Source organism: Phodopus roborovskii, unplaced genomic scaffold (assembly GCF_943737965.1).
Source record: "Phodopus roborovskii unplaced genomic scaffold, PHOROB, whole genome shotgun sequence".
NCBI classification, from domain to species: domain Eukaryota; kingdom Metazoa; phylum Chordata; class Mammalia; order Rodentia; family Cricetidae; genus Phodopus; species Phodopus roborovskii.
Window position 1 is genome coordinate 20,062,895 of NW_026125281.1, and position 210,882 is coordinate 20,273,776.

General features: G+C 39.6%; 2 protein-coding genes across 2 annotated transcripts; one reads left to right on the plus strand and one right to left on the minus strand.

Annotated features, from left to right (window-relative positions):
- The first annotated feature begins 20,126 nt into the window (after positions 1 to 20,126).
- Necab1 (N-terminal EF-hand calcium binding protein 1) lies at positions 20,127 to 177,340 on the plus strand. Its single transcript, XM_051197973.1, has 13 exons — positions 20,127 to 20,255; positions 27,706 to 27,730; positions 54,064 to 54,172; positions 89,928 to 89,953; positions 96,873 to 96,970; positions 132,545 to 132,681; positions 142,998 to 143,119; positions 146,138 to 146,214; positions 156,818 to 156,871; positions 166,078 to 166,190; positions 172,416 to 172,493; positions 173,849 to 173,940; positions 177,007 to 177,340. Exons 1-13 carry the CDS (start codon positions 20,157 to 20,159, stop codon positions 177,033 to 177,035), a joined length of 1,059 nt encoding a protein of 352 aa, XP_051053930.1. The 5' UTR covers positions 20,127 to 20,156; the 3' UTR covers positions 177,036 to 177,340.
- Positions 177,341 to 180,236: 2,896 nt separating this feature from the next.
- On the minus strand, positions 180,237 to 202,562 carry CUNH8orf88 (chromosome unknown C8orf88 homolog). The gene is made up of 6 exons (XM_051197988.1): positions 202,419 to 202,562; positions 196,681 to 196,779; positions 191,750 to 191,823; positions 187,761 to 187,836; positions 182,479 to 182,585; positions 180,237 to 180,645 (listed from the first exon to the last, which is right to left on the minus strand). Exons 2-6 carry the CDS (start codon positions 196,757 to 196,759, stop codon positions 180,622 to 180,624), a joined length of 360 nt encoding a protein of 119 aa, XP_051053945.1. The 5' UTR covers positions 196,760 to 196,779; positions 202,419 to 202,562; the 3' UTR covers positions 180,237 to 180,621.
- Between the last annotated feature and the right edge of the window lie 8,320 nt (positions 202,563 to 210,882).

Sequence of the window (210,882 nt, forward strand, 5' to 3'; positions counted from 1 at the left end):
AACTACAGTGCCTGGCTCAAGTTACAGTGGCATGTCAAGGGGCGTCTAGGTACAGAATAAAGACTTCTACAGCCCACCTTGCACCACTTAAATACCCTTGCCTCTTACATTATTTCCAAGACATATACACAGATCCTTCTGGCCTTCATTCAATCATAATTTGTGGGTAAGTGATCAAAGTAAGACATACTACAGCATTGCTCCTGCTATGGATCCCATAGATGCTACTGAAACACACTCTCCTTCTCTTCATCTACGATTACTATGTTTCCTTCAGTGACACTTTTAGCTGGCTTGCCTGCTGTTAGACCCAGTCCCCTCATCCATGATGCTTCTGGCCCCTTGATTCCCAGGTCTCTTCCAGGCCACTGTATTTACCATTTCAAATAAAATTGAATGTGAAACTATGAATAGAGGTTTCCCTAGAAGATGTGTGTCTGCAGTGTGTGTGTGTGTGTATGTTTTCTTTCTGCTTCTGTTATAGGATATTAATCTTGTTTCCTCTTGAGGATCTACAAAGTATCTCCTTTTTGTCTCTTACTTATTTTATTAAAAGGATGATCCCAAAGTCAGCAGGTAACAGGGATAGATTTATGATTAGTGAGACTTTTACTGACTCCATTGGTGCAATTTCTCACTTTCTGGGGACTAGAACCAAGATGGAAAACATAAATTCCTAAGAAAGTCATTTACATTGACTGCTAATTGGGATTATTTTTGCTTCTCTGCCGTAGTTCCTAAACTCATGTACTCTATTTACTGGGTATATAATGTCATGTAAGGAATCTCAAATTACTAGATATAACATGTCGTGAAGAACAGCATCTTACACCAGCAGGAAACTATACAAACTGATAGATTTCAGGAGCCCTGAAGCCTATCATCATATGCCTCCTGCTGTATTGCCTTGGCTCTGGGTCTTGTGGCCCTAGGCCTGGGGTAAGCACAAGCAATCCCTACTTCTATTCCAGGACAAACCCTTTCTAAAGTAGAAAACATGCATGTACTTAATTTACTGCAAATTCTCTTTTTCACCCTTAAAAATGGCACAAATACCAAGAGCTCAAAAAAAAAAAAAGACTCTTTCTTATTGTTTGAATATTTAATACTGCCAGCATTAAGCAGATCAGGCTAAGTAAAAAGGCATCTGTGCTTTTAGTTCATGCATACCCTCTATTTCATTTTGAAGTTTTAAATATTTTTGCATTTATTTAGAAAAGGTATGTGTCTGTGTATGCATGCTTGTGTGTGTGTGTGTGTCTGTGTCTGTGTATGCATGCTTGTGTGTGTGTGTGTGTGTGTGTGTGTGTGTGTTGTGTGCTCTTGCTATGGCATAAAATTTAGAGGACAACTTGCAGGACTTGGTCCTTTCCTTCCACTATGTGGGTCATGAATATCAAAATCAAGTGGCAAGCGTGTTTACCCACTGGACCATCTCACTAGCCCATGAAACATCTACTATATTAATTTCTATGCCCTTGATAAGCCTAGTGTATAAATATGAAAGTGGACAAGGACAGAATCAAGAAGAAATCAATGGTGACTACCCTAATTGTCATCATCAAACCTTCATCCAGTAACAGATGGAAGCAGATGCAGAGATCCATAGCCAGGCACTGGGCCGAGGTCCGAGAGTCCAGTAGACAAGAAGAAGGAGAGATTGTATGAGTGGGGGTGGGCCAAGATAATGATAGGGAAACCCACAGAGGCAGTTCACCAGAGCTAGTAGGAGCTCATGGACTCTGGACTGACAGCTGGGGAGCTTGCATGGACTGAACTAGGCCCTTTGAACACGAGTGACAGTTGTGTGGCTTGGTCTGTTTGTGGGACTCCTGGGAATGGAACCAGGATTTATCCCTGGTGCCTAAATTGACTTTTTGGAGCCCGTTCCCTATGGAGGGATACCTTGCTCAGCCTTGATGCAGTGGGGGAGGGCTTGGTCCTGCCTCAACTTGACATGCCAGGCTTAGTTGGCTCTCCATGGGAGGTCTTACCCTCTCTCAGTAGTGGATGGGGGTGTGGGGTATGTTGGGGGGAGCAGGAGGTGGGGAGGAAGGAGGAGCTGTGGTTGGTATGTCAAATGAATAAAAATAATAAAGGTTTACTCATTTGTTGATTTATCTGCAGTAGATACAGTTGCCCTTTAGGGTTTATCCCATCCTTCTAGGTACCCCAGGGAGATAGGCGGGAAGGGGCCACTTTTGGCATGTCTCATGTTTTTGAGCATATCATCAATCCTGCAGTTGGCTCATGTGATATTGCCTTTGATTTTTAATATTTTATTTGGGAATTTCATATATGACTATGATATTTATATAATTTACCTCTTCCCTCTCCTATCTCCAACTCTTCCCATTATTCTAACTCAGTCTCAGATTTGTAAAATCTTAAATTTTGATTATTGGTATATATATATATATATATATATATATATATAGAGAGAGAGAGAGAGAGAGAGAGAGAGAGAGAGAGAGAGATCTGAGTCCCTTTAGTTTCACTAGTATATGTGTCTAGGACTCATCACTTGAGACTAGATAACCTATCAGAGGTATTTTCCCCGAAGAAAACTGATTCTCCCTCTCTTAGCTGCCATGAATTGCCTATAAATGTGTATTTAGGGTTGAGGCCCTGTGAGATTTCCCCAGGAACATTGGCATGTCAACTGGTGCTATCATTGTGCAGGTTTGGTTGAGATGTACTAGGTGAAACTGCCCTGTCCTCTCTAGAAGATTACCTCACAGATGCCCTGGTCCTCTGGCTCACACAATCTTTCTGTCCACTCTTCTGTGATAGTCTCTGAGCCTTGGATATAGGAGTTGTGTTTTAGATGTATCAACTAACCTTGGGCACTCCACCATCAATTATCTGCATATGGCCATTTTTTTCTGTGCTGGTCTCATCTGCAAAAAAGAAGCTCTTTTGATGAGGAGTAAGAGCTACACTTATCTGTGGGTGTAAGAATACATGTTCCAAACATAGAGATTACTCTGAGTTAGGAAAGAAATAGTAGGAAATTCTCTTCATGACATCATCAGCCAATGGCAGTAGGCTAGGCTGACACCACCAGGGACAAATTCCTTCCTGTTGAATTGCCTTAAGTCCAATTAGATGGCTGGTTTTTCACCCCCAAGGTAAAAGTGTCATTATTGCAAAGCCAGCCATCGCTGCGGTTCATAGGCTTTATTATGGCTGCATAGAATACTGGTTATTTCTCTCCCTTGGCAAGTTATATAGCACCTTTGAATACTATGAGAGCCAGTCCTAAGGGAGGAAGCTTCCAGTCAGATCCAGCTCAATTCCTCCAAGTCCTATGTCATACGTGTGGTGTCTTCAGCAGCAAGGTCTTATCTTTGGTGACTAAGTGGTAACCAAGTGCCATGACAATAGCCTATATTATTTTGGGAATCTCTTGGATTTCCCCAAACAATAACTTGATAAGATATTTCCCATGCCTTATGCTGGGGTTTCGTTAGATGAGTTGTGGTTTGGGACGTGATGGGCAGCATTATTACCCAAGTGGTATATTTTGAATTTAAGAGGGATTCCACTTAGCCTTTCCTGTCCTAGTAACACTTCTTCCCTAGGCAAAGGGGAAAATACGTGAATTCTTTCAGCCACAAAATCTGACTCTTATTTTATTCTCAGGAACTGGAAAAATGAACAGTTCATGAGACTTTAAAGTCACAGCTCAACTGTGTGACTTTGCAACAAAGTTCTATGTTTATTTTCTGACCATTACTCATTGCTTGCACAGTGTCAATGGAGGAAAAGTGATCATGTATAGAATGTCCCTGTGTCAGAGCCAATGTGAAATAACCTTCAAAATATATGAGCTCTCTCTTTTATGCCATAAGTATCTGCTGATCTCCTTGGAAGAAGGATTGGGATCTACTCCTTTCTATGGTATAGTTGAGTTCTTTATTCTAGAGGATTTGGCATTTCTTTTAATTAATGGGTATCAGAATTATAGCAGGTGTGATGATTGGACTTGTTTTTCATTTGTGTGTGTGTGTGTGTGTGTGTGTGTGTGTGTGTGTCCTGTTGACTACATAGATGACATACTCATTGCTCTGATCTTCTGCAATCTGATTGGTCTGGTAGCCTTTAGTACTTTATCATCTCACCTCCTTAAGAAGTATCACGTCACACCAAGCTTTGGCTTTTAGTATAATAGAGCTCATTATGTGATGTGTAACATCCTATTTTCCTGGGCCGGTTATTAAACTTGGGCTCACATCCGTCTACACAGCACTGGGATCAGAAGATTGGCTCCGAGACTTGAGGTCCCCATTGACCAGGCTGTGTTGCAGCTCTCCAGCGGCAGTGAGAGTTGGTGCTGGCTTTCCTTGTAGAGGGTTAGCATAACCACAGGAAGCAATTGACTACATTTTCTATCCTCTGGCCCCATAATCAATAATTGTCTGTTATGGCAGCATAATTTATGACTCAATCTCTATAGGGCTAACTGGGAAGGCTGCAAAGGAGGGATGTGGGTGCACTGAAGTTTTAGAGATGCTGTCTAAAAAGATGACAAACTGAATGCAGGAGAATTTGTCAATATGGGGAACTCTTCCAATGGGCATGTACAATGCCCTGGCAAAGGTCCTCAGGGCCAGACTAATGAGCTTTTGAAATGGTGTTAGGGGCTTGGAGAGAGAGTAATGACCTACCTTGACTCCAGTGGCCATGACAAAATCATGGTGGCTGGGCTCTTCTGTCTGAGATAGTCTTTTACACATTGCACAATGTTTAAAATTGGAGGTTTTTCAAATTTCCCTCAATTTCTTTGTAGAAAACTTAAGGATAATATCTACCTCATAATGTAAGAATGTTCAATGAGTTCTGAGAAGAATATTTTCTCTGAGTAGTCTCTGAGAGAAGGCTCCTTGTGAAAATACTAATTGCTAATAACTTTTGTAACTATTAGGAATATGCTGGTAGTCTCTGGCTCTTGCCTCTTTCAAGACTACATTGAGTTACTCAACTGGCAAGTTGGAGAGCATTGCTCTCCTACTTTAACCATTCTATACAGTGATCTCCCCTAACAGGGACTGCCTCGTGCTTCAGAGATGCCAAGAAGTGGAAGAGAGTCACTATCTTCTACTCTCAAATCCTGGCCCCTCAAATCTGCTGCCCCTTGTGTTCAGTCTGCCTGGCAAGAGGCGGCCTGCTCATTGGGAACAAAAGCAAGGAGTGCTTTGGAATTGATGTGCCTAGGCTCTTCACCGATTCTCCCAAAGGCCCTTCTATTGAGTGTATCAGCAGCCTGTGGGACTATCAGGAGAGGGTGGATGCTTCCAGATGAGAGGTCTAGTGGAGAAAGTGGGACCAGGAGGAGCAAGCCCTGGAGGAAATCTGTGGGGCAGAGTATGGTCCTGGCCTCTTCTTCCTGTCGCGGTGTTTCTTGGCTGTCATGAGCCAATCCTTCCACTCACACTTCTACTGCAGTGCACTGTGCTACCAAGGGCACTGGGAGCCGATGGCCAGGGAACCAGATCTTTGAAACTGTGAGCCAGTTGGTTTTCTGGATACTTTCTCACAGTGATGGCAATCAACACCAAGATGGCTTCTGAGTCTGTCCTCAAAATGACTGTCACTTCATTCCTTCAATGTTGGTGCCTTGGGATATGTTTTTATTGTATAAGTATCTTTATTTACAAATAAGTATCATTTGAAACATGATTTATTCCCATCATGGAAAATGATAAATTTGAACATTTCAAACTACAAATATAGTTACTGAAGGCAAATCAAATTTTCTTTAGGATTACTGACCATATTAAATGATAAGAATTTTGGTGAGATATTGACAAAGTCACAGGGATTTTAGGAATCGTAACACGTTGCAAAGTTGGTTCACACGTCTGGAAGTCTGGAATGTTTTTTTTTTCTTTTGCGGGGGAGACTGATGTGTGAGCTAGAGATGCAATGATGAAGACAGTGAGTGGATATCCAGAGGGAGAGAGCAATTAGATACACTGTGAAAAGATGTAGTGAGAAAAGTCTAAGAGCGGGAGAGAACAGAGATAACGTGAAGAATCTCTAGTAACCGACTTAAAGCATAGAATAAAATGACTATGTAGGGAATGCTGGGCATGCCTACAGATGTGTTTCAGCTTCAGAGTCAATCCTCTCTCCCTTGGATGTATACATATACATATGTATTTAATGTATACATTATATGTGATATACAATATGTATCCATTTCAGATGAGATGTACAGTGCGTCTGACAGAGCATGGCACACTCAGAAAGGGAAACCATCATATGTGAAGAATATTTTACATTATTACTTAACGTCTCTCTTCATGTGAAATAAGTTTCTAGTATTTCAGATAATTAATAGTATACAGTCATTATGTTTTATAAATAAGAAAATGTTTAGTCAGGGTATGGTGGAAAACGCCTTTGATCCTGTCACTTAGGAGGCAGAGGCAGGTGGACCTTTGTGAGCTTGAGGACAGCCTGGTCTACAAGGCAAGCTCCAGGAGAGCCAGAACTCTTACACAGAGAAAAGAAACCCTGTCTTTAAAAACCAAAAAGACAAAAAGAAAGAGAGAGGTAGGGAGAAAGAAAGGAAATGTTTAGAAAACAAACTATTTTAAATATTGCATTAAGATAGGCAAACCTATTTTCGATTTCTTCTAGATACCATATACACTCACCCTGCAGGCAATCACATTCTCTTTACATAATTACTTATATCATTCTAGAAATACTGATTTTTTAAAATTAATTTCATTGATGTTTATTGACCTCATCCCCAATTCCTGGAAGTGGGTTACATAACATCGTGGACTCCATTAGCCACATTTCAATCAATTTGCAGCATGTGTCTATGTGAAATGCAACAGGTATTCTCCAAATTCTTCTGGTTTATTGCCTTTCGGAGTTTGCTCAGTGGAGTTCAATGAAGGGCAACGGCCACTTTTACTAGTAGCCAATCTTCTGTCCTGAGCACCATCTCAGATTGCACAAAGGCGACAGACAGTATGTGAGGACAACTTGACAACGCAGTTACAGTGCAGATCAGATTCAAGGATCCACGGAGCTTCTACAACCTGAAATACTTACAGGCACACGGAGAGTACAGAGCTGAGTCTACGTGAGGGAGACGGGATCTGTCTTTCCTAGGCTGCCTGGATAAAGAACCAGTAGCACAACCTAAAACACGGGAAATGGTAATACGGGGAGAGTAGAACAGCGAAGGGCAACTGAGCAGGGAAAGACACAGAATAGAAGAGATGGCAAGAGAGTTCCCTCTTACTTCCTCCACTGGAGAGCCATGGGGATCCAAACAATGTTCAGCTGTATTTTATTGTAAATTTTGTAGCTATGCAGATATTTTTCCCTCCTCCCTTTCCCATCTAAGTCCTCTCTCCCACCGATCATTGTTCTGGGACTGTATCTATCATCTTAAGTTGCCCATGTAAACCTTGCCTCAGACTCTTTATCTAGGTAAACTGGTTAAAATAAAGTCTTTGTGAAGTTGTCTGTCATCTTAGAAATAGCACTGCCCAGACAATGGTTCTACGTGGTTTAACATCAACACAAAGGACTACACTAACTTCCCTAGACATTAATTTATCTCCATTTCCGGGAAGGACATACATTTATTTTTGAGGCTGTGAAATAAATTCTTCTTCTCAGTGTGCTCTCTGCTGCATCTGAGTTCAGTTAGGCAGAGGATATGACGACATTGTTTTTATTTAGATATGAGAATGGGCACTAGATGATTATGCATAGGACCTGTGGGAAAGGGGATGAAGGGCAATCAACTGTGCTCTGAATGTTGGTGGGAGTGTCAGGGCAGAGGACTGACTGGAGGGAAAATAATGACTAAGTGATTGGCAGGCTGGTTAAGGAAGATGTGTGTTTCAGGGAGTCCTTATGAAGAGCAGCAGCCCAGGAGCATGGGGGAATAAGTCAAATTTAGGAATCTGCACATAATGATAAATATCACATTTTTGCCACTATTTTTGTGCAAGTCACCATGCCAAATTAAATGTCTTCAGATACTGTTTAACTGTATTCCCACCTAAACACCACATGGAAGATACTGTTCTTATTTTTATTTGGGAGTTGATAAAAATAGAAGCTAATTAACACACCTTGGTATTATCCAAAGATAGTCAGCCAGGCTGGAATTGGAGCCCAGCAATTTAGGTGTCATTTGACTTTATCACCCAAATGGACCAGAAATTCTTGGTGGCCAGAATATTGAGTTTGGGAAAGAGATAGGCAGATAATGTGCTGAGGTAATTTTTGTTTTTCAGACTCTAATGAGCCTCTGAGAATTTTAAGTAGGTGTGTGTATGCTTAGATTTTGCTTAATGGTTATTTTCTTTCTTAACATAAAAAAGAAAATTCTATCCAAATGGAAACTAATTCAAATACATTTTTCTGCCTTTCCGATTATTCAAAATAAGGGATAAAAATCCAAATACCTCATATGTGTTCTCTCTGTCTGTCTGTCTGTCTGTCTGTCTGTCTCTGTCTCTCTCTTTGTTGATTTTTTTTTTTTTACTCTTTACTCTTTGGGAACCCAGCACCCAAATATGTCAAAGACAGAGGCTTATTCTTACTTATAATGGCCTTAGCTTGGCTTGTTTCTAGCCAGCTTTTCTTAAATTATTCCACCTATTTGCCTTTGGGATTTTATCTTTCTCTACTCTGTATACCTTTCTTTAATTCTTACTCTGTGGCCTCTAGGAGTCCGCTTCTTCTCATTTTCTCCACCCTAGATCTTGCCCTCCCAGATCTCTCTTTGTATTTATTCTCTCTACCTCTCTCCCAGATCAACTTTTCCATTTCCCTTCAGACAAAAAAGAGATGGTCTCCAAGGGATATCAACCAAACACAGCATAAGAAGTTACAATAGGACTAAGCACAAACCCTCATGTGAAGACTAGGCAAGGCAATCCAGTAGGAACAAAAACGTTCCCAAGAAAAAGTCAGAGACACCCCCATTCCCACTGTTAGGAGACTGACGGTATATGCAGAGGACCCCAGCTCAGACTCATATTGGGTCCATGGTTGTTAGTTCAGTTTCTCTGATCCCTTATGAGTTCTGCTTGTTTGATCCTGTGGGCCATGATCTTTTGTGTGTCCTGACCCCTCTGGATCCTGCAATCCTTCTCCCCAACTCTTCTGTGAGGTTCCCCTGACTCCACTTAATGTTTGGCTGTGGGCTTCTGCATCTGTTTCCATCAGTTGCTGGATGACGCCTCTCTGATGACATTTGGGCTAGGCACAGATCTATGAGTATAGCAAAATATAATTAGTAATCATTTCATTTAATTTTTTCCAGTTTTGTTTGGTTCTATTTTGGGTCTCTGGACTGTCCAGCCTCTGGTTCCTAGACAACCAGGCAGGGTCAAGCATACATTCTCCCTCCTGCTGTTGGACCAATTTTTCTGCTCCATCTTTACCCCAAACACTTCTTGGAAGCAAGACAGATTGTCGGCCAAAGATTTTGTGGCTAGATTGTGTCCCAGTTCCACTGCTAGAATCCTTGCCTGGTTATAGAAAATGGCCAGTTTAGGCTCCATAATGGAAGCTGTCCAGTTTAGGCTCTGTATCCCTGCTTACTAGAAGTCTTTGCTAGGGTCGCTCTCAAAGATTCTATGGAGTTTCCATTGCACTAGGTTTCCACACACCACTCCCCAAATGCCCCCTCCCCAGTTACAGTCATCTATCCCAGTACTTTCTCCCTTTACTACCAGCCCTGGCCGTCCCCTCCTCTTCAATCCCCACCTACCCAAGCATTGTCACCCTTCCTAATTTGTTCAAAAGAGAAACCCAGGAATAATCTCAGACTATTTCTTCTACCCTTCCTCTGCCCTATCTTCATCCTTATCCAAACAGTTGCAAGCATTTTCTTTGGAATTCACCTTCTCCTTTCCACCCAGTAGTTGGGCCCTTCCTTATTCCTTCTGTATGTCACTCTAGCTTCCTTTGAGTCAGCCAAAAAACTCTATGGTCCTCTCTGGCCAGCTTAATGTGGACTCTGCCATCAGAACCAAGGGCTGACTCCACTGGCAGTCTTAGAGCAACAACATAAATAAATTTCCCTCAACAGACAAATGATGGTAATTTTAGATGTTCTCAACTCAAAATGGCTAAGCTTTATATCCATAAAGAGATATGCAGCAGCCAGGTGAAAATCAAAATCTGTAGTCATCAGCCTATAGACCAGAAGTAATTGTTACCTTAGATAATATTAGCATATGGAAAAGAGTAATAAATGAGAGATGAACCAGGACCACAATTCAGAGAATAACTTTTAGAAAGATGAAAATTCCATGAAGAAGGCTAAGAAAAACAGAATTGTAATTAAAAAGCAGGGGCAGGCTCAGGGTTCAAGAAAGAGGGAGCAATCAGTAGTGTCTAGAGTCATAGACAACACTGTCACGGTCTCAGCGACCAACACTGCTTCCGCATCCCAATCTGCAATCACTGCACTGTAAGTTTCATGTGAAGATTCATTGCCATCACAAGGTTGGGACTGGCAATGACAATCTTTGTTGAGCACATTCCTCTTGTCGAAACCTTGTACTCTTAATACTTCATTATTGCTTTTAGAAATGAGGAAGCTTGCCCACTGTATTCCTCCACTGTATTACTGAAAGATTTATTTTGGTTTCAGAAGTTCTGCTGTGTGGCAGTTCTCTGGCACACCAGGGCAGCTCAGACCAAGAGTATGGCAGCAGACATGCCCATGGTGGTAAAAATCAGGGAAGCAGCCTAGAATCAGGGACCAGTTAAACAGTCAAAGTCTGCTTCTCGTGACCTACTTTGGCCAGCCAGACCTCGCCCTCTAAAGGTTCCAAGACCACCAGAATAGTGCCACAAGCTGGGGACTGCCCATTCAGAGCAACAAGACTTGACAGAGGGCATTTAGGACATTTAGGGCATTTCAGACTCAAACTGCAATACCTGTAGAGGGCAAAGTCTTCTGAACATAGCAGCATACAGAGTTAATGCTTAGCATGCTGGGATTTACTAAAGTAGAAGCACCCACTGAAAAAGCCAACAAAATGGGAGCTTAATTTACTCACACGGTGGCAGGAAAGAAAAATTACCCCCAGCACAAAATAGCTTATAACAAAGTAGTCATCATTAGTTAATGCTTTTAAAAGCTCATAGCACTTAGAGCTCCCTCAGCCTACTCTTGCTGTTTACAGCCGCCCAGATGTCTGCATAGCACAGGCACTTGGGGGGAGAAATGCCCTTCCTGGTCTTCTCTCTACCATCACCACAACCCAGCAGGACTGTTGCATCACTGCACTGCAATTATCCAATCCAAAACTGTCTCTCTAACTTGTGGGTTTTGACAAGGACCAGCTTTATACTATTCTTCATCCATAGCTGTCAGCTGCCTGGAATGAAATGGGCACTCAATGTGTGTTCGAAGAGAACTAATTCTCTGACATTTTTTAAATTTGTGGTTTAAGCTATGGCTCACTCTAGCAGGAGAAATTTAGACAGAGTTTATTATTCAGAGTTAAATAGCAAAGATACTAAATGACCAATTAAATACGCCCAAAGTATATGTGAAATACCACAATGAAACTTTTAATTCTGGTCATTCCTTTGGTGTTCATGTTCAAGTCGGGGTGTGCATGTGTCTATGTGTGTGTAAAGACTGGAGGTTAACTTTAGGTGTCTTCCTTATTCGCTCTCTGCCTTGGTTTTATTTGGGACAGGTTCTCTCCCTGGACCTGGAATTTATGTATTTGGCTAAGATGATTCCAAGGATACCCTCGTCTCTCTTGCTCCTTGGGGATGAAACTATAGACTGCTGCTGTGCCGAGCTCTGTTATGTGAGCCCTAGGGATCTGAACAAGGTCCCCATGCTTGTGTAAGAGGCCCTTTACCAAGTCGCTTGCATAGCCCAGGTGCAATTTTGCACGATTTTATTTTGTGCAATTAATGTACTCTAATAAAAATGCTGCAAAAAAGCATAGTTGAGGGGTTGGATAGAGGACTCAGAGTTTGAGAGCGTGCATTGCGTTTGCTGAGGAGTAGAATTTGGTTTCCAACACCCATGTCAGGAGACTCCCAACCATCTGTAATTCCAGATCCAGGGAACCGATGCCCCCTTTGTTCTCCATAGGCACTGCACTTGTATGTACCTCCCCCCAACATACATGTAATTATATTCTTTTAAATCAAATCTTAAAAGGCTAAGTGACAAAAGTGAAATGAGTAGAAAGTTTAGGAAAGGGACTGGGTTTTCTCAGGAGGTCTCTAAATAGGATTGCTCAGAAGGCAGCTTAGAGAACGGACTGCTGAATTCATAGCTCCTGCTCTCTCTTTATGTTTTACATGAACAACTTCTTTGAATTATTTCTTTTTCAGTTAGAATATAAAGTACTTGGCGTTTCTATGCATTTTTTTGCATATGCATCATTACCCTTTGTTCTAAGTCATCCTTCCCCCTCGTCCTCCTCCAGCTCCTCTACCTTCTTGTTGCAGGTCCTCCTTCCCTGTAGACAGTACTCTTTTCCATGTTCACGCCACATGTATTCTATTACCCTGTGTCCTCCTTCCCTGTCATTCACCTCACAACATTCACAAGCATATGTGTGTGCACACTGCACACACACACCAGACATACACAGCACACACACATCACACACACACTACACAATATACACACACTACACACACACGACACACATACACACTCTACACACCACACACCACATAATACCATACAAACACCACACACACACACACACACCACACATACACACACCACACACACGACACACATACACACTCTACACACCACACACCACATAATACCATACAAACACCACACACACACACACACACCAGACACACACACCACAGACAAACACCACACATATACACACACACTACACACCATACACACAGCACATACATAGCACATACACTACACATTCACATACACTACACACCACACACAACATACACCCTGCACACCATACAAATAACACGCATGCACACACACACACACACACACCAGACACACAAACATACACACACCAGACACACACACACCAGGTACACATATACATACACACTACACACTGTACATACACCACACTCACACTACACACCACACACCACACATACACAACAAACACACACACACCCAAATCCAGACTCCTTGTATGAAAGAAAGGATGTAGTATCTGCCCTTTTGAATCTGCTTTATTAAATCTCATTGTGTATATACACATTTTCTTTATCCTATCATCAACTGTTGAAAACCTCTTTCTTAGTTATTTTAATAGTCCATCAATGCATCAGAGTGTGCAAATATCTCCACAGCACGGTGGCTCAGAGTCTTTCAATTATATACTCAGCACAGCTTTTGCTGGGCTCATGATGCAATGGCATTCCATAAGTCAAATCTTGAAGTTATTTTCTGTGATACCTGAGTCATTTTCAGAAAAATATTGCTTATGCTTCTATCTCGAAATGTTTTCTTTGGGAAGTTTCAAAGTTTTAGGTCTTCTATTAAATTATTTGCTCAAATTGTTAGTTGGAGTCAGTCTTGTAGGTCTCTGGACATTTCTCTAGAGTCAGTTTTCTCTTCAAACCTAGAATGGCTCCCTCTTGTATTCTCTCTCTCTCTCTTTCTCTCTCTCTCTCTCTCTCTCTCTCTCTCTCTCTCTCTCTCTCTCTCTCTCTCATCTATTCCTCCCTGACTCAATCTTCCTAGTCCTATGTGCTTCCCTCTCCTCCCCTTCTCTTTCTCCTAGCTCCCTCTCCACTCACTGCCTCCCCACTCCCAATATTCTCAGTAGATCTTGTTCCTTTCCCCTTCTGTGAGGGACCTTGTATGAATCTCTTAGAATCCTCCTTGTATCCTAGTTTCTCTGGCAGTGTGAATTATAGGTTGGTGATCCCTTGCTCTATGTCTAAAATCCATATATGAGTGAGTACATACCATGTTCCTCTTTTTGTGACTGGATTACCTCATTCAGGATGGTTTCTTCAAGTTTCATCCATTTGCCTGCAAATTTCAAGATTTCATTTTTTTTTTTCCCCCACAGAGTAGAATTCCATTGTGTAAATGCGGGACATCTTCTTTATCCATTCTTCAGTTGAGGGGCATCTAGGTTGCTTTCAGATTCTTGATATTACAAATAATGCTGCTATGAACATAGTTGAACAGATGCCTTTGTTGCATGGATGTGTATCATTTGGGCATATGCCTAAGTTTGAGCAACAGTCGAAAGGCTACCATAAATGCCCTTCCCTGCTAATGAGATTATGACTAACTTATCCACCATCATAGTAGCTGATGGAAACAGAAGCAGACACCCACAGCTAAACACTGAGCTGAACTGGAATCCAGATGCAGGGAGGGAGGACAAGACCAGGCTACAGAAACCCACAGAGACAGCTGACCTGAACAAGGGGGAGCTAATGGGCCCCCAGACTGATAGCTGGGAATCCAGCATGGGACTGACTCAGACCCCCTGAACATGGGTCTCAGTCAGAAGGCCTGGGCAATCTAAGGGACCTTAGATTATACACAAAGCACATCTCTAGTCTGAATAGATCCCAGGCACAAACACCTTCAATTTTGAGAAGAACTGGCCGTTTCCTCTGGTTCTGGAGTCCTCACTTACAGCAAAAATACCCTCACACCATGGCTTTCCAGATGTAGTTGCCTTTTCTAGGCTTGCTCCCAGCGGGCCTCTCCAGCCTTTCTGGATACCGAGATGGCAGAAAGAGCTGTTTCCGTTTCAACGGGTGTTTGTTCAGGATGAGAGTTGCAGAATTTGTTTTCTTCTTCTGTGTGTGGACATGCAGCTTCCAAGAATCATCTGTTGGCAAAGCTGCACCCTGCATGTTTTTGAAACATCTGAGAATGAATAGGTGTCCGTGCCCGCGTGTGTCTATTTCTGGGTTTACTGCTCTGTCTCCTCAGTGTGCTTTAGTGCTGGAATTACTATGCATTTCTTAAACATATATGAAAGGTATAGGACATGTTCAGTGTTTTCTGCTTACAGCTGCATTGGCTGTTCAAGGCATTGTACTTCCCCATGAGTTTTAGAATTGTTTTTCCTACTCTGAATAATGTTATGAGAATTTTGACAATGGTTGCACTAAATCTGTAGCCTTATTAAGTAATTCATCCATTTTTTTCAATATTAAGTCTGCTAATTCAGGAACACAGGAGGTCTTTCTTTGAGTGTCTTCAATTTCTTCAGCATTTTAAGGTTTTTACTTTAGGTATAGATTTATTGCCAGATATTTTATTTTGTTAAGCTATTATGGAATAAGATGAACAATTCCTTAGCTAAATCAGCCAAAAAACAAACAAACAAACAAACAAAAGGCTCAAGTTAGTAAAATCGGGAGCTAAGGGGTGTATGCATGACAGAAGATTCTATTGAAATACAAAGGATCATAAGGGAATACTTTGAAAACAACTTGAATATTTTTAATTTAATGAATTTCTAAGTGCAGGACTCATCAAAATTAAATTAAGAGGAGATGAAACAACTTAAATATGCCTATAACAAGCAACAAGGTTAAAGCAATGGAAAACAAAAACAAAACAAACAAACAAAATCCAACCTTCCAATAAAGTAAAGCAGAGGACCAGTTAGAGTCCTGGCTCAATTCAACACTGTGGCACTTTAAAAGAAAATGGCCCCCAAAATGAGTAGCACTTATTAGGAGGTCGGGTCTTGTTGAAGGAAGTGTGTCACCGAAAGGATGGCTCAGGATACAGCCCCTGTTGCCTGCAAGCCAAGATGTCATTCTCTCTCTCCAGCACCACATCTGCCTGCAGGCTGCCATGCTCCTCACCATGATGAATACAGACTGAACCGCTGAAAATGTAAGCCAGCCATGTCAGTCAAATGCTTCCTTTATAAAAGTCGCCTTGGTCATGGTGTCTCCTCATAGCAATAAAAACTAAGAAACAAACCAAGGCAGACATCAATGTTCCTCAAACTGTTGTACAAATTAGAAGGGAAGGGACATTATGAAGTGTACTCTGTTAAGCCAATATTACCTTGATATCAAATGGGGTAGAATAACAATAAAAAAAAAAAAAAAGAAAACTGTAGACCAATTTCCATGGTCAACACAGATGCAAAATTTCCCAATTAAGTTGTTTCTAACGGAAGGACACAAGCATAGTTCAACATGCTCAAGTCAATAAATATAGCATATACATGAACTCAGGGACAGGCCTGACATGGTCATCTCAAGGGATATAGTAAAGGTCTTCAGAAGAGTTAAGAAGCTCTTCATGTTAAAAGCTCTAAAGAAACTAGGAATGTATTTCAGCACAAGAGAAGCTATGGACCGTATTATTCAATTTGTATAAGACACTGAGAACATTTCCCCTAATATCAGGAACAAGCTAGAACGCCCATTCTCTCCACTTTTATTCAGTGCAGCGCTTGAAGTCTTAGAGCAATAACACAAGAGGAAGAAATAATGGGGATACAAATAGGAAGGGAAGAAGTCAAGTTATCCCATTTGTAGGTAACATGATCATATATTTGTAAGATCCCAATTCTTTTACCAGAAAACTCTTAGGTCTTATAAATAACTTAAGTTGCAGGATACTAAATCAACACAGTAAAAACTCAGTGGGTTTTCTAAATACCAGTAATTCAATTGCCAGGAAAGAAATCAGAGGGAAAATCTCATCCACAAAATTGAGTTGTCTGCATAGCTCTTCCAGCATTGTGGCCCAGCCACACTCACTTTTGTGTAAACATTTTAATCAACAAATGTATTTCCCTATGTTACATAAGAATTTAAGCTCGCTGTTCGCTGAGCCTACATTTCAATCTCTGCTCTAGATTCTATCAGTGGAACCATCTTCCATTGTACAGAAGATGTGAGCCCTGCCTGTTTTCAGTTCCACACCCTGGATTCGGGTCCCCAGATAAAAAGTGAGTTTGGATCTGAGGTTGCCAAAGCAACAGAATGTCCATTACCCAGACGGGAAGGATCCTGAGTCATTGCTCTGAAGGATAGCACTCCCTAGATTTAAAGTATAAATAAAATAGATCCCTGGCATTCTAAAATGGTTTAGATAATAATTCCTCCATGAGGCAGAGATTCATTGAAATTCAATAAGCTTCTCCATGGCCATCATCTGCTGAAATGCTCCAAACACCTTCATGTCAGTCTTATAGCAAGTCTGAGAGCTATATTCTGAAACTGCATTCCTTCCTCCTTTGCTTTCTCTCCTCTGAGGCCTTCATTACAGATAACTTGGAAAAAAGATACAGTTCCTCCCTCCAGTCAGCTGTCTGCTGTTTGCAACTGATATTATGCACAGCAGTACAGCATCTGTGTTTCAGGAAAACGATGTGTGAAAACAGTTTTCAAAACGCTCGCTGTCTAGGTAAAAAGAAAACTAAAATTACGTTTGCTTACCACTCTGTAAAGCCTATTGAATTTGGCTGTGAATGAGAATCTAATTGTCATCCATTTCTAGCGGAACCTTCCTTGAACATTACACCCATCATAAAAATAAGTCAGCTGTAAGGTAATATAATTCATGTGGAAAGCATTAAAGAAATAATGACCAGCAGCTTGTTTAATAATTTACATGCCTTCTTTTAAAATTGTGTGTGTGTGAGTGTGTGTATTTGTGTGTTATTTATTTTCAGGCACACATGCTGTTAATTCCCTGCAGAGGTCAGAGGACAATTGTGAAATAATCTCCTCTTTCCTCCACTGTCCATGAATTATGAGGTTGAACTCAGCCAGGATTTCATGCAAAGTCCCTCTACTGGATGAGCCACGCTGCTACCCCTACATTTCCCATGTTTTTTTATGTTATTTACTTCATATGTATGGGCGTTCTGTCTGAAGGTACGCATGTATATCAGGTGGGTAAACTGAGTTACAGACAATTGTGAGTCATCTTGTGGGTGCTTGGAACTGAACCCAGGTCCTCTCCAGAGCAGTAAGGGCTCTTAGCCACTAAGTCATCTCTCCAGCCTGCCCATGCTCCTTCTTAATGACCCCTTAGGAGAAATAAGGAGAGCCACGGGTACATAAAATGTTATGTCTTGTTAGAAAAGGGAGCAGACATGTACTGAAGTATTGCAGCTAGTTCTCTAGTTTTGGACAATGGTGATGGATCGTTTTTCTGTTTTCCATTTATATCAAAGAAAAGTTTCTTTATCACCCATGCTTGTTTCCATGCACAAGACTGAATTTGAAGGCAGAGAGACCCATGCAACTTAGAAACTTAGAAAGCCCAGACTTAGGCTGCACTTACTGACAAAAAAAAAAAAAGTATATTCCTTAGTCAAAAGCGAGCACACACATGATGTTCTATAAACTCAATAACATTCATCATCAGCATCAGTATCCCATTTGCTTTGTGATGTGATGTGAATGAGCAGGATTTTTACTTATTTATTTATTTATTTTGGAAGGGTTGGCTAGACTTTTAATGACTTCAATTTCTTTTTGATATATAACTGTCAAAGGAAAGAATCTGTTCCAATTGTTCAGATAAGCAAATTTGCAGTTAATAAGGCATAAATACAGAAAGCTGCAAGATTAGCAGTCCTCAAAGCACAGCTCCAATCAATATCTCCCCTAATCAAGCCTCATGTTTCTGACCCCAGCCTTAATGAAGCTCAGTGCTGGCTCCAGGAACTTTACAGGTCTGAGTTCACTAGTGTCTGCCTCATTTCTGCAATTCTCCTCTTTAGGGGCTTATTAATCCGGGGCTCATCAGGATTGCTCGAGAAGCTTTATATACATGCATACATACATACATACTACAACCACATTCTAGCGGAACTTGAATCTGAGTGTAAAGCACAGGCCTTAATTTACGTTTTGATTTTGAGGGAGGTGCCCTTTTTTTATTTGGGCTGCCTGCTTCAGGCCGATGCCCAAAACTTATTTGTAAACTGCAGTGAACAGTTCATTGTGCTTCCAAGTTCCGTGAGGAATAGCACTTACCGTCTTGGAATTGGTCTGAGTATCTATGATGTCTGGGGCTTGGACTGGGATTACTAGGGGCGTCTCAAGGAGCTGGGTGGTGTCCTTAAGGTGATACCGAGGCTCTGCTCGGTTGGACCTCTCAGTCAGACACCTGTGTTCATACTCTTTTCCATATAACTAACTGGGGCTTTCCTAGAGGATGGTAGCTCAAGATGACCAAGCTTCCTCCGTAGAAGTTCTGACTCCTGGAACAAACAAACTCTCCACTGCAAAGGTGCAGCTGTAAGGCCGTTTCTGCACCTGCCTCAGAATGAAGAGAAGCCGAAAGAAAAATAATACATCTGTGGCAACATTTTGAAGTTGACACATACTCTGAGTAATTCCAACATGCAGCCAAACTCATTCTTCGTACACACTAGATTCAGAGCAGGGCTCCAGCAGGGCTATCTCCCTACATTTTGTCTGTGATGTGCCTGGCTTGCCTCATCCTACAAGTGTCACCGTGTGTAAGCATCAGAACTATACGCTAAGCACCAACAAGATGATCATTTTACGGATTAGTAAAATTGAAGTTTAAAGGTTTAGCCGTTTGCTAGGTCACAAGATAACAAAGTAACTAAGGCAGGCTTGGGCAGATCAGCAAACCCAGTCAAGTGCCTTAACTCTGAACTGAACTATTCATCCCTTCCTGAGAGGAACTGGGGATGGGGGAGGGGGAAGTTCTAGCAGAGTCCAGCTTCCACCTCTTAGGTTCCTTCTTTCTATTCCTGCCTCCCACCCCACCCCAGCCCCAGCTTCTGACCCCTCCCTTGACTGTTCAGGACAAAGCCTTGGTTTTGTCTCTTCTGTAAGGTATCTTGTGATGGGCAGGGTCCCAGAGGGTTACCGCGGGCATGAGGCTAAGGGCGTGCCAGAGCCAGGAAATGCTCACAAGCAAGGAGAGCTACATTGTTGCTAAGTGCAGGAATGAGTCGGATCCCCAGTGAGGCGCTTTCGGCTCATGGCAAGGGGGTGGTGAGAGCCAGTGTGCTGAAGCCCAGGGGCGGGAGAGGGAGGAGAGTCCGCGCTGAGCCGAGGGAGGCGCATGCAGAGCGAACACCCACTCGCATCCGAGCGCGGGGAGGCAGCAGCTGAGACAGCTCCAGGTCGGAGCCGCTGCATCCCTCCCAGTCAGTCTCCGCCCGTCAGCTTGGGGGCTCCAGAGGATGGAGGATTCCCGGGAGACATCGCCGTCCTCCAACAACTCCTCCGAAGAGCTCAGCTCTGCCCTGCAGCTGTCCAAAGGCATGTCCATCTTTCTCGATGTAAGTATAGACGAAGGAGTTAGGTGAGCTCCTTAGGCATCAGCCCTTTGAGAGGGGAGCGGTCGGGCGCAGCCTCTGGCTGCTGGTGGTGTGAGCTCAGTCCTCCAAGCAAACTATTTCTTACCTGTAGCCCCCGCCCCCCAGAAGACTCTAGACAAATGTCAGAGGAAGGACTGTCACCCAACTTGTAAAAAGAGCTGCCCCAGACTTGCAGCTTTGATTACAAGCGTTAAGGAGACCAAAAAGTTCGACTTTCCAGCAGCCTGGGCTTCCGCAGGAATGGAGTGGAAACAGGGTCTCCATTGGGCAGTATAGGACTTGATTCCCAGCTCATCCCTGCTGCCCCGTTTGCTGATAGGCACCGCCACTCGTGCTGGGGAGCGCTGACGGAAGGCTTAGAAATTTTGATGCCCCTCCAGCCTCTCCCAGCTGCCTCCAAAACAATTCCTTTGAACATATTTGCGTTTTCTTTAACAACGGTAGCCACAGTCCATTTTATGCTATTGAGTCTTTTCCATTTGGTGCCCCCCTCTTTTCCCCAGGATTCTCTTCCCCTGAGCCTAAATTGTAATTATTGCTGTCATTATCTTCTCTTTCAGCCTTTGACGGTTCCCCTTTGGCCCCATTCCCTGCTTAGGAATTGACTTCCTTCCTCTGCATCTCTAACACGACCATTCTTTTCTTTCTGTGCTGTTTTTCTGCCCCTGTGCTGTGGTTTCTTGTCACTCTATAGCAGTTTTAGATCTTATTTGCCTCTCCATTCTTGCTTCGCTTTGTCCTCTGTGTCAGTTCTGTTTCTCACCCTGCTGCCTTGTTAGCTTCCCTGGCTTACCTGTACCCGGGCTGCACGCCTTCTGGGCTTTGGCTCTCCCCTCTGCAGCTCACTTGTCAAATTCACTCTGTTCACTCAGGTAGTGTCTGGTTCGGTGGGGACAGACTAGCCACCGCTTATTTAGCATGTGGGATAAAGGGCAACATACACCAAGGAGCTCTATTTGTCCCTGCCCTTCCCCTCTCCAAGCCATCATTTCTTATTAAAGTCCAATCCAAATGCACTTGATTGTGCAAAATAAAACCATGAGAAAATCAAACACTAATATCATAATGACCAGTTGGAGATTTTGAAGATAATGGTGGGGGGGATGAAGGAGTCCTCACTTTGTATTGAATGATCTAGATTTTTTAATCATTAGAGAAATACATAACCATAATTAAGACTTGTGTAAGACACTTGATCGAAGGTTCAAAGACAGCCTTCTCCCTTCATCACCATGCAGTTCCAACATGAGATTTGGGCTTTGGGGGGTCAGCCATTTTCTTTCCTCAAAAACACAAGTATCTTGTTCCCACTCTTTGTGGAACCAAATTGTTATAGTTTGTTTTTATGGAAAAAATAAAAGTAAAAAGAACATCACATAGGTTCAGTCAATGCTTTAATTAGCTAGTATTAGTTCTTCATACCCTCCCATTCAGGGCCTAACCCTTGAGGGACTAAACTAGGTTTAGACACGGGAAGGCAATCCCCAGGATCAGGAAGGAGAGGGGTTAGGAGGGAGGGAGAGGGAACTGGGATCAATATGTAAAATAAAAACTAATTAAAAATGGAAAAAAAGAAGTCAGAGCCTAGCTCATCCAGAGCGTTATGAGGAGGAAAACAAATCAGAAAAGAAGTGAATTCTGAGCTCAAGTAGGACCCCATTCATTTGGGCCTGATTTCTGCTCTGACCTCCAAGAATACTGAGAGCTGCCTTGTGACATTTTTTATCTTATGAATCTAACAAATCCTAGTGACACTCTGGTGAGGAACAGATTGAAAGAGGCGTGCCAGCCACCCTGACAGACTCACCATCCTCAGCTCAAGTCTTTAAGTCCAGTTTTCTAAAACGCTTTAAATCTCACTTGTTATATATGTAAGGCTGTTCCTGAGCTCTATAAACAGTGTAAGGGCCCTGTCCTGAAGGAACTTTCATCTTTGCACAGAGCTCCCCGGCCTTCTATTTTCAGAACTGGGGGTGGGGAGGTGAGCCTACCTGATTCCATAGGAGAGCCATGAACATGCTTGTTTTTCAGTGAAATGTCTCAAAAAGTGAAAAAAAAAAAAAAAAGATTAACTGCAGTTGGGTTTTTTTCTTGGAGAGAAAATATGTTGTTTACACATTTCTGAGTTATTTTGTGAAGAAATCTAACACTCCTGTGAATTGTGTGACATGAAAAAGGATTGGTTATTTAGGGATCTCTGAATTATTCATTTCTGGATCATGTTGCTTTTAGCAAAAACAAAATGTGAGACATAAATACATCACTTGATTTGATTAGATTTAGTATATTCTAGTAGCATTGCTAAGAACGATTGCTGTCTGAATTCTACTGAGATTACAGGGAAAAGGTGGAAGACACTACCTTTTCTAAAACAGAAAAGATATGAAGTCACTGGAGGACATTCTGCACCTCACAGACGAATTTCCAAATTTTGGGGGAACTGAGTCCTAGTATTTACATTCAAGTATCATTGACAGTCAATCTTTAGACTTCTTAGAGAAATTACTTTAACCTCATTTGAGGTACTGTTGATGATATGACTAGACTCAGCAAGCTACTTAGAAACTACAGATAAATGGTTGATATGAACATAAAAATCAGATTTCCTAAGCCATTGCCTTTCATTTCATTTTTCTTACCTTATGCTCAACAATAGCCATGAGTCTCATACTTACCCTAAGGTTGTTGTCATTATGGGGTCTTGGTCTAGAAAACAAAGGAAAAAAAGGACACCTGTGTATACATTTGAAGTACTATGGTATGTCAGTGTTTAAATTCATAAAGAGCTGTAGCTAAACTCACAAATTAATGTAAGGTCTGCACAAATATAATCTACATTATTTCCCCCAAAGTGGCAGAATTACATATCATTTTATCGTAACTACTTGTGAGTACCTACTGAGGATGAGACTTAGAGGACCTCTTCTGAGTGCTGGTATCCAAACATGCTGGCACAGTACTGCTGGGCATGTTCACACAGTGCACACATGCCAGTCCTGGGAAAGGACCAGACTGACTCCAGTGTACAGCATCAGAAGGCTGACAGTTACTTTTCTTTTTGAATACTGTCCCCAACTTCCCTTATTCCAGATAACGGAGAATAAAGCCACTTTTAAAATGTGAGTCCTTGGCGTAGGTGATGCTCTTGATTAATCTGCACTGTTGCTGTGCGGTGGGGAGAATTTCAGTTCTGCTCCCGACACAAGAGAAATTCCAAAAGAAATGAGTTGCATCGCTGCTCATGCAATGGCTCTGTCCTCTTCAAATGGATCCCCGGTGACTTTTCTTTCCAGTGCTGGACATCTGACCCAGGGCCTTGTGCATGCTAGGCAGGTGTTCTACCGCTCAAACACACCGCCACCTTTCATGACTTTTAACTGAGAAGGAAAAAGGACTTCTCCATTTTTCTGGCGAAGTGGGATTGGATCTGGAAGGTCAGGAAAAAAGTGGAGGCTTTACAGTTTGACACCCATGTGTTCCCCCCCCCTTGGTGTATAAACCATGCAAGGCAGGTGGCCTAACAAAACTTGGTTTTAAAAAAAATGAGTAATAGCTTCTTCTAAACAGTGTTTGACTTTGAGGCTTGCCACATACTTGTTTGTGTGGGAGGTGACATGGATGCATTGTCAGCACACAGGCGTCTCTGACACCGTGATTCTGTGACTGAATGCTGCTATAGCCATGTCTCCTACCTTGCCCAGTCTCTCACACACACACGCACACACCGAATTACTTAAATGAGATTGTCCATTTTGGAAAATGCCAAGTGAAGGGCTAGATAAGCATGGCCTTTGCCGTGTTTTTCCACGCAGGATTTACCCTGGGCAAAACTGAGAAGAATGGAAGAGAATGCATTAGTGACATTTTAGTCTTGTGTTTTCCAGGGCTAACGCTGCTGCAGCCTGAGCGCAACCAGTGGTGTGGTATCAAATGATCTACTGAGTGCCCACGCCTGTGCACCATCACTCATCCCCTAGCTCTTTATTTCCGTGTATCTGCTGATGCTCTGTATGAGCTACCCTTTTCTGCTGGACATCCCAGTCTCCTGGATCCTGTCAGTTGACTGAGACCCCATCTTATCTTGAATCCTTGAATCTTAACCTGCACCCCTGTCTGAGGCATTTGTCAATTCAGTGAATGGTGACTTTTTTTATGCTTTCAAGATAGCATTTATGTTTAAAGTCTGTCCTCAATAATTTAAAGTGAGAAATAAGGAATTTTGTTTATGGGCGTCAAAGACTACCTTTGGAGGTAAAAAATAAAGGGGGGATCTGTATGATAATCTTTAAGTTATAGAAAAGTGCAGTATCCCTTGGGTTTATGTTTCCTGCCTGAACATATTTAAATTTATTTACTGTGCCTCCAGTCAGAGCAGCTATTAAGATTAGCTCACTGTGGTAGCATTGCGTACTGAGATCCATTCTCATCAGCAATGCATTTTTTTTTCTTATTACTTTGTGAGCTCTGAGGCAAAATTTGCAGGAGAGGCAGTTCTATCCATACTTAATTACAAGAGTTTAATAACATGAGCTACTGTCTTAATTTCATCTCTGAGAGTCTGGGTGCTACCTCTGGTTGTTATCTATGCAATGAAATGATAGAAGTCCTGGGTCCAACTCCTTGATGTGTGGCTGTTTCTATTCTAGTCATTTCACACTCATGAGGGCACAATAGGATTCAAAAGTCAAACATAAGGGTCAATCAAAGACAAGAGTTGTGCTTCCCATTTCCCTGAGTTGTCTGTAGCTTTTCGATTTTGGAAGACAGGAAGCTGTCTGCTGGAAAAACTGATCATTAATGTCTTCACCAGCAACTACTCCAAGCAATAAAAAGAGCATGTGTTGGTCTCCTTTAAACATAGATCTTACCATGAAATCCTCTTGTAGTAATTCGGTTTAGTCTATGAAATGGAGAAGCCATTTACGCCTGACAGAGTGGCATGCATCTGCTGCCGAGAAAGCTTTCATGGACAAGAGTCATTAGAAATAACATTGGTATTGCATAGCTAGGTTTGTATCTACAGTAGTAGATGGTCGTTCTCTGCAGGTGTGTGTGAGACACATTATGTCATCTAGTTGCTTTCCTGTGGGTGCCTGCATCACATGGGTTAATTTAATTGCTCCATATAGAAGGAAACACCCAAAAACTCTTTAAGGTTTGAATGTATAACAGAATATTGGCCTTCATAAAAAACAGTTGGTGTTGTCTCCTTGGGGACTAGCCAGGAGCTCAGAGAGTGCTTTGTCTGACCCTCTCTACACAGCTTTCAGAAGTGTTGATACATTTCAAGTTATATATTAATTGCAGAAAAGGGCCATGGCAACTACCACAGACAGGGTAGCATGCACATAAGAACTCATGAGACCTCGGAGTTGTGAGGCCAGAAGGGCATAGTGGATATGTTGGTGGGAAATGGTTTGTCCCGAGACTGCAGAGTGGTGCCGCTGTGTGCCACAATTCTAACTTTTGATGGCAGCCGTCAGCCCCCATCACTCCAGGATTGCAGCACCTCGCTCTGTCATGAGCCCTCTTTCGTGTCTGTGTCTCTGAAGCTCTGTCTCTTCATAAAGTTATTACATCAGGGCCCATACTTCATGAAGGACCCAATTCCGAATAAGGTCACAGTCATGGGTACTAAGATACTAGAATTTCAACAACTGTTTTCAGGAAAAACAAAAATAATAGCAACAACAAAAAGACAACACCAGTCCAACCCACAGCATGTATGATAACAGTGTCCTAGGGCAGCAACTTGCTTATATCTTTTCAGCATCAAATCCAGAGGCAAGCAACGACTATCTTTCTCCTAATAGTTCAAACACGGACTGTTGAAGTTCATTGGCCCTAAGTGCTCCTGACCCATCAATGACATTGGCAGAGAGATGTAATACTCTGTCAGGCCTCATGCTCCACCCAGCCCTTAAGCATAGAAACCAAGAGCAGAGGAAAGACTAGTTTCCCAGGAAATAATTCTAAGTCATTACCACTGAGTAATGGATACCGGATGGCCAAACAACCACTGTACATCAAAACACCTTAAAGAGGGCCAAAAATGACATTTTTATATCCAAGTAAGGCATAGTGTAGATATGTGGGCTATTTGCCAGTCATTTATTATTTTTCTTTTCTGTTTTTATTTCCTGTTTTATTGAGATGACAATTAACTTACATTTAAGATATAAATGTGTTTGGGTTTTAACATATGACGTGTGGGGGTCCCTGCAAGCATCATGGCTGGCAGCAAAATGAGCTGCAGAGAGGCAAGAATGGAAACTCTGTTTAGCATGACTTAGTTAGCCAAGGTGGTTCAGCATCAAACCAGTTTATTTTGTACATATGTAAATACAGTGCAATATTCCTGGTAACAATTACCCCAATCCCATGTATATGATAAACCTTAAGGTGTGACTACATCAAAACTCTTTTGCAAAGTACATGTGACGTCTAGCATGAAGATAGGTTCTCTAGCTTAAGGGCTGGGGTTCTGGTGTGGTGTCTGACAGAGACAGTGTAGAGTTGAGAATCCTGTAAAGGCAAAAGTACAGGTGATATCCTCCCAAGGATTGATTCTATTGACTGAGAATTAAAGAGAAGCTCTAGGAGGGAGAGTCTGGGATAAGCATTCTGGGGATTTGAGTGAGGTCTGGCTCTACAGATAACAGAGGTTACCAGGTCGCTTACACTTCCTCCTAGCCTTCTGGGAAGAAAACAGCTATACATCCCCCTCCATCGAAGTGACAACTTTTCGTGATTAACACTCCTGGTTCCTCTAGTGCTATTCTGTGAGCACTCACGCCCTCTATAATGAAACAATCACATTTGAGATAATTTGATATCTTTATTAGCCTTAACAATTTCTTCTACACTTTTATAATCCATAGCTCTCAGCCTTGACTGTGGTCAAACAGCTTTTGATTTACTTTCTGTCACTAAATGTTATTATGCTTCTAAAAACTGTATTCACCTGGACATACACCTAGGCATTTTTGTGTCTAGGTTTTCTATTCATCCTTATTATTTTGAGATACATCCAAATTTTGACATGCAGAATCTTTTTGATGGCTGATTCTTTTTTAAATTGCCCTCTAGTTCTTTATTGTACTGGCTGCACACTTGGTTCATCAGTTTACCCATCGATAGACATTTGGGCTGTTTCTGGATAGGGGATATTTAAAAAGGAATATCTCAGTTGAAAAACATTCATTTACAATTGGGGTTTCATTCGTTTAATGATTGATGAATGATGTGTGAATAAAATTTTCATTGTAATATTTAGGGGAAAAAGATATCCTTTCTTCCCCCTCGGGTTTGAACCTAGAGTCTCACATATGCTAGGCAAGTACTTTACCACTGAGCTACAGCTCCAGCAAACAAAAAAAAAATGATAATTTTTTTCTTCTTTTCTTTCCAGATACTGAGGAGAGCAGACAAGAATGGTAAGACCAAAATTCCACAATTTCTATTTATTAATTTATTATATTTTAGACTGTCTTATAAATAAAAGCAAAGGAGTGGAGAGTCCTAGAAATTGACCTATAAAATACAGTTTTAGCAATAGTTGCCATTTTCTTCAAGTTTATGGCTCCAGATACTCGTGAGAAGCTGGCAGGCGACTTCAAATTTGACAGCAAGGTGGAATTTATGCTTTGAAGTGGGGAGTCCTGTCACACATGGGCTGTGACTTCTCCCTTTAATGCTTGGGGGAAAAAAAATCTAGCAACAGCAGCTTTGATTCATTTTGTGTATTGATCTGTGCATTTTTGTCTGTAGTAAGTCTTAGAGTTCTACACTAGAAAATGTTTTGAATGTAAATCTGTTTGGTCCCAGCTTCTAGGTTCACTAATTTCACAGTGGCCTAAGGAGTTATAAAGACACCATGGGATTGCTTCCTGGACAGAGTATGACTTACTCTTCTATCTGAGGCCTCGGAAACTTTTGTCCACAGAGACAGAGAAGTGAGAGGCAGCAAACCAAAAATAAAATTCTGCCCTGAAAATCTGGAGGCAGCTCCGCCAAGTCCAATTATGAGCTCATAAGTATCTTTTACTTTGATTCTGGTAGAAGTTTCCTTCCATAGAATCAGAGCTGTACTTCACTACAGTTATATTATTGATAAGAGTGTCTTGACAATTTTAGGACACAAATCTTCCGAATTCTGGAAATCTCATTTCTCATCTCCAAGGAAAGATTGCCATCAGATATGGCCATTAAAACCTAAGATTTGGTTTGTCCTTAAACACTCAGATCCAGGAGAGCTGTCTGACAGTGTACACCTTCCTCCCCAACACCTACTTGTCCATCCAGGGAGCTTTGATAAAGGATGCTCAGTCTGAAAACAAAACCTCTGTCTGACCACCACAATATTTTCTTTCAGATTGTACTGCAGCGGTTGTTAGGTTACTAATTCAGGGGTGCCCTTTATTTGCTTGTATCATTTCATTACTCTTGAAGACAGAAGTGAGGATGCTTTCATATCTGATCCTTTAGCCCCGTGCCTAGTATCCATCTTCAGTGGTGCTGGGAAGGACAGCACATGGGTCTTTAAGCAGCCTCTGTGTGGTTCAGTACCTGCCTGTTGTTCTGACAGACCTGGTCCCCCTCACCCGAAACTCCTTGCTCTTTCAGGTTGTGCCTTTGTTTCCTTAGGGGGCAAGACTCTGATCAAGTCCTGATAATTTCCTTTGTATATATCACCCCACTTTCTGCCAAAACTATCATGCTCCACTATCATAGTAAAATCCAGTCACCACAACCCATCTTCATGACAAGAACCATCTGACGAATCAATTCATATGAATGAATTTAGTAGCTGATACTCTGAGATATACAGAACCCTGAGCATCTGTCTTTTAGCACAACTCCATGATACAAGTGTGCCTTAACCACGGCTTATTATGACATTCTACTCTTGGGAGCTTGAGAATGTCCACATCTTGCATATGGTCTTGCTAAAAAGGCATCGTGTCTCAGAAATCTTTCCTATGCTGCAGGGCCCTGCCCACTCTCTGACTAAATCTTCCACATATATAGATCCTTACAATGGAGGGCGGAAGTTGATCCCAAGAGATTCTAGTTCCTGTAGCCAAACTTGCTTTTCTAGGGCAAAATTTGTCTTTTGCATTGACACTATGCCCAGCAAGTACATTTACACTAGCAGATACTAGTTTAATAAGTTACTAGTGAAGATTCTCTGCTCATGATACATTCCTGTGATCTGTCCACTCCTCTCTGCCTTCTCTCTACCGTATTCTCCACTCTGGCCTGAGGTGTAAGTTGGGAGATGCTTGGAGTCTAGCAGGTCTTAAATCACAGTTATTCTACCATGTGATTCCATGTATGCCAGGAATCATTATAAATAATACATGAGATGATGTAAAAACCTTTGGGGTAAGTAGTGCCTCATAGCAGTAGCAACTTAATTTCTAAGTTGTGTGCTCTTTTTGCGTCATGATGCCTTGGCTATATGAAGCATCTGGTGACATTTCAGTAACGTCTCCTGTAGCTGGATTTGGTGGGGAGGAGACAGAAGACTATTTACCAGCCATGCTGAATTGGAAAAGGAGGTAGAGGGGGCTGATCTAGTGTAAATAAGAAGATAAAAAGTAACCATCTTTCTGTGCCGTATAATTATTGTATTCTACAGTTGCAAATCAGCAGCCATTGTGTGTGTTTGCTCTCTTGGTGACAGACTCTCATGTGATAGAGACCCTTGTGGAGAGCTTAAATGATGCTGAAATAGTGAAAGGAATGAGAGCCGAATGAGAGTTAGCTCTTGGAGGACAGAATTAGCATCTGGACTCTATCTGACATAAAAGAGAAAGCACATGATTAGTGATTAGCTATAATAATGGCATCTTGGAGAGAGAGTTTTTGGTCTGGCTGTTGTTTTTAAATCACAGGCTAGGATCCTAAGCAGAAAGATAGGCTTGAAAATAGTGCTGCTTAGATGAGACTCCAGTGCTTTGATCTCCAAAGCCCGAAATTAAACCCAGAAATGCAGAACTGTGGAGAAGCTTCCCCACACATCCTGAATGACAATGGAAATAGTACGTGGTCATTTGTCAAATCTGTAAAAAAAAAAAAAATATTTCACTTGTAATTTTTACTTAAGGATATTTAATTGGCTAGATAGGATTCTGTATATTAGTAGTATATAACACAACACTGGACTGCATGTATTCATTGTGCAAAGGTTACCGCCAAATTGATTAACACATTCGTCATCACTCATACATAGAACACAGCAGGTTCCCAGGACTTGCTTGTTTTATGCCTGGAAGTTTGTATCCTTCTAACAATATCACCCCATTTCTCCTACGCCCAGAACTTGGCAACCGCCACTCCACTCTCTGTTTCTATGGGTTTGACATTTTTCAGATTCTACATATAACTAAGATCATACGGTGTTTATTGCTCTGTGTCTGGGCCCAAAGATTTTCTTTAGCTCAGTGAAAGGCAAAATGAAAAGGCTCCCAGTGGTGATAGTGACACCCAGCTCCTCTTGCCGATGTGTTCAGGTCCACGGCTATGCTCGTCAGCAAATAGTGTAGACAAACGGTGCTTGTGACCTCTGTATAACGACTAACCTCCAGCTGAACTGGCCTGCACGGTAGCTCTCCTCTGGCTTTTAGTGACTCTGGTCTGTGAGGGCAGAGCTGTCTGAGGTCAATGAGTCTGAGCAAAGTGCCTGCCATGACATCGGTGCTCAATTAATAGTTAGGAATGTTTGTAAGAAGAGCATCATCAACATCTTGACCTTGAAACTGAATCACATGGATTTATTTAATCAAGCTTCACCCTACTATGTAACTATTTTTTACCAATTGTTAATAATGACTAAAATTTACAGTTGACTATTATGGCCTAGGGCCAACCGTAAGTTCTTAATATACGTTGCCTTGAGTGAGTCTGAAAAGTCCATAGAGTAGACTGTTTAAAGCCATTGGAAAAACAGAATTTGAGAAAATGAGCACCAGTACCATGCCTCTTACTCTGTCTAGTTATGATATTGAACAAGTCTTTCACTTCCTCTGTCTTTATTCATCTGTGAAATGGGTCAGTGACAGTATTCTTTCATGAGAATTAAATGAGATTATACGTTCGAAGCATTTTACCTTTTACAATTATATATTACCTATGCACAATAATGAATTTCATTATTATACTTCATAATGAAAACTATATTCACACACACAGACACACACACACACAACCTCTCCTCCCTCACTAATCCTTCACCCACCTCTTTCCCGTGTTCCCCTGTCTTCTTTCCTGTCTTGTTCTTCTTCATCTTTTCCTTTGGGTGGTCTAATGGGTTTCATTAGGATTGCTCACAGGAGCACTTGGGAAGAAAAGGGTTGTCCCTCATTATTATCAGCTGCCTACACATTCTCAAGGAAGGATGAAGCCCCACCCTTCCTAATTCCACAACAGAGTATTGTCAGGTCCAATCTTGTGTATGTGTATCGTCACACTGCTACGCGGCCAGGAATACAGTAGGCATGTAACTCTTGTGTGTGTTGTCACACGTGCTGTGAGGTCAGGAGTACAGCAGATGTGTAACCCTCCAAAGTCAGAGCTCCACATTGCTCCTGCCATCTTCCTCTGACTTTTTTTTTTTCACTTCTTCAGCTATGTTCTCTGAACCTTAGGGAGAAGCAGGGTGGAGGAGGAGTTCAATGTAGAGGTCTCTTTTATGAGTGGGCTTCAAAAGTCATTTATTCTCAGTACTTTGACCTGTTAAGAGTCACTGTTGACAAAAAAACAAACAAAAACCAAAGATGCTTCTTGGACCAAAGTCGATGGTAAAACTCTTCTATATGTATACCATTGTTATTTGAAACGTAATTTGACAGACATATCATATTCATTCAGCAAAATAACAACAGTAGCTTCCTTACTGAGGCCTGTGACTCCCCACCCCAGCCACGGGCTGTTGATCTGTTTATAGTACCATGTGTGAAACTCCTCATGTATCAGAAAGTTGTAGGCTACCTCTGTGATCGGATTGCCACTCTCTCCCCAGTCAGCTCAACTTGCTTGCCTCGGTTCTGTTTCATGCCAGGGCCACAGCTTAGTAAGGCTAATGATGACAATTAACCCCCAATAGTGCAGTATTAATTTCAATCTAAGTACCAGTAGCTCATATTTGTAGCTGTTGTTTCTTTTTTATTTCTTTTTTAATGGACCAAATGAAGCTAGATGGGTTGCATCTTATGCTAACAGCAGAACCACTCTAGTGAATCAAGACTTTTCTTAATCCAAGTTGACTTTTTCTTGTGTATATACATATGCATTTGTATGTATTTAATGTGTGAACACCTGACTATTAGTTGTAGTTGTACTTCATAGCTACAAAGGACTGGTGTTCTGGTTTTGCAATACATGATAGCTATGTTATTTAATGTGTTAACTATTTCATTGGAAAGCTGAAAAAGATATAAATGTATGATTAGCAAATCTCCATTTGCTAAGAAAATCCTGGGCAACAGTTCACATACTATTTGTATATTTTGACAACTACAGTGGGTTATGGTCAGTGAATATTGAATTGATTGTATGAAAATTAATAATAATTTTAAAAAAAAAAGTCTTTCAAGTTCATCACCCAAAGCAGAGACTAAAACAAAGGTTCAGTACTTAGGGCGTCTTTACAGGGAAGTGAGGTTTTCACGTAGAATCCTCGGAGTCTTAGCGAGCTCTATGGTCTTTGTAACGTGGCTGTTCTTTAATGTGAGCTTCACAGACAGTTAGCCTTCAACCCTAAGGAGATCCCAAAACCCTTCTTACTTGTAATCAGGGTGTGGCCCCAAATAAAATGGAACGATTGAGATGTGTGCCCAGAAATTAATATTTTTGGCACAGGTTGAATTCTATTTCATAATTTATTACTTATTTCTTAAAATGGATATGAAACAGAATAAGACAATTTACCAGAAGGCCTCTCAAATAACCCTATGGCCCTGATTTTTCTGAAGTATAATGGAAAGTCAACTAGACACCTACAACCCTGGAAACCAAAGCCTATTACCAATGAGTCACTTAATCTGTGCCCTTAGAAGGACCCTGTTAGGAGTGGCTCACAGTACTGAGAGTGTGGGAAGAACTCAAGAGAGCAGATTCTGACTCTAATGATTCATTTTTAGCAAAATAAGGGAAAACAAATTTTCTATTTCCATAGTACCTTTTTTCTGATATGTAAAGCAGTTTCACACTCACAAATGTGTTACTTTTCTTCCAGAAGTAGAAATCATGAAAATTCTGATCTTTACATAGCATGGCTTATTAGATATCACAGAAGGAAGTCTAGATTTAAACTTACAAGCCCAATAAATGGCCAGAAAATGCTCAAAAGTCAGGCCTAGCTATGACAGTAGACCCTGAAGTACGTAGCACATAGCATTTACCCTAAAACATGAATCTAACCTTACATGCACATGTAGTTTACCTTTACTCACTGGCTCTATTCCTCCTAGATCCTAGGGATGTAACCATTGGCTGTATTCCTCCTAGATCCCAGGGATGTAGCCATTGGCTGTATTACTCCTAGATCCCAGGGCTTTGGCCATTGGCTGTATTCCTCCTAGATTCCCAGGATGTGTTCATTGGCTGTATTCCTCCCAGACTCCTTGGATGTGGTCATTGGATCTGTTCCTCCTGGATCCCGGAGGGATGTGGCATGGTGTTAAGCTCATGACCTGCAGTTAAATTACCTGGATTCCAATCTTTGTTGTACTTTCTTATTTGATCTGGATAACTTACTTAGCAAAGGTAGTGGCTCAGCTACATGCATATGAAAGCCTGAAATAATGTTGGGAAGCTTGTCAGGATGGTGTCTGACCCTCAGGAAGTCTTTAGTAAATGCTACCTATTTTTAGTCTTCACCCTTATCCCTGTTCTTAGTCTTGGGACTGTCCATCTCAACATCTTACCTACTCTCCATCTGATGGGGGTAGTTATCACCACAGTGCACAGAGGTTCTGTCAAAGATGACCTTATCACTCCTGAGCTGCTGTGATGCACTGGCCTGCCTTTACCCTGACCATTTAGGTTTTCCTGTTGTTTGAAAACCAATAATCCTAGTTTAAGTTGAGTATGCTTGGCACTGATGCTTTATACTTTAAAAAAAATGTTGGATTTTTGTTGTTGTTCTAGAGTGAAAACCAACTAACTAACTAAATAAATAACTGAATTGACCTTTATTTGTAGCTTTTGAAATAACTAAAGGATTATGTGATGTGTCACATATGTAAGAATTTTCTTTCATTAAAAAATGTATGCCATGTAATTTCTTAATGTTGTCAAAGTAGCCTATGTTCAATATATTTCTTTAAAGGTAATGATACCTTTTCATAATATGGGTCTACATTTTCCATATGCAGATCTTTTAAAAATGGTTATTAAAGGGCTGGAGAGGTGGCTCAGCCATTAAAGACTAGACTCACAACCAAGAAGATAAAAATTAAAGCTGATGAGAGCTATAAGTAGTTAGGATTTGGAGTAAAAGTTCTTAAGGCCAGTCTCAGGCCTCCATCTCTTCTTCCTTTTTACATTCATTCATGCATTCGCTACTGTGCATTGGTCCTGTCTGCCACCGTATACAGGCACTAAATTCAAGTCAATAAAACAGAGAGAGAGAGAGAGAGAGAGAGAGAGAGAGAGAGAGAGAGAGAGACTAAGGAACCGAACCGAATTTAGTTTAAAATAAAGTTCTTTTTCTAGTAGAAAAAGAAAGGGTTTTCTTAGGGTAGAGGAAACAGACACATACAGCAGGCACACAGAAGAACAGAAAGAAAAGACTCTGCAAAGCAGGGGTGTAGGGTAGGGGCACTGAGCTCAACTTCTCCTTGAGGTCTGGGGATTTTTAAAGTCATTGAGGGGTGGGCTCTTGATAATTTAGGGCTGGTCACTTTGGAGAAAGACTGGATGGCTCCCAGCTGTTATGCAAACATGCCCTGATCCAGCCTTGTTGAGATAGTCCTCAAGCAGGGGCCTACAGGTAGGCCTTTGTTTTAAAAGATCAGACACTTGTCTCAGATTAGGTGACTGAGGAAGAAGCCAGCCATCTTGTAAATTCACCACCTTTATTACCTACTTCTGTCCACTCTCCCCATCTGTCTGCCTCCCAGAAAATCTAACCCCCACACTCCCCAGAGGTCATCCTAACTGGTGTTAGTGAGTTGAGTCACACACTGCTCTGACTGCTAACTGGCCAAGGGGTGAGGGAGAAAGGGCAGCAATTTGAGTGACTCATAGGAGGGTCTGCATAACAGACCATGCTAACACTCAACAGATCACAAAGGTACACAACATTAAGATGGCCATCCTTGGAGCATGCTATTCCAGTGAGGTACCCAGCTGTCAAACTCACAAGTTTGGGGACTTACTCACCAAGTGATATCCTTGAGTCATTGCTGGACAATTCTATAAAAAAAGACCTGATGAAATTGTATTTCTCCTTTACTTTGTTTGTTAGATCATTACATCTGATCTTGGCTTCAGCAAATGGACTCTGGATTTTGATCAGGTTTGGCCCATAGTGTCCACTCCTACTGGATACTACACCTGATCCATGGGCCAAGGCTTCTGTTGCTGGGAAGGCATGGCCAATGAGACAATTACTTCACCTGACTTCTACAGTTTCCAGACATTTGGTCCCTAGGCAAGAGTCTGGTGTGATAGACAGCTGATGGAACAGTTAAAGCTAATATGTTTTGAGGGGGAAATTAATTTGAGCTAGACATGAATCATACATGATAATGAATGCCATGATAGAAGTCTTCATTGGGGCCACCCTGGAGTAGTCTTTCCGTTTGTGTATTAAATCCTACATTTGCCATTTATTGTCCACAAGATAAAGCATAGGCTCTTTAGCAGGGCATTACCTACTTACCTATCTACCTCAATTTGTGTCTTTAGGACACTGAACTCCAGATCACCCATCTTATCTCTCTGTGTATGTGTAAGCATAGCTCTGTCTACTTGAAATGACTTTCAAGCCACTGGTTTCCAATAAAGTTTATCCTTCCAATTCAGCTTTCTTTGAATTCTGTTTACCAGAGTATGTTGGACAGTTTAATGTCAACTTGACACAAGCTAGAGTTATCTGAAAGGAGGGAAACTCAACTGAGAAAATGCCTCCATGTAAGTCATTTTCTTAATTAATGGTCATTTGTGGATGGTGGTGCCATCCCTTGGCTGTGGTTCTGGGTTCTATAAGAAAGCAGGCTGAATAAGCCATGGGGAGCAAACCAGTAAGCAACACTCCTCCATGACCTCTGAATCAGCTCCTGACTCCAGGTTCCATCCCTACTTGAGTTGCTGTCCTGACTTCCTCCAATGACAGACTTATGATCTTGAAGCATACACTAAATAAACCCTTTCATCCCCAATTTACTATTGGTCACGGTGTTTTATCACAGCAATAGTAATCCTAGAACAGCAGAGGAATTATTTTTAAATAAGGACCAATTTGTCAAATCCTTTTGATACCTACAAACATTGGGTAGTTATACCCATATGCTATGCTCATGGGGAGGTTAAAGTTGAAGTCACATGAATATATCACAAGTGAGAAATGTAAACTTAATAAATATTTCACCCAATTATCTTTCATGCTTCCATTTATAGCATCATGTACATCATGTACTTGTTACATTGTACAGATAGTCTATGGATGTATTCCCTTGGCCTCTATAAAGGTATATAATTATGTAAAAGTTTATATGTGTGTGTATACATTTTATAAATGTTGTATATAAAATTATATGTATGTATGTTGTATGTGTGTATAGAGTTATATAAATGTGTACATATAAAGTTATGTATATGTGTGGAGATATATATATATATATATATATATATATATATATATATATATTCCTTTTTCAAACAAGGCCTTTACATTTCATCATGCTTAGTAACACGTGTACTCCTGTGATAATTATATCACGAACATCATGAAACAGTTGGGATGCTATGAAGGGAAATAAGGCTAATTCTGCCTAAGATGGTGAGGAAAATTCACTTCATCCTATAGAGGAAGACAAGTGATTCCAGGGAACAGAAGAAACCAGAGCTGAGTCATAAAAGTTGAGAATAAGAAGAAAAGTTCTCAAGTTGTAAAATTATGTATTGTCCTGTTCCCACACTGGTCTAGATGTTAACATCTGATCTAGCTCCTTGCTCTGCTCCTCTGAAGCCTCTCCTATGTGAGTACAGGAGCGCCAGTCACCAGCGAGTCCATCCAGAAGCTTCAACCTCTTCCATGCTCCCCCTCTTCTAGTAACTAAGCATGAAATCCATTCACAGGCCTGCCATTCCCACGTCACTACCCAATTACTTCTCTCTCCACATGGTCCATGCTAGTCAGAGCCTCTGCAATCTTCTACTTAGCACATCTTAAAACCCACCAGAGTAAAGCTACCGAAGGTGCAAATAGACCAACGGTAAAGAACAGTGATGACAAAGAGAAGGTGACATTTTGACATAATTAGCAAAGAATTATTAATTAATTGACAGGTTAGTGACAAAGATGAAGGAGTTCAACAGCACATCCTTGTGCATGGCAGTTGGAGTGGCAAGCACATTCTGTTTTCTAGTTTAGGTGGCCAGGTTGGTAGTGGGATGGCGCAGCAAGAGCCTCATAGTAAGAGCTTAGTTCTCTGCAGCTTTTGCATCACATTTATTCATGAAAGTTGCTACGAACATCTGTGACGCTTCTGTGTTTCCCCTGACATCCTAAATGAATCACATATAAATGGTTGTATAAAACTCTGACATTTCAGTCTGTATATTACCGAGTTTTATATAATCTCGAGAATATTAGTTCATGCATCAAATGAAAGTGTTGTACTAATAATAGCAAATAACTTAATAAAGCATTTCTTCATACAAGGTGCCAGACAGTCTTCATATGATTCCACAGAGAGGGTGGTATCATTATTGCAGTTTTATCTGTGAGTAACCTGAGATAAAGCTCCAGGACATAGAGGTTGTAAATAAAGTTTATATCTAGAGTACTTTCCAGCTAATGGGATTAACACCTGACTAAGGCACTTCATTTGCTATAACCCATCTCTGCAGAGTGTTACTCTGTCCAGAGTAGAAATATTGATCTTCTGTAATAGACAAATAATACTGAGTAACTCAAACTAATTTAAGAAGAAAAGACAGAAAGTGTGGAATTATCCTGATTAACATCGATGTTTGAAGATACATGTAATAGAAATATGAAACCACAGAAATCAAATGTTAACCTTGAGTTTTATGTTTTTCATTTGCATAAACACCAGACATTTTGATCCATGCTCTTTGTGTGACTGAGAGTATCCTAACACAAAGTAAAGGATATAGAAACTTTAGGATACATTCATTAGACTGTGAAGTTGGAGAATTAATCTCTCTGAGATTATTTCCTTGCTTTTGAGGTAGGAATCATAAGACTTAATTTGTGGGGTAACTGGTAAGAATAAGAAAGGTAAATCCTCATGGATGGTGTGGATGGTGGTTAACATTGTGAATAATCAAAACACATCAGCTTCCCTCCCTAGTTCCCTGTAGGTCCTAAAGATATGATTCATCAGTTGTAGATTCACCATGAAATGTAGCCGAGACCAATACTGAGCTAGACTTCACAGGCATAGAAAACACTATGTATTTGTGAAATGAAAGGAATGCCTCTTTAATTTTGTACATGGATTTGAGAAAATTTAGTTAATCAATAAGAAATCTTTAGTGGTGTGAGACATGGATGGCTGCTGGATGATGGTGCCCTGTGGGAACTTAGTGTCTAATTGTGAGTGAGTCATAGGCATGTGGATGACTGAATAACAATGTCTTCAACAATGCAAAAGATCCAGAAGCCAAGTGACTAATAAGCCTCGGGGTATAAAATTTTAGAGAAGGTCCCCAAGCATAGAGTGGCTTAAAAGGACTTATGTAATAATTGTTCTGCATGAATTCTCTGAGGAAGGGTAAAGGTTCAGAAAGCTGAAGGAAAACAAGAATGGATATTCAGTTAGTACCAATTCAGTTTAAATTTAAAAGTTTTGAATATTATAACTAAAGTTGGGGAATTGCCAGTTTTTAGCATTGAAACAAGCTGGGAACTAGTATAGTTTCAGGCTCTGCCATATCCAAGTGTTCAGAAACTATCCTGTCTCTTTTTATCTCTACTTCTCTACTCCTCAGTTGTGGTTTTCCTCTGGCTGGTCTTCTGGGAGGTAGGCTTTCTTTCCAGTGGTGGCAAGTTAGCTCCTGAACTGTGTGCCACCAGTTAAGGAGGACAGAAAGGAAAGGGCTTTCCCCCCATGATGATTTTGTAAAAATCTGGAAGTTTTCTCTGATTGGCCAACTAGTCACATGTCCACATGTGACACCACCACATACACACACAACACATACATATCACACACCCCACACACATCACAATACATCACACAACACCACTCATACACATCACACACACCACATACATGCCACACCCCACACCCCCACACACAGAACACCAACAATTGCATACACACAAGTGTGCACGTAATGGGGTGGGTTGTATAAAGCTTCATTCTAGGGAGAGAGGACTAGTGATCTCCCTGTGAAAATCACTGTTCCAGCCAAAGAAGGGAGAATGGCTTTTGATGAAGCAAAAATGACAGCTTTTCCTCTCTTGGAGAAAAAATAGAAACGATTAACTAGGGATGAAAGTGAGATGGATGTGGAGATAGGTAAGCAAGTCATCTGTAGACTGAACCCTCACATCTATGTCTGTATGAAAATATTTTTCACTTGTGAGTAAAATTTGGCTATAAATGGAATATGCTTTATGCTGATAATTTTGAATCTATGTCCTCTACAAATAATTAAATCTTCCTATAACAAATGGTTTATTTGTCATTATATGAAAGCCACAATAACTGGGGGTATATTTGGTTTATTGTAATCTCACATAAAATGTTATTGTTAGTTCTCAATAGAAGTGACATTAAATGTCTCCTTATTTTTCCAGTAATATACACTCATTCTCTCAGTTTATTTTTAAATATTCCCAGCACAATTCCAAAGTAGTGAAACTATTCTTATATAACAGATAAATGTCCTGGTGTCTAAATATTTGCTAGCTTTCCTAATTTGCTTTTTGTTTCTATGATAAACACCAAAAGAAACTTGAGACAGAAAGGCTTTATTTTACCTCATGCTTCCAGGTTATACTCTATCTTTGAGGGAAGTAAGATAGCAACTCAAGCAGTATCAGAAGCAAGAACCATGGAGGAATACTGGCTTACTTTCTCTCTTGGTCTCTGCTAACTTTCTTATACAGCCCATACCTACCTGCTTAGGGATGATGCCACCCGGAGTGGGCTGGGCCCTCCCACATCAGTCATCAATCAAGAAAAGAACCCACAGAATTGCCCACAGGCTAATATGATGAGGCAATCCTTAATTAATCCCTTCCCAGCTGACTCTAACCACTTCCAGGTGACAGCCACTTAAATTAACTAGGACAGGACATCTTGCACATATAAGGACCCAAGTTCAATCCTCAGAATATTGGAGACATGATGCCCAACATATTCGACCCTCCTCCCCTCCACGCAATTCTTTACAACATAGCTGGTAAACACGTTTTAAAGATTCAAGATACCAATACTTTGTAGAAAGTCCCCATGTACCCAGCACCTAACTTCTCATACTACTACTATCTTACATTACTATGAGATATTTGTTATAACTAATGAGCCAGTGTCAATACATTAGTTTTAGCTAGAGGCCATGCTTCATTCTAACTTCTTTAGTTTCTTCCTAACGTCTTCTTCCTACCCCAGGGCTCCACCCTAAGTAGCCTGATGGGAGAATGTCCTTCTGTATGCTGTGTATATATGTTTTTCTTATTGGTTTAATAAAATGTTGATTGGCCAGTAGCCAGGCAAGGAGTATAGGTGGAGCTACCAGACTAGGAGAACTCTGGGAAGAGGATGCAGAGAGAAGCCACTGGAGAGAGGCCATGTAGCTACTGGGAAGATGGGATGCTGGGCATCCTCCAGTAAGATAAGGCCATGTAGAAATACATAGAGTAATAGCTATGGGTTAATAATTAAGAGTGAGCTAGCCAATAAGAAGCCTGAGCCATTGGCCAAACAGTTTATAATTAATATAAGCCTCTGTGTGTTTATTTGGGGCTAAATGGCTGTGAGACCTGGTGGAACAGAAACTCCGTCTTCAGTAGCCTATTCCTTTCAGGTACCCTTAAACTTCTCTTAGCTGGAAGTTTACCAGACTTTTCTTAATAGTGGCAATCTTAACCGTTTAGAGAATACTCAGTATGCTATTTTGGAGGAAGCCCTCCCTCGGGGTTTGGCACATGTTTTCCCATGACTGGATGAGGAGTGTTTGTTAGGGGTAAGAGGTCCACAACATTCAGTACCATCATGCCATTTCAAGATATTAAAATCCAAAGATGCCCAATTTATTTCACCGCTATTCTATTTAAATTCTTCCTGCTTTATTCACTGGCTCCTTTGTGCTGTATTTTTTGTAGTTGTTCTTTCTCATCTTTTATGCATTTTGTAGTTTCTATTTTATTTCCTCCTTTAACAAATCTATTGTATTGTATTTCTTTTCTTAAATGTTATTGAGACCATAAATATTTTAAACTAATGTAAGTTTGTAATGTGCATTTTTGTTTATTTTTTGGACTCTTAAGACAGTGTCTGGATCTCCAACTTAGGATGGCCTCCAACTTCCTGTGTAGCTATGACTGGTTTTGCCTTCTTTTGCCTGTACCCCCTGAACACTAGTGTTAGAGGCATGCCATACCACATCTGGCTCACCATTTATATTTCAGCATTTTTTTTATTAAAAATGTTCTTTTGTTTTCATGGGCTTTTTTTTACTTTAAAAAAATTTAGCTCTTTGATAATTTCATACAATGTATTTTTACCATATTCACCACTTCTCCCAACTCCTCCCAGATCCATTCCCCCTTCCCTGCTCACCCAATCTTGTGTAATTCTATTTTTAATCAATCTTGTCTATTTTGTGCTTCCCATATAGTCTTGGACATATGGCTTTCTACTGCCTCATGGTCAGCTTATCAGGAACCACACACTTAAAGAAAGCTAACTCTCCCTCTCCTAGCAGCTATCAGTTGTCAATGGCTCTTTGGCTTGGAGTGGACTTCATGCCCATTTTTTTTTCCTCACCGTACTGAGATGTTGTTTGGCTTGAGCTCGTGCAGATCTTGTGTATGCCATCACAATTTCTGTGAGTTTCTATGAGCAGCTGTGCTGCTGCACTGGGAAAACACCGCTTTATTGTAGTCATCCACAACCTCTAGCTCTACAATTTTTCTGCTCTTCCTTTACCATGATCTGTGAGTGTAGGAAGGAGGGAATGTGATATAGACATCCCATTTAGGGAAAGAAGAATATTTTTGAGTCCCTTATCCTCTGCTACTTGACCAGTGTGGGTCTCTGTGATAATCTCTGTCCTGGTTAGTTTTATGTCAACTCGACACAAACTTGAGCAGTGGTTCTCAACCTGTGGGTTGTGGCACCTTAGGTGGTCACCCAAGACCATCAGAAAACAGAGGGGTTGCCTAAGACCATCAGAAAACAGAGATGTATGCATTACAGTTCATAACAGTAGCAAAAGTACAGTTATGGAGGAGGAACAAAAATAAATTGATGGTTGGGGGTCACCATAACATGAGGAACTGTATTAAATGATAGAAACATTAGGAAGGTTGAGAATCGTTCAGCTAGAGTTTTCTGGGAAGAAGAACCTTGACTGAGAAAATGCCTCCATCTAATTACCTGTAAGCAAAGTCTGTTGGGCATTTTCTTGACTAATGATTGATGTGGGAGGGCTTAGATCAGATGTTCCTTGGGTGTAGAGGAAAGCATGAGAAAACCATGAGAATCAAGGTGGTAAGCAATATCCCTTCCACAGTCTCTACTTCAGTTCTTGCCTCCACATTCTTGCATTGAGTTCCTGAGTTGGCTTTTGCTGCTGATGTAACTGTATGCCAGATCCTTCCCTCCCCAAATTGCCTTTGCTCTTGGTGTTTTATTACAGCAATGGAGACCCAACTAAAAGAAATCTCCATCTACTGCATAAAGAAGCCTTTCTGATGAGGATGGAGAGATGTCCTAACCTATGTGCATAGCAATTACGTCATTGAGGGTCAGTTTAAACTGACAGAATTTAGCAGACTAATAATAGTTTTTTCTGCCCCAAGGCCCTTGCCCTGTTTCACAGATTCCTGGTCCCAACGATGACCAGTTATGGGTTTCATCGTGTGAAAACAGGCCTTAAATCCAATCAGAAAGTGCTTATTTCTGCATGCATAGAATGTGTCTTGAGAAACTCCACTCCAAATCCCACCTAGCATTCCCTCCCCTGTGACACCTACTACCTTTTCTTCCCAACTGCTTATTCTCCCCTCCTCTCTTGTTCCCTGGGTGGCCTTAAATTTTTAAGTAAAACATCTACCTTCAAATAACAATATACCCTCTCATAGGTAATATAGGCGTCTTTTAACCAGCATGCCCAATTCTTCATGGTGTTCCTCGTGAAACTGGTACAATTCATTTCACTTAACAATGTGCTATGATCATGGACATGCTTCTGGTATCATTGCTTCATTCAGGCATCCCACAGCGTCATTCAGAATAAGAAGCATAAGACATTGTGTTTCCCTTCCATTGCTTTCTCTGACCCTGCTGCTTTCCATGGCTCTACATTTACTACTAATCTTTGTTTCCTTCTCTCTAAAGAACATTTCCTAACATTTCTCGCAGGGCAGTGCCAGTGGTAATGAATGTGCTTTGGTTTGCTTGTGAAAACTCCTGCTTTCACATTCACTGTCGAAGCATAGTGTACTGGACAAAGAATCCTATGTCATGATGTATTCCTTAAGCACCTTAATTATTTTCATATTTACACCTTTAATACTGGTTTCTGGTAAGTCCATTATTTTGTATTCTGACACATGGTCTTCAATTAATGTTTATCTTGCTGCTTTATCCATTATAAATTTCCTCCTTGTTCTCGGCATTCTGCAGTTTCAGTCTGATATGCTTACATATGAATTGCATGTGAGATGGATATTCTCTGATGTTCTTTGAGCCCCTGCAAATCATAATCAGTCTTCCCCAGATGCTCATTTTGTACCACAGATCCCACTGTTTCCATCAGCTACTGGACAGAGGCTCTAGGATGGCATATCATTATCAGGGAAGGTCATTTAAGGTAGCCTCTCCACTATTGCCTTGTAGATCTCTGGACATTTTCCAAGTGCCAGTTCTCTTCAAACCTATGATGGCTCTCTCTACTGTGGTATCTCTTTTCTTGCTCTCCATTATTCCTCCCCCAACTCAATCTTCATGCTCCCTCAGGTTCTCCTCTTCTCCCCTTCTCTTTCTCCTAACTCCCCCTTCACTCACTGCCCCCCCAAATATGCTCACTGCCACCCCCCAGAATGCTCAGGAGATCTTGTCCCTTTCCCCTTCTGTGGGGAACCATGTATGTCTCTCTTACGGTCCTTCTTGTATCCTAGCTTTTCTGGCTGTGTGGATTGTAAGCTGGTGATCCTTTGCTCTGTGTCTAAAATCCATATATGAATGAGTACATACCATGTTCCTCTTTTTTGTGACTGGGTTACTTCACTCAGGATGGTTTCTTCAAGTTCCATCCATTTGCCTGTGAATTTCAAAATTCCATTGTTTCTGCTGATTAGTACTCCATTATGTAAATGTACCTCATTTTCTTTATCCATTCTTCAGTTGTAGGCCATTTGGGTTGTTTCCAGGTTCTAGCTATTATAAATAATGCTGCTATGAACATAGTTGAACAGATGTCTTTGTTGCAAGGATGTGGATCTTTTGAATATATGCCTAAGAGTGGAATTGCTGGATCCTGTGGTAGACTGATTCCCATTTTCCTGAGGAACAGCCATACTGATCTCCAAAATGGATGTACAAGTTTGCACTCCCACAAGCAGTGGAGGAGTGTTTCCCTCTCTCTACATTCTCTCCAGCATAAGCTGTCATTGGTGTTTCTGATTTTAGCCATTCTGACAGGAGTAAGATAGTATATCAGAGTTGCCTTGATTTATATTTTCCTGATGGCTAAGGATGTTGAGCACTTTCTTAAGTATCTTCCAGCCTTTTTGATTTCCTCTAATGAGAGTTCTCTGTTCAGTTCTGCACCTCGTTTTTTAAATTGGATTACTTGGTGTTTTGGTGACTAGTTTCTTGAGTTCTTTGTATATTTTGGAGATCACCTATCTTTCAGATGTGGGGTTGGTGAAGATTTTTTTTTCCCACTCTGTGGGAAAACATTTTGTCTTGTTGACTGTGTCCTTTGCCTTACAGAAGCTTCTTAGTTTCAGGAGATCCCATTTATTAATTGTCAATTTCAGTGTCTGTGCTACTGGAGTTATGTTCAGGAAGCGATCTCCTGTACCAATTCATTCAAGGGTACCTCCCAGTGTTTTGATTTTTTTAATAAGCTACAATATTTAAAGCTTTCAGAAACATTCAAGTAACACATGAATGGGAATCCTTATAAATATTCAGAATTCTTTCCATGATCAGAAAAAGTAAATTTAATTTTCCATGGAGGAGGTTCAAGGCTGCGCTCAGGCTCCATTCGTTTGTGTATTTGTGACCTGGAGGAGACATTGAGTAGCTAGCTGGCTTTCCTTCTTTCTGTCTTTGTCTTTGCCCTTGTCCTCTTCTCCCCAACCCCCATATTTCTTTTTATTTTTGGGGAAAAAGTACCAGTTTTGGTTATTTAGGAAAATGAATTACGATATCATTACATAGCTATTTGCAAGTGTTTCCATCTCTGGTAGGCGGTGAGAGAGTAATCCTGGAATGCTGACTCCACCACTAAGTCCTTTTTTTTTTTTTTTTTTTTTTTTTTTTGTTACAGTTTGAAACATTTTACTACTGAAAATTTATCCATCTTACCTTTATACATAATCATAATTGCAAAGTTCTGCACATAATTTCATGCTATAAGCAATTTTCCTCCACAAAATTTGATAGCATTTTCCATTGTCTCCTTCATGAAGATGTTATTGTTATTTTAGTTTGAATTGATTTGGAGTCTGGGACTTAGTGTTTATTATCTCCTCCACCCCTAGAAAATTTTAAAGCCTTCCAGTAAGTACCTTTTGAAGAAAAACAGAAAATAAGAATTAAAAATTGCATGAATGGTCTCTGTTTATTGTGCTATGTTAAATTTGCCTCTTTCATAAACTGAGGGCTTGGTGTGCTAGGTTCTGTATGAAGAATTCTCTCCTGGCCTCTCATTAAACCTCACAATGTTCCAGCATTTATGAAATTTGGAACTGAAAAATTCATGCTTCTGAAGTCTGTTCCGGTCTCTTGGATTTTCCACTTCTGTCCTTCTTCTTGGGGTGACAGACTTAATTCAGGAACCCCAATTAGTTTGTGTTGGTAACTCCTAACCACACATCTCAAGCCTCTATCTCTGCTGGCCTTCCTGGAAATCATATGAGGCTTTAACTGACTAGATGCCTCTGTTCCATCCATGGGTATCTCTAACTTCATGGCAGAAGATAACTTCTGGAGTTGCCTATCGTTTTTGTCTAATGTCTACCTTTGTCTATTGTAACGAGTAAGGTTTTTCCTCCCGCCGCTGGTCTTGTCTGGCCGCCGCGCCAGCCCCAATTAACACACCGAGACTCTGTATTTGATACTATTCTGTTGGCCTGTTACTTGTTTCTTATTGGCTAGCTCTGTCTTAATTATTAACCCATTTCTATGTATTTCCATGTGGTTTCACCTACCGGGGAGTGGGACAGGCGTCTGGTCTCCCTGGTCTCTCCATGCTGACTCCTCCTTACTACTTCCTCTTTCCTCCTTGTCTCCTAGTCCCTCCTATCTTCCTTTCCTATTGGCCAACAGTGCTTTATTCATTAACCAGTATGAGAAACATATACAGAATGGCATCTCCCATCAGTCTATATTTAAATGACTGGCAATGTGACATCCACCTCTTTCTCTGTTCTGAAAATTACATATAACCACTGAGTTATTTCTTCTCTCACCTGTCACCTTAAGCTATCTCTAGTTTGTGTTCTCTATCTTTTCCAAACAGATTAAAAACCTCTGTGCTGCTGTGTGTTTACTGTTATCACCACAGTCTTGTTATCTTTGATTTTTTTTTTTTTTTTGCAGGGGGGCCTGGCATTGTGCAACATCCTAACAGGTCTCCACTCCTGTGGTACACCTTTTAGTTCCATTCTCTTTACTGCAAGTGTACCTGGCTTTCTAAAATATGGCAGCGACTCTCTACTGCTCTTGGCATAAATTCAAAACCATTTACCCTGATTTTTATAACATCTCCTACTTTTCCTCTCTGTATCTAGCTTTGTGTTCTCCCTCCCTCCAGATAGATATTCTTTGACTGAGCGTCTTGGTTTCTCTTTGGAGGTTCTAGACCATATCCTCTCTGTCCTTCTAGCTATACTGTTTACATTTCCTCTGCCTAGAAGATTCTTTCTTGTAGAGATCTTTCACTATCCTTTAGCTTTCATTTCTGTCTAACAAGAAGTGTCACTTGAAAGTCTTCCCTGGCCTTTCAGCAGAGTAGTTTCCTTTCTAAATGCTTCACAGATCTCTTCCTCCCTGGGACTGTCCTTATTAAGACAGCTGCTATTCATTTGTTATATCCCTTGTCATAGGATCCATAAGGGCTTGTCTATGTTCTTAGCACAAAACACTGTGTCTATCACATAGTAGGATCTTGATAAATAGTGGATCAATGAATGGATGAAGGTGCTCTACTAGTAAGTAGCAATTCAAGTTTAAAACTCAAGATTTCCTTTAGGACTGTTCTCTCTCAATGCAGTAATTTACCAAGGCAAGCATAGTATTAATTGTTGGGTTAAAAGCTATGGGTGAAAGTAAATGTGCCCAGTGTTAAAACCTTGGAAATACAAGTGAGATATAAGGTTAACTGTAATTTTCCCTTCAGTTTTCTCTGTATTTTTCAAATTTCCTCAAAATAAAGACTAAACAGTGACTATTCCAATACCATAATGTTTTCTGTAAAACAAGTAAAACTGTGAACTTGGGATATTTCTTTCATAATAGAAATGAAGAGATACAAGAATTTTATATTTTCCTAAAGAAAACATAGACACAGTTTTTTTGTTTTTTTTTTTTTTGTTTTGTTTTGTTTTTTTAATTTATTTTATATAACAAAGTCCATTTAAATGAAAACAAACATTTATAGACAATATTTGGGAATTTGGGCGTTGTTCTTTCCAAACTACTTCCTGCTGGTAAGGGGCGCTGTCATGGGGGATTCAAAGAAGATTCAGAAATCCTGGCTGTAGTCTGTAAGGCTGCTTTGTCCAGCTGTTTTGAATGTAGGATTAGCTTGTACTCTGTTTCAGGCGATCTGGCGTGATCAAACCACATTAGTCTGGAAGGAATCCACATCTTTTCATTTTCTGTGGAAACAAAAATAGAAATCCTTTTCCCCAGTAACTTGTCCTTCAACTTAAATTTTGGAGTCAAAGCATTTTTTTTATTTAATTTATTATTTTACATGTCGATCCCAGTTCCCTCTCCCTCCCTCCCTCCCAATCTCCCTCACTCCCTCCCTTCCTTTTTCCTTTTTACCCTCTCTGCCCTCTCACATGCACTCTAACCACCCTCCCATCCCCCCACCCCAATTCCATATGTAGGGGAATGCCATCCAGTTGGGGTCATGTAGATCTGACAGGTCATGTGAAGTAGGGACTAGGGCTTCTCTCCTGTCTCTAGATTAAGGCAGTTATCCCTCCATGGGGGATGTGTTCGCAAACATAGACACAGTTTTTAAATTAAAGTATTTTAAACAGACAGAAAATAAAGAAAGGGGAATTCACAGTGTATACATTTTATACTGTTTGGTTTTTTAGATATGTGAATATAATATCTACTTAATGACACAAAATTATGTTAAATGCAATAATACGTAAAAGTAGGAGCACTTTTTAAAAAGTCTGTTCTTAGCAACAAGGCTCTACTGCCTTCCATTCAAAAAAGTTAGCGGAATTTAGACTATAAGGCCAAAATAATTATAAACTAAGGCATATTCTCCTTAACAGGGAATAGCCAAAGGGGATAAGGGAGCTGAGGAGATGAGGGAGAGGAGAGTTAACCAAAATCAAAGGTGGGTATTCCCATATTCCCAATATATGAAGGGAGATATCCAATATATCTAAGCAAAGCTGTTTCTAGAAGCAAGATACTAAACAAGAACCCAAGTGCCAGATGTGGGACACCTCCATAGGAGTTGTTGGTCAGCATAGCCCCCAGAGCCCTCAAAATAGAAGCTTTTGCTTTTTTTTGCATGCTGTCTACTAGAACTAGATGACAAAACTCTATTGTTGAAGATGTCACATGTCATGGCTGCAAGGAATTGAGGAAATTAGTTAGAATTGAGTTACTAGCTAGCTTCCAAAGTATCAAGAAGTGCTATATGTGCTTCTAGTCTTGCGCAGGAAAGAACTCTATAAACTACAACACAAATCTACCGGACAAAATGTATCTACATGTGCAGTGATGCCATATGTGTGTGTGTATATATATATATATATATATATCAATCACACTGCTACACCCATAGATCAGTGCATCAGTCAACCCTCATTAGAAAGCTTCTTCTTGAAGTAAATAGAGATTAACATGGAGACCTACAACCGGACAACTGCAGAGAGTACGGGATTTGGGAGCTATCAGTTCTAAAGGGCATGGCTTTGTCAACCTCCTACTTCTGACTGCCCTCATGGCTCAGGGAGCTATGGGGAAGAGGTAAAAAGGCCTGTAATAATCAGAGGTGATGGGTGACTCCAGAAACAACGAGACTGCACATGTGAATTCACAGACAGATGGGTCATAGCACTGAGGAGGAAATGGGCATAGGGTGCTACCCTTAATAAAGCTATTTGCAAATAATACCCATTGACAAAGGGAAAATCAGTTTTCTCAAATGGAGTGTCACTGGGTGGGCCCCATTCTCAGGAGTAGTTGGTCATCACACACACACACACACACACACACACACACACACACACACACACCACCACCAACAACAACAACAACAACAACAACAACAACAAAAAACTCTACATTCTTTTTTGTTTGTTTTTGTTGTTGTTTTTCATTTTCTGGGTGGGTAGGGTTAATGAGGTTCTGTGAAAAGTTGGGAGAAGAGAAAGTATGATCCAAATATATTGTATGAGAAACTTTAATTAGTAAGGAAAGCCTAAGTGTTAGAAGTTCATAGATCGTGTGAAGGCAATTACTATTGATGGTTAGCTAAATAGACAAAATGTCAATGTGTTTGAAGTATCTGTTTATACTCTTACACAGCCCTGATAAGAGGAGCTTACTTGCAGTGAATGGCAGTGAACGCATGGACTCATAGACAAGATAGGGAGAGTAGAAAGCGGGCTTGGCCCTAAGCAAGTCATTTATCCTAATCCTTGTGAGACTGTGGGAACAATGTAGAAGAGCAGATGAAGAGAAGAGCTGAAAGCTAGGAGCGGGCAAGCAAAATCCCATCCTTTAGACACAGTACTCACAATGTGGTCATAACTCCCAGAAGTTGAGACGACCTGCACAAGACAACACTCAGCTGTCAGTCACAGACTGGGGAGTGGTTTCGGGGGTTATGCTCCTTCCTGCTGAATTGTGGGCAGCCCACCTTCAGTTGCGTAACCACTGGTGTACTCACCACATTCCACTGGATAGTTCCAGTCCCAACGCAACACAGAAGGCCCTGGCACAAACCCAGAGGGACACAAACAAATGAGAAGACATAAACACGGGGAAGAAATTGTCCAGGAAGGAGGAGTTTTGCAGGAAGGGGTGAGAACAATCAGAATTCATTATATACAGGTGTGAAGATGCCGGAGAAAAAAATTCAATTAAAAAAAAAAAAAAATGTGGGCGAGGGTGGCGCACTCCTTTAATCCCGGCGCTCAGGAAGCAGAGGCAGGCGAATCTGTGTGAGTTTGAGTTCAGCCTGGTCTGCAAAGGTACACAGAGAAACCCTGTCTCCAAACCATCCCCCTCAACAATAAAGGGCATGAAGCTGAGAAGGTCAAAATGTCCAGGACAAACTGAGATGAACAGCGCGATTCTGAAAGAAGAGTTGAAAAGCCTGTGTACATTGTGGGTAAAAGTGAAGCTTTGTCCCTGGAGCAAGGCTGGTCTCAGAAGGCATGCCTGTTTTGTGAGGCAAGTCGATTTACGTCAAGTTTTTATTGTTTTGTTCTATTTCAAAAGGTATTTCATTAGGAATACTGAAATTGAAATGAAATATATTAGTAAAAATATAATTGCCTTATTAATACTGAATCGCACAAGGGGAGTTTTCACCCTTTCTATTAAGCTTTTGTTTAAAATTTTAGTACTAGTCCAGAACTACTTGAAAGGAATTCTTTGCAATTGCTTGTTTTACAAGGTGGCAGCCTGTCACGAAGACTCTCAAGAATCCTGCATGTGATAAAAACAGCTTTCAACACATATTTCCTACTCTTCAAACCAGGGCTGCAATTTAATGCTTACATTCCCTTATTATATATTTTTACCAATAGGAGATATTTTTTTTTGTCATTCTTTTTTAATCATGGCACTTGCTAGCCAAAGCTTTTATTTTACATAATGTGCATTACTACTTGAAATCCTTTCCCCTAGTTATAAAACACCGGACCTCAGAGGCCTGCCCCACCCACATGAAGCACAGGAAACCAGTTCCAAGGCCTGATTCAACTCGCCAGAGAATATTAATGGCTCACTATAGGAAACATTCCATAATCAGTATGTAAGTTCATATTTACTGCACAGCACAGCGGCAGTGGAGAAAATAGTATGTTCATTTATAGTTTTCTCCTCTTTAATTAATGTGTTTGCTTGCTTGCTTGCTTGCTCATAGGCAGGGCCTCACATTGTAGCCTTGGAATCTAGGTTTTACTGCTCTAACCTCCTGAGTGCTGGCTTTGCAGGTGTGCACCACTACAGCTGACTCTAGACCCAGTTTATGAACAATTTCTCCATCTAGTGGCTTATTTATTTCTTTATCAAAATAATGATTCACATCCAGCTATACAATAGGCTCTATGGGGCTGAATTTCCATAACTCACTGAAAAAGAATAAAGAAGCTGGTGCATTGGCCTCTCTGCAGCTACTCTGAGTTTGCTTAGCTGAGGGGGAGGACCCAGGAGGTCACTCTGGTCGGGGAATCTTCGCAAGCTTGATCCAGATCTAGATTTTTATCACTCAGATGGCCACATCTGCTCTGCTAACTGTTAGCAAGAATGAAGTGGAAGCTTGTGGGATTGGGTCTGAAAAATGAAAAAGCAAAATGAAATGAAAATGAAAATCTCTGTATTTCACGAACCAGGATCTTTAAAACTTTGCCAGACTTTAAGTCTTTACTGAAGAATTGAGTAATTCAGGCCTGCTGTTTCCTTTATAGTAATACCTCCTTGGTGTAGTGCAAGGAGAAGCTATTAAGGCTGTTAAAAAAACAAACAAAAACAAAAAGCATCCATCTTACCTGACCACACTCTAGGCTCTTTGTGCAATTCTGATGCTTGGGTAACACCCAGGAATCAGCATTTCAACAGTACTTCAGGCATTTTTGGGCCATCTGTTGGAAAAGTGCACAAAATAATCTTGATCATCTAGTCCTATTAAACCAGACTTTTTAGTCAATGATAGGCCTCTATGTTGTTTCTTGCAGTATTGCTGGTTGGTCTAAGTGAGGAGTTTCATGATGCTGGGCAACTTTTTTGTCTGATCTTAGTTGCAGTGTTATAAACGCAAAGGCTTATTCCATCACTGAGAGGCACTTGGCAGCCTCTCTGAAAAGTCTGACAAATGACTGAATAGAAAAGGATTCTCGCTCTCCCTTGGGTGCCCTTCATTCCTTCAGATTTGTTGTTACTGTGCCATGCATTGATGTTTTGCATGTTGATAATGTGTTTTGTTTTTCCATCTATGCTTCTCCAGTGCTTTTATTCAAAGTCAGGTGTAAATGATACTAACCCTGCTCTTAGAAGTGAAAAGAGTCTATCACCTGAATTCCCACTTATTTAAAGTGCATCTGTTTCTTACTGAATTTACTACTCCCAGTTGTTCAAAAATATCTATGCTTATGCCTGTACATTTTATCTTTTATTGGACTCTGATTATGTTTTGCTATTGTATCTCAAATAAGAAAACTGTGTTTGGCTTTAAAAGCACTCACTAGTTTAATGAGACAATGAACACAGTTTGTTGCATTATAGTAAACCATATCCTTGTGTAAATACTCACTAAAAACATACTTGTTAAGCATCCAGTATTTATCCTGAGGCCTGCTAGATTCTGTGTAGGCTTAGTGTCATGAAAGTGAAACATCTTCTTGGCCCTTCATGTTGTTGTGCGAATCATTTTTCATAACTAGGTAAATGTTTTCTTAAATGTTTGTGATGGCAATAAACCAACCAAAAAGACTCAAAACCAGGAAGATATACATCAGTGCATTCATTGGCGTTCTTTATCCAGTGTAGAAATATTCTCCTTTTCTTTTTAATGCTTCTAACTTTTGTTCTTTTTTTCTTTCTCTCTTAAGGTATGCGTGTCGAGCATAAACAAACAAGGAAAGACACTAGAACTAAGTTTTGAAAACCAAGAGTAGACCAGCACACAAGGTTGAAATGATTTGCTTCTTTTCTCTTTGTTCTTATTTCAGATGATGGGAAATTGTCCTTTGAGGAATTTAAAGCGTATTTTGCAGATGGAGTTCTCAGTGGAGAAGAACTACATGAGCTCTTCCACACCATTGATACTCACAATACCAAGTAAGGAATATTTCTTACCAGCCACTCTGTAAATGGGGTGAAGAGAGTGTGAATGAGTCATGCAAAGACATGCAGAGGGTACATTCTACAATGTTTAATTCTGAAATATTCTTTCCTAAAAATGCAAATTGTCTAAAAAATTCTTTCAAATAAATCTTCTACATTAGATTTAGGTTGTACCCTCTTTATAGAATATCAAAACAAAGAGGACATGATAAACATATTTATTAATACATAAGTAAAATCTTGTCCATCTTTGGCATAATCTAAACTTTTTTTGTTTGAAAATTGCCCTTTGGATATTATTATATTGGTCTGTTGAGATAAAAAAAATACTGCAGTTATAAACTGAAAATCACTGCTACCTGAGAGCTATAGGTAATGGAGGGCACAGAATAGCTCTGGAGAGTTGATATATAGGATGATCAATTAATGTCATTTATTTCGCATGTGGGCCTCTCTTTTGGAGTAGGAAGATTTTGTATGTATCCCCCCATGCTGAAAATATAAGGTAATGAGGACTTTAGGATGTAGATCAACAGAAATATACTGCCTGCTTAAGGTTACTGAACCAAACCATATTATTTTTCACAGTAACAATTATAGAAGTCTCATACAAAAGAGAATGGATTCACACATGCCTGGAGACCTGCCATGGTACCTGCTGCCTGAACAATCACATTCTGCTTTAGGCAAAGCACTGACATGGTTCCAGGCAGTAAGCCAATCTGCTCAGACAATGCTCTGCAGCTGTACCTATGAACAGACATCTTCTGGAGGCAAACTCTAAAAAATTAAAATATTACATTCACTTTACTCCCCTGGTTGAATATTTTTAAAACAATCAGTTAGTATGTTTCTACAATTCAACAAGACTTTTAAGTTGCCTTGACAATGCCTTAAGTCTTTTGTTGTTAGAAATAGTATTAGACTCAGTATCTGATAATTTCATCATATTATCAAAAATTCTGTGATTGATGCATTCATAGTACACTTGGGGATTGCAAAGAAGGGATAGGTCAGTGTTTCTGGAGAACTGGAATATGATAAAATAGAAACTGCTTAGGTAAAGAAATGCAGGAAAGTGGGAAGAACATTTCAATTTAGAAAAGGTGTGCTCCAACAAATATATGGGAGACACAAATTAGACTTGGTGTTTTCTTTTTTCTTCCTTTCCGGGGAAGGGAAGGCATAAGAGTTGGGGGAGTGGGCCTAAGAAGACTACTAAGATGGTGTGATTGGGGTGAAATTCCCAAATAGTAAAAAAAAAAAAAAAAAACACTATGTTGGAAATAAAATAGATATTCACAAAAGAAAAGGCATGGAGAAAGTTCTGGATGCATGAGTTGAGGAAGAGTCACTCTGTTACTGAAGTGTTAACTACACAGCTAAAAGTATAGGGACATTAACAGAGTAAAGAATGGCCTGGGTGAGAAGTAATTTATATCCTGAGTTCTTAAAAGTACTTTACCTTTATACAAGGCAAAAGTGACCTAGACAAGAACTCCAGCAATGTCTTCTAGGTCACTGTGGTTCCGGTGAGAAACAGCTAAAACAATAGGGATGGAGGAAGACTGCAGATCTTAGGTAACCTTTAAGTGGATGCTGAGGAAACAGAGCATCCATGCACAGAAAGAAGCCATTGGGAGAAAGGATGCAGAGGAGGCAGAGGCTCTCTTTGTGTCTTGGACATCCCGGTGGAAGTTGATATGCTAACATTCCATTAAACATACTGTTGAGTTCCTCCTTATTATGTTAAGTTTTAAAAATATCTGGATTTGGAACATTTATTGAGATTTCTAGTTTTAGAATTTGATGTCATGAATACTTTTCAATGCATATTTACTCAAGTTAAAGAGAAAGTTTTTCTTGGTTTTGTTTGATTTTGCCATTTTATTTAGGATTTTCATAGTTCGTATTACTTAGTATACATCTAAGATTCCTTAGTACCCAAAATTGAGATGTGTAATGATTTACAGAAGTCTAAAGAAGTGTATATTAAGCCCAGCGATGGTGGAACACACCTTTAATCCCAGCACTTGGGAGGCAAAGGCAGGCAGATCTCTGTGAGTTCGAGGCCAGCCTGATCTACAAGAGTGAGTTCCAGAACAGCCTCCAAAGCCACAGAGAAACCCTGTCTCCAAAAACAAACAAAAAAGTGTATATCATTGCTTGCTATCATATGTACTAGTAACAACCGTGTTTTCTAGTATGATTATAATTAAGTTAAAATTAAAAATATTAGAGACCTCTGAATTATATTCATGAAATTCCTTCTTAAAACAGGTTGTCAGTGTCAAGCTTTGATCTTTTACAAAGATTAATTCCACCTTCAACATAGAAATTCCAGAGATTTATTTTAAGGAAAAAAAAACTTTTATCTTTCATGATCCAAGTTTGTGCTCTATATGCCAATTATTTTTCTTTTTCTATCCCCTTTCTCGGGACATACATCATCTTCCCAAATACTGATGCTGCCCAACAACCAAAGCTGCTCTAATTTAATCATGAGCACAGCCTGGGCCACAAGAAGCCAATTAAGCCAATTAACTCTCTCCACTTACAGAAGCTCCCTGGTCCTTTTCCCTCTCAGTGTCTAGTAGTTGAATGTTTCTGGCCCATAAGAGCAGTCTTTTAGAGAAGTTTAATTACAGCTTGTATTTAAAATCAGTAAAATTAATCTATATTAAGTATCAAAGTTAGATAAATTATTTCTTATAAAAGGGATACCCTAGTTGAGAGAATGTTTTAATTCATTTTCAAGCCAACCTATTAACCATTGCCCCTTGTTTTTTAAGGAAAGTGCCTCATATTCACCGTCCATGACAGTGCATGAGCATGAGTTCAGTGCTCAAAAAAGCTCATCCTAAAGTTAATCCCATTCAGCATTCTGTTTGTGTTTGATGCTATGTTAGCCTTCAAGTATAGTGAATGATTTCCTCATGCATCTAACCTCAACATTTTGCTCAACATAGAGATTTTAAAAGTCAAAAGAACCCCCTGAGTGGAAGAAGAGAAATTTGAAGGCATCATATGTTCAACTCTGTCGCTTTTTTAAATTAATATTTTTAATTGATAGGGCTTTATTTTATTAGGTATGAACACTTGGAATGTTTTTCTTTCTGGATTATTATTGCATAGAGTGATTCATGGAGTATGTAAAAATGATATTTGAACTCGATGGTCTGATGAAGAGAAGATGGTGAAATTAAAAACATTATTAACAAAGAACAGCATTACTGAATACTAATTTCTAAAAGGAAGTGTGAACAAGCCAATATTTCAAAATAAATTAAAATTTTCACTTCCATCTTATTAAAATCTATATTTTCAATCTCCATGTTAACTGCCTTTTTTCTAGGCATATATACCCAGTCTTTTTTCTTTAAGAAAGAAAAAAAGTGTTAATCTCCCAATGATTTCTGTTAGCTATCTTTATTACAACCCTCCAAGCCCCAGTAATTGTTTTCTAGTCACTTGCTTGTTTTCTCACATTCTAAGATAATAAGACTTAAACTAAACCTATAGTTAGGTGCTCCTAAATGAAGACCTGCACTCCGGGGTAAGATTGTGAGGTCAGGGAGAGACTTTCACAGCTTACAGAGAGTACTTTCACTCTTTGGAAAGACAGCATGGGTGCATTTTCCATCAGTTAGATGAAAATGAGAAAATTTAGCATAAATCTTGAGGTATTAGTCATAGCAGAAAGTCTCCCTAGAGACCTAAAGTAATTTTGTTAGTGAACTGCACTTAGGAGCTCCAGATTGTCAGGATAGACCAAATGGTAGACCAGATGGAAGTTTTGCTCATGATGCAGAAAGTGAACATAAAGAAAAGTATCCCAAGGTTCTCAGAGAGGGACTTATGACTAGAAACTCATACGTTCAAATAGAAGATTCTTTGTTCCAAACTAAAATTGTTTTTTGGATGCTGAGCACTGATATTTCAAACCTGTTCTTGTTAACTCACTGACACTCACCAGAGTGACAGAAATATCACCAACTACTAAAACGAGTAAGCTCTGGAATTGAAAACATTCTTTCCTATACTAAACTGATTTTTTTCCTCTTTCTAATTTTCACTTTGTGTGTTCCTTAGGGCCATCCGTAATATGAATATTTTATGACATGTCTCTCCAACATTTGAAAGCAGTTTTCATGCACCAATGATGAGATTAAAATCCCATAATAATTAGAAAGTAATTATATCAAAGAGTTTATTTCAGATGGCAGAGTTATGCTTTTTCTGAAATAGAAAAAGTTCTTTTGCCTATATTTATGTATGATGTTAATTCCTAAAATATGATGATGACTTGGTTGATAATGCTACTGTATTGAGTTACTCATGATACTGCTTAAAGGGAGACATTTGTTGTGAGGAGCAGGAAAAGAAAGTGGGATCAGTATCATGAGGTAAATGTGAGGTATTCTTTCTCAAGTGTATGCAATATAGTTCTGCATGGCATTGTGGTTAGAAAGTTCATTGGTATTCTAACCATGAGTGAAACAGATCTCCTTGTTATTGCTGCCTATATCACCTTCAACCTGAATTGAGGGTGTAGGAAGAACAACCACAAATTTAATACCTGGAAAAGTAGAGTAGTCAACAATCCCATATGTTAGTTACAAGTATGGGGTGGCTAAAACTACATAAGCAAGAAGCCAGAGAGTGGAAGGTGGTAGAGCTATGTGCAAAGGAACAAAAGACCACGAAAGGCCATAATAGAGCGATCAGCCTGAGCAAGCCAGGACTGAGTTTCAATAGTTAAGACCTTGGCGAACGATACTCATAACACAAACTGGCCAAGAGAAACTAGCATCAAACACAGTCTGTTTCTGTGCATGACCAAAGCTTACCTATAAAAACGAAGTAAAGACTTAATCCTTTGCCCATACCCAAAGCTGTTTTGAGACAGCAGCCATGTAAGCTGCTTTTAAGAGACGTGGTATTTAGAATGTTTTGGGTGAAGGATGGAGTCCAAGGATTCTCAAGGTTGTGGAGCTAGGGAAAATCATTTCTTTAAACAGATATTCCTCAATTTCTCCCTTGCTCAACTTGGAAAAAAAGGCACAATAAGGAAAATGATACTATAAAAAGAAGGACTTCATTGGTTGTGAGTGACAGAAGCCTAAGTTAAGATAACTTAAAGGAAGTATAACCTTGCTCATGTGCTAGATGAACCCAGAGGTGACTATTAAGCTTGTGGGCACCAGGTACTGGATGGTGGTGCTAGGACTTCCCTGTTATTATCTACCTCTTCCTTTATCTATATCAGCTCTGCTCTAAGGACTGAGAGGTCAGGCTGGCTAGAAGTCAGCCTGTAAAACTATCAGAGAGACTGCTGTCCTTTATCAACAGCTGTAAAAAAAAAAAAAAAATGCTGGTTTCCAAACATTATCCCACTTTGATGTCATGAACATATGTGAATAATTTATCACTGTTTCAGGAGAAAGGAATGTGAACTGAAACCAGGGTACTGCATCCAAATCTAGGTGTATAGCTTCTGGGCAGATACAACCTGGGTTTCCTACTGATCAAAAAACTGCTTACCTTACCTCAAAAATCTTTATTATCTCATAATTTAGAGATCTATAACCCCCCTTTTGAAGAGCAAAAGAGTCTCAGAGAAGTTAACGTTCTGAAAAATTCTGACTGCAGGGTCAGCTGAAAACCTGAAGTTACTTATCCTGAAGTCAGAAAACCTCCGTGCTCTAATAGGCATCCTGGCCTCTCTAAGGTATCCATGGTCCTGCCCTTCCCGCTCCTCCCTTTGCCCTTGACTTTCCCATCCCTTTGACTGACCAGTGTCCCAGCTTCCCCACACTCTTCTAGAACCATGCTTGTCACACCACTCCATTGTGGCTTGGGATCTATTTGGTCCTCTGCATATTTAGGATGATTGCCAAAATTTGGATGTAGCAGCACCTAAGTATTCATTCACTAGTCCTTCATAATCCCAACTACTGTAGATAACATGTTCCGTAATTTCATACCAGTTTAATTCATTGAGAATTCAAGGAGTAAATGACTTGTGTGCATGCTGATAGAAATACTATTTCAATACATCCTTTAAAGACATGCTTTTGCCCATGGAGGCTAAAAGCCATGACTCACTTTAATTTACTATCAAATCTCCAGTTATTTGTTCTATTTGTCCTAGAGTTAACCTGTAACTACAGATTTTTCTAATTATTCATCCTTTGGGGTTTGTTTGTTTTTGTCTTTTTGTTTGTTTGGTTGGTTTTTTGGTTTGGTTTGGTTTGATTTGGTTTGGTTTGGTTTGGTTTTTTGAGATAGGGTTTCTTTGTATAGCTCTGGCTGTCCCAGAACTCATTCTGTAGACCACATTGGCTTCGAACTCACAGAGATCTGCCTGCCTCTGCCTCCTTGAGTTCAGGGATTAAAGATGTGTGCCATCATGCCCAGCTCTGTATCCATTATTAAGATTAAGATATTGAAGTTTTCACTTCAATAATTGCTGAGCCTAATTACTTACTTGGAGCATCGTTATCACTAACAAAGGAATGAAGAGAAATAAATATATGCATTTTTTGAGAGTTGGTTTGAAATTCTGTTCTTTCTTATGAAGGTATTTTATCAACAGCATCTTGATTTCTACCTAAATCAAGTCACTCCATGGCCTCTAATGTGGATAGGGACAGAGGTATCCCCACCCCACAAGGGAGAGTAAGAAATTCATAAGCCAAATTCCACTTTACAATCAAACAGATTATCATACCTTGGGAGACTTACAACAGAGATAATTTAAGGAAATTTTATGTGAAAATGATTTATCCTTAGCTATAATTAAAGAAAAAATGGCTCTAATTTTCTCTGATAAAGATGGTAGTAAAGTCAAATTTGGTGTCAAGGCATCTCACATTTCTAAAAAATTAATTTCTAAAGGAAAAGTGTAATTAATAACTCAATAAAAGACTCAGGTATTAGATAGCTACAATCTAGGCACTCATTTGAATCATTTTGTTTAATCTCCACAAACACTTCATAAGAATGCATTACAATTCACAGCCATCAGTTAATCACAGTTAACTGCTGTGCCAAAGTTGCTTGAATAGCTTGTACAGAGGCATAGGATTTCCCAACATCTAGTTAATCTCTTCCTTGTCATGGCATCTCAAGAACATTTCATATTTTTAGCTGCTTTGTGTATCAGAAATGAAAATATTTCAAGGCGTTTCTTAAAAGTCACTTTGAAGTGTTTTATTCTGATAAAAAAAAAAAAAGATGGCTAGTTCCCCAGCCATAGAATATATTTGGATGTACAGTATAGAGGCAATTATTTTAATTGCTGCCTTTATCTCTTCTCTTTTTGTGTCTATTGTGTTGGGTTTTTAAAGTGTGGGAGTTGCTACCCTGTAGAAAAGTTATTCTTTTTCTTTCTGTGGACATTAATTCCATTCTTCTCCCATTTTCCTCCTTCATACCTGGAAGTCAGCTTCTACTTTTAGCCTTCTCACCGCCCCCCTTTGCTCATATTGCTTTGCTTCATTTTCTCATTGCTCTTCGGAATGCTCAGGGCTTCACTATTTTCTTAAATCATCTGTATTACAGACTGCAGTTTGAAGCATTTTCAGTATTCTGGTGTTGCCCTCTGGTTCTCATTTACTCTTCCCCAAGAAGAGCTTGAATTTTCCCTCAGCCTTAACTGAACTCCCTCATTGAGAAGATGAGACGCCACGGGCAGTTGCCAATGGTCTAATGAAGTCATTACTACTCAAAAGAGGGTTTTCTAGGGTAAATTACTTATGCATAAGTATAGTCTTCTTCCTAACTTTACTATTAACGACCAAATGGATGAAACAAATTCAGCAAAAGTGGAACAACAATCTCTTTAAAGCACCTTGTTCCTTCTCATACACCCAATGCACCAACAAAATTTGCTCTCAAAAAAGTCTTTACCACTATAACTATCTCAGTATAAAGTTTCTATCTTTAACCCCACATTATTATAAAAAACAAAAAGGTGTTGTTGAGGCAGGAGTTATTTTAAAAACCTAAAATCGCTATTTTTGATGTTAGGAGTTAAAAAAAAGACTTCTTTTAAAAAAAAATCATTTCCCCAATTGTCTGAGACTCCCTACCTTCAAATCCCTGAGCTGATGTCTTGAGTCAGCAAGGTTTTGGAAGGTGATTCAGTCAGGAGCCCTCCTGAACGGGATGAGAGCCTTCATAAGAAATACCCTAGGGAGCTTGCTACTCCTTACAACCTGCTGGTATATTGATCCTGGACTTCAAAGCCCCAAGAAATAGGATAATAAATTTCTGTTGTTTATTAATTATTCAGCCCAGCATATTCTTTTAGAACTGAAAAAGAATAAGTCACCCATGATTAAGAGAATAAAAATAGCATGGTTGTTGTAAAACGAACTGAAACAATACAGAAACTCTCAGGTCAGAGCATAGAACACCTGGAACACTGTCACTTTGACATAATCACAGTAGTGTCTGTTTAAAATGACTTCTAATTATGTACTCTAGTTTGATCATGGAGAACCATTTCTTTTTTTCTTCCTTTTCTTCTATTTACCCTTATTCCACCACATAGCCAATCTTTACCACTTAAAATATAGCTTTAATGCATATTCCCCAGCAAGTTTATATTACTACATACACCTGTTCATAGTTCATGAAACTTTATTCTTAAAATTTTGTTGTCAGATTACATTTTCTGCTTTTCATTCTCATAGAAACATATACTTTTCTCTGCAGCAACTCTATCCATTGCAATTTTAGAACCATCAAACTCACTCATTGTTTAATGCTCTCTTCCCCAAGTCTGAGCTTCCTAAAGGCAAACGTTGTGACTATTTTGCTTTCCATTGATTTTTTTCTAGCATAATATCCAGCACATACTATGAGTTCAATAAATGTTTGACAGTAGAAGGAAAGTGCATCCCTGCTCTCTTATATCTCCTGCTGTGCCCTTTGCTTGGGCACCCTTGCTTCTCTGAGTAATAAAGTTGTCAATCATAAATTCCACCAGACTCACTGTGCAACACCACCACAGTGTGTAAAACACTCGACAAAATTGCCAGCTTCAGGCTTGGATCCCTTCATGGTCTTGTGTTGTAATGTTGACATAGTCTCTTCATTGGATCTTAATTTGTTTGTCGAGGGAAGAAAGCCAAAATAAGAACCCATTTTTACAAAACTTACCAACAGTATATAGATAGCTTCCCAAAATAACAATAAAATGAAGATAATTAAGAGGTATTCATTAACCTTTCCGGGTTTCTTGGATCATCTTTCTTTAAAGTTTTATAATTATAATTTATGCCTTCTTAAAGTACCATCTAATTATATAATGTCTTTTTAAATAATTGTTTCATTAGCATGTTAATTTTGTCTCCAAATCTTATTATTCTTTCTGAAACAAGAACCATTGTTTTCTACTTCTTATAATCACTGTGCTAAATTTATAAGTAGTTGATTGATTGACACATAAACATAATATATTGATTAGATATAAGATATTTTCCATAGGTATATCTATGTCAACTTAAACATGTAGACTCTGTAGATTGTCTTCATATTCATTCTTTTAGCCTGTGTCTTTTTGTAGGTGAGTTAATACTATTAATATTGAGGGATATTAATGACCATTGATTATTAATTGCTTGTTTTGGATTTGGTGATGGTGGTATTGTGTGTGGATTTCTTCCCATTTTTCTTTTGGCTGTTGGTAAAGTGGGATTATCTATTGCCTATGTTTTTGTGGATGTAATTAATTTCCTTGGTATGGAGTTTTCCTTCCAGAACTTTTTGTAGGGCTGGATTAATTAATGTGTATTATTTAAATCTGGTTTTGTCATGGAATACCTTGGTTAATCCATCAATAAGGATTGAAAGCTTTGCTGAGTATAGTAGTCTGGGCTGGCATAGGTGATCTCTTAGTGATGGCAGAAAATCTACCCAGGACCTTCTGGCCTTCAGGGTTTCCATGGAGAAGTCAGGTGTACTTCTGATAGGCTTGCCTTTATATGTTACTTGGCTTTTTCCTTTAGATTGTATAAAAGGTGTAATGTCACTGGCAGCATCTATCATATAAATTCTTTAATTGGCTCTTTTATTTGGAGCCCAGCACATGATGAATTTGGCTTAAGCCTGAATGGAAATTAGTTTCAAAGGATGTTTCTCTTAAACATAATACTCTACTATCCTGAATTTAAACCTGTGAAATGTGATTGAAAATATAAATGTGAATTGATTCCTTATTTTAACAGACACAGATATGTACCAATGAATAATTTATTTTTCCCAATATTAATGGGTCTTCATTTATATGTAAAAATAGTTTCTATTGCTTAGGAAGAAGTGCTCACTGCATAGAATATTATACTCTTCTCTGGCCTTAAAAGGTTTCTCAGTAAGAAGATAGACTAAATAACAAAAGCTTTCAGCACTTACCTTAAAATCTAATGGAATGAAAGCTGAGCACAAGTCTCAGATGAACATTATTGTTCTTGTCTCATTCACTAATGGCTTTAGGGGTTCCATTTTATTTTTTTATGATTTCCAAGGATTCTATTTTTAATCAACTTTAGATTAAACATAGTGATTCAGCATAATTAGAAATCGACCTCTATCAGACCATCAGGTTTGAGGATTTGCACAACTAATTTTCTCTATTTGCCCATCCTGTTGAAAAAAATACAAAAATTCACTTAAGACCAAAATGAAGAATTTCCTTTTGCTAAGTTTTTTTCCCTTCTCACTGTGAAAATGCAGACTTTCAATTTTGAGAACAATTATTCTGGCTGAGTTTGCAGATTCCATGAAAATAGTCATTTATTCCCTACTTATTCATCTATTTATCAGAAAAATACTTATTCATCACCTACAATGGAATAACACATGCCATGTGTTATATATGACTAATTAATTCATATTGAAGGCAACCTGACATAATCATGGATTGTAAGTTGTTTTCTAAATAACTTACAGAAAACAGGCTTTTGTTCCAACATACATGGTAACTTCTACTTCCCATGACTGAGAAATATGGCAAGACATCCTCATCTCATGATATTTCCACCTATGTCTGACTTTAGCCCACAATCTTCACAGTGTTTGATTTTGATGGTAAAATATAATTTAGCAATGCTGTGAATTACTTTCTTATAAAGAATTACTATGTTCAAATAACCTGTCCTTTAGCAAAATTTACTGTCTGGAAGTTATTTGCAGGCAAGTAACTGTTAAGGAATGTTTCCAGGCAGTCAGAGATGTTTGTATAATTCATTGATCAGGGAGGTTACCTGCTTCACTGCATCCAAAGGTCAGTTCTTTAAGGAAAGACTAGAGACAGGGAAATAGAATTTTACTTGAAAATTAATCAAATTTTCCCATGGACTAGTAAACAGAGAGAATTAATATTTATTATCATTTTACATTTGTTCTAAACTACAAATAAGAATAGTAAAATTGTGTATAGTATATTTAATTCCCTCTGTAACATACCCACCCTTTCAAACTTCATGGTAAGAAATTGTGTGTGTATAGAAATTATATGTGTGTTTGTTTAAATGAGAAAAAGCCAAATAGGTGTCCTAAATTAAATCTGTTGCTTGTTATTTAATCTAATTCCTGTGAATTTCAACTTGTATACTGTGTTCTTAGTCTTGGATTTAAGGCCATCATATTGTATATTTCAGTTTTCTCCTATTACCCATTAATTGTATCTATACATCGGATGATTAATGAAGATGTATACAAATAATGTATTTAAAAGGGTATCTCTAGAGGGATATATGCCAATGAAAGGACTAGGGTATGGTGCCCACCCTCCCTGAGCAAACATACAAGTGCATTCATCATCGCTCCTGTCTGAATGGATATAGGACCATCGTAGCCTTGTCCTTGAAGAAAATTGACTCTCCCTCTCCTATCAACCATTAGTTGTCAGTAGCTCATGAGATAGCATTGGGACTTTGAGCTCATTTTTCTCCTCTAGATGTTGTCTGGCTTGATCTTTTATTGGTCTTGTGCATGTTGTCACAACTGCTGTGAATTCATATGTGGAAATACCATGCTGTGTCTTGGAAGCACAGCTTCACTATAGTCATCTATTTTCTTTTGCCCTTACAATCTTTCTGCTGCCTCTTCCATGATGGTTTCTGAGCCTCAGAACAAGCTATGATTCAGATATCATATGCTTTTAACTTATTTTTGTGGGATTTGTCTTCATTGCATTCTATTGTATTTTTTTCTGTGAAACGAAAAAAAGTAATCTACATCTTAAAGCCTGTCACAGCAATATTCTTTCCATGGAAACAGACCACACAGGAAATGCTTGCCTGGTGTATTATTTACAATCATTGAAACAAATAAACACATTTTTAATTAAAAAATATTTTTCATTTTACATATCAACCCCAGTTCCCCCTCCTTCCCCTTCCCCTACCCTTCCCATCTTTCAAATTTTTTAATCTGAGCAACATCGATCCTGGACAACTACTACATTTTCATTTTAGTGGAAACTGAAAAAGAATGGTTAAATTGTTGTATGAAACTTCCATGTTTTGTGTGTGTGTGTAAACATCAAAAAACCACTATGTGCTTATCTTCCTCTTAGCTCAAAAGTCATCAGTGTTTTGTGACTCCTGCTGTAGAAAACCTAGTGATTACATTAATCCTGATATAGAAAAACTAGTTTGATATTGTAAGAGAGTACTGCAAAGGCCCAGTAAAATTCTAAAGATTCCTAAGAGAAGACTAAGGTGAATAAGGAAAGAAGAAACATTTAATTTGAACTCAAGGTTCTCTTATGTCTAACACAATCATGAAATCAGTTCTGTCTTGCCCATGCAAGCAGAGCTTGCCATCTTTCATCAATGAGTTACTGGGTGTTTGTTTAGTCCTAGGGATATAGTGGTGAACTAGAATTTTATTCTTTTGCAGAGAAAGTAGCATATAACATGGTTTCTCCAAACAATATCCCAGAGTGGAGAAGAGAAGTGAACACAAAGTGCCACTCCTAACCCTCAAGCTACTTGCAATTGATATCTGCTGGAAAAGAGAAGATCAGTTTTCTCTACGAAAAACTGAAGTGACACTGGGCATATGAACCACACTTCAGGGAAAGCCCTGTGCCAAGGATTTTGTGTTGGCCATACAAAGTGCATTCCATGGTTCTTTTCTGCATTTTTTGTTTTGATTTGATTTAGTCATTTTTGTCTTATTAGATTTGTTTGTTTTATTTTCATTTTTGTTTGAGAAAGAGAGGAGGAGGGAGAACATGAAGTTGGGTGGATAAACAGGTAGGGGATGTGGGGTGGTGGTGAGGAGTTAGAGAGAGGAAAGAATATGACCAGAATATGTTATATGAAAATGTTTTATTAAACCAAAACAAAATCGATGTCTTATAATATGGAAACATAACAATGCAGTGTTTTAGAGAGAGTTGGTGCACTGACCTGCTCTAAAGAGGCCTTCAAAATCTCAGCTTCATGGTTGAGTTCTCATGGGTGTGGCAGGAGATGAGAGGAGAGCTCGGTCAAATAGAAGGGCATATGTGAAAGCCCTTAGGTTAGAGATTGTAGCATCGGGACATGAAGCATGTCTGAAGCATCAAATTTAAAATAATGAGAGATGCTTGACAGGCAAACCTTGGCTGTGAAAATGTTTAGGGAACCACTAGGACATTCAGATTTCTATCCTTTGTTCAATGCAGAGACAGGTGGGAGTCTCAAACCCAAAGCTAGCTGGACTTAAAGGCAGATATCCCAAACTAAAGAGAATTGATGAAGGGTGACAGTCTGGGGTGGTATACAGCTAAGAGCTTCCTGCAGCGGGGCTTGACCAAATGCTGTCTGTAGCACCCTTTTGAAGTATCTATACCCCTTGTCTTCCTGAGTCAGTTTAAGTATTCCTGATCTAGAAGATCATAATTAACATCCTGAATGGTGGAAAAATTTTAATGGTCATTATTTATTGTTCAGGTCTAAGCAGTTTTTATTCATTAATTTGTTTAATCTTGAAAGCCAGGTATGATGGGTCATACCTTTAATCTCAGCACATGGGAGGCAGAGGCAGGCCAATCTCTGAGTTTAAGGCCATTCTGGTCTACATATGGAATTTCAGGTCAGTCAGAGATACAGAGTAAGAAAACTGTATCAAAAAAAAATTTCAAGAAACTAGTCACCAACACACCAAATAATCCTATTAAAAAGTGGGGTGCAGAACTGAAGAGAGAATTCTCAATAGAGGCATCCAAAATGGCTGAAAGACACTAAAGAAAGTGCTCAGCATCCTTAGGCATCAGGGGAATGCAAATCAAAACAACTCTGAGATACCATCTTACTCTTGTCAGAATGACTAAAATCAGAAACACCAATGACAGCTTATGCTGGAGAGGAGGCAGAGAAAGGGGAACACTCTTCCACTGATGGTGGGAGTGCAGTTGTACAGCCATTTTGGAGATCAGTGTGGCTGTTCCTCAGGAAAATGGAAATCAGTCTACCACAGGACCCAGAAATTCTACTCTTAGGCATGTGCCCAAAAGATCCACATCCATGCAACAAGGACATCTGTTCAACTATATTCATAGCAGCATTATTTGTAATAACAAGAACCTGGAAGCAACCTAGATGCCCCTCAACTGAAAAAATGGATAAAGGAGATGTGGCACACTTACACATTGGAATACTACTCAAGGGGAAAAAACAACGAAATCTTGAAATTCGCAAGTAAATGGATGGAACTTGTAGAAATCATCCTGAGTGAGGTAACCAAGCCACAGAAAGAGGAACATGGTATGCACTCATTCATATATGGATTTTAGACATAGAGCAGAGAGTCACCAGCCTGTAATTCACACTGCCAGAGAAACTAGGATGTAAGGAGGAACGTAAAAAATTCATTCATACAAGGTCCCTCACAAAAGGGGAAAGGCACAAGATCTCCTGAGCATATTGGGAGCGGGGGGAGGTGGTGAGTGGAGAGGGAGTTAGGAGAAAGTAGGAGAAAGAGAAAGGGAGGACGGAGAAGATGTGGGACTAGAAAGCTTGAGTCAGGGGAGGAATACAAGGGAGCAAAACTAAAATAAAATAAAATAAAATAAAAATACCCAGAGACCTACAAGGATGACCCCAACTAACAATCTGAGCAACAATGGAATGTTACCTGAAATGCCCTTCCCTGATAATGAGATTGATAACTAACTTATATACCAGCATAGAGCCATCATCTAGTAGCTGATGGGAACAGAAGCAGACATCCACAACTAAACACTGAGCCAAACTCCTGGAATCCAGTTGCAGAGAGGGAGGAGTGATAAGAAAATGTGGTCAAGACCACGCTACAGAAACCCACAAACACAGCTGACTTGAACAAGGGGGAGCTAGAGGACCCCCAGAATGATATCTGGGAATGCAGCATTGGATGGACTCAGACCCCCTGAACATGGGTCTCAGTTAGAAGGCCTGGGCAGTCTAAGGGACCTCTGACAGTGGAACCAGAATGTATCCTTGGTGCAAGAAAGGACTTAAGGAAGCACATTCCCCATGGAGAGATGCCCCCTTGCCTAGAAGCAGGAGGGAGAGCCTAGACCCTACTCCAAATGACTTGACAGAGTTTGATGATCTCTCCTGCGGATTGGGGGAGATGGGATGAGAAGGGGGGTTGGGGACAAGGGGGAAATGAGGGAGGGAGAGACAACTGGGATCAATATGTAAAATAAGAAAAAAGTCATAAATATATATCTGTATTTTTAAAAAATTTAATTCATTCGCAAAAGCACATTCCTGAAGGGTACCATTTTGTACAGGAGGAAGCTGTGAGGCACCCTGAAGTGGAGAACCATCCCAGAGTCCCATCATATCCTGCACAACTGCTCAGTGAATCTGCCATTGTACACTGCCTTGTCTAGCAGGGCAGCAATCTTCATTCTGTTTCTGGCCAAGAAAACTTTGCAATGCTTTACTCTCTTTGAATATTAATTGGAGCTAATAATGTGTTCTGGAAGGAAAATTGTGAAAGCTTAGGAACAAATGTTAAGCAGTTTATTCTACCAGCCAAGGAAGGTGCTACATAAATAGATGGTGTTTGTTTAACTAGAGTCAATAGTACTTGTAAATACAGAACCGCGTTGCATGTGGATTAATTAATTGCTTAATATTGCCTCCTGTTTTCAGGACAGGGGAAAGTGTGGTGGCTGTCAAGTTAAGCTATTGACTCAGTTCTGCACACTAACTCCTCTTATGGGGATATGGATGATATTTGGGAGTTCACAGCTATGCCTAATCAATAGAAATGTAATGTTTTAAGAGGTACTATAAAGGACAATAAATTGAGAGAGATAAGCTCATAAAAAGTGTTCAACAAACCGGTTTAGGCAGCAAGCTCTGTGGGATTAATCTCTTCTTTTATAAAGAGCATTACAAATGAGAGGCTCCACCCCGGGCCCCATTTTGTCATAAGGATGCAACAATATATTGTGCAGTGGCCTTCTCTTTGAGAACATAGATTTGCATAGTAGAGAGGTAGATGGGTTTCGAATAATGTTGGAGAACACTTAAACTATTTCACTTAACTCCTCTGAAAGGGGAGTTGAGTTGAGAGCTGGTTTTCCTGTTTGAGACTCTGCCTCCCTGTCTACTCCTAGTGTTTGGTTGGGCAACAGCCTGAGACTTATTTTCAAGGACATCATGGAGGGAAAGTAGCTGAGCAGGTTGGCTTTCAGTCTTGTGAGAGAAGATCCTTTCTGGTTGGTAGTGGGGACCGGGAAGGTCCGAGAATGGAGAAAAGCTTCTGAATCTGGGTGGTGGAGGTCTGTTAGCCTGAGCAGGAAGCTGGGGGGGGGAGTGTACAGTCTGGAGTGTCTGTTGTTCCTAGAGTTAGCCTGGAAGTTCCACACGCTGATTTCAGCCCATTAAAGGGTTTATTTATCTCCAACTTCAAAGGACAACCTTGTCCTTGGGCTTAAAGTTGTATCTAATACAAAATCTGTATGTGTAATAAATAAATGTGATGGTCTTTCTTTTTGAACATTTCCTTGCTTCTCATCCCTAAGAGACAAGTATAGGAGGGAGGGCAGATTGTTTAGCTTCACCTTAACATCATGGAAAATAGAGGAAAACTCTCGGTAGTCCTCAAGGGACTGTGTGGGAGGGCTTATTGGTTGCTGTTCCCAGTTTGTTGTCTGGGGGCTGGAACAGCTTGTCTCCTAGAGCTTTTTGCTCATTAAATAAGTCTGGGCTTTCTGTTCTCTGTGGACTGTGGCCACTTTTTAACCATATCCAGAGGCTTTTCCGACACAGGGCATTTTCCATAACACCAAACAGTGCAAAGACCAGGCTTCCGTTTAGGTGGCCAGAGGATTTTTCATTGTCTGTCTTGATATATCTTAGGACATTACCCATTTTTTATGAGAATTGTTTGGTATGCAAGTTTTATTAAAGTCAGTATAGATAGCATAAATGATGTGAACAGTGAATGTAGGTGCCACAAAAAATGGCCTTGGCTGTGGGGAATACGGATCAGCTCTCTGGAAAGTGTGCCCTGCTGTACAGTGTCCCTCCAGTACCATCTCTTTGATGGATGTGATTGTTAATTCTGTGCCCTTTGATATCCAAGAGGGTCATGGGCAAACACTTTCCCTAACAAGAGATTTCTCTTCCCATTTTTTCTTTTTATCCTTTTCTTTAAGTTCCAAAACAGCTGTGCGGAACAAGATCACAAACAAAGATTTTCAATATTGCTTAGCATGTGGCATAGAATGTGTTTGCTGAGTCCTCACAGGCCCAGCTGTGTGCTGGCTGTTACATGCTTCAGCGCTGTGCTGAGACATGGGGAGATGGCTAGAGCACAGGGACAGTGTCCACACTGAACTCTGGAATTGGCATTAGCTTCGGGCTAGGAAGGACCAGATGTGAAATCTAGGACATGTGCACGGCACTGCCTCCTTCTAAGATGAACTGTTTTTAGATGATTGACTGTAATAATTAGCTTTAATTGTCAACTGGGCACAACTGGGCAGAGGGAATGTCAGCTGAGGAATTGTCTCCATCAGATGGCTTGTGAGCATGTCTGTGGGGCACCACCTTGATGAGTAATTGGTGCATGGGGTTCATCCCATTATGCCTGGGTCCCCTCTGGACAGGCGGCCTGACTGCAGGAGACAGGTAGCTGTACAAGGCCAAGGAAGCAAGTCAGGGACCAGCGTTCTTCCGCAGTCTCTGCTTCCGTACCTGCCATCTCATTCCTGCTTAGATTCCCTCCATGATAAACTATTCCCTTTAAGCTAAAGCAAATCCTTTCTTCCCCAAGTTGCTTTTGGCCATGGTGTTTATCATAGCAACAGACAAGCGAACTAGAGCACTGACAGAGTAAACTAAGAAAGAAAAAAAAAAAGCCTGCCTTTTGGAGGGGATTTCCATTCCAGCTCTTCTATGTTATATTAAATAAACCGACTTTAAAGGGGTTAGGTGATTTCAGACAACCGTGATTGATGGAGCGTAGGCTGGAAATCACGTTTTCTGAATCCCCGCTGCCTTCTCTCCTCTACACCACACTGCTTTTCAGTAGAGAGTATAGCAGGCCACAGTACTTGGGTGTTAATGGAACATTTTCCTTCTATGATTTAACTTGCTTTCTGTTTTGAGCTGTCATTCTACCAGGGAGTACAAATTTATTACATCTAAGTTCAGGGTCACTCTCAATCCCCCTTGTAGATTTTGCATTATCTGCAGTACACAAAGCATACTCTTAAAATGCTTCCTATGTATAGTTAGAATATAGTGTGTGTGTGTGTGTGTGTGTGTGTGTGTGTGTGTGTGTCCTTGTGAAGGCATCGGTTCATGTTCCACAGATTACATTGTTCTGTACAATTAGACCACACAGTCTGATAATTGAGAAGATTAATTTTTAGGACAGAAGACGCGGCACTACATATCTAAGTCAAAGCCTTATAACTCAAAAGGGATATTTGAAGCTGTATTTCCTGTTTCTGTAATAAAATACCCTGAAAAGCCACTTGGGAAGAGATATGGTTTATTTTGCCCCACAGATTATTTTAGTTCTTTGTGGCAGGAAAGCCATGGTAGCAGGAACATGGAAGAACTGGTCACACTATGTTCACTAGCCAGAGCAGAGAGCAGTGAATTAACAAATTCATGCATTATATAGTCAGGGTTCTCTGCCCAGGAAATGATGCCACCCTGGGCGTTCACACTTCAATCAGTGTGATCAAGAGAATCTCTAGCAGATAAACCTGCAGTTCTGTCTGACCTGGGCAATCATTCATTGAGATTCTTCATAGGTGATTCTAGATTGCTTCTAGTTGACAATTAAAGCTGATGAGAGTTGCCGAGAAAACATTGGTCTCCAAGTAAACACACAATGGTTATATTAATAGAACATGACTTTTAAAATATTATTTCTCATATTTTTGAGAATATAATCACATCATTTTCCTCTTCCCTTTACTCCTTCCAAGCCTCCCAATATACCCCTCCTAGCTCTCTTTCAAATTCACAGCCTCTCTTTTTATTAATTGTTCTTACATACATAAAAAAACATTGTTCTTGAAGCTGCATATTTTGTCTTTCTACAAAAATCAACAGTCATAGTTTCATAAGTGAGCAATGGGCATGTTTCTGAACAGCTGGCTATTTTTGTTTTTTGTGTGTCATCCGTTTTCTTAATTGTTGAAGTGGGTTTTTCTTTAAGTAGTTTTTGAAATCAACACTTGCATCTTCCTTTGAGTTGCTGTGATACCACCAGCCTTTCCAGAATGGAGTGCCACCTGGTACATCCTAAATTCCGTGAAGCAGAGAGCAAGCTGGGCTAAGAGAATAAAAGTGGCATATCCTTAATTACCACAGAATGGCGCCTAATTACCTTCCTGCCAGCTTTAATGTACGACAAAGCAGGAGAGACGGTGTTTGATTTTCAAGTGAGTTACATAAGCTGGACTTCTGCTGCTGGGATGACGCCCCCAAGGTTGCCAACCTGCATTCTGATGGAGACATTTCCTGCCGTCATGCTCCTAGGGTAGCTGTCTGTATTTTGGTCACTGGTGTGCAAGTCTTCCCTGGCCTGATGTTCCAACACAGCGGCTATTAATAAAATGGCAGGAGCAATCATTCCCTAGTGGTTGTCCTTAAATATGATCCTTCAGGGGGAGACAAAAAATAACAGACACAGCATTGTTATCAAAATGGAAAGTGCAGTAATTATGTCATAATAGTTTTAATCTGTGAACTGAACTTGATCTCTAGTTTATTAAAATTCGATAGTTCTGCCAGCCTCAAAGATTGCCTCAATAGGGGTTTTGCAATTCACACTTTGTTAGCAAAAATGTAAAGAAAGAAAATTTAGTTTTAAGCAATTTGGAAATAGGACTGCCAATGGGGTGGGAGGAACAAGTTGTAGAGGTTTTGTGTTTTGTTTTGTTAGTTTTTACTATCTTTACTCGTTTTTTCTAATTATGGAGTGTTTGCTCTGTGCCAGACTATAGAGAAAACAACAAAGAGTTTTAACTTATAGCACTGCTTAAATTATTTTCTAATTTAGCACTGGCAAAATAGAAGATTTAAAAATATATATATTTTTACCTTTAAAAAAATCTCCAGAATTGCTTCTAACAGAACTACTAACGAAATCACTATGGATGTGATTATGTTGAGTGATCTTTTCTGTTTTTATACTACATCAATTTGCTTTTGTACTTGGACTCTCCAAGTTAGAAAGAGAAGGACTACGGAACAGCATTAACTTAATGTGCCAAAAATTATCAAAGGTAAGAATATCTAAATATAACCTGTCGTAATGGTTGTCAATTAACTCTTGGAGACACTTAAACTTCTAGTTCTCTTCATGAAGCAGAGGGAATAAAATAAAAATAGAAGTGTGGAAAATGAAATTAGATGGAGTCTCTCTCTCTGTGAGTTTGTGCGCGTGTGCGTGTGCGCGTGCGTGGGCTTGAAAATACAGTGGCTTGATTTTAATGTATTATTATCTTGAATATCAAGTAATTCAATAAGATTAGTGAAGTTGCTCTACATGAAGGAAAAAAAATACCTTCTTGATAACAGTTTTCTCAAATATTCATTTCCACAGCTTAGAAATGACCACGTACTCCATATTTTTTTCACTGGCATTTTGTATAAAGAAACAGAAAAATTAATGGTAAATAGAAAGGTCTGGGCATAGAGGAGCTATGACAAAATGTAAGAGATGCCTAAGGAATAAACACTCTAAAACAGATCCTAAAGCTTGGAGAGAAGAAGGTGAATAACATAAAATATTTTCACCTATGTAGAGCCCTGATAGATATGAAAAACATGATCCAGAAAAATCATAGAAATTATACTCTACTGGACAGCTAGAAGGAGGAAAGAGTCCTACATTAGGAAGGAGGAAGGTAAGATACTTGGCTTGTATCTAATTAATGGGTTCACTGAACTCATGTGATATTGTAGAAAAACAAGAAATTAATATGTGTTCATCATTCTTGGTCCCTGACACATAGCTCCTAAATGTTCTGAGAGGTATTGTCCAGAGGCCCATCTTTTGCTATTCGTAATAAGCCACTTTCAACCATACTAGTGTTTATATAAAAGAATATTTCTTAGAAAATGGGGACTAGGTAGAAATGGAACCACCCTGTGATGAGATTAAAACTTTTAACTCTGAGGCTCATCATCCTGGTATGGGGGAAAGAGATGAATGATGAATTAATCACTAGTGGTAAGTGATGTCATCTGTCATACCTAAAGGTGAGGTCTCCCTAAAAACCCGAGATAGAACTTCCAGATTGTTGAATACATGGGGCTTCAATATTCCAAAGAAGCAGACACCAGCTTAGGAATTCACTAGTTATAATTGGCATCTGAAGTAAAGGGCACTCATTGGGATTAAGCCCTTGTTTCATGGATTCATACTAGCTTCTCATGGTTAGTATCTCAGCTGAATTGCAGAACACCAGTTGTATCCAGAATGTTGGAGAATTACTTTGTGTGAGAAAAGTTCCTGGGAATCAGAGAATAGGAGAGAAGTCCAGAGTTGAATAGGAGCTATGTTTTAGGGGTAAAAAGATGCCCATTAGTATTAAAAAAGAAAAGTTTAGCCTTTAGGCTCTTGGGGAAATACTTTTGTTCTTTTAATATAGGGTCTTGTGTAGCTTACTTTGGCCTCAAATTCCTTATGTAGCCAGAATGAGATTTTATATAGCCAGAATGAGATTAAATTCTTGATGACCTATCCTCCTGCCTGTACCCCCCCCCCAAAATGCAGGGAATTCAACAAAGCTGGCTTCCTTGGAAAACATTCTTTGATTGAACATCAAGGGTAAATTTTTCCTCCTTCCCATCCTCAGACTAATTAATACATTGCTTTTATAAGCTAGTAGGTGACATGTTTGGTATTCTTAGAAAATGCCACTCATCAGTCTGAAGATATTTCGCCAGATTCCTTTAGTTTGCTTTATGTTATAATATTCAATAACAGTCAAATTTCCTTTCTATTATCTTCCTAGATTTGGGGGATATAAAGTCTAGTCAGAGCTGTTTTTGAAATCATAAAAGTCAGAAATACTCACCATAAAAAGCCTAGCTAGTCTTGGAAGGGAAACCATAGCAAAGTTGCTCTACTGGAACACTCTATAAGCAGCAACTCCTGGCCCTCCTGGCCTGTTAGGTAACCAACATTAATGAGCAGAGTGATACACAACTCCATTTTCTATTTGAGCTGCTTGGAAAGAGGAGGCATGGAAAATTTTTGCCAGGTGGGATAAGAGATGAAGACTATAATCACCTCATACTTTTTCCTCATTCCCTGTCGTATGTATAAATTATCAGATAGAAATAGAATGGCGTAGGCCTTGCTATACCAGCCCCTCCTGATGAGAGATAACTGCTCCATAAGTTTATGAGTAAAGACAAGGCTGTCACATAACAATTGACTAAGAATCCTCACCTTCTATGACTACTAAGGCATACTTTTCTATCTTGTGGGGAAAAGCTACCAGTCAGGTTAGAGAAGGTGGGGAAGCATTCTTTCTGCGGAAGGTGACTTCGTGTGTAGATGGCATACCATTCAGGGAAACATTCTTTCCACTGAAGATGACTTCACCTGTGGATCCATGCCATGTACACTCACTATCTCTTCTGGCAGACAAGTCAACTGCATGATGATGAAATAGAAACTTCACATAATAGTCTTAGAAGTCTTAGTAACATAGGACATTTTGACAGCAAACCAGTGAGTCTGATCCCTCATGAGTTAGTAGTGTACAGGCTGTTAAGGGACCATATGCATCAGACATATGTGCTTCTGTTTTTGAGAGTTCTTTTTTAATATGAAATTACAGTTCAAAGGTATCTTAAGCAGATAATTTAATTAGTACATGAAAACTCTATTTAACATTGTAAAGTCCACAATGTGGGACTTTCTTCAGCCTTTCTCTTACATCCCCCATACAAAATCCAAGCCATGTGAAAATTTGCTAATTAGCCCATGAGAAAACTGAAGCAAATACAGCATATCTTGGTTCCTTGTAACAACTTCTCTTCCATTCACTTATAATTAACACTTTGCGTTTTTTTAGCTTAACTTTGTGCTTCAAATCTGTCACTTTGACCTTGTAACATCAAAGTTCATATAAAAAATTCATTCCACCCCCTGTGTCTATCTCAAAATCTTGAATGAATTTTGATACAAATATGTTACCAGTTATATGAAAGATTGAAAGGGAAAAGTCATTCCTTACTCCCTATACTGTCTTTCTCTGTTGTGCTGAACAGCTTTTTCTGGGACATTTCTACCTGAATTTCTTGTACTGTCTGCCTGATGACAAAGACTGAATGTTCAAAAGGAAACTGGTATTTTGCAATAACCCCAGAATATTAGATTTTTTAAATATTGGAAAAAATAGAGATCAAGCATTTTATGAGATATGCCAGGCTCAAAATTATTCATGACAATTTTTATCACACATAAAAGGTATTTAAGTGCTTCTAACACATAATTTTCCTCTCACCAAAGCAACTTTTTTTATTTCTCTGAGTTCTTTTTATTTTTTTTTTTTGAAAAGATTTGAGCATTCCTAGTCACAGCAAATTAGGACAATTTTTTCAAGCTTTGTGTATATTTACAAAACTGTGCATATGAGTTTTCTGAGTTTTAATTCTTAGACTCACTCATTTTGTTGAACCTTCTTATTAGTGAAACATTTTAAGATATCAATACTGATGAAATTGAGCAATAATTTATGACTGGTAAAAAGATAGATAAATATTAATATGATAAATGCTTTCCTTTGGTCTTTAATACCTAGACTTACATCTAGACTTACATGCATAGTCCTCTCTCTCTCTCTCTCTCTCTCTCTCTCTCTCTCTCTCTCTTTGTTAAAATTGGATTTCTTAAATATCTATTTAGTTTAGGTAATTAAACAGTAGAGACTCGACTTATTCATGACAGTCCCCAAAACAGGAACAGGTTTTTTCCACAGTGTACTAATACAAATCAATTTTTTAAACATAATTTAGAGCAACAGTATTAAAACGAGCTGAACTGCTGCACCTACCCAGATAGGTGCCAGCCATGGCAGAGGCCATGGGCTGACTAGCACCAATCCACAAACTGTTATTTGCCCACATGGAAACAAGCAGAGCGTCTAAGAGCTCTGTGGACATCTTGCAGCAATTTATCATTCCCATGACATCCAAGTACATGATCTAGTCTTTGGTTCTTACAGTTTGCTACAAACATAGCAGTCTGGCAGGAGGAAATGCAAGCATCCCACACTTCACCAGAGAGCATGGACAGCTCCTCTCTGTAGCTGTGTGCAGTCTCTGAAGAGCTCTGGGGCAGGGGTGTTGCATGTGATGGTGGAGGAGAAAATGAAGAAACAAAGGAGTCAGACAGACAGAACTTAAGCACCAAGAGACAGATAAAGCTAAACAAGCAGAAGACTCCAAACTAACATTCCTAGGAAATATTGACTTAGCCATTGGTCATCCCCAGTAGTTACAATTTTGGGCATTATTCAGTCTTCCTCTAGATACAAATGACAGAAACCCAGCTCAAAATAGCTTGGACAGAATAGAGAAGTATGGGTGAGGGGTGGTGGTAAATATTTCCTGGACTTGGCATTCTTAATGTGAAACTGGTCACATAGATTCAAAAATTCTGATGTCACCTTTCGTTTGTATCCACTTATTCTGTATCCACTCATTTGTACCCACCCTTTCTCAGATCTCACATGGTCTTAGGATTTCTCTATTTAACCACAAAGATGGTTGTGCCATGTGGACCAGAGGAAGATTGACTTTATACAGTGTGTAGTTAATATACCGCCCTAGCTACTTTACCAATCACCCTCTGACAACCATACATTAAATCTTAAAGAAGTAGTCAGTGGACTAGTACTGTGCAATGTTTTTCAATGTGGGGCCACTTATCACAATGAAGGAGACAGAAGACTTTGGTGCATGTGCCTATGATTAGGGTGTGTTGAGTTAAAGTAGGGCAAAAAATGGAGTCATGTCATGGTAAATATTAATTCTTCATTTGATTGGATTGAGTAATGCCTAGTATGAAATGTAGCTCAGTTGGTAGAGTACTTGCCTAACAAGCATACGGTCTGGATTCCATCCCCAGAACAAAGAAACTAGATGTGGTACATGCTGCCATCTAAGTACTCTAAAAGTTGAGGCAGATATATCAGGAGAAATTGATGGTTATATCAGCTACAAAGTGAATTCAAGGCTAGCCTGGCACACAGGAGACACTGCCTTTGGTGGCTTGCACCTTTAATCCCAATTCTCGGAATGCAGAGGCAGGTGGCTCTCTGAGTTCACGGCCAGCTCTGGTCTCTAGAGTGAGTTCCAGGACAACTAGGGCTACACAGAGAAACCCTATCAAAAAATGCCTAAACAATTAGCAAAAACATATTCCTGAGTGTCTCAGTGGGGGCATTTCTGAAGATCATTAACTAATTGAAAGTGACCTACTGTGACTGTGGGTAGGGTCATCCCTTGTGCTGTTGGCCAAGATGAAATAAAGGAGATGAAAGAAAAGCTTGTTGACTCCAGTATTTTGCTTTTGCTCTTTGCTCCTAACTTGCCTTGCTATGTGCTTCTATGCTTTCCATAGCTATTGTAATCTGAATGTGAAATGCCCCTGTGGCTTCATATACTGAACACATTCCCCAGCTCACAGTGGAGTTTGAAGGATCAGTAGGAGGTGGGTTCTTGTGGAAGAAGCAGGGATACCTTGAGTTTTTAAGCACAGCCCTCATTCTTCTTCACTCTGCTTCCAGAGTGTGGATGAAACATGACCAGTCAACCTCTGGGTTTCATTCACATGCTTTTCTACCTACCTCCATGTCTTGATGTCATGATGGACTGTTTCCTTCCATACTGTATTGAAGCCAGGATGGACTGTATCCTTCCACACAGTCTCGATGCAGTGATGGACCGTATCCTTCCACACTAAGACAAAGCAAGCATTTCATCTTTAAGTTAATTCTTGCCAGGTGTTTTATCAATAAGAAAAGTGCCACATTCTTACCCACTACTGATGGGTTGAAACCTCTGAGCCAATACAAATCTTCCCTCTTTTTAAGTAGCTTATATCACACAGTAGCAAGAAAATTAATTAAGTCAGGGTTGTATGGCCAACCAGCAGCCCCTCCAGGAATATATAGCTGAGTGCAAGTTCCCACAAAGATCGAGAAGTCTATTTCAGACTACATGGGATAAGTAGAGGTAATAAGAGATGGCTACTGCGTCTTATGGATGAGTCTTTCCCGTTGCAAATCATGATGTATGGGAAGTGGCAGGAGGTAGAAGAGTTAATAAAGGAGATAGTCAGACGATGAAAAGGGGAGTTGAGGTCCCTGGAGAGTCTGGAAGCTGATGCAGGTTGGATGTGGGAGGCATTGAGCGCCATGGAAAAAGCAGTGAAAAAGACAGATAAAAGAAATGGGGAGTGGGCGGAGAGCTGAGTGCTAGGTGTCCTCTGAAGACATCAGCACCGGACCGCTCTGTCAGTCTGGAAGGCAATAACTGTCAATCAGCCAATTAGAACTCAAGCTTCCTCAAGCAGTTAGGAGTCCAGTGTTGGGCCTTAGCTTGCCTGTTAGTGTAGGGTTTAGAGCTTGAACAGCACTTTTTAATAAAAAAGCAATGCTTGGCAGTATTTTTATCATCTCTTTCCTTTTGCTTCCTCCCCATTGTTACCTTATTGTACAACTGTAAATGCAGACTGTTTTCTGTATGCCTTTCTGAATGCGGACTACCATTACAGAAGAAATCTTTAATTGTCAGGCCCAGTATACGGGCCCCAGCCACAACTTTTAGATGACAGTCAAGACCCAACTTTAAACATTGTGCCTAGAAGGCTGTTCAGAAATCATAGCCTTAAAGAAAAATGTCTTGAGTTCTCCATTAAAGCTGAGAAAACTTACTGATATTCTGAGATACCAAAATTCTAAGAACACAGACACAGCGACCGTGCAGTCCGACAGGCGGCACTGTGGTTCAGAAAGACTAGAGCATCTAACGTGGACAGAGGAAAAGAGACACTGAGTTCAAATGCACCTTTTGACATCAATCGCTGCTGTTTAAATTGTGATCCCGGGACCAGCAGCGCAAGTGTGGGAAGCTTGAGATCAACTGCTTGGTGAGGGAAGTTCTGGGCATAGCGCCAAGGAACTTCTGACTTCACAAGGTCTTTGAGTGACTCTTGCATTAACGGAAGTTTGGGGAGCAGGGGGACATGTAGTAGTAGAATGTTTAAGTGAAAAAGCCCAGAAGGTAGCTACACAAACTAAACCAAAGTCTGAGTGAGAAAAGAGAATCCAGTGCCAAGGAAGTAAGTTATTACTGGCAATAATACCTGGAAAAAAAAAAAAGATGAGGAGGGACTGTAACAGTCATCTTTGGTCCTCCAGAGAATATCCAGGAAAGCCAGGTTTCTCCATCAGGCATAAAGGTTGCTTTAAGAGAGAGTGATGCCAAATGGTGTGTTGACAATTGGATGACCTCTTAAACGAGCAGGTCTCACCCCCTGCTGCATGTAATTGAGTTTTCTATGAAGCTGAACAAAGGAGTAACAGAGTATATTGCTGTGTATATAATTATTGGGCGTAGATTAACAGAGTATATAATTATAATAAATTTAAGCCCCGTTTGCAGAGCAAGGAATATTCTTTGTGGACTATGTTCAATGGTTCGGAACTGTTTCATTGGTTTTGTGAGGGTTTGGAGAGGTGGACCCTGGTAACAAGACATTACTCTGGCGGGTTGCGAAAGGAGAAATCCCGACTCGCACATTGCGTACCTGAAGCATATTCTCTGGGGGATCTGGCCTGGAAATCTGTATTTCTGAAAATTCCCCAGGCTGTTCCTAGGTTCAGTCAGACTAATGAACCTCTACACTAAGGAGTAGGCTGGGGCATAAACCAATTAGATTTCTGCCCTAAGGAAAACAAATTCAGAAGAAAAATGTCTCCCAGTCCCCAAGCTGTATCTGCCCCGGCTGCTCCCATCCTTTGGTCTCTGCTGTGGATCCCCATCTTTCCTCATTTTTTTTTCAGATCATAGTTCTAGGCTTTTGCGAATATAACTGCTATCCTGTCTCTGTGCCCTCTTGCCTCAGTCTCTTTAGCCCCACCTTATTTTCTGCTTCTGACCCCTTACGAATGGTGGGCACCTTTCAGGGCAACCTTCATTAGTGTAAGTGTAAGTGCCCTTCTCCTTTTCAGATGAACTTTAAGTTGCAAGCTGAGTACACCTGGAGACAGTATTTGGATTGCTGCAAAATGCATTCCATGCTCGAGCTTGAGCCATGTGTGCCCTGAAATGTGTCTACTGTCTCTGCTTTTTAAAATGATGACTTTAAACTGAGTAATCTCAATCCCTGTGTGAATAAATATAGCCATGGCCAACTTGAAAAAAAAATCCTTGGGTTTCCTTTGTTTGGAGATAAGCCTGGGGACTACATCCTTCTTCACTCTTTGTGTTAGCTAATGTACTTCTTTGGCATCTGTGCTCATCCGGATATGAAGACGCTGTGTACACTTGCATGCCTCATTTCTCAGGGTTGTCTTCTGAACTACTGGGTCCTCCTGGCTGTTCTTCTGACTATCATGTTCCTATGCAGTTCCTTTCCCTCAAATTGTGTCTGAAATGATAGATTCTCTCCAGAAACCATCATTTAGATCTCTGCCGATTTCTACGGAGCAACAAGAGTCTGCACAGTGGAAGTTACTTTATTCAGTATATGCAGTGAGTGGTTCTTAGGTCTTGCTGTGGGGTAGCATAGAGTCCCACAAGGAAGACAAAACTGGGCAGCTCCCTAGTCTCCCCTAGGTATGCCTGAAAAGTGCTCCATTTGCATGAAGCATCCCAGTGAATACTCTTAAAGAGCCTTCAGGTCCTCACCTCCTTTCCTGACTGCAGCTGACCCCAGATGCCTAACCTGGGGTCCAGATTCCCATATGAGAAGAGAAAAGCTCTCAGGTTAGATGTACCTGGGTTTGAATCTGGGCCCCACTGCTTATTCAGTGGATAGGATGGGTATTTCTAACAAGAAACTTATCATCACTTGTACAATGAGAAAATAGCATGTGGGTCAGAGTCCTTGTGTGGAGTGAAGTGCCCTGAAAGGTGCTCAACGGGTAGACAGGTCATGCTTGTTAGCCATGGTTTACCAGCTCTATCTGTTTACACGTCTCACCATAATGCAGTGGGGAACTCCTAACTTTTAAACTAGCTCTTGAGTTCAGGGAGTGCGCAAAGGATGGCAAAGTGACACAGAGACCAGAGCATGATGTCACTTGATGTGCGTGACTACTTGAACCCCACATAAGATATTAGAACAGGCTTACCAGTTTCCTAGAGCTACTATGGGAAATGTTATAAGCTGTGTGGCTTAAAGCAACAGGAATTTATTCTTTTGCAGTTCTAAAGGCTGGAGGTCCAACATACAAGCTCAGCAAGACCTTGTTCCTTCAGTCTTAAGTAAGGAACTTTTCCTAGTTTCTTCCAGCTTCTTGTGATAGATGACAAATGCTGACATTTCTTAGCTTGAGGAAGAACAGTTCCAATTTCTGCCCAACTCCACAAGTCTTCTCTGTCTGTGTCTCGATATCCAAATTTTTCTTCCTTTCCTCATTTAAAGAGGAATCACTTAGCATACACACTAATGTGACATTGCCCCATCTAAACTTCCCTGTAGCAACAAAGACTTATTTCACACACAGAGTATAAGTATGTTGAGGACACAAGCAGCTCACTACAAGGCCCAGAAGAAATAATTAGTATGTCATGGCTGAGTAAATCAATAACTTGTAGCTCCAGAAAAAAAAAATGTGCTTTTCTAACTCTAGCTTATCTCTCATATATGATGTGTTTATGTATGAAAAACAACCTAATTTTAGTTGACCTCAATATTGGGAGAGTTCAGATTCTTGCATGAACCTGAGGTTTAATGATTGTAGCAAAGATATATAGGATATGGAATTTGTACTTTTGGAAAGGAGGAGACTATAAAGAAATGAATATAATCAGAAACAGCAAAGGAGGATGGTAGTCTTTCATTGAGAAATTCACAATCCTTAGTTCGTATTTTCAAGCTAAAATGCAGGTAAATCTATAGGAAAATACCTGATGGAGATAATAAGAATGCTGATCTGAACATAAAATTGTTGAGTTGTAACCTAAGCTGAGAATGAGTTCATGAGTTACCAGACCACAGAGTCCTGTGTTCTCTCTTGCTGAGTGGCAAACATACTTCTTCTTGGGGGGGGGATTTGAGATTTTATTTTATTTTATTTTATTTTTTGGTTTTTGGATTCCGTGTAGCTTTGGAGCCTCTCCTGGCTGGCCTCAAACTCACGAATATCTGCCTTCCTCTGCCTCCTAAGTGCTGGGATTAAAGGCATGTGCCACTACCACCTGGCTCAAACATACTTCCTAAGCAGAGATTTGGTTTCATCAGGGTTGGGAGAGCCCAATACAACATAGTATAGTACAACTTCCAGTGCCTTTAGGATTGGACATGAATGCTCTTAAATATTGCTTACATCACCATTTCTTATATACAGAATGTCAAGTGGTAGAGCTTGCAAAATTGAGTGTCAGGTCCAAATGGAAAGACTGAATGCAATCTCTACTAAGCCAACTCATAGGCAGTTGCATAGTATGTGCAGAGAAGCTATGAACCTCAACTGTTGACCTTAATACCTTACTTTTCCTAGTTTCTTTTAGTACAACTACAAAATTCATTATTTCCACTAAAGGGGAAATGTAATGATTATAGACAACAATATTTTAGAAAAGTATAACAGAAGAATCAAATCTTCCTGAAATCCTACCACCCAGGATCAGTGTGGGCTCACTACTGCCATATTCATTCACTTCTTCCAAACCTTTCAAAATGATTTTGACCAATGTGTATGTATTTAGCTAATTTACTTCTGATTTGATATTTGTATAATTTTTGAATATATATATGCTCATATATATGTATATATATATGAGAAAATTCTTATCCCACCTTGCCCACTTTAGTCCCAAATAAACACACAGAAATGCTATATTAATTATAAACTGTTGCCCAGTGCTTAGGGTTTCTTATTGGCTAGCTCTGTCTTAATTATTACCAATTTCTATCAATCTATGTATTGCCATGGGACTGTGGCTTACCCAGTAATGCCACAGCATGTTGTTACTCCTTCAGCAGCATAGAGAATCTGTGTGACGGGCCCACTCTGCCTACCTTTTCCAAAATTCTCCTTGTCTCTTAGACCAGCCTATTTTCCTGCCTCATTCTCCAAACAGTGTTTTATTCATTAACCAATAAGAGAAACATATATACAGAAGGACAACTCCTATCATATATATATATATATATATATATATATATATAGTGTGTGTGTGTGTATTTTTCAATATATTGAGAACTCTTCTGTTATGATAACACACAATCCATGTAGCTATTCATCTACTGCACATTTGTTTTCTTGGTCTTTATTTTCATCATTGCCAATCAGGTGTTTATGACTAGTTTTGTGTTTGGTTTCTACCCCTTCCCAGCAGCAAGAGGAGGGAGGATTCTTCTACTAAAACTCCTCTTGTTCTGTGTCTGTGGGAATGTGAACTCTTTACCAGTATTCACTATTTTCATTGGCTTTCTTTCCCTTCCCCTAGGCATCTCTCTCCTTCGTTTTAATATGAAGGCATTGGTAAAATACCGTTGACCTTTTTGCTGTTAAATGGAAAGAAGAAGGAAAATCTTCTGGGCTCTTCTGTATCTCATGTATCCTCTAAAATCTTGCATTACTGCAGGATGGAATAGATCACAGTGTAATGCAAGTCCTACTACAATTTATCCATGTAAGCCTGCTGTAAAGAGAGCCATGGCTTCCTACCCACCGCTAACTGCATGGCACAGAAACAACTGAATACAGGCACATCGGGGACACAAACACTGCAGCACTTGACAAGCATCGCTTTGTAGTCGCAAACAGCAGGCTCCTGTGTTCATTATTCCCTAGCTATTCTATGTCATGCTGTATTCCAAGTCATTTAATTTTCAGTAATAGAGTGGAACTGTTTATTCTTTTTGAAAACTCAAAATAAATCTCATTATGAACTGGTGAACCATTGATGAAAAAGCACAAAACCAGTGCCCTTTAATGTCCCTTTCAAGTCTGAAGCTCTGTAAAAACAGTAAGACTTAGAAAAAAATAAACTTTATATCTTACAGTGAAACTACAAAATGCCTAAGCTACCAAACCCTGAATCCTGTATGTTTTAAAGTCTTTTATTTGTTTCTCCTCAAAACCTTCTACAAGTATTGGTTTTTTTTCCAGCCCATATCTTCATCTCTCTCTATCAGCAGTGGACAGGACTGATCCTGACCATCCTGTCTTATGAGTTAATATAGTGAAAGTTGAGTCCTGGAGAGTGGTATAGTGAAACATCTTAAAGAACACTGCATTACTAGATTATAAACTATGTACAGATTTATAGACATACTTATTTATATGTATATAAGTATATACAAAAAGAAAGTAAAGGTTAGGACTCAGTGTGCATACAAAGATACCCTCTTGTCCTACCCCGTGAATGAGGCCGCATACACACTGAGTTGTATGCTCCACCCAGATCAGTGAGCACTAGCTACTTTAGGAACCTGCAAATAGGACTCTACACTTTGCTTTTCTTCTACCACTACCTAATTGAACTGACTTCTCAATATAAGCTAGTCAAGCTACTCACCTTTAGGTTTTCCTGTGATTCCAAAGTGATAAGAAAACAAGGAGGAACTTCTTACACTGTTAAGTCAGGCCTTGTGGTTGTTCAGCCCCATTTTCCTACTCATGACCTACATTTCAGTCAAAGAAATTGCTTAGGTCCTTGAAGTTAAATGAATTCCTAGTCACATGTTTAAAATTATTTTTTTAATGAGAATATCCCTTGCTCATCTACTTTTTCTGCTCATACTTAACCTTCAAACTTTAGCTTCAGTGTATTATCCTGAGACACACTCTGAGACCTCAGAAAAGTTCTCCAGTTCCCCCACATCAAATGATTTATTGTAATTTATTTATTTGCTATGAGTCTACCTCTGTGTGTGTGTGTGTGTGTGTGTGTGTGTGTGTGTGTGTGTGTTTGAAACACGGACTCACTACATAGCTCTGACTGTCCTAGAACTCTATGTATACCAGGCTGGCCTTAAATGCACAGAGAGCTGCCTGCTTATCCCTCCTGAGTGCTGGGATTAAAGAGGTACCCTGCCACATCTGGCCTCTGAGTCTACTTTTGAACTAAGCTCCAAGAAACTAGAAATATAACATATTTATTTTGATGTCTGTTGCAGCCTCAGGTGCCAATGGCAGTTAGAATACATGTCTGTGGAATAGACAAATGAATAATGAGGGGCCCCCACAAAAACTAACACAAGAGACTTTACATATTCTGTCTGGTGGCAAATCTATTTACAAAACCATGCACTGAAGAAACAACATATTCAAATACAAGATAGAATATATGGTGTCATACGATGAAATCTTGAGCTAATTACATAATGAAGAATGATGGGACTGGTGATGGAATGCTATGATAGTGTCCCTTCTGTCTGGCAACCCTTCCTGTACCTTAAAGGAAGATTTGTCTATGAAGGCTTACTTGAACTTTGACATGTGACAAATGCATATTCTAAGAGTTTTCAAACTCATATTCCTAGTTGATCCTCATATACTTCAGACCTTTAAGAGGCATGTCTCTCTCTAGTCCTTATATTTTAATTTTTAAAACTATGAGTTATAATTAAAATATTGCCAAATTCTTTTTTTTATTTAATTTTATATAACAAAGTCCAATTAAATGAAAACAAACATTTATACACAATATTTGGGAATTTGGGCGTCGTTCTTTCCAAACTACTTCCTGCTGGTAAGGGGCGCTGTCTTGGGGGATTCGAAGAAGATTCAGATATCCTAGCTGTAGTCTGTAGGGCTGTTTTGTCCAGCTGTTTGGAATGTAGGATCAGCTTGTACTCTGTTTCAGGCGGTCTGGTGTGATCAAACCACATTAGTCTGGAAGGAATCCACATCTTTTCATTTTCTGTGGAAACAAAAATAGAAATACTTTTCCCCAGTAACTTGTTCTTCAACTTAAATTTTGGAGTCAAAGCGTTTTTTTTTTTTATTATTATTATTATTTTACATGTCACATCACCAGAGGAACTAGGATACAAGTTGTATTCTAAGAGATTCATATAAAGCCAAATTCTTATTTACCATTGACAACATTTTATGCTTCTCTCTTCCCCCATAATGTAATCAGTTATGGTTTATTAACTAATACTGAAGTATATTTTCATTCTTGTATCACACCTTCCTTGGCTCATAGCCATGTATTACTCTAATAATAACCATATTATATTTATTAGCATTCAATGCAAGTACTTTGTATTTACCTTCATAATGATAAGGGTTTTCTATTGTTTACATCTGAATTTTGAGCCTCTTAGAGATCGCTTGAAATAAGCATTGACCCAAGCTTGTCTCAAAGGTATATTGGCTCTGGTTCTGTTAAGTCAGCAGTTGTGGTGCTTTTATTAAATGACCACTTTGCACCACTGACCCCAAGTTCTCTATGCACACCAATCCACTGAAACACTGAAACAGCATTTTGATACAGAGACACAAAGACTCATGGAGGTGAAGTGTCCCAGATCACAAGACAGTAAGTTGTGGAGTTAAGATTGGGCTCAAGCATTCTGGCCCCAGAGCTCATGTTCTTTGCTATTGTGTATTATTTTTTTACTATGTTGAAAAAAAAAGCACAAATACAGAATTATTTGTTCAAGACGGACTCAGAGGTAGTCACTGTTAATAATGTGTAAGTACTCAACAATGTAGAATGGCTAAGAGAACTATCCTAACCACCTATATTTACCAAACAGTTATGTTTGAATGGAAAATAACTGTATTTAACTGTTTAGAAACGTAAATGAAGGGCTATGGGTGTAACTATGGAATACCATTTGTGTAACATGTGAGGTAATTGACTAATATTGAAGTATCTTTTCATTTCTGTACCACAGGGTCCTTGGTCCATGAGCATAGCATTATTCTTCTGATAGTAATGTACTATATTTATTAACATTTTATCTCAGTATTTTGAATTTATCAGTCTTCAGCCCTGGAACAAAAAAAAATATATGAAAAAAAATTGTCAAAGATATAACATCTTTCTTTATCTCTTTACAGCAATCTTGACACAGAAGAACTGTGTGGTGAGTATCTTTAAGACCAACCGAAATGTTGTTAATTTGACTCAGAAAAGAGAGAGTGTGAGGTTGGAGTTAAAAGTCTGGAAATGAAGCAAACCATTGGGCAGAGTGGTCAGAGTTTTCTTATCCTTGCATTTTGCAGCAATGTTTATGTTACTTAAACAGTTGGGCTTAGTTAAACTGCTAATAAAAAGAGAGCTGGGATTGTGCAATGGTTTTACAGAAACAAATTCTTTAGGAGCCTAATGCAGCTTCTCCATTTGCTTCATAATCATCATGCACCCTTTCCAAAGCTGTATCATTTAAATATAAAAATAGCTTGGTTCCATATCTGTGCAATTATTCTATAAACTTAAATGCCTTTTTGAAAAATGTACCAGTCTGGAGAGAGATATTTCGAAATGCCTAGTCTACCAGCTACTTCATTTATTCCTGTTGTCTTCGTGACAGTAACAGGGGTCAGAGATTAAAAATGTGAAAAAGTAAATAATCCGAAATTTATTCTTTGTTATGAAACAGAACATTATGAAACCACTAGACTTGAAACAGATATGCATTTCTCTGCATATGGGAAAATTTTATATTGTTCATTTTAAGATGAATGTGTCAAATAGCACTTTGCTCAAGTATGATTTTATGCTCTAGGCAGCCTGAAACATTCCTATAGCTAGAAGAAAGGTTTTCCAAGACTCCTCATTGAAATCACAAATGTTTCCTAGATACTGTGGCTGTTTTACAGTTTTAGAGCTCTCCATAATAATCTAAACGGACATTTTCTGTCATTAGAGGTTGGTAACCTTTCAGCAATCTGGCAGATCAGCCCTGTGAGATGTCACCAGAATGTCATTAGAGCAGTTTCAGGGGCAGTAACAGAACCAAACAAATGCTGAACAGGAGCTTTCAAATGTTCCAGTGGCCATTAAGTTCTAGGCTCCCTGCATAATACCTGCACAATATTCCTCCTGGTTCGGAGACAGGAATCCCACTGAGGAAACAAGATCTGGTGCAGGAGCAAGGCATTCTTGGAGTCATAGTGGATGGGGTTTGGGGGTTCTGGGGGAACCCTGCCATGCCTTCACACACAGTCATGGGTAGCTTCAGTTATACATAACAATTACTGTGTCAAACAGGCAAAAGAGTTCACCTAGACCATGACACCAAAATGGGCAGTGAACAGCAAAGCCCACAGAGGTCAAATTGTAGTCCATTCTCAGGGACACACAACCCCTGCCAGTGAACGGCAAGGTAATGGGAAGAACTAAGGCAACACCCTGTTTATTTCATGCAGCTGGAGACGTTTTTTTCCCCAGATGTCTAGGTATGGAGGGCCAAATTAGCAATTCCCTCCAATTGTTCAGAAAATTCATTTTATATACATCTACCTTTGCCGGGGTAAGAAGAGCTGATTGAAAAATAACTTATTACTATCTTTAAGACAATTAAACATTTCGTGGCTATTGTCTGTTAACTCTGTTGTCTGTGTGTCCTTCAGGAGTATCTTATAAATCTGTCTTCTAAAACTACTAAATTTTAAAGCATAACTGTGAGTCTTCACTCAACCATCCACACAGAATTTTTGTTTGCCTTTCCCCATAATAATGAAACTTTATTAGTCACCTACTTCTGCCTTCCCCATAGTCTTAGCAACGAAAGTGATTGCTTAGCAAGGAATGTCTTTAGATTTTAAAAATCCAGTGGTCACATTCACTATCTTGTTATAATCCTCTTTCCTGCTGTAAAATATGCATTTTTTGTTTCTAGATTGAAGCTTCCTTTCATATCATATTTTGAATATAAAATAAATATTTAAGTTGGATTTTAATCAAAGCCAAGGCTTCAGTGCCAGCAAGAGAAATATGTGGAGTCACATCTCATACAAGTTCCCTGTAGGCGTTGGAGGGGTGGGGTTTGATTGACATAGAACAGAGATTGCATGCACTTCCTCCTAGAAACCAATTATAGATGCTAGGCTTACATCTCTTAGCTTCATTAAGCTTTCGCTTAATTCATCAATTAATTCAAATAGGTACCTAAACTCAAAATCTATTAAAATATGACTTTAAAATATCTTTGCAATCTAACTCATGAGATTAATATATAAATAATATTTCAGTTAGTAGCATTTTATCATCTGAGTATGTAAGCTGAAGCAGCGTTGGTGAATGTGGATGGTACCATGGAGATGGAAATACAGCGATGGCACCAGAAGGTGGGGTGAGATTTGTGACTCGGCTTCCAGAAAGTCTTTCCCCCAGAACAGAGCTAATTCACTAATGAACAAAACCCAGTGAAGTGTTTTACAATGTGAAAATGAGAAGGCTGATGGACAAGAGAATTTCGATAATGTTTAGTTCTTCAAGGTGCATTTTTCTGTTAAGGTTTTTCCTGGGCTGATCACCCAAATTTACCAACCCCCTCAGAATAATCTTTATGGAAACTTCTATGTTATTGTGTTCTTCAGGTTACAGAGTATAGAGCCCAGTCTCTCATTTCACTTAGTTCATTTTCTACCTCAATTACAAGGTGCTAGCAAGGTACATGTGCTGGAAGGTCCTTTAGACTCATGAGAATGCTTTCCAAGACCATTTCCTACTCTGACTCAGTAGCTGTGGGTCCTTTTGTTCTGACTTGGTCTCCTTAAGCCAGACCTGGAAATTCTGCTTGGAAGACTGAACTGCAGAATACAATCCCAATCCAGTACTACTGATTCTGTACATTGGGGAAAGGAGAAAACAGCCCTTTGTTAGCATTTTATTAGTGAAGGTGTGGTAAATATGTACAAGAAGACAACTTGCTTTCTGGAAGGTGGTGTGCTAAATGTATCTGTTTATGAACTGAATTCTATTCTTCCATTACATCCAGTGTCAAGACTACTTTTCAAAAGTCATTGACATCTGATTTCCATAAATGTTTCCTACAAATTCTGTATGACTGTTTTTCCCTAAACCGATGGAATTCATTTGTGTATTTCACTAAAAGTTATTCTTATTTTCTCCAGAGAGTAATTCTTACCACTCACCGACAAGAGTTTCAAGGGACCAATATCTGCTCCAAATCTTTATTTTTCTTCAATGCCATGATTTATTAGCAAAAATCCATTTCCTAGATCATACTGACATTGTGATTTAATTAATAAATATAAATTATAGTGACAAGAATATGACGACATTACCCCAAGCTCAGCCATTTCCTCCTTAACCCTGCTTTACTCCACACCTTGGCCTCATTCATGGTCCTTAGTCTATGAGGAAATCCCTCCCGACAATTATTATTGGCCTTGGCTCTTGACAACTTCACATCAGCCCCTGATCATGTACATCCCTTCCAGGTAAAGTCAATGAGGAAAACTGCAAGATATTACTCTTCTTTTCAAAATGTTTCACCTACCTGTTTCACATAGGTATCTTAAGTTTAATTTTCATGCCAACCTTTATAGAATCTGTAGGAAATGTCAATTTCAGGGCTTTAACGCAAAGATTCTGATTTAGCAGATGAAACTTTAATACTAATCTGAATTTGCAGCAAGTTCCCTAGATTTATGCATCCCAAACTTAAATTATCCATAAATCACCTAGTGTCTTACTAAAGCACATGTGTAAATGAGCAGGCTCATGGGCCTGAGCTGATGTGTTTTAACAAGTTCCAACTACTGGTCCACAGAGAAGAAAAACCAGCGAGGCTCTAGAGGACTCTGACAAAGACATTCAAGAACACCAACCTAAACTTGAGGCTAAAAGGTAGACTATTAAACAAGGGATGCTTACTGCTTGTCTGCTTCCTCTCTCACCAACAATCCTAGGACACAAGCTTCAACGCCTTGCTTAGCTTCCCACAAGCTGTCGGCCAGGGATGGCATTGTAGTTAGTCCCCAATTCTCAGAATTGCAGTCATTGCTAGCTAGTATATCACTTACCGTGTGGCCACTCCCTCTCTATGTGTGGACTTGAGATGAACAAATGCATTAATGAGGAAGTAGGGAAATGAGGGAAACCCTGGAGGTTCCAATCTAAAGCCTCCAGACATAGTTTTGTCACATGCTGGACTGGCCTCTGCATGCATGTGCTAGCATGAATGATTTAAAAGCGGAAAGAAAACTGAATTTCCCTTCATCACATTTTTCTGGCTAAGCTAAACGTCTTGACTATGAAAGATATTTTCATTTTGAAAGGTCAGCTCTGGACATATGTGCACATAAGAAATGCTAAATGGACTCAATATGCTACATATGTGTATGTGTAACAGTAATAATTTAGAAGAGGTTAAAAAAAACTTGAAGAGAGTGGGGGGTGGGATACAGGAGGAGTTGAAGAGAGTGATATAGATTCAGTGTATGCATGAAGTTCTTAAAACAATAAAGAAAGAAGTGAGTGGGGGGAAAGAGTGGCCTTTTATTTTATGAAAACTCCTGGGCTGTGTGTAAGTGTGTGTGAGTGTGTGTGAGAGAGAGAGAGAGTCTGTGTGAATGTGTGTGTGTAGAGAGAGAGAGACTATGTGAGTGTGTGTGTGTGAGAGAGAGAGAGACTCTGTGTGAGTGTGTGTGTGTGTGAGAGAGAGAGACTGTGTGTGTGTGAGAGACTGTGTGTGAGAGAGAGAGACTGTGTGTGAGAGAGAGAGACTGTGTGTGTGTGAGAGAGAGACTGTGTGAATGTGTGTGTGTAGAGAGAGACTGTGTGTGAGTGTGTGTGTGAGAGAGAGAGACTGTGTGTGTGAGAGAGAGAGAGAGACTGTGTGTGTGAGAGAGAGACTGTGTGTGTGAGAGAGACTATGTGTGTGAGTGTGTGTGTGTGTGAGAGAGAGAGAGACTGTGTGTGTGAGAGAGAGACTATGTGTGTGAGTGTGTGTGTGTGTGTGTGTGAGAGAGAGAGAGAGAGAGAGACTGTGTGTGTGAGAGAGGGAGAGAGAGAGAGAGAGAGACTGTGTGTGCGTGCGTGTGTGCCTGTGTGTATCTAACCTGGACCATCATGAAGACAAAATAATCACTCTAACAATTAAGCTCTACCCACAGCCCCATCTTTGTTCCTTTTGTTTTGTTTTCAGCCAAAATACCAGAGATCTCAATTTGAAAATTCAATACAAAACATAAGAAGCCAGTAAACACATATGACATTTTGTGTTGTTAGTAATAAAGAATCTTCTACAGAACTTGGCTATTTCTCAATACAAAGCCGGGGAGGAAAGCTCCATGAGCCTCCTCACTTTCACGTTGTAAAACACTTCATGCGGCTTTGTTCATTAGTGAATTAGCTCTGGTCTGGGGCGAAGACTGTCTGGAAGCCCAGTCACAAATCTCACCCGACCTTCTAGTGCCATCGCTGCATTTCCATTTAGTGTTTTTCCTCTGGAGGTCAAAAGTCTCTCAAATCAAATTACTTCACTCAGATTAACTTTTCCCATTTTCTACATATTAGATAATTTTCACTTCTTTCTGTTAGCACCTCTAGTTGATGTGTGTACAATTTCAACATCGGCGTTCACATCACCTGGCCTCATTGTTTTCTTCCTTTCAGTTTGAATAATCTAAAGTCTAATGGGCCTTTATCACAATGAGTTCTCCATATTTCTCTAGCTTCCTGAAATATATGCCTGCAAAAAATACAGAAAGATATATTTTACTTTACATGTACACATAAGTCCAGAATTACTTTTCATATATTTATATTTAAAATAATATGTATCAAAGTTTATCAACAATCTGATTGGGTCTTCCCATTTTCATCACCACCAACTTGGTCCAAGCCATCGCTGGACTCCAGAATTAATAAAATAGTTCTATGGTAGGCTCTTTAAATAGAAAATGAATTCTTCTGTCATCAAAGGCAGAACTTGAACTCTGCATGTACCTGGGGATGACCTTGACTATCTGATCCTACTCTTTCCAGCTCCTGAGTGCTGGGAGTACAGACATGCACCGCTGCACACAGCTTATGTGGTATTGAGTGGAAACCAGGGATTTGTGCATGTTGAACAAGCACACTAGCCAACTGATTCACATCTCCAGACTCCACTTTTGTTAATACCAATGTCCACATATGTTCTACCTGGAGTACTAGGCTAACAAAAACAGTTTTTAATCAAACACATTACAGGGTACCCCAGAATTAAGTCTGCATATGAGTTTATATTATTTTGATGTAATTGTAAAATATAATTCATTACAGAAATGTAATAGTAAATAGTAGTTTGTCAATAGGCAGTTAACAGTAATGATAAGGGCTATTCGTTTTCCAGTATGTAGCACCTGAAAATTCTCCTTTTTCTAATATATGAATGTTTGTTAAGATTGGATGTTTCTTATTTTAGAAATAGAGTTCTGTCAATAATGGTTTCTTTTATGTGTATTATATTTCAACCTATTTGAAATTATTTTGTGTACCATGTTTTCATCTTAATCATAATTTTTGAGGCATTACTTATTCCTAGTAATGGAAAAATATGATAAGCATGACTTTTGATCCAGAGAAATAAATGGCTGAAATATTAAAAACAAGTCCTGACAAAAATGTATCCACAAGTAGAACCACAACAGGACTTCCCTTGTGATTTGCAGAATCAAACTTTGAGGGAAAACAACCCTTACTAAGTGTTTCCTAGAAGAAACAATAACATTTTACATTTTTCCCAAATTGCTAACCTATTGTGAGCTATAATAATATCTTGTTTAGAAAATATCATGTTTTCTTTTTTGTAAGAAAGAACATGTTTGTGGATAATTATAATCAGCTAGGCTGTTTTTCTTTTTCTGTTTTACTTTTCTAGTGAAATTAGTATACTGTTACCTTAGTCTCATTTGAAAGACTTCCAAGTTTTCATTTATAGCCAACATTTTGCTTGTTGATTTATGAAGTAAGTTATCAATTGAAATTTTTGTCTTATGATTATCTAGATTCAAACATAAGTTGATTTTAATTCTTTTACTTTCCAGAATATTTTTCTCAGCACTTGGGTGAATATGAGAATGTACTGGCTGCGCTTGAAGACCTAAATCTCTCCATCCTGAAGGCAATGGGTAAAACAAAGAAAGTAAGGAAGTGTCGATGATTACCCTCCAGAACAATATCTTCCTTGAAAGATATTTTCTTTAAAATAATATTCATTTCTCAATGTACAGTTTAAATACAGATTGTATTTATCCATGATGGTTCATTTTTTAAAATATTGGCTGCATTGTTCATTCACAGAACAATTTCAGTCATCAACTATAAGCCAGAGACTGTCTTGTACTGAGAATACAAAGATACCCAAAACTATTCTAGCAATTCTTAATATGGTAGGAACACAAGTTGTGTAAATAAATGCATTATTATGTAGCAGAGAAGAGCCCAAGGTGGAATACACAGTTTGTGCTGAAAGAACTAACACCCAAGGATATAGAAATCAAGATGATAGTCATTAGACAAGAGAGAGGAAACAGCATATACAGAAGTTAGTTCTCTATCAGAATGTCCCTTCGCTCTCAAGGAAGATGAAGCCGAGTTAGGGGAGGACTATATCTTTCATGGTGCCACCAAAGCTAAGGATGTAAGCCTCTGAGAACTGTAACTAACTTTGGCTCTTTGCAGTTTCTCTCTAGAAGTGGTCATTTTAAAATCTAGGCTGAACCTCCCAGGGTAGGTTACTTGAAAAGTGGTGGCAAGGGGTTGGCAAGTTCAGTGCTTGCCAGGGATACACATTACCAGCCTGGGCAACACAGCAAGACCTTATCTCATACAAACTAAAACAAGAAAGAATACAAGGGCTAGGGTCAGTCTCTAAAGCACTTGCTTGGTTACTGCGAGGTCATATGTTAAACTCCCAACATTACAGGTAAATGAACAAAAATTGGTTTGGTATACTGTGGTTTGAATGTGAAATATACCCTACAAAGGTATGTGTTTTAACGTTTAGTTCCCAGCTGGTTTCACTGCTTTGGGAAGCTGTAGAACTTTTTAGGAGGTAAAGCCTACCTGGAGATGTTGGTCACTGGAGGAAGACCTTGAGGCTTTATATCCTGTTCACTTCCTATCTGCTCTTTACTTCCTGTTCTGACACGATGTAAGAAGGTAAAGGGTTCCAACTGCCCACTTTGTCACCATGAAGTGACCCACCACTGTGCCTTGTCTTGGATGGCAGACTGTGTCACTTAAAACTGTGAGCCATAACAGACCCATTCCCTCTTAAGTTGTTCCTTGTTAGGTGTGTGGAAACAGCAATGAGAAAATCAGCTAGCACATCATGGTCTCCTCTTCGTTCTTTAGGTCTGTATGAGACCACTGAGGATAAGACAAAGTCTCACCTGTTACAAAATCAGTTGTTTGTTGCTATTGACTATCATGATGAGAAGCTATGAGTAACCATGTAATGAAAAAATAGTTCCCCAGGAAACAAAGTAATGTATCATTTGTTTATTTTGTTTATTTCACCTGCCACACTTACCTAATAAAGGGAGCTGGAGAGATGGCTCAGAGATTAAGAACACTGGCTGCTCTTCCAGAGGTCCTGAGTTCAATTCCCAACAACCACATGGTAGCTCACAACCATCTGCAATAAAAAAAAAAAAAAAAAAAAAAAAAAAAAAGCCCTCTACTGGTCCTCACGATTTAAATTTTATTTCTGTTTTAAATAAATGTTTTAACTAAAGGGGCATTCTTACACTAAAATAACTAAAACAAAAACCTTCAATTCCTTAAACTTCCAGAAGGTTTCAAATTTCTTTGGTTAGGTAGGTGAACCAGGTACATAATCTTTCACATTTTCAAACAAATACACACTAAAATCCTATTCTTTCTCCTGTGCCAATACAATGAAACTTTGTGACATTTATACCATGGCCAATCTTTTATTTTTATTAAGTTGCATTTTTTTTTCTTGGCATTGACCCTTAAAATGTGTTTGATTTATGTAATACAGCTTAATCTGTAAAAGCATTTTTTTTTATAAAGGAAAAAGTGAAATGGTAGAAAATAAAATTAGAAGCCACACTTTAGTATGGTAGCTTAAAGGTGGATAAAATGCAGCATTCCAAAACCTTTCAAGCCACTGGTGACCTGTTATCTTCTCTGTGCTGCCAGCGTGAGGAAGTATACTGACAGGCAACCTGCATTTCTCTTTTAGAAACTTGATATATTTTTACCCAGATGAAAAGTGCTGTCTCAGTAGGAAGGGCTGACATTCCAGGCTATTTGTGATGTCTTGACTGGCAGCACGTCTGGTCTGTTTGCCTTATTAGAGAATCGATGAATAGGTTCTAACTGTTTAACTCAAACCCCAGGAAGTGACTCTGGGCAGATGCAGTGTAGCATGGACACTGCTCTTTTTCTCTCCTCAACCCAGTCTTCACATGGGTCCTCGGGAGCTGCATTAATTGACTGTGCATACTTATCTGGAAAGAAAAAACAAAGAAGACGAAATCCCGCATGGTCCTTTGACACATATCAATATTGGAAAAACCAGACCCTCATCCAATATTGACAAACTTTGTCAATTCTTTCTCCTTCTTTTGCTAGAGGAGTAAAAAGCTGTAACATCAGTTTGTAGTGTGATTGTAACTTCAAAATGAAAATGTAGAATTCTGATGCATTCAAAGTTTATTATGTGCTGTTATGCAAATGCGTGATATTTCCTTGCTTGTTGATTATTTAAGGCTTAGAGAGTTATTATAAACTAAAATGAAAGAATAGTGTTTCAAAATGATACTTAGGATGTGGTTGTTACCATACTGAATGTTTCTATGGGAATTTCCAAAGTTAAATATGCTTATATAGTTTTAAATTTAGAATTCAGTTTTAAGCAAGAGCATCTTAGATTACATCTTCAATATTTAGGAAAAATCATCTTGATTTCCAGAATGGTTGGACCTCTGTCATTCTTGGTTCTTATCTGCCTTTGGGGTCACTGTTGCTTCTGTCCCTGACAACTCTAGACACCTCCACCGTGAACTTTCCATATCTCCGTTTTCCTAGTACTTCGCATCTAAGCTTCTCTGAGGCCTATATTTCTCTCACTATATTACTATTACAATAGTTTTACTATTAGTACACAAATAAATACATAGTCATGATTCTCTTTCCACTATGGGGAAAATATGGTAATTGCTACAACAGTGTTAGGAATTATCATGAAAAAAATACCCTTTCTTTCGGTGAAAATGGGGAAGTAAAGTGATGTGTCAGATATTCAAATGTTCTTTAAAATAAAATGGAAGTTAGCTCTTGGGCTTCATGGTAAAATATTTTCCAAACAGCTTATTTGATGCTTCATTTGTCCCTTGCCACTCTGTATGTGAGTGCGTATAATGAGAAGTTCACAGATAGCACAGGCCTGGTAAATGTGAGTGTGGAGTGAGGAGGCTATGGATAGCATGGGTGGAGAATGTGGATGGATGGATGTAGTGGGGTCATGGATAGCATGGGCATGGGCTATATGAGTGTGTAGTGAGGAGGCCATGGATAGCAACAATATGACCTGTGTGAGTGCGTGCAGTTAGGAGACCATGGATAGAACAGTCATGGAAAATGTGGATGTATGTAGTGAGGCCAGGGATAGCACTGGCAAGGGAAATGGGAGTGTGTGTAAGAGGCGGCCACGCTTGGCACAGGCATGAAAAATGGGATAATGGGGGAGTGAGGCCACAGATGAAGGCCAGCAGGAGAGAAGTTCTGACCCAAGGCTAAGCTTTAGAACCTTCTAGGACTTCTGCCCAGTGCTTGGCAAAGGGAAACACTAGGTTCCTAGAGAGATCACTCAACTAAATCAGAGCATAATCCTCTCATTGGGGGCTCTTTAAAGAACTCTTTGTAACTGCTGACCCACAAACTAAGCTGTCCTAGACAGAAGACCCCACCACCTCTTCCTGGGTGAGCAACAAATGAATGTGACTTTTGAGGTGATGGGAAGAGCACTGAGTTTACTGATATCATTCATGAGGTGATGTGAGTAATTAATTCATGCAAGGATCTCGGCAAGGTGATGACTGAAAAGGCAGAGACCAGAGCTCACAGCAAGCAAGGGCTGGGCTGGCTCAGGCCTGAAATCGTCTTTCCCTTCCCAACCATGATATTGGTGCTTTCTTGCCATTGCTGGTGGCTGATGTGACTTCCGATACCAAGCTTGCTCTTCTTTGCTGCCAGCACAGTGCTTGCTTGAGAACATGTGAGCAAAATGGAGATGAGGATGCTGGAGGGATGACTCCATGACTAAGAGCAATTGTTACTCTTGCAGAGGACCCAGGTTTAGTTCCCAGCACCCAGGTGACACAGCTCACAACTCTAACTCTAGTTCCAGGGGTCCCAGCACCCTCTTCTGGCCTCCATGGGCATCTTTACCAAGGCAGTGCACAAACAAACAGGCAGGCACACGTGCATACACCTGAATGCACTCAGAAACCAAGGGAGGCTAGAAAAACAGGAATAGCAGTCTATAACAGTTAGCATTTACAAATTATTTAGAGTTTTCAGTATTCTTTGATGTGAATTAGTTCTTTATAGTTAATTTTTTGTTTACATAAAAAGTAATGCTTTTATATGTGCTCTATCCTTCATCAGTTCCTTTCTGTCTTCCCCATCATGTCTGTCCTGCTCTTGGTGATGTCCTCCCACAAGTGGTTACCCATCTGTCTTCATATGATATGTATTCCATGACCTTCTCTTTTCCCTCCTCCCATAAGATCCCTTCCTCACCTCTCATACTCATCTTTCTACTTTTATGAGATAAGCATCAATACACAGACACACATACGTACATACGTTAAAAATAGATTCTGCACAGGAGAGAAAACATATAATGTTTATTTTTTCTTTATTCAGATTTTTTTATTTTTTTCCTTAACCTTATTATCCAGTTCTATCCATTTTGCTGCAAATTTCATAATTTCATTATTCTTTATATCTGAATGAAATTCCATTATATGTGCTTAGCACATTTACCTCATATTCATCATTGATGGACATGTAAGCTGGTTCATTTCTTAGCTGTTGTGCAACAGTAAACATGAATGTACAAGTATGTTAGTGTAGTGTTGACTTAGAGTCCTTTACTTATATACCAAGAGTGGTATACACTTGGTCATATGGTAGTTCAATCTTTAGGTTTCTTAGGAACCTCCAAAAGAATTTCTATTGCCACCAGCAATGAATATTGGTTAGTCTTCCCCCACATTCTTGCCAACGTTTATTGTCATTCATGTTATTCAATGTCTTGATCTAAGGCATTCCAAGATGGATAAGACAGTGTCTTAAAGCCATTTTGATTTGCATTTTCCTGATAGCTAAGGATATTATATATCTTTTCAAATATTTATTGGTCATTTGCCTAACTTCCTTTAAGACAGGCTAGATAGTTCCTTAGCACATTCCATTGACTGGATAATTTGCTATTCTTGTGTTTAATTATTGCAATTCTTTATATAGTAATCCTTTGTCTGATGCACAGTTGGCTAAGATTATTTTCCCATGCATTAGATTGTTTCTTCACTATGGTTAATGTTTCCTTTGTGGTACAGAAGCATTTTAATGTTACTGAGTCCTATTTATCAATTCTTGTGTTGTTTCATATACTAGAGTGCTTTTGAGAAAGTCTGTGGCTTTGGCTATATTTTGACATATTTTTTATATTTTTCCTATACCAGTTTCAAAGCCTTGGGTCTTTAAAGTCATTGATCTAGTTTGAATTGATTTTTTTTTTTTTTTTTTTTTTTTTTTTTTTGGTGCAGGGTGATCTGACAAAATACACCAAATGTTTTAATGTATTTATAGCATATAAATCTAGCTCTGTGGTCAAGAATATCCTGATTTAGAAAATCTTCCACAGGGTTCTGAGTTTGTTTAGTAGAAAATTCTCTAGAACCTTCCAATACTAAGAAATATCAAAAACAAAATGAGATAAACCTAAAATGAGGAATAAAAAATAAAGAGCATCTGTTAAATGTATAACCACAAAAGAAGTCAATACAAACTAAAAGCATGATAAAAAAAAAATTTTAAAACAGAGGAAACACATGGGATGAAAAAGAAAAATAGAAAAGGAGAAAGATGACACAATATTGGAAAAGTCACAAGGAAAGTTCCGTGTATATATGAGGAGGGATGAAATACTAAAACAGTTTCTGTAATTAAATTATAATAGGTTGGAAAATGCTAGTTTTATGCAGCTAATGAAAGTAGAAGCCTGGGTGGCAGGTTGGGGTGGGATGGGAGGAAAGGAAAGAAATGTCAGGTCAGGCTTTTTTCAGTTATCTGAATGGGGGCAGGGCAGCAGGATTTGCCTTCTCTTGTTTTCCCTGTGGTTTATGCTGATGCTGAGCCCGGATTAGACGACTGTCCAATCCCTATCTGAGCTGTCTCCACTGCAGTGACTAACTCCTGTGCATACCAAGGGCCTTGCTAGTTATATTTAGTTTGAAGCCTGTGGGCTAAGTGATTTTCCTACATTCCTGTCACTCCCGAGTGTACCGCCGTGGAGTGACTGATATTCTAGCTGGAAAGGGTCTTCCAAGAGTATTGGAGGCAGAAAGAGAAAACAAACACTGCACGCTGTAGGGGTGGGAGATGTAACTGTGTCCTTCCGCGCCTGGTGACTGCTGAACTGCTGATCTTCCTCCTGAGCGGTGCAGCTGTGACTGGCCAGTACTCCGCAGCGGCTTCAGGTGCAGACTCTGCAGCAATGAGAGACAGCTGACCCAGGGACCTATCACCCACTGACCTCAAATTCAAGCCTGTCAAACCCAGGGTTGCTCTCAGTTGATGAGGTCTGCTGCTCTGGGCCACTGCAGGAAGAACTACCTTTCCGGTGCACTTTACTGCCTCTGCCTCATCCTGGGACTGCAACAGACAAAGCTCAGACTCCCTAATGTGGGGTTCTGGTGTGTTCTCCCTCCAATGGAATCACTGTCTCAATAAAACCTGCTTTAGATACTTTCCTACTTCTTCTCCACCAGGCGGCCAACCATCTAGAACCGTGTTAGGATCGATTGTCTTCTTTGGGCAGTTTTCCAATGTGCCTTTGTGGGTTTCTGGAGGCTTTCTCGTTCTCGCTGTGGAAATGAGTCTCTTCCTCTTTTACTGACTCTTCTCCTTAGCCTGATCACTTGGAGGCGACCTCTATTCCACCGCCTTACTCTCAAGTTGTAGTTATTCTCGGTACTATCCTACATGAGCCAAGCTACCCAAATGGTAATATTCCCACTTCAGGAGTTAAGAAACAAAGTCATTCAGTTTTTAATTGGTTTACTGAGCCCAAAAAGGTAGATTTAACCCAGGTAACTTTCATTTACTTTTTGGACACTCTTTTACATTTGTTTATTTGTGTGTAGGTGTGTGGGCACATACATGTGGTGGTACATCCATATGGGATCTGTGGACAATTTGAGGGAGTTGGTTCTTGTTGGGACTCGTGTGGCAGCAAGTGTCTTTACCCTATGAGCCATCTAATCAGCTCCTAATTGTAATCTTTTTAAATTTAAGGTTTATATAACTACACATTTAAATTACAAATATAAAATCCAAACATATATTGATTAAAAAAAAACTTTCTAGTGTTAGACAGTTTAGACTTTTTAAAGCAATTGACCTCTTGAATGTTTGGGTGTGGGAGGATGTGGAGTTACATGGCCTGTTTCTTGTATTATTTTCATCCATACTTTTTAGACAATTGAACAAGTACGTGTCCAGAGTTCAGTGCAAAAAAAATTATGGAGAGAAGCAGATTATATTTAAGTGCCTAAATAATAATTAAATACTGAAACCAAAAGAAAAAGTACAAAGCAAAGGTAATTATGTATTTCTATAGTTTGTTGTCATCAGAGAGGGTTGAAATTTAACTGGAAAATGGGTCAAGTGACATTTCATTTCCGTTGAGGAATGATTAGCCCTGGTGTGGTGCACAGGCCTGTATTTCAGAAGTAAGGAGCTGATGCAGGAGGAGCAGGAACTCCAGGCCAGCCCCGCCAACAGAGTGAGATGAGCCTAAAAGTTAAAGGTGGGCGGAGCTTTCGGCTTGCTCTAATATGAAATATACCTCTCCCAAATGTATAGCTGTCAAGAACAATAGGCAAACATTGGCGGCCTTTCAAGAATAGATTTATAAGGGATCCAAGCAAGAGTCCAGTTGACATTCCAAAAGGTCAGTTTCCAATCAGAAACTTTGAAGCTTGCATTCACTGTTATTCTGTTAGGTTTCAGTCCTACTTCAATGCTACGATGCAATCTCTCTCTCTCTCTCTCTCTCTCTCTCTCTCTCTCTGTCTCTCTCTCTCTCTCTCCTTTAAGATATTGTACTATCCATGTAGTTTTTTTTTAAAGTTAAGCAACTGGATATTACATGCACAAACATGTTGAAAACTTCAGTGGATTCTTTCTATACTGTAATTCAAAAGATACAAAATAAAACATGAACGAAATAAAACTATGCACTAAATTAATTAGTAATGCATCCGTGCTAACAATGAATATAGTTGCTGTTAAATACAGACCAGTGACACCTGAGTGGTCATGAATGATTAAGCCTGACACCAGCATCAAAGAATGTGTAGAACTTTAATCAAGAAAGGCTAGAAGATCCAGTGAGTGATGACATTTCTCTGACCTTTTAAAGAGACACTTTTCAAGATTGGTTCTGCTAGAAGCACTCTCTCATGAACAGAAAAGTTGTCATTTTGAATAGATGAACCAGAGCACACAAAGGTGCAATTTACAAAGCTCCATTCTATTTACTGTTTCTTCAGTGAGTACATAGATGGCAAACAGTTAGCTTGCAAACCATCTTGAGTTGAAATGATTTAGAATAATTCAACAGAGTCCTAGCAGTATAACTCAGTGTCAGAGCTTTCTAAGCATTCAAATTCTTATCCCTACCCTGTAAAAGACAAAGAGAAACAGTCAACAAATTGCTAAAACTGTAATAGAAGACTCACTACATCCCCCAAAGCAGAGGTTCCCATTAATAATCACATTTTTTATGGTTGCATTCTATTTGTTGACAGTCTTCCCAGATTTTCAAACCCTTGCTTGCTCCCTCCACCTCAGTCAGTAGCCAGAAACCATAAGAAATTATTTTAATCCATATCATGCCCTTATAGTTTTTAATAACCGTTTCCTTTATGTGGATTTTTAAATTTTTTTATCTGTTTTAAACCATTAACTAGAACACATGTGCTATTAATAGACAGAAAGTTAATGAGCTGCTCAGTAAGGTGATGTTTACAGAGGAACTACTTGAACACAAAGCCTGGTTTGTTTTCCTAAGGCTGTGGTTCTGAACTGCAGGTGCTGCAGTGAATTTATATACACCTTCTTTAAAGAACAGATCTTTGAAAGAACAGAGCTGTCATAGAGCGACACAACACAACATACTATTCCTCTGTCAAGATAGTCACATTTGACATGCCTCATTTCTTTTGCCTGAAGAGGAAAAATGCAGGGAGAGAGATTCAAAATTGCTCAGCACTGTATTTCTCAGAGCTGACAGGCATCAATTATTATCACAAGAAAGATATTCTTTTTTAATTTTAGAAAGTTGCATTTTTAGTGTCTGTGTGTGTGTGTGTGTGTGTGTGTGTGTAAGTATGCACACTTTTTCTCCTCTCATAGGTACTTATTTATCTCTTGTCATATCTAAAATTGAGGGTGTTTACACCAGTCATAATATTTCTCCCTTTTCTTCTCAGGAACATTTATTATGCATGGTATAACATATTCTTTTGTTTATGTGTGTTATTCTAGGTATGACTGTAAATGCTATAGAGGGGGGGTATTTTTCACTATTTCCAGTAAGGGTTACTTATTCCTATGTAGAAAATTTTTAATGGAAACTACCATTCTTGATCTGATTTACTTAGTTATTAGCAGCCCTTAGTAAATCAAGAAGCATGAAGCCAAGGCTGCAAGGACTGAATGTTTCCCTCCTTGAGTACATTTTCACATGATCCAAGCACACTGGTTAGCCAAAACCTGAGTTCTTGCTGTAAACAAACAGAAGCAATTTTGTGAAATGTTTATAGATTTGTCTTTGTTTATTCAGGAACATCAGCTTAAATATTTTATCACCCTTTCTTCCTCACATAGTCATATGCTTGTCTGTATTATTTGTATTACTAACATTTCAAAGGGAAGGGTGGGAAGGTTAATATCCATGTGTTGTCTCTGTTGTAGCAGAGAAACGCGTTACCTTCTTCTGTGACTTGAATCTGAAATATTCCTAAGCGCCCATAGCTCCAATGGCTGTTGCTATTTTGATAGATTCTAGAATCTTTGGATATAGAAGCTAGATGTAAGAATGTTGGTGGGCATGGGTCTTCAGTGGTATATTATACTTATTCTTTCTTGTGACATTCTCGAAGCTTCATTCCTGGTCTGGCTGTGATGTGAACTACTCTACTTTGCCATGGCATCCCCACCATGATATCCTGAAACTTATGAATCATTTTCTCCCTCAGATTGCTTTTTTGTTTGCTTGCTTTTTAGACTCCCTCAGATTTCTATAACATGTGTTTTTTATCACAGCAATGCAAAAGCTAACTAATATTCAAAATTAGTACCAGAGACGTGAAGTCATTGTGCTGTGACGAAACCTGGTTCTGTGACTCTTAAGACTTTAGAGCTGGATTGTGGAAGAACCCTTAAGAAGTTTGGAAGTGTAAATTAAAGAAGCCTTAGAATTCTGTAATCTCAGCTAAATAGGTCACTTCGATGGGTGCTCAAAAGACTATGATGGTGATAGTAGCACATGCTACAAGGTTTCTGATGGGAATAAGTACTGTATTTGAAATTGGTTATGGATCATTCAACTTACATTCTGTCAAACAATGCATCTGCATCTTGCCCATGGCCTGAGAATTTGAATGAGGTTGAATTAGCATATTTTAAGACAGCATTTGGGCCATGTGTGGTTATTGCTGACTGCTTTTATCTAGGGTTGCAGTGAAAACTGCAGGGAGCAGAGTTCAGAGAAGGACATAAAACTATGCAGTGAGTTGAATGTTAAGGACAAGGTGCTTGTGGTCATTAAATAAACTAACTCAGTGACTAAGAAGCCTAGCACTTTGCACTGAAATCATAGGGAAGTTGCCTCTGAAGAACCTGTTGAGACTCCCGTTGGAGGCTGCAGGGTGAAAATAATAGACATTTTAAGTATTTTCAAATAGGCAATTTTAATCAGTTCTCCTTCAGAAAAGACTGCTTCTTGGGTGTCTTGCTTTCAAAGAACTACACACATATTTTCAGTTCGTTTGCCTGGGTACTAGAAGGCCATGAGAGCTCTGGCTCAAGAAGGACCCATTACTTCTTCAGCTAGGAGCAGACTGTGACGTCGTTCATGCAGTACTGGTTTTTGCTGGCGTGCAGAATGCAAGTGTTACAATACTCCAGAGGCTGCCAGCTGGATCTGGAATGGATCTTGTGAGACTAGGCCATCTCTGTCCAGATGGGGTCCCTCTGGGTAACCTCCAATGTGATGTGTGAAGCAGTGAAGGTGAAGTCTAGGCAGGAACAGGAACCCCCAAATGTTGTAGTAATAAGAATGTAGAATTTCGGCCAAGAAAAGTTCTAGGCAGGAAACAGTCTCTTAAGAGAGAGGCCTTGTGTCCTAACAACAGTATAGCCATGGTACAGGGTTGTCTAAACATATTGGAAGTCACGCTATACCACTATCTGCTCTGGGCAGAGCTGCATAATTTAGTGTATGTTCTTTTCAGATCAAGTTCGTTTTCATTGTACTTTTTTATTTGCTACCATTTCTCACTTTTGCAATGTGAGTATATGTGCCATTGGATCTTAGAATTGCATAACTTTTAATTAATTTCTTAGTGCTCATATCAAATAGTTTATCTAGAATCTTAGAGGAAACTTTGAGTTTAGAAGTTTAAATAATGCTGAAACTAAAAGACTTTGGGGGATATTGGAAGGTAAACTAGGCGAAGGTTCTCTGAGGACTAGGGAACAGACTATTATGATCTAAATATGAAGCTCCCACCAAAGGTTCATAGTTTCATTGCTTAGTTCCCAGCTGGTAGAACTATTTAAGGAGGTTCCCAACCTACTAGAAAGTAGTGGGAAGAACTTTCTGGTGGGGGGAGCTCATGAGAGTCTTTGGGGCTGTGGCTTTCAGTGAATACTGGGATTCCAACCCCTCCCTCTGCCTATCTTTTGTCTCTCAGCCATCAGTTTGCTGTCTTTGTCCTTCCAGTTACTCCTGCCATGGTATCTCCACTCAGAGAGAGGTCTGGATGCATCTGCCCAATCAAACTAGGGCTCTAAAACTGTCAGACAAAACTAATCTTTTCTACTTATTGGCTGATTATCTCTTGTTTATTATGTCACTAACACAGTGTCATATCTCATTGTATCATCACACAGTTACTGCTAGAGCTAGCAAGTGATTCATGTAATCTTAAAAATATGCACTTCATTGCTGGCTATGAATAAGCTTGAATGAAAGCGAGGGGTTCTGTGACCATATGCCAATTCTGGGAAGTCTGGGGAACCAAATGGATGTGAATTCCAAGGGACCAGGGAAAGGGTGAAAGGGGAACAAAGTCAATTTTCACCCAAAACTGCTTGAAATCTTTAGAATAGTTGTTCTCCTACAGCAAGAAATTACTCTTGAAGTAAAACCTGTGTTCTCTGACGTCTAACTGGATTTCCCTGATGCAGGACACAATCAGTACATCTGCAAGGGGGCAGGTGCATTTTCAAAGAGCCTAGGGGACCTAGGGAAACAAACTTGGCTTCATAGTTTTAAGCATAGCATACAATTTAGCATTATTGTAAAGGATGCTATTTTTTAAATATTATAGGTCAGCATCAAGTTTTCTCCCAGTTGGACTTTTTCCCCTTAGCCCATTATGTTGGAGTTCCTTTGAGCAGATTTTGACTCTGACACATCTTCAGAGTTTGTGATCTTCTGTTCTGACATTTTGAGAGCTGTAACCAAGATTGTAATGTGGCAGAATATGGTAGGCGCAGGTGAACAGTATTTTTAGATTCCTCATTCTCATGCTGATCATCCAAAGAGTAAAAATGAAAAAAGAGAAGCATGTGTAGCATTAAAAAGTCATACAATGTGTTTAGTGGTATATTCTTAAGAGTTTTCTCTTTTTTTTCTCCTGATGTAGTTTTTGATAATGCTGCTGCTGAACAGGACCCCGTTCTTTTAGTGTATAAGCAAATAGGTGTTCTTATGCAGGATGAAATCCACTTCTCAGTCCTCTGATCTTCCTTTGAGGTCTACATAGCTTCCTGTTCCTGTACAGTAACATATGGGAAAGTATTTTCACACTGTCTATATAAATAGTATACAGGACACATGTAGTAATGCCACTGGAAAAAACATTTAAACATTTTTTCTACATTTAAAATAATTGATGTGATTCCTACCTCCCATACTTGTTTATATACACCTATGTTAAATTCCTTAGTCTCCATTTCTTCCTTTAGTATATATGAACAATTCTACTTCCTTCTCAAAGATCGTGGTATGTAGGAAGTCTCTGACTACACGTTCCCATAATAGAGCCAACACAGATGAGTGTTATCTTTTCCTGTTAAGATCATTCCCAAGTTCCAACCTTAGTTGCTGAAAACAGTTGGTAAATATATGGATTGGTGTTTTATAAAGATATCATTATTTCTTTTTATGAATTGAGAATTTCAGGCATGTAGATAATATGCCTTGGGTCACCTCCCTTCTAACCCTTCCTCTCTCCCCACCACCATGCTTTCATCTCCTTTCGTGGTGTAGGGTTATCTAAGGAAATATGGAGAGCCTCTCAGGAACTTATCCAAGAAGAAAACTAGCTTCCTCTTCCCATCAGTCACATTTGTCCCACTCCTCAGCTGGGAGTGGGACTTCCTGGCCTTCACTCACTTCCAAGCTAGAATTTTGACTGCCTTGATCACGTGCATTTCTTGTGCATGCCGTCACAGCCACTGTCAGTTGGCATGCGCAACTGCCCTGCTGCGTCTAAAAGTCACTGTCTTGTTGTAGTCATTCAGACCTCTGGCTCTTACCATCAACCCCTTCTTCTGCAATGAGCCCTGAGCCTTGGGAGGAAATGGAGTGACAAAGATGTCCCATCTAGGGATAAGCACTCTGCAGTCTCTTATTTTCTATACATGACCAGTTGTGGGTTTCTGTATCAATCACCATCAAATGCAAATAGAAGCCTCTCTGATAAACACTGAGAATTTTCCCTGAATGATTGCCCAGGCTGCCTTTCACAGGCAGAGACTTGGAGAATTGTGTGGAGGCAGATATCTGTCAATAACAAAATTATCAAACTCAATAGAAATTAATTTACAAAAATATATGGAAGTTTTGATGAAAGCACAACTCTTAGTCAGCCACTTTCTTATTAAGGTGATCAAAACAGATCATCTGAATGACAGAACATACACTCCTACAACGCACTTGGAAGCACAAAGACTGTACCCAAGTTATAAATAACTCCTCAAGCAGAATCCTATGCCTCCAAATTCCAAAAGCAAACAGCAAAACCAGGCTCAACTCAGAGGAGGCATAGATGTCTTCTGACAAGCAATAATCAAACAACTGAAGGTCTTGTACATGGTGGCTCAGAGCTTCCTTAACACAAATTGTTTAACTCACAAGGAGCAACCTCCATGTTCTAAATGTTCCCTGATGCTAGCCCTCCAAGGTATGTAAGGGTGAACAAAGCAATTTTCTAGTCAAATATATATATGATAGCAAATGTATTTTAAATACTTCTGTCTCCATCTTTTGTGTCAGGATTTTCTTTCAGCTGATAGAACAAGCAATTAACAATTTGATGAAAAGAAATTCAAGTAGGAATGTATGGCTCCTCCACAGCCCTACAAGATCTGATAAAACATCACCATTTCAGAGTGCAGCTCTGAGTGGAATAAGAACGTAGCAGTGGTTGAAAGGAGCTGCTGTCTCTCTTTAACTCATATTCTCCATTCCAGGTGTATTTGTCCCCTTCAAATCAGACACACAATGAAATCTCAGTGAGCTAATCGCTCTTCAGTAGGAGGATAATTTCTCTGCTGTTCATTTTAGACAAAGCTCTGTACATTCTATCATTTATAGAGCTTGAGATATACTCTGTTGATGGGTTCATCTACCTATCTGATAGAAAATAGCAATAAAAGTGTCCTGCTGCAATTTTAGGCTACATTCTTAGCTTCTCTATCCCTCTTATTATCTTGGTAGGGGTTTCTCAAGAAGGTATTTAGAATGGCATTCACTCCAGTCCAGCCACTACTTGTCCAGAATTTCTAAAAATAGATGTTTTAATTCTGTTGATGCCTCATAAACATAGACTCCAAATCTATCTGGAAGCAAAACCTATATTAATATAGAGACTTCATTGGAAAAATATTAATATTGTAATTACACACCATGAGTCTTGTATTACATCTTGTATTAAAGAACACCTGGTATGTTTTAGGTATTACCTCTGCAGAATCTGAAAAATTGGCATGCACTTGCCCTCAGTGGGATTTTGTTAATGCTGAATTGTAATGGCTACCTCATTATATATGATAGTCTAATAACAGCAGTAATAGATAGTCTAATAAATTTTTAGCTATCAGATTATGTTACTCAGCAGGACAGAAAGGCATACTGTCTGATATTTAAAAAATAAAACAAATAAGTAAACAATTTTTGGGAGCTGCATTACCATTTCAAAGAGCATCAGAATCACACTATGCATAGTCAAGCAAAAATTAACCCCTAGGGCTCTGGAGGAAATGTGGACAGATTCACTAACCTTTCAAAAGTGTCACCCTTAGGAGACAACTAATTATATCCCTGCTAAGTGTACTGACACACTGAGAAGTCATGGATTCTGGATGCTTCCTTTTACTGGCTTAGTACACTAAAAGAAATCAGTAGCTGCTTCCTCTGAGCTATGGTGACAGATGGTTCAGATGGCTTTGGAAATAGCCAAATAGCTTAAAGAATTATTTGTGCTGTTTCTGTCGGATGAGATTAGTTATCATCTCATTACAATTTGGGAGGCATTTTTGTTTGGCTTGGTTTGGTTTGGTGTCTCAAAATTCTGTTTGGCAGGATTTCTCTGTACTGTAGCCGTTGCTGTTCTGGAAGTTACTCTGAGACCAGGCTGGCCTTGAAGTCAGAAAGATGCCTGCCCCTGCCTCCCAAGTCCTAGGATTAAAAGTGTGCAACCCACTCTCGGCTTTTAATCTCATAGCATTAAATTCTTAATCTTCTGTAAATTTCCTGGTTTTAGCCTGTTTCTTCTATCAGCTACATGATGTGGCCTCATATGTACAGATGGTTTCTAATCTAATGAAGAAACTATCATAATCACACAACTCGTTACATAGAAAAGCTAACTGCCAAGCCTAGTTTTTCCATGTGAGAATAACTTTACATTGGAAGGAATTTAAGGTACCACTCCATAACCCTGATCACTCTTGCCACCCATATTAATCCACCATCACTTGGGCCGATGTTTAGAGTTGAAGATAAATAGATATCAAATTCTCCCACTTCACTGAAACCTAAATTATAGTAACCACTTAGATATCTGTAGAACCACAGAGACTGAAACGATAAACTAAAAGTCCCCAGAAGTCCTATAACTTCAAAAGAAATGGCAGCTCCCAGGGAGTTCTTGACTGAGCAGCATGAGTGGACCATGCCCCTGCTCCAAAACTCCTGACCTCTTTTCTTGCCTTATTCTTTGCATCTGCTGTGGCTTTCCATGTCTCATGCCTAAATGCACAGAATCAAGTGTACTCAATAAAAATAGGGACCTTCAAAACACATGTCATCCATAGAATATTCATTACCTTCATCAATCTTTCAGCTCAACCAAGACACTCCCTTAGTCAAGGACTGGGTTAGACCCTAGTTTTCTCAGTTCTCTGTTCACCTTCCACAATATTTCATTTCTCTCGATCTAATTGTGATTCCTTTACCTCATGTAGCAAATGTCCATGGAGTACTAGGTTTGCCCCAGTCTTATGGGAAAGTGAACCCAAGAGAGAATTATGAGTGTGAGACACTTGTAACTTATAAAGAACAGAAGTTTGTTCGGCATGCACTCTTCTAGAGACCAGGACACAGAGAACAGTGTACTGTGTCTGAAAAGCAAGGGCTATGCCATAATGTGGCAGCGAGAACAAATTCATGACAGAATGCATGCTTACCTTTGCTATGAAGACACTAATGCCATCATGGATGTCTCCCATTTTCCATCCCTTCTAATCCTGATCACCTTCCAAAGTCCACACCTACAAGTACAACTGACATAAGACTCTGGAAATAAAAATTTTAATAGATGAGGCTCTAGGGAATTCATCCCTGGCTAAGTGTGAGAGGACGAGACTTGGGTTTATCTGAGCTGGAGGAAGGTGAGAAATGCTGAAACAGAGAAGGCACAGGAAGGGACATAGATACACACAGACCACGTCAGGATGTGGGCCTGCATGGTCTGTGGGAGTCTCAGGTCCAACCCTTGATGTTTATATTATTTGAGACGTTTTACTTTTATGTGAGTTTCTTGCACCCTGCTATGATCCTGGAAGCCTCTCTCTCTCTCTCTCTGTCTCTCTCTCACTTGTGGAGTCACAATTCATTGTGATAAGGCTAAATCTGAGTGCTCTCAAATTTTTCTAGAAATATTCTTGAACTAAAGATGAGAAGCATTTAAGTCAGACACCGCCATGAGTGTGATAGCAAGCATTGCTCATGGTTGGGCAGATAGGTCATTAGGTATTACCACATAAGCACAAAGACATGGGTTCAGAGTCCCGGTGCCCACATAAAAAGCTGAATGCAGTGGCCTGTAATTCCAGCTCTGGGGAAGCAGAGGCAGAAGGATCCCTAGGGCTTGCTGGCTCTCCAGTGTAGCTGAATCAGTGAGCTACAAGCTTAGGGAGAGAACATGCACCCACTGTAACAATAATAAGATACAGTTGAGGAAGACACTCAGCATCATCCTCTGGCCTTCTTCACATTCTTACACATCTATGCACACATGCATGTACATGTATTTCTGCACACAACCATGTACACATGCACACTTATAAACATACAGGCATACACACACACACACACACACACACACACACACACACACACACACACACACACTAAACAGACACTGAAGATTCAGTGGTGTTTAGTGCAATGTTCTGAGGCCACCTTCTTCTTTGAGCACAATAATTAAGCCTTTTACTTGTCTTTCTCTAGGAGTTTGTTTACCATTGCTGCATTTTCAATATTAGAATTATTATCTTCATTTCATTAAGCAAATTAGCAGTTTCTCAAACATAGAAATAAGAAGATTCAAACTCATGTGTCATGGTAGTGGGCTGTAGTAGAATGGCCACACCCTGTTTGACACATGCCCTTTGCTGACCTCTGTCAAGGGCCTGTAATGAAGGAAAACAGAATGGACAAGGGTAAGTACATTGTGAAGTGGGATGAAAAGAAAAATTATTCCTTTTTTCTACCCAGATGTAGGGGAACTTGTACTGGATAAAAAAAAAAAAAACAAGCCAGATGTTCCTATTTCATAGATTTGAGAAACCAATATGGTCAAGGCTGTTTCCCACTTAGTGTCCTATCCTCCTCTAAAGTCAGAAATGTTACTCAGGCCTGAGTGAACACTTTAGTTATTCATTGCACTCTAATCACAGAAATGCAGCAGCAGAGTCTCTTCTGAGCATAATGAGCACATCACTGTCACCTTCTAGGTACGGGATTCTCTACCTGTTGCCATGGCAAAGGAGCAAGCTGTAAGCCTCTGATTAAAATGAATGGTTTTGTAAGAAATAATCAAGCTACCTATGAGGTTTCCTCACTGTCTCATGAGCTTTCCTATAATTCTCTGAGTCTGGACCTCAAAGTACAAATTTGAAATGTGGTCTCTGTTTTTATATAATAACTGAATTAATTTTGTGTCATCAGTATCTTGAGTTTTTTCAAAAGTACAAATGTGGTTTAATAATTCTAAGTATTTTTAACATTTGATTTCTGTGACCAAAACCAAACTGGTAGGCAGTAGAGGCATGCATTCCACTGGTCCCTTTCAGAGTCTGAGGTTTGCCTTTTAGCAGTAACGTCTTTGGTTGCTTGCTTCAACCCAGAAACCTGTAGCAAATATGAAATTATTAAACAAATGCATGATGGCTTGGTAACACTCATCATAGGATAGGCTTTGATAAACCATTGCCTAAAAGCTATAAACTCTGAGAATAAAGAAAAAAAAAGAATGATATGATTTAAGTCTCTCTATAGAAGAACAATGTGTTTGGGAAATTGTGCTGGCTTCTTGTACCACTCTGCTAAAACAAAAGTTCCACTGAGCTCCAGAAAATGTTTCCTTTCCATTGTAATTGCTTGTTTACAGCCATACAAAACTCTCCTTACAGTGATGCCCTTACTGGTGGCCTGATAATAAAGACCCTTTGCCTTGCATTGGTTCCTGAGACTGGAGTCTGCTGAAATGGCCACTAAGCTGCTGTGTTTTAAATGCCCTTTGAAAGCAGACAGCGGAGAAAGCATGCCCCTGCTCTCCCGTCCTGGGCAAGTGTCTCCGTCTGTGTACACCTCACCTGGGAAATGAAGGGCTTGTACGCAGTTCTCTCACACTGCTCACCAGGGAAGTGTGGGAACTGCCACCACTCTTCACTTCCATTACATCAGACCGTACAGGATTACTCTCTAAAGAAACCAAAGTAATATCGCGTCTTACAGCTAACAATGTTTCATATTTAATGTACTACAGCATTTTGTTTTCTTCAAAGTCCCACTGAGCCAAGCTCTTGGCTATTTATCATTTGAAGAATGGGGTTATTATTTTTGTGACTAAAAGCCTCAGTGGAATGCATGAGTATTCCACAGGGGCAAGTGAGATTCAAAACTTGGTAGGTGCTCACACCTTTAAAATGTGACCACTCTTCCCCATACACCATGGTGTTGAAGAATGTCCACAATATTTTAATATTCAATTACTTGTTCTATCTCAAAACTTGTTCAGATCAAAGAGAAGGATAACCTGTCTTGAGAGCAAAAAAGATTAAATATGGTGTTTTGAAAATGCATTTCTGTCTGGAAAGTCAGTGACTGGGAGATGTTAACTGAAGATATTATAGCAGCATGATTAAAATAGCAGAGGTCAAATCAGAGGCTTTTGCCTTGGGGTTGTGTTTGCTTCAGCACTGTCTTCTGTTTGCTTGTTCTGTGAGCTTAAAAGGATACTGAAAACAAAATGTGTGAGCATGAGCAGTAAGGTGGAAAGCATTGTATTCACAGGGGGGGTGGTGAAAGTAATATTTTATAAACAACAAATATAAGTTGAGCATAATTTATGTATGAATGTAGGCCAGCAGTCTTTGTACTGAAAAATGCACCATTTGGTACTGTGTCACACTTCCAAGAAAAGCAGGCTAACCGTTGAACGTATACCATATGACGGTGATAGAGATTGCTGATTGGAAGTGTTTACACACTTTCTGGTCCGGCTGCCTGCCAAGGAGGCCCATATTTTACAGCCTATATCTGTCTATTCCCACAGCTGTTCAAATATATGACGATAGCGTATCTCAACCGGGTTGATTCTTATACATATTTTGACCTTTTTATGGCCCAATGAAGCAACAATAGGAAAGCAGCAGTAGTAAGTGCAGAGCCTGGTGATTTTAAAGCAAACAACATTCTGCAAATAACCACTCGCCTTCCAGGATCAAAAAAAAAAAAAAAAAAAAAAAAAAAAAAAAAAAAAAAGGGGGGGTGGGGAACCAGTGACCCTGGCAGCCTTTGGATGTGCTCAAGCAGAGCCGCGATCCTTGAAACTGTTGGACACAGTCATCTCATCCTTGCCTTTCACTGTGGCTTCATCACAAGGGGCAGGTGTTCAGTCTAGGAAACTAAAATTGTGCTGAATATTCTATCTGTTACATCACTGCTACAATGCAGATTGCTCCTAGCTACTTTACTGACTTAGGTGTCAATGTAACTACAGCAGATCAGCTAAACTGTGCTAACAGTTCAGGCATCACTGTTTACCTAGCTATGGTAGCAAGGTCCTCAGGGTTCAGTGTTTGCTTTAAATCCTCACCCAAGTTCAGCATTTACTTGATAAAACTGGGGCTTCGAGCTCACTTTCATCAACACTCACAGACTGTGAGCCATGTTTTGATAGTGGCAGCCTTTGTAACCGAATGCCCCAATCAGGGCGAGTAAATTCCAGGCCTGGACAGATTCTGCCAACTACTGATTTTATGTAGTCTATGAACACAGTCAGACTTTTCATTTGAAAATGTTCTCTGGCTGCTTGCATACTCCAATGGCAGCATACAGGATCCCTTGTTCACAGAGCCTAAAATCCATACTGCCTAAAACCGGTGCCTTGCCTCTACACTCAGTTTGCCTGTACCTACAACCTAAATTATCACTATTTGAAGATCTCTAGTCATTTTGGCTGTCTATAGGTGTGATCTAATGGATTCCTGAGAAAGGGTCACAGTAATATTATTCCGGAGTCAAATGTTGACAATTTGTTGGGTCATGGGGCACAGGAACACTTTCATCATAGAAGTCAAGTTTTTCTGAAATCCTTAGGTCACTTTATTTTAAAAACAAGTATTTTATTTTACTTTTCTAACATAAAAGTATGACCTTTTGAAAGTCATAATTTTTTGTTTGATACGTAGTTTACCTCTTAAGTTGCACTATACCTTTTGTGTCTATATACACAAAGAAATTTTACCTCATTTCAGGAGGGGGTCAGGACCTTGCTATGTGGCCCAGTCTGTCTTAAATCTCACTATCCTCCTGCCTCAGCTTCACTGGTATGCACTGCCACACCTGGTTTTTGCTTTGTCTTTTGGAGTCAAGTACTGTGTTGTTCTAAATGGATAGCTCTAATTGCATCATGCAGGTGTTTAATGGAGAATCTCTTTTTATTTCAGCAATGCGTTAAGTACTAGATCCCGGAGCTCCATTCCTCTGCTGGGTTCAGATCTTCTTCTATTGCACTACATTGTCAGTTTCAGAGGATGTCTCCATCCTCTGAAACTGATACTTCCACTCATCTCCCTCTATTTCTTTTCTTGGCTACTTCCTATTGATAAAGTATTTATCCTTCCCTCTTTCATACCAAGCCATTAAATTTAGTCATTTGTTTCCTATTCCTTCTTACTTAGACTCTCCTTCTTTACCAATCCCAGTAGTCACTTTTTTCTGCTTTCCAGACTTCTGTGATACTGAACAGGGAACTATGATGGGAGATGTCATTCTGTAAATATGTGTCTCATACTGGTTAATGAATAAAGCACGTTGGCCAATAGGAAAGCAAGAGAGGAGGGACTAGGAGACAAGGAGGAAATAGGAAGTAGTAGGGAGGAGTCAGCATGGAGAGACTGGGGAGAGCCGCCGACCCCACTCCCTGGTAAGATGAGACCACATGGAAATGCTTAGATTAACGGAAATGGGTTAATAATTAAGGCAGAGCTAGCTGATAAGAAACAAGTAACTGTCCAACAGCATTATATCAAATACAGAGTCTCTGTGTGTTAATTGGGACTGGCGTGGCAGTGGGACCAGGCCAGAAAACCAATCGTAACAGGACTAAGCCTAGATGGTAGAAGTCAGGCCCACACAGGCTTAAGAAGGTGAAACAAGTTTAACCACACATCTAACAATCTGGGGGGGGAAAATGAAGAAAACACAGTTAAGTCACAGACAGAAAAGGAACTGAAGAAAGATCCTGGGCAACGGTGGTTCACTAGAAAGAAGTAAGACAATGCTCAGATGAGACAAAAGGAAATACCGGAAACATGGCTGGATTGATCCACATTTAGCCTTCTTGAGAAGTAAATCAAGAGTATAAGGACTTTTTTTCAAAATACATTTTTATTAATCTTTGAGAATTTTGTGCATACAGAAAATATATTTCTTTTTATAAATTTTATTTAAATTAGAAATAATCTTATTTTACAGATCAATCCCACTTCCCTCTCCCTCCCATCCTCTCATAGCCCTTCAGACTGCCTCATCTAATCCCCTATTCACTCCCCAAGGAGGGTGGGGCCTTCCACAAGAAATCATCAAAATCTGTCAAGTCATTTGGGGTAGGGCCTAGGCCCTCCCCCATGTACCTAGGCTAAGGGAGTATCCCTCCATGGGAAATGAGCTCCTTAAGTCTGTTCATGCTCCAGGGAATCATGTTTCCACTGCCAGAAGCCCCATATTCTTCCCAGTCCTCCCAACTGACACCCACATTCCATTCAGGGGGCCTGGTTTAGTCTTATGATGGTCCCCCAGCTGTCAGACTGGGGTCTCTGAGCTCCCACTTGCTCAGGTCAGCTGTTTCTGTGGGTTTTCCCAGCATGGCCTTGACTCCTTTGCCCATCACTCATCCCTCTCTGAAACTGGATTCCAGGAGTTTGGCTCAGTGTGAGTGTGTAGCAGTGGATGTTAGCTTCTGCTTCCATCAGGTATCAGATGAAGGCAAAGGCTCTAGGATGGTATATGCCTAAGAATGGAATTGCTGGATCTTGAGGTAGACTGGTTCCCATTTTCCAGAGGAACTGCCATACTGATTTCCAAAGTGGTCATACCAGTTTGCATTCCCACCAGCAATGGAGTAGTGTTCCCCTTTCTCCACATCCTCTCCACCATAAGCTGTCATCAGTGTTTTTCATTTTAGCCATTCTGGTGGGTTTAAGATGGTATCTAAGAGTTGTTTTTATTTTCATTTCCCTGGTGAGCAATTTCTTAAGTTTCTTTCACCCATTCTAGATTTCTTTATTGAGAATTCTCTGTTTAGTTCTGTACCCCAGTTTTTAATTGGATTATTTGGTGTTCTGGTGACTAGCTTCTTGAGTTCTTTGTATATTTTGGAGATCAGCCCTCTGTTAGATGTGGGGTAGGTGAAGATCTTTTCCCATTCCGTGGGCTGCTGTTGTGTCCTTTGCCTTACAGAAGCTTCTCAGTTTCATAAGATCACATTTATTAATTGTTGATCTCAATGTCTGTGCTACTGGCATTATGTTCAGGGAGTGATCTCCTGTGCCAATTCATTCAAGGGTGCCTCCCACTTTCTCTTCTAAGAGGTTCAGTGTGGCATAATTTCAGCTTCTTTGTCAAAAATTAGGTGTTCGTGGTGTATGGGCTAATATCAGGTTCTTCCATTTGATTCCATTGTTTTCATATCTGTTTTGTGCCAATACCAAGCTGTTTTCAGGACTAGAGCTCTATAGTAGAGCCTGAAGTCAGTGATGGTGATGCCTCCAGATGTTCATTTATTGTACAGGGTTGTTATTGGCTATCCTGGGTCTTTTTGTTTTTCCTTATAAAGTTGAGTATTGTCCTTTCAAGATCTATGAAGAATTGTTCTGGGATTTTGCTGGGGATTGCATTGAATCTGTAGATTGCTTTTGGCAAGATTGCCATTTTCACTATGTTTATCCTACCTATCCAAGAGCATGGGAGATCTTTCCATTTTCTGGTATCTTCTTTAATTTCTTTCTTTAATGACTCAAAGTTCTTGTTATACAAGTCTTTCACTTGTTTGGTTAGAGTTATCCCAAAATATACTATGGTGTTTGTGTCTATTGTAAAAGGTGGTATTTCTCTGATGTCTTTCTCAGCCTGTGTATAGTAGGGCTACTGATTTTTTTTTTTTTTTTTAGTTAATGTCATATCTGCCACTTTGCTTTCTTTGTTTTTTCTGTATTGATTTCATCTCTCAATTTGATTATTTCCTGGCATCTACTACTCCTGGGTGAGTTTACTTCTTTTTGTTCGAGAGCTTTCAGGTGTTCTGTTAATTCTCTAGCATGGCTATTCTCCAGTTTCTTCATGTGAACACTTAGTGCTATGAACTCTCCTCTTAGTATTGCTCTTAGCGTGTCCGATAGGTTTGTGTATGTTGTGCCTTCATTTTCATTGAATTCTAGGAAGACTTTGATTTCTTACTTTATTTCTTCCTTAACCCAAGACTGGTGCAGTTAAGCATTGTTTAAATGAGTTTGTAGGGTTTCTTTATGGTTGTCTGATAAGATACAAGGGGTTATTATTCTTTTTTTTTTTTTTTTTTATCTGTTGAGATTTTTCTGTGCTACTGAACATGTGGTCAATTTTAAAGAAGGTTGTATGTGGTGCTGAGAAGAAGAAGGTATATTCTTTTGTGTTTTGATGGAAAGTTCTATAGATATCTGTTAAGCCCAATTGAGTCATAACTTCTGATAGTTCTTTTGTTTCTTTGTTAAGTTTCTCTCTGGTAGTCCTGTCCAGTGGTGAGAGTGGGGTGTTGAAGTCTCCCACTGTGTGGGGGGTTTAACGTGTGGTTTGAGTTTTAGTAATGTTTCTTTTATGAATGTGGTGCATATAGATGTATAGATGTTCAGAATTGAGACTTCATCTTGATGGATTTTTCCTGTGATGAATATGAACTGACCTTCTTCATCTCTTTTTGATTAATTTTCGTTCAAAGTCTAATTTGTTAGATATTAGGATAGCTACACCAGCTTGCTTCTTAGAGCTATTTGATTGGAAAACCTTTTCCCAACCCTTAACTCTGAAGTAATGTCTATCTTTGAAGTTGAGATGTGTTTCTTGTATGCAGCAGAAGGATGGATTCTGTATTTGAATCCATCTTGTTAGCCTGTGCATTTTTATGGGTGAGTTAAAACCATTTGATATTGAGGAATATTAATGACCATTGATTGTTGATTCTTGTTTGTTTTAAATTTGATTTTGGTCGTGGTATTGTGTGTTCCATGTGGAGCAGAGAAGAAGGTATATTCTTTTGTGTTTGAATGGAATATTCTATAGATGTCTGTTGAACCCAATTGAGACATAACTTCTGTTAGTTCTTTAGTTTCTTTGTTAAGTTTCTGTCTGGTGGTCCTGTCTAGCAGTGAGAGTGGACTGTTGAAGTCTCCCACTATAAGTGTGTGAGGTTTTATGTGAGCTTTGAGTTTTAGTAGCGTTTCTTTTACGAATATGGGTGCCTTTGTATTAGGGGCATAGATGTTCAGAATTGAGACTTTGTGCTGATGGATTTCTCCTGTGATGAATACAAAATGACCATCTTCATCTCTTTTGATTGATTTTGGTTTGAAGTTTAACTTGTTAGATATTAGGAAGCCACACCTGCTTGCTTCTTGGGTCCATTTGATTGGAAGATCTTTTCCCAACCCTTTACCCTGAGGTAATGTCTATCTTTGAAGCTTAGATGTATTTCTTGTATTCAGCAGAAGGATGGATTCAGTCTTTGTATCCATTCTGTTAGCCTGTGTCTTTTTATAGGTGAATTAAGACCATTAATATTGAGGGAAAGTAAGGACCATTGATTGTTAATGCTTGTTTATTTTAGATTTGTTGTTGGCAGGATTGTTGGATCTGCCCTCTGTTCCAATGCTCAACCAAAGCGGTGGGACAGTGGGCAGGGTATGGCAAAGGGTGGGGGGAGGGCAGGCTCTTCATGGGGGGGGTGGGGTATCAGAGTACCAGGAGCACTCTGGATGGGAACAGGACATAGTGGGGAGCAAGATTCCGGGCCAAATCAGGGAGTTCCCAGGGAAGGGTGTGGGATTCAGCCCAAACTGGTTCCAGACTCACCTCCAGCAGAGGCCTGGCCAAGGGTGTCAAAGATCCAACAGGCAGGGACTCAGGGTGGTCCTGTGGAGATCTCCATTTCTTTAAGGGATTTTCTCATCTCTCATGTTCTCTTTGAGGGACACTACAATTTTCATGAAGTTGTTTTTAAGGTCATTTTCTTCTGCTTCATCTGTGTTGGAATATTCAGGTCTTGCTGGCATAGAATCCCTAGACTCTGATGGTGGTCATGTAAGTATTTTTGTTGTTGGATATGTTCTTATATATATGTCCTCCCATCTCTTCTTCCAGTGGGTACAGGTGGGGTATCCCCTCTCTTAGTGGGTCTGGGTTCAAGGTCTATTCTCTCCTGTCTCATGGAGCGTTCATGGGCAAGACAGAAATGGCAGCCAATTGCTGGATGGTTTGTCCTGCCTCTCTCTCTCTCTCTCTCTCCCCGGGAGGGTGGAGGGGCAGGACAGGAATGTTGACTGATGCTGGATGCTCTCTTCTGCCTCCAGATCCTTCTCTGAGTATAAAGACTATTGACTCTGCTGCAGAACTCTACATTTTAAACTTCACACTCTTCAAAGACAATTCCATGAATCACAGCTTAAACACAGCACCATGTCTGTACATGAAATATATGTATCTTAGAGAAAGCAAGCTAGAAAGTATGGAGTAGGAAATACAGCTATGCAGCCCTAAAAACATATACACAAGTAATAGTAAGCTACTATACAGACTGACAGACTGTGCTTGGATTATTTAAATGTGTGTGTGTGTGTGTGTGTGTGTGTGTGTGTGTGTGTGTGTGTGTGAGAGAGAGAGAGACAGAGACAGAGACAGAGAACAAGCAACTTATAAATAGGCTATGAATTTTAAAAAAACCACAAGGAAGGATAAATGTGAGGGTCTCAAAGGAGGAAAGGAAAAGAAGAAATGATATAATTATATCTCAAAATATTTTTGAAAGTTAAACTTTTAAAATGAAAATATAGGTATAAATAATTTCAAAACCTTAATTTATATTAGGGAACCCTTGGCAAACCAAATGCCAACTGTGGATTTTCCTTAGCAGAAATTCTAGTATATCCTATTGTTGTTTCAAAAAGTTTAGGTCTTTCTTATTTTGAGCTACAGACATCCTCCTTCCTAACATTAATAGAGATAATAAACATTTGTCAAAATGTAGGAGCTATACAACTTGCATTTCACCTGGCTTTCTTCATTTGATCCTTCAAACAACCTGGGGATAAATACCCTTAACAGTTGTGAGAACTTTGAAAAACAGAACACTTCTGTAAGTTGTCACAGCTGTCAAGTGGCACAAGCATAGAGCAGAACACATGTGGCCATCTTCAAAGAGGCTTGGGGATCTTTAAATTTTATTTTGAGATTATCACATAATGAAATAATTTCTCACTTCCCTTTCCTCCCTCATAAGGCATATGGATGGCTAACAATTTCCACCCAGTGATTCAATATATGTGTCATTTATCGGATCTGAGAAATAGTGACAGCTTTCATTTCTCCATAGCCGTTGTAATAGACAGAGAGATTGATCAATGTTTGAAAATAGAGAAGCAATCTCACAGTGTGGTCCATGGAGGCTTGTATCAGAGGCCGATAGAAGCAGTAGCCTTGCCAAATATGATAGTGGCTGATGTCCTCAGCAAGGAGACTTGTGACTGGGTTCCACTGACTTAATTACATTTCAAATATTGAAATACAAACAAACAAGTCTGATGCTGTAACGTCCTGATTAATTGAGGTGACTCATCATTGGGTTAGTACCCAAGTTCTCCATTCCTCCATCATGCAGATGCGGTGTGCTCACTTGCTGAGAAATGATCTTTCAATTAAGATTCACAGGCACTCCCCTAAGGAACACAATGTTCAAGTTAGTTTCAAATGCTGGGATTTTTGCTTGAATGAATGCATGCCCTGTTGCAGTTACACACACACACACACACACACACACACACACACACACACACACTCTGGAGCTTTGGCTTTCCAAAAGCAAAAATGGAAATTTTAAGGATATGTATAATGGCTAACAATTTCAACCTAATGATTCAATTACCAATGACTTGAGTAAGCATCACATGGATCTGAGAAATAGCATCAGCTCTCACATCTCCATTACCTTTGTAATGGGCAGGAAGACTGAACAATGTCTGAAAAGAAAAGAGTCTAGACACCGGGCACCATTCGTGCATTTGCTAACCTTTGCTTTATAGATGCTTGCAAGTTCTTCCCTCCATTCTCCTAACGCCAGCTTTGCTCAAATAAACATGTGTCAAATACCAACACTCCAGTCTTCTGGGGAGAGGAATGAAGAGATCGCTTTTTGTACTTCTCTATCAATACATTTGTTGAGGATAAAAGGTCCAGGCTTTGACATTTCCCAGCTTGCTATCTATTTAAGTTTCCATCTGCTTCTTTGCCACTGCCTTCCAAAGGAACATCTGCGTGTGTGTGGGAGAAGGGAAGGAGCTTGGATCCGTGCCACCGGGGTCTGCAGTCTCAAAGTATAGGATCCAGAAGAAAGAAAGGAGAGAAGCTAACAAATGGTCCAAAAAAAAAACCCGAAATGAGGACAAACAGTCTGCTGAGAGCAAAGCTGTGTTCCCTTTATAGCAGAGCCACATGGCCAGGCAAGGCAGGCAGTGGCATGTGCAAACAGCTAGGGCAACACACAGGAGGCAGCTGCTGACCGCAGGCATCTAGAGCTCTGGGGCTCAGACATTCCCTCGGGTTCCCAAGGTCTTTATGTAGTGTCCTGTTCTTCACATACTCTAACCAATTCGGGAGCAGCTGGTGTGGGCCAGAAGCTATTCTGAACACACAGGAAACAGATGAAAAAGATATAACCTTAACACCTAAGGACTTGACACAAAATTACAATGTAAAATGCCAAGCTGTATTCCACAAGAAAAGAAAAATGTTCCAGGAACGCCGAGAGGGGAAAGGGACTACGTGAAGTTAAATGCTGGGTCCAGGTCAGTAAAGGCTATGAAGACAGTGCTGTGAGGTCAGCCTGAGAGGATAAACAGGAGGGTTAGAAATCAAGGACTTTGAGCAATGATCTCCGTTCCATCTATCATAATTTCATTTTCTCTCGTGGCTGAATGATATCCCGTTGGGTATGTTCATTGTACTCTCTACACATCCTTCTGTTGATGAGCACCTCAGTCAGTTCTGTTTCCTGACTATCATGATAGCGCAACATCATGTCAGGACTCTGAATCATTTGGGTACATGCCTAGGAGTGGTCACAAGGTAGCCCTATTTTAAGACAAATACTGCATATTCTACCCCATATGCATAACAGGGGTTTAAATGTGTGTGTGCATGTGTGTGTGTATATATGCATATGTGCATGCATGTATGTGTGCTTGTGTATATGTGCACGTGAGTGTGTGTGTGTGCACGTGTGCATGTGCGCATGTGTGCATGGGTGCGTGTGCATGCGTGTGTGCATTCGTGCTTGTGTATGTGCATGCGTGTGTGTTCCCGCTTGTATGTGTATGCTTGTGTGTGTGTGTGTGCACATGCATACATTCATGTATGCATGGGTGTGTGTGCATGGGTACATGCATGTGTGCGTGCATGCTTGTGTTTGTGCATGCATGTGAGTGTGTGTGTTTCGGTGTGTGTGTGTGTGCACGTGTGCATGTGCGCATGTGCGCATGGGTGCATGTGTGTGCAATGTGTGTGTGCATTCATGCTTGTGTGTGCCATGCATGTGTGCATGCATGCTTGTGTTTGTATGTGTGCATGCATGTGAGTGTGTGTGTTTTTGTGTGTATGTGTGTGCATGCATGTGTGTGTGATTGTGTGTGCATGTGCATGCGTGCATGCCCGCCCGCGATGAGACTAGAAAGGACCATAGAGGAAAGGGTGGAATATCAAGGGAATGAGAGGGTAAAGAAGAGAGGACAGAGGAGTCTATGTGACATGAAATCAGAAGGGAGGGTATCAACCCCCCCCCCGCCATGAAATGCATTTCTTTGTAAGCTAACAAAAATACTTTAAATGTTCTTAAAGAAGACAACTTATTTATTCTCCTTGTACCTATGAGCAGCAGATGACAGCAACCCTTTGTAACTGTTCAAACATCTTAATCTCCCAAAGCCTCGTCTCACGTCCCATCCTTGTCAATGTCAGTCTCTCAACATTTTCTCCCAAATGTGGTAGAGCGGTTCATAATGTTATCCCAAGCACTCCAGAGTGCAATGGAAGAGGGAGTATGAAATAACACCTGTTCTGCTATGGTGGAGCAATGGTAGAAAACCCAGACTGATTTTAACTTTCCTTAAATGCATAACTTTATGATCAGCATTTGACAGGACATCCATATCATACCTCTCCTCTAAGGCTCAGGGAACATCATGGAAGACGGGACAGAAAGAATGTAAGAGCAGGAGACAGGGAGAAGGTCAATGAAACCTTATCTTCTGGGCATGACATGGCCATTGCATTCATGATTCATAATAAGTTCAGGGACCTGAGTAAGATCCAGCCTGCAGACATTACCACATGATGGAGGAAGAGCATGTAAGGCCCCATCCCTAGAGGAAGAGACATTGGCAGCTAATGTGTGGTAGAGGAGGAGCAGTCATTTTTCTTCAGAGGGTGTAGCCACTGGTAAGTTGACCATGATCCAGTAATAACCCCACACCTATGCACACAAAACCACTTCAATTAAACTCAATGGAATGTGGGGTTTTTTGATAATTTTTTAATTTAAATTTGAAACAAGCTTGTTTTACATGTCAATCCCAGTTCCCATACTCTCCTGCCCTCTCCTGTCCCCCCCCCCATTAACCCACATCCCATCCTCTTTCTGGTCCCCAGGGCAGGTGAGACCTTTCATGGGGAGACTTCAAAGTCTGTCATATCATTTGAGGCAGGGTCTAGGCCCTCTCCCATGTATCTAGGCTGAGAAAGTATCCCTCCATGTGGAATGGGCTCCCAAAGTCCATTCATATACTAGGGATAAGTACTGGTCCACTACCAGAGGCCCCAAGATTGCCCAGGACTCTTAACTGACACCCACATTCAAGGGGTCTGGGTAGATCCCATGCTGGTTTCCCAGCTGTCAGACTGGGTTCCATGAGCTCTCCCTTGTTCAGGTCAGCTGTTTGTGTGGGTTTCTCCAGACTGGTCATGACCCCTTTGCTCATCACTCCTCCCTGTCTGCAAATGGATTCCAGGAGTTTGACTCAGTGTTTAGCTGTGGGTATCTGCTTCTGCTTCCATCAGCTACAAGATGAAGGCTCTAGGATGGTATATAAGGTAGTCATCAATCTCATTATAGGGGAAGGGCATTTAAGGTAGCCTCTCCACGATTGCTTAGATTGTTAGTTGGAGTTGTTCTTATAGATCTCTGGACATTTCCCTAGTGCCAGATTTTTCTATAAACCTATAATGGCTCCCTCTATTATGATATATCTTTTCTTGCTCTCATCTATTCTTTCCCTGACTCAATCTTCCTGCTCCCCTCATGCCCACCTCTCCCCTTCTCTTCCTCCTAACTCCACCTCCCCTCCCCCATGTTCCCAATTTGCTTGGGAGATCTTGTCCCTTTCCCCTTCTCCAGGTGACCATGTATGTCTCTCTGAGGGTCCTCCTTGTTTCCTAGCTTTTCTGAAGGTGTGGATGGTAGGCTGGTGATCCTGTGCTCTAGGTCTAAAATCCATATATGAGTGAGTACATACCATGTTCCCTTTTTTGTGACTGGGCTACCTCAATAAAGATGATTTCTTCTAGTTCAATCCATTTCCCTGCGAATTTCAAGATTTCATTGTTTTTTTTCCACTGAGTAGTACTCCAGTGTGTAAATGTATCATATCTTCTTTATCCATTCTTCAGTTGAGAGGCATTTAGGTTGCTTCCAGGTTCTGGCTATTACAAATAATGCTGCTATTAACACAGTTGAACAGATGTCCTTGTTGGTTGAATGTGCATCTTTTGGGCATATGCCTAAGAGTGGAATTACAGGATCTTGAGGCAGACTGATTCCCATTTTCTTGAGGAAACACCATACTGATTCCCAAAGTGGCTGTACAAGTTTGTACTCCCACCAACAGTGGAGGAATGTATCCCTTTCTCCACATCCTCTCCAGTATAAGCTGTCATTATGTTTTTGATTTTAGCCATTCTGACAGGATTAAGATTGTATGTCAGAGTTGTTTTGATTTGCATTTCCCTGCTGGCTCAGGATGTTGAGCACTACCTTAAGTGGCTTAAAAGCTATTTTAAATTCCTGTATTGAGAATTCTCTATTTGCTCTGTACCCCACTTTTTAATTTGATTATTTGGTGTTTTGGTGACTAGCTTCCTGACTTCTTTGTATATTTTGGATATCAGCCCTCTGCCAGATGTGGGGTTGGTGAAGATCTTTTCCCCTTCTGTGGGCTGCCGTTTTGCCTTATTGACTGTGTCCTTTGCCTTACAGAAGCTTCTCAATTTTAGGAGGTCTCATTTATTAATTGCCTATCTTAGTGTCTGTGCTACTATGTGCGTTATGTTCAGGAAGTGGTCTCAGTGGAGTGTTTTAAAGGCACAAAAGGAGAAGGCAGATGTATTGATCCAAGTGGGGTGTCAGGCAGATAAGAGAGGGAAGTGTTATGTGGGGGTGGGGGTGAATTGATGAAGCTACAGTATATGTATATGAAATTGTCAAAGAAAAATTATTTTTAAGCTATCTAAGTTCACTGAAACACAATATCAATATAACAAAAAGTTTAAGGTAGACATTTATCTGCAAAATGAGTCACTTAAATATCAAGTGAATATTTACCTTATATATATATATATCATATATACATATGTACATATATGCATGTATGCATATGCGCATATATGCATATATACATATACATAATCATATACATATACATACATATACATACATACATACATACATACATAATTCCCTGTGGCTAAGAAGCTAAAGTCAAAAAAGCTATGAATGGAGTGCTGCCATTGGCTAACTTTAAAAAAATTCTTTGTCTAGTCTGATACAATAGTGACAAATATTTAATGTTTAAATGAGAAAAAGTAAGGCCAGCCCTGTAGTCATTGCTCATCAAATGTATTGTCTCTTCACTGTTCAAGGCTGTCTGCAAACAAGAACAAAATTTGCCATCCTGTTTGGCATTAGTCATAGTTTACCCTGAGATGCAGATGAGCTGGCATAATCTCTGGCTAGGCAATTGTGTCTTGTGTTCATCTTAATAAATCTCAGTTTTGAAATATGTGTTGTTGAAATGAGAACTGCAGGTAAGAATCAAATGCAGCCTTTGTTCCATGAACACTCAAGCTCAATGGAAAGCTTCCCTTGGTTGTAAAAAATTCCTGGGAAATAATTCCATAAAGCTTTGACTGCCAAAATGTTGTAACCTCTAAAATCAAATGAGGTATTTTGTGTATTTTAACTTGATTCAATTTATCCAAAGCTCTTAATTCTACTACAAGCATGGGGCATTGTATTTTATGGTTTTTTTTTTTTTTCAAGTAGAGTTTAAGGACAGTTATTTTTTTTTTTTTAATGATAAGTGGGTGTTCATGGGGGAACAATTACACACACACACACACACACACACACACACACACACAAAAGAACTGTAGTAGGAGTGTTTCCCTGTGCTTCCTACCAGATCCACTGACCCACCAGAAAACCACATTTGAATTCTTAAGTAGGTTTGTGAATGAGAAATTCCCTAGGGTTTCAACTCCGAGGAATGGGCTCCTTTGCTAAATGAAATTTTCGATGATTTTATTTTGTGGGTGAGAAAAGATAACTGATATCAGCCTCTGAAAATAACCCCATCAAATGGGAAACAAACACTCAAAGTGTGCCCATAAGGGACATTTGAGATTCAAACCATAGAGCTGCTGGATGATAAAAAGTCAGATTTAGCTGGTTTCTTGTAACTTGAAAGGGAGATTCTGCTGCCATTTCATTCTTACTAGCCTAGCTGTCTTCATTGGTTCTCCCTAAGGTTTTACAGGGTGGCAGCTCGAAGCATCTAGAGCAGTGGTTCTCAACTCATTGGTCGAGACCCCTTTGGGGTTAAGCAACCCTTTCATAGCAGTCACCTAAGGTCATCGGAAAACCCTGATATTTGTATTACAATTCATAACAGTAGCAAAACTACAGTCATGAAGTGGTGATGAAAATAATCTTATGGTTGGGGTCACCACAGCACAAGGAACTGTACTAAAGGGTGGCAAGATTAGGCAAGTTGAGAGCCATTGCTCCAGAGCTTGCTTACTCATTTAGCAAGTGCCACCATTAGCTCCAAGTCAACCTGTGGCTGGTGAAATAAAATTTTTATGATAGAAGTTGTTTGTTTTAGCATGACCGAGCAGGACATGAACAGAATGGATAAACTCTGTTTGTTTGTTGGTTTGTTTGTTGGTTTGAACATGCAGCCCAGGGTGGACTCGAACTCATGATCATCCTGCTTCTTCCATCTTCAGTAAAACCTACTGGTGTGTGCCACCACAACTGGCTAAACTGTTTATATGTTCCATTTCTAACATTTTCCAGATCCTAAAATGACTACACCTAATTTTTCTGCCTTCTCTGGAATACAGATAAATCATGATAAATGCATCAAGAATGAATTAAGGTGCTTGTTTAAACATGACTATATTTTGTTGGTGAAAGAGAAAATATATGATGCCATGTCATTGTTAAATGAAACAGAGCAAAGGAAGACAGTTACACCCTAACATTGTTTCCAGAATTTTTTTTCTTTTCCCACAAATATTTCTTACTTAATTTTTCTAGGGTTGGTCTTTTGTGCTAAACTTTAAGCAGGTGCAATGAGAAGTGATATAATCGAGTGTGCTTTTTAACTCATCCTCAGACAGGTAGACAGAGACCTACCACAGACTTCTGAGCCAACACCTCTTCCCTCTCTCCACTTTCCCTTCCAAGGATTGGTCTCAAAGTTATGGAGACTTGGGGTTAAATTTGCTCCTGGATGTCTGTCTCTACTGAACTTCTAATTACATTTATTTTCTTTTTGTAACCCATAGGACTACCAAGAAGCCTCCAACTTGGAACAATTTGTCACTCGGTTTTTGTTGAAGGAGACTTTAAATCAATTGCAGTCTCTCCAGAACTCTCTGGAATGTGCCATGGAAACTACTGAGGAGCAAACCCGTCAAGAAAGGCAACTGATGTTTTCTGTATCTCTGATTCTCTATGCTTTTTTATTATTATTCCCTCATACATTGCATCCCAACTGCAGCCTCCTCTGTGTCCACTCCTTCCAGCTCCCTTCCCTCCTCCCCCAATGACACCTCTTCTTTCTCCTCAAAACAAGAGCAGGCCTCCCAGTGAGGTCAATTGAACACAGCATACAAAGACACAATAAGACTAGGGGCAAACCCTCCTATCAAGACTGGATGAGGCAATCCAGTAGAAGAAAACTGGTGCCAAGAGCAGTCAAAAGAATCAGACACACCCCCATTCCCACTGTCAGGAGTCCCACAAAAACCCTGAGCTACACAGCCATGATATAGCGAAGACGCATTCAGACTCCCTAATTGTCCCTTCAGCCTCCATGAGCCCCTATTCGCCCTGCTTAGGTGATTCTTTTTTGTTTTCTTTTACTTATTTTACATATTAGTCCCAGTTCCCTCTCCCTCCCTCCCTCCCATGTCCCCAACCCCCCTCCCATTGCATTCCCCACCCACTCCACAGGGAGGGTGAGGCCTTCCAGGAGGGATCATCAAAATCTGTCAAGTCATTTGGAATAGGGTCTAGGCCCTCTCTCCAGCCTCTAGGCTAAGGGGGACATGCTCCCAAAGTCCTTTCCTGCACCCGGGATACATCCTGGTTCCACTGCCAGAGGTCCCTTAGACTGCCTAGGCCTTCTAACTGAGACCCATGTTCAGGGGGTCTGAGTCAGTCCAATGCTGGTTTCCCAGCTATCAGTCTGGGGGAGTCCATGAGCTCCCACTTGTTCAGGTCAGCTGTCTCTTTGGGTTTCTGTAGCCTGGTCTTGACCCGTTTTCTTATCACTTCTCCCTCTCTGCAACTGGATTCCAGGAGTTCAGATCAGCGTTTACATGTGGGTGTCTGCTTCTGTTTCCATCAGCTACTAGATGAAGGTTCTAGGATGGCATATAAGTTAGTTATCAACCTCATTATCAGGGAAGGGCATTTAAGGTAGCCTCTTCACTGTTGCTCAGATTGTTCATTGGGGTCATCCTTGTAGGTCTCTGAACATTTCTCTAGAGTCAGTTTTCTCTTCAAACCTATAATGGCTCCCTCTATTATGGTATGTCTCTTCTTGCTCTTGACTTCAAGCTCTACTATAGAGCTATAGTCCTGAAAACAGCTTGGTGTTGGCACAAAAATAGACAGGTAGACCAATGAAATTGAATCAAATATCCTGATATTAACCCACACACCTACAAACACCTGATTTTTGACAAAACAGCTAAAAGTATGCAATGGAAGGAGGAAAGTATCTTCAGTAAATGGTGCTGGCACAACTGGATGTGTAGAAGACTGCAGATAGACCTATGTCTGTCGCCATGCACAAAACTTAAGTCCAAATGGATCAAAGACCTCAACATAAATCCAGATACACTGAACCTCTTAGAAGAGAAAGTCGGAGGTACCCTTGAACAAATTGGTACAGGAGACTACTTCCTGAACATAACACTAGAAGCAAAACCACTGAGACCAATAATTAATAAATGGGACTTACTGAAAATGAGAAGCTTCTGTAAGGCAAAGGACACAATCAACAAGACGAAATGGCAGCTCATGGAATGGGAAAAGATCTTCACCAACCCCACATCTGATAGAGGGCTCATCTCCAAAATATACAAAGAACTCAAGAAACTAGTCAACAAAACAACAAATAATCCTATTTAAAAGTGGGGTACAGAACTGAATAGAGAATTCTCAATAGAGGAATCCAAACTGACTGAAAGAAACAAAGTGCTCAACATCCTTAGCCATCAGGGAAATGCAAATCAAAACAACTCTTAGATGCCATCTTACTAATGTCAGAATGGCTAAAATCAGAAACACTAATGACAGCTTATGCTGGAGAGGATGTGGAGAGAGGGGAACACTCCTCCACTGCTGGTGGGAGTACAAACTTGTACAGCCATTTTGGAGATCAGTGTGGTGGTTCCTCAGGAAAATGGGAATCAGTCTACTCTTAGGCACATACCCAAATGATCCACATCTACACAACAAAGACATCTGTTCAACTATGTTCATAGCAGCATTATTTGTAATAGCAAGAGCCTGGAAGCAACCTAGATGCCCCTCAATTAAAGAATGAATAAAGAAGATGTGGCATATCTACACAATGGAGAACTACTCAGCAGGGAAAAAAAAACAATGGAATCTTGAAATTCACAGGCAAATGGATGGAACTTGAAGAAACCATCCTGAATGAGGTTACCCAGTCACAAAAAGAGGAACATGATATGTACTCACTCATATATGGAGTTTAGACATAGAGCAAAGGATCACCAGCCTATATTTCACACCACCATTGAATACAAGTAGGATACAAGTAGGAATCTCTTAGATTCCTACAAGGTCCCTCACAGAAGGGGAAAGGAACAAGATCTCCTGAGCATATTGGGAGTGTGCGGGGAGGCAGTGAGTGGAGAGGAAGTTAGGAGAAAGAGAAGGGGAGCAGAGGAGAACATGTGGGACCAGGAAGATTGAGTCAGGGGACAAATAGACAAGTGTTTAGTTGATTCTTTGAACCATGTTCTCAGGGTGCCCTCAAGTCCTTTGACTCCACCTAGTGGAGGGGTTATCGTGCTTATTCTAGAGAAAAGCAATTACATAAATTAATGGCTTTTTAGGCAATGCCAAGGACCTCTCTAATGTATTTTCTTTGGGAAAAATATGTCACCTTTTATTATGTTGTCTGTTGTGCATTGAATGTATGTGCATTGAGAATTTAGTGGGTAGAGAAGAGTTTAAAAGACAATATAGATGATACTAATATATATTTAACAAGATATTAATCCTTAAGGAGCTAAAACCTATTATATACATAAATGTGGTTACTAAAACTAAGCCATAAGGCACAACAAGATAAATGGAGAAAAAGGGAAGTAATGTGTCAATGGGTTTCTGAAGAGTAGAATACTAAATGTGGTAGAGTATAATTTAAAGCCAAGGCCTAATCTTCAAAATAATTTGAAAATGTGACAATGGTCAGAAAGGCCTTACTAGACCAAATAATCCTGGTTATATTGGAAAGACTGGGCATTAATTAAGCAAGCCACATTATTTTTAAAATGGAGAAAAGTGAGTAGTGAGAGACATTTAAAAGCTAATGCTACCAGTGTCTATCACTAAGTAGAAAATTAACAACATAATAAAGGTACCCGTGCTGATGAGAAGACTGTATTATAAGCAAGGTGATGTCAGAATAATTCAAACCATGTGGTATGTTACTGAACTGACATTGTTGGTGACTTGTGAAATGGACAAGGGCAAAAATCTTGGTCTTCTGACACACCTTATGTAACATTCACATCTTGGGACTGCTGTAAGGTTTTTGAATAAGGTGGTAATAACTTAATCTTTAAGAGCAATTTTTTCTAAAGAAATTAATGGATACATGATAATCAAGACATTTCCATAATGTCATGGAGTTTTCAGCCATGTGTAATGTCAGATGAATGAGCTCTGCCAAGTTCCAGCAAAGGAAAGCCTATGACTTCAGAATACAGTCGTTCTGTGTAGATAATAGACTTGGAGATGCAGCAGATGAATACTGGAATGTATCCTTCAGTGGATCTGTACACCCTTCTTCACACCATACTTTCTCTTCATTGTGTTGAGTGATTCCATGCCAAATAAGAAAGCATAGAAATTCACTTCAGGAAATCAGCAAACCACCTCCCCCAGTTTGAGAAGAGTGTCTTGAAGCACGATGAAATTGATTTCATGCTCTTGGTGAGAAAATGATGATCCTTATTGTTTCTTTGGTTTGGATCCCAAGGATTGAAGGTCTTTCCTTTTACAAGCAGTCATTTGCCACCTGAAGAGACTTAGAAAAGTCTCAGCACTGCCTCTTCACCTTCATTCTGCAGGTTCTCTCTTCCCCTCTATAGTTATTACCTACTAACATAGGGAACACGCAGCACTGCACACATTGTAAATGTTTAATGAGCAACTGTTTTGTGTTAGGCTTGCTTTCAACTGTGCTTGTAACCAGAAGCTGCATAGCAGCCTTGCTTAATGAGAAGGAACAAAGTCATTTAGAGTTTAAGAAAAATAGAAGACAGCAAAGGACTGATGAACCTTTTTATTTTTTTAATTATTTAATATTTTTCTTATTTTACATATCAATCCCAGTTCCCTATCTTTTCTTAGCTTGTTTTCTACTCCACAATTCTTTGCTGATAAAGCCTTAATGCAGAACAGGCTCTCACATCCCCCATCCCTACTTATGCCTTGTCCCACTGAACAAACTCGGCCTTGTACTTACTCCTCCTCTATGCTGGCCTTTGCCTTTCTAGATGGCAGGACCTTTCCTTTCTCCCCCTCTGCATGAGTGGAACGGAATAAAGGGAAATGAGCTCTGTGGGACAGTGAGGAGGGCCAATCCATCTGCTCTCTGAAGATCTTAAAAGCTAGACAGAGGCACTGGAAATTAATTCTATCATAGGCTGCTGTGAGTGATTATAAAAGAGCAAACTGATAACACCCAGGAAAGGAAAGGAAATCTTGTCTTGCAACCGTATATAATACATATTGGAGAGAGAGAATAAGAGAGGGGAGAAGACAAAACTGGGTTTATAAAACTCCTCAGTTTTTAGTATCACAAAGAAGGATCCCATGGTGCCCTACAAAGTCAAGAGTTGTAAGCTGCAGGTTTTATTAAAATTCCCTGGGTCATAATAATTTTCTTCCCCTTTGGCATCAACATTCCTTTAGAATTTAATGGTTGTGAAAGTAAAGGACACAGACTTGTTGGGAGGAGGAAATCCAGAGAAAACATCTCCTCCTTCTAGCAGCCCCAGGCAGAATCACACAGCATCGTTCATCCTGCAATAATGAGCCAGACGTGCTGGGCTGGGCATAATGTCTGTGCCCATTCATGTGAAAACGGCAGTTTCAGGGAGGAGGATAAGCACAGCTGGAATGTCACTGAGGTGAGAGCCTCAGATGGCATGCAATGTGTCTGCTCTGGCAAACTGGCTAAGTGGGAGCCACTTTAATTCCCTGTCTTTTGAAAGAACCTGATAGCCAGTGGCAAGAATAATCATTAATGGGACGTGGCTTCCCTTGAGGGGACCCCTGTTCTGTTGCATAAACCCTTGTCTTTACAGTCTACATTTCCCGAGCACAGCCCAATTACATGTGGATATCCTTTGTGAAATGGGATCTCTAAGTTTGATCCGTTTTCCAAGTTTCTTCAGTAGGCAGGGATACAAATGAGTCCCCTGGGCTTGGAAGTCATTTTTTTCCTATTGAAAGTTGTCTATTATAGAAGAAAGGAAAGGCTTTGATTTCGCCGACAAGTGATTACAAATCCTCCTGTGACTTACGTTCAGAGAAAAGTAGCACTGATTGCCTGTGTCACCAAAGCAAGGGGCTTATGCCGTGTGGAAATCCATAAGGAAACTAGACATTGCGGACTAGAGATTTTGTGGAATTTTTTTGTTGTTGCTCTTGGCCTAATCTTTCAAAATTGACATCAAAAATGCCTCGATAAAATAATCATTAACACACAAACGGTAAAGGGGAGGGGGAAACACACCCCAAAGCCAATCCAGAAACTAGACACTGGAAATGTGAAATGAAAGATGTAACATGATTTAAAAGCTCCAGGGAAGCAGCTCACACAGGCTGTGTGAGAGGGAGATGTGTTCGCAGTAGTGGACATGAAGAACCACGGGATGCTGAAGAATTGACAGAATCACGTTTGAACTGGAGTGGGGTGAAAGACACTGGCACACTGTGGAAATCCCCACCAGGGATTTCTAGCGATTTCTAGGGACTGCCCCTTCCCAGTACAACTGGAGTAGGAAACAAAATTGCAGATGAGACATGTGAAGGCCTTCATCCTGACTAGTGCAACTGAAATCCCCTTTGTATCCCGTGTTTCCAGATCACTGGCAGCAGGGCTCAAAATGTCCAGTTAGGGGACACTGGAGTGGAATATACTAGACGGATGTGTGCATAGACTTAAAGACTCCAATCGGAAGACATGACTTGGCTAATGCACAGGCACACAGAAATGCCAACCTGCCTTGTGAGTCCTTCCCTGGAATGGAGAGGGAGGGGATGAGCAACAGAAACCCAAACCCAAACTGGAAGAAGCAGAAACTTATGGAGTTTGAGACCATCAAGAAAAGACCGTCAGACTCAATTCGGATTATAATCAGACAGATTTATTAAAACTGCTAGCAGAGCCACACAGTCATTCATCCAAATCAGAAATTTTTCAAGATAGGGTTCTGGATGTCCTGTAACTCACTCAGTAGACCAGGCTGACCTGGAACTTTATGATCCTCCTGCCTCTGCCTCCCGAGTGCTGAGATTAAAGGTATATTCCACCGTCACCACTGCTGGATTTCAAGGAAGGACTTTAAAAGGCAAAATCCACGAGAGCTGTTGAACATCTTCTGCATAAGCAAAATTACAGGGGCCAAAACCAGGAGTTAGTTATATCATAACAAGCAGATGGTCATGACTGCACATTTTTGGGTAGGGATCAAGGAGTCAGGGTTGTCAGGAACTTATCTTCTGGGAACTTGAGTCAGAGACAAACAGCTAATAAGTACCAAGATGGATCTCTAGCACAAAACGGATTTTCTTTAGCCATCACAAAATGATTCAGAAAGCAGAAAAATATGTATCAAAAGAAACAAAGCCATCAAAAGGTAAAGATAATGCTAGAGGAAAAAGAATCCATAGCAGACAAGAGAGCTCTTGTCTCATCCGTGCAAACATATGATCATAAATTAAAATTCTTTGAGAGATATTTTAATGTAAAATCTCTACAAAGTAACAAGATAGGAAATATATAATAAGAAAACTAGCAAATAAGTCTAAAAGATCATGAACTTGTGAAACAGAAATTCCAGAAAAAGAACAAGATACTGGTTGGTTACTCCCACAAGTTAGTGCCACTGTTGCTCTGGAATACCTTATAGGCAAGACGCAATTATAAACCACAGGGTTTATAACTGGGTTGGTATTTTTTTTTTTTGTAGTGTACAGGATATCTTCTGTACCAAAGACACTAGGACATGTAGATAAGGGCTCTATGTAGGTAGCAGATTGATGTCTCTGTATTCAGTGGGTTGTTTACATGGTGTCTTCATTAGTTGGAACCTGCCATCAGATGATGGAGAGCAACCAATAGTCTTGGCAACTGCCTGGGTGATATGGAGACTTCTTAGAAGCCCTTTGGCCAACAACTCAATTAAATGCAATGCAGTCACAGTACTAGAAGCTTTAATTGGTAACAAGAGATATCCAGAGGGTGCTATGTTGCCTCCATTATTTGACAAATTCATTTAGATCCCCTTCCCATATGTATATACTTTAGGAAGCTTCTGCTGTCTTAAGTATCCATACTATCCCTCAAGTAGTCCTTAATTTTGGCTGCCTTTCTCCATATTCTTTCTCTTGTCACTCTCTCTACCCTCTCTCACTCCCCTTCCCACTCAACCCTCCAACTCCCCCAACCCCCACCCATCCATAAATATCTATTCTATTTCCATATACTAGGAAGAGCTATCTGCCCCTGCACCCCAAGCCCCTTATTCTATACCAGTGTGGTTTTATGGATTCTACAATGGTTAGCATTGAGTTAATAACAAAAGTCCACCTATAAGCAAGAACATACCATATTTGTCTTTCTAGGTCTGAGATACTCATTCAGTATGATTTTTTTCTAGTTCCATCCATTTACCTGAAAATTCCATAATTTCTTCTTTTTTAAACATCTGAACAAAACTACATTGTATAAGCTTTATCCATACTTTTATTGAGGAATATCTAGGGTTGGTTCCAGTTTCTGGCTATTACGAAAAGAACAGCATTGAACATGGTTGAACATGTGTCTCTGTGGTAGGTTGGAGTGCCCTTTGGGTATATGCCCAAGAGTGGTATAGTTGGCTCTTGAGGTAGATCAATTCCTGTCTTTCTGAAGAACCACAATAATGATCTCTACAGGCTTATACTCCAACCAGCAATGGAGGAGTATCCCTCTTACACCACATTCTTGCCATCACGGGCTGTCATTTCTTGTATTGATCTTAGCCACTGATGTAACATGAAATATTAAAGTTTTTTGATGTGCATTTCCTTGATGACTAAGGATGTTAATGTTTCTTTAAGGGTTTCTTAGCCATTTGAGTTTCCTCTTCTGAGAATTCTCTGGTTACATCTCTGCCCCATTTTTTAGTTGGATTATTTGGAGCTTGGGTATCTAGTTTCTTGAGTCCTTTATATATTTTGGATATCAGTCCTCCACTGGAGCTGGTAAAAAATCTTTTCTCATTCTGTGGGATGTCATTTTGTCCCATTGGCAGTGTCTTTTACCTTACAGAAGCTTTTCAGTTGCATGAGATCCGATTTTTTAGTTGTTGATCTTTGTGCTTATGCTATAGGTGTTTTGCTTGGAAATCTGTTTTCTGTGCCAATGGGTTAAATGCTATTCTCCACTTTATCAGGTTCAATGTCTCTGGTTTTATGTTGAAGTCTTTGATACACTTGGAATTGAGCTTTATGCAGAGTGATAAGTATGGATCTATTTAGGCTCTTCTACATGTAGCTATCTATTTTGAATAGTGCCACTTATTGAAGATGCTGTCTTTTTCCTGTGTCTATTGCTAGCCTCTTTATCAAAAATCAGGTATCCATTGGTGTGTGGATTTATGTTTGGGTCTTCAATTTGATCCTGCTGACCAACTTGTCTTATCATCTGTAAATGATAATATTAATATATTATCATTATATATAATATTTATTTATAGTTATATATTGCTATATTATAAATATATTTTATATATTTGTATTATTAAATGATACATCTGCAAATATGTATGATTGTATATATGTGTGTGTGTTCGTTCGTGTGTGTATACATATAAAATGTGACTTCAGCCTTTCCAATTTGTATTCCCTGATCTCCTTTAGTTGTTGTTTTTGCTCTAGCTAAGAATGAAAGTACTATATTGAATGTGGTATTGGACTTAGAGAAAGGGAGGGAGAGATGAAGATCTGCAGTTAGCCAGATACAGGGGATGCTCCCTTTAAGATGACTTACTGCCTCAAATTCATCAGCCATAAAATCTAATGCCATGGGAAGCATTCCACACAGAAATTTGTGAGAAGTCTGCCTTAGGAAGCAATTTGGGACTTATTTATCACCAAACAAAGGGAACAACACAGAGGAAAATGGAACCCAGTTACACAGGATAAAAGCTAAAGGAATCTACCATAGAAAGCAATTTGGGGGCTTATTTATTACCAAACAAAGGAAACCACAACAAGAAAAATGGAATACAGTAACACAGGATAAAAGCTAAAGGGATCTTCACTAGTGAAAGGTAGTTAAAAGCTGATTGCCTATAACAGGAAATATGCAAAGTGGCTCAGGTACTTAAGGGATTTCTCTAGCTCGAGATGTCTATACGCCAACTTAAGACCAGTGCAACATCTCTAGATACTGGTCAGTCTCTCTTTATCACATCTTAAGCATTTGTCTTCCATTCTCAAGCTTGTCACAGTTGAAGAGAGTTCAAGTTCCAGCTATCATGTTCTGTGTGACAACCAATAAACAAGAAAGACAGACTTGCTGTCTGCTAAACCCACCTTTTAGTTACGCTTCTTTCTTGGAAGGTTGTCACAACCTTCCCATGTATTTATCACTAGTTTGTGCATTTCCCATTAGGAAGCCAACAGGGAAGCTTAAAATAAAAAACACAGACATAGTAATTTAAGCAAGCTGAGTTCTGATAGGATGGGAAATGACACAACAAGCACTTGCTAAAAAAACATCTGTGGAGAGGGGGTGGAGGCACATCTGGGCACCGGAGGAGGGAGCTTTACTTTGTTGAAGTAAGAATTGTGGAATTATTTGCCCCTTTAAAATATATGAAATTTTACTAGATTGGGATAAAAATTTTAAAAAATCAAGCAAAGAAAACTCAGTGGGTATTCTCAAATTAAGCAAAAAACAACATACCATGCACAGAAATTTTGCTTCTATTAATGACTTGGCCAATGACAGAAAGAAGGGTTAGTTTGCAGATGAAATGTTACTTGGGCTTAATTTTAAGAACAATGAAAGCCTAGAACATTCCGATCCTTGCGTTTATATACTGTAATAACAACCAGCTTGGCTCTCCAGAGCATGTTTACAAACAGTATTCCTCCTGAGTCTCCATTAACTATCCCAGAAACCGCTGGTGGGTGATACCTTAGGATCACTTCCTAGGAGCAGCATACTGAAGGTGGCTCTTGTTTCAGGCAAGGCCCAGCCAAACCAGAAGTCTTATCTATCCAGTGGCCTGGAAAGCGATCCAGCCGCCGAGTCCAGAGACACAATAGCTTCTCCCCCAACAGCCCACAGTTCAATGTCAGCAGTCCAGGTAAGACACACTCCGACGCTTGCTTCATCATGTGTATGATTGAAAAACAGCAGCTGGAACGCTTTCCTCTTATCAAATGCATGTGACACTGAAGAGGGCAGAGTATTTATTAGGAAGTGAGGAGAAGATCATCTCAGATCCTACCCTCTGCTCCTGGACCGTTTACACAGGGATGGATACAGAGGAAAACACTCCCGCAGCCAATTCCTGAGAAGGGCCCTGTAGTGCACCCTAGTCCTGAAACTGCTCCTCCACCCAACACCTCCTCCCTCGCCAAGTCCCTTGAAGTGTGTATCATAAGCTCACCCAGGAAAATTTTAGGATTAGCCATAGCTGTCTTATCCTATCCCAAATACTTAACAGTGGCAGGTGTGTCCACATTATTCCAGCTCACTCAGAAGAAATCAAAGCCCAGAATAAGAAATTATTTGTCTAGGATCATCTGGACTAGCAGTGCATTTTTATTGCCAAAGAAACCCAAAAATCTGTATAATTACAACTGAAGACAATTGGTTTTTCTCCCTCATGCATGTGTGGTTAGTGCTGGTTTGGGCAGTATCAGCCAGGTATGGTTCTAGGCTACAGGCTGAGTTCTCTGATCCTGATAGCTTCATCTGGAATAAGTGATAATCAGAGAATCTGTGCCTCCTGATAAGTGGCAGAATCACAAGCAGCCAGGCCAAACTTATATAAATACATTTAAACTGCAATGTTATTCTTGCCGCTTAACTTTCCATTTGCCAAGTAAGTCACATGCCCAGCCCACTAGTCATGGAGAAGGAAATTATGACCCTCACTGCAGCAAGAGGTGTACAGTTGACCCCACCTCAGGGCTTGCACAGGAACTGTGCCAAGGAATGAGCAAGGAAGCGGCAAGCAAATACAGACTGCTCTCCTGGCTCCAGAAGAGCAGTACTGGTTTCCTGAGGCCAAGCATAAAATTATACTATTTCCATTTTAACCATTTAGAAAACACAGAGCCAGGGAGATGGCCCCAGGTGTAAATGAGCTTGCTGCCAAGTCTGCCAGTCCCAACTTGATGCCCCAAACCCATAGGGTAGAAAGTCAGACCCCATAGTTGGACCAGCACCCACGGGTTGTCAGCTGATTTTTACACACACACACACATGCCTCGGAACACATGAATTTTCCCTGAGTGTGCATGCACACACATGCACACATGCACAAACAATAACTAAATAAAATATAAATGTGATGCAATGCAGGAGGTTATAGAAAATTGTCAGTTATGATCATGCTATCCTGAGTGTACACGTCAGACTTAATCTTAGAAGCCTGACTAGTACTTTGATGGAAAAGCAGAGTCAAAACTACAGTTCCCAAGGACACTGATTTTCCTTAAAGCCTTGTAGGGAAGGACCAGCTTAGAAATATGCTACTTAAATTCTTATTAAGCATTAAACATGAATATTGGTTTCTACATTTAAAATGTTTTCTTAAACTCTCATGTCTGGCAGCACTTATTTGTTGCGGTCTTAATGTTTGTTTTTATTTTGTAATTTGTTGGTCTTGATTCTATTCTTTCTACAATAAAGGGAGATTTATAATTGTGAATTAAACTTTGCCTTCGTTTCAAGGAAAATTAACTAATGTAACTTTAACAAGCACTTGTAAGATATCTTAAGTGAGTTGTGTCAGCAAATAGGAAGCTAGGATGATCAGTCAAGGTTTCAGACCACAATGCATCCCTTTTCATCTTTACCTAGTAATAGTTAAGCAATAAAACTAGAGATTTATGTCATGTTTATTTTCTCAACAGTCCAGAGAATGATATGTAACAGCCATATTTTAGATTTTTAATAGATGAGCTTATCAAGTAGATAACAAGACAAAGTAAATGAATAAAGTGTGTGTGTGTGTGTGTGTGTGTGTGAGAGAGAGAGAGAGAGAGAGAGAGAGAGAGACTGACTGTTAAGGCAATCAGCCTGAGTTCCTCATGGATAGTCCTGGGAGAGTACCCCCTTTGCGAGGCTTCCAAGTAAAAGAATAAATAGCAACTCCTAAAGATGACATCATCAAATTGTGAGTCAAATGAGTTTACAATTGAGCTTTCTCTTCATGGAAGAGCTTCCTGGATCTGAAATCTCTGGCTTCTCCTTCCCTACAGACTCTCTTGTATCATGGGAAAAACAGTAGTGACATTTGATGGAAATGGTTTCCCTGATAGCTCCTCAGGGGCATGTGTTTACTCTTGAGTATTCGGCTGTTCAGTTCCTCCCTACTGTAAAGTTAGAGAGCCATCTCATCCCCAGACATGGAGCCTTGGAGGACACTAGGAAACAAACATGCTTGGGTCTGAAAGGAGGAGGGAGAGCAATGCTACTTCTAAAGCCAACTTTCAATGAGCTCAAGCAGCACATGACATTTGCCAATGTCATATATATTACATGGTACAGATATGCAAATATTTGATACATATATGTATATGTATATACAAATTTATACATGTATCCAAATTAGTACCTACATATGTATATATATGAATACAGCACAACAGGCTCTGTTTGTCTGTTTGTACTCTTCACCTCTAAGCCATGACTAAAGGATCCATACAGTCCCAGGTTAGTTGGTGGGAAAGGCAACACCAACTACCTCACTATTCCACTTATTTCGCATCACCGCTTCACATCAAGGTTCTGATGTTATCCGTTCCTGCCCCTGCCTTGTAGGTGAGTTTACAGTCAGTGCTTTCCTTCTTTGTCAAAAGAAAACTAGCTTACAGTAAAGTAAAAGTGGCTCAGCAGTATCTGTTCTTGGATCTTTACAGGCCATTACAGAAAACATTTAATTTCAAAAAACGAAACAACAGGTTCATGAAAAAGGCAGTGATGTGGGAACTCTGTGAATCAGATACTTAGACATCACTCATGGGTGCATTTTTAGGAATCTGTTTAAAAGTCATTGACACTGCAGCCTTCCTTCAGGGTGGAAGAAGAGGTAACTGAGCATTCAGTATTGTTAAAAATTTAACATTGGCCTTTGTGATTTCCTCCCAAGCGTTGTTAGAAGAAGACAACCAGTGGATGACCCAGATAAACAGACTCCAGAAATTAATTGATAGACTGGAAAAGAAGGTGGGTACTCCTTTTTCTTTCCTCTCTCTCCTTCTTTGCGAAATCTTGTTACCCAATTTCCTCACCACCTGGATATCCGTCCCTGGTGGCCCACAAATACAAGAATGTCCAACATTCAACTTGCTCTTTGAATGGATGGTTGATAGCTATGAGGGCTTGTTTTCTGATTGGTTAGTTGTGTGTTTGTTAAAGTAAATATGAAAACTCTAGAGTTATGTTTACAATAAGAGCTGTGAATTAAATGAAATCTTAGGTTATTCTTGGATGGTGGTAATGGCATCTCATAGAACAATATATGTGAAGTCTTAAGCATCTACCAGTTAAATTCGGGGAAGAATTGTTTTATGCTCAACTTCTAGAGATTAACATGTTACCTGATAATGTTTAGCCTTAAGCCTGACTAGTAAGCATACAAGAAGCATATTATGAGTTATTTGGAGTTACATTGTATGCTTTTAATTAACATTTCTGTGAAGTGATTCAGCTTGTATCAAGTGTCCTAACATTCTACTAATACTATACATATAGAGCTTGGATGCTAAAGGAAACCTTTTTCAATCAGTGAGAGACTTGTTTCCTGTGATTTCTGAACTACAAAATAAAAAGAATATTTAGCTTGGCAAAAAAAATTGAGTTTTATATAACCCATGTATAGTATGGAACCAGCATCCAGTAGGAGAAGTGAGTGTCTGGCCTTCTCCGGCTCACCTCTCCCCCATGGAGTCCCCTGACCCAGGCATGAGGTCCTATCCAACTCACCGAATACCCCAGATACCTGGGCATAAACCAAACCATCCAGCATCTGACACAATGGGAGGATTGGCCCAGAACCCACCAGGAGAGGAAGAGACCCCCCACCTTCACCCACAGGAAGAAGACAGTATAAGAACACATTCAACAACATAAAGACTTATATGACACTGCCACAGTCTAGGGATTCTATACCAGCAAGACCTGAATATCCCAACAAGATGAAGCAGAAGATAATAACCTTAAAAAAACAACTTCATGAAAATGATAGAGGCCTCAAAGAGAAAATGAGAAAATCCTTCAAAGAAATGGAAGAAAAATACAACCCAAAAACAAATGCAAGAAATAAACAAATCCCTTAAAGAAAGCAAGGAAAGCCAAGAAAACAACAATCAAACAGGTGAAAGAAACAATTCAAACAGTTCAAGACTTCAAATATGAAATAGTGACAATAAAGAAAACACAAACTGAGGGAATGCTGGAAATAGAAAATCTAGGTAAATGATCAGGGACTACAGATGCAAGCATAACCAACAGAATACAAGAGATGGGAGAGAGGATCTCAGATGTTGAGGATACTCTAGAGGAAATAGATTCATTGACCAAAGAAAACCTTAAGTCCAACAAGTCTGTAACACAAAATATCCAGGAAATATGGGACATCATGAAAAGACCAAAACCAAGAATAACAGGTATAGAAAAGGGTGAAGAAACACAGCTCAAAGGTTCAGAAAACATATTTAAAAAAAATCATAGAAAAAAACTTTCCCAACCTAAAGAAGGACATGCCTATGGAAGTATGAGAAACTTTCAGAACACAAATATAGTGGACCAAAATAAAAAGTTCCCTTGCCACATAGTAATCAAAACATACAGAATAAAGAAAGACTATTAAGAGCAGCAAAGGAAAAAGACCGAGAAATCATATGAAGGCAGACATATCAGAATTACACTTGACTACTCAATGGGAATTCTGAAATCCAGAAGGTCCTGAATAGATGTTCTATAAACACTAAGACACCAAGGATGTCATCCCAGACTACTATACCCAGCACTATAAATGAAGAAAACAAGATATTCCATAACAAATCCAGATTTAAACAATACATATCCACAATTCCAGCCCTACAAAAAGTACTGGAAGGAAAACTCCAACCCAAGGAAGTTAACTACACTCACAAAAACATATGCAATAGATAATCCTATCTTACCAAAGCCAAAAAGGGTGGTGGGGGAGGGGGGAAGGAGACCACACACAATACCAACAACAATTCCAAAACTAACAAGAATCTACAATAAGTGGTAACTAATATTCCTCAATATTAACGGTCTTAACTTGCCTATAAAAAGACACAGACTAACAGAATGGATACATAGACACAATCCATCCTTCTGATGCATACAAGAAACACACCTCAACTTCAAAGACGGACGTTACCTCAGAGTTAAGGGTTGGGAAAAGATTTTCCATTCAAATGAACCTAAGAAATAAACTGGTATAACTAACCTAATATCTAACAAATCAGACTTCAAACTAAAATCAATCATATTAGTCACAGGAAAATCCACCAAGATGTTGTCTCATTCTGAACATCTATACCCAAAATACAAAGGCACCCATATTCATAAAGGAAACATTACTATAACACAAATCACACATTGAACCCCACACATTTATAGTAAGAGACTTCAACACCCCACTCACACCACTAGACAAGACCACCAGACAGAAACTTAACAAAGAAATAAAGGAACTAACGGAAGTTATGACTCAATTGAGTTTACCAGACACCTATAGAACATTCCATCTGAACATAAAAGAACATACCTTCTTCTTAGCATTACATGGAACCTTCTCTAATATCAACACATACTCAGCAACATAGCAAACTTCAACAGATAGAAAAATATTGGAATAACCCCCAGTATCTTTATCGGATTACCATGGTTTAAAGTTGGAATTCAACAACAACACAAATTTCAGAAAGCCTACAAATTTGTGGGACTTGAACAATGCTCAATTTCATCACTCCTGGATCAAGGAAGACAAAAAGAAAGAATTTAAGGACTTCCTAGAATTCAATGAAAAAGAAGCCACAGCATACCCAAACTTATGGAACACTTTGAAAGCAGTGCTAAGAGGAAAGTTCATAGCACTAAGTGCCCACATGAAGAAACTGGAGAGCAGTGACACTAGAGACTTAGCAGTACACCTGAAAGCTCTAGAACAAAAAGAAGCAGACTCACCCAGAAGGGTTAAATGCCAGGAAATAATAAAATTGAACTGAAATCAATAAAATAGAAACAAAGAAAACAATATAAAGAATCAATGAAACAAAGAGTTGAATCTTTGAGAAAATCAACAAGATAGACAAACTTTTAACCAACCTAATGAAAAGGGAGAGAGAACATGCAAATTAACAAAATCAGAAATGAAAAGGGGGACATAACAATGGACACTGATGATATATAATGAATCATCAGGTCATACTTTGAAAACCTGTTCTCCACAAAATTCAAAAAAGACAGTTTTTATTGTGGAATAATAAGGATTGGGAAAAACAGATAGGCTAAATAGATGTTTATTTAGGGAGAAATAACTTACAAGAGAGACAGATGAACACCAGCAGGTTCCTGTCCCAAGGACGACTCCGGATGCTCTCTGTCTCCATCCATCCAGCAAGACAGTGCTCCGGGGTCCCTGCCTCAGACCAAGTTCCCCCAGGTCTGAATAGACCTATAACTCCTAATAAAATAGAAGAAATCATCAAAAGTTTCCCAACCCCCCCCCCAAAAAAAAAGCCCAGGGCCAGATGGTTTCAGTGCAGAATTCTGCCAGAAATTAAAAGAATAGCTTATACCAATACTCCTCAAACTGTTCCACACAATAGAAGAAGAGCCATTGCCAAACTCTTTTTTCAAGGCTACAATTACATTGGTACCCAAGCCACACAAAGACACAACTAACAAAGAGACCAACATTGATACAAAAATACTCAATAACATAATGGCAAATCGAATACAAGAACACTTCAGAAAAATCATTCACCATGAACAAGTAGGCCTCAACCCAGAGATGCAGGAATGGTACAACATATGAAAATTTGCCAATGTAATCCACCATTTAAACAAACTGAAAACGAAAAACTAAATGATCCTTCAACAAGATCCAATACCCCTTCATGATAAAGGTCTTGGAGACATCAGGGCTATCGAGAATATTCCTAAATATGATAAAGGCAATATACAGCAAGCCAACACCCAACATCAAACTAAATAGAGAGAAATTTAATGTGATTCCTCTAAAATCAGGAACGAGACAAGGCTGCCCTCTCTCTCCATATCTTTTCAATATTGTACTTGAAGTTCTAACTAGAGCAATACGACAGCAAAAGGAGATCAAGGGGATACAAATTGGAAAGGAAGAAGTCAAATTTTCATTATTTGCAGATGATATAATACTTTATATAAGTTACCCAAAAAACTCTATCAGGGAGCTCCTTCAGCAAAGTGGCAGGATACAAGATGATAAAGGGGCTGAGAAAGAAATTAGAGAACCATCACCCTTTACAATAGCCACAAACAACATAAAGTATCTTGGGGCAACACTAACCAAACAAGTGAAAGACTTATATAGCAAGAACTGTGAGTCTTTAAAGAAAGAAATTAAAGAAGATACCAGAAAATGCGAAGATCTCCCATGCTCTTGGATAGGTAGGATCAACATACTAAAAATGGCAGTCTTACCAAAAGCAATCTACAGATTCATCAAAATCCCAGCACTTCTTCATAGACTTTGAAAGAACAATATTCAACTTTATAACAAAAAAAAAAAGGCCAAAATAGCCAAATCAATCCCATACAATAAAGAAACTTCTGGAGGCATCACCATCCCTCACTTCAAACTCTACTATAAAACTATACTAATGAAAACAGCTTAGTATTGGCATAAAAAAAGACAGGTGGACTAACCTATGAACACCTGATTTTTTTTTACAAGAAGCTAAAATTGTACAATGGATTAAAAAAAAAAAAGCATCTTCAACAAATGGTGCTGGCATAACTGGATGGTAACAATGTAGAAGGTTGCAGATAGATCCATATCTATCACCATACACAAAACTTAAGTCCAAATGGATCAAAGACCTCAACATAAATTCAACCACACTGAACCTCTTAGAAGAGAAAGTGGGAGGTACCCTTGAATGAATTAGCACCGGAGACCACTCCCTGAACATACAACAGTAGCATAGACACTGACTTTGATAATTAATAATGGAACCTCCTGAAACTGAGAAGCTTCTGTAAGGCAAAGGACACAGTCAACAAGACAAAACAGCAGTCTACAGAATGGGAAAAGGTATTCACCAACCCCACATCTGACCAAGGGCTGATTTCCAAAATATACAAAGAACTCAAAAAGCTAGTCCCCAAAACACCAAATAATCTAATTAAAATGTAGAGTACAGAACTAAATAGAGAATTCTCAATAGGGGAATCTAAAATGGCTGAAAAACACTCAAGAGAGTGCTCAACACCCTTAGCCATCAGGGAAATGCAAATCAAAACAACACTGAAATACCATCTTAAACCTGTCAGAATGGCTAAACCAAAAACACCAATGACTGTTTATGTTGGAGAAGATGTGGAGAAAAAGGAACACTCCTCCACTGCTGGTGGAAATACAAATTTGTACAGCCACTTTGGAAAGCAGTGTGTCGGTTCCTCAGGAAAATGGGAATCAGTCTACCTCATGATCCAGCAACTCCACTCTTGGGCATATACCCAAAGGATGCACATTCACACCACAAGAACGTGTTCAACAATGTTCATAGCAGCATTATTTGTAATAGGAAGAACCTGGAAGCAACCTAGATGCCCCTTAACTGAAGATAAGATAAAGAAAAGAAAATCAAAATAATCTTGAAATTCACATGCACATGAATGGAACTAAAAGAAACCATTCTGAGTAAGGTAACTCAGACACAGAAAGAAAAACATGATATGTATTCATATTAGACATAAAGCAAAGGGTAACCAGCCTACAATTCACAACCCCAGAGAAGCTAGGAAGCAAGGAGACCCTAAGAGAGACATACATGTTTCCCCCAAGAAGGGGAAGGGGACAAGATCTCCTGAGCAAATTTGGAGCATGAGTGGGAGTAGAGAGGGAGGTAGGAGAAAAATGAGGACAGTAGAGGAGGGGGAGGAGAACATGAGGGATCAGGAAGATCAAGTCAGGGGAAGAATACAGGAGAGTAAGAAAAGCAACACCATAATAGAGGGAGCCATTATAAGTTTAAAGAGAAATCTGGCACTAGGGCAATGTCCAGAGATCCACAAGGATGACCCCAACTAAGAATCTACGCAATAGTGGAGAGGCTACCTTAAATGCCCTTCCCCTGTAATGAGATAATGAGATTGATGACTACCTTATGTGCCTTCCTAAAGCCTTCATCCAGTAGCTGATGGAAACCTTATGTGCCATCCTAAAGCCTTCATCCAGTAGCTGATGGAAGCTGAAGCAAAGATTCACAGCCAATCACTGAGTCAAACTCCTAGAATCCAGTTGTAGAGAGGAAAGAGTAATGAGCAATGTGGGTCAAGACCAGGCTGGGGAAACACACAGAAACAGCTGCCCTGAGCAAATGGGAGCTCATGGATCCCAGTCTGACAGCTGTGGAACAAGCACAGGACCAACCCAGGCCCTGAACGTGGGTGTCAGTAGGAGGTCTGGGCAGTCTATGGGGCCTCCCTAGTCCATTCCTTATGGAGAGATACTCTCTCAGCCTAGATACACAGGGGAGGGCCTAGGTCTTGCCCCAAATGATGTAACAGACTTTATAATTCCCCATGGGAGGCCTCATCCTCCCTGGGGAGTGGGATAGGGGTTGGTGGATGGCATGGGAGGGAGAGGGAACTGGGATTGGTATGTAAAATAAGATTGTTTTTAATTTAAATAAAACTTTATTTAAAAAGAAAAAGAAGCCATGTATAATTGTACAAATAAGAAGGAGGGATAGAAGGAGGGTTGTTTGTTGTTTAAATGACTGATAGAACTGAATTCATAGCTTTTGCTCAGAGGGTCCTGACATTTGTCAAGATTGGAATGTGCAGATGCTTATCTGAAGAAATGGTCTCCTTGAGTTGGGTACTTGGAAGTATTTCACATTCAGAAAGTGTATAAGTTATATTTTAAATCTGATGATGACTCAAATAAAGAATTTGGTTATAAAAATAGAAATCATCTTTATAATTTAATAAAATTGAGAAAATTCTGGAAGTGTATAGAAATACTCATGAAATCAATAGATATTCTAAGACATGAATTCAGGAACTTGGGAGATAAGATGACTCCAGATGTCTAGCTAGCAAGAGCTGTAGTCTCTTGGGATGTCTGCTAGAATTAATGAATTCAAACCATTTGCAGTCTAGTTATGTTCTACTCATGATTCCATTTCCAGGTAAGAAGACAGACGTAGTGTTGTTAGGGTTACATGCTAGCATCCTAAAGAAAGAAGGGAAAACATTCTAACTAACAGACCCCTGCAGTGAAGGGGGAAGAGGAAATTCATGGAAAAGGAAACGTGTTGAAATTAAAGTTGGCGTGTATGCTGATTAACTAGCAAACTGAAGAAGTAATGTTTTAGTAAACAAAAAATACATTAATTGGAGAGGACAGTGAAATCGTGAAAGTAGGGTGGCTTTGTCTTCCCTTTAGGAAAACAATGAGGTCTAAGTTTATATGAGGAATTGCTATCTGATTGTGAGGGGCATTTGTACCAGACTACAGAATGTGGACTTGAGAACACCAGACACATTTATTGTTTTTTAAACTGATAATTAAAAGCATAAGACCTTTTGGTAGAAAATCAGGCAGTACAGTAAGATACAAATATCATTAAACTAAGATCAAAATGGAGTAAAAGAAGACTAGACGAGGCTGAGAGCTGAAGAAGCCATCGCCAGCCATTTCAAGTGTGTGTACCAGAACCCAGAGATGGACCCACACTAACTGAAGCAATGGGGATGAAAGACTTCCGAGATTAGAAATAGAACTGACAGCGTCACCGGATGGATATGCTGAGAACCACAAAGTGTCTGAGGATTTCAGCCTATCAGAGTCCATGCATAGAAATGGGGAAGACAAGTGGTAGCCTACTTTGAGGTGCAATGAGAAAGGAAGCTGACTTTCTAGATGCATCAATTTCAGGATGCAAAAGCCAGTGGTACCGCCTTTAGGAGTCAGTAATGAGGTCAGGCTGACAGGCCAGTTCTTAAACTTAGCCCTACTGAGGTGAAACCTTGATGCCTGAACATGGACAAGGATGCTGAAACAAGGTGAGAGGGAAATAACTCTGGGTAGGCCCAGCCCTTCAGCCAGGACATCTTCACTGATACTGGTCTCCCACTGGAGCAAACACATGAATCATAAGCATTTGCAAATCAACTTTCCTCTTACATTTTTTGAGAACTGAATTTTCAGCTGGGATTCAAGGAAAATAGTGGCTATGAAAATTAGTTTTCTGATGTTAAAAGGCCTAGGAATATGAGACCGTGTTTTGAAAAGAAAACCCAATGGAAACATAAGGGCTCCTGTGTTAAATAAGTTTAGATTCTTTTTAAGGACAAAATATCTCTTTTTGAAGTAGTTTTGAAGTTCCTATGGAAACTATCTCTTCTAGGCACATGAAATATGTACAGTTCCTTTTTCTGGTTGGCTTAAACTTTAGTGGTACCTTTCTAACCTGTTTTAAATCAAAGTAGTGTTGCATCCCTTTCTTTCCTGTACTTTTGTCTCCTTCCATTCCTATGAAATGGTTTGGTTGTGAGAGCAGCATACAAGAGGCTTGCCGAACGTACAGTGTGATGGAGTTCAGCCTTGACCTCCAGCTGTGTGCTGCTCAGCATGAGCTGCCTTAACGAATAGTGCAGCGGTATGGGTTAGGTTTTCTTGTGAGTTTTTCTGCACTGTGCTGAATTAGGTTTCCAGAGTAAAACTACCCAATTGCCAAACAGTGGCTAAGTACATGTCATTTCACTGCTGACTCCCTTGTTTCCTGTGGTTGATAGCATTATATTTGATCTCCCTGTTTAAAGAAAGTATACTTGGGGCAGAACATAGGTTATTTTTAAACCTATTAAATATTTATGATAATCCTCCCTAGACTATAAACTAAACATGATTCCAATTCAGGGAGTTGATGGTTAATAACATATGATTCCTACAATTTTTTCAGGTTTTTTTTTTTCTGTCCTTCCCAGTCTCCCTTGGTAATAACAGATGTGTACTGAAGTTATAACCATGCTTATTTTAAATTATACAAAATACCTTCAGGGTTGGGAAGATGGCTCCAGGTGTAAAATGTTCACTATGCAAGCAAGAGCACCTTAGTTTAAATACCCAGAACCATGTAAAGCTGGGTGCAATAGCACCCATCTACAATCTCTGGGCTTCTTTGGGGAGACACATGGGAGGTAGAAACCAGAGAATTCCTGGAGGCTCACCAGCTGTCTATCCTGTTGTATGAAGCAACAAACAATAAAGAGAACTAGCTCAGAAAAGTTAGAAGGTCAAGTCTGATGTTCAGAAATGCTGAAAACAGGTTAAATTTTTCGTCTCCACAAAGTCAGACAGAAATATGTGAAAGAATCCAAGAAAGGACATGAAATCAAATCATGAACTGCAGCCGAACTCCTGAAGTCAGCAACGGGAGTGGATGGAGAGGTCACATACTTAGAGTGATCTGGGAAAGTCTCTGTAAAGGATGCTGTGTTAAAACTGGACGTGGAAGACAAGAAGGCGCCATCTAGAGGAAGACGATAGATTTACAGCAGAAAGAACCCTGAAAGTGAATCCCAGAGATGATAACTTTCCCAGAGCTCTTGTCACACGCAGCAGAGCCAGAACAGACCTGTCTGCTCATCTTAACACTTTTTAGCATGAACTGAACTTCTTCAACTGCCAATTTTTTCTTAGTTATTTGAAGGAAATATTTCACATATTCCTTACTTGGAATGTATGTTTCTTCCTAAGTATTGAAGGTTTTCTCACTTGATCAGTGTGAACCACTGATAATCATCAAAGACCAGAAAGAAGATCTTGGCCTCACCCTCCCTGGGGAGTGGATGGGGGATGGGATGGGGGGGTCTGGAGGGCAGGAGAGGATGGGAGGGGGAGGGCACTGGGATTGATATGTAGAATGAGATTGTTTCTAATTTAAATAAAATTTATTTTACAAAAGTCTTTCATGAAGACTGATATTCAGAAGTTCTCATCTAAATTCCAGAAATACACTGAGGTGTACACATGCCTTCACACATGTACGCGGGGGGGGGGGGCGAGGTAAAAGTTTGAAAAGTTTTTTATTGTAAGAAATATTAGTAGTTTTTTTCCTTTATTTTTCAAGTCACTAATTTTAGTAAAGTATGTGTGCTGCCCCACAAAAACACAGAAAACCCTCTATGATAAACTCCCACGGAAAGGAAAGACGTGGCAATAGTTACAACACAGGCAATCTGCCTGTTAGGCTGGTCATTCCAACTTTATTCTTTTTCTGGATGCATTTCTAGTCTCCCCTTTGCTCTCTGTCGGCATCAGTGAAGTGGACAGCAGTAACAACTTAACACAATGGCTCCTCAACATTGGCTTTTAATAATGATACATTATCTCTTTATTAGACAGTTTAATTTTTAAAATGAGAATTAGTTCATCTTCTTTCAAGTAGTAAAGTATTTTGGGCTCAATATTAGCCATGGAAAGAAAGCTACAGTATGGTTTTATGCTGATTGTTTTAGTTATGTAACTTGGTGTCTTTTTCTTTTTCTCTGCCTTTACTTCCTCTGACTGAAGGATCTGAAACTTGAGCCCTTGGAAGAAGAAGTTATTGAAGAGAGCACTAAACCTGTAAGTGATTTCCATATCAGAATATCAGAAATACATACTTCGAAGGCAAGACTTGTTACCCTCAAAATCTAGTACCCCAATAATGAGTTGGAAACTTAAGTAATGAAGGAACACTTTTATTCCTTTTACACTTACCATGACATTTATTTTCATATGTATTATTTCTTGCTTTCAATAACAATAAAAATTTCATGGCATACAAAAGAGCAAGATGTTTATAAGAGTTACTAAATACTAAACCTGGAACCACAATATATAGAAAATTGCAACAAAAAAAAAAAAAGTTCAGCACTTTTCCAATTATTTTTCTCTTTGTTTAAAGCTCTTAATTCATTTTGCTTGGCTAATGAGGATTAGTTACTTGCGTGAATTAACCTTTCATGTACAAGATGCAAAATCAAGTTTTTATATACTTATGAGACAATGAGTTATTGAATAATTGAATATGACAGGCTGTATCGCCAGGGCTAAAATCTGTCCCACTAATAGAAGGCCTAGAGATTGAAATAAGAGACAAGACAGCAGATCTTTCATTCAACAGGAATGTAGGAATGCAAAATGCGGCATACCCTTTATTGAGGGGAAGGAGTGGGCTTATATACTGACTGACAGCATGGTGGAAAACTACCAGAGCCAAGAGTGGATGTTTTAAGGCTTATCTCCTCCCCAGCAGATGTGTGTTAGCAAAACAGGAAGAGTAACAATAACAACAATAGCCCCAGCAACAGCTTCAGGCTTGCTCAAGGTGCCTCGAGGGTCCTTGCAGGGCCCTACAGGTTCCCCTTTCTTTTAATATAAACTGACCTACCTGTCTCAGGCAGCAGAGGATGTCAGCATAATTCCTTACCCGTCATTGGAGAGGTCACTCAGGCCCATAACATTCCATCTTAGATTGGATATTTGCCCCCTTCTGCCTTACCCATCTCTGGCAATTAGCTCACCATACTTGGGCAGAGGGATTCTCTTGAACTAAAGACAGTAGAATCTGTCTTTTTTGAAAGCTGGCCTGGGCCTGTCTAATGTTGTGGTGGCATAGACAGATCAGGCAGATAGCACCAAGCAAGGGCTATGAGCCCCAGTGAGAGAGAACTTGCCCTTTCTCTAATTAATCTGCCTGCAAGTTGAAGTCCTTGTAAAAGGTCTTCTGTACTGTTAGGTGGTACTCAGGTTTCATTGATGTTAATGATCTTCATAGCTAAAGCATGTGTATGATTTAAAACTGATCACTCCAGGATCCCTGGAGAAAAGTAATATCAGCAGACACATTCTTAATTTTAGCTGGTGTAACACAGTTATGTGTGAAAGAGAGAGAACAAGAAGCCATACGTGCCTCCACAATAAATCCAATTGTTCCTATAGGAGAGTAATTTGGATTTAGTTTTAAAATGCCAATTTGTACTAGATAATTGAATTGCCAATTCACCTGATAGTTGCTCCACTGTGCTTGCAGCATTTACAGATTGGGAGAGGGCGATCCTTGAAACTATTGCTGCAGTGGCAGAGGCGGCAATGGCAATAACAATTGCAGCCATGATCCAGAAATCTCCTTTCCTCTAAGCTGCACAAGTTGATCATCTGTAGAGGTCTTTGGCATAGGTACCACCTCGAGTATGCAAACCATTACAGCTATTACTTCATATGTCCAGCAGCTAACCAGTCAGCAGGCCTGCTGAGAACAATTGAGACTTCCTCCAAAATTAGTAGCATTAGTTGCAACAACAACAAATAAAAAAAGAAGGGAGCCAGAACACAAGTGCCTGGAATGAAGGTGAAATTTTTAGCCTTTGTACCAAAGTGTAATTCTATAGCTGCTTTACCCAAACTATAATTAGTGATCAGGATAAAGGGCCACGTGGGGCTACTCAGACCCACAAGCATCAGAATGAATAGACTTCTGGTGAAGGCCCATCAGACTTTCTCACTTGTTGCTACAATCGAGGTCCCTCCCCATATGCTGAACCAGATGCTCAGGCACCCAAACAAGGTTATCCACATCCTGTGTAAAGACACAAACCAATCCTCAGGCCTACAAGCAGTGATAGCCCCCTTAAGTTGTATTATATACTTGAAATTTAGTGAGTTGTGCTCCCTAACCCTGTTATCCTGAGGATCTACTGTCTCAATCACAGGAAAAGCTTGTCTTTCCTTCCCTAATGCTTCTGCCTTTGTTATTAACTCTTTGACCTCCTCTTCTATCCCTCGCCCTACTAAAGGGATAACAAGAAAAGGGGTTGTGCCGTGAAAGACAGCATTTGTGCTCATCAGCTTCAGCAATTCTTTGTTTCAATTGTTCAATTTCTGCTTCCAAAGTATCTTCTTCATCAATTACAGTAGGACTATTATCTCCTAGTTGGGATCCCTCTTGTTCCCTGGTAGATTTCATAGATTCTAAATCTTATACTTCCTCAAAAGTCCTATTCATCTCTGCCATTTGTTCTTTTACTTTGACATTGTTGCTCAGGAACGCATCTTTAACTAGATGCCAAAGGGAAAAGGTGGCAATAGGGAAATTATCAGACCCCTCTTATTTATAAGCCTTCTGGAGATCTCCTTTTAGCTGTTCCCAATTGGGGATATTTAAGCCTCCAGAGTGTATAAACCAGGGACTATGTTTCTCTAATATGGCAATAAATTCTTTAGCTGTCTTAGTTTTAATCCCAGTGCCCTGTCTTTTCAATAGGGCCACTAATTGCCCACTGAGCTTTTCCTGGTACCCATCCTTCAATACACCCTCATTCACTTACTTTGCCAGCCGGTCTCCAAGGGCGATCTTTTCTTTCCTATCTCGGTGGGACCTCCACTTGTAGCACCCACTCTACAGTCTGTTCCACTAATTGGGTGAAGGCCTAGAGATTGAAATAGGAGACAACACAGCAGGCCATTCCTTCGCCAGGAATGCCAAATGCCAAATACCGTTTATTGAGGGGAAGGAGTGGGCTTATATACTGACTCACAGCACAGTGGAAAACAACAGGGTCAAGAGTGTAAGTTTTCAGGCTTAGCTCTTCCCCAGAAGATGTGTGTTAGCATAACTCTGGTTATTATGTTCCAGCCAACAGCTTTAGGCATGCTCAAGGTGCCTCTGGGTCCCTGCAGGGCCCTACAACAGGCAAAGTAGAATACCATTCGGAAGTTATCGTAAACACCACTAGGTTGAATATTGTAAAAGCATAAGCTGAAACCCAGTCTTGTAAATATCACTGTACCTCTAGTGTTTAGCTTAAATCTGGGGACTGTTAAAACTAAGAGACTAAGTTGTTAGTCTTCAAGATAGCCAAATTGGTGTGTAGTAGCATAGCTTATTTTCATAAAAGAAGAAAGTAAGGTGCAGAGAGATTTAAATTTACAGCTGAACTCTGCAAGCCCAATGGTGACCTTACACTCACACTCAACAGTCTGGTGACACTGTCATACAGTGTCTCCTGGATTTCTCACCACTGCAGTAGAGGTGCTTATTGCTAGCAAGGTTGTGGATTAACAGTTGATTGTTTTAGTCCGTGAGACTTTTTTTCCATTACGAGAACAGATTAGATTCATTGGTGGGCTTATTGAAATACAGCAAATCTAGACATCTTTGCATGTAACTTTCTGAGCACTGGACCATAACATCATCACGAATTGAAGCTATGTTTTATTTCCTAAGACCCATTTTTCCCATCATCCCAAAGCCATGGAAGTAAGATGTCATAGACAAAAATTTTTATAAGATATTTACTCCTTTAGTTGGCATTGCGAACCTGGGAGACTGAGCAGGGCCAAAAACTGTGGTTGACTAAAGCTTCGTGCATTAGCCAACTTTATTCAGAGCATCAACTTTATTCAAGCTATTTATATTTTGAGAGTTAAGAAGAGTCACCTGAGTAAGGTGTTCAACCACAAGGACAAGCCACACAAGGCAAAAACATGTTTTTCCATAGGGGCACATGAATAACAACAGCAGAAGTAAACTCACTCCTTCTGCTATACTAGGAAAGCACAGTCCAAGAACATTCTGTGTTTTTGAAGAGACTGAGGTCACAAGACTTTTGTCTTGTTTTCTTGGAGTATTCTCACTAGCACTGAGAATTCTCACATGACTCTATTCTTGACCATGTTCTGACAATAAGACTATTTGGTATATTTCAATTTTGTGCTACAAGTACCACTATTTCAGTTTTATGTATTCAGACTTAAGGAAAAACAAATACCTTGTACAAGTGAAACCAGTTCATTTGTACTTATGCTCTCTGTTCTTGAGAAAGAAGGAATGAGAAGCAAAATGGTAGAAGCAAATATAAGAAAACTCTTTAACTGTCCAGTACTCTCTATAGCTCTCAGAGTGCTTCAGATCTGCAGTGAATACATACATGGAATGGGCTAAAGGAGATTCACTAATAGTCACTTGCTAAAAAGCAAAAGCATCTTTCATTTTAATCACCTCACCAAAACAAAAAACTTAAAGACCATCTATATGTATCAGTGAAAAGATCTAAGTTTGTGAATACTATTTGTTAGGAAACAGTTGAGAAGGAAACAACCAACTAAACTAGACTCAGTAATAAAATGTGAGAAAGAATATTACAGATGAATATACATTTTCACAAGGAGACATGATCTAATATATGGGACCAGAGAATGAATCCAGAATTATATATTTAAGACAAATCCACAAAGAAGGGAGTATAAGAATCACAGGGGATGGAGGACACCAAGAAAACAAAGCCCTATAAATCAACATGTTCAAAGCCCATGTGAACTCACAGAGACTGGGGCAGCATGCATGGGGCCTGCACTGGCCTGCACCAGATGCCTGTGCTTGTGTTATAGCTTCCAGTGTAGAGTTTTTATGGAATTCCTGAGTAGGGAATGCATGAGTCTATGATTCTTGTGCCTTCCGTTGGGCCCTTTTCCTTCTTTATTTGTCTTTTCTAATTCCTACGTGGTAGTTTTGTTTTGTCTTATATTTTATTTTATTATCTCTTAGAAGCTTTTTTGTTTTCTAATGAGAGACAGAAAGGGAGTGGATCAAGATGGGAGAGGAGGAGGGAAGAGACTAGAAGGAGTCGAGGGAGGGGAACTATAATCTGTATATATTATGTGATTTTTAAAAATCTGTTTTCAAAAGGAAAAGGGAAGGTGAAAATAAAGACGTGGTTACAATGTACTTTACTTCTGAGGACATACTCAGGATAGAATTGTGGTAGGCAGAACATGTAGTAAATAGAATAAAGCAATAGATATTTATTCCAGATATAGTCTAAATAAGCATGCATGTTGCACCAATTTTCTGCTTAGCAATTCAACCCCAAACTTGAGGGACTTGGAAACAATAGCCACAATTTTATGGGCAGAAAAATTAGATGGGGATCAGTGGCATGGTTCTTGTGATGCCCTCATGGCCCCTTTAGGTGTCTATGACAAGTTGTGCATCAGCTTTGTTGGTGTTGGCCAAGCCTTTCATGCGTGTAGAGGCTCAGAACTGCTCTTTGTGGGCTTAATTCATAGTCTAGCACCTGTTTTGTTTTGTTTTGTTTTGCATAAACTTGTATTGAAATTGGGTCCATCCCATTTATTTATGTAACAGCTGTGGTCACTCAATAACAGACTTGAGGAGTTGATATAGAAAGCAAGTAACACCCAAAGCCTGAAATATTTGCTGTCTGTTTACAGAAAACCTTGTTGAGCCTGCTCCATCAGGTCTTGTTCACATGACAATCTCAGGAACCTGAGTTGTGTTCTAACAGTTCTTGGTTCCTTATTTGAACCTGTAATGTACTGTCCCTTCTGCAGCGTTCAGTTATCGAAAGCAGGTCAGAAAGATAACCCAGGTCCCAGGTGAAGGAAACAGAAGTGAGAATTTCATGGGTGGAGCAGAAATGTTGCATTCCAGGGGGGCCAGTAACTTTTGGGGTAATGGTCTGGACATTTTCAGGATTCATCCTACTGAATCATATAAGGATTGCTTTCAAACTGAAAGAATTAAAGGGAAACCAGTGCATAGAAGTCTAGAGTTCACATTGATACCAAAGATAGCCCCTGAGAAATTCCCGACCCAAGGAGTCTGTGGAAGGACATGTCCATCATCACTTTGCTGGAAGTTAACTCTATTTAGTTATTAATGCAAAACCAGGTTCCTGGGATAATCACACAACGAGCTGACTGATCACACAAAACCTTGGGAGCTATTCACAGGTTGCATCTTCTGATTTTTGATCTCTGACTATGAGAGGAAATAAAACAAAGGTCAGTTGGGGTATTAAACTCGAGTGGCTATTTATGGAAATGAATGGAGCAACATAATAGAATGGTTCCAGTACACTTTTAAACTATTATTTTTCCAGTAAAAGCCCACACAGTGAGACCCATAGCCTTCTCATCTTGAGTCTCTCTCATTCCCAAGATAGATCTTCCTCCTACCAAATGAAAAGAAACCAAAAAAGAATGTAATGGCTCACGTCCTTCATAACTTTAGGCTCAAATGTGTTATCTAGGACTTCTGTTTGAATACTTGGTTAAATTAAAAAAAAAGCATCAAGTGATTGTATCTAAATGCAAGGAAAGTTGTGATGGAAGAGGAATGAACATTATGTGGGGTCTAACCATCTAATCCCCATAGGGTACCTCCTCTAGAACACTGGAAACCCCGCTACAAGGGGCCACACAAAACTCTCCTTAGTTGCTCCTTTAGCTCAAAATCTGGGATCAATGGATATTAAGTCCTATTTGTTAGAAATTAGTCTCTGGAGGTCTGGAAAACCTGAATTTTAGATAAAATAAACAGAGAGAGAGAGAGAGAGAGAGAGGAGAGAGAGAGACGGGGGGACGACACAGTAATCAAACTAGGCTGTAAGGCATGAATGGGGTGGGTGGACGAGAAACACACAGCCCTCGCTGCTTGATTACAACAATGAATTCAAGCTGAGAAACATTTTTCAGCTAGGAAATTCTATGATTAGACTCTGGGTCTCAATTCTTGGAATAGCCTTGCCACCCAATTGTTTTTGTGAATTCTTTTTTTCTTGGTCCAATTAACCTCTGTGATCGTCTATAACAGCCAACTGAAGAAATCATCTTCCTGGGAGTGGGGGAAGGTTATACACTATTCATAGCCTGTTGGGTGTGCATATATACTTGTGGACACAAATATAGTTTTAACCAGATGAAGAATTTCATTACTGAATTAGTATTTCAGTGGCAGTGCAATACTTTTCCCTCAAAAAAAAAAAAAAAAAAAAAAAAAAAGATAGACTTAGCATTTACTTACCTGTCATCAACCTCATGTGTGTGAGCTAATGTCATTACCTGGACACAGGTTTTAACCTTATTTTGCTAAGCCCTTTAAAAGCAGGAAGGTGTGTGTGTGTGTGTGTGTGTGTGTGTGTGTGTAGCACTGGGAATTGAGCTAGGACTGATGCATTCCAGGCAGGCATTCTACCACTGAACTAAATCCCCGGTCCTAGATGCCTATCTTTATCCATCACTGCATACTTAGAACCCTGCATGTAGTATTTACTGTGACAAAGTAAAAAAAAGCACTTATTGGCATCCCTGTCACTGTTCTACTGCTAAGAACAGACACCATGACCGAGCCAACTTTTATAAAAGAAGCCATTTAATGGGGACTTGCTTAAACTTTCAGAGGCTTAGCCTGTTAGTTACCATCAAGGAAGGGAGCCCAGGTGCATACATCGTGACACTCATGGTGTTGGAACTAATCTGCAGTGGGGGAGGGGGGTAGAGAGGGAGACTGGGTCTGGCTTGTGCTTTTGAAACTTCAAAGCCCACCCCAGTGACACAGGCCAAAAAAGGCTACACCTACTTCAACAAAGACACGCTTCCTGTTCATTCTGTTCCTTTCCAGTAGTACCCCTCCCTTGGTAACTCCATATGAAGCTATAGGGGCAATTCTTATTCAAACCACAACAGGATATATTTAGTGCCTTTCATAGTTCTTACAATGTAATCGGTGTTTAACAAATAGCAGCTATTTAACAAGCACTGAGAAATTGGATGGAATAGGGAACAGAAGATGGGGTTTAACTGTAGTCGCTATGCTACGTGGCTAGCAATATTGGGCAAGTTTTGTTGGTATTCCATATAATTCGTGTGAGCTGTGTTTTAAATTTGCTTTTGCACTTTTTTGAGGCTTATTTTCATACTTTTTAAGTTTTCCCCCCTCAATCCTTGCAATAGAAGAAGAGATTAATATTGAGTCCTATACTTCCGTGAGGCACATGAGCAGATAGCTAGGCAATTGTCTAGGGAATTGAAACCACAATTATTATAATGGTAATAAGATTTTTCAGGAAAAGCAGTTAGTAGCAAACCCACTGTGAGCCATTAAACAGGGTATAGTAGCAACTTTTCTTGTTGCTATGGCAAAATATTTGACAGAAGCAACTTAAGGAAGACATGACTATTTATTTGGCCTTATTGTTTTGAGGGTGCACTCTATCATGACAGAAAAGTAACAGAAGCAGACTCGAGGCAGCTGGTGCTATTGTGTCCACAGCCTGGGTGTAGAAACAGATAAGTGCTGTTGCCCAGCTTGCTCTCTCTCTCCTTACTCCAGTACCCCAGCTCCAGAACGGTGGGCCACACTTAAGCTGGGTATTACTTGCTAAATTAGCCCAATACAGAAACTCCATCACAGATCATGTCCAGAGGTTTGTCCCTTACCTGGTTCTGGATCTGGTCAAGTTGACAGTACGGAGCATCACAGTGTTATGGTATCCTGAATAGCACATGTTGTAAATGAGTAATATTTGATAGTCCTTTAATAATGATACAGCCTTAGAAATGCACTAGTAAGCCCACAGTTTTAAAAGTAACTTTGATTATAATGATTGTCACAGTATCTGATACCAGAAAAATATCCAAGAAGCTGTGCAGATTACGATAGAACTTCTCTTTAAAACTTGGTATCTCTCGGGTGGTGGCAATGACTCGGCTGCTTGTCAAGTGCACACTGGGAAGATTTTAGGGTACCAGTGCCTGGGTCAGCCATCTCTGCCCCATGAGACTTACTCTTGAAAGCCCCTCCGTGATTCTAACTGCATCTATTGCTTACTTTTAAAGAAAAGGGCGCCTCGGTGCAGAGCGCTTCTTTAGCTTCTCTTGCTATGAGTTTGGGGGCTTTTGCGTGACTTGAGATAAGGAATAGTCACGGCATTCCCTAGTCAGTTTCTGGCTGGCAGTCGTGATTGCCAACTCCCTTTCCTCCACAGCACATCATGCTCGTGCAGCGCCAGATGTCCGTGTCAGAAGACGATCTGGAAGAGTTCCAGCTTGCTCTGAAACACTATGTGGAGAGCGCCTCAGCCCAAAGCGGGTGCCTGCGGTAAGTGTTCAAGTGCAAGCCCCCACCGCTCTACACGGGTGGTGGACATGGGAGTTTAGGGAGGATGCAGGTGCCAGAGCACAGGCATCTCCAAACCCTCCTGTTCCATTCTGCAGGGCAGTCCAGCCCTGGCATTTGCAGAGTTGAGCAGGATATTTTCTGTTTGATCTTGGAAGCAGAGTTGATTTAATCATTAGGCATACCCAGGGAAATAAAGCGGAGAGCCATCTAAATGAGAAGGGTTTCAAATAGATTGTGACTTCCCCTTTGCACACAGGCCACCAGCGTACATTGAGAACCATCTGTGTAGACAAGATGTCTGGCCTCCATTACCCTGTGGACTAATGACCATTTCCACGATTGTGAGAAAAACAGGGCTCTCCAAAATTAAGATTTCAGACCTCGGTTGTTTCAAAACAGCAGCAGCAAGATCTTTTTTTTTTTTCTTCCTTCATTCCATGGTTTCCTCTCCAGTGTTGTGGAAAGACCCATAAAGACCCACCTCATCTGTAGTTTCCAACTACCACTGGTCCAATAAACCAATACTAGGAAAGTTGTCCACAAACAATGGTAGAATTACTATCATGAGGACTCTGCAGTACCTCTCCCAGGAGTACCCTGTCAACTGCCAGATTATTTGCCTAGATTTTATGAGTTTTCTGCCCTCAGACCCAGAAGCCCACAGGCACAGCCATCTAGCAATAAACCACCATCCTCTGTCCCTCCTTACCATGCCACAGGCCTGACCAGGCTCTTTCAAAAGTACACACCCAGCTGGTCTCTTGTGACGAATCAGAAGTCACAGCACAGATCCCAACTTACCTGTGTTCAGGAAACTTCCACAGCAATCTCCCTCTACCTGTGAGCTCATTTGAACTGCATTCCCTAATGTTTTCAATGCTCATGGAAAGTGCTTTAGCAGATGTGTGTTTTTGAGGTATACATTTGTGTGTGCATAAAAACACATGTGTTATGTCTTTGTTTTGCTCTTCTGTGTGGCAGGTAATTAATTTTTATTTATGCTCAAGCCTAACTTTAGGTCTTTGAAGTAAACTAGAATTAAACTTGGATTAAAGCTAGGATTATGAAAGGTGTTGGTGACGCACGCCTTTAATCCCAGCACTCAGGAGGCAGAGGCAGGCCGATCTCAATGAGTTTGAGGCCAGCTTAGTATACTAAGTTCCAGGACGGTCTCCAAACCAATGCAAGAGAAAATCTGTCTTGAAAATCCAAGAAAAAAGAAAAGAAAGAAAATCTAGGATTGTATAGATTTGTGTTTTAGGGATTCTCATTGTCTGTGAACCTCACTTTTCACCATCGAGAACCTCATGGAGGCAGGCCTGCTCACACAGGTCTGTGATCCCAGCTACTTGAGGCAGAAAGATAATTAGTTCAGGGATTGCCTAGGTAACAGGATGAGTTTAAGTCCATCCTGACAATTTTAGTGGGACCTTGTCCCAAACACAGTATTAGGAAAGAAACTCAGAAGTAGAATAGTTGCCTAACATGTATTCGGCCCTGATTCAATCCCCAGTCTCTCTCTCTCTCTCTCTCTCTCTCTCTCTCTCTCTCTCTCTCTCTCACACACACACACACACACACACACACACACACACACACACACCTCCCTCGCGGAATATTTATGCATGAACTGCCCAGTACTGTATCTTCCATACACTGAAGACCATGAACCCTGAGCTAGACTCACCACTCCTTCCCGGCTGATCTCCCTTCTCTGCAGCATGAGCATCATTAACTCCCCGCACCTCCCAGTGCAGCCTTTGGGACACTAGGAAATGCTGCACTTCCATGATTGCTATTCCACTTCACATCAGCATCAGAAGTGCACAAATAATAGCATTTTCACCCTTGGATGAATTAGAGATTAGCCAAAGCAGAATAAAAGCCCACTCGTTTAAAAATAAAATACATAGGAACTTATGCAATTGCAGAACATTGAACTCAGTGAACTCTTTTTGAAATAGCAAGGATAGAAAGAACAGTGCGGAATTACTGGGAATTGGTTAGATGGTTCATATTTACTAAAAGGGCACAAAAGTCTTTAAGGCTCTGAAACTGCTTGGCTGGTCAGAGATGTAGTAGGTGACGCTTGTGATGCGTGCTGCAAACCATGCAGAACCATGAAGAACTTCCCCTACTGGAGGAGAGGACCGTTTCCTGAAGGCTGGATTTCCAGCTTTGCCTTTTCCTTCACAACACTCGTGAGTTTCCTAGTGATTCTTCATCCACTTACTGCTGACTCTTCAGCTCATTTCTTTTGCAGGAATGGTCAGAATGTAGGTTTTGTCAGATGTAACGAGTATCACAAGATGACGTCACAGGTGAAAGACACAGTGGAAGACACAACTCTCGCCTAAATTCGGTGTCTCAGATGCACCAGCTAATGGGGGCCACTTCTCTACTTCTGGACAAGTCATCAGATGCCACTCATGTCAACCCAGTTGTGATCCTGGGTGCCCTCCACAGCTGCCTAGTGCTGAGTTGATGAAGCTCTGTGGATTAGCAAATGTTTTAGATTTGTTGCCCACAATGCTGAGCTAATTCTCCCCATGCCAGACAGAGTGCTGCCATGGGTCATGTCTTACAAGATTAACAGTTTCCATACTTAGTTTTCACAAGAATTGTTACAAGCATATATTACATCCAGCTTAGGCTCTGGCGTGTTGAAAAAAACTTGCCCAAGCTTCACTCATGTTTAATCTTCCTTGTCAGGATTTAATCATAGCCGAATTAAAGATTCCTGGAGGTTTTGTGACTAACCTGGGGTGAAATACATACACTAGATCCTTCCTGTTCCAGTTATAACAGAAATAATCTTGTTACATTCAGGCAACTGAGTTAGAACTTTTGCTCTGAGTATTCATTAAGAAATTTGTAAGTCTGAGGACTCACAGAAGTTTGGTTATAGCATTCTGTCCATGGTGCTTTAAAGACCTTGGGGAGGGCTGATGAGATGGCTCAGTTCGTAAAGGCGCTTGCCACCAAGCCCAGTATTCTGAGTTCCATCTTTGGGTTCTACATGGGGGAAGAAGAGAACTGACTTCCAGAACTTATCTCTGACCTCCACATACCCACCCTGGTGTGCATACTTACACACACACACACACACACACACACACACACACACACACGCACAGAGAGAGAGAGAGAGAGAGAGAGAGAGAGAGAGAGAGAGAGAGAGAGATTCATGTGAGTGGGTATATAATGGCATATCATTTTATGCTGCTAATGTCCTCTGCAATTACAAATGCTCGATACCTATTGTGAGAGAATCACCAGCTGAGTAAATGTTGTAACAGTGTACTCGTAGAATCACCCTTGATGCCAGACAGGAAATAGCTTCTGCCTTCCATGGTTTTATCATCTAACTTGGGTATGGGCTCCTTACTCATAAAGGTAGAAGGCAATTCCAATCATATTCTTGTCCTAAAATTCTAGTTTTTCAATAAAACTAAGTGATCTCTGAGGCTACTCTCAGCTACAAAGCTCAAGAAATATAGTATGTTCATATTTCCAATGTCAAGGACCCACAAAACATGACTATTATATTGCAAAAACCACTCTTAAGAATTAACGGGGTGCATTAAGGCGTCAATCATCAATCTGTATAGATAAGATAAAATATGGTGGCCAAACCTAGACCTCGGTGTAGAGAAATGTGGGGAGGAAGCCCCTCCTGTTACATCTTTTCTTCACTGGTTTGGCTCTGTGGTAAGGCAGAGCAGGCACTCGGAGAAAGAAGGACGAGAAAGGGAGTCCTCTGCATCCTCAAAGAACCATTTCAGAAAAGGGGAAACTGAGGTTGAGGCCACAGGTGGTAGTTCTGTTGGGACATTCTTTGGCCCAGTATCATCTCACCATGATATCCCTCCTCTTTAACCCTCTTTCACAAGCTTGTGCATTGTGCTGACATGTGCCTTTCATTGGAAGGCAATGCTGGACATCAAACACAAGGTCTCTCACCACCAATGAGTGCATCTCCAAGGCTTGATGGCTTCAGGGATAGCTCACCACTTAGCCCAAGCTAGCCTCTAGACCCTGCTGCTTCTGTCTTCCAAAATGCTGGAATTACAGGTTTACAGGCCTTTCTGTGCTAGTCCAGAAAATGTAACATTTTCATAATACAATAACTGGACATTTAATATAATGGGTAATATTAATAAATCACTTGCAGGAGGTAATTAAATGAGGGGCCTGAAATGCTGTGTGTTTTAATCTTTATTTTAAAGAAAATAGAATTGAAATTTGCAATGTATTTGAGCATTAGAGAAAGCTTCAAGACACTAAATAAGCTATAGATTCTCTTCCTAAGAAAAAGTACATATGTACAATAATTTTCAGACCACTATGGAGGTTTATGGAGAAAATCACAAAGCTTACCTATGAACTTGTGGGGTAAGAAATAGAAACACCGTATTGTATTATCATACAGCAAATATTCAGAAAAATCTCAAGTTGAGCTAGTAACATTAGCACATCATGCCTAATGAAGCAAATAAAAATTTTAAAACTGTGAAAAATACCATACTACAAAAATAAGCAAAATGCCCTCTATTCATGCTCCACACTGCCTTGAGCAGGATCTTTTAAAACAATTTTTAAAATCCGCTGGGTGGTTACTGCCACCTGCTGGTCACAAATAGATCCTAAATCCTAAATCTTCATTATTTCACCAGTAAATCCTTATTTTTTGATCCTTCGTTTTGCTTCCTAATGTAAATATATTATGAAAGATTAAACTAAAAAGGTGTCCTGGAAGAATCGTTTTGAACATGCATCACATGTTTATCTTTCCTTACACAGGCTCCTGAATGCCATGAGCTTGTCCCTTCCTCATCTACCAGGTTCCTTTGTTCTGTGCTTTACTTGACTGTCCTCTGTTATGCTCCACATGCTGTGAGCAGGGTATTTTGTTTGTTTGTTTGTTTGTTTATTGTTTGTGTTGTTTTTTCAGACAGGGTTTCTCTGTAGCTTTGGAGCCTGTCCTGGAACTCGCTCTGTAGACCAGGCTATAAACTCCTAGAGATCCGCCTGCCTCTGCCTCCAGAGTGCTAAGATTAAAGGCATGCCTAGCTAAACAGGATATTTTAAAACAAATATTTTTTAACAAATTTTGGCACGAAAGATCCTCAGTAAAACTTTTGAATGGGGATTGGGAAGATGGCTTGGCAGTTAAGAGTACTGACTGCTCTTCCAGATGACCTGAATTTGGTTTCAATTATGGTGGTTCACAACTGTAACCTCAGTTTCAGGGGAGTATGATACCCTTTTCAACCTCCATGGGCATTAGGCATGTAAGTAGCATCCAGACACACATACAAGCAAAACACAAACAACACAAATAAAAAAGAACTTCTTAAGAAAAGTGTTCAAAGATGATATTAAACTAAAAATTATATGCCAAAATACATGCACTGGGCTACTTGGCTCTTGATAAATCCCTTTGTAGTCTTGTAAGACCCACGGAGAATATGGATCTTCACTCCCCAGCTCAGGAAAGGCGCCCCCCCCCCAAATCATTCACAAGAAGCAGTCTTGATGCACTGGGGCCCCGGGGCCCTGTGGCCACACTCCATGTGGGGTGTGGAGGCTGGGAACCCTGAGTACAGGGTTCAGACAGCTTTTATAGGGTTTCAACAAAGCCCACGCATTACAAACCAATCATCTCAATAGCATCCAGTGTGGACCAATCAATTTGAACTATCCAAGCCCGTGCTTTGCCCAGGAAGTCTGCTTTCACTAGGGCTCCTGGGTAGTGTGGTGCAGCTCATTTCCTGTTCTCATTCACTCACAGGTGCTGTCAGTAACCCACTCTGTCAAGAATGACCTTTTGCCTACTCACTGCTAGGGGGCAGAGTCGAGGGAGAATTAGGCTAAATTTTTCCGTCCTTACAGTCTGACCAGCTCAAATCACTGTTTCCTATACATAAAGGTAACATTGTTGCATACTACATAGAGGTTAGAAAATTTGGTTCACTTTTGTCTGTGTGTGCATTCAGTGGTTATAGATATGTGTGTCAACATGTGTGTGTGCACACAGGTACACAGGCAGAAGCTTGACTCTCCCTTGGCTGCTCACCACATCATTCATTGAGGCAAACTTACAGTGCAACTTGTCCTTTATGCTTTGCCCTCTGAGCCATACCTCCCCCCTTGCTTCTTTAATTTCCAGGGTCCAATCATGCCTTTTCTATTTCTACACAGTATTTCTATACAGAAGCTTTCAAATGAATCTCGCTACATGATTTATGAGTTCTGGGAGAATAGCAGTGTGTGGAATCGGTAAGTTGCAAGGAAAAAGGACTTTTCCTATTAAATGTGGGTATGTACATTTTTGTACCATGCATTTCTGCTTTCTTTTGTGATGCTAGAGTTTGAACCATGGCTTTGAGCATGCTGGGTAAGTGCTCTGTCACTGATACATCCCAGCTTCCTTCTTTATGCTTTGAAAATAGGATGAATAAGTTGTCCAGGATGACCTTGCACTTACTCTGTAGCCCAGTCAGGCCTTGAATTTGAAATGCTTTTGCTTCAGCCTCAAGTATCTAGGATTCCAGACATATGCCACCAGATCTGAGGTATGTACCTCATCTTAAAACTTGTCTTCCTGTTAAACTGAATCCTGCACTCTTTGGAATATATTTCAAGGCTTCAGATAATGATCCCACTTTGAGTTTTTGCATTTGACTGATGTTCTTGGGAAAGCAGAACTACACACGGGTATCTTGGGAAGAAGTGATGAGGACATGAAACTTCATAAAATATGAGCTCTGTGGGTACCATTTTTGTTTTATTTAAATGTAAAACTGTACACAATGGCTAATATAACTTTTTAAATGCCTTTAAACATTACAAATAAAGGAATAAAAGACATTGGAAAAGCTGACAAATCAACTTTGAAAGTAAAAATGATTAGTAACAAATATGCAATTTTAAAATGTGATTAAGGAACTCTTTTGTTATTCTATCTCATAAACAGTTCCTGATGGTTTTAGGTAGTATACAAAATATAGCTCTCCAATTATCAGTGGTTTGGGGTACTAAATATAGAAATAAAAGAATGCTGGGAAACTCAACTGATACGTATTTCACCTTAAATTGTTACTTTTGTGGCTTCAAGGAGCAGTCTTGGGCTGTAGCTCAATGGAGGAGTGCTTGTCCAGTGGTAAATAATGGAAGCATTTTGTGCTATAATCAAGATACAGTAGCAACAATATTATTTCAGGCAGAACCCTGGAAGTCACCCAAGCTCCAAGAATATTGGTCTTTTTAAAGATGAGACTTTTATTCTCTACTGACAGAAAATTTACAGTTCCTGTTTTCAGATAGCCTGTTCTTTAAACATGCAGATATGAATATTAAAATTATTTCATTTGTACACTTCTCCTGGAATGTGGGCTACCTCCCATTGTTGCATGTTTTGTATGCTTATCTGAAATGCCCTTTCTTCTAAATTTCTGATAACAATTATTATTCTTTAGGATCTATTAAAATTAAATAAGCATCTAGAGCAAACTGTATCTGGCCACTTGGTCCAAGCCACCCCAAATCTTGACATGTTGGTTGAATGTGCTTGTACTCTATTTGGGAAGGCTTTAAACAAAAATGCACAGCTTTAACCTACAATCATTTCATAGCCACCTCCAGACAAATTACAGCAAGACCTTCCAAAGAAGCAATGTGGATTTCTTGGAAACTCCAGAGCTCACATCTACCATGCTAGTTCCAGGTAACTACACTGGAGCATGCGCCCTGCTCCTCTGTGATTCTCCACCACCTTTTTTTTTTAAAGATAGCATGATCTCCCACATTTTATCAATGGCACTTTCTTTACTGTTCCTTTATCCAAAATTTGGGGAGAGGTAGGAAATATTTAATTGTCTTTTGTCCTTAATGACCACTTGTTTCTATCTACATTAAACCTAGTACTGGTAGCTGCTTGGCCACCACAATTTTAGGAAAATTTAGATGTAAGTCAACTCATATACTTCAAAAATTATTTAAATGTTTTACTATATATATACTATATATACTATATATATAATATATATACTATATACATACTATATTATACTAGTATGCTGAATGCAATATGAAGTAAGTGACCACAGAGGAAATGTACAGTGCTAGGAAAGTTCTTTACAAAGGTTGCTAAAAGGATTTTTATAACTGGGAGAAAGAACAGGAGGAGAGAGATTTGTATTGAAATTGTCTAAGAAGCCTGAACAAAGCTGAAGATACTGAGAAAATTCACTTGCTATCTACTCATTCACCCAGCTACTCACTGTATATATATTTTTACTGTGTAATAGTGTGCTTGGTACAGGGGTCCCTGAGATGCTTAGCCTATTTACTGACACCTGCTTTAACCAACCATTCTGTTAGAAGCTAACTGATATGCAAAGTAAAAACACAGTCTTTAAGGATAAAGTGGCGTCTATTCAGTATGACCAAAAAAAAATTTTACAAAGGACAGACACAGATAAAAACAAAACACAATTCAAGGCACAGAATAGTAGTTACAGCCAGAATTATATCAGAGTGGCAGGCAAGAATACAAGAATACTATGCTCCTTGGGGCATTCATGGTGAAGTAACTGGAAAAACTGACACAGAAAATGGGATTTCACAAGATCACCGCTAAAGGGAAGAGTCTTAATGGAGTGGTGGGGATCTGAGGCGTTGAGGACCAGATGGGAGATAAGGCAATGAGTTCTGGAATTGCAGCTGGTTAAGGAGACAGGAGGCCAGGTGGGAGAGATTTCAATTTAGCTGATCCTCAGTCTCAGGAAGAGCTTTGGTGTGCCAGTAGAGCCCCTGGAGGACATGTGTACAGAATTTCTCTCAATGGATAGCTGGATTAATCCTCAAACAAACAAACAAAAAAAGCCATGCACATGGCTGAGTTCCTCAGGCTTTGCAGTTGGAGTCAGTTTAACTATGGCACCTTGCAATACAGAGAAGGTCAGGAAGATATGGTGACAAGTTATGGAGGAATAGACTGAGGCAGCCACATTCTATTTGTCTAGCAAGGTTTTATCTTCACTATTACAGCAAGCTTGAACTTGCTGTTCTAAATAGGTTCAGCCTATTTAGACTGGATACTGGATACAGCCTTTGTTGATAGAAGGCAGGAAAACAGTGTTAGCATTTATCTGCTCATCTTTTTCTTTAAGGCTGTACTGCTTGCTACTCTGTGACACAAACAGTAAAACTTTTGAGAGAGATGAAGACCTTCTATGTCACAGATGCATTGATTAGGCATTAGGTCCAATTTTCATACTTTTGTGTTTTCCATCAGATCCATTTTCAGTTCCCCCAAAACTAAGCTCATTGGTTCGAAAGGGTGAAAGTACTGTTTGTTCTTATTGAGGTCTTGAGTCTATCCAAGTCAGAAAACATATGGGCAAAAACAGAGTAGAAAAATAATACAGAAAGGGTCGTGGGTTAACAAGAAGGGTGGAAGAAATGCTATTGTAAGCATTGTAAATATAAACAACCTAGTAAGTTTTCTGATCCAGCTTTACCATTATTTTGGATGAACTTTTGATGTGATAAACTAGTCCATTACTGACACACACATTACTCTGCTCCACTGTCTCTCAGTGTTCCCAAATTTACAGAGAAAAATTGGGCACAAATAAAGCTGAATCAACTCTCATCCTCAGAGGCTAAACTTCATGCAGTTTAATTTCTGTCCAACTTTGCATTAATTTACACATCACACCTAATCTCAGCAGTGATAAATGGAACTTAACAGAACATAATGAAAAGGTAGGCTTAGCTTCTAACACAAATTAAAACCTACCTCAAAGTTTTAACATCCATTGGAGCAGTCCATCTATTTTAAAGTTTCCTAGGTGTGCTGCAGGAACACAATACTGAACAAAAATCTGCAATTTAGACATTGTGTATAATTTCAAACAATAATACCACTTCTAATACTAATTTTATTGACTAGTTTTGTGCATTTTGTATGTTATGTCACAATAAAGGTTAGGAATGAAAACAAAACCATGGTCACTGCCTAAAGTTTAGTCTAAAAACTGAAAACAGCACCTGTGATATTTAGAAACACTGAAGAAGATACTCTCAAGTAAGCTGAACATCATCTAGATGTGAGTATACAAACCAAAGTATCTCCCTGTAAGCAATTAAACACAAATGCCAACTGAAGCATACTGGAATAAAGCAGTGTAGACCCACTAACCATGCAGGAGTTAGGTACTTGGCTCAGGAGCCAAAATATTAATACCATAAGGGAAGAAGGTACACAAGAAAGGTCTGAGTGCAAGCCAGTCATAAGCTTTAAAACACAGATTACTCATCTGCCTTTACCCCAGTGTGCCAGTTACCATACATCTTCACCATGGGTTATGTTCAGGTATTTATATTCATTGGGAACACATTTCTAGTGCTGGAATATAAACATATTAAAAATATTGCTTATATTGCATCTTAGACTCAAACTTCCTGGAGCATGTATGTAGGAGTACCTTATGTTATTTCCTAACAACTGCTAGTATTGGGTAGACTGCAACATGACTCATCATCCGAGTGTTGATAATCTTGCTACAGCAAATATTATTCATCTATAACAGAAAAGTCTTAGATGACAACGAACAAAAGCCTACAGTATAATTACACAGGAATAAGTCAATATACCCAAGAGTCTAGAACTGAAACCTAGAAAAGCAATTATGCAGACTAAAGATAAAGGGGATGACCTTTTTACAGTTTTGACTTTCTCTGCCCTAAAAACACACATTTTCATTATTTCTTCTTCTTCTTTCAGCTTCATGGTGGATCCTGAACAACAATTAGATGTCCCTACACATAGTCTTTATTGTTCCAAGTGCAAGTGTTCTTATCTAAAATGCAACCTGGAAAGTTCTCTGTGGTTGTCAATTGGCTGCACACTTTTGTTCAATGTGTTTACCTAAGTACACTATTCTGAAGTATATTCTGTAACTATTTTCAAGGTTTATTGTTACTCTTAATAATTGATGCTAATTTATACATTGTAATCAATCATAGCAAAATCCTAATATATAAAATGGTATATAAATAATGAAATTATGATAATTATGGTAAAAATACTGAGAACGTCTAGAACATCATAACATATCATGGAGAGGGTTTGTAAACTGGCATATGCTCCAAAGGATTACATATGTGCTTTGTGACTTTTTAGTAATACATTCTTCTGTGAAATATTTTTCTTCAATAAGGTACATGTTAATCACATGAACCTCCAACTATTCCCTTAATAATTCCTTTAACATTAACATAAATGCAGAAAACATACTTGGTTGTAGCCTGTAGAAGTTCTGCCCATGTGTTATGTCGTAAACTGGCTGTAGCCTGTAGAAGCTCTATCCATGTGTCATATTGTAAACTACTATTTTGCAAGTGAACACTCTGTAGTAACTTAGGGCATTTACTAATGTGACACCTTTGTTAGGATCACAATTCTTATATATAAGCTAAACATTATTGAGCAAACTTTGGGAAATTAAAGTTTATGGCAGAAGGCTTTAGTATATAATCAAATAGCTGATTATTCTTATGAAAAAAGGACACTTGCATATACATGAAGATTTTTAAGATCAGTACTTTAAATATAAAATTTCAACTCAACTGAATAAAAAAATTTAAAGCAAGAACAAAAGTTTAATACTGAATAAACCTACTTTATAGACTTTCCTGATAAACTACACAGCTCTGGTTACAGACTCTGCTATGAAAATACACATAAAACTATTACCATGTTATTCTCTCATACAAATGCCTTCAAAACTCTGGGTCTTGAGGGGGAAAAAACATGTAAAATAGTATGGTATTTTATGGTATTTTTTTTCTTTTCTTTCTTTTTTTTTTTTTTTTTTTTTTTTTTTTTTTTGAGACAGGGTTTCTCGGTGTAATAGCCCTGGCTGTCCTAGAACTCACTCACTTTGTAGACCAGGCTAGGCTCAAACTCACAGAGATACACCTGCCTATGCCTCCTGAGTGCTGAGATTAAAGGCATGCACCACCACCACCCAGCCATATTATGGCATTTTTAACAAGTGGAAAATTTAGGAAAAGACAAAGCTTAAATTAAAGTTTAATTTCATAAATATGAGACGCAATCTATAATATTATCTCAAATAATTAATGGGACATTAATTTATTGAATATTTTTGTATAATTTCAATACCTTTCTATGTAAATTTTCATAGTTTGTTAGACCAAATGAGCACATTTTTACACACACACACACACACACACACACACACACACACACTATGTACATGTGTATATTCAAGTCTAAAGATGACAAGAACTAAGAAACAATGCTTGGCTCAACTCTTTTGATATAGATATGAAGGCAAGAACATTAATGGAGCTTTTTGTACAATGATTGTTGAGACAAACTATGCATTTGTGAGAAAGGCAAAAAGACAGCAAAGCAGTCTTTGTGGTCCTGCTGTGACTACACACCATAAAGTTCTGAAACCCAGGACTCAACATACACATGCTTCTTGGAAATGCTGGTTATGAAAGATTTCAAAATACAAGTTACAATCAATGGAAACATTGTATTAACCGGTGCACTTCATATCCAACCCAAAAATCCTATCATGTGATTTGCATACTGGGTAGTTTCCAAAGTAGTATAGGAGTCTAACTGAAAAGGATCTCTGCCCAGCAACAAAGTTTGGAGAAAGGCCCTTTGGCTACAAACTGAAACATATTGAACTAGAATCAAAAACACTTAAGGAAAAAGCAAATAATTAACCAATTAAGTATAGCCAATCTTATCTCAGCTATTATGCATATATTTACATGTTTGTTTTAAGTGTGTGTGTAATATGTATGAAAATACAAACATACTAGATCCTATAATGAAAAGGAAAACCATAGGAGGCAACACACACACAATGATGCCATCCATACTATACATATCTCATTTCAAACAAGCAATACATTTATGCCTAATGAACAGGTTTTGTCTTTGTGTTCTGTTTTTTACAAATCCTCTCTTTGAGAAGCAAACCAATGAAAATTAAGCTACTAAAAGGCCAAGCTGGGAAATCTACTGTGGCAGAGGTGCCAGTTTGGTACTTCACACTCAGGACAAACAAGGTCGCTTCTACTGGTGGCCTCGTGATTTCCCAGTAGCTCCAGAGCACAAGAGTAAAGGAGTAGGTTTATGCTTACCTTTCTGTCTGCAGTATTTCTGACACATTTCATACAGTTTAGTGCATTAAATTCCTAGGAATTAAAAATATCATAAGAATATATATGTTCTTATGAGAAATTATGGGACTGAAACTTAATGTACATCAATTATTTGCCAATGCCTGAATTTGTCCTCTTTCAGAAACAATCTCAATTTTATTTTCCAACTGTTTGACTCTCAATCATATGGTCTGATGAGTGGCATTAAGTATGCTACATTTCAACTTTAGTTTCATTAACTACCATGTTTATCTCTGCTTGGAGTTATGAATCTAAGACCCTGTTGTTCTTAAGAACCTAGAGAACACTCCATCAACTGTTTGAAGTGTCTATCAGGAAGTCTACCATCCTGTCCATCAGAAAGTCTTCCCCCTGCCATCGTGTCCATCAGAAAGTCTTCCCCTCTGCCATCGTGTCCATCAGAAAGTCTTCCCCTCTGCCATCGTGTCCATCAGAAAGTCTTCCCCCTGTCATTGTGTCCATCAGGAAGTCTTCCCCCTGCCATTGGTCTATCAGAAAGTCTTCCCCCTGCCATTGGGTCTATCAGAAAGTCTTCCCCCTGCCATTGGGTCTATCAGGAAGTCTTCCCCCTGCCATTGGTCTATCAGAAAGTCTTCCCCCTGCCATTGGGTCTATCAGAAAGTCTTCCCCCTGTCACTGACAACTGTGCTTTAAGCACCCTGAATCGTTCCCAGCCTCTGGAGACATCATAATGACCTGTTCAGCTGCTGGTGTGAAATCAGTGGGAAAAAGGACAAGTGACATGACTTTATGGGCAACAAAAATTATATACCATATATACATCGTAGCAAATACTTTATATTTGAGAATCTTTACAGCTTACATTTCCATTCCATTATTACAAGTGATGAAAAACAAGAATTGCAAGTAGCATGCAAATTATAATACAGCCTTCCCACTTTGCCAACAACATCCCCACTTTCGAGTGTTACTTCCCAATTTTTGCAGGAACTACCTGCAAAGTTGAAACTGATTAGAAAAATTCTTTATAGTTTAAAATATCTCTTTCTCATCTTATGAGAAGCCAAATAGCCAACCATCAAAAGTAAAAATAAATTGAATCGTCACAGTCCATTAGTTATTATTACTAGGTCCACTTCATTTGCAGGTGTCCAAAATATAAAATGAATAATTCTTTATCTTCAAATTCATATGTTCTTAAATGCTACTTAAAACTTTGGTTGTTTTCCTGTAATATAGAAGAAAGATAATTTATCAATTAGACTTACTAAATACAGTTTTCAAAAATTAGCTTATTCAACCAAATACTATGAATCTACTTCTATGTAAATGCATGTTACTATAGAAACTATTAAAGTAACTGGAACTATCAAATACATTTGTGTTTCAGTAAACCTATGTAAACCATTTTAAATATAGCAAACTATATTCTAAGTCTGTTGTTCTGTTTCTGTGGTACCTAGTTTTATAAATGTTGTTAATGCATAAAGCAAAATAAGCAATTCTAATGAACATTGTCAAGCTTTTATTAACAAAATAAAGTGTTAATGGATTATTTAAGCCTGGAAATAAAAAGTGATTGTGTTTTATGTGAAACTAAAATTTATATTTATTCTTATAGACCAAGAAATCATATGTTCCCTTGATCTTCAAACAGGTGAGAAAATACAAGTATTTAATGCCTTTTTCTTTACCAAATATTCCTTTCTTGAGAATATTATTAAAAAGTCCATTTCCTGATTTAATTTGAAAACTGGCTAATGAGCTAGTGAGGTGATGACGTGGACAAAGAAAGGTGTTTGCTGCTGATCCTGACAACCTGAGTGTGACCTCTGGGACCAGTGAAGAATAGTGACCCCTGCAAAGTTATTTTCTGACCTTAGTACATGCGCAGTGTCAGGCATGCACACACATATACAATAGATAAAATAAAAATGTAATAAAGGCGTTTAACGAGCTGGAGGCACCTCAGTTATGGGATAATGATAGAAACAATGACTATAAACAGTATTAACTTATAGCCAAGGAAATATATCTATAATGGGAGCTTGTATGAGTGTGCTAACTGAAACACAGATACACATGCATGGAGATTAAATGTCAAGTTTCTTGCTCTATGACTTTCACCTTATTCTGTTGAGAAAGGTTGTATCACTGACCATGGAACTTGGCTGAGTCAGCAAGCCCCAGTGACCCTCCTATTTCCACAGGCACCCACGCTCAGCTTTTATATGGGATGTGGGGATTCAAACTCAGGTCCTTATGCCTGGTCACAGTGACCCATCATCCCAGCCCCATGACTGTATGTTTATGTTATTTGATTTAATATTAGCCACACAGAAGTCATCATCCTTATCTTCAATTACAAAACTGGAGTTCAATGTAAGTTGCTGCACAAGTTTGAACTAGCAATATGCAGAGTGAAGCAACAACTTGAAGAATTGTCTCTATCATAAGTGTGATGGGAAAACCCATGTCATTTCCGATAAGCATCCAGCAGGATGTGTTATATACTGTGTGTTTCGATACATTTGGTGGTTTGGCATGGAAATGGAAGAGGCTACTAAGTAGCAAATTAAAGAGATAACACGAGTGGTCTGTATTTAAAAAAAAAAAAAGACTAATTAAGCAGAATAGAAGCCTACAAACAGGCCAGGTACACATAGCACAAAATGTTGGGGCACTTCCCTTCCTTTAAATATTGCTAGAATGACTATATGCACACAGGGAAAAAATTAAAACAGCTCCCACTTCATACTGCTATAAAATAAATTTTAGGAAGATTATAGAATGTATAGAACTTTTAGACTGCAAGATGATATTTTCATAATCTTTCAGCTGAAGAGTTTTAACATACAGAAAATCAAAATTATTCTGTTCTGTCTTTTAAGTAGACTAGTAACTATTTTATGATTGATTATGGGCTCATTTAGATTTTTGTGCCTTTTGTACTATCATTACCTTACAATACAGAATGTTAAAATTCTTAATCTATGACAATCAAATGAAAAACCAATACTTGGAAATAACATTTTTCAATAAAGATCAGCAAGGGACTCACTGGTTTTTGAAGTACAATGGGATGATCAGGCAGAAAGTCTGGTTTTTTTCTGCAGATGGAAACACTTGAAAGCTTCAACAAGAAATCTCTGCTGTATTTAATTCTCTCTGTAGATAGAAAAATTTAAAAATAATTATAAAACAATACCATTCTAGGCAACTCCATTTTGGACATCTCTAAACTATTTTATTAAACGGCATGCAGTATCTGTTGAAAAAAGATAGGGGAGAAAAAAAAAATCACCAAATCTTCCTTTCACATGAGAAAAAAGACAAGAAATGAAAAAAGAAGAATAGTCATATAAAAATAGGTAGTATAGGGCTTACTCAGGTATAGCAATATGACCTAAGTTATAAAATAAAACAGCAATATCTATATGTCTATTGTAATATTCATACATGCCAAAATGGTAACAGCCTATCTAATCTCAATTAATACTGTAATTTTAATACACTCAAACTAATTCAAAAGCATTTATTATATGCCTATTGTATGGTAGGTAATGGTAAGGAGTTCTACAACAGGGTCCCTAAAGGCAACCTAAATTCAAATATCTTCCAATTTCTCATCAGAAACTATCATCAGTAGTGACCATATGCTGATGTTGAAAGCAATGGCCATAATATTCTAAAATAACTGAAAGGTTTCTTACCAGTGGTGTGGAGAGAAAATCCCACTGGAATCCTACTCACACTCTCATAACAGAAAGCTAAAAATTCCACTAACAGAGCTGGTCAGCAAGAAACGGTAAAAGTTGAAGGGAAATGATCCTACATGGAAACGTTCCTCTTCAAAACGAATGAGCAAAGGAAATGATAAGCTGGCCAAGTACAGCAGACTCCTCTCTCCCCTCTAAGTTTTATTAAGATGTGTGTCACTGTTAAAAGCTAAAGTCCTAATGTGGTCTGGTGTATTCTGAAGGTATAGATGTATAGAATGGCCTCCACATGTGTCCAGAAATGTATCATCACCACATGCTTGAAATAGTAAATATTAAAAATAAGTAACAATGTTAATAAGGTTAGATGTTATAACTCCTAGATTATAACTAAGAAAGAAAAAGTAATGAAAAACAGGTCAATAAATAAAACTAAAATAAAAAACATAAAACCATCTAAAAGTAGACAAGAAAAATAAAGTAAAATAAACCATCTATTATCAACAGAAAAAATAAAATAACAAGCCTAAATGCAGCTATATCAACAATCACTTTAAATGTGAATGCTTTAAAAACTTCTCTTATTAAGGATCAGCTAGCAAATATTTGAGAATCATGTAACACAATCTGTTACAACTATTCAGTTTTGTGTCATAGCACAAAAGTGGCCACAGATGATATATACATGAAGAGTGTGGCTCTATTTTCAACAAATTTTGTTTCTAGAAGAAGCATTTGATCCATAAGCCATAGTTTTCTGACTCCTGTGAAAAGCATTGCATACAAGTTGACACTGGGTAAAGAAGACCTTATTCTTGCTATGTACTGCCTGCAAATGACACATTAAACAGATTTGTGTGGAAGGAATGTGTATTTTTATTTATATTTATATATATATAAATAAAATGTGTGTTACACATATATACATATATCATACCAAGACTAGAAATAAGAAATCTGAAATGGATGGCTACCTTCTCAAACAAGGAGGTAATTACCAATATGTTCTGTACAACAGAATTTTAAAAGACATGAAGCAACTTTAACAGAAATGAATTAGAAAACATAGACAATGGGCTGGAGAGATGGCTCAGAGGTTAAGAGCACTGGTTACTCTTCCAAAGGTCTTGAGTTCAATTCCCAGCAACCACATGGTGGCCCACAGCTATCTGTAATTGGGTCTAGTGCCCTCTTCTGGTGTTGAAGCAGACATGTAAGCAGAGCATTGTAAACACAATAAATAAATCTTTAAGAAAAAAAAAAAGAATTAAAAAAAAAAAAAGAAAACATAGACAATAATGTTAAGTATTATAAAACCCTCCTTCAGAATGTAAGAAAATTAAACACAAAAATCAGGAGTGATCTGGAGAACATTATTAAGTATTTCATCTAACTAAAATTATAAACATGACACTTACAAAGACCCATAAGTCAAACCATAAACAATTCTTAATTAAAAATCTGTAACAAAATTAAATTATAAATCTATAATAATGATCTATAATATAATTATAATAAATCTATACAATCTCAAGTATCTAACAAGTCAAGTAATATATTTCAAGATATACTCATAAGATATAAAGCTAGGGGAATTGAAAATATTTTAAAGAGGAAAATCCAAACATAGCATTTAAAACTTAAGGAGTGGGGCTGGAGAGATGGCTCAAAGGGTAAAAGCCTTGCTGTTGCTCTTGCAGAGGACTTGGGTTCAATTCCCAGAATGCACTTGGTGGTACACCATTGTAACTCCAGTTCCAGGGCAATCTGACGTCCTCTTGCCTCCACAGGCATCAGGCACAAATTTGATGCACATACATACACTCGGGAAAATTCACAAACACTTTTAAAATGAATAAGTCTTTCTCAAACATGTAGAATGTGGCTGAGGATATCACATATCTGAGTCATAGAACATAGAGAAATCAAGGTGGTACTGACTTAGAAGCTCCACCCTGCTTACTAGCTTCCTCAGTACTGGAAGGTGCTATGAACACTACCAGAGGTGGTGTTCATCATCAACCTTCCCCACTCATCTCAGCACTGGGAGCTACAGTAATGACTAGGCTAGCCAGCCATGCCCACTGTAGCAGTAGTAACATAAGCATGACAGATGTTATCAATCACTTTGGGATTCGATTTAAGGCTGTTTCACAACATGAGGCCCACACCTGGCACCACTATTAGGCCAAGGGCCTACAGTCAGACAAGTCATGGGCCATAGGAAGAAGTTACCATGTGAAAACAAATTTGGTTTTGAAGGACAGTAACAACATACATGTTAACATCAGCAGAAGAAAGCACACAAGGCTTTGCCTCTGGATAAAGAACTACTGGTAACTAAGGGATTCAAAGAGCTGGAGAAGTAGTTTTTCCAGAGACCATTCTAATTGGTTATGCAATACCAAGTGGCCATCCCAAAAGTTACTACTTTTATTCTGCTAAGTGAACACAGTATGTATTCTAGGGTGCATCAGTCCAACTTCTACTCCCAAAGAAATAAAACAATCCAAACAATAACGTTTTATATGAACAATCAAACACAGTGGAATTCAAAAAAACAAAAAAACAAAAACAAAAACGTAATACCCAATAGAGAAAGCCTGTGATTAGTGTTAGCTACTTGAGTGTGCAGATAGGGAATGAAGCAAATGTGCTCCAGTGAGTGTGCTTTGTGATGGAAGTGTAGTGATACTTACACAATTCTGCAGTTTAGCAAGAGGACGCATCACACACATCGGTGACTGCTACAATAGCCACACTGACTCTCAGTAAAGCTCCTAAGGAATGGATCCAACTGAGACAGAAGATTTTTAAATTCGGATAATGAGATGGGGAGGAGAGGACTAATCACGGCTGCTGTAAACAGAGCTGTGTAAAAGTCATTAACAGGAAGGGCTCATTCCCCGGATGGGAGTGGCCAGTGGGAAACTAAGGATTTGTAACTTCACATTAGAGCGTGCTGCCACAGGAAAAACACAAGAAAAGCTATGAGCAAGGTGAGCCCGTGTGCACAGGGAGTAGGTGGCGAAGAATGACTAAGGATATATAAAAAAACAATAGCAAGCCAATGTTATTAATAACAGACTCAAATAGGGGCTTTAGAAAAGGAACAGGAAAAATAGGGCGGAGAAAAACTACTAAAGAAATGAGCAAAAAATAGTTCACACCAAAGGCCCTACATCTTCATATTGAGAAAGTTCACTTTTATATGCTTTGTTTCTACAGACTTGTCTTTTCTAGTTTTGTGTAAATGAGAACTTAAAATAGCTCAGGTTTTGTGTCCACACAAGCATGTTTGAAAGCTTGTCTTCAACTGAAATTTTCTATTTAGCCAGAATATCAATCTAGTGTGAAAGTGGAATAAAGCCATTTTCAAACAGATAGGACTCAAAAGAGTCACCCATTCAACACTCTTCTTCCTAAATTTTCCAAAAAAATGTACTTGAGCAAAAGAGAGGCCGTGAATGAAGACAATGCGACAATGGAGAGAAAATCTGAATGGCGACATGGAAAAGAGCTGGAAACTTGAAAATTTTCCCCCTATCAGAACGACAAGTAAGCTGGTAAAAATGAAGACTTGGCTTTCCCTAAATTCTGTAATTACATTAAAAGTTTAATCTGCAGGACACCATTCCCAGGGCAAGAGATAGAGGCTGGAATAAAGGTGCTGTGTTTACTGCATGGAGGACATGGTATTTCAAGATGGTAATATAATCTATAAATTCAGTACCGTAACTACCAAAAGTTTAATGTCATCTATTATATTAATGGAAAATCTGATCCTAAAAAAACATGAAATTTCAATGAACCCCAAATAGCTTAAACTATTTTGAAAAGAACAGCATTAGAGGGTTTACACTTCCTACAAAGCTACAGTACTCAGTGTGGCATCAGCATAGGGTAAAAATACAGGAAACAGGTTTAGAACTGATAAACACCAACGTCCACATCACCTAATTCCCAATGAAGGTTCCAAGGACACTCAATGAGGAAAAGGTATCTTTAATACTGAATAGCCATATGAAAAAAAAGAATGAAGCTGAACTCTAATTTCACGATAGATCCATAAATTAACTCAAAATGGATCAAAAGCCCAAAAGTTATAAAAGTATCAAACCCTGAATGGAACAAGAGTAAATATTCATAAAAGCAGACACTCATTTCTTTTTACATCTAATCCTAAAGTACACCAACAAAGGATAAACAGTCAAGTTGGGAGTCATCTAATTAAAATTCTCAGCACTAAAAGAAGCTGGAAAAATGTGTGCTAGAACAGGGAAAACTCTGGAAAATCAGGTATCTGGTGTCTGACAGGGATTAGACATTCAAAACAAAAACAGTGAGAAAAAGGACGGGGGAGGGGGGATGAGACTACTTAAGTAGGTATGTATGATGTAGGTATGTATCATGTAGGTATGTATCATGTAGGTATGTATGTTACAAATCAGTCAAACGGACAACCCAATGAAAAATCATTGAAATCTTTCTTTGAGAGCAGAAAAATCAACATAATTACTAATACAAAGAAATCAACCTAAAGACAAATAACAAAGAGAGTTAGCTTTATAGGAATACTGAGGATACTGTGTAATTAAAGTTGAGAATTTTGGCAAAAGCGTACCTTTTTTAACTGGAGACTGGTGTTGCTGTTGCTCATTAAGACCTTGAGAAAAGGCTTGCATTCCATTCGTCTTACACTGTTGATTAAGAAAACGTACGTTTAAACTTGGATCTGAAACGTTTATGTAACTTTTTTTTCAACCACTCAGATATGGCCTAAAATATTAATCAAGGAATACTTGGAGCTCACTAACAAACCTGGACTGTAAGTTTGCTTTGTGAAGTGAACAACAGAAAGCTGGCTTCTTCTGCACACTTACAGCACCAACCAGCCATCAGGAGGCAGAGGCGGGAGGGGATTCAGGGGCAGCCTGGGTTACAGAGGGAGGGAGGCAGCATTCCAAGTCAATCTCAGCTCATGCATCACTATGAGCTTCTCCATAGGGGGGAATTCCCCCCCCCAAAAAAAAACATATAGTTATTGCCATTGTCTTTGGTTACCCCACACAACCAGATGGTAAGACTCTAATTGTGAAACCACACACTTGGTTGGTTGTAGGACACAAGACATCAAACTTGAATTAACCTTAAATTCTCCCCTCTGGCTAGCTTATATAGTGCCAGAAGACACTACACAGGCTAATGTGGAGCAAATCATCAATGATCTTACCCACTGATAAACCCTGTATGCTGTATAATAGTTATTTGCCCTAGTCAAGATGCGACCAGCAGTGCAACAGTGGCATGCATGTCACACCGTTAACTGTGCAACAGTGGCATGCATGTCACACCGTTAACTACCATATTCTGTTGAGATTTCAGGCCCATTTCACAAAAGGGAACTCATGTCTGGTGCTGTAAACCTAGTCAAAAGCTCAAGGCTTGTGAGGTAATATACTCTTGAGAGGATAATGTACTACTGTCGCTTTGCTAAATGGACATTTCTATGTGCTTTCTAAGTATTTATGCCTACACTCCATCTAGTAATGCTCTCATCCTTGGTCATAGAAGTATTGCTTTCATCCTGTTCTCTGTATTACTGACTTGCCAGTCCAGATGTGACCAGTAATCAAACAGTGGCAGTCATGTTCTACAGTTAACTCACCACATTCTGTTAATATGGGAAGTGGTTAATTCAAAGATTCCTAACTGGTCAAAATGGATGCTGGCTTCTCAGTCCTAAATGAAACACAAGTACCTCTCCCCTCCCTCAAGATTCAGGGAATATCCCCAAAGTGGGAGTCAAAAGAATATAAGATAGGGTGTTGCAAAATGCTTTCTTCTGAATATGGCATAACCACTGTACATATGAACTCACAGAAGCTATGGTTTTCTGCACAAGACCTGCACACAATTGAGCCCTTCAACATTCTAGCATGGGTGTCAGAGGGGTACATGAGGGCCTGGACCAGATAGGGACTATTGTTGTTAATAGCAACTGGAAGAGAGGAAGTTATTTTCCATCAGAGGAGCAGCCACTGGTAAGGTGTTCACGACTCACTAAGCAACCACACATGCCAGTAACACTAACTACACTGAGTTGTAAAACACACACACACACACACACACACACACACACACACAGCACAAATAAATACATGTAAAAAGTATATTGTTCACATCTAAAATTTTAGTAGATGATCATTAACTCTGAAACAGCTACTTCAAAGCAAGGTCTAACATCAAAGTAAAATTATACTTTTTCATACCCGATATTAAAATGACCATTATCTAAAATATTTCATGCATGTAAAAAGTATACTTACTGAAAGTTTTACAAGGTGACTGATTGTGTTCTGTGACTTAACTGTCATAGTCATACAAAGGTAAACATGATCATCATATTTACAGCCAACGTAAAAACTAAGTGACTAAGCTAGCTGAAGAGGTTTTGAAGCTTGCTCCTAATATATATTGCTATGAAGGGTGTGCACCTAAAGGAGAACCCTTCACCATACTGATAGCGACTTTTAATAAATAGGAACACAGCACAACAAACCTGTAATTTTTCAGTAATATGTTTGGTTTTCTTCTAGTTCTTAGAAAATGCTAGTTAGTTAGCAATGGTCCTAATGAACATAGGGTACCCATGAAACAGGAGCACTGTGGTTTGAATTGGAAATACAAAGAAAAATATGACATCTCTTCTTGGAAACTCAGAAATTCCCAAATACGAAACAACTCTCTCGTAGACCATGTTCTTAAAATATTCGCTGTGGTTATAAGTACAATAATCAAAAACCCAAATCTATTTCAAAGGATCATTAAAAACAAGAAGGCAACACGAGAAAATATGGGCAATGATATGAATTGGCAATCTCTCTACACATATAAACACATCAAGCTAAACACATGAAAATGTATGCCAATTCTCAAGCTACAGAGAATAAAACTGAAAAGCAACATTTACCAAGAAGAAACTGTTTTGTCTGATAACAAGACAAGGACCTTGGTCAGGCACTCAGTTCCATTCATTACATAGATAATTTACCTCTGCGCATGTTGAGTAGCTAACAGAGCTGAAGGTGACAACATTGTTTCCTGTCTTGTTTTCATTTGTTCTGGGTTTTGTTTTGTTTGTGACAGGGTTTCTCTGTGTAGCCTTGGCTCTCCTGAAACTTGCTCTGAAGACTGGACTGGCCCCCAACTCACAGAGATCCGCCTGCCTCTGCCTGCTGAGTGCTGTGAGAACATTATTGAGCACAACAGTTCTCTCCTGATTTATCACAGAGAACTTTTCAAACTTGAAAAAAAAGTGAAAATTCTCTGGAGAATCATTGTAATGTAATGTAATATAATAAAATTAAAACACCTGTCCATCAAAAAAAAGGACCCCAAATGAGGTATGTTCATGTAAACTCAAGTATCATTCTCCATTAGCACCCATAGAAAAGCTCAATTTATTAATAGTTGCCTAGCTTTCCAGTCACATTAATACTTGTTGTGTTCCCACACTTGACTCTAGAATATCTGCATCAAAATATCTACTTATGTTAGTAGGAAACGGGCCACCAGGGCAGGGCCATAGGCCAGAATGAAACCTTCACTACAAATCATAGTATTTGTTTTTAACATAGCATTAATGTGAAAGAAAGTTTTAAAAATAAAGTAGTTAAAATAATTCCATTATAGCAAAAATTCAAAATATATTCATGGAAAAAATAACAATCAGGATAGTTAGCTCTGGGGAGGGTAGCAAGAAAAGGGAATTAATTTTAGAAAGATACACATGGAGTTTTTGAATTGTCAGGTTATCTTTTTTAATTTTAAGCAAATATAGGAAAACTTTTTACATTTGAAAATGCTGAGAAGTATATGGGTGGGCATGCAATTCTTAGTGTATGTATAAAATATATCTTATTTTTTTACAAGAAAATAATGCTCTTAATGTGATGCTATGGTATTTATGATTTACTAAAGCTTAACTGAGAATTCAGAAAGAAAAACCAGCTTCAAGCCATAGAATGCAGGCACACACCTTTAATCCCAGCAGCCAGAAGCTAGGAGGTGGTGGTACACACCTTTAATACCAGGACTCAGGAGAAAGGCAGATGGATCTCTGAGTCTAAGACTACCCTGAGTTAACCAAGAGTGAACCAGAGCTCATGCCTTTAATCCCAGGACTCATGAAAGGTATTTAAGACAGGAACAGGGTCCCAGTACCAGACATTCATTCTCCAGCCACATTGAGGATAGGAAGACATTCAATCTCAGGATTCTCCAGCCAAACTGAGGAGAGACAGCAGGCTCAGCCCATCCAGCCTGGCTAGTAAGGACTAGTGGCCCGCTATTTGCTTTTCTACTCTTCAGCTTGAAGTTTGAACCCCAATATCAGTCTCCAGGCCTTTTATTTTTCTTTTACATCTTAAGAGCAGGCATAAAGCCACTTAGCAAAGTCATTTTACAGTCTATAATGTGTATAGACATATTACACTTACACACACACACACACACACACACACACACACACACACACACAACTCTGGATAAGTATGTACTGTGCCACTGAGCTACTCCCCAGACCAATCTGTTATAATTTCTAAGACTTACTCTGCCAACTCCACTTTGTAAGCACTGAGTGTTACATGGGTATTCACTCTGAAAGTTAAAAGGGAACACTGGTCCTGTAAGAAAAGGGAAAACCTTTTTAAAATATTCACCGGCTCAATAAATTATATATATGTCTAAAAACACAATCATGTTTGTGAACTCTTTGGCAGTGCTACAAGATGTTTTTAATGGTTCATTATCCAACAAATATTTATTCCACCTTCTGACGTCACAGCTTGTTAGGAGATAGGGAACAAAGCATGGGAAGATATTCCAGTCTAAAAACATGCTCATAATAATGGTTACAATATAATTTCATACACAGTAAATTATACTCTTACTGTGAGCTTCAGAAAAATCATGGAGTGCCATAGCTAGTTGGGGTTACCAGGAAGGTGTCACAAAGGAAGTAATTTAATCTGCATTTGAGGAAAAAGAAAAGTCTTCTGAGGATCTGAACTGTGCAAAGTATGGAAATATGTTGAGAAGGCTGCAGGCTAATTTTCATTTAAATTTTGTTGTCTAGCTAACAAGCATCCACTTCACTGTATCTGCATCTTAAGTGTATTATACTTCAGTTGGAGATCAGGGTCACCCAGCATTCCTTTCCATTCACCTACATCACAGCCTTTGAGGGCAGGGGTCAGTGAGAACTGGCCCTGCAAAATCAACATGGAAAAGTGCTGGCAAGAGCTGGTCACAAGGACAAGATCAATGGACTCGAATCAAAGGCCCAGATGAAAACCCACAAACCTATGAACACATGATTTTTGACAAAGAAAACTTTTTACAAAGCCTGAATTACACGATGGGAAAAAGAAAGCATCTTCGGCAAACGGTGCTGGCATAACTGGATGTTGGCATGCAGAAGAATGCAAATAGATTCATATCTATCACCCTGCATAAAACTCAAGACCAAGTGTATCAAAGACCTTAACATAAATCCAGTTACACTGAAAGAGAAAGTGGGGAGCATCCTTGAATGCATTGGCACAGGAGACAACTTCCTGAACAGAACACCAGTAGCATAGACACTGAGATCAACAATTGATAAATGGCACCTCATGAAACTGAGAAGCTTCTGTAAGGCAAAGGACACGGTCAGTAAGACAAAACAGCAGCTTACGAATGGGAAAAGATGTGAGGGAAGCCCCACATCTGATGGAAGGATGATCTCCAAAATGTTCAAAGAACTCAAGAAACTCCACATCAAAAACAAATAGTGAATTTAAAAATGGGGCATAAACCTAAACAGAATTCTCAAATGGTAGAAGAATCTCAAATGACAGAGAAACACTTAAATCAATGTTCAACGTTCTTAGCCATTAGGGAAAATTCAAAACAAAATGACTGTAAGATTTCATCTTTTTAAACCTATAACGGTTCCCCCATTGTAGGCTTAAAGAGAAATCTGGAACTTGGGATCTGTACAGAGATTCACAAGGACGACTCCAACTAGGAAGCTAAGCAATAGTGGAGAGGCTACCTTAAATGCCCTTCCCTGATAATGAGATTGATGACTACCTTAAGTGGCACCCTAGAGTTTTCATCCAGTAGCAGAAGCAGAGATCCACAACTAAGCACTGAGCCTAACTCCTGGAGTCCAGTTATAGAGAGGGAGGAGTAATGAGCAAAGGGGTCAAGACCAGGCTAGGGAAACCACAGAAACAGCTGACCTGAGCCAGGTGTTGGTGTGCACACCTTTAATCCCAGCACTCGGGAGGCAGAGGCAGATGATCTCTGTGAGTTCAAGGCCAGTTAGGCTCCAAAAGCAATACAGAGAAACCCTGCCTCAAAAAAAAAAAAAAAAAGAACTAAATAAAAGTCAAACAGCTGGCCTAAGCAAGTGGGAGCTTATGGACCCCAGTGTGACAGCTGGGAAACCAACATAGGACCAAACTAGGCCCCCTGAACATGGCTGTCAGTTGGAAGGACTGTGAAGTCTATGCAGCCTCTGGCAAAGAAACCAATATTCATCCCCAGTGCACAAATGGGCTTTGGGAGCCCATTCCCTATGGAGGGATACTCTCTCAGCCTAGATACAGGGCCTAGGTCCTGTCCCAAATGATGTGACAGACTTTGATATTCCCCTTTGAGAGGCCTCACCCTCCCTGGGGAGTGTAAGAGGGGGGATGGAAGGACAGGAGGGAGAGAAAACTGGGATTGGTATGTAAAATGAGATTGTTTTAATTTAAATAAAAATTTATTTTAGAAAAAGATTCCATCTTACACCTGTCAGAAATGGTTAAGATCAAAAACCAAATGATAGTTCATGCTGGAAAGGATTTGGCAAGAACACTCCTCCATTGCTGGTGGGAAAACAAACTTGTACAGTCACTTTGGAAATCAAAATGGCAGTTCCTTGGAAAATTAGGAATCAATCTGCCTTAAGACCCAGATACACTGTCTTGGGCATACATCTAAAGGATGCTCAATCATACACCAAGGACACTTGCTCACCTATGTTCCTAGCAGCTTTATTTGTAATAGCCAGAACCTGGAAACAAGCCAGATGCCCCCTCAACCAAAGAATGGATAAAGAGATTGGAGTATTGCTCAGATGTTAAAAACAATTTGACAGTAAATGGATGGAACTAGTTAAGATGAGTGTGGTAACTCAGACCCAGAAAGACAAACACGTACTCACTTAAAAGTAGGCATTAGCAATAAAGTTAAGGATGACCATGCTACAATCCACGGACCCAGAGAAGCTAGGTAACAAGGAGGAGCTCCCAAAGGAGAGCACATGTATCTCCCTGGGACGGAGAAATGGAAGCGATCTCTTGGGTGGACTGGGGGCAGGTGGAAATGGGAACTTGAGGGATCAGGTTGTGGGGGTGAATGGAGGGGAAGAATACTAAAAGAGATGTCTTGATGGAACTGGAGAGAGCTGGCATTGCAGAGGCACCTAATGCAAGGGAAACTCCCACGAATCTACAAGGATGACCCCAGCTAAGACTCCTAGAAATAGTGGATATGTACTCTGAACTGGCCATCTCCTGTAACCAGACTGGTGATCACCCATTGTCATCACAGAGCCTTCACTTAGTAACTGATGGAAACAGATGCCAAGCATTAGGCCAAGCTCAAGGAATCCTGCAGAAGAGGGAGGAAGAACTGTAGAAGCCAGAGGGGTTCAAGGACATCACAAGAAAGCCCACAGAAACAATTAACTTGGGCTCATAGGAGTTCACAGACTCTGGAGTGACAGCAAGGAAGCCTGCATGGGACAAACCTAAGCCCTATACATGGATGTGCCAGTTGTATAGCTTGGTCTACCTGTAGCACTCCTAATTATGGGAGCAGGGACTGTCCTTCATGCTTTGGCTGTCTCTTAGGAACCTATTCCTCATACTGGGTTGCTTTGCCCAGCCTGAATACAAGGTGAGGAGTTTAGTCTTACACCAACCTGATATACCATACTTTGTGGGTACCCATAGGAGCCTGCCCCTCTCTGAACAGAAACAGAGTAGTAGATTGGGGGTCGGGGTCATGGGAGGGAAAGGGAGAAGAGGAAGGAGGGGAAACTGGGGTTGGGATGTAAAATAAATAAATTGAAAAATTAAGAAAGAAAGAAACTGATCACAGAAAGGAACAGCTGCCATTCAACAGCTGAAATTTTCACCCTATTCAGCAGCTTCCAGTATAGAGGACATGGGATCCACACTCCAACACTGTGGTCCAGGAAGATCCACTAAGCTACTAGTCTGTGCTAAGGCGCAACTCCCTTGAAAGGGAACATGACTACGTACTGGCCATTTTCCTTGGAGTAACCAAGGATGGGAGCAGTTTGGTTGCATGTCTACATTTCCTGTTTAACTTTTATAGAAATAAAAGGAGTACATTTTCATCTATTAAACAATCCTCTAAGTTGGTGTAACAAATTAAAGAAATTTTGAAGTAGTTTATATGTGTACCATTTAATTTAGACTATAGAAGCCATTCTACCATCAAGAAATCACATATTTCAAGATTGTGAACACTGCTGTGAGCCAGAAGAAAACTATTTAAGATTGGGAAGAGGGTTTACCAGGGATTAACCCAGGACCCTGCATATTCTAGGCAAGCATTCTATGAATGAGTTATATCTCTAGCCAGATTTGTGTTTTTTTATTACATGCATTTATTACATGTATTCTGAGTGTGTGAGAGTGAACACACATGCCCTAGTACACATGTTTAGGTCAGAGAACAACTTCCAGGAGTCCCTTGTTCCTTCTACCATGTTGGTCCTAGGGATCAAAGTTGGGTCTTCAGGATTGGAGGCTAGCACCTTTTTTTAGCTACTGCACCACTTTGCTAGCCCTCTTGTTTTTATTTTGAAATAGGTTATCACTAAGCTGTCCAATCAGACCTGACTTATCTGTCTCTATGGCTCAAATAAGCTTTGACTTTGCAATCTTTCCCCTTAACCTTTCAGATAGCTGCATTTCAGGCCTGAGCCATGAGGACTGGCTTACTTTTACATCTTTATTTTTGTTTGACTTCTGAACTTAGATATGTGACAAATCAAGCATGTCCCCAACTCCTATTGGCATTGCATGCACAATATAACATTAGCACCTAAGCATCGTTTGCTACAAATATGTGTTTTTAAAAGACATTCTACAAAATGACTATTATGCACCGACAATCATAAGACACAAATCATTTATATGGAGGGTGCCTCTTGCCAGAGAGCAGTTAACTATTTTAAAGGATATTAAAAATAAATAAGTAAACCAGCTACTTTCCCTTCCCTGCCTGATCTGGAAGACTCATGGCCAGTAGATACTATTAACTTGTAAACTTCCAACAGAAGGGATCATTAGTTTATATTACTTCTTTTAAAACCCACCTCAAATAATTATTTTATAAATGATTTAACTTTCCAAATACTAATTAGCCACTAGTAAATTAATACTTACAGAATTAAATATCCCATTACTCACCTGGAGGAGAAGAGAGATGACGAACAGGTCTTGCTGGTTGAAGCGGTTTGCCAATCAATTTTTTGGTTTCCATTGTCATAAAGACCTTGAGGTTCCATACTTTATTAGGGAAAAACATATTTTTATCTTTTAGACAAAATAATAAAAACAACCACAAAACTCATTTGAAAACATTAAAGTAGAAACACACATGAAACCCATTTAAAATATTCAGCAACTGGACCTCTGCAGTCTTCACCACAGTTACAAGATCCCTCTTTAAGATGTTTTCCTCCTTCAACTTATGTGATTCTTGTATTATCTTTGACTGTTTCCTGTGTCTTTGGCTGCCTCTTCTAACTAACTGATCCCTCATCTGCTCTTCAATTATAAAGTTAAGGATGATTAAATTTAGCTCTAGTCCTTTTAGCTAACTCAACGATGTTTACAGCTATCCACATACACATGAAAATATAATGTGATGTATACCTTAGTCTTCATGTGTTTATTAAATAAATGCCAACCCTACTTTTCTCATTGTTCACTGTTATTTCTATTTTGGCATTATCATTTTAAACATCTCCAAACTGGAATTAAATGCTGTGGTATCAAAAATGTTCTGAATTCTTTAATCACCAAACTCCCTTAAATACCCCTTTACCAAAGACACCTTCAATTGATGGTTTTAGTAACCCCGATTCCTGTCCATTTTTTCTGCCCATAGACACTTCATGTATCTTCATCAACTCTTTACTAGTTTTAATTTCATACTCCTGGATAACTATGAATTCTCTATGTAGACCAGGGTGGCCTCAAACTGCCTTTTCTTCCCAAGGGCTGGGATTAAAGGTGTGTGCTATAACTCTCCAGCCACAGAAGTTCTTACTTCATCTCTTATCACCTTTTAAATAGATGTAAACAATCCCCACATGTGACCTTGTAACACCAAGAAAATTTCCACATTATGACATTTAGAGGACATTATAATATACTATTTCTTCCATCCTAGACAAACGTGAAAACAGCTTCTTCTTAATGAAGAAACATTAATGCACCCAACATTAATCCCCTGAAAAATACAAAGTATGAATAAAGTGAACCATTCTTTGAGCAGTTAGATCAATACTGCCATCTTTAGAACTATGGTCCTTTTGTATACATTTCACCTTTAAAAATGTGAACGTGACTATAACCACTACTGTTTGGATGATGAAACAGGAAAATTGCAAGTCCAGCCTAAGCAACTTAACAAGATCCTGTCCAAAAAAATAAAAAGTTAAAAATATCTCAAGGGTAGATATGCTGCCTACCACATGCAACAATCTAGATTAATTCCCCAACCACCAAAACAAAACACTATACTGCCCACCAATTCAAAATCATCTGCACTAATAATAACAGAAGCAGGTTATTATATCCATGGCATGCATAACAAACCACTTATGCATTATTATCATAAATAACTCTGTACCATTCATAGAACTCAGCAATCGTAGTGTGCTGTGTAATCCCACCACTTGGAAAGCTGAGGCAGGAGTAATGCAAGCAAAAGGCAACATTGGGTCACCTAGTTAAATCCAAAGCCATCCTGGGCTACTTGGCCCTGCCTCAAAATTAATCATTGTTATGTAAGCATGCCTGGGTTCATATCATGCCTCCAACACCTACCTATATGACAGTGGATCAAAACCACCTTAGTCCCTAGGCCTGATGTAAATACTGAATAGCATAACTTAAGTAAATCACTTAGGAACACTTCTGTTACATAATTCAGTAAAGTTTATGTGGCATTCGCAATTTGTAATTCATGTATAGAGAGAATGTAATTACCCAAGGACAGCAGACTAGGGAGTGATGATGAGGCTTGGCTCATACTGGGGGACAAGCTTCTATCATTCGCACACTTAGATTAAACTCAAGTTCTCAAGAAGAAGCCTTTTTGTTTCCACAAAAACAACTCTGTAACCTCTTCCAACCCAATACTTATTACACACACTGCAACTACCTACTAATCGATGTTTAAATTTGTTGAGATTTTCATATACATATTCAATGTAGTTGATCATATCAACCCTCTACTTCCCTCCAACTCTCCCTCCACCCCCAGTTCCCCACCAAATAGTAAATTCCAGTTCTTCCTTTCAGGAATGCATCTAATGTGAGCAACCCCTCTGTGATGGTAGATATTCACTACCTTGTTAAATGAATGTTAATCTGTTTCACAGTGAATAAAAATCCAACTATGTCTCAAGACTTGTCACTCTACTTGCTACTCTTCAACCAAAGGGCTACAAATCTTTCTGGACCAAAAGCAAGTTATTGTTATTTCCTTACAGAGTATCTTCAAGTCTCAACACATAGCTTCAAGTAAAGCAGTTTTCATTATGTTCTGATAATAGTCAAAAGTAAAATAATTCTGCTTTCCTTACCTTCCATCTCCATTGGTTCCCACTGTATTTCATCTATTCTTTTTGCTAAAATACAGCATGTAAGTATATTACATGCTTATTTGAATATACCATTAATTGGCTGAGGCCACAGAAACTAGATTTCAATTACCTTTTCATTCTATTAGCTACAACCTCATTAGTTTTATTAAGTAAACCAAAAAGACCTTTCTCGTTATAACTAAAATCTCCTAACATCTTCATGACACACGACTTCCTATATATTCTGGTTTGTGCACCTTGCTTAGCTTTATACTGATCATCAAAAAGTAATTATGATCATAAGCAAGTGGTGAGTCCTACTTACATTTCCTCAAGCAAAAGATATGATTACTAATTATAATTTTTCTTTAAGAGATGCTTTCTATGATTTAAAAGTCTGGAGACATTTAATTCCAGGATTACAATAGTAAGTATACTCCCTCTAAATTAACCATGCTAACTCATCCCAGAGTTAATTTTGCCTGAAATGTGGGGATAAGCCAGCCACGCTGCATCCCTGTCACTACCTATCTTGCTTTCTTATGCTAGCTAGTGCTGTCTTAACATAGCAAGCTTTCTAAACAAATCAATACTACACTGGTAACAAATGATACAACCCTGATAACAGGAAGCAAAAAATAAAACCCTCAAGTAAATACTGAGTGTTTCCTAGACAGAATATTTAAAATAAGGGTTAAAGGCTGTCTAATGTGAATTATTAACTATAATACATGCTTCTTAATGTTTACCCTAACAATTCTGATGCGTACTCTAATAATGCCACACAGCCAGTGTCCTCCCTGCTTCCTGCATGGAACCAGTGGATCAGAGCACAAAAGAACAGGAGACCCTGGCACCCAGTTCCTTGTTTTCCATTGCTCAGCTGAAACTGAGCTGTTGCCTGGGGTGTCTCTTCCAGCTGCTGAGCCAGTCAAACCCATAGTATTCACAGTGGGGAGTCGCAGATTTTCCAAAACGATAAACAGAAAATGAAAGCCCTTTTGGTGCCACCTACCTTCCAGTTGGCAGCAGGAAAAAGAACACCTAGACCTTCCCATATGTATCATTCACATCAGTCAAGAAACTGGGAAATATGGCTGTGCATATACTTTCTAATATGTTTTCTTTTAAAACCAAATTCGGCTTGCACAAAAAAACACTGACATGATAGAGCATGGGTTAGAAATCACGATGCATAGTGCATACTATCAAGATTGCCATCACACACATCTGAGCTACAGGTACTTATCAAGAGAGAACTCCACAAACCACAATCCTAATTTCCATTTAGTTAAAAGTAACCCAACTTTAGCAGAACTACTAAATTGGTATATAAAATAACTTCAGTTTCTAGTACCTAATTCATCCAAGAGCTTAAAAGTTTCCTTAATGCTGCCAGTGCAACCCAGAGAAGGCATTTATCCCATCAATTTTACAAAGGACAGTAGTTGCTGAAGAAACAGTCTCATTGACAATGCAGAGTAGCAAAAGGCAGGCCCTTAAGAAAGTTCTTTCAAAATGGAAATGTACAATTTGTAACCTGGGTCTTATTTTTTTAGATGTCATTTGGCATAATATCTCAAAAAATATTCATTCTATTAATATAGTCCTCAGAGTAGTTGGTTAATAAAGTTTCTTTCAACTTTTAAAAATGTATCATCTTGAAGGGCAAGTTGCCTTTGAGTGAAATCAGTAGACTCCTAGCAGGGTTGTTAGTCAAGAACCTTGGAGCTGCTATTCTACACATGCCAACACTAACTATATCCTGGGTTCCTTTTCTAACTTGCAAAAGCTGTTCTCAAACTCTGAAGCTACAAATTAACTAGAATTTTCTAGAAGATAGTAGAATAAGCACATAAACTGATAATTTGGATGCAATCTGTATCAAGTACAGATGTTTTAAAGCACAATTTCTCTAGATATTACTACATCCTACATACCTTACAACTGTTACTTTATTTAACATTGAGCTATAAATTAACTATCGAAATGATTAGTTCCACCTTACAGATAAGAAAAAGAGGTTTAGAAGATTCAATCTACATAGTTAGCCAAGAAGCATAACATTGACTACAAAATTCATCAGTCTCTATGTTTGCTTATTTGTTCAGACATCTGACTCCGCCGTTACATGCAAGCATTCTATGTATTAATGAAAAAACTTAATAGAAGGCACATTTATGCATAAAGTTTTGGTGAATAAATTGTATATGTAACACTTTCCACTTCCTCAACTTATAATTTTCTCTTAAATATTTAATTATGACACAGTTTTCTTCACACTAATCATAATTCAGAGTTTAAGACACTTAGGGCTGGATGTAGCTCAGGTGGCACAGGATTTGCCCTATCACATATGAAGTGCTGGTTTTGATCCCCAGCAGTGCATAAAATCCTGGGTGATGGCTCACATCTATAATCCCAGCCCTTGGGGCCGGAATTCAACCTTATCCTCGGCGTCAGAATGAATTAGAGGCCAGCTAGGACTAGACAAGCTAAGTATTAAAATTAAATCTCCCTTTTAAATTCTGTGCTTCTTGGGGCTAAGGATGTGTCTCAGTGCTACCCTAAAATGTGTGAGGCCTTAGGCTCTATTCCCAGCACTGCCAAAATAAAGATGCAGAGTTTTATTATAATTTAAAAACTAGATCACTTTTATTTCCTTTCCGTATGTTTCCTATGTGAAATTAAATTCAATTTCCTACTTTAAGATTCCACACTTCAAAGTATTCCTTAAAACCAAACGGTGCTTGTTAAAAAGACAACCAGTCCTGATAGTCAAAATGCTAACGGGAGATAGGATCTATTTATTCAGAGATAGTTAAAAGAATTTTCTATTTCATAAATCTAATTGGCCTATTTGGTTTTTCAAAAATCAAAAACTGTTACAAATCAAACTGTTACAGCGACACTAGCATCACATTTTTCAAGCCTCCAAAAAGCCCGGGAAGACCTAAAAGTCTTCGAGGGGTTTTGGTTTTGTCTGTCTTAGTATCTTTCAGTAAAGACACGGTTTAACGATTCGCGGAGCCAGGCTGTCCAGGCAACAGGTGTCTGGCGAGCAACGCGGCCCTTCTCCCTAGCCGGCACACAGAGGCGGGCGAGCGGGGAGCGGGCGAGCGGGGAGCGGGCGAGCGGGGAGCGGGCGAGCGGGGAGCGGGCGAGCGGGGAGCGGGGAGCGGGGAGCGGGGAGCGGGGAGCGGGGAGCGGCGAGCGGGCGAGCGCCGAGCCGCTGGGGCTTTCGGTGCCTCCGCTCCCGCTGCCCGCGCCTCCGCAGTGCCCGCGGCCCACCCGACGCCCGGGCTGTGCGGGCGGCCTCCCGTCACCTACCGCCTCAAGACCCGGGAGGGTTTCCGGCGCGGCGTCGCGGCGCTCAGCCCAGACACGGCGGCCGAGCGCCCGGCTGCCGTCGGGGAACGGCTCCCGCCGCGCGTCGGCTCGCGGCCTGGCTCTCCGCGGCAGCGGGCAGGGGGCGGGGCGCGGGCCCGGGGGCGGGGCGGGGCGGGGCGGGGGCGGGGCCCGGGGCCGGGACCGTTAAACCGGCGGCTCGCGCGTCCCGGGCAGGGCGCGCGCAGGGCGGGCGAGCGGCGGCCTCAAGCCCGTGCACACCGACGGACGGACGGACTGACGGGCGGGCGGACGGGGTGGCCCTCGACGGAGCGCGCCCGCACCGACCGCTCGGGGACCCGAGGCCTCGGCACCACGGCCGCGGGACCGTTAGGCAGGCCGGCCGTCGGCGCTGCGTGGAGCCCGAGGGTGCGAGCCGGGCGGGCAGCCTCTGTGAGCAAAGCTGCCTCTGTGAGCCAGGCCAAGCCAGTGAGGGAAGCGGGGCCCCGGCAAGACGCCGACCCCAGCCCGAGCCCGCGCCCAAGCCCCCTTCCCCTTCCCCTTCCCCTTAAAGGGCTGGAGCAGCTCCACCCCAGTTCTACCTGGTGTGTCTGTGGGTTCCAGCTGGCGACAAGGATGGTGGTGGACAAATGGGGTCCGTCCTGCGGGAATAAATGTTTCCACTGTATCACTTTTCTGTTGCTATGACCGGGGGTGGGGGGGGGGAGAAAAAGGTGACAGACTAAAGGGAAAGGGAGAGTCTGTTTTAGGCTCACAGTCTACCATGTGAAGAGCCTGAGGCAGCTGGTCAGGTTCCATCTATAGCCCCTGCCTAGCTCACCCCGCCCCATTCGTTCAGTCCCTCAAGCTTTTCTCACCTCAACCCAGTCTAGGAATTTCCCTACGGGCTTGCTGTGAGGTTTGTTGCCTGGATGACTCCAGAGCTCATTGAGTTGATAGTATCACATTCAGCAGGTTACAGTCCAGAAAAGATAACTATTGACTCCAAATCCATTGTTTTCCACCTTCATTTTCATTCTCCTGTGAAACAAATCTTCATCTGGACAGTGATATATGGTTTACCATTTTAAAAGACGGGAGATTCTGTAACGCTTCTGTTGTGGAAATTAACTGCATAAAGATGTGTTACATCTGTGTATGTTGGGAAAAGTTTAACTATGTAAAGGTATGTTACATTTGTTTATGCTGGGGAATATTACTCTAACTGTAAAGATGTGCTACATTTATTTATACTGTGGAATATTATATATGCATTTGTTTGATTATGAAAAGATGTGTTGCTGTTTTATCTTGCCTGCCTAAGGCACCTGATTGGTCTACTAAAAAATGCTGAACAGCAGAGAAAGGATAGGCGGGGCTGGTGGGCAAAGAATAAACAGGACAACAAATGTATACTAAAGAGAGCGAGAGGAAGAAGAGAAAAGGGAAGAGGGAGAGAAAGAGGAAGATGCCAGCTAGATGGAAATACAGCAGGAAAGTAAGATATAAAGAAAGGTAAAAAGTTCCAAGGCAAAACATAAATGAAGAGAAACAGGTTAAGTTACAAGAGCTAACAAGAAATCAGAGCTAAGACCGAGCATTCATAATTAATATTAAGTCTCAGTGTCATGATTTGGAAGCTGGTTGATGGCCCCAAAAGAAAAAGGCTGGAACACACTTCTATGTAGAATCGATGTATTGCTAGTTATCTTGATGTAGAAATAGCTTTAAGAAGCAGTCTTCACCATCCACTGACATAACTCAGTTGGTATCAAAGGTTAAAGTTCAGGTCAGGTAATGGATTTATCATGATAAAAATGTGGCTTGCTTGTGAAGTTACCTGCAGTGCAGTCAGTATATTCTCCAATCCCCACGCAGAAAATTGTAGAGTATTCAATTTTATCCCATATTCAAATATGTTTTCACAAATATAATAATATGTAACCTTTAAAGCATTTTACAATAAAATTATCTTAATCATACTACATCGAATCCATAGAAATTACTGTGACAAAAATGCTAATTGAAAAACATTTTCATGTAAAATTAAGATCAGTAATTTATTGAGATTAATTTTTAAATACTAAGAGACTCCTGAATTATTTGAATTGATGAAAATAAGCCATGCAATGGTGTTGACCCTTAAAAACAATCTTTATTGTTGTAGTATGAGAGATAACCATATATAGCCTAAAATTCAAAATATCCACCAAACAACAACAAACAAATGGCTTCAACTAAATGAGTAAGGTTTGTTTTTTTCCCTGAATGTGAGTGAGGCAGGTGTAGAGGCACAGACCTATGACCTGAACATTAAGGAGCCTCAAGCAACATGACCCTGAGTTTGGACCCCATTGTGTCTGCACAGCAAGATTCTGTGGCAAACACAAACCATAGCGTTGCATTGCCCTGAAATCTCAGAGCTCATAAAACTCACCAAATTTAGCAGTACTAAAACTTATTACAGTTAACAAACTATAAAACTGACATGAAATTTAAATAATTTTTAATGTTTGCAAAAGGTATCAAATGTTCTTCATGTTACCAAACATGTTACCAAAATATTGTTGCAAATGCTAGAGTAAGGTGTGTGTGTGTGTGTGTGTGTGTGTGTGTGTGTGTGTGTGTGTGTGTGTGTGAAAATGGAGGGTAAAGCATTATGGAACTTAAATTTTTCAAAATATTTTGTCTAGCATCTGTCATCTTTTCAACCAAGAAGCTACTTAAAATTAATAGTTGCTGGGAGCGGGAAAGTCTGTTTTCCTCCCAGCGAAGTGACAGTGGGTATTCCAGTGTGCACTTGTTAGGAATAATGAGGCATGGGTTGGGACGGCAGGTGGAGGGTCCCCAGTCCCACAGTGAGATCACGAGGATCTCTGTCGTGAGGCAGGTGATAGACAGTAGATGGATGCAGAAACAGACCTGTAGATGTAACTCATATTGAAAGTTTTATTGAGGGGGAGGTAAGAAAAGAGGTAAAGAGACACAGAGATAGAGGACAGAAGAGAAAAGGGAGACAGGAAAAGTCCTGTCTGCCTCAGGGGACTAGCGGGAAAGAGTGTAAGGTGGGGTCTTTTTTAAAAAGGATCCTTTGCACCTGCTTGCAGACTAGAAGTCATGAGACCCTGGGCTGACCAGGGTACTGCCTGAGTACATTCTGCCAGGATACACGGACAGACCAACATAATGCCTGAATCCTTACTGTACTGTTTTTGTTTTGAGGGTTTTTTTTTTTTTTTGCGGGGAGGGGGGGGTGGGTTGTTTTATTTTGTTTGGTGTTGACTTGGATTTTTTTTAAGAGGTAAAAAGAATGTGAACTTAGGTGTGTAGAGAGTTGGGGAGGACTTCGGGAATAGAAAAGAATATGATCAAAATACATAATACTAAAAATTTTAGATACAAAAATTAATTTTTAAAAACATATAAAAGAAGCCAGGCATTGGTAGCGCGCACCTTTAATCCCAGCAATTGACAACAGTAAAACTCCTTCATAATGAAACATAATCTGAGGTGTATCTACCAGTACTCACCCAATGTTGTGTATGTAGCTTTATTTTAGCCTTAGATCTGAACATACAGGCTGTGCACTCTGCATTCACTTAAGTAACACATGTCAATGAACAAGATTGTTGCAGCCTTTGAATTGTAGTTCTATCATTGTATGGAAAGTTTCCCGCTTTGGGGAACTGCATAGATGGTTCAGTAGTTAACATGCGCTGCCCTTGCAGCTCCCATCACCCATCACCCACAGCAGGTGATTCCCAATGGCCTGTAACTCCAGATTTGTATCTGACACTTCCGGCCAGCGGCAAGCACTGGCACTCATATGCACAAAGCTACACACACATACACATAAAAGTAATATTAGAGTTTTCTGCTCTTGGGTAAACAGTTAGACTGCAGAAAAAAAAAAAAAAACACAGACTTTCAATACTTTCTTAATACCATTCCTCAACATGTATCAAGTTCATGTATTTTTAAGCATACTGCTTTATGATATTTGATTTTCAGTTCTGAGTTGCTGAATTGAATTTCATAGATTATTCACAGGCTGAGGGGGTGACTTCATGGATCAAAGCACTTGTTTTGTAAACATGAGGAGCTAAGTTGAGAATCGTAGGAGTCACATAGAAACCAGGAGTTGCCAGGTGCTCCCTTAACCCCTGTACAGGGGAGGTAGGAGACTGCTGGGCTGGCACTTGCGGGCTCTTAGCCAAAAAATTACAAATTCCATGTTCATGAGAGACCCTACCTCAAAGGGATAAAGCTGAGGAATGAGAGAGCAAGACGCTGACACCATTGTCTCTCCTCTGTGTACATGGATACACACACCTGTACACATGTATAGCACACACACATTGACAACTTTAGAAATGACTCTAAACAAACTTCTGCCATGCTGAAGTATGTATTTGTGCAAAGCAGTGTGCTGTTCTCAGTATTGATAGTTATAGAATCAAATATGATAAACTGAAAATGCTAATATTCTGTGTCTGCATTATCAAATATTCAGGTTTTATTTTTTATGTAAAAACAAGCACATCCGTCTCACTGGTATATAAATTTGCTTTCATCATCAATAAGTGATAAGTTTTCATGTGTACCAACATCAAATTCTTCATGTTTTATTGTCAGTAAATGTTTTATTTGCATGTCTACTATTAATATATATACATACATACATACGTACATACATACAAAGCTTCTCAAGACAAAGGGATTCATGTATGTATGTCTCTAGACTACAATACTACCAGATGATTCACATTATTTAACATGGTACCGTGTGGTAAGAATGAAAGCCACATTCTGAAATCTCCATTGACTATGAAGATGTGAAGACACTTGTGGATGGCAAGCAGTAGGCAGAGGGGAAGCTACACATAATTAGTAAAGCAGGCATGGCTGAAGAGATCAGAAGAAAAGCCTTACACAGGCTAAGCTCTCCACACACATCATGTTACAAAAGGCTTAAGTCAGAAAAGTCTCCAGATTGCTCAAATGCCCAATTCCTTAAGCCAAACATATGGAAATATCAGACATCCCAAGGTTTTAATTTTATTGATACACTGGAATAGGTTTAAGAGTTTTTAACATTTGTGTGTGTGTTCACTAGCACATGCCTGGTCACACAGGCATGTGGGTGTCAGAGGGCAAAAGAGGATGCTGGATTCCCTCTAGCTGTAACTACAGGTTCTTGTGAGTTGCTCATCAGGGATGAGGTACCAACCATAAGGAATTCCAGGCCTTTGTAACAGTTAACGCTCACCAGGCATTGTGAACATGACTTTAATCCCAACACTCAGAAGGCAGAGACAACTGGATCTCTGCAAGTTCAAGGCCAGCCTGGTCTACAGAATGGGTTCCAGGACAGCCAGAGCTGTTACACAGAGCAACCCTATCTCAAAAAATGTAACAAAGCAGTTAATGCCCCTTCTTAACCACCAAGCATTCCTTCCAACTCCTTTCTATAGTTTAAATCTAAACACACAAATAGCCAAAGACCACTTGGAGTATTTAAAAAGCTCACCTTAAGCAGATTCTGTTTAGAAAGCTCCTCAGCTAACTCTTGACAAAACCAGAGCCGCAGTAGATCAAACCCCTCACCGGCCAGTGGACGAGCTCCAGGACATCAAACCCCTCACCTGCCAGTGGACAAACCCCATGCTCTTCACAGGTCTTTAGATGCATCTGACACATCACTGAGAAGCAGCCTTCAAAGGAAGCAGACTTGGTTTTTTTTTTTTTTTACTTTTTCTAGAGTATTTCACTTCAAGCCACACACATTTAGCAAAATATAAAGAGGATAAAATGTATAGGTCAGCATGTAAAATTAATTGAAGACTAAACTTTTACAGACTTGTGTTTAAGCATTTTGTGCCATTCTATAAGGATTTTAACTAGCATTACAAGAACAGGATATATTATTTAAGGCTCAGTCCAATCCAATTTTCTCATATAATAATAGTCCTACTCAGTCTTTCTATTATTTATATTAGTTATTAAAATATATTAAAAATTATGTGTAGTTCATATTTACAGATTTTTGAACGATTATTTTTGAAATAACTACTTTAAATAAACACTCCTATTAATTTTGATTAAAAGAAACAAAGTCTAAAGGTCATTAGCTATAAAGTGAAACATAGTAAAATGTCATACAGTAGCTGGACAGTGATGCCTTTAATCCTAGAAATTGAGAAGCAGGGGCAGGCAGATGTCTGAGTTTGAGGCCAGCCTGGTCTACCAAGTGAGATCCAGGACACCTAGGACTATACAGAGAAACTCAGCCTCGAAAACCTCCCCTCTCATACAATAGAAGACAGATGAGCTTTGAAAGCAGGCTGTCTGGTGCCAGCTGGGACTATCTTAGTGATCTTCAACAATTCAACCTCTTCAGAATCTCATGGGTATGTTGGGCATTTAATGTATGTACAAACACACACACACACACACACACACACACACACACACACCACTTAACACTAGGGCTTTCTTCATTGCCTGTTACACATATACCTATGTGCATGTCAGAGCATACATCCAGAAAATGAAAACGTAGGCTTTATAGTAAGTGGATTACGAACATGAAAACGGCCATGGTATTTCCTGACAGCATAGGCACTCAAGTACAGCTGTGCCAAAATTAAAGAAATTACATCACTAAAATGCAATTAGTTTTTCTATACCAGAAAAGTGGGAGGGGGTTTAATGTGGTGTCCAGTGTTTTAAACAGAGTAATGAGAAACATATAAGGGTTACAAAGTAATGACGGTGTTGAATCAGAGTGACTTAAAATCACCCTTTGAAGGACTCTGTAAGAGCATGGCCGTGTTCTCTGTAAAACAGAAAGCACAGTCCCCTCCTTGGCGTCTGTAAATACACAACACAGTACCTGGCCCAACTCATTATTAGATTCCTTTATTCTGTAGTAACAGGCATATTCAGAAAAGATGGTCAGGAAAACCGAATTGGGGCTGGTGAGATGGCTCAGTGGGTAGAAACGCTTGCTGCGCAAACCAGATCACCTGAGCCGATGCGCAGAATAATAAAGGCAAGAATCGAACTCCCAAAAGCTGTCCTCTGAACCCAACACGCGCGCGCGCACACACACACACACACACACACACACACACACACACACACTGAAATACTTTTTCAAAGGAATTTTTAGCACTTTGGGCAGCAGGGGGCGAACAAGTTCTTTATGAGCTGATCAGTCACTATGATGAGGTCTTTCTGAAAAATCCCTTGCCCAGCACTGGGTGGGCATTGAGAAGTATGCTGCAAACACAGAGAAGTGATAATATATGGTATAAAGTCTCAACATTTAGAACTGATAGCAAATTTGTGGCAATTTATTTGAGACTAAGCTTTAATGTGTATAAAACTCCGAATGAGAATGTAACAAATATTAGTGTGATTGTACCATACTTATTTACCAAGAGCAAAATTTGAGGCTTCCAACTGTTAATGTAGTTAAAAAACAAAGTTTAAATCATTTGTCTCTCATCATCCAGAGGTAACATTTTGTTGTTTTTTTTTTTCTCCTAGTGTTTAGAAACTTTTCCCAAAGTGGATCAAAGTTCAGGCAGACATTACATTGTGACTGAGTTCATTTCATCTTTTATGTTTTTATTTATGTATTTGATTATTTTATTTATTTATCATGGTTTTCGAGATTAAGTTTCTCTGTGTAGCCCTGACTGTCCTGGAACTCTTTGTATACTAGGCTGGTCTCGAACGCAGAGGTCCACCTGCCTCTGCCTCCTAAATGCTCTGATTAAAGGTATGCATCACTGCCAGCTCTTTCATGGTTTTCGTGCTGGATTTTCATTTTACAAGCTAAATGTACCATAAGTGATTAAACCAAACCTATTCTTTTAAAAAAACTATTTCCCTTTTTTTTTTTTTTTTTTTTAAATATTTAGCAACAGAAATGTGACAAAAACATTGTTAGCATTCAGGCATCTGGACTGGCCTGTCCTGGGGGGTCCTGACAGGATACACCCTCAGCTGCAGACACTGAGTGCACATTCACTCCCTTTGTTCCCTTCTGAAAGGGCCCGCCCACCTCCCATCCTTCTCTTCCTCTCCTCCCCACTCTCTCTCTCTCTCTCTCTCTCTGTTCCTCTCTCTCATCCTCCCTCCTCTTCTCTCCCCCTCCTGCTGCTCCTGTTCCCCAGAGACTGGTCTCCCTGCCGCCCCTTCCCCCTTTTTACGATCCCTTTCCAATAATAATAATAATAATAATAATAATAATAATAATAATAATAAACCTCCACTTGAACACTGTCCCATGGCATCTTTCTTGCACCGTTTTCTTAAATCACAATCATATACACATTTGTTCTTATTCATGGTACCATTGATATAAATTCTTAAAATCATGCTGCCAAAGAATATACGGAGGGAGAGAAAGAAGGGGGAAGTTGAGATTTTAGTATTCTAAAAAGTCTTGGGATAT

Coding starts and splice junctions, on each gene's coding strand:
- Necab1 (XM_051197973.1), top strand. CDS start 20,157: ATGGAGGATTCCCGGGAGACATCGCCGTCCTCCAACAACTCCTCCGAA. Junction 96,971..132,544: donor CAATGGGTAAAACAAAGAAA/GTAAGGAAGTGT, acceptor TGTAACCCATAG/GACTACCAAGAAGCCTCCAA. Junction 146,215..156,817: donor TTGATAGACTGGAAAAGAAG/GTGGGTACTCCT, acceptor CTCTGACTGAAG/GATCTGAAACTTGAGCCCTT.
- CUNH8orf88 (XM_051197988.1), bottom strand. CDS start 196,759: ATGACAATGGAAACCAAAAAATTGATTGGCAAACCGCTTCAACCAGCA. Junction 191,824..196,680: donor TCATCTCTCTTCTCCTCCAG/GTGAGTAATGGG, acceptor CTTTTCTTACAG/GACCAGTGTTCCCTTTTAAC. Junction 182,586..187,760: donor CCAGTCTCCAGTTAAAAAAG/GTACGCTTTTGC, acceptor TTCTATCTACAG/AGAGAATTAAATACAGCAGA.